General features: G+C 37.8%; 11 protein-coding genes and 1 long non-coding RNA gene across 20 annotated transcripts; 7 read left to right on the top strand and 5 right to left on the bottom strand.

The window, feature by feature from the left end:
* Positions 1 to 6,567: 6,567 nt before the first annotated feature.
* Positions 6,568 to 20,524, bottom strand: LOC124413938. The gene is made up of 3 exons (XR_006929908.1): positions 20,481 to 20,524; positions 19,854 to 20,388; positions 6,568 to 6,733 (listed from the first exon to the last, which is right to left on the bottom strand). It is a non-coding gene; the product is annotated as an uncharacterized LOC124413938 (long non-coding RNA).
* A 94,841-nt stretch (positions 20,525 to 115,365) lies between these two features.
* Positions 115,366 to 121,723, top strand: LOC124414012 (C-1-tetrahydrofolate synthase, cytoplasmic). 2 transcript variants are annotated; one of them, XM_046894864.1, is made up of 12 exons: positions 115,366 to 115,424; positions 116,419 to 116,490; positions 116,902 to 117,237; positions 118,056 to 118,148; positions 118,342 to 118,483; positions 118,572 to 118,683; positions 118,805 to 119,674; positions 119,774 to 119,991; positions 120,068 to 120,531; positions 120,625 to 120,877; positions 120,976 to 121,161; positions 121,272 to 121,723. In XM_046894864.1, exons 1-12 carry the CDS (start codon positions 115,381 to 115,383, stop codon positions 121,359 to 121,361), a joined length of 2,880 nt encoding a protein of 959 aa, XP_046750820.1. In that variant the 5' UTR covers positions 115,366 to 115,380; the 3' UTR covers positions 121,362 to 121,723. The 2 variants fall into 2 exon arrangements, with proteins under 2 accessions (XP_046750820.1, XP_046750821.1); XM_046894865.1 differs by lacking the exon at positions 115,366 to 115,424 and adding an exon at positions 115,992 to 116,064.
* A 51-nt stretch (positions 121,724 to 121,774) lies between these two features.
* LOC124414018 (probable methyltransferase-like protein 15 homolog) lies at positions 121,775 to 122,862 on the bottom strand. Its single transcript, XM_046894874.1, has one exon. It carries the CDS (start codon positions 122,860 to 122,862, stop codon positions 121,846 to 121,848), a length of 1,017 nt encoding a protein of 338 aa, XP_046750830.1. The 3' UTR covers positions 121,775 to 121,845.
* Positions 122,863 to 122,959: 97 nt separating this feature from the next.
* Positions 122,960 to 123,700, bottom strand: LOC124414021 (ubiquinol-cytochrome-c reductase complex assembly factor 2). Its single transcript, XM_046894879.1, has 2 exons — positions 123,592 to 123,700; positions 122,960 to 123,263 (listed from the first exon to the last, which is right to left on the bottom strand). The coding sequence occupies exons 1-2, from the start codon at positions 123,660 to 123,662 to the stop codon at positions 122,960 to 122,962; spliced, it is 375 nt and encodes a 124-aa protein (XP_046750835.1). The 5' UTR covers positions 123,663 to 123,700.
* A 224-nt stretch (positions 123,701 to 123,924) lies between these two features.
* Positions 123,925 to 127,954, top strand: LOC124414016 (dihydrolipoyllysine-residue succinyltransferase component of 2-oxoglutarate dehydrogenase complex, mitochondrial). Its single transcript, XM_046894870.1, has 9 exons — positions 123,925 to 124,235; positions 124,836 to 124,869; positions 124,999 to 125,059; positions 125,179 to 125,249; positions 125,776 to 125,903; positions 126,062 to 126,406; positions 126,508 to 126,683; positions 126,772 to 127,222; positions 127,302 to 127,954. The coding sequence occupies exons 1-9, from the start codon at positions 124,149 to 124,151 to the stop codon at positions 127,434 to 127,436; spliced, it is 1,488 nt and encodes a 495-aa protein (XP_046750826.1). The 5' UTR covers positions 123,925 to 124,148; the 3' UTR covers positions 127,437 to 127,954.
* A 2,376-nt stretch (positions 127,955 to 130,330) lies between these two features.
* LOC124414019 (electron transfer flavoprotein subunit beta) lies at positions 130,331 to 132,129 on the top strand. Its single transcript, XM_046894875.1, has 3 exons — positions 130,331 to 130,502; positions 130,779 to 131,177; positions 131,357 to 132,129. Exons 1-3 carry the CDS (start codon positions 130,452 to 130,454, stop codon positions 131,666 to 131,668), a joined length of 762 nt encoding a protein of 253 aa, XP_046750831.1. The 5' UTR covers positions 130,331 to 130,451; the 3' UTR covers positions 131,669 to 132,129.
* Positions 132,021 to 135,506, bottom strand: LOC124414014 (protein UBASH3A homolog). Its single transcript, XM_046894866.1, has 4 exons — positions 135,214 to 135,506; positions 134,713 to 134,950; positions 133,786 to 134,484; positions 132,021 to 133,698 (listed from the first exon to the last, which is right to left on the bottom strand). The coding sequence occupies exons 1-4, from the start codon at positions 135,318 to 135,320 to the stop codon at positions 132,907 to 132,909; spliced, it is 1,836 nt and encodes a 611-aa protein (XP_046750822.1). The 5' UTR covers positions 135,321 to 135,506; the 3' UTR covers positions 132,021 to 132,906.
* A 400-nt stretch (positions 135,507 to 135,906) lies between these two features.
* Positions 135,907 to 186,238, top strand: LOC124414020 (DNA-directed RNA polymerases I, II, and III subunit RPABC3). Of its 2 annotated transcripts, none has more exons than XM_046894876.1 (4): positions 135,907 to 136,055; positions 154,678 to 154,761; positions 158,307 to 158,487; positions 186,089 to 186,238. In XM_046894876.1, the coding sequence occupies exons 1-4, from the start codon at positions 135,983 to 135,985 to the stop codon at positions 186,204 to 186,206; spliced, it is 456 nt and encodes a 151-aa protein (XP_046750832.1). In that variant the 5' UTR covers positions 135,907 to 135,982; the 3' UTR covers positions 186,207 to 186,238. The 2 variants fall into 2 exon arrangements, with proteins under 2 accessions (XP_046750832.1, XP_046750833.1); XM_046894877.1 differs by lacking the exon at positions 135,907 to 136,055 and adding an exon at positions 150,693 to 150,714.
* Positions 186,239 to 186,359: 121 nt separating this feature from the next.
* Positions 186,360 to 204,018, top strand: LOC124414015 (DNA polymerase alpha subunit B). 2 transcript variants are annotated; one of them, XM_046894867.1, is made up of 7 exons: positions 193,200 to 193,369; positions 193,633 to 193,858; positions 193,986 to 194,040; positions 202,234 to 202,334; positions 202,424 to 203,221; positions 203,337 to 203,540; positions 203,615 to 204,018. In XM_046894867.1, exons 1-7 carry the CDS (start codon positions 193,291 to 193,293, stop codon positions 203,940 to 203,942), a joined length of 1,791 nt encoding a protein of 596 aa, XP_046750823.1. In that variant the 5' UTR covers positions 193,200 to 193,290; the 3' UTR covers positions 203,943 to 204,018. The 2 variants fall into 2 exon arrangements, with proteins under 2 accessions (XP_046750824.1, XP_046750823.1); XM_046894868.1 differs by lacking the exons at positions 193,200 to 193,369; positions 193,633 to 193,858; positions 193,986 to 194,040 and adding an exon at positions 186,360 to 187,058.
* On the bottom strand, positions 190,699 to 192,574 carry LOC124414017 (dynein axonemal assembly factor 10). Of its 3 annotated transcripts, none has more exons than XM_046894871.1 (4): positions 192,160 to 192,566; positions 191,594 to 192,094; positions 191,368 to 191,465; positions 190,699 to 191,267 (listed from the first exon to the last, which is right to left on the bottom strand). In XM_046894871.1, exons 1-4 carry the CDS (start codon positions 192,424 to 192,426, stop codon positions 191,060 to 191,062), a joined length of 1,074 nt encoding a protein of 357 aa, XP_046750827.1. In that variant the 5' UTR covers positions 192,427 to 192,566; the 3' UTR covers positions 190,699 to 191,059. The 3 variants fall into 3 exon arrangements, with proteins under 3 accessions (XP_046750827.1, XP_046750828.1, XP_046750829.1); XM_046894872.1 differs by having other exon boundaries at positions 191,070 to 191,283; positions 192,160 to 192,574; XM_046894873.1 differs by having other exon boundaries at positions 191,070 to 191,277; positions 192,160 to 192,574.
* Positions 204,019 to 205,500: 1,482 nt separating the features above from the next.
* LOC124413954 (steroid hormone receptor ERR2-like) lies at positions 205,501 to 245,486 on the top strand. Of its 3 annotated transcripts, none has more exons than XM_046894774.1 (8): positions 205,501 to 205,773; positions 241,391 to 241,552; positions 241,749 to 241,859; positions 241,989 to 242,130; positions 242,540 to 242,746; positions 243,281 to 243,421; positions 243,513 to 243,715; positions 244,278 to 245,486. In XM_046894774.1, the coding sequence occupies exons 2-8, from the start codon at positions 241,397 to 241,399 to the stop codon at positions 244,614 to 244,616; spliced, it is 1,299 nt and encodes a 432-aa protein (XP_046750730.1). In that variant the 5' UTR covers positions 205,501 to 205,773; positions 241,391 to 241,396; the 3' UTR covers positions 244,617 to 245,486. The 3 variants fall into 3 exon arrangements, with proteins under 3 accessions (XP_046750730.1, XP_046750728.1, XP_046750729.1); XM_046894772.1 differs by lacking the exon at positions 205,501 to 205,773 and adding an exon at positions 219,424 to 219,646; XM_046894773.1 differs by lacking the exon at positions 205,501 to 205,773 and adding an exon at positions 219,429 to 219,646 and having other exon boundaries at positions 241,989 to 242,118.
* Positions 245,487 to 250,486: 5,000 nt separating this feature from the next.
* Positions 250,487 to 259,377, top strand: LOC124413953. Of its 2 annotated transcripts, XM_046894771.1 has the most exons (7): positions 250,487 to 250,669; positions 250,973 to 251,320; positions 252,359 to 252,766; positions 252,831 to 253,861; positions 254,197 to 254,690; positions 254,787 to 254,841; positions 257,880 to 259,377. In XM_046894771.1, exons 1-7 carry the CDS (start codon positions 250,540 to 250,542, stop codon positions 257,901 to 257,903), a joined length of 2,490 nt encoding a protein of 829 aa, XP_046750727.1. In that variant the 5' UTR covers positions 250,487 to 250,539; the 3' UTR covers positions 257,904 to 259,377. The 2 variants fall into 2 exon arrangements, with proteins under 2 accessions (XP_046750727.1, XP_046750726.1); XM_046894770.1 differs by lacking the exon at positions 250,487 to 250,669 and having other exon boundaries at positions 251,089 to 251,316; positions 252,355 to 252,766.
* The last annotated feature ends 28,981 nt before the right edge of the window (positions 259,378 to 288,358 follow it).

The following is a 288,358-nucleotide window of genomic DNA, read 5'->3' as shown; positions in this document are numbered from 1 at the left end:
TATGACGCTTTTTAGACTAATTCGACGCCCAGGAACTCAGAAAACACATGAAAAATAGCCTAGGACCAGCAGCAGAGAAATGGCGATGAAAATCTGCAGTTTTTCGGCTGTAACTTTGCAGGTGTTGCTCGCAGCGTATCGGGACTGCGATTAATCGATTCCTCTCGCAAAATCACGTCGGAATAGTACCCTAAAGAAATAATTGCAGCACTTTTCAAAGTAGTCGAAATTTTCGCCAAAAATGCAAAGGGGTTAGCCTTGGATTTTTTTTGGCCGAAAAATCTTTTGTCTGGGAATCGATCCGTATGACGCTTTTTAGACTAATTCGACGCCCAGGAACTCAGAAAACACATGAAAAATAGCCTAGGACCAGCAGCAGAGAAATGGCGATGAAAATCTGCAGTTTTTCAGCTGTAACTTTGCAGGTGTTGCTCGCAGCGTATCGGGACTGCGATTAATCGATTCCTCTCGCAAAATCACGTCGGAATAGTACCCTAAAGAAATAATTGCAGCACTTTTCAAAGTCGTCGAAATTTTCGCCAAAAATGCAAAGGGGTTAGCCTTGGATTTTTTTTGGCCGAAGAATCTTTTGTCTGGGAATCGATCCGTATGACGCTTTTTAGACTAATTCGACGCCCAGGAACTCAGAAAACACATGAAAAATAGCCTAGGACCAGCAGCAGAGAAATGGCGATGAAAATCTGCAGTTTTTCGGCTGTAACTTTGCAGGTGTTGCTCGCAGCGTATCGGGACTGCGATTAATCGATTCCTCTCGCAAAATCACGTCGGAATAGTACCCCAAAAAAATAATTGCAGCACTTTTCAAAGTCGTCGAAATTTTCGCCAAAAATGCAAAGGGGTTAGCCTTGGATTTTTTTTGGCCGAAAAATCTTTCGTCTGGGAATCGATCCGTATGACGCTTTTTAGACTAATTCGACGCCCAGGAACTCAGAAAACACATGAAAAATAGCCTAGGACCAGCAGCAGAGAAATGGCGATGAAAATCTGCAGTTTTTCGGCTGTAACTTTGCAGGTGTTGCTCGCAGCGTATCGGGACTGCGATTAATCGATTCCTCTCGCAAAATCACGTCGGAACAGTACCCTAAAGAAATAATTGCAGCACTTTTCAAAGTCGTCGAAATTTTCGCCAAAAATGCAAAGGGGTTAGCCTTGGATTTTTTTTGGCTGAAAAATCTTTTGTCTGGGAATCGATCCGTATGACGCTTTTTAGACTAATTCGACGCCCAGGAACTCAGAAAACACATGAAAAATAGCCTAGGACCAGCAGCAGAGAAATGGCGATGAAAATCTGCAGTTTTTCGGCTGTAACTTTGCAGGTGTTGCTCGCAGCGTATCGGGACTGCGATTAATCGATTCCTCTCGCAAAATCACGTCGGAATAGTACCCCAAAGAAATAATTGCAGCACTTTTCAAAGTCGTCGAAATTTTCGCCAAAAATGCAAATGGGTTAGCCTTGGATTTTTTTTGGCCGAAAAATCTTTTGTCTGGGAATCGATCCGTATGACGCTTTTTAGACTAATTCGACGCCCAGGAACTCAGAAAACACATGAAAAATAGCCTAGGACCAGCAGCAGAGAAATGGCGATGAAAATCTGCAGTTTTTCGGCTGTAACTTTGCAGGTGTTGCTCGCAGCGTATCGAGACTGCGATCAATCGATTCCTCTCGCAAAATCACGTCGGAATAGTACCCTAAAGAAATGATTGCAGCACTTTTCAAAGGCGTCGAAATTTTCGCCAAAAATGCAAAGGGGTTAGCCTTGGATTTTTTTTGGCCGAAAAATCTTTTGTCTGGGAATCGATCCGTATGACGCTTTTTAGACTAATTCGACGCCCAGGAACTCAGAAAACACATGAAAAATAGCCTAGGACCAGCAGCAGAGAAATGGCGATGAAAATCTGCAGTTTTTCGGCTGTAACTTTGCAGGTGTTGCTCGCAGCGTATCGGGACTGCGATAAATCGATTCCTCTCGCAAAATCACGTCGGAATAGTATCCTAAAGAAATAATTGCAGCACTTTTCAAAGTCGTCGAAATTTTCGCCAAAAATGCAAAGGGGTTAGCCTTGGATTTTTTTTGGCCGAAAAATCTTTTGTCTGGGAATCGATCCGTATGACGCTTTTTAGACTAATTCGACGCCCAGGAACTCAGAAAACACATGAAAAATAGCCTAGGACCAGCAGCAGAGAAATGGCGATGAAAATCTGCAGTTTTTCGGCTGTAACTTTGCAGGTGTTGCTCGCAGCGTATCGGGACTGCGATTAATCGATTCCTCTCGCAAAATCACGTCGGAATAGTACCCTAAAGAAATTATTGCAGCACTTTTCAAAGTCGTCGAAATTTTCGCCAAAAATGCAAAGGGGTTAGCCTTGGATTTTTTTTGGCCGAAAAATCTTTTGTCTGGGAATCGATCCGTATGACGCTTTTTAGACTAATTCGACGCCCAGGAACTCAGAAAACACATGAAAAATAGCCTAGGACCAGCAGCAGAGAAATGGCGATGAAAATCTGCAGTTTTTCGGCTGTAACTTTGCAGGTGTTGCTCGCAGCGTATCGGGACTGCGATTAATCGATTCCTCTCGCAAAATCACGTCGGAATAGTACCCCAAAGAAATAATTGCAGCACTTTTCAAAGTCGTCGAAATTTTCGCCAAAAATGCAAAGGGGTTAGCCTTGGATTTTTTTTGGCCGAAAAATCTTTTGTCTGGGAATTGATCCGTATGACGCTTTTTAGACTAATTCGACGCCCAGGAACTCAGAAAACACATGAAAAATAGCCTAGGACCAGCAGCAGAGAAATGGCGATGAAAATCTGCAGTTTTTCGGCTGTAACTTTGCAGGTGTTGCTCGCAGCGTATCGGGACTGCGATTAATCGATTCCTCTCGCAAAATCACGTCGGAATAGTACCCCAAAGAAATAATTGCGGCACTTTTCAAAGTCGTCGAAATTTTCGCCAAAAATGCAAAGGGGTTAGCCTTGGATTTTTTTTGGCCGAAAAATCTTCTGTCTGGGAATCGATCCGTATGACGCTTTTTAGACTAATTCGACGCCCAGGAACTCAGAAAACACATGAAAAATAGCCTAGGACCAGCAGCAGAGAAATGGCGATGAAAATCTGCAGTTTTTCGGCTGTATTTTTGCAGGTGTTGCTCGCAGCGTATCGGGACTGCGATTAATCGATTCCTCTCGCAAAATCACGTCGGAATAGTACCCCAAAGAAATAATTGCAGCACTTTTCAAAGTCGTCGAAATTTTCGCCAAAAATGCAAAGGGGTTAGCCTTGGATTTTTTTTGGCCGAAAAATCTTTTGTCTGGGAATCGATCCGTATGACGCTTTTTAGACTAATTCGACGCCCAGGAACTCAGAAAACACATGAAAAATAGCCTAGGACCAGCAGCAGAGAAATGGCGATGAAAATCTGCAGTTTTTCGGCTGTAACTTTGCAGGTGTTGCTCGCAGCGTATCGGGACTGCGATTAATCGATTCCTCTCGCAAAATCACGTCGGAATAGTACCCCAAAGAAATAATTGCAGCACTTTTCAAAGTCGTCGAAATTTTCGCCAAAAATGCAAAGGGGTTAGCCTTGGATTTTTTTTGGCCGAAAAATCTTTTGTCTGGGAATCGATCCGTATGACGCTTTTTAGACTAATTCGACGCCCAGGAACTTAGAAAACACATGAAAAATAGCCTAGGACCAGCAGCAGAGAAATGGCGATGAAAATCTGCAGTTTTTCGGCTGTAACTTTGCAGGTGTTGCTCGCAGCGTATCGGGACTGCGATTAATCGATTCCTCTCGCAAAATCACGTCGGAATAGTACCCTAAAGAAATAATTGCAGCACTTTTCAAAGTCGTCGAAATTTTCGCCAAAAATGCAAAGGGGTTAGCCTTGGATTTTTTTTGGCCGAAAAATCTTTTGTCTGGGAATCGATCCGTATGACGCTTTTTAGACTAATTCGACGCCCAGGAACTCAGAAAACACATGAAAAATAGCCTAGGACCAGCAGCAGAGAAATGGCGATGAAAATCTGCAGTTTTTCGGCTGTAACTTTGCAGGTGTTGCTCGCAGCGTATCGGGACTGCGATTAATCGATTCCTCTCGCAAAATCACGTCGGAATAGTACCCTAAAGAAATAATTGCAGCACTTTTCAAAGTCGTCGAAATTTTCGCCAAAAATGCAAAGGGGTTAGCCTTGGATTTTTTTTGGCCGAAAAATCTTTTGTCTGGGAATCGATCCGTATGACGCTTTTTAGACTAATTCGACGCCCAGGAACTCAGAAAACACATGAAAAATAGCCTAGGACCAGCAGCAGAGAAATGGCGATGAAAATCTGCAGTTTTTCGGCTGTAACTTTGCAGGTGTTGCTCGCAGCGTATCGGGACTGCGATTAATCGATTCCTCTCGCAAGATCACGTCGGAATAGTACCCTAAAGAAATAATTGCAGCACTTTTCAAAGTCGTCGAAATTTTCGCCAAAAATGCAAAGGGGTTAGCCTTGGATTTTTTTTGGCCGAAAAATCTTTTGTCTGGGAATCGATCCGTATGACGCTTTTTAGACTAATTCGACGCCCAGGAACTCAGAAAACACATGAAAAATAGCCTAGGACCAGCAGCAGAGAAATGGCGATGAAAATCTGCAGTTTTTCGGCTGTAACTTTGCAGGTGTTGCTCGCAGCGTATCGGGACTGCGATTAATCGATTCCTCTCGCAAAATCACGTTGGAATAGTACCCTAAAGAATCAATTGCAGCACTTTTCAAAGTCGTCGAAATTCTCGCCAAAAATACAAAGGGGTAAGCCTCACTTTTCTGGTCATTTTCGGCGCCGAAAATTTTTCGTCTCGGAAACGATTTGTTCAACTATTTCTAGAGTAATTCGACTCCCAGGAACTCAGAAAACTCATCAAAAAAAGCCTAAGACCAGCAGCAGAGAAATGACGACGAAAATCATGAGTTTTTCGGCTGGTCATTTCTAGCTATTGCTCGCAGCGTATTGGGACTGCGCTCAATCGATTTCTCTCGCAAAATTACGTCGGAATAGTTCCTGAAAGAATTTATTGCAGCTCTTTTCGAAATCGTCGAAATTTTAGCCTAACATACAAACGGTTTGCCCTTACTTTGTTGCTGCCGAAAAATCTCTCGTTTCGGAATCCATTCATACGAACCCCCTGAGACTAATGAGACTCTGACGATTGCACAAACCTACGAATAATAACCTTGGTTACGGAGAATAGCAAGTTGTCATCAATCTCAACCGAGGTAACATCAGTTAAAGACAATGCAACATGAAACACATCAGAAATCATATACACCATATTGCTTCCTGCAAAGGTGGCCCGGAGTGTGCCTATTCTATGTCCACTGGCCGTAAATGCCGATCAGTTGTCCGCAGCGAGTCGACTCTGTGGGCAACGGATTTTCCACTCAAAATCAGCGATTCCTGCAGTCTTCAAAATTTTTCGAGGGTTGACCGCAAAAACAAGCTGGGGTTATTAGCCTCAATTTTCCCTGATATTCATCATTAGAGCAAAAACTTGTACAGCTTAAAATCGATTCGTACGACTCTGTCTAGACTAATCTAACCCTCGAGAGTGCAAAGAAGACGTTAGGAATAGAGTACGACTGACAGCTGAAGAAATACGGAAAAAGTTCAACGTCAAATCACTTCTGGTATCAGGGAAATATTCGAGCCAAGGACAATTTCTATTCTCGTCTGTCAACTGCGAATAATCGATAAAGTATCCGTGATTTTCGCACTCTGACGTTAAACCACTCGATTCTTCACAACGTCAACTTGGAATTCTCAAGTTTTTTCCAACATCAAGGGTCATAGGATAGATAATTACTCATGGTTGTTTCTTTTTCTATTCTCGTTTTTTGAATATTGTTTTCATATGGTGTGCATCATCAAAAATAAACATCCCTAGCCTGTATGACAATCTCATCAATCTCATCATTTGTTATTTAGTTGCATTTATTGAGATACAAACATTTATACGAAAATGTCGTGCTTCTTTAGAAGAATTTCTTGTTCAATTGGTGGGCGTCAACTCTTGAATCGTTAGGTGGAGTCTGCTGTCCCTTTCGATTCCGGACAATCCCACGAAAAATCACGTCGATCTAACAAAATTTACGGAGAAGAATTCGAAGGGGTTGCTCTGTGAGCTAATTGTAGGAGCTTTTCAAAACTAATTGGAACTGTAGGATATCAAAGAAACAAGTTTTTATCAACATATAAAATGAGTTCTCGTATAGGATTCTTTATTTGCGTTAGTAAGATCAAAGAGAAATGCTTAAACTAAAGTTCGTCGACATGTTGACTAAAAAAGCTACCCTCGGTCTTTAAAAACGTTAAAAATGTTACAATAATAATATGTAGAATTTCATCCCTTAAATTTTTAATCCTCAGTTTCACTCATTTTTCAATTTCAACAAGTCAGTTTGATGTGAAAATTAGATAACTGAGGTAATTATTTAAAAGACCTTGTCACGCTGTAAGACGTCTTATGAAATTTCTGACGTCATCACACATCCATCCTGGAATCGGGCTCCGTGGCATTAGCAGGACGACGACGAGGATGATGATGGTTGAGGTACCGTGGGAATTCGGAGAGAAATGCAAGCCGTTGCATTAGAGGGCCTTCAGGCTAGACTGCGGCGAGGCGAATCTATAGGTAGATGGTCGCCATGCCGGAATTACACATCGCTGAATCGATCTGTAAGAATGATCGATCCTTGTCATCCAACATTTTAGTTTCAGCAGTGCACTGCGATTAAATAATTGAAATAAAAAAGAAATCAAAATATATGTGTTTGTTTCAACTCCATCGCGATTGTCAAAATATATCTGAATAGGATATTTTAGGATAATTTTTAGAGGGGATGAAGAAAAAGAATTTAAGATAATTGAACTCAGAATTAAATTAAAAAAAAACCTCTTAAGCCAGATGTATTTGAAATGTAGATTGATCCTAGAATTAGATTTCTGGAACGCTGTTAAATAATCTCAGACAACTAAATTCTCAATGGAATGTACTAGAAAAATGTAAGTTGAAAAGTATTGGTACCTAAATAACTTTAGTAAGAAAAAAATTAAAATCCGCAACAATTTGGCCAAATTTAGAAAATTCAGTGACATTGGAGGTCGCGATGGGAATCGATTCGCCGAGATGGTGGCTGACTACGCGCGAATTTGATATTCATAATCCAAAAGAAAAAACAGTAAGTCGGTGATAGAATAATCGTAATATAAAAACGAAAATTGCAGAATGAGAATAATATTGAAAATGTAGAATTTTTTTAAGGCTTTTCCGTAACCCAAAACGCATTTATCCGATTCTGTATCTTGGCTTTCGACATTTTTTCCATCAATCACTCCTTTCCGATGTAAAGAAAATGTCAAAATTGAAAAAGATGAAAGAATAAAATCGTCAGAAATTCAGATCCCGTATTTCAGTTTTCTCTATTTTCACTGCGACTTTCTACGATTCGAAATTCGGCGCAAGATTATCGTACCTGTAAAAGATGAATATTGAGATCTTTCCATTCTATTTTTGCTCCCGAATCCTTCCACGAAAGCATAATCATAAATGTAGAAAAGTCAGCTACGAGAAAATAAAAATACAGATAACCGAAGCACGGAATAAAATACTTCATAGTGAGTGAAAATATGTAAAACCACAATTTTATCTTAAAATGTATTTGACTTTCTATATAATATAATCGTACGGATCGTAATACATCTTAGTTCGCATTTTTGATTGTATAATTCATCTATAGTGAAGTAGCCATTCTACGTTTTGATGCCCCGCAGTCTACAGGGAAATAGGATTAAAAAAAAAAAACAAGAAAAAAAAAACTACGTATCGAGAAAAAGTAGAAAACATTTTTGAAAAACAATAAAAAGACGATAAGAAAAAATTGAGACCGATAAGAAGATACGAATATACGTATTTTACCATTTTGTAGTGAATAGACGAGAGGAGAGGAGAGGAGAGGAGAGGAGAGGAGAGGAGAAGAAGGCGCATTATAGGAGCGTCGCCGCGCCTGCACGCACTCCGTGGAATTGATCCGGCGCGGTTTGGCCGGGTCGCCATGAACCCTCCGCACCCTCCGACCCCTCGGGTAAAAGTTGCGTGAGTGTGAGTTGGCGGGGGACGAAGCAGCGGAGGGTGGTTTTTGCGAGGGGTGCAAAGGTGTATGCGGGCCGACCTCAGAGGGGAAAAACAGCGCCGGGGGTGCGGCGGCGGCGGCGGCTAGGCGGGAGCAAAAAGTAGGAACCGCGCTGCGATTGGCGGGGCGAAGTCGTGGAGGGGGGTGGAAAAGGGGTGAAGCGTAGCGCGGTTTAATGACGCCGGTGTCATGCGAAACGCAGCCCTTATATTCGGTCCCGAAAGCAACCCTCACCCCCAGCCTGCAGCCTGCTCGGACGGACGGACGGGCGAAAAATTCCCTTCTACAGAGGCAGCCGCCTTTGCAAGAGCTGCTGAGGGCCGATTGCGCGGCACCCTGGACCACCACCCTCCGAATGTCCTCCGAATTTACTCATTTGTATGTGCGAGTAAGCGAGTGAGTTAGGGTATGTGCTCGGGGCGAAGCCCGACTGTGTACGGAGGGGGAGGCTCGGCGAGACGGGGTGAAAAATAGGAGGCCTGATGTGCGTGTGGGTACTTCAACCCTAAACCTGATTAACGTATACCCTCCCAGAGACGCGGAGAGAAGAAGAGAATGAGAAAAATCCGATTTTAGGGATGGGAAAAAGGGAGAGAGAGGGAGAAAGAGAGAAACTGATCACCGAACGCCGAATTTCGCCTCGCCTTTTACCCTTCAAGATTCGCTCCTCGCTGGGTTTACGAAATTGCGATACCTACCTACTATGGTTAGACAAAATTCATTCAATCCACATGTACTCTTGGAAATATTATACTTATGTGTTGCACTGGGCTTTAGATACTACAGAGATTGTAAGTTTGCAATAGGATTCGTAGATGCAGAGCCGAATACGATATTGAGGTTATGGTTGAAAGAGAAGAGCACGAAATTGAGGTTATGGTCACGTAAGGTTAGACTTGTTTGCGACTGCGTATGCGCGGAGTAAAGAAAAGACTACTTTCAACTCTTAGCGACTTAAAAGTGATCCTTTCTGCACTCCGCGCATGCGCACGAGCAGACTCATTTGACTGTCAAAGAAACACGGACTTTGAGTGGGGAAAACACGCGTGGAAAAACGCGTAAAACATGCTCGATTTATACAAAGTGCTATAAACCTACTCTTGAACCGCCTATGAACGTCATTCTTTTATATAACAAAATAAATATTCGTCATTTCAAAAAAAGCTTTGCAAGGATTCATTAAATTATTTTACACAACGAGGATGAAGAATTATTAATATTATACAGATACGATTTTACGGATTCATTTTTTAAGATCAACTAAATCCTGGTATAGATTATAAGAATTTATTCACAGCGTAGTAAAATTAATCGGACAATTATCACGTCAGATGGAACTAAATTACTTTCTTTGAAATCTAAAAATCACGATAAATGAATTTTCTTTTTTTCTCACTAAACACAGGATGTCAAATATTGATCGAGAAAAAAAAAAAACAGAATCCCTGCAGATTCTTTCGAAAGTGTGAAAATTTGCCAAATTAAAGCTATCCCCAGAAAAAAAACCAAAATTAGAAAAAATAAAAAAAAAATACGAATCGCTGTTAATCTAGTTATTTGCTCGAGGCTTAAACCAACTGAATGGCCGGTTATAATAGGAGCTTTCATAATCATAATAAGGCGTTACGAAAGCTTGGAGATCGCGGACATAATTGCGTCTGTGCGAGGCATGGATGAGCGGTGGTTGACTGCTAATTGAACTCGTTTGTTCGATTCCTTGGGCTGCTGTTGCTGCTGCTGCTGCCTGCGCATCTCTGCGAGCCAACGATTCGCACAAAAGCTCGAGTATCTTTCGTTTCTCCACTTTATTTGACGGGGATTTTGAAGGGTGGGTGGGGGCTGAAGATGAATAGATAAAATAGTAAGAGAGAGAGAAAGAAACGGAATAGACAGAACAGAAAGAGAAATGAAAGTGGCTGCGCGAAAAGCTGTAAGATTAGTAAAAGCTTTTGGTTTGCATTTTGACGTCATGAATTTATTTTAGCTATGCGATTTGTTTCGAGTTGAATTTGATTAATGATTGCTATTTTTTTTTTTTTTTTCTTTTTAAATAGTTAATCGATATTTTAGCGTAGAAGAAAATCCGCAGTCATTTGTTCAGAGCATAAATCATGGTATAATGTTTGAAGGAAGATTCTTTGAAAAGAAAAACAAACTCGCCTAGTATTTTCGTGGTTAAATTTACAAAAAAAAAAAACAAAAAAATGATCATCAATCTGAAGCAGAAACTAGCAATGAGTAACATTGCGATTATAAATTTGAGAAGACAAATTTGAAAATTTCGATGCAAACTTTATGTAAATAAATGTCTACCATCATACTTTGACGCATAATATGATCGAACTTTTTTAATTGTAGAACATCTAAGCCTTTGCGTCAAAAATTAACGCTTTTGGGTATAATAAAAACGCGAGTAGGTATGCCGGTGTAATAAGATAAAAATATTTTAAGAGCTAAAAACGAGAAGACATTGCAAAAAGAAGGATCATTGATGTGGAAAAAAGCGCTTTTTCAGGTAGTACGCGATAATCGTGAAATGGCAAAAAGGATGGCAGCCCGCCTTCCCCTCGGTCCCATAGACAGCGACCCGCGTCGGCTCCGACGATAATTAATCAAGCTAAGAAAGCCGGGTTTGTACGGCGGAGGAAACGGGGGTTAGGGGATTTGAAAAAGGCAGCAAAACAGAAAAAGAGTAAAAAGCAAAAAAAAGAAAAACAGAAAAAGAGAAAACTTTCAGCCGAGGGGTGTCGGCTCGTTGATTTGTTTTGGTAGTTGAGCCCACATAGGATCCGCGGAATTGTCGAGGTGGGGGTGGGCCAAGGGGTGGTTTTTCGAAGGACGGGATATCCGTGCGTAAAGAGGAACGAGGATCGGGTGGAGAAATCGCGATTAGGGATCCGAGCACACGGGAAAAGGGGGTGGGGGGTTGAATTTGGCGGGAAAAACGAAACCAAATACCGCGACGGGGGTTTAAGGGCGAAAAGAGAACGGGGCGAGGTGGCAATACATCACGGGGCTCGGGGCGAGTGAAGAAAAAACAAACAAAAAAAGAAAATGAAGGAAGAGTTGGGGGGAAAAAAAAATCAAACAAAAAAAGAAACAAGAAAAAACAACGACAGACCAAAAAAGTTGAAGGAGAGGAAGAATCGGCGAGTGGTGGGGAAGAAGACGGAGGGTGGGGGAGGGAGGGGAAAAAATCAAAACGTGCAAAAAAGAAGGCCGTTATAGGGGAAAAGCGGTTGTGGAAGGGATGACGATTTTTTTTCCATCTACCCCCACTATACCTAACAGACCTTCCCGCATGCGGAAAATTCTTCTTCTCTCTTTCTTTCAGATATATATATATATATATATATATATAATATATGTAATGTTCGTTACTCTTTTTTCTCTCTAGTTCGTTCGGTAGGTTTGTTGATGTTTTTTTTTTTTTTTATTATTATTATTATTATTTTTTGTTTTTTTTCCCCTAAATTTTGGTAGCTCGTTATTTGTTTTTTGTTTCGATTTTTTTTTTTCCACCCTCTCTTTTTCCATACGACGTCGCTTTCGTTCCGAAGGGGTGATTTGAGCTTTTCTTTCCTTTTGTCGGAGCTGTTCAACGGTCAAGGGAAGGAAATTAGAGGGCGGCAATCCCCCCTCCCCCAACACCCGGACACCTAGCATTAAACCTAACGCGCAACGCTCGTCGCGCATTTCGCGCAGGCATATCTTATAAATACATGCGCTCTGCACATAATATAGATATATCTGCATTTGTGTGTATCTGCATGTGTATAGACGCACGCGTACATTCTGCAGGGTATAAACGCGTAGAGCGGAAAGAGAGAGAGAGAGAGAGAGAGAGGAAGAAGAGAATGATAATTTAAAAACGCCGCTTGCGGGGAAAATAAACATTAGGTAATACTGTGTGTGTGTATATATATATATATATATGTGTAGATATATACATATACAGTAAATATATATATATATATATATGTATATATATATATATATACATAAAAAAAAACTATCCAGTATGTAGATATACAATAACCTGTAAATATATATGTATATATGTATAAATATATGCAAGTTAAACGAGCGAAACGCAGGGCTGGGGGGGGGGGGGTGGGGGTGGAGGGAGGGAAAGGGTGCGATCATTTTTCATATACAGTGCATGCATCGGGGGTTAAAAATTCGCGAGTTAAAGTTTAAAACTTGTATTATACGCGGTTGAACGCGAGAGAGGAAAAGAAAGAGCAGAAGAGGGTTGAAAATTTGTTTGAAAAGATAATTTGTATAGTCGAAGGGGTAGACCGAAGGATGGTATTCCTGTGATTTTTTTTTAGCTAAAGGGAATATGGTTTCTGTACGATATCTTGTTTTTTGATTTTATTATATATTCTCGTTCGTCGATTTCTTTTCGTAATGTATCTGAAAATATGCATAAACACAGAATGCAAACGCCACATTTGATATATTTGATTCCGTATGCATGCCGTATGAATTATTCATCCCCTTATCTCAAGATTCGTCATGCGTATATTACGATATTGTTACGCGGTAAAATCGTGTGAAATTAAATGAACGATGTACGAACGGTGGACAAGAAAAAATATGAAAATTTAAAACTTGAATACGTTTTTTAATAAAACTATAATATATTTCATATAAATTAGCCTTTTACCCCCAACAATTTTTACCCAGGTCAGTTTTTAGTAACATATCAATACAATACACTGTATACATACTCTGATTGTTACAGTTTATTCTTGAATTAAAAATTCTCCCCCCAGTTCCATCGAAAGAAGAGGAAAAAAAAAAACGAAAATCTCCGTAAAATGTCACCCCATTTACTATTATCCAAGAATGAAACTAAAAATAATTTTCCTCAATCCTAAATGCAGTAAAATGAGTTGAAAATTTCATCCCTTCGTTCGGTTCTCCTCTTCTTTACGTACGGAAATAATGTCTTAAGCTCGTAGAAAATCTTCATCCCCATCATAAGAATATTGTTGTAAAATAATACTTTGAATAGATATACGTGCACGAGATACGTGAGACTTTTTTTGTGCACATGTTTAAGATCATCATGTATCTATAATTTATTTATTTAATTTTATTTTCCGAAATGTCTACCTTGCCACACTAAGGGAGTAAAAATCGTGAACAACCGCAGCCACATGTATATATATATATACATATAAATATGTTTGTGTGCGGTTTATATTCGTAAATTTGGGAGTCGAGGCGCCCGCGCAGGAAGGGTAACAAAAGCGCTGGTTGCCGGAGAGGGTTGCGGATAGAAAATACGGGAGGGTTGGTGTTTCGTCGAGGGCGGGGAAGTTTTAACCCCTCTCGAGCCGAACGAACGAACGAACGAACGAACGAACGAACGAAGGCAGGCAGGCAGGGGTGGCTGGGGGGATAAAGAGAGCTATGGGGATGGGGATGGGAAAGGATTCGAGGTGCTCGAGGCGGCGGAGGTAGGGGAGGGCTTCAGGGGTGGCGGTGGACGGCGGCCATTTTGACGAGCGTGAAAAACGTATATGTATACAGCGCACCCCGACGTCGACCCGTCGAGATCCTCTCTGTAGGTAGGTCGGTAGGTAGCTAGGTTGCTCCCGATGAGATGTTCCCTGTGTTGTTCCTCCCACGGGCGCAGACTCACACCCTCGAGCGATCCCGTTATTATATCTGCGTCGAATATGCTAGGCGAGAAATCATTTTTTCTCACCTTAACCGCACACCATGAGAAATTCTTTAACCTCATTCTTATCAAACTCGAGGGTGTTTGGTTTTAACGACGCAATATAAGACTATACATCGACGATTTTTATTACCCTTTCTAATATTTGTATATATATGTATATTAGGGTGACGCAAAAAAACCGACTATTTTTTTTCTTTTTTGAGGCCTGTGTGACAAAATGTTAGTTTTTGGTGTTTTAAGAGCCCACTCCAAAGGACAGTTCAAAAAAAAAGTTTCAAGAGGTCGCTCCACATTTTTTAAAACGTTAGAAATCGTCAAAAATCGATTTTTTTTTTTTTTCAATTTATTTTCTCGTTACTGTATAATTTTATGGACAAAAGAAAAATAAGTTTCCGAAAGTTTCAGTTTAATATTTGAATTTTGAAAGATCGCTCATAATTTTTTTTCAATTTTTTTGGTGCATTTCTTTAGATGTTTTCAAGCGACCTTTTAATACTCATATTAAAATTTGATAAATTTTTTTTCTTTAATTTAGTAAGAAAGAATCGATAACAATACACCACGACATGAATTAAAAATCAATCAAAATACTGAAAACATAATTTTTTTAATTTAATTTTTTGACGATTTTTGACATTTTAAAAAATTTGGAACGACCCCTTAAAAATTTTTTCTGAGCTGTCCTTTGGAGTGGGCTCTTAAAACATCAAAAACTAACATTTTGTGACACTAGACTCAAAAAAAAAAATACTCGGTTTTTTTGTGCCACTTATATATATATATAAACGTTGTTAACATTAAATGTTTCTTTCCCCAATTTTTAACTTTCGAACCGTGAGTTTGGGGATGACTGAAAGAATTTATAACGATTTTAAACCGTGAATAGAAAAACTTTTTTATTTGGAAATTTATCTAAACCGATCAAATTCTGTTGAACAATAATTAAGATCAAACCAATAATACGAACGTTGGATTTAACACCAAATTTAGAGTTTTCCGATCACTGAAAAAATTAACGCGACCTTGAACTTGTACAGTGATAAAAATTTTTTAGCATTGTTGTTTCCAACTTTTAATTTAATATATACCTCCAGGGATCCGAATCTCGTATTAGACCAAATATAAAATCACCTGCTCTTGAGTGATTGAAAATATTATTAAAAACGATTCCATTAACAACGACAAAAAAAAATACACATACATATATACATATATTCAATTCAAAACAGTGATCGATTTTTATAACAGAATTTCACACCGTTTCAGGTTGAATTATAATATCTCATCGATGATTAATTGGTACGATACAAAAAAAAAAAATCGTTGAATGATTTAATCAGCATCGAAAAGAAGTTGTAACCAATTTTTTTTTCTTTTTCTTTTTTGTGTTCTATTTATTTATTTATTTATTTTTTTCTCGATTTTATTATCGTTTTGATAATCTTTACTTTTATTTTTTTATTTCTTTTCTCCCGGTTCGCCCCCCCTCCCCCCCCCCCCTCCCACTCTTTGTTCGCTCTTCTTCTAATTAATTTCGGTGCCGAGCTACAACCGACCAACGGAGTTTTTGATCCACGCCCACGTCCAGCACAGGAACCGGCAAACCGTGTCACCCTTTGTTTTTTGTCCCGGTAGCGGTACGTATAGTGAGTAGGAAGGAATCGCCTATGCGTAACCGACGACCCTCTTCCAGGGAAAAAACGACCACGATTACGACAAACTCGAGGGATCCATGGATAATTATTCCTTCCTTCCTAATTTTTCTCAAAAAAGAAAAAAAAAGCTTCCTCTTCCCTTTCTCACTTATTTTTTTCCCCTCAAAACTATGAACACCGTTTTAAAGAATTATACCAAAAGAAAACGAGAGGAGAGTGGGGAAGGAAAGTGTGGACGTGATTTGTTTCAAATAAATAAACAAAAAAAAAAAAAAAACAAAAAAAAGAATTTTCACTGTTTATAAATTCATTGAATGAAAAAATAAACTTTCGATTTCGTCGCGATTTTCCACAATTCTGTGATCAAGGATTTTTTTCTCTATTCGACGACTTTACTTCGTTGTCATTATTGTTATTATTATTATTATATCATTATTATTAATGACACAAGCCTCGCCCCGATTAGTATTCTTACCTCGTTACCGTCTCGTCACCGACTCTAGACGCGCCAATCCGTCAACGTCACTCTGCGTGCAGATAAAACGAATCCCGTAAAGGTTTTTGCAACGACGAGCCCGCAAGGGAGAATTTCGCAAAATTCGATTTCACTTATCGCCATAATGTGACGCTTACCTACGCTTTATTTTCTTACAATAATTTTTACCTGTCTGAAAAACGAGCAGAAGAAAAAATAAAATCAAGAATTTCAAACGATTTTTAATATTGTTATAAATTTTTAACAACACGAAGCGCTGCATAATAATTGCAGAACAGAATAAAGTCGAGGCTGTTCTTAATATAAGCGCAGCAATTCAGAGGATAATAAATTCCCACCCCTGCTCTCCATCTCTCTCTCTCTCTCTCTCTCTCTCTCTCTCCGTAATGTTTATTTATAATATTTATTAAAAATTATCCTTTGTTTTTTCTAATATTCTCTTCCTACGAACTCATGAATTCGTACCTTGAATAATTATAACTACAATATCGCATTATTATAATTTTATCATTTCTCTTCTTGCCTTTCTTCGTATTTCCGCTTCTAAAACGAGTAATGAATTCTTAATTCTATACACCTACCAACGCGCGTTTCGTTCACGCCATTTTCAATTCGTTATTAAAAATATCTAATCATTCGTGATTCGATAACGTCAATGAATTAACGAAAAGCTGCGAAATGTAGAAAAAGAATTAACAATAATTCAAAGATCAACGACGTGGATCGTAGAAAAAGAAATGAGATAAATTAACCAAATATTTTTCAAAGAAAATTTTTCCACCAAGGAGATAAATTTTCATTTATTCCTTGAAATTTTTTTGCCAACATTGAACAACCATAATAGTATAAAAATGATAAAAATCGTAAAGAAGATAAAGAAGAAAAAAAAAATCAAAATACCAATTTGATTATCTGAATATTAAACAGAACTTGAGAGCATTCTTTTCGAAAAAAAAAAAAAAAAAAAAAAAAAAAAGAAAGAAATTGCCGTAATTCTAGTGCAGTTTTTGAACGAATCCTAGAAAAAAAAAACAAGAGCGAAAAGAAAGGCGTAACTTTGGAGATGCCGCGAAGGGTTTTTGGTAGAAAGGCGGGGGTCGACATGTAGGCGCAAATTGTACATACATGCATATATTTATTTAAATGCACACTCGCGGAGTAGGTAGGTAGGTGAGTACCTAGCGGGCTCTGATGGGCGGACGGTTGCTGCGGGCCGGGATATTTGCAAGCCAAATTTTAATACCAGAATTAATTTCAACCGGGTCTACACGTGTACGTAGGTATACATGAATCGCTCATCTATACATACCTACGAGGCTAAGGGATGTGAGGCCTGAGCCTCAGCCCCATCCCTTCCGAGGGTGAGGAATCCGCCTTGGAGTAACGAACGACGAGCCTCTCTCTCTCTCTCTCTCTTCAATAACAACAAACAGTAAGAAAAGAGTTGTTAATGTGGAAAATCAGGTTGAAAGTTTACGAATTTGTTCTAAATTTAGAACGAAAGTTTTTCATTTTACTCAAAATTTGTAGGATAAAAGACGAAAAATTCATTTCAATTTACTTAATTGTTTAGAAAATTTATCGCGTTTGTTAATAGAGTAAGCAGTGAATGTATGGTGAAGAAAAAAAAAAAAAAAATGCGACGAATTTCAAAGCGATATTGGCGAAACCCATAGCCATGTGGGAGAAAAATTCTAAAAGATATTCTAAAATTGCATGATCGAAAGGTTATGGGATTCCCCCCCCTCATATTTAGGAAAGAACTTCGTGTATCGACGGCGGCGCTGCGAACGGTATTATAAAAATGCGATCTAATTTATCGGCGTCGTCGTCGTCGTCGTCGTCGTCGTCGTGTTTCACACAGTGTGCAGCGCAGAGCGCGGCGTCAATTTGTGTTAAAACTTTGCTCACATGATGCGCAAAGTAGGTAGTTTAGCTTTTATATTGTAAATTATAGTGCAAAACAGCGCGAGCGTACTCTCTCTCTCTCTTTCTCTCTCTCTCTCTCGTTTCTCTTTGCTTTCTCTCGCCACCGTATCCTAAAATTTTCGATACAAATGGGCAAAGTAAACTTTGCCATTAATGCAAGGACTGCGTGCGTAGCTCCAGACTGCAACAAACTTTTAGCCCGCACCTGCGGTCGGTGTTTTGCACAAGTCCGCGCGCGCCGCGATCAATTCTCGTCTCATTTCGTAAAAAAAACCAAAAAGAAACTTTAAAGAAAAAAAAAAAAAAAAACAACAACAACAACAACACCGCCAAAAAATACCAAAAACAATACAAAAAGTAGGGAAAGTGAACGAGCAGCGGTATCGTTTGTTTTTTCTAGAAACCAATTACCGTAACCACAGATTTTTTGCTTTGGATTACTCTACAACGAAAAGCAAAAAAAACTGCTTTGTTTGTTTTTCGTTTTTGTTGAAAAAAAAAAAAAAAATATATATATATATATATATATATATATATATATAAGAAACTACTTTTTATCCGGTTAGATAAATAAAACTATATCAAATCTCGAGAGACTTTCGGATCGAGTTATCAAGTTGTCAAGTATCGATAATGCACCTGAACTGCATCGGGTATAGATACCCGATACATACTGTGTGAGAATGATAGAATTTAATCGATCGGTATCAAATTTACACGACACACAGCACTGGTGTTTCAATATCGCACCGCGTCGTTGTCTCGAGTGTGAAACGCGTGCCGGATACCCGAGCGTACAAAATTCGACACCAAGTTTCCGGTGCGGGAACAAAAAAAAAAAAAAAAGAAAAAGAATCATTTAAGTGAAAAATAGAGAGGCTGGAAAAAAACTTTCGTCTCAAAAATCGAACATCTATACTGTAAAAGTTCGAGGGAGCGTGATTACGGCGATTGAGAAAAAGGAAAGAATTAATTGCTGTAGATTTTTTTTTTTAGAAAACAATAAATAAAAAAGTAAAAAACAATAAATCGTGAGCGATTTTTATTTTTTTAAATGAACTAAACAGTGTCCGGAATTCTTTCAATATAACACATCGGCGAGACTGTTTTTTTTTTTTTTTTCCTTTTATCTATTTTAGGTTAGGTGAGAATAATTGAATTTCCTCTACCCTCGGACACACGAGAGACATAGAATATCGCTAATCATAGATCCGCCAAAGTTTGCTAGAGTAAGTAAATGAATAGATCAACACCAAACAGAGGAGCGTATTTATATCCTCAAGTGACTAGAGCGGAGCTTGCAACGAAATTTCTCTGATCCATGTGTTATTCCGCGGTGCATCAACACCCAGGATATATATAGTAAATAATCCACGTATATATATATTTTAGTATAAATGAGAAACTTTGGTCTCTCGAGAAATTCGGAATACGAATATGTATATATTTGTACGTATACCTCGTTCGCTTCCATTCCTTGACGCCGCAACTCTCGTAATTATAAAGTTAATTGACTCTCTTTTTCTTTGATTTTCTACAGATTTTCGATACTTCGATTCTTTTCGTATGTCAGTTAATTTTCAGAAATATATTCCTAATAATCCTTCCATCGATTTACAGCGAATTAAGAAGAGCGATAGACTAAAAATGCTGCTGCTAGAAAAAAAAAAAAAAAAAAAAAAAAAACACGCGACCGAGAATGAAAACCTGAATTCAAATGAGTTCCGTCAATAACCAAGCGTGGAAGTGAATATTTTTCAACAAAAATATCCCACTTTTCAGTTTTAGTATTCCTTTTTTTTTTTGTATCTTTTTCTTTTTTCAGGTTAGGAGTGCGATTAGTCGATCAGAAGTAATACGAAAGGTGGTGGTTCGCCGGTACTCACCGCGGCATGTTGTCTGTGCGGTGGTGAGAGGGAGGCGCCATTTTGCTCCCTTCATCGATCCTGCGCCCACGCAGCGTCGACTTTTCCCGCCATTTTTTCGTTCGCGCCATGACGCGGTGGGGGGGCTTTCTTCCAGGTCCGCGCTTATTCTTCTTCTTCTTCATCTTCTTCTTCTTATTTTTTCTTATTTGTCGCCGTTTGTAGCCGAAAATGTGAAGTGAAGTAGGTAGAGAATCGCGTCACACCGATAGAGCTTCTCTCCGCAAACTGAGCTCCTCGTCATCCGGACCCAGATCCTGATCCTGCAGACTCTGTTCAATCGTGCCTCGCTTAACCCGTTTCGTCGCATTTGCATAGAGCTAGCTAGCTGTGCAACGGCGCCGTGCAAGAACCGTTTGCACGATGATTCTTTGTCATGCCCCCAGCAGAGATCCAGCTCTACCCCCTCCATTGGGCCCCGCTTTTGTCCCGAAGGCACAGGCCCAATACTGAACGCACGCGTTGCGTGCAACGTTTACACAGGATTTTTTTTTTCCTGGAAAATCAATTCAAGACTACAATTATTTCGAAATTTATTACGGGAAAAGAGCGAATCATCAACGATTATTTTCTTCTACTTTGACTCACTTTTTTTCAAGTCAAAAACGCTCGGGTTATTCAGGTGATCAGAAGAGACAGTCTAAAGGACAGAGTTTATTCCGTGGAAAATCCTATCATCGATCCTCTGGTACTGGCTTCATTTTCTTCACGTGAACTGAGTGATGACAGTATCCAAAATCGATTTCCATGAAACTTCGGCGCGCCCTGAGGCTAGTCAGAATTTTTTCTGAAGAAGAAACATCGAGACACCGTCAGTCTGGAACGAGTATGTAGGTTCTGGAACAGGAAAGGATAAACATTATGAAGGATTAGCCTTTTCAAGCTGAAAATAATGAGGTAAAAAAGCGACTACATTCGTCTCCAAATTCTAAGAGCGACTAACCGACGTTAACCGACGAAGAGACCAAAGCATCATTGTTGTTTCTGTCTTCTCACAATGATGAGCAGCAAGAGCATCTGGTGGTTCAGGTTGCATCTTATCCGCAGACCGTACAACAACACTTTCGACTCTTGCCGTGAGAAATACAAGTCGATTGCATAAAGCCGAAGCTGACAAGTGGTTGAAAAGCGTTATTCTTCGTTTGGGCGATTAAAATGAAAGAAGTAGAAAAAAAAAAAAAACGTTGGATAATCATTCTCGCAATGCGTTTGCACCCCTCGTATGATCTCCGCATCTTTCTATTCCTATCCATGGGAATTTCCGTCTAATGAATAAAGCTCTGCTCGGTATCTGCGTGAAGAACACTTCGCAAATCGGTCACATCGACATCGTCGAGGTGGAGGATCGACCCCCAGCGAAGAACCGGTCCTGCAGACTCTGCAGAATTTTGGGGGGTAGCTCGAACCCTGCACGCTTCGGCGCCGGGTGGGGGAAGAGCTCGATTTAGGGGTCAGGGGGGCGGGGTCAGCAGGTTGCCTCCGAGCCACTGGAGCGGGGTCCCAGGGTCGAGACCCTGGGTCGAGGTACCTTTGACCTCGCACAGGTACAGGTTACGACATTTGGCAAGAGGTGATGCTCATCCTCGAGGAATACACGTACCTACTTACCATCCTAACTGGATTTCCACCCTTAGATTTTTTTCGCAGGTTACACGAAGTCCGAACACCGAACTCATCGAAGTTCGCATCGGGATAAGAAAATTTATGCAAACTTGACGAGAGTTAGTGAAACAATTTTTCAAAACTATATATATATATAAATTGTAATTGAATGGAAAAAAATTTTTGTTTTGTACCCGAATTGGGGAATTTTATACCCAAAAGTACTCGAAGCCCGTCAACACTGCATGCGCTTTTCGAATTATACGTTTAGAATTTTCAGATTATTTCGCAAAGTGTCTGACTACGATTTTAGGATCTTGAAATAATTTTTCTTTTTTGTTTCAATAACTTTCAGACAATTTAAATCAAGTTTCTGTATCTTCTGAACCGCTGACGGATTACAGAATTTTTTTTTTATAACGTCATCAAGGATTCCCTTCGATTTCAGAAGGTGTAAGACGATTTCAAAACCTTCCAAATATTTTCTTTACATTATTCTTAACAATTGTCTTTCGCGATCACAACTCACTTTCTGAAATTTCAAAGTTAAAATAAAAAAATATCAATCATATTGCACAGATTTTAAAAGTTTCTTTAATGAAGTTTGAAGAATGTTTGATAACTGATACAAATAAATGATATCAAATTTTAGAAAAATTAGAAAAGAATCTGTAAGTCTCGAACGATTTTAAACGCCTCCTAAAATTTTCAGCAGTACTTTGCATGCTTTCGAAGACCCTATGAAACACACTAAAATTCCAATAGTGTTCAGGGTCGACACTCTCACTGAGTATCAAGTATATTCCCGTGGAATATAGAAAAAGAAAGAAAAAAAAAAAAAGAAAAATCACATAACGTCGAATAAAATCAGTACCCAGAAAACTGCACGTACACAATCGTACTTTGATCGACATTGCAGTGATAGACCTTAAATGTAACCGGCGTTAAAAATCGTTTGGAAAAAAAAAAAAAAATAGTGAATGCTCAACAGCGTGTGGGAATAGAAATTGTGACCGGTTGAACAGCAGCGTGGATTTCAACGAGAGAGAGAGTGGATAAAAAAAGGTGGAAAAAACCAAAAAAAAAAACGAGGAAACGTGTCAAACAAAAAGAAGATATTACACATTTATTGGTCGTGCGTCGTGATTGATACACGTGGAGGACAGATCCATCCGTAGGTGAGGGAGGAAATAAAACGGTATATAGGTGTGAAAGCGGGTTAATAGACAACGCGGTGTGTGAAAAAAGTAGAAAAAAAAAAAAAAAACGATGAGGAAAAAAAAAAGGAGAACAGAGTTCCGGGGGATTGGTGAAAACGGAAAAAATTCCGATATCAGAGGTCGCGACAGAGGACCGCGAACCACGTGGGCGCCCGCTGCTGCATCAACGGCATCCGCAAACGCACACCAATTCAAGTTTGACAGTGAAACCGAAAGTAGATGATATCAACGCGGCCTGGTTCGAACAGACAATAACCAATCATGTACAATTAACCTGTGACACGGTGACACCTAAACACCCGCCGCTTGTACCTCCGGCTGTAGCATACATACATACACACATATATATGTATATATATATGCACATGTGTGTATGCATATATACATGCCCACCTACATAGCGGTTATGTCCCCATTATGTGGCCGTATCGACACGTGTTACCCAGCAGTGCACCGGCGTTCAACGTTCAACGCTCTGCAGTTCGCCACCCGCTCATCGGGCAGAATGCACGTCCTCGCGTGCCGATGCCATACCTATATATATACATATATATGTAGACATGTAGAGGCACCTATTTCTCCACCCCTGCATATTTGAATTCTGACACACATATGCGGCCGAATTGCTTAATAGGCCTATCACACGATTGACTCCCATCGCGCGACACTCGCAGGACTAAACACTCAAACAGTCCAAATCGCGAGCGATGAAGTTGAACGGTTTGTTCTGATGTGTGGAGGAGAATCAGACCGTTTAAAGAGGTCAATAAAGTGGAGTGAACTGATGGTTGGTTTCGGTAGTGGAAAGGAATCGCCTATACGGATCTTGGTTGTCGTTCCTAAGCTCCTTTCCAAGGATTCGATCACCTTCTCTTTTGCTTCATTGGAATGGAATGATTTGTGGTTTTGTTTATGGTCCTGAGACATTGTCACTTGTAAGTCGAAAGGGAAGAAGAATAACTCAAGGTTCGATTTGGCGAAGTGTTTTTAAAGTGATTTCATATCATCGGGAGTGGAATGGATTGGAAACACTCGTGCGGATTACCAAGGTACCTGAATCTATACTTTGGACAAAGGTGTGAAATATTCCACAAGCCATCTTCTAAGACTAACTGAAAACGATAATCTTCTTTTCTTCCATTCGGAAGGTACAATTCTTTTTGGAAACTGTTTTCACGATAATGATCGTTCGAGGAACTGAACAATTCCCGATACTCACGTGGTGACTTCTAAATATTCTAATCAGAAATGTTTCTTGACCTCGATAATGATGGATTGAGGAAATTCTTGGAAACGAAGGGTAGTGAGATGAACACTTTGGGTTACCAACGTTTCAACCCAATTGAGCCCGAGTTTATTTACAAAATTTGAATTCCGATTTGCAGAATTGATTCGCTCAACAATTTCACGGTGCAATTAACTCCGCCATTCCAAATTTCATGACCATACTCTGCTGTGAACCACGAAAGAAGAAGAAACTATCCATACAGTACCTACCATATTCAAATCACTCCAAGAGAGTCCTGACTCATTTCAAGTAGAACAGACCCCGAAGAATGAACCTCAGAGTATCAGGTTACGAGTGGATAATTGTTTGGCGATATGGAAGCGAGAGAGAGAGAGAGAGTGAAACGATGAAGAGAGAGACTTGCGGGTCCAATAATCGATGATAATGCAATGTATGCGGGTGCAGAGGGAGCGCATTGCACCATGCGGAGCAGGATCGGTAGCCGAGTGTTGAGACCGGGACGTTTGACCTTGACACTGACACCAATTAGCGTACATTGACCCGAAATCCATGGTCGAATGGCATGCACGCCACCTGTCTGCACTGCTCTCTATATGTACATATATGTACCTAACTATTCCGTCTAACTACCGCAGGATACACATATCCCGATGCTGCACTGCTGTAACGGGCACATACTGGTGTGGACTGAACCGAATCCCGTTGACGATCAGCTGTAGCTCCCAATGGCCTACCAGTTGCATTCAACCATCGACGTTTATGGTCAGCCAAACCATAGTTATAGACAGAATGGAAGTCCTTCAGGCTCGATTCTTCAGTAGGGACTTTGACTTGCAGGGTCACCTGACTTGTATTCCAATCTTTCTTGACTTGAAAGTGAGGATTTTTAAAAGTAAAAGGATGCAATTGATGCCTCAGCTTCTGCGGACGAAACACCATGAGTTTGAAACCATGTGACGAGATGACGAAGTTTATTTCCAACGCCAAGTGATTCCAGTGCGGAGCATAAGGAATAACTGTGTACAGAATCCGGATTGAAGAGAAAGGACACGTGGAAAATTTACGGATGGATTGAAAGCGTTGGATTATTTTTCTCTTTCGAGTTGAAGTGGATTATTTTCGTGTCTGACGAGAGTTTTTAAAGCCTGCTGCTGCTGCTGGGTCGAGAGGTAACGAGTGGAGTTTCAGACAGATTCCATTCGATTTGACGTGAGATTGTGAAGACTCTTGAAGGCTAATAAGCTCCTTGCTTGATGCAGACCCGGGAGCAAATCGAGGACCTCTGCACGCCTTGCGCGCCGGTTAATAAAACTGAATTCCCATTCAGCCGAGGACACCTGATCTCCCCATCATTCCCTCCGCGAAGCTGAGGACCTTGGTGTATAAAGAATTTTTAAATTACCATGTACATGGGCGTAAATGGAGCCTGAGAGCCAGAGATGAATTTTTACCAACTTTGAAATTACGAATTTCGATTTTTCCTCTTTTTCAATGCTCCATCCTGCCCTTTCTCCGAATTAATAACCTCTGGCCCTCTTTCTACGAATGTGTGTCCGTACATTTTATTAAAAAAATATCCCCCAGGTAATGATAACGAAAACACAGTTTCGATCGGGTCAAAAATTGGGACGAAATTCGTCATAAAGTACATTTCACGTATCAATTTACAGCGAAAATCGAAAGCTGCTTTGAAAATATCTAAGTTCGAACTCAAGGTTAGGTTAAAAACATCCAAACAACAAGCTCCAAGTTGTGCTACCAATTTTCTGAGCACCACGTCTGACAGTGATGTCACGACAAAGTAGACGCTACACATCAATTAGGCCTAAATCTTACCAAGAAGAGTTCCAAACTCTTGGATTCCAAAGGGTCTTTAATCCACGAATACCAATGCCTGGTCCCAATACTGGAATAATCCGAAGCATCAGTCATTACACTTCATGTTCCATTTGGAATGAGTATCCATCCTTACCGAGTTCAAGTCAATCAGAATCAAGTTCAAGTCATCTGGCTAAACGATCAATGTAACCCTTAACCATTGGAATGAGACTTAGCTCAAGAAAATTGCCTCAATAAGAAAACGATGATCTCCACAAGGTCGAAGTCAGTTTAGTTAATCTTTCAACTGGACAAAAGAAAAATTCAAGAACCCGAAAGCAGACAGAGTTCGGTTTAAACATAAGCGACGAAGAACCAAGAACCACCATCGAGGTAGGCTGCTAACCGGCGGCGCACCTGGAAGCGGGAAGCGAGCGACGGTCGGTGTGCAGCTCAGTTGGGTTCCCATCGGTGGTATCGGTGTCAATCCAATCAATGGTTTATTAACCGACGTGTGAACGAGGGGCAGAGGAGTGAACGGTAGGAGAGAGACAATGGATAGAGAGAGAGAGAGAGAGAGAGAGGCGCCGGCTCCTCTGGCGTCGGCGTGTCGTTTGTTTGGATAGAGAGAGAGAGAGAGAGGCGGGTGGTCAACACGTGGACAGCTCACTGCCATGTGTTTGTGTCGATGGAAAAAAACTCACCGACTCAGCTGAGTGCATTCTGCCAGTGATCGTGAGCTGCAGCATAGAGGGGATGGCAAAAAGTGACGGGGAGAGTTCAGGGTGAACGGATCGTATTGTTCCTCCTCGGCCACCTGAGGGCGATATCGGTTATTGGAAATCTCTATTTTTCTGGGCCACAGTTCAGTCCACTCCCGTTCCTATTCCGTCTCTCTCCGTCTTTCCTTCCGGTCATCCCAGACCCCTTTGGAACACTTTTTGCCCCCGGAACCCTAGACTTCTCATCTACGACGTGGACCACCACCTGCCGTTACCACTCAAACTCATCTTCTTCTTGGCACCGTGAAGTCGGGACTTTGCCAGGGGTTAACCACCTCCCATTATGGTGTTGACTGGAACATGGAAGAAACCATGTAACTTGTTTAACAAATTTGGGCTGTTGAAACACTGATGATAATTCTATGGCTACTTCACCATGGACTTCAAGTCCTTCAAAGTACTCTTGGTAATCGAACTGGGTTTCATACTTTCATGCGATCCTTTTTAATCAGGTTTAACATGAAAGCCTTCAAAGTTTGGTAGAAATTTTCGTAGACACTGGTGGTCTTCGTTGGCTTGGTTTTCTGTTGATAAAAACCATTTTGAATAGTGAAAAGGACAACTTCAAGAAATGCAACAAATCTCCTTGGAACGGCAACAGAAAAAGACACACACAAAACGATTTTCTAAGCTTTCTGAAAACGAAATGATGGAACTATCATTTTTTGACAAAACAAGTCCGTTTTCGTTAGGTTTTAAATTTTATTGCGTTTAGAATTGGCGAAATTGAATAAGAGAAAAATTGCTCAATTCATCTCGTGTTGAAATGTAGAATATAATTTGTCCACCGTCTTGATTTTGTTTCTTCTGTTTCATCCTGTTATAAAAATTCCTGTTATAAAAATCACTTCACTGAAATTTCGAAATCAATATCTTCTTCTTCTCTCACATTCCTCTCTCTCTCTCTCCATTTTTCCTTCCCAAAATTGACTGAAAGAGCTCGACGATATTCTTATCTACCAAATTTGATTTCGATTTCAATTCCCTGTTTTAATGTTAAAGAATTTTTCTTCCTCTTCTTCTTCTTCTTTTTCTCCTTCTTCTTACACACGCCCAGCGATATCGCTTGTCAAACTTGTTTCGCGCCGTGTCCTCACGTCCCTATTGGTCAAGCTGGCTTCTGCATGCACAGCGTTGTGATCTTAGGTCCCACGATGCTGGACCTACCTGCCATCTCGATGGGCCCCATGGGGTCAGTCAGTGACGTGACCTGAGCCCTCCTCGTCGTCATCACGTCGCGTCGAACGGGAGACTAGATCGTGATGAAATTATCCGAAGTACGCTCAAATTGTGCGAATAAAATATAAACAACAATCGAGTGAATAATTTTCTTAAAAACGAGTTCAAAATTTCATTGTTTTGCATGCTCGTGACGTTGTGTCGTTATTTGGATTTTTGGATTTTTTCAACGGAAATACAAATGATCGAAATATAAAAAATACAAATCCAGTTATTACTCGATAATTTTTATCCAAAGCAGATGAAGATTATTTTAATTTTCGTTTTTAATCATTGATTATTTTTTTTTTTTCTTCAATTCTAATTCTAATAATCGACGCTGATAATTACTGCGATTATTATTCCTCTCGACGGAATTATTGCGTGCAATTTTCGTTCAATATCAGGCTCTTTGAAGACGAACGAAATTGTTCGTATTGAAATTGCAATAATAAATTCCTGAATTCCATAAGGATGAAAATAAGAGGAAGAACGCGTGTCCAAATAATCTACATTCATGCCCGTGACTTGGACTCGGTTTGTGAAAAGGAGTCGTTACAACGGCGTTATTGTGGTCGGAAATAATTGTGCAATTTATAGCAACAACGATATTCAAATCAATTGATCAATTATATTTCAACATAATAGAAAATCGGCGATATTAATGTGATAATAGCGACATGCCGCACATTTTTCTACATTCCAGGCGTATATTTATACCCAGAGAATATCGGTCTTCGTCTCAATATCGAGGAATAAAGAAGCGAAGAGATAAACGCGTCGTTTCAATTATCTAACCACAAGTATCAAATACACGAAAGTTAAAACAAGGCTAAGATAATAGAATAAAAAAGACAAAAAAACGTTACGGAATCAAGTCTCTGAAAGTATCTACATTCAATCGAATCCAAAGTTAATAGGAAACTATTCGTACAATTTGACTAGTAATTTCGGTTGCATTTATCTCTATTTTCGAACGATGAAAATCAAAATATATATAAAACGAAACGAAAATGTGTCTTCAGAAAAGAACGTGATTTCGAAATCGCGGAGGATAATTGAGTTTTTTTTTTCTTTATCGACGACGGTTGGTCACTTAACTAAAAAACCTAAAACTCTCGTTCAAACTATTGAAAATATTATTTTTTCTGACATTCTATTCGCAATATTAAATTGTAATTTTATTTTTAACGCGGAAATTAACACCGAGATGAAAAAGTAAAAAATAAATCGTCGATGCACGAATATCAAAAATGGCTTTACAGTTTTTCAGTTTCGTTGTGATACAAATATTTTGTTTTTTTCCTATTTTTTTGAGCCCGTCTTTTCGGATTTTTTTCGATAAATACCGAATCTCGAAAATGTTGATAAAAATCGATTCTCCTCGTCGTCGATCGTTGAGAAATTAAAGAAGGCTATAATTTTTTAGCAAAACAATATTTCTTTCTCTTTTCGTATATTCGCCAATTTTATTATTACTTGTAAGAAACATTTTTTCTCTGCGACGGGAACGCCGGCCGTCGGCCGTGCCGAAATGCGCGAATACAGCTAACTTCGAGTGCTAAAAACTTCGTTTTTCAAGGCTGGCAGCTGAACATTTACCCAAATATCAGCAACCTTTTTTCGTGGACCAATCGTCGAATCGATGATACCAAGCAAATTCACCAGAACGTCTATTGATTATTGCCAATTATCACCAGGCGCGAAAAATTCCTTGATACGCGTTCTTTTCCGAACGAAGAGTTCAATTTTCTACTTTTTCATTTCTTGCTTGAATTATACTGTCCAGAATGATTATTTTTTAATAACTAAAACGTTGTTTTATTTAGATATTTGGTCAATCTTTTTTTTCTCCTTTTCTTCCATCAAAAGTAAAGAATTAAAAAACGAATTTATTCCGGAAAAGAAATCATTTTCTTTTTTTTTTTTTAATTAACGATTCTAAGTCTGCGATGAACTTTTTTTAAATATTTCTGTTCATAGTATTTAACCGTGGAAAGTAGAAAATTGCATCGAGAGAAAAAATTTTCGCTACCCATTCAATTGCGAATTTTTATTTGCCACTTTGAGTCCCTTTAGAAAGTGAAGAACATAATTAATTATATAAAGTTAAGAAAAACATCGTTTATTCAATTTTGCGGTTAGTTTTTCTCCTCGCTTTCTCGCCGTGATCTCTCCTAATCGTTGAACGAACGGGTTTTGCAATTGCGGAGAGTTTCTTTCGACGTGAAAACCAAAAAAAAAGTTTTTATATCACGCCAAGCAACGTGAAATATAGTTGAGACGTGTCTTTAGCGAATAATAGAAGATAGAGAAGAGAACGGAAAGGAAATGGTTAAAAGCCGTAGAAATTACGAACGAATTGCAAAAATGAGAAATTTCATGGGATGAAAAAATTGGAGGTGACAAAAAAAAAAAAATCCGTAGCTAAAATTACAAGGAAATTGTAATATTCAGAAAAATCGTTAAAAAAACAGAGAGAAAGTTTTACAATTGAACTCGAAGAAAAAACTTCTCTATTCTAGCGTAAAAAATTTCCGATACGACAAATTCTTTTGAAATAGGTTGAAAAATAAAAGTGTCTGTACAATTTTTTATACAAAAGTTGTACAGTTCAATCGAAAATGTCGGTTTTTCTCTGATTTTGCAAGCTTTCTTCGTTAACTCGCGAATGCAAAAACCCTGGACAAAAAAAAAGAGAAAAAAAAAAAATTACAGAACAAAAACCTCCGTAAATACATAAAATTTTGCAATACTAATTAACACCAGGTCCCAAGGGCTTCATTTTTCAATTTAACCTGCATTAAAACGTGAGAATAATTAACAATATCTATTCGTTTGTTTTTCTGTTTTGTTTTTTATTTTTATTTTTTTTTATTTACGTTTCTTCTTTTTTCGTTCAGTTAATGTAATTTCGGTGCAGAAAATTGTTGTTACGGCGTAGAATGTTTGTAATAAAAAAGAAAGAAGAAGAAGACGGAGAGAGAAAAAAAAAATTACGTTCTCCAACGCCGACGGCGAGCTTCTGTCCTGCAGAAATTATCCGCCGGCTCTACGGCGTCGTTCGCGATCATTCGAGAGCGTCAGAATTCAACTTTCCCGGTAATATGTATTAAAAATCAAAAAACACACATCGGACATAAAAAAAAAAAAAAAACGAATGAATATATATATATATATATAACGCAGACACGTGTTTTCATATAATTGAATGATTTATTACACCTCTCAATGTACAACGTTCTGATATATACATATGATGTGGACATATATAGATATTTTTATTCAATACTCAAATCGCTTTTCAATTATCAGAAGTACCGATAATAATAACGAAAAAAGAAAGAAAAAAAAACTGATGTCAATTGTCAAAAATTCTTTTTATCGTCGTATGATGTTTTCTGTTTATCGAAGAATAAGAGAAACGCGTAGAATAAGAAATCAGTTCGGATAAATTCTTTACTTCCTCTGCGTGAATATTTTCGTTTTGCTTCTTTTTTTTTTTTTTAGTGAATTCATTTAAAGAATTGAAGCGTGAAGAAGATTTTTCAAAATAACAGAAAATTGCCTAAGAATATTTTTATATTCACTGGAAAGTGAAATTTCTTCTGTCGCAAGTTTGCCACACCGAGTGAAAAACTTGATTTGTTTTTTTTTTTAGTACTTTTCACGTAACTAATTCGATGTTGATATAGGAAATAGTAATAATTAGATAGAAATGAATGAAGTTTCTTGATCGGTGAAGAGAGTAAGTTTAAGAATATAATAATACGACGAACTGTAAACGTCAAACAGCTTTTGTGGTTGCTTAATAATAATCCAATAATAATGATAATAGCATCGTTTTTAAATTTCGAAACTGATTTTTCAATTTCAGAATAAAATAAAAAAACAAATTCACCCGTATTGAGAAAAAAAAAATTTACTGAATATACGTATCTACATAAGAATGTGCGAAATTTGTTTAGAAAAAAGGGTGGAATAAAATAATTGCAATACATAACAGCCAATAAACAAAATATAATTATAAAGGATTAATATTTGCAACTTCAGTTCGTCTTTTGTAAATAATCTTACACCGATTCCTGTTTCTTTTTTTTTTTTTTTTTATGTTTCATTTACGACAAACATCCGACAGAATTCACGTAGGATAAATTATTTTGCAATAAAAATATTTATTCAACAGCATCGTATCGTCGATATGGTTTCCTTTTACAATATTTCTCTTTATAAATTGTTTGTTTTTTTCTTGTTTCTCCGATCCTCAGCTTCTATTCCTCGTGTGTATATCGCGTTTGTAAAATTCTTTCGTTGCATTCGCCGATTTTATACACTCCTGTCGTTTATTATTCAATATTTTTTGAAACCTTCTTTCTTATTCGCAAATTTATTTACTCTATTCTATTATTTCTGTTGTATTCCTTTTGCCTTTTTACAAAAACGAAAAAGGGGAAAAGTGGAAGTAAAAATTGAGAAAAATAAATAAATAAGAAAATAAAAAAAAAAACTCAACCAAACAAATGTATCGTAAATAAGAAGTTATAGTTTCCGTCAGCGTAAATCGAGGAATAAAACCGAAATTGTATAGCAGAGAAATTCCTATATTATATATCACGTCGGTATTTTATTTAAGCTAGGTATACGGTTAATATGTAATCAAGTAATGCATATATTTTTTTCGAACCAGAAACAACAATTTTTTCACGCCTTATTTATGCCTCAAAATTACACAGCGTCGCTGACGTTTCGCGGATTTTTTATTACTTCTTTTACGTAAAATCAATCGAGTCGTAAAATTTTTCGAGTTCAAAAATAAAAATAAGAGAAGTGACAAAAACGTAAACAAATTCAACGGATTTTGGAATAATTTCTTACAATGTCCGGAAAAAAACGCTGCTGCAAAATTTTTCGCAATAATTAATCGTCGATCCAAGCCTCGAATCGATCGGATTTATTTATTTTTTTTTTTGCTTTCGCAAACGTGGCTTGTTTTTGCACAAAACCTGAACAATTTTTGAAATTGTATTTCGACGAATTTTGGGCAACTTTCAAAATTCGCTCGCCGCGTGCTTTTCCATCCGCCGTCGCAAGCTGCACACGAGAAATCAGAAAAAAAGCAGACGTGCCTTTTGCAAAAGTGATTTTAAACGTGGAAATCCTCGCTCATGTATTATCGATAATTTTCGTTTAATTGAATGATATTTTTTCAAAACATATCAAGCATCCGGAAAAATCGTTTTCGATATTGCGCGTCTGTTATTAACTGAAAAAGAACAAGAATTATACTCGTTCAATACCAAAAAGGTAAAAAATTCTGTTTTTCGAAAATTCCTATCGACACTCGATTCCAAAAGTCCAATAAGATAATAAAAAAAAAAAACTCTGGCTGTTGTTTCAAATTAAAAATCGGAAACACGATAATTAATTTCAAAAAAATCATTGCCTGGCTCAATACTAAATATACTTTCGTTTAATAATAATTATCAAAGAGAAGTGATAAAAATAGACAGGAAAAAAGGAAGGGAAAATGTAGATCAAGTATCAAAAGCTTTTGAAATCGGCTTCCGTAACAAAATTACTGTCATAATCAGGTACACGTCAATTAATAAATTACGCCTCGATAAATCAACGCAATTATCAACATTTTCTGCGTATGAAACTAAATCGGATATGAATTACCTGTTTTTTGCCCCCCCCCCCCCCCCCCCCCGCCCGATCCCCCACAAATTTTATCGTTAATTTTATTGTCACACTTCTGTCGATTCGATATTATTCTCTTCTTCGATAATAATTGTTGATCAATGAGAAATTTCTTCTTCTTCTTTCGATCAATCGGATTCTTTAAAAATTATTTTTCATTGAAAAACAAATGACAATGAGTCAAATGAGTTAAAAATTATGATAATAAAAGCTGCGATTTTCGTTGTAACATATTTTTCAGATTTCGTTCCACAATCGCAGAAAATTAATTAATTGAATCTAAATAAGAGTTCTTAAATTTTCCAAGTTCAGAAAATTCTGAAGGTAAAAATAAACGGATAAATAAATAAATAAATAAATAAATAAATAAATGAATGAATGAATAAAATTTCAAAATGCACAAAGCGGCCGAGCTTGGCGATGTAATATCTCATTGTTACCGGTCGGCGTTATGGTCTGACAATATTTCAAAAATACGGCTCCACCCGCTAATCAGACAATGGCGGCACAGTCGTCTTTCGGCTCCGCCAAATGCGCGTGCAAAATTTCGCTTCTGTTTAAGGATACGAATAAAAATTAGTATTTCGACGCAGAAATTTTCGTGAAACAAAGGTTGAACCGGTGCAGCTGAGGTTAATCGTCCTGAATTTGATCAAGCGACATCCTCTGAATGCATGAGAAAATTTTTCAAACTCAAAAAAACTTCACTCGTTACGAAGCTCAATTTTTTTTCACGTTTATAATTGTTATTGTTCGACATTTTCTGTCGATGATTTCAATGAATGAAAAAAACAAAACGAGATAAAGATTCCTAATCGCAACAATAATTTTTCAAATCAAGCGTAAGTTTTATCGGTTGTAATAATTGAAAAAAGAAAATAAGAAACGAAAAACAAGAATATAAAAAAAAAAAACTATCGAATAATAAATAAATAATTCCATTTGCGAATGAACGAGGAATATTTTTTTATTTTCTGGTTGTTCATTAAAATTTTACAATTTTCTCACACTATCCGGAGTAAAAAAGGATATTATAGGCCTGATAAAAATGAATTCACAACGATTTTCTACGAATTTTTCGAAAAGTCAAAACACTTGGTGCAATTTCGTAAAAAAACAAATAAAAATTTGTAAATTTTCATTAGAATTTGTATGATTTCGAGTGGAAGCAAGAAAAAAAAAAAAAAAAAAGAAAGAAAGAAAGAAAATCACCGATTCTTCGCGAAAAATTATGCATAGGATGAAATTTGTGCAAGAAAGAATGATAAAAAAGAATGTTGAAATTTCTGGAAAAAAAATTCGTACAGTCGTAGAAATTTTTCACCGATACGAACATTTGAAAATTTGCAAAACCTTCAACATTCACGAAGATAGTATAAAACTTGAGATTTTTTTTACGAAAATGGAGGAAAAGAGCGAGGAAACGTCAGATTTCGTTGTCGGTAAAATATATTTTGCAAAATGTATAATTTATTGTAGAAAGCTAGAATCAAACTAAAAAAAATGCATTTGGCATCAAATTTTTTTTTTTTTTTTTTTTTTTCCTTTTTTATACCAAAAACGTTCACGTTTCCCTATTTCGCGCGCTTTTGTTTCGAGTAAAATCTGCTCCGTTTCTTCTCTTCCGTGAAGTCTTTGCTGATGCAGGAGGAAAGTATAGGTACGAAATGATTTAGCATTTTGCAAACGTCGCGTCGTCGGAAAATTCTCGCAAAGCGATTCGGTAAACAAAAGGAATATTTTCGTATTCACGATGCTCGAAGCCTCCAGCCACCTTTGCTTCCAGCTCTCCGCCTAGCTCGTTCGGATCCTGAATCCTGAATCCTGATCGGGATTACCGCGGAACCAGGGAAACCAAAAACGCACCTGCACTCCCTTTTTCCAAACAAGGAGGAACCCCTAAACTCCTACCAAGGATTACCACGCACCGCGCTTTGTTTTTATAAAATATTGTTACGCTTGATTTAATTTTTTCACTCTTCTCTTTCATCGCTCTGCGTCTTCGTTTTATGCACGGTTTTTATTTTTCTTTCTTTTTTTTTTTAGCCTAGCTTCGTCACAGTTTACTCAGAACTTCGAATTTTCTTTGTCAATTCGTGTAAGTTCTCAAAAAAAAGTTGAGTTTTTATAGTTTTTTTTTTTTTTTCCATTTCACATCAGCCATATTAAATCCGGCAGCTTAGATTCAGAAATTATGAAATTCTGGCGGCAGATTCGTGATCGGTGACCCAAAAAAAAAAACCCCTGAGTCATAAAAATCAGGCCCAAAATTCACTTTGATTCAAACCGCATGTAAGATAAACAATAGCAAGAATCGTTTAAGCTGTACTATATTTATTTTAACAGTTTTTCGAATTTGTTTACCACGAAAAATTTACGAATGAGAAAAAAATAAAAAATCTCGACAGGGCTGAGAGAAAATTCTTTGCCGATTTTTGTGTTTCATTTGTGGTGAGATTACGAATAGAAGACAAAAAGTGAAAAAAGGAAAAGTGCTTTGAAAAAATTGTGAAACTATGTACAGTGTGCAGTGAATGTTATACGTTTCTGTGCAAAAACAACAAATTCAAAAAAAGGAAAGGAAATCTAAACGAAAAATTATTCTACATTCTAAATAATAATATCTCGTTAAATTTTCTAATATCTTCGCCATATTTCGCTAGGTAATCGCGAATTTTGTTGATGAGAGAAAACAAATACTGTTTAAAATTATACGCTTGACAAAAAACACAAAGAAAGAATTTCGATTTTTGTTACGATAGAATTTTTTATCTTAATTTTATCTCGACGAAATTTTACATTAATTTGGAAAAAGTAGAAAAATTATCCTAAATAAATGACAGCGTGAGGGAATAAATTTCGAAGAAATTTTCCAAAACTTCGTTTCGAAAAAAATTTATAAACTTACATCGTATTTGAATTAGCAGATAAAACTCATCGTGTAATCGAAAAGAAGTATAAATAAAAAATATGAATGTTAGAATAAAGATTAAAGTATAGAAGAAAATCGACGCGTTAGATTTTTTCATAAAATCTAGAATCTTGCAGGAAATTCGCTACGTCGATATTCTATATTGAAATACAAAACACGTTGACGTTTAAAAACGTCGTGAAAGACTTTCTTTCTTTCACCTGTAAAATTATTTTCTCGAAATAGTTTAATGAATTTTTTTTTTGCCCTGCATTTTGAAGTCAACTTTATCGCAATTTAATCACTTCTACGTTTCGCTTCTGGACTTTCTTCGAAAAGAAAAAAAAGAAAAGAAGAAAAGCTTGATAGACTGTCCGCGTATTTTTTTATGCTAGATGAACGTATGGCAGAAATTCTTTGTTATTTTTTCGATCCTCCCCCATCGACAGAAGAAAAAAAAAAAAGGAAATGTATGGTGAAAGAAAAGAAAAATACGAAAAGAAAAGAAGGAAAAAAAAGCTTTTCCACCCCGTTACGCGCAAATATTTCTTCAACGCGCGTGCAAAGAGCGATTCAACCCCGAAAAAGGACCCCTTCGTTCATCGTTCGTTGTTCTTCGATTGTTTGTTCAACGTTTTTAATTTACCGAAGACAAAAACGACGCGGGAAAGGAAATCAGGAATTAAAGAGAAAGCGAAAATGAGAAAAACTCAAAAATTGGCAATGCAAAAATTTTGAAAATCTTCAAAAACGTGACTCAAATTATCTAGAAGATAAAAGTAACCTCAGAGATGACAAAACGAGCTGTTACAAATTTTTTTTCCAAAATTTTAAGCAAAATTCGACCAAGTTATGAATATATTCGCAAATCAGTGACAATATTTTGAAAAATCGCCTTTTAAACATCAAAAAATATTGGTCCCCGTGTCTTCGTCAAGGTTTATTAAAAATTTAGACATTTCCGAACCGGTTTCGACAATTTCGACTCAAATACAACCGAGTTTTTCGCCTCTTCGTCAACGGCCTCCGTCCGACGGCCGTCGAGCGTTGAACTCCCGACGTACGCGAGACTCGGCGTCGATTTGCGAAAGCAAAAAACGTAGCAAATCGGTCAAAAATAGTGAAAATTTTTTTTGCCACCTAGTGAAGATCAATACGATAAATTAATTCCTTAATTCTTATCCCATTAATTTCGTTTACTTTTTATTTTTTCAACCCAATTTCATCCGTCGACGGGAAGCGACGGCGAGACTCCGCGTTCGAAAATTATTCCACGGTTCAAAAAAACCGAATTTTACTTAACTTAAGCTTTATAATTCTGGTCCAAATTCTTTGCTTTATATTCACGAATATTTCTCGTTGTGAAAAAATTTTCACGACACGAAATTCAGTTCGAGATGTGAAGAAAATCGTTCTTAGAAAATTTCCTTAAATTTCACAAGGTACAAACCGTAATACATGAAGTATATATATATTTTTTTTTTTAACAGATTATCAAACATCTGTTTTTCCAATATAAAAACAAAATCACGTTCGATCGGTATTTTAACAGTGAAATAAGAATCGTAGGAAAAAAAAAATCGAACGTAAAAAACTATAACGAGCTTCAGACAAAAAGAGAAAGAGGGAAATTTTTTATTTTGTTGTTGTTTTTTTACTTTATTTCAAATAACAGAGAATCCGTAGGTAAACGTACGTGAAATAGAAAATAAAAATATCTGTACACCTACAAACAGGATTCGAATTTATTTTTCAACCTGTATTTTGTTATAGTTATTGTTATGTTTTTGTTTTTTTTCTATGTGTATACACATGTATGCATTACACACGAATACAGTAGAGGATATATGAACACACACGAATTTATCGAATTTTTCGGATATTGATATTTCCATCACAGCATTTCTCTCTCTCTCTCTCTCTCTCTGTCTCCCGTTCATTCTCCGCGTTCTGTTTATCCATTTTTTCCACTCGATTTTGCAAACCAAGTGAGGTATTAAATGCAGATAGGTGTATACAATAAAGTGTATTTAGTTTTCTCTTCGTTTCTGATGATAATCGTCGATTAAACATTGCAGTAAAAAGAGACCAAGAATTTCCGAGTACACCAACTCGTGTCGTCACTGAAGTAAAGAAATCTCTAAAGCAGGAATAAAAAAAAAATAAAGAACCGTGTTCGTTTTTTAAAAACTCGTAATACCCGAGTTCGAATTCATGAGAAAAATCTTCGTGTACACGCGGGGTGAACGAAGTAAAAAAAAAAAAAAAAGGAAAAAAACAGACAAACCTGTTTCGTCTTTTGATAAAAAATGAAAAATTTTTCTAGTAAAAAATTACGTCAAAAACAACAAAAAATAAAATAAATAAAAAAACAATTCGCCCTTGGACCATAGTAGGTACAGGAAAGTACGCGAGAAACCCTCTTTCGGAGAACACACGCACAAAATGGCGTCGGGGAAACGCCCTCGCGGAAAAATTAGGCCTCCTTCCATTACGTGGTGCCTTCCACCATCCGCCATCCACCATCCATCCACCTTCAAACCTTCTGTATAAACCTACCCGTTACCCATAATGCCAACCTCTACGGTGTGGAAAATTTACATGAAAAGAGGAACTTTTTATGCTAAAAACTTTACAACATTTCATTTTACAATCCTCTACTTGTGTGCGTTTTAAATATATCTACATGTACGTTATACATATTTATGTATATGTATATATATATATATATTTACACACATGCACAAGGTTCGCCACGTTCCGTTGGTTGCTACGCCATCGGCACTATATGCTTAAACCTTCCGCAGCTCGCGTGTCCCCATGATGTATAAATTAGGTATTTTACGTTTGTTTTTGTATTTTTGGATAGTCTGTTTTATCGTGTTTTTTTATTTATTTATTATTTTATTATTTTTTACTCATTTCATTTCCATTTTTCATTCTCTTCTTCTTAAATTGAATCCCCGTGAAATTAAATATATTTAATGCAGAGATAAAAACACACACACAAATATTCAAGCTGGTAGTTTTTTTTTTTTTTTTTTTTTTTTTTGTTGTTATTTTTAATACCTTTCAGGGTTCTTTTCACTTCTAATTAATCAACGGGAGGAATAATCATCACACGTTTCAAGTCAGAATTTTAAACAATGATGATGTCGGTGCTCTGATTCATTATATGTATATACGAGTATATGTGCTTTTCATTTTTTACGTATTATTTCATCACGATATTGATTAAAGAAAAGGGAATAACAACACACAAACGATTTAAATCTTATAATAACAAAAGTTTGAAGCGCGTTCGAGAGTAGATTTATAGAAACTATGTGGATACGCTGAAAAAGTGAATCAGGTGATCAAAAAATAAATAAATAAAAAACGCATATCGAACGCAAAAAATTGGTACTTTGTTATCGATTAACTTGTTTTTCTGTCACACCTCAAAATCGAATACTCAGCATCGTAAATGGACATTTTTTCAGGTGCGTAACAATAAAGAGGAAAAAGATCATTAGATTTCTAGTAAATTATTTCTTTAATCAAAAAGAGGAATAAAATAATTTAGACAATTTGTAATATTAAGTCACATTATGACCAAGGAAAATTGTAAAAAAAATTTAATTTTCCTTCTTGGAGAAAAAGTGAGGTGAGTATAGACGAAAAAAAGTAGACATAGAAAAAATGAATTTGAAATCAAAAAAAAAAGACTGCAAGTGCCAATTTTGTTTTTGAATTACGAATTTTTTTTTGCTTTTAAAAATAAGTCACATACGGCAGTTTTCAATTCTCCTTTCCAAATGTTGGAAGTTGAAGAAAAAAACAAAAAAATACTAAATGTGTCATCAGTTGGAAAATCGGTCGATCCGATTTTTCCTCCGCTCGCTAAGAAGAAGTGAAATCGTGTGAAAATGAATAGAAAATAAATGCAAAACTGGAACCTCGGTAGGTACTCGAGCCGTATGGCAATAATTGGTTGTTAACCTTCAATGCAGCCGGAGCAGTAGCATTGACCGTAAAAGCATTGCACCCGGGTGTGGTAGGTATGGTAGCAGGGCAACGAAATCGATTTGAATTTCGTCAACGTCCTGAAATCGATGGTCACGTGTGTGGATGCGTCTGACTATGTGCACGACATACATGCCCGGGATTTTATCGCAGTATACACCTACATGTCTATTACACCAACCCCTGAACCGAATGTTGTTCTCTGAAAATCTGTGTCATATGTTGGCAGGTGTAAATTGAACACCGATGTACCAAAAGATCGTTAAAACCGAAATACCGTTTTGGAAATATTTAAAACGCGGAAAGGAATGATTGGATAAGAAAAAGAAAAGGAGGAGAAACAAAAAAAAAGGAAAAAAAGAAATCAAGGAGATTCGACAACTCTTCGCGTTAGGCTTCAAAAATCGTCGGTGGACTTAATAGAATTTGGGAAAAAAAACGATATTCTTCATCATTACCGTCCGGTTTTCTTTTGATAGTTGAAATCCGTTAAGAGGAGGAATTTCTTGAAATCGAAACGTCGAATTGAAAATAAAAATAAGCAATATTGCCTTGTGAGAAAAATCGTTCAAAGATCTTGACTTATCGATATTTATTTTTGACTAAAGAAAAAACGAAAAATAATCCACAGCCCAAGCATCATCGATAAAATCAAAAGACAAGAATTAGAATCTTAGAATTTTTATGAAAAGAAGAAAAACAATCCAATTCAAGAGCTGGCAATAATTTAACGAATTACGATTAGTAAAAACATGTCCGATAACGAGAAAATCAGAGGTATAAAAATCTGAATCGAAACTGAATTTCCGATCTCTAAAAATGTCTAATTGCTTAAAATTATGAAAACTTTTCGTGTCTCTATCCATCCTTCTCTGTTAATAATATTTTATATTTGTTTTTATCTAGATTTGGATAGTTATTGGAGGCAGCCAGCGGGAGGTGATACATAATCTTGGTCCTCATAAATATCCGGTTTTATAGGCAGCTACCTATCTGCAACCCCCAGCGGCGGCGGCTGCCTCCTCCTTCAAACCGGGGGGCGGAAGGAGAGGGGCTCGAACATTATGGCAAGCAGTTCGTTCTTGGCAAGGAGCCGCTGTTCCTGACAGGACATTCATATCCTCGAGCAGCCGACCGGTCGTCTGGAACCGTCGGGCGCGTCCTGACCTCTCACCCCCGTAAAAAGGAGAAAGAAAATGAAAAAAACGAAGAAAGAAAAAACGTCCGCATCCCTTTGCGGCTACCGCCGCAAAGCGAATGGAATCCCGGAAAAAATGTAAGTTCTTGATTGGTTTATTATTGCAGCGTATGCATGCGATCCTCATCCTCCACCACCGCTCTCGTGTTTTTCTCCCCCTGCTGCAGGTGGGGGTTGAAATGCAGAAAGATAAAAGAAAATGGAGAGAGCCTGAAGGGAAATCCGGATTCAAGGATTCCCGGAGTCGTGGGAATTTTCAAAGTGCGGACAAATCGGTGGATCGAGTTTGTCGCAATTTGGAAATGAGAGATTGAAAATTGTTTTTTTTTTTTTTTTTTTTAGTAATATGAAAAATTGTAAAAATCTACGCGCTTGAATATTCGGATAATCAATTCAGAGCTAATTACGGAGGACTTGGGTGAAATTTTTATAACAGATGAAAAAAAAAAAAAAATGTTATGTCTTCCGTTATTCGAATGACTGAAAAAATTTTAATCTTTGACGATGAAAGTATACTTGAGCGTAAAAAATTTTTGGCAGCAGTGAGCAATCCAGGTTCAGAATATTTTTTAATCTAATTCAAATCATAAAGGATAGGACCCTTAATATTGGTAAGAAAAAAAAAAAATTTTCTCTTCTCACCCCTTAAATTGACTTGAAATACTAAAAAATGATTCTTCAATTTGAAAACCGCTCTTAATTTTAATATCACTCCGTGCCCCAAAGGCTATTTTAAGAAGTTAAAATAAATCAGGAGTGATTATCAAGGTAAAAAATTTGTAGATGAATTGTAATAAATTTTTAAAGGATTCTTATTGACGTAACAAAAGATTTACATTTTTAAAAAACTGTTGGTTTTCTATTTAATTGAATATTAAAAGTCGAATAAATTAAAAATGAAAGAAGAATATCAAAAATCTTTCATTGCCGTTTCTTTTTTTTTTTTTTTTAGTAATTTTAACTCCTTGGAAGGGCCTTTGGGGTCTTTAATATTAAAATGAAGAACGGATTTCACGTTTAAGAATAATTTTTTTAGTATTTCGAGTCAATTTAAGGGGTGAGAAGAGAAAAAAAATTTTTCACCAATATTAAGGGCCACCCTGATATATATCTATATACATGTGCAGAAACTCTGAAATTCTAACTAAGAAGAAGCCTAAAATCATCTCCGGAATTCGGAGAATAAAGTTTTCAAATTCCGTTTACCGATGTACTATACAGTCATGCGAAAAGAAATGTGAAAATTAAAATAAGAGAAAATTTTTATAAAAAAAAATGAGTTCAATTTTTCTCCAATACTGACTAAATTGAAATGAAATCAAATATTGCGAGGCATAGAAAAAGCTAGAAACGATCATTAGCCAGACGGAAAATCGTAGATGTGGAGGTAAATCATGAAGAATGTGAGAATAACTCTCGGGTTAAAAGGAGGAGAGAACCAGCGGAGATAAATCATCCGGATATCCATTACTCGATATAGAATTTCTGGCATTATAATAATATCTGGAGTAGATATATACGTATATATGTCGTATATACATATACGTATATACCCCATTCCCATCTGCGTATATAATACGGGGGAGGGTGGAATTACGTAGGGAACGTAGGTGGAGGAAGGTGGGAAGGTAATATATCCCTGTAAGATCTCGGGGTGGGAGGAGGACATTAAGGATAACAAATGAGGCTCGAGGTCCTCCCGCAGGACTCTTCCGACTCAGGACCCGGGAATGAAAATAAGTGTTTTTTCGCGACTACTATAACTCCCAGCCTGAGCAAGCCAACCCCTGCAGAATTCTCTTTTACAGTAACGTTCTGCCTCCGTAATTTGTACAGGGTATTCCATTTTCGACAAGCCAATTAATTATTTTGAAAATTGACGATAAGAATCGGAAAACGGTTTCATTTTTGCGTATGGACAGATCTTGTAGCTTTTGAAGTCGAAGAAAGTTGAACCGATGAAAAACGGTTCTTACAAAAAAATTGAAATATTTTATAGATCGTCAAATTTTCCATTATTTAACACCGTAACACCAACGTAAGATTAATGAAAATCTATTTCAGATTTTCCTTATATTTTTGGAGCCGTGGGACGTCACAAAAGGTGATAAGAAATAAACGAAAATGGGATCTTCATATTCCTGAGAAAAAACCGAGGAGATTCTTTTCTTACGAAAATTTCTTAGGACTGATAGTTTCCGAGATAAGACGATTCGCGAATCTACCAATCGCCATGCAGCTCGGCGGATACGGACCGCCTTTTCTGGTCACGTGACGGGCACCGATTGGCGGCAAACTTCAAATCCCCGTATCTCGATAACCACAAATCCTTCAGAGAGCGTGCAAAGGAAGATTCGTCTCAAAATTTGACGAGAAATAAATTCTGAGAATTTAAAAAATATGCAAATGGTATGAAAATGTTGGCTTTTCATTTCTGAAAAGTAAAACTATTCATTCTCTCTCTCTTAAATTTCTCTCACTCCGCGCTGCGAGAACGGACGATACCCACGCGGATCCGAGTAATTTCTAATTCTTGAGGGTATAAATTTTTTCCTCCCTTCACTGCTGCAATATAGTTTTTACTGGGTGGTCACGTACCGGCTGGATAAATGAGCTCGCACACTATCTCTGGGTTCGTGTTTAAGGGATGTTTCTGCTCGTCGGAAGCCGCCATCGGCATACAAAGTGTTCCTCCTCGAACAAACTTCGAATGCATCCACAAAACACACACACACACACACACACATATGTGTATGTTTGGTTTACTGGACACCTATCAGGTCGGTATTGATCATCCTTCGCAGAGAACTGCGTGTACGTGCATCGTGTCAAAAGGATCACGCGCGTATATATTAATTGGACAAATATATTAATACACATTATGTAAACGGATGATTACATGCCGTCTGCTGCACCGCCAGATGTCCCCGTCGCAGTTGTGTAATTCGAGTCTTCGTTAGCAACGGGGTTAATTTGTGACGTCAGTTGTCAATGGCGAACGAGAGACACGAATTTTCACCTGAATATTATTTATTTTTTAGATTATTCGTTTCTTTTTTTTTCAACTCTCCTAGAAATACGAAAAATTATTCACTTTTGTGAGAGTTTTTAATGAAAGCAAAAATTAATGTCAAGATTGTCCGTGTAATAAGATTTTCTCAAATTATACGAAACTGACTCAACAAAATCAACTGTTTTCAAATCCTTCTGCAATTTTGAAATTTGTTTTCGTTTTTATTTATTTATTTTTTTTCTATCAAATTTCCATCAAGCAATTTCACGCATCTGATTATCCCACAAATGGAATCAAATTTTGGATATTTCAAATTTCAGGCAGTATACATATAAATTTCTCTTTTTTCTATCTCCTCGTTTAATTTCTTGTCTATTTCATTTAGATATGTCCTCTCGCTATATTCGTTCAACGAGCTTTCTAACAGCCAGCAGTTTCTGCATCGTCGTAGAAAAAACTGGAAGGAAGAAAAAGGCGAAAAAAGGTGTATAAATGCGTACATCATCCTACCCCCAAGGCCACGTTTTGCGATGTATTATTTACGTAATCTATGGAGCATCGAAGGCTGGGTGCTCAGAAGTATCAAATTCGCATATAATTACACGTCTGTCTTGCGCTGTATGTATAGATATGATATAAATTGAAGTTGAGGTATGAAATTACGGTTATTCGAAAGCGGGGGGGAGGGGGGGGGCGTTATATAAAAAACTCCCTTACAGGCATTAGACATACGATAGAAAAAACCCTCTCAGCTCTCCGTTTGTACAGCCTCCGTAGATGTTTTTTTGAAAACACCAAAGTGCCGCTGAGGAATATTCCGAAGCTTGTTTTACTCTGTTTTGAATTTCGCCATCATCGGTATTAGAGTCTAATACAGTTGATGTAAAATTTTCTAAAACTTTAAATGTTTTAGACAATGGAAGAAAAAGGTAGTAGATTACTGACACGTTGGTTGCCTATTTTTGGTGGTCGTTTTTACCCCTCTAAACAGTTTTTCTGCAGGTAAAAAAAAAATACTTGTCTCTTAGTTTTCAATATTCTACAACATACATGAGTTTCAACGAAATCAGAGGTGGACACCAAACTGATGTTCCTTGTGAGAAGTCTAGGGTTTAAGACTCGTTTGTGGTTATAAAATCAGAATTTCATACACTAGTAGTGAAAAAAGGGTTGATGAGAAAAAACTGAACTACCTGATATTCTGATTGGGAATAAATCGATCGAAAGTATGAAAGAGCTTTGAGGTCTTACTTGTTCTTTTCCGCAATACCAATGCCCGCGTTTTGTGTTTTTGAATTTAAACTGTTCAAACCCCTATCTCGTAAAACTACTGTAACAAAAAACGAAGAAGCATAAAAAAACGTCGCAGGGAATAATCCGGGTCATTTACGACTATTCCTGCACAGAGCGGAATACGTCCAGTCAACCATGCGGTGAGAATACCTGCGGTGAAGTCCGGGGGTGTGAAAGGGGGTGGTTTTCGAGATAGACACGCATGCACGCACACAAACCCGAGATTCGTGTACACTTCGCTCATCAATCAACGTCTTCTTTCGGCCGTAGGTATACCGGAGCCGGGTAAAATCGGAGGGTAGGCATTCGGGCGTTTCTGCACAGCACCGGCCGTTTTAAAAAGTTCGCCAAAATGGCGCCGCCGCTAGCATCGCACCCCCTTTCCCAGCACCCGGTGGAAACGCGTGGCAGGCGCCTCTGCGCCAACGAAACGAATTAACGCTTACACACGTACACGTGTGTGCATGTGTATGTGTATGTGTATATATATATTCAAGTTCTACCTACGTGCGTTTTATACACACACACACACACAGAGAGGCAGTTACACGTTTTTGTACGAGCGCAGACGCGCGCACAACAACCGACTTATTACCCTCACTCGGCCAAATTGTTTCGACAATTTTTTGTCGACCTTGTGTTCTTGCCAATTTTTTCGTTTTCAGTTTCACTCCAGGTTTCAGTTCTCGTAGGTATAATAAGTGTATGGGTACCTAGAGTTGTTTAATCTTTGGCTCTATCCAGAGGAAAAGCAGAAATCACGATTACGTGGTGCATGAAGGAATATCCGGACAGTTTTTTTTTTCCTTTTCATTTTTTTACTTCGATCATTTTTCAACGCTTCATTTGCGATAAACGCTCCAGCTGTTGCTTCTCCTATTGGACACTGCGTCGTTTATATGTATACACATATACGAATATATGTTGCACACGTACCCATATATCTGCATACGGTGAAATTTTTTCGCAATTCGCAAGGGTGGTTCAGGCGAGTTGAATTTCGAAAATGGAGATCAAAAATTTTGTTGAAAAAGAAAAAGAAAACGAAGAAGTGAAGCGAGATATTTTGAAAAGAAAATATGGCGGAGGAAAAAGGGACGGAATGAAGAAGATTAAAATTCTTACTACAGAAAAAATAAACATCCTGATATACTCAATTATGTCGTATTATAATTATAGCTAGCATATAGTTGTAAAGAATTAATTTATCAACAAATTAAAATTCTAAATAATCAAACAAATATAACATAATTTCACTATGCAAATACCAGTAGAAAAAGATGAAGAAGAATAAGAAAAAGGAAAAGCAAAAGTACAATTTAAATATATATGAGAAGTGTGGAAATTATCAGTATTTCTCACGGGTTATCCTGTATTTCATCTTACAGTGTATTCAGAATTTTTTGAACGAATTGAAGTAAGCAGTTCCTCATCTGGACAAAATTGCAAGGAGCTTAGAAAGAGTGGTCAAAATACTGAGAGTTCAATGAAACAAAGAGAAGAAAATAAAAATAGTACCTTGCATCAAATAGAACGATAAGAAAGAATAGAGAAATAACGATAAAAAAAAAAAAACACACACACTCGGAACGTGCGGTGTTGTTCCGGCAACATAATTTTCAAATCGGTCAAATCCGCAGGGTGCAGTTTGGCGGTGGCGTATAACTCCGTGGACATACATCCTATGCACACACAATACGTACGTAGGTACGTACACATGCATGCAGGCGGTAATCTAGCGCGAGGGCGATAAAGATAGATAGAGACAGAGGGAGAGAGAGAGAGAGAGAGAGAGAGAGAAGCAAAAGAGAAAGGTAGAGGAGAAAGATAGCAGGATGAAGTTCCAGGCTCAGTTGAGCAGAGGGCGGCGGCATCGTCGGTTGTGGAAAAAGAAAAAAGGCGACCGAACAGAGTACAGAAAAAAAAAGATAACCTCAAAACCAAAAACTCCCTCTACGCGCGCGTGCGAAGGGGAGAAAGAGGAGAAGGAAGAGGGGTGATGGTACAGTAAAAAAAAAAGAAAAAAAAAAGAAAAGAAAATGAGAAAAAAAAGACAACTTCCCGGCAGCGACGGGTGCACAGGGTGGATGATGGCGTCGGAGGTTGAACGAGACGAGGAGAGGAGAAGAGAGGAGAAGAGAGGAGAGGAGAAGCGGACCGCGGCCGGCGGGAAACGGCGGAACGGCGGACTGGGAACGTTCTTCCAGCCAGGCTGGCCGTCTCTCCGTCTCTCGGGCCGTGAGCTGCGCGCGTGTATGCAACACGGCACGCAGGGTGCCGGCGGGGCGTCGCGTCGAGCGTGATGCCGGGCTCCAAGGGGCCGCAGCGGCTTCCACTCGTCGTCCGGGGGAAGTCGGGGCGGAGTTTTGCGCCGGAGTTTTCAACGAATAAGACTACGCCGTGCCGGGCAAAACACCCCGTGACCGAGGGGCTTCGCCCCGCCTACACTTCATCCCTCGTGCATATGTACGCCGATCTGTAGGTGTACGCGTGTCGCGAATGCGCCCGTGTCGGCGGGTGCATTCTATACAGTTTCGCCCACCCACAACACCCCGTCGAAGCAACGAAATTTTCCCTCTTCCTCTCGTAATCAATGAGAGACTCGACGTCGCTGCCTGCCTGCCGCCCCGCAACCCCCGGAAACCCCTAAACGATTCACGAAAAACACGTCCGTGGACCTCTAACCCCGACTCTCGGCTCACGCCCGCCTCGTCCAGCTTCTCGCCCTTCGAGTGTTTTCTCCTCTCCTTTCTTGCCTCACTATACTGATCAGGAGAATCTTATCAATCGAGCCGTGGGATTTTTTTTTTATCGACTTTAAAAATTATAACCGATGATTAGGAAGTCTGAGCAGATATTCTGTTCTTGATTCCATTCTTAAATTATCATCACTCGTTACAATCATTATTTCTAGAGATGTTTCACTTCTACCTACTATTTTCATTTTTATCTATCATAAGAACTTTGCTCGTGAATTTTAAAGTCGAAATTCGGAATTTTACTAAATGAGCTTCACATTTTGCGATAATGTAATTATTGCTATGTCGAAGGAGAAACGAGATTTTTTTTTATCTCAAGTTCAAAGATTTTCAGAACTTAAGCTTCTTTTCGTCCGATTTCACTCCACAATACAAATTCTGAATACTGAAATCTTAATCTCAGCTATTTTGTAAGTTGCAAGTTCTACAACCGTGCAAGTTAACTGCAATATACCTCACGCGTTCTAGAATTTCACGTACACGCACATATGTATATAGCATACACTTATATGTATGTACGTACCTAGATAGGCACATACACGCACGAGTTTTTAACCTGCACGCACCGTTTCGTTTTAAGGGACGCGATTATCCACATACGGGAGTTTATGGCGCGTGCATATAACACGCGCCACGGGGGAAATGGCTGAGAACTCGATTCGACGCTAGGCAGCGCAGGAAAGAAAAAAGAAAAAAATACTTACACACCGAAACCCGAAAGCAGAAAAAAGCAATCCTGCAACCTGACGTCTTCCTCATTCTCGTCTTTTTTACGAACGCCGCATTTCTTATATGTATATATATATATATATAAATAGGGGAGGGGTGAATAAAACGGGGCAGGGGAGAGAGGGGAGAATGGGGTACCCCTAAAATTTTATAAAAAAAATTTTGTCCTCCAAAGATTTTTTTTTCCCTGACATCTGATTGATTGTTTGTAACGTTATTGAGCTTTGGAAAAACTTTTGGACAAGAATAACAATTTTTCCAATAAGTGAAGTAATTTGTAAAATAAACGAGATAACGTTAGTCGCAGTCGCACAACTCGACGCCTTAATATAATGACTAAAATAACCAAAAATAAAAAATAAAATAACGGAGTAAAAGAGAATGGTACTAAAGTTAGAGTGTGATACGTAATTTTTTATAGTAAAAAAAAATAAATTCACGAGATAGAGAGAGAAAAAGAGAGAGAAAGAGAGATGAAGAGATAGATAAGGTTTATTATGCCCATGGCAATGCTGGGGAAAAAATTAGAAACACAAGTAAAGCAGTAAGAAAAAAAATAGAAACAGGTGAACTAAATGTGTGAAGGTATGAAGGAATAAAGAAAGATAGAATAATTATACAGTGGAAGATATGCATAGAATAAAGTAGGACTAAAATAAAAAGAGAGAGACAGAGAGAAAGAGAGAGAGAGAGAGAGGGATAAAGAGAGAGAGTATAACTCCCCAAGTAGGTATCACAGGCATAAATTACAAGAAAAAAAGCGAACCAATACCTAGTAACCTAAGACTAAATTACTATTAATAATGCTAGAGGGAGAAAAGAATAAAGTCTAATTCAAAATCAAAATCAAAATAAGATATCAATAAGCGGAGAATATTGACAGGAAAAATAATACTTAATCTAAGTAATCTTTATAAATACAGAAGCAGCTCAGGCACACAGGAGAGTGAAAGAGAAAAAGAGAGAGAGAGAGAGAGAGAGAGATGGAGAAAGGGCGGAGTTGGGTTCACCTGCGGGTAATAAGTGCGCGATAAAAAGAAAGTCCCATTTCCCCTTGCCAATGCGCTTCCTTCCTCATTTCAATAGCTCTTTTATTTCTTGGCTATCCCCAGCGTATTTTCGTATACATATATACATACATATACATATATATACGCATACGTACTTCTATGTGTAAATGTATATGTAATGGTACAGCGTCTCTCTTCGCGCGCGAACGCGCAAACCAAGGTATAAAGGTATACTGAAGGGGTGCACATACCTGCACCCATATATTACCGTACACCGATCTACCGGCAGTGTGCCTATAAAGAGAGAGATGGAGGGGAGGGGAGAAGAGGAGAGAAATTCAGATTCCCGATAGAATTGGTCGACGGAATACATATCGCCCCCCGGCTCACGGTGCCAATTGACGCGTAAAGCTTTATATAAAAAGCCCCTATCTCTTTTTTTCTACCTTTTTTTTCTCATTCTCTCTCTCTCTCTCTCGATCAGATATCGTGAACGATTTTAAACAACGTGATACAGACGAAAAAAAAAATAAATAAAACGATGCTGTATTGTGTACAAATAATAAAGAGAAAAATTAAATTGTTATTTATATATGAAGGTGTGTGTGTATGTATGTATATATGCAATTATATGTGTAAATATAATCTAAAAAACTTGATTGATCAATGGTTCACAGAATTATCGATTCGATTCTTTAAATTTTATTCTTGACTATTTGAATGTCTGTTTTATTTTTATTTATTTATTTATTTATTTGTTTATTTATTTGCAGAAAGTTTCACCAACGAATTCAAGAAAACAAGAAAACAACGGTAAAAGAGTGATTAATAGACAGTAGTAAGAAATCTCTGACAATTAGTTTGCAAATTTGTACTGTTCCTCGTTTCACTTTCCCCCTTTTTCATTCCAAGGGGAATAAAATTGTAATTCTATATGCGAAGAATATAGAATGATAGAATTACAAATAAACAAGAACCGAAAATTCCGCTCACACAATCGTATATATTATAAATATTAGTAATAACGAAAATAGCATCAATAACTTAAACTATCAAATTTGATAGAAGAAGAAAAAAAAAAAAAACTAGAATCCCGGATAAATAAAAAACGAATCCGTATTTCAAATTCTGCGTAACTACCACCCGGTTATCTTTGCATTCCGTTTTGACGATTTACACAAACAAACACCTTCTACAGTACCGACAAATTCCCTTGTTTCCCTTCTCAGCATCCGTTGCACGCTACCCTTAGCCTTGGGGTGAAGGGACAGCGAGCAATTTTACCGACCATCTTCCGGGAAACAACACGAGTATCATCCACCGTTCACAAGGGTTGAACAGAAGGCCACCAAGGGTCGCTAGTGTAGGTAGGTGATAAAAGTGCGGCAGGAAAATTGTGAAAACAAAAATTGTTACTAATTTTCAGTCAATTGATTTGTTTGTATTTGAGAAAAAATAAAAAATTCATCTTACCCAAAATTTTTTTTTGCGGTTGCTCCCTCGATTACAAAAAAAAAAAAATTCTCTCCACGAAACATATTTATGTGTGATTTTTTTTTTTTCTTATTTCATCCCCACTGTATACCCTTCCTAATCGTCGACTAAACTGAATTTTTTCACATGAAATTTTTTATACCATGTACTTACAGTATGCCGCTTATATGAATACAATAATATAATTGATACGCAAGTATATGTGAATGAGTTTAATTTCTATTTCAACCCTTATTTTCTCCCATTTTCTGATACCTACTTCTTAACAGAACGAAACACTAAAAATCTTATATCAAATCTTTCATTTTCTCATCGGCATTCAAAATCGCACATTTGTATCTTATCCGTTAGTATACGAGAAGAGAAGCAAAAAAAAATTGAATACAAAAAAGAGAATTGAAAAAAAAGATTGACTAGAAACGGAAGAAACAACATAAAAAATGATCACGAGAAGAAATAAAATATATATGCACATTTTAGTGCATTATAATTACAAAGGGGGTCGAATATACATATAATAGGGTGTGAACAAATAAAAGTAAATTCGCGAAGGGTGACGGTGAGAAAGAAGAAAAAAAAAACAACAATAATAATAAATAAATAAAAACGAAATAAAATAAATCGCGAAAGAAAATCAGGAGCATAATTAAACGGTTATTAAAAAGCGACTGTCGGGTCGGACAGGCGGGGGAGGAAATCGAGGGTGATTCTCCCCTTCTCCATACCGTCCATAATATACATATATACACCCATCCACATCCGTATACACACGTTCATATATCTATATATAAAATACCATATCGGTTCATTGACGAGCCGCTACGAGGAGAGAAAGGTATTATTATGAAATAAAACAAAAAAAAAAAACAGAAAGAAAAAAAAAACGGGCGAGAGAAAAAGAATGATGAATAAAAAGCAGAAAACAACATAACAAAAAACACACCCCCACACACCGCACAACGGAGAGGGAGGAAAACCGGGAGTGAGAAAGTATTCGTTGGAGAAAAAAAAAAAAAAAAAATTTTGTCACCCTCTTCTTTTTCCTAGTAACACCTCCCTCTCTCTCTCCGTTCAATGTTGTTCGTTTTTTTCTTCTTTTTATTTTCCAACTTTTTTCCTTCTCTCTCTCTCTCTCTCTCTCTCTCTCTTCTCTCTCTGTTTCCTTTCAACGCTGCGACTCGCGCCTCGCGCGTGAAAATAAAGAGAGAGACGGAATTGTAAAATCGTTGTGTGCGGCGGGTTGCATGCCATACCATGCCCATGCCCATGCCCATGCCGTGCAGGGGGATTGTGAAACAAATGAATTCTGGATCACCACGTTTTATACTCTATATACGTATATAGCGCGGCGTGTGTACCGATTGTTGCCAATCATACGTTACGGACACGGATGAAGAAGGGGGGGGGGGGGGGGAGGAGGAGGCGGAGGTGGAAGCGGCGGTTCGACGCGGCACACCAACACGAATTCAATATATCCGCACACCCGTGCAACGAGAAAGCCCGCTGCATCCGAGCGGCTAGCTCGTCGTCAACGAGATATTCAGTGTTGCGTTTTTACTCGCGACGGTAGGTAGGCGAAAAGCCGTCGGCGCGGCGCCTCTTTCACTGAAAGTCGACCCTGGAAGGCGGGTTGCCAGTATCAAGGCGTCGTAATCCTCCCGGCGCGGCGGGAAAGTCCTGCGGCACCTTCGAATTGCCGCGATTAGAAATTTCGCGTTCCTCCAGCGCGACGACCTCGACGTTATATATATATATATATATATATATATATTATATATGTATGTATGTGTTCATGCGTATACATATATATATATATGTATACGTATTGACGTGCATGTGTATGTATGTACGTACACATAATGCGTTATACAATTAAAATTCAACGGTCTCTTTAAAATCCGTCGTTCCCGTAATCCGTAATACGATGAATTCACCGTGTGTGTGTAATATGCTTCGCCGTATATACAGACTATACGTAATACACCAAGGTTTGGCCACTGGCAGCGGAGGTGGCGGAGGTGGAAGAGGTGGAGGAGGCAGAGAGCAGCGCGGCCGCGTTCAATGATTGATGACAAAGTGCAGCGAGAGGGTTTTCGGCGGGTTGGAGGCGGGGGAAAACTACGTACCTACCTACCTACCTACCTACCAACTACCTACCCGCCTGTCTGTCTGTCTGTCTGTCGTTCTGTGAGTGTGCTCGTATTGTACATGCAAGTGAGACACACGCGTGCGTCGCGACGACTACGACGACGACGATGATGATGATGATGATGGTGATTTCAAAAACAACGAGTCGGTCTGCTGCAGTCGACGACGCGTACGAGGATGAGGACGCAAGGACCCGAGTGCACAGCCAATCCGGATATAGAGAGAAGGGTGGAAAGAGAGAGAGAGAGAGAAACGAGGGGGAGGGAGAGGGTGAAACGATGACGAAATTAAAAGAGAGAGAGAGAGAGAGAGAGAGAGAGAGGAGGGAGAGGCGGGGACAGGTGAATTTGCTTTTTATTCTTGAGGGTGATCATTCGGGGGATGGTGGATAATTAATAGGTAACGAAGTTTCGAATTTTCTCTCTAATGCACGGCTGCGTGTGATATGTTTAGGTACGGATATACGATCATCGATCATTGTGAGCATCGCATCGATTCATGTTGCACAAGAATTTAAAAGTCAATTAGATAAACGCCCGACGAGTAAAAAAGATCAAAGCAAAGAAAAAAGTAACCCTTCAATAAAATACAAAAATCATTCACGGTTGGGAAGAAAATCTGTAAATATTTGAAAAAAATATTACGAGAAACTATGAAAAAAATGTGTGACGCGAACGAACAAAAAAAGGAAAATAAAAAAAAAAACAGAAATTGATCTTGAGAAGGGGTTGAACTCGCTTGAATGTATAAAATAATAATAATAAACATAATACGATAGGATATGTAAATAGGGTGAAGAATGAGTAATTAATATTTAATCGAGGAATGAACAAACGCTCGGTAACAACTATCTACTGCAAAATTACTGTAGGCAGGTATAGTACATACATATTTACGATAGACTTGACTTAACTGACGGCCGTATTAATTGCGTGTCCCTTGATTTTAATTATATTCCTGTCCACCGCGTTATGGGGAAGAGGAGAATTATGCGCGTACATATTTGCGTGTATGCGCGTGTGTTTCTACCCGTTGTGTGCGAAGAGAGCGAGCGAAGAAGAAGCTTATACAATTTGAGGGCGTGAAAATTCCGTCTCAACTCGCGGTTATGTTTACAAATCCAAAGCAAATCCTGATACCTGAAAAAATGCCTCGTTTATACACGATTGAAATTGATAACAGAGACTAGCAGATGAAACGATTATTTTAAGTCGAACTAAGTTAAGGTTAGCAGTTATTGACCCTGTCCGAATTACCGAACTTTTTTGGTTGCATCGGTTTTGGTTGATTCTTAATTCTAAAATTACCAAAGAATGAATTTCTAGCGTCTAATCGTAAGCCACAAGCTATTTGTTTTAGTCTTCGAGAAATTCACAATTTTTGCCGTTAATTTATAATTTTGGTTAATAAAATGGTCAATAATTGGAACACTCGCCTCGTCGATAGGATTTCTATGAACTAACCGAACGCCTGTCGTCAGGCAGCTTGATTTTCGCCTCTCTCCGTATCTGAGAAAAAAGGGTTGCCAATACGTAAGGCGAACATATGAGTAAAAAATCGATTGATTCTTCTCTCCGTATACATATAATAAGTGTCTGGTAATTTCTTCATCTAATTATCTTTCTCCCGTGAATAAAAAAAATTGAGAATGTATTAAAGAATCAAAAGAAAAAAAAAAAAAAAACAATATATTCTCAGACTTTTCGGCAGCGCGCGAAAGTCGAAAGTTGAACTGCATATTCGGATCTTCGTAGAGGATCGCGGAGGCAATTTGGTATATGGGGGTGTTGGTGGTGGTCCCACACCTATTTATAACCCCGTCCGTCGGAATAATAGTGTTGCTTGTAGTGCGCGAGGGTGGCAAAGGTAGGTAGGAAGGTAGGTAGGAAGGTAGGTAGGTATAAACCGAGAGAGGCTAGGCGCGCAAGCGCTTTTGACAAAAATCAATAAAGAGAAAAGCTTAGCTAATGCCGCTGGGCTGCACGGCACGCCGTCGAAGAGAGGCGTACGTTTTGCGGGTTGCCGGGTGGGTGGGGGCGGAGGTCGAAGGAAGGGGTGCTCGATGGGGGTGGAGGGGCAAACTCCGCCTTCGACTCTCACCTACTACAACAAATACCTACCATAGGACTCGTGGCCGGCGTAGTCGAAGAGCGAACTTACACCCCCGCATATTCACCCACCCCCCACCCCCACCCCCGAAAGACCACGTGTGCGTCCGTGTGTGTGCTCCCGTAATTCGCAACCGTCAACCTACCCCGCCTCCGCCCCTCCCCCCCCGCCGCAATCGCGATAGATGCTCACCCATAACCTCCGCGACCCGCGCGCATCGCTAGAACTAGAAGATTATCTAGATGATTTTGCAGGGACTAGCCTACATTGCCGTTGCAGGGTGACTCTTCCCGATTAGAAAATTTCTTCCCTACCTTGAATACGATGGGGCATACATATATATATGTATATTGGGGTAAAGTGATTGTGGTACGCTAATTTACATGATTATGGCTATTCCAATAATTATATTCTTTCTTAAATGTCTCTTTGCCGATAATTAATTACAACTAAGAAAATAAAGTACGATGAAAAAGATAATAATAATTATTATTACGGAGCAAAGTAGACGAGACCGGAATAATTTTTACTAAATTTTTTTCATGAACTATTTCAATTGGTTTCACTCTGGCTCTGATACTGTAAAAAAAAATATCCGCTTATCGTCAACGTCCAGATTTCATCAATCCTACAAAACGTCGAATTATCCAATCAAAAGAACAAGAATAAAGCTCACAACGAAAGCTGCTAAGTATTCCAATCCTGTTTTCTTTTTTTAATTTTTCTTCAATGGAATTCAAATTTCACGGTGAAATTCGTGACTACTTCTAGGCTAGTTCGGATACCCTCATCACATTTCTATCGCCTCGTAATTATCGTAAATAATACAAGTAGTATTTAAAAAAAATAAAAACCAAAAAAAATATATACATAATCCATGCATCACATAATTACAGAGCTACTGCAGCTGTGATTAAACCGATGACATATTAGTACACCAGATAACCCAAACAGGGGGTATAGTAAAAACAAGAGAATATCTAAAAAAAAATCTCCCGAAAGGGGGGGGGGGGGGGAGGGGGAACAAGCAGCTTGCAGAAAAAAAAACAAAAAAAAATTTATTAACGTGTCCTTTCACAGAGGAATTTGGCACGCAGCCTCCCGGGACGTGAAGAATGAAAGTATAATAAACCAGCAGGCAAGGGTTGTTGAATCGCGTACTCGGGGGTGCGGAGGGACAGAGTCAGGGCCAGGGCCAGGGCCATGGACACCGCACCGCAGCGAGCACGTGGCGGAGGGAATCCCCGAACGAAAACAATCAATTTTTCTATAACTGGGACAGTCTCGCTGCCTCTCATTGGCGCTTTCATCCCCTATATACATATATTCGTTCCATCCCCGCGTCTCGCTCGAACACCTGGAATATTCGCGACTGTAGAAATTCCGAACGTTCAACTTATATATATGGTATAACATATCTACGTACGACGGCGTTTCGTTTCAACTGCATAAATTGCAACAATGCGGGACGACGACGCTTAGCGACGTCGACGGCGGTGGTGGTGGTTAATTCGAGCGTAATATCCGCGAGGGTGGAAATGCAGGCGTTTCGCGATTCGATTGTGGCCCGTGTTCCGGCGGCTATGGCTGAGGGTAGGTTGGTAGGTAGGTAGGTAGGTTTTAGCGCGAACGTCTAACTCCTGCGGAATCCGGTTCGTTCTCGAGGCACCATTCGTGCACAGGTTCAAACTGCAGACATTAACGCTCGGCGTAATTCTAACTCGTTTACCCCCCCACTCCACCCCTCTTGTTGGTTGCTGCATTGCCTTCACATAGCTGTCTAGTAGTACAAATTTTAACGCTTCTATGCCGTTCCGCTGCGGTTAAGCTCGCGGCTTGCCGTGGGTACCAACGGTAACCCTACCGCGACGCAGTTGTGCAGACGTCCCGACGCTTTCTCCTCAAGTCCTGAAAACACAAAACATCCCTGACGCCTGCACGTTGAATGCGGTGAAAAGTGAGCATACCTACATGGTGTGCCTGGGAGTGCAGGTTATTTTCCGAAAAAAGTTTTTCACTTAAGTAAGATGTGTACTAACTACACCAAAATACCCTAGATCGGTGGTGATTAATTGTTACGACGTTGAATATGCGTGGGAGAAAAAATTAGCGGGACTTTAAATAACTCACACGATGGCATTACCGAAGAGGGTAGCGTTTGCCGGAAAAATAATTCCCTAACAATATAGGGATTTTTTTTAGACAGTTGGTACACATCTCATTTACAGGATTTCACAGCGAAGAAAGGGCCGTGTCGTAAGATTTTCTGGGCACACCATCTACAAGTACAATCACGAGACCCTTGATTGAGATGTGTACCAACTGTCTATAGAAATTTATATATTGTTAGGGAATTATTTTTCTCGCGAACGCTACCCTGCGAGGTAACACCGTCGCGTAGAATCGTGGCATTTAAAAGTCCCGCTCATCTTTTCTCCGCACAGATCCAACGTCAGAAAGATTAATCACCACCGATCTAGGGAGTTTTGGGGCCGTTGGTAAACGGCTTATTTAAGCCCAGTCCAGCGCGAGAAAGAAACTTTTTTAGAGAAAGAAACTGCACTCCTAGGCACACCATGTATACTTATCCACACCACGGTTGGACAAAATTTTTTCCTATAAGCGTTTTGCTGAAAGTCCGCATGATTCGTTAACCTCAATCTTCCGAACGCAAAATCAATCGTTTTTTATGTTTGGCAGTATCGAGGGTTGGTTTAATCGAGTTACCAATAAAACTGATTCTGTATCGGTAATCCAGAAATCGAGCCTATCGTACAAGGCAAAGATAATTGAATTATACTCATTTTCAATCATTAGCATCATGGGTGTCGCGTGATATTGCAAACGTGATTGAAAGATGGAAAATAAATAGATTACGCAATTATTCGTGTCCATGGACTAAATTGGTTTCATAATGGCCTCTTTGGACGATCGTAACAATAACTTGATATCAAAGATGGGCTAGTTTGAGTATAAAAATCATTCAGTAATACCACAGTGTGCGTAGACTATCATGGTGTCCATAATCCATAAAAAAGATCCATAAAAAATTCAATGACATTAAATATAGAATATATATTTCCAGGCTAGAAAAAAAATTCAGGAACAGTTTCCAGGACTTTTTAGGTACAAGGAAAATTCAAGGATATTTTCAGTACCCTTGGTCATCATGCTAGAAGAAGAACGGGGGTGAAGGCGTGTGTGTCAAAAGCATCCAGTGTTGTGAAAAAAAAAAGAATTCGAAAGGGTAAATTCAGAGGCATTATTAATCGGTGAAGACACTTAACAGAAGTAAACAGAACCGCTGCTGGACCTCATATAAAAAAAGTAAAATATGAGTGAGGATATAAAGTGAAGAGGGGGTGGGAGAAGTAGTGTTGCATCAGAAGTAGCGTCACCGGTGGTAAGGTTTCCGAGTGAGTGAGATTGGGGGTATGTAAAATCAGTTCCAAAAGTTATAAAACCACCCCGTCGTCGGTGGGAAAGTATTCGCAGGCCGTTTTTTATCCTCCAGTATCCGAGCCGAGAAACCACATTCCCGGGCGGGTTGAGTTTTACGAAATTTTGCAAGGACTGTACGAGCGTTCCCCACCCCTGAGTGACCACCCCCACGTGTAACCATGACGACGCCGGCTGAATTCGCTCCCACTCTGGTAACTCTAAAAACAAGTGTGTAGTTGGTGGTGGTCTCTCCTGCTCGGTTCTGTCGTTGGATCACGTCCGCCTAGAGAGAGAGATGAGGAGTTGGTGGTGGTGGTGGTGGTGGTGGTGCGATGGCTGATGGAGGAGGAAGAGGCTGCGGGGGGCTGCGGGTGCCGACCGGCATTTCGGTTGCGGAGGGTTTGCAGGCCTCGGTCTCGGTCTCGAATAAGGGAAGTCAGGATAGCATAGAAACCAGAATAGGACAGAAGGGGCGGCCGGTTCCTAATTGCGTCGGGTCCTGCAGGGCAGGTCGGACGTGTACCGTTGGGGTGAAAAGGGCCTCTCCGGAATTGATGCTTGAATTTTGAACCCCCTCAGCCACCCCGCCCACGCTACCGGAGTTCCAGCTCCTCGTTCTCCTCTAGACTCAAAAAATTCTGTGGTCAATGCGAAACCGGACGAAGAGCGCAAATTTTTTCAGCTACGCCAAATTTCGCCCAAAATTGAAAATAAAAATTTTACCATGCCTGTTACTTTGTTCCCTCGTCCATTATCCTCATTGTTTTCTTTTCCATCTATCCTATCATGCCACATGGCTGGCACTATGGTGAATTTTCTCACGATTTACGGGGGGGGGGAGGGGGGGAGGGAGTTAAACAGGAAAAATGAGTAAAATACTCTGCGTTTGCATTTTTTTCGCAGCTTCGTTTGTTCTGTTTTTCCTTTCTTTTTCCTTCCTCTAACTTTTCACTCTTTTTTCTGATAACTTTTTCTTTTCTTTTTCTGTTTTTCTTTTTCCTTCTTCTATACACTCGCGCGATGCAGTCGCGCAACAGGTTGAGCCCGTGACGTAAAGATTCGTTTAAAAACGTTCAATTCCATTTTCGCGCGGACGATCGCGCGCTTTATTCACACGTACATATATATATACGTGCACATAATGGTACCAGTATAAATCCAATGTGACAGGGGTAGGGAGTTGAAATATATATATATATACATATATATATATATATATATCTGCGAATCGAGGATCGTGGGCATAAATCCTGATTCGTTTCATCGTTTTCAGGAAAACGAAAGAAAGAAAAATAAAAATGATAAATTTAATGTATAACCTGTTGCTCGAACGATCGTGACTGCAAAAAGAATCTATAATACGATGCAAATAAGAATGTAAAAGTGACTGTTTTTTTTTCTTTCTTCCTTTTTTTTTTGTTTTACATCTTTCCATGTATTCTGTAGAAATTAATTATAACCTACGGTACACAATTGATCGCACGATTTTGTTGTTTCTTTTTTTCCCTAAGAAAAAGTAAAAGAAAAAAAAAAAAAAGAAAAAGAAGTGCAATTTTTTGAGTTTTTATTTTTTCATTTTTTTTTTCTATTCTGTTGGTTCCCTTCATCTTTTTCGCAGGATTACAAGCCGATTCTTGGGCCCCGCCCTGCAGGAGTCCAGGTCGAACGGCGGGGAGACGAAGCTAGAATCGCCCGGCGAACATCACCGTCACCGCAACCCCTTCTCTTCCACCTCTTCGAGGTCGTCCGAGGTGGGAATATATAACCGGCGAAGAGAAAGGATGGCTGCTGCTGCTGCTACCGCTGCTCTACACGTAGGTACCTACCTACCCTGAAGCCCGATCAATGAAGACGCTGCGCGCGCATACCCGATTTTTTGAACGTCTACCCGCCAACGACAACTCGAGCCTTGTCCCAAGTGGTCCCGGTCACCACCCGACTAACCTAACCTAACCTAACCTAACCTAACCCAACTCGAATCTAAACTCTCGAGAGTTGTTTCGAATTGTGGAAACAATCCGCAAAACCAGTCTGCAGGCATTGCCGCAGCAAAGTTAGGACCGTAGTTAAAGAAGTTGGTTCGAATGACCGTCGCTTGTTTAGAAATTTTTTTATATCATTTGAATAGGTATTTAGAAATTCATTCGTTGAATTGTTTTTTTTCGTATATTTGTCCTTAATTCCTTCCGCTCGTTATAATCTGCAACGCAATCTTTTCGATGCATTGATAAGAATTTTCCATATAAGTCAATAAAGAGATATTTTTTTCACTGTATTTGTTATTTCACTTGTTTATATACATGCAGTCCTTTCTTTGTAGCCTCTTATAATGAATTTCTTCGAACAAGACCCACCGTAGACTCGAATTCTCTTTGACGGAATGAAAAGACTACGCTCCGTTGATATCTAACTACTAAAGATAGCCTGCAGTATTCCTATATTACCGACGGAGGGCCGAGAATCGTGCAGAGTTTGACGCACCCTTAGACAGATGGCGCCAGCCGTTATTTCGACCGAACTTCCGGCGCACGACGCGGATGATTGACCTTTGCCTAATTGGTCGTAATGGCCGTTTGAATTAAACATAGGTACAAAATGTTTGAACGTTTTAATTCAACATAACGAACCGAGGGTATGTCGGATTATATACGCTAATCAACATTTCATACTCATCTTGGTGTGTCACGTTTTAGGAAAATTTGAGAGGTATAATTGAATCTCAGAGCGATGTGAAGCCGTTGCTAACACTAGTGAAATCTGAGTAGTAGAAAAATAATTTAAGTTTCCAAATCAAACGCAAGAGTATTTAAATGGACAAGTGTTTAATTTTTCTTACAACCATTTAGTCTGGTCAAGATTTATTTTTAAACCTTCGTATTTTTATTTGACATGAAAAGATTTTAACATTTTTCTTAAGTCCCATTGATCCAATCAAGTCCAATCTCCAGTAGGACCAAAAAAAATAAGAATAGGCACTAATTTCTCATGAAACAATTCTGGGTGCAGTGAACTAGATGCAAGTACAACTTACTTGAGATGGAAAGAATAGGGTTGAATGAAAAAGAAGTGGGAATCTGGGCAAAGCGGTGGCGGTAATTAAGGGGTGAGCATTAAATAAAACGATTTGAAATTCAGCCGAATTAAAGAAGGTGGTCCCAGAACATGGCGGGGGAGCGAGTAACGCGATTAAACGTTGCTAACAAGCTCGCGTCAGTTATTGGCACTTGTCGGTAACAAATTCCATTATCTCCAGGGCGGCAACCCTCCTCCTTCTCCTCGATGGCGTGAAACAAAGCGAGCGCCCCAATTGCTCCCTAGAATTGCGATAGAATTGCAACTCGATTTCTCCCCCTACCCACCGGTTCGGCTCCTGATGCGGAATCTCACATATTACTTCCTCCCCCATTCCCCCGATTTCCGCACGCAATGCTCTCAATTAAATGCCGGAGTAAAGGGAGGGTTTGAAAAACGTCGAGATCCTTGCGAGCGAAAGTATTGAAAGTCGATGATGGTTTTCCACAGTCATGGACTCAACTGTTTTTTAGGAACAGTAATAATAATGGGGGGGTAAAGGGAATCATCCAAGGGACCAACCACGCTATAAAAACTGTGCAGCAAGTGGAGGATTCTTAGCGTTTGGTGTTATGACGAAGCCAGCAGTAAAGGGGTGGCAAATTAACTCTGAGCGTTACAGATGTTGAGGTTCTTGGCACCGGAACCCAACACCTTGTTAGCCTGACAAATATCCGCCATATCTCTTTCGGGCGGAGAGAAGGTGGGTTTCGAGCACCCTTAGCTCGCGGGATCTCCCAGATGCCTGCGGCAATAACGCAGGTCCAAGTCTCGATATGCCGTTTTCCGTTTGGGGTTTCCAAATTCTTCGTACCCCGTTTGCAGTGCGTGGCATGGCGTGACATAACCTAGAAAAGAGGAGCTGAGGGGGTGAGAGAGGGAGAGGGTGAGAGGAAAGGGGGAGAATGAGATAACTCGGGAAACCCGGCTGCTTGATTGATCAAGATAGAATTGAGTTGCGGTCCGCGGGTTCGGTTTAGGAGGACCCCACCCTTAATACCCTTGCCGCCTCTCCACCACCCACCCCCGCCAATCCTCTCTCACTACTCTGTCCGGCTATCGCTCCGCGGCTTGGGCCCTCCGCCGATTATTATGGATATTATTTCGGAGAGGCAGACGCCATTTTCCGGGTAAACCGCACCGTCATTCCGCTACGTTACGCCAACGCGATCCCGACTCATGTGTAGATACAGGAACGTTAAGATACCTATTCCGCCTCTTCAACATCTCGATATCTCCTGCGGACAACCTGCCACCCAAAGTCCTCGACAAGATTTTCAGATGGTTCTTGAACTTCAAAATCAGGTGATGTTCCTCGAATTATATCCGTCATTCGTGCGCCATTTTAGGAAAAGATTTTCGCAATGTTGAAGACTTGGTTGAATGATGCACATTTAATTTCTACGAGATGACAATAATCCTAGCGATCCTAAGCAACTTCAAAGAACTCTTGACACGTTGTCTATAGATGCATAAAAAAAAATGTCTATTCTTTGGAATGATGGCTGACCCCTAGCGCTGTACGAACTAAGAGGTGAATTGGTTTGGGATATCGGTTCTCCGATAGCCAAGCAGACCAGGAGGTTTAGTTTTATCAGATTTGTGTTGAGTGTCAAAGTTGAGAGCGTTATAGGTAACCAGCGGACTTTACGAGAAGCATGCATGAAGAGAAGGAGGAGGAGGAGGCGGAGGGGCGGCAACACCAGCGGCGGCATTCTATCTTCTTGCTAATCTAACTGAAATAGGGTCGAGTTATACTAGGCGATGGCGATGGCGTCGCCGCGTAAGGTTGGGTATGGGGCAGACAATATTATGGACTTATCAAGCCATCCTAATGGTCTCATCAGGATGCAAGCCAGCAGATCTCATCATCCGCAGCGACGTCGTCGTGGTGTCGATGAAACCCATTTGTCGCTGTACACCGATAAAGTCTTCTCCGAACCCCCCTTCCATCCTTAAAGTTCCTCGCTCGATCTTTTCCCAATCCTGACTCGTCGCTACACTGTCTTCGATAAAGATAAGAATTTACGTTTTTGGGTATCAGAAACTGCCCGACGAACAAAAAATATCATCATTTCTTCACATCTTTATAACGAACTTCTGAACCGGACTAGCAATCTCACTGGTGCAACCAAACCAGAGTGAACTTTTGGTATTTCGATGGTTCTTGACGCCATCGACTTTTGTGCTCTATTTTAAGAAATTTCGACTCGTAGAGGATGATCCAAACCTAGCGTAACCAGGTGACTACACACTTATTCGGTTCGTGTGCATCGGGTAGTGGTGTTTACGACGACACCCGGCGAATTGCATAGTTTTGAGGTATGGCTGGAGGATGGGTACTTCCTCTCGTGTACGTGTACACGTATACACTATAGTTATATAGTATGTGGTTTAGAATTTCCATAGATAACGCAGAATTATGATAGCCACACTCGCCGCCCACACCACAACAGACAATACTAGATCTTTCCTCCAGCCATGCACGAACATTCGAGGTTATAGGTATCCTATCTCCTCAATGACGATGCTTAGTCATTTAATAGATAATCCACTTGTACTGTAAATGGGTTTCAGTTCATGCTCTGCATCTTCATGATGTCTTATCGCATACGTTAGAATAACTGAACATGATGCTCAACAGTATACTGTGTCAGAAAATGGAACCACTGATAATGACGAGACACGATTCCCGTAAGTTTCTTCTACTACTTTCCAAGATGGTGTTCCATCATTACTTGGCATCTCTTTTTCCGTCAGAAAATGAAACGACAGAAAATAAAACGACTATAATAATGACAAGACACGATTCTCATAGGGTTATTTAACGTCCAAGATGCTGTTCCATCATTGTTTGGCTTCTCTTTTTCCTCTTCGTCATGAAATGGAACCACCATAATAAAGACGAGACAGGATTCCCGCAAGTTTCTTCAAGTACCGTCCAAGACGTAGTTCCATCGTTGTTTGTCGTCTCTTTTTCCGGTCTGTGGTGACATTTCCCTTGAGTGTAAAATGGTCAGAGGCGGGATTCGCAGTAGCGGAAGCGACGGACAAGACTTAACCGTTGGCAGTGGGGGTGGTCGTCTATGTTAGGTTTAAGCAACTCCGCGTGGAAGTTGGAAGGGGAGGCGTTCTGACCCGGGGGTTTCGGGGTTGGGCGGCACACGCCAACTATTATAAACTGTGGCGCCTCAGCATCCTGGAGCAAGGTCCAGCTCCAGGTCCCGCTTCCCTCCCTCACCAACTCTGGGCCATCCACCACCAAATGACCCAGGGGCCTGGCGCCACAGCCTGAACTAACCCCGGCGCACACCCTCCGGGGCAAGAGTTGAACCGAACCTCTTCTCTCTACCCTCTAATCAATCAAAACCCCAGAGGCGTCCGAGCCGGGCAGCAACTCGCTTCGTCGGCTGCTCGGCACCTACGTTCACCAACTTGCCCAACTACCGAGGCTTTTTCTTCGACTGGAATTTCTAACGTTGCCAGGCAACCGTAGAGCTTCATTTTCTAATACTGCACCTCTTGATTGATCCTTTTGGAAGAAGTATTCGAGGATAAAATTGCACCTGAGAACAGGGTGCATCATTTTACCATATTTTCGAGCTCGTCGAGAACGTCTGAAAGAAATCATTTATTTTTACGGCATGGGCGTTATTGAAAAGTCCACTTTTTGTGGCAGTTTTCTTTCCGTAAAGTGACGCTTCATACGGCAGCGAACAAAGTTGCGGAATAAAGTCTTTATTCCACAGTTTTGATGCGCAGTTCGAAGTGCGCATCCCAAACTGCCGAATAAAGTAGCTTCGTCGAACGTATCGCGACATAACCTCACTCTTCGTTTTGCTTTTCAATGCCCATACCGTAAAAAATATTGAATGTCGCATGCCGGTAAACCGTTTTTTGGTTCGGATTTATCCTTGCCAAAAAAACAGGCGGTTTACTACCCTACTTTCACTTTCGTTGCACCGCCATTTTAAACAAAAATGTATAATTTGCCGACTCAACACTGATAACACAAACACGTTAAAAAAAAAAATTTACAGCATTAATAAAGAATTTTAGCTGTCAGCGCAGAAATTCTCACGGCAACAGCAAAAGGTTTACAAGCATAGTCAAGTGTTGTTTCAACGTAGCAAATCCGTTATTTCAACTTGCAAAATTCTTCTTTCGCATTTGCGTTTCCGCAAATTAAGTTACGGGGTAATTTATTCCGCACGATAATCTGTTGATTCGATGTGATTGCACTCATTTCCAACGAAATGATCATTAAGAGTCTAACGAACCTAACATTTGCAAAATCTTTAACAAATAGGCTAATGAAAAAAAAAATAAAAAAACAGTAATTCGATATCAGCAAAAAATATGAATTCTTTCAAAAATGAGTGGGACGACGAAATTGAAACTGGAAGAATAGATCGGCAATAAGACGGTATCCAATAAAATTTAAGTGGTTGTGCTAGCTCAACAAAACTATCAACTCAGTGCGAATAAAAAAAAAAAAAAATATCTACAGTAAAAAAATTTTCAACAGCGTAACTATTAATCAAGAAAATAGAGCTGAATCACTATATTTGTTTTTATGATCTTGTTCATTTGGTTGTGTAAGTTTAATAGACGTGAAGAAGACGCAAGGGGCAAAGCAAGAGCGTTAAATGAGTCGAACATGAACGCGGGTATATATTCGCATAAACATAGGTTGGTAGTGTTTAATGAACCGGTTACACCGAGTAGGTACACCGTTTGCTGAACACTCGACTAACTTCACGATTCGCAATATGCGTATATTTACATATATACTATACAATATATACATATACATATATATATATATATACACAACGTGGCAGATATATAATACATAAACAGTCTTGATTTTCAAGTAGGAGGTATAATATTTTATGCTTGTGAGTAAGTGAGTGAAAGAGAGAGAGAGAGAGAGAGAGAGAGAGAGAGAGAGAGAGAGACCGAAGGGTGACGAATTTTCCCGCCGAATAAAGTTTTTAACCCCTGAAAACGAACGAGGGTTGAAAATCTCTCTCTTTCCTTCACTCGCCAAAAAACTCAAGAAAAGAGTACATTTCACTGCTCAGTGGTTCAACGAAATTCTGTCGATCCGGAAATTCTCAACCCCTGCCTACACGTGACCAGTAAATTCCTTTGAACATTATAATTTAACGAAGGTAAAAATTTTCCATCTTCAGAATACTTTCTTATTGCTTTTTCATTTTTTTTTTTTTTTTTGTTCTATCCTCATCGGCAGAATTTGACTTGGGAAAAAAATAAAATAAAATAGAATAAAATTATAGATATTGAAATATTTTACATCAATTTTCAATACATTCAATAGCATTCTGGAGTGAAATTTTTTTTTCCGAATCAATTGCAGAGAAGATGAAAAGAAAAAAAAAGGTAAAAATTGAAATAAGAAGCAAAACACAATCTGTATAAAAAATTTGTAACTAAACACCTGCTATATCAAAGTTTCTCTCCGTCTCTTAGATTGCTCGATGGAAGTGGATTATACCTGGAGTATAGAGGAAGGGAAATTTCGAGGAACAGGTTATACCTACGACGACGTAGATTGTGTATTAGAGAGGCAGCGGAAATAGCGTAATTATTAGGAAATGACAGGCGTTCCCTCGCGGTGTTTCATGGGAGATATTCGAGCGAAAGAGGGAGGAATTACTTCTCTTGTGACCAAGAATCCTCTGGCATTAATTGACCCATGATTGAGAGACGATTAGCCTTTGACCGTTATAAATTCGAAACAAAGTGACGAAATTTAACAACAATTTAATATTTTTTTTATCTTCTTTTTTTCTTTTTTCTTTTACTTGAGTGTTTAAAAATTACCAAAACGATTAATACCAGTGGAAATTCTACGCTGGTCAAATCCTGGGAAACAAGTTATACCAAATGAACGATAGAGAGAGAGAAGACAGAGAGAGAGAGAAGGAGAGAGATGGAAATGCGTGTTTACCAATTCCTATAATTACTTAGCTAGTTCAAAGACAAGCAAGACTTCACTTCCGTGTACCTACGTCTGTTCGTACGTAATGCGGCAAACGTTTATATGTACATGATCACTGTAGGTACGTCATATATGCATAAGTATGATGTATATAGTTCTGTGGATATAATCATTCGCTCACTTCCGGTATAGAAAGTCAGCAGAGATCCGATCTCCACCGTAATTATTATACATGTATTTACTTGTTATAAATTATACGTGATTACAAGACGAGGGCCCTCTGATGGAAACTAGAATGTGAAGAATAGAAAGTCAAAATTAATAAGAAGGAGAAGAAAATGATAGATTAGGGGAAAATTTTTTTTTTATCAACGATTAACCCTTTAATTGACCATTTTTTTGCAGTCTTTTATTTTTTTAAAGTACTTTCTTGGTTCCACATTGTCACTGAAATACTTTTAAGTCTGATAAAGATATTAAAGGTATTTATTTGTTTATTGCAACAATAGGACTTGTAAACAAATGGTCGAAATTCGTAATTTTCTACGGAAAAAACGCATTTTCTTCTAATCTAAGATGAAAATCTAGCCAAAAAATCTTACAGAATTTTTTCAAAATCTTTATTCTTGATGTTTTTGTCTGTCCACCATATTGGATCCGCCGTTTTGAATATTCTAATTATTTCGAGTTCAGATTTGTAATCAGCGACCCCGAAAACCACGTAACACAAAGTTTTACCAAAATCAAATAACTATTCGAATTTACATCCGCCATATTAGATCCACAATTTTGAATCTTCGAATTTCGAGTTGAGATTCGTAATCGTCGACGCCAAAAAATCTGCCCATGCAAAATTTCAATTGAATGGGATGTGAGTAAAAATATACGCATGAAAGGTTAAAAAAAAAAAAATTCTTTCAAACGGTCAAAGAATTAAATGAGACAATCGAATTTCATCGTCTACCATCAACAAAGATGTCGGAATTAAAAAAAAACCGTTTTACGACTTCTCGACGAGTGGTATAATCTCAGGATTCGAACCCGCAATTACATTTGGAAGGAATACGTGTTTGGCTAGAAGGTGTCGTTGATGTCGGTAGGCGGTTGGTGGTAGACGTTGAAAGGGTTGTCCGTCTGGCCACTAATTTACCCCTTTTCTATCTTTCTCATTCTCTCTCTTTCTCTCTCTCTCTCTCTCTTCTCTTCGTTTTTCACCAATCGTCCGTTTTTAGCTCCGTCGAGGCAAAGTCGCAGATTGAAACTGTTTTATTTTCCTTCTCCACTTTCCGTCGCGATTCTTTTTTCCCATGCAGACGGCAGACGTACTGTACAAGCATGTTATAAATTTTGAAAATCTACCAAAGTGTCTATATTTAGGCGTACAGCTTCGCTCCCTCTGCCGGTTTCTGTGCTGCAGCTATTTAAATATGTAACCGGTGGCTGGCGAATTGCACCTCATATCATGTAAACACAAACACACACACACACACACACACTGACATGCAAAATACAGCTACAATCACACACAAAACCCGTAGTTCTCTTAAATTATTTATCTGGCGTTGAAAGATGATGTTGCCGCTTTGCTCCTTTCACAGATTCACTTACACACGTATAATACCCGCATACAAGGTGTTCACTTTTATAACGAAGGATTAAAAAGATCGGATACATTGGGAGAAAAAGAAAAAATTCTAAATTTATTGTTTCAAAAGTTTTTTCACGTTTTTTCTGTTGCGGTTTTTTGTTGTTTTTTTTTTTTTTTTTTTTTGGTTTTTTTTTTTTACCTTCTTTTTAAGGCAGAAAAAATCAATCATCAATCTCGACTTTCTTGGTAGAGGTATGCAAAGAAAAAGAAATTTGTTAGATTTTTATTTTTTCTTGTTTTTGGTAAACATTAATCGAACGATTATATACAAATGATAAATGAAGTTTCTAATTGTTTTTTTTTTTTTTTTTTTTTTTTTTTTGACAAATTCGACATTCTTCAAAGCACACGGATTACGTAAGTGCCTACTATTTGATAACAGACTATTCGCATTTAGTAGCACGGTGGTGAAAAGCGTTCGTTCGTTAGTGTATGCAATTTTGAGTGGATTACTACTGTAATATTCATTTAATTTCACTCCGTTTCGTTAACCTAGTGCCAAGAGCTAGAAAGTTCACCGCGGCAAGGAAGCGGTTTAAAATAAACCCAAGGATACTGTTCCGCCATGAGAATCTAGAAAACCGTTTTTTTCCCCGTGTAAGAGGAAAGCAAAAAAGTAAAACAGATTTAAAAAATTCGCACGGAATCAAAATGATTCTATTAAAACCATGTTTTTTATATGCTCTAATATAAAATTCCCTAGATTCTTAGGGTAAGAAATGTTTGCGAAAAAACGACGCTATAGGCATTAATTATTTTCTGTTCAATTGTTTTTTTCTTTTTTTTTTTTTTACATAATAATAACGCCAGCTTTATAGATAGACAAATTTTTATATGTACATGTTATACTTGATGTATTCCTAGACTCGTCACGATCTAGTTTTCGTAGAAACCTTGTATGCATCTGAATTATTCTCATCAGAAATCGGGACAAGCTGAACTAATTTTCTATACCTACTTCTATCGTGGAACTATGTATGTGCCAAGAATAGTTTATATATATATATATATGTATACCTTTTCGCGCCTGAAAATACCTACGTGCTGTGTAGATAATGGAGAAAACTTTAGACACGTAACACACTGTGTTCTCGTTACTTGTGAAGTGACGATGGGTGATTAGAAATTCTTAATATCAAGGTAAAAAATCATAGACCAGAATCATCGAGTTTACACGATTGTTGAGAAAAAAAAAAATTTTTCAATCGATTGCATAAAAAAATCTATGACTTTATCCCGAATGTCAGTATTTCGATTTCATAAAAAGTACCGAAAAAATTGCCTGAAGAAAAATTACAGCATGGCAGAAAAACATGGCGTCGTAACAAGCGATCAGCTGATAGTTTGGGATTAAAAAATTTATGAAATATCAGAATACCAAAATCTCCGTGCAAGCTGTCAGAGTTATTTTTCATAACGATGAAACGATCGACATTAAAAACAGCGAAAAAACCGTGTTTTAAAATTAAATACGACGCGATTGAAGCGTTGAATTATTTCTACCACCAGATGTCGCTGTTTTCGATACGGTTGAAACGAAGCCCGATAGAGAAAGGGAAAAAAGTTGTAAACTATTTATGTGGCATGTCCGTAAACCGTCTGTTTTTTTGGCAAGGATAAAGATTTCAGGACGAGCTGAAGGCGAGCCGGAAACGAGTACTGAAATTATCCGAGCCAAAAAACGGTTTACGGGCATGCCACATGCAATATTTATTACGGTATGGGCATTGAAAAGCAAAACGAAGAGTGAGGTTATGTCGCGATCTGTTCGACGAAGCTACTTTATTCGGCAGTTTGGAATGCGCACTTCGAACTGCGCATCAAAACTGTGGAATAAAGACTTTATTCCGCAACTTTGTTCGCTGGGGTATAAAGCGTCACTTTACGGAACGAAAACTGCCACAAAAAGTGGACTTTTCAATAATGCCCATGCCGTAAAAAATTATTTTTGCCACAGTTTTTTCACAACGGACATAAGATAGACGTAGAAACAAATTTTGGGGAGGTACGGCAACAACGCAAGTTCGGATTTTGCATGTCCTCGAAAACGGACGGACGCCTCGCTATCGCCACCGCCCTCGGCAACGGGTTCGGACCACCGTTGCTGCACGTGTATGTACATTTCTAATCAAGCGATATTGTAACTGCGGTCTAACATCCAAACACCGCCGACGTACCGGACCCGGGACTCGACCGATGCCGCGATGGTACCGCCTAGTCTTCGGGTAGAGCAAAGCGAGAGAGAAAGAGAGAGGAGAGAGCGAGCGAGAGAGGGAGAGAGAGGAGAGAGCGAGCGAGAGAGGAAGAGAGAGAGAATTAGGAGACAGGAGTTGCGGGTACGGTAAAATCCTGCGATTCTCGCTAAATTACGTTAGAATCGTGTATAGGTTATGTGGAAATTGTGTGCGTTTCAACTTTTGCGTTTATAAAGGTGGTAGTTCAGGTGCAAATGCAAGTGTTCCACCTGCAAGCTCCGACTTTCTTAAATTACATTTTTTTTTCTTATTCTTTCCGTTTCAGAAAAGTTCTCGTAGTGACAATTATCACGAGATAGTCGAGCATTACGAATTAAATTAACAAATTATAATATCTCCGTAATCTGATACCAATTTTTTTTTTTTTTCATTCTTAAAAGATAGAAAAGTGCATTCAAATTATTAATCTACTGAAGTGTCAAATCCATTTTTCATTTTAAATGCCTTCAAAATATAATTGTCTCCGTTTTTTTTTTTTAATAGTTGTTCGATTTCACTCTAAGGTTTCTCCATTATTTTACTCGAAAGACAGATTTTTGTATTTTTTTTTTTTTTTTTTTTCTTCTTCTTCTTTCATCGCTTCAACGTCTGACAATTATTTGCATAATTTCCGATGACACACGCACTGTGATAAAGTGTTCGAATTTTGAGAATCCCTTCGCATAGATTGAATTTCGATAAATTATATGTAACCAAAAATCATGGAAGTTAAGAAAAAAAAAAAGCAATGTGGGCCCCGGAAGTTTTTCAAATAACAATGGATAAAAATGAACCACCCGAACTTTTTCTTAAATACGAATTATCCGAAAATCATTTACTCGAGTAATTGCACAACTCGTAACGCTAAACGTTTCAATTTGTGTTTTGACTCTGAACTCGTCAAAAGTGAAAAATAATTTTTCTGAACTTAAATTGACGTATAATTTTTCCTAAAAAAAGCTAGATAATAATAATTAAACATATATAATTATTCATATGAAAAGTAAACATTTTATTCTGATTTTAGACAATGTTTCGTCAAGGGACCCACTTTGCCCCATGCACCCTCCCCTATACAACTACCCTACGTTCGAACGGTAAAAACGAGAGTAAAAGTGGGTAAAAAAAAAAATAAAAAAAAACGTGGATATCCATCCGGGGGGGGAACGTCATCCCGCGGGATAAGGGAACGAACGAGTAAGTAACGTGCACTACCCTGTACATATATATATATACACATATATATATGTATAGATATGAGCCGGGGTTAAAAGCTGTAAGGAGAATCCACGCCGCGAGTATATATAAGGGTGGCGGAAATAAGGCGATGGCAGCCATGTTTGCGAAAGGGTTACTCGAGAAAGGGGTGGAGGGGGTGAAGAGAAGGGAAGAAGGGAAGAAGGGAAGACGAGGGGTTCGTAGCTGAGGGTGACGGAGGCTGCCAGAAGGGATCGCGGGTCCTCCGGCCACCCTTATACAACCCCATGTGTGTATTGTATATATACGTAATGTATATAGTATATAATAGCTACGCGCTGCATAGCTGGATGTGACTTGAAGACGTCGATACTCTCTCTCGACTCGAGCTTGCGACGCGACGCCGACGCCGACGTCGACGCCCTCCGTCTTCCCTGTTCGGTGATCTCCTTGGGAAACGTCGGATTTTATTTACCCAAGTTGACTTTTCCGAGATAGTTTTGAGCCGGTGATTTAATAAGGAGTAAAAATTTCATTTTTTTTTTAGTTTTCGTTTTTTGGTTTCCAGAAGAAGAGGGAAGTTATTGGAAGATTCTTAAAAATCGAAAGTTGAATTTTCGGTAGATTTTGACGCGTCTCAGGGTCTAGAGAATCACTTTCACACATTTTTTCAATGTGTGATCAATTTTTTGAACGAAACTACGGATTTTTATGATTTTGATCTCAATCGATGCAGCTTTTCCAAACTAAAACTGATCAGATTTTTATTTTGATCGGTTCGGTACATTTTCAATTATTTAAATAACAAAATCCCGAAGAATCAAATAAACGTGATGATATCTTGAGAGTGGATGAATGGATTCGAATAAAAATTGATAACAAAATGTTTTTGGGATCGCTGATTACGAATCTAAAGTCAGATTAGCAAGATTTAAATTTGGCGCATTCGATACGCTGAAGAAAAATAAACTAAAAACATTTGGAGATTGTTGAAAATTGGTACTCGAAGGTTTCTTGGTTCGCTGATTAAAAATCTGACTTCAAATTTGCGAAAACCAAAATGGCGAATCCGACGAGGTGAAAAAAAAATAGAACATTTTTTCCGATTTTGGCTAAAATTAGAAGGCGGCGATTTTTTTGGTTCTTTTTTTTTTTTGAACAAAAAGAAAAACAAGTTGGACAGATTTTTCAAAATGACTCAAAAAATCGCCTTCGATTACCTTAAACAAATTGCGATTTCGCTCCTTCCCGAAGCTTAAATAATTTTATAAAATCGATGCTTCGCTGAAGAAATGTAAGAAAAAAAAAAAGTATAAAAAACTTTTATCACCGGATCGTCAATTTTTAAATCGTCAACAAAATCTCACTAATATAATTATTACGAAAAATACTAACAATAATAATAATATTCAATTTTCTCAGTACATTTCGTATTAATTATTATCCATCTACCAATGCATCCCCTTTTCCTCTTCTTCAGAAATCATCTCGCGTAATATAAGGGATGAAAAAAGGTTAAAGGTCGGGGGAGTGCGAAGCTGTTGAAACAGGTCCGTCGAGAGAAACGTGATTTCGTGATGCGGAGGGGCGACGATCCCCCGATTTCGTGAGTCCGAAGACGAGACGAAGGCTTCAGAAGGGCGAGAAAACATCCGCGAGATGCAGATCGTAAAACCTGTCGGACTGGACCAGCATGCAGGACGCTGCGAAAAGCTTTCCCACGGCATGCAGCGTGTGACCTTTTTCTCTTTCTATTTCTCTCGGAACTTTTGAGCTGAGCTCTTTAACTGACCACTGGTCATCTCCTCCGTCTTGGAGGGAGGATCTTCGAGGGGATGAATAGGATTATTATTGTGATTATTTTTTGTTTTTTCTTTACGATGCAAGAGATGATCGGGAGAAGCAAGTTTACTTTTATTTTACATACTCGCAGCCGCCGGTCGAGTCAGGTTTTTTGACAACGGTGATTTTGAAAATGGGGAAGTGAGTTTCACCGCCAGTTGGAAGGATGCTGCGGTCCACGCAGCATCAAAATGTACATAGAAAAATCGCGCGCGCGCGTTGTAGAAATAAAGTCGAAATTGAATTCAACGGTTCGTCGTGAAGTTTTTTTTTTTTTTTTTTTTTTTTTTTGGAAAACAATTCGAACAAAGAAGAGAGAGAAGAAAATCAGGATGGAAAAATCTGTAATAATTGGAAAACCGAAAACTTACGAATTATCACGTGAGTTTAATTACAGTTTAATTAGACATCGTCGGTCAAAAAATGGATCAAACTCATTTTCATTTAATTGTCGACACAATTTAATTGTTTCTTAAAATATGAATTTGTTAATAATTTTTAATGAGACTATTTTTTTTTTTTCTATTAAAATTCATTCTTTTAGCTTTGAAATGAAAAAAAAAGAACTTTCTAGCTCAAACAGAACCGGAGTTATGAATTTTTGAAAATGAGTCTGATCAATTTTTTGTCCGACGATGTCTCGGAAACGAGTCAATGGATTTCAGTGATTTTGATCTGAATCGACGTAGCTATTCCAAACTTAAAACTGACTAAATTTCGGATTGCTTTGTAGTCTCAAATCCGAAAATCACCAGATTCTCAAATTTTCGATCCCCTCTGTTTTCCAAAATATATGAAAAAAAAAAAGATCCTCGACTAGGTATCTCTTTTTTTCTATATAAAACCCGTTCAATTTACCAAAATCAAAAACGTTTAGATTAATTTTTATCCAAATCTGTCCAATTTTTAAAAAAAAGTCTCATAAAAGCTCGACGCTATATATTCAAGCGGCAATGTTGTGTAAATTCGTCAGTCTCATCTCGTCAGCAGCTACGCGATTTTCCGTAAGGGTTGACCGCACGGTGTTATACAAGCAAGTTTTTTCCCCTTCACACATCCACACACAGACAAACCGACGTCGCATGGTCCAAGGTATACACTCACACTTACACGTCCACCTCCACCTCCACCTCCACCTCCACCTACAGCCAACCACGCGGGCATAGAGAGGCAGTGTTTTAACCCGGTGTGGGCAAATCGTTTGAGAAATGACCGTGAAAATTCAACCCTCAGCGCGCAACACCGAAGGGCGAGTACATAAGCTATATTATCATATACGCGCAAAACTGTACTCTTCATCATCTCGACGATTCACCCACCGTTCTCCGGGATTTTGTCGATTAGTTAATTAATTTCCATTATGTTTTGTATAATAGTTGTTGCGGATTGTCCACATTTTTCCATACTCGCCGAGGAAACTGTCGAAGGGTAACTCGAAAAGATGAAAAAAAAAAAAAAAAAAAGAAAGCAGAGAAAAAATTTGTTCTCACGCGTTAACTGACAATTTTTTTCTTTTCTTTCTTTATTTTTTCCTTCCAGTTTTCTCACTTTCCAACATTTATATATACGGTACTTGAAATGCAAGTAAATTAGAACAAAATTTTTTTTTTTTTAAACTAATAGATGGTACGAAGAAAAAAACAAAAAAAATTCAAGGGTCGATTCCGAACGAATGAAAAAAGATTCTAATTACGAATTTGAATCGATGGAGAGTGAAAACTTTTAGCGCGATTCGTGTTTTCAAAAAAAACAAAAGCAAAAACAAAACAAAAATCAAAAAATCAAGGGTCGGTTGTAAACGAAAGAAAAAAAAATTTTCATTACGAATCTCAGTCGACGGAGAATGAAAACTTTCGGTGCGATTCGTGTTTTCAGAAAAAAAAAGTAACAAAATTCAAGTGTTGCTTCTGAACGAAAGAAAAAAGATTCTAACTACGAATTTCAATCAATGGAGAATAAAAACTTCTAAAGCAATTCATGTTTTCTCTGAAAAAGTTCGTAGCTGGTAAAGTTTATGAATATCCATACCTTATAATTCACGAAATTCTTTCATTGCGTTGCATAATTTAATTCGAGAGAATAATTTAAAGTTGGGAGTTTAAGGGAATGAAAAAAAAAAAAAATGGTCGGACTTTGCGTGCGTTAATCCTTAACGAAAATCTAGATCATCTTTTTATGCTTATTTCTCGGTGTTCCCAGCGTTCAAAAACTAATTATTCTTTCCTCCTCTTCTTCTTCTTCTTCTTCTTCTTCTTCTTCTTCATGGTAAATTTTTGACCAAATCGAATTTCATCGTGTTTTTTCTTTCTTTCAAATCGACTCTTCTCGATACGTATAATAGTCTCTAAATTGATGAAAAAAATTGTCTCATCCATCTGGCGAAAAACTCTTCGATTTATCGTAACTTTCTTCACGATAATCTCGATCTGTACTACTAAATGAAGCGAAAATCCCTTACGGAAGCGAAACCACGCGTTATACCCGATTCCGAGGAATGCACGTTGAGTCAACGTCAATAATACATAAGTGGATGATGCATCGAATGGGTTCGGTTGAGAAACGTACATACATACCAGCATCGACTACTCAACCACCGAGACACAAGTACAACGATCTAAACACAAGTAGTCATCATACCTATGCGATACAAAGTTGTGCAGAAATAGGCATGGAGGCGAACGAAGCGAAGCCTCGAGAGCCGTTTCGCAAAGGAGAGAATGGCGAAGGGTGAAAAGGGTGGAGGAGAACCGGAGAATATTACCTACCAAGGGGGGTGGAGGGGGGAGCAAGGCGAGGCGAAGCGAAGCGAGGGAACGATGGGAAGGGAAGGGAAGGGAGGCTGGAGGGGTTGGGTCGGGTTTCGCATAGGAAAGGGGCTCTAAGCCTTCCCCTCCTTAGTTGAGAACTAAGATGGCAGCCGCAACCCTATCCTGTTCGCCTCCAGGGCTGTTCTATGTATACATATACTTGCGGATCCCCCCTTATAACCAGCATCCCTGTATCGCTCCAATAACGATTCTACGGGGCGAGGCGTTTCTCGAGTGTGAAGTGCAGATCACGTTCAGCTCTTTCAGCGTTCGAGATTAAAACAAATATATATATATATAAGGAAAAACCGAGTGTAAGATGGGAATAAACTTTTAGCTACGCAGTAGCTACGTAACGAAGGGTTGTTTAAGGGGATACTTCAGTGAAACTTTAGACTCTTTTGATTTTCTAAAAATTTTAACGCCTTAATGAAGCTGAGAAAAATAAATCGATTTTGATCGGTTATAATCAGTTGCCACACCTTCCATGGTTGGCCAGGTATTATTTGAAATGACGGTTTTTTTAGAAAAAGCTGAGAATAGTTTGAAATTATTGTCCCAATAATTATGGTAATTGAAAATTTTCCAAATTTCATCGTACAGGGAAAAATTAAGTTCTTTTAATTTTGAAAGGCAAGGGAAATTCGTCGTTTATATTCGTAAGGAGAAAGTAATCGTTTGAATACTTTGACCCGAATGCAGATTTAGTCCAATAAAAATTTTTTAATTTATTTACCAATGTTTTAAAAATTTTAGAATTTCCATAAATTTTCCACGAATCGATAGAGTCCCAAATTTCCCTGAGCTTCTAACAGATTATAGATTAGCAAGCGTTTTCACCGTTTAGATCGTTACGCGTGTGTAAGTTTTACGTTAATTAATTTCTAATTCACCGACTTTTCGTTAAACTCGCCAATTTTCTCCGAAATCCTCGTCGAATCCGGTTAACTTCACTATTTCAAAAACCTCTTTAGTAAAGATAAGAACTATAGAACATGTAGCGTGACTTTTCTCTGCAGAGTAACTTGAGAATTCCTTCTATCCCATGCGTGTATGCTCAATGCATGTACATTAGGGTGGCGCAAAAAAACCGATTATTTTTTTTTTTGGAGTCTCGTGTGACAAAATGTTAGTTTCTGATGTTTTAAGAGCCCACTCCAGAGAGCAGTTCAAAAAATATTTTTGAAGAGGTCGATCCACATCTTTTAAAACGTCAAAATCGATTTTTTTTTTAATTTTTTTTCTCGTTACGGTATAATATTATAGACAAAGAAAAAAGTAAGTTTCCGAAAGTTTCAGTTCAAAATTTGAATTTTTAAAGGTCGCTGATAATTTTTTTTCAATTTTTTGGTGCATTTCTTTAGATCTTTTCGAGCGACATTTTAATATTCATATTAAAATTTCATAAATTTTTTTTCTTCAATTTAGTAAGAAAAAATCGATAACAATACACCACGACATGAATTAAAAATCAAACAAAATACTGGAAATATAATTTTTTTAATTTAATTTTTTGACGATTTTTGACTTTATAAAAAATTTGGTGCGACCTCTTAAAATTTTTTTTGGAGCTGTCCTTCGGAGTGGACTCTTAAAACATCAAAAACTAACATTTTGCCACACGATACTCAAAAAAAAAAAAAAAATGGTTGGTTTTTTTACGCCACCCTAATGTACATGGAGACCTTGTGTATGGTTAGACATAGCAGAGTACATGCAGTGCAAGTAAATCGTATCTACGGTAAAGTCTATCCGGCGACATGTGTGAGTAGGACATATAATCCGTGAAGGCGACGTGTGTTGGGCGAGTGGCGCGGTGTTGGATAATTTTCTCAATTTCGAGAGAGAGTCTCCCGCGGGTTCGGTCGTTAAGGGCTCCAAGAGAGATTCCAGGGGTTGACGGGGGTCTAGAGGAGAGGGTGGCGGTCGTCGTGGTCGTTCGCGTAAGGGTTGCGCTCGGACCGTAAGATAGTTTGATAGGCTTGGTTACCAGGAGACCTTTAAAGCCTTGGCGAAACCTTCCTGCACGTAATTCCCCCCAAGGTAGGATACCCAGGAATGGGGGAATGGGATGGAAAACCGTGGATGGTGAAGAGCGAGAGGCAAAAAAGCTCGCCAAGAAACTGGACCATAAGAGTAAGAATCAGCGGACGACATGTCGACTTCATTTCTTGGAAGTCGAAATCAAAGTAAGACCTGAAATAAGTCCATGAAGCTCTGAGATTGGGAGCTTTTTTCTGTTCGTTTTTCTAACATAGTCGAAGTCGGAGAGTGGATGAAGATTTCTTGGAAACCGAAATTAAGGTATAAAGAACATGGTGGAAAGAATGTCTCAAGGTTCGAAGCTTCGATTTTCTTCGTTTCTTTGTTCTAGCACAATTGGAGTCAGAAAATGATAAAAAAAAATTTTGTTGGAAACTAAAATTAAAGTACAAAGAATAATTGAAAGACTTTATTTCAAGCTCCAAGCTTTCAGCTTTTTTCTTTCCATCTTCTAGTGGATTCAAAGTCAGACAATGAATCATGATTTCTTGGAAGCTGAAATCAGGGTATAAAGAACGATGAAAAGAATTCCTTAAAGCTCCGCGCTTTGAGCTTCTTCTTTTCTTTCTTACTCATTCGATTTCCAAAGTTCTTGGAGGAGGAGGAGGAGTAGGTGTTTCGGTACTGAGGAAAGGGACGGGATAGGAAACACCGTTCGTGCGATCATGAGATACCTACATCGGAGTTCTGGAGGATATGGAGGTAGACTGGAAATAGTGCTGGTGGATGTCGGTGCTTTAGCCCGAAGCTGTTAACCGCGATGGGATCTTATCGGCGAAACAGTTCTCTCGTGCCAACACTTATATAACCACAAATCCACGTCCGCAAAACACATGTGTATCCTTGTATGTATCGATGCCCGGGAAACGCGAGTCTCCCACCCAACATGGTTTCTTCCTGCCCTTCCTCCTTATCTTCTTCTTTGCATCTCCGTGGCGACACAACAAAAGCATATCTCGTATCTCCAGCATTAAATTCAAACTTTGGTTACTTATGAATACCACGATTGGTCACTCAGGCGATAAGTAAAAAAAGCTATTCGATCTCACAACTTAGGTGGATGAAAATTGTTAGGTAGATGAGATTTACTTCGTACCGGAGTTAAAAATTTCGGTAAGAAAATTAACAAGTATGATTGAATTTCAAAAAGAAGAAAAAATAATAATAATAATAACAAATCCGTTTAAAAGCTTTATCGTATTTTTCATTTCTAAAAGAAACAGCGAACGTAAAATAAATTTGATCTAGTAGGAAGAATAAAGAAAAAAAAAACTGTCTTGTACGTACGAAAGCTGATTGGTGATAAAAATGAAGCTCAGAGAAACAAAAAAAAAACAGAATCTCACTAAATCTCCATCTAAAGAGAACAAAAACTTTTGAAGAATCGTTAACCTTTATCGTGTTTCAAAAAATAAGCTCACAAGTGTTGAATAAAATTTCGTTTAAAGTTCCCAAGCAGTAATCCGCAAATATCTGTAAAATATTTTTGACACTCTTCGAGAAAAACAAAGTGTCTTAAAATCAAATGATCTCGTGTCTAAAATTTCTTACCTTATCCGACGTTGTAATTATTTACTCTCGCGTATCTGAAAGCTCTGTAAAAATATCTAAACGTGAATTTTCTTCTTCGAGACACCCCCCCTCCAAGACAGAAATCAAAGATGGATGATCAGGCACAAACGTGAGTAAAAGCTTAGACGATGAGTCAGATATAATACGTGAGAAATCTCGAAGCCCAGATCTGCAGAAGGACACGAGATCCCTCGGCCCGGGTGAAGGCGAAACGCTGAGGGTTGGGTATGGGTGGATGGGTGGGTGGTTAGATAGCTAGGTAGGAAAGCCGGGTGCTCGAGGCATCGAGGCTCGAAGCAAGAACAACCCCTTAGTCGTGGATCAATAGAAGAAGGGGCCGCTCGCGTTCCTGGCGTCGTCGGGGTGAAGCGGAGGGATCGGAGGGTCGGTCCAGGCAGGGAGGAGGGGGGGGGGGGTTAAGAGGCATTCAAGGGGAGGAAAAATCTTACCGTGCATCTGGAGGGGCGAGAAGGGAGCAAGTAACCTTAGATCCTAGGCGTGGCCTGCCGCAGAGCTTCGACGCCGCAAGCACAGAGAGCAGTCTGGCCACCCTGGAAGGGAGAAGGGCTGAGGGTTGTCGCCTTGGAGAACGCCGGCTTAAAATCCAGGCAAGAAGAACCGAACCTCGTGCTCTTTTTCCATCTTTCTTTCGTTTATTTCATTCGCTCCGCCGTCTGGAAAAAAAGCGATAAACTGTATTGAAGAATCTTCTATGTGTTGAACCTCGTTTTTTTTTTTTTTTTTTTTCTCAATCGCATCTTATAAAGCCTTTGAGACGGGCGAAATTCATGATTTGATTTTAGTCAATTCGTTGATTCGATACTTGGGAGGAGGGAGGAAAATCTCTTTTTTTTTTTTTTTTCTTTTTTCTTCGGAAAACGTTACATTTTATTGTCAAACTTAATCGTCAGACTCGGTGCGATATCTCGTTTCACAAATGTGATAAAATTTGGTAGAAAAATTTCTGAGACATCTCAAGATCTTCTTAATAATATCTGGTGGTCTGGAATTTCGTCGAGTATCAAACGATTTTCCATACTTTTATGGGATTTTATAAAATATCTGTATAGGATAATATTGAACGTGTTATTCAATCTTAACAGATCTGTTTTTTAACTTTAGCATTAATTTTTTACAATCTCATAGAATATACTCAAATATCTAGTGAGATAATAATTGAAAATTAGTTAAGCTCTCACAGAATTGCATGAGCTTTTATCCACTGGTCTTGAAAAATTTCCAAATTCTAGCAAGATTTCATTATTGTTCGTAAAATCCGAGTAAATTTTCGCCTAATTCATGATTAGAAAAACAAAAAGCAAAAAAAAAAAACAAAAAAAAATAGGAAAAGTAATTGCACAAGATCATGTAGAATTTTTCAATCCTTGAATAAGATTTCATTAAATCTAATTAAATTAAAAAAAAAAATTCATTTCACAAAAGACATAATCGAATGCGATGAATTTGTCAATGGAAAAAAAAAATAATTCTTCAGCCGTGTAAAGATTGCGAATATAAACTGTGTAAAAGAAAAAAAAAGAACCAAATACGAGGAAAATTCTGCAAAATGTAAATTTAGGTGATCTTGAAAATGACTGTGAATAGTTAATTTTGAAATACATATTCTACGCCTAGACGAATGGCATTATTAAACGATAGGCGAGTAATTCACACGCGGTTGCATAAACCTAGGAAATATACAATGTCGGCTTCACAAGGTAGGCATACGAGCATGCACAACCAGTGTGTTCATACATTTGAGTTACATATTACGCGTACCTCTACCTATCACATGTACGTAACGCGGAGACGACAACATCATCGGATACAACTCTGACGGGAAATACGAGCATAACTCAGCAGGTCGAGCGGCCCAAGCCAAGTTCAGGTTACCCGACCTCCTGGCCGAACGAGCGGAACCCTGGAGCAGCACACGAGCTAAAATCTCTCTCGCCTATCTTGTTCTACTGACTGATGACGTCATTTCCTACCTTCTCCCATTGTACAGGACTCTAAATGTGCTTCCTGATTCCTGTGTCCCAGAACCCGTTGCCAACTTCCAAAACCCAAGACTCGACCCTGCAGCCTCAAATCCCTTTTCAACCCCCGTGAAAATGTGGAAGCGAGAATAAAAGGTAAAAAATTGACATTGGGAAGAGAAATAAAAAAAACAATTTTAGAAGACAGAGAGAATTTTTTGCATTGCGAAGCGGTTATTCGATTTAAAATCCGTTCGCCTGATCGACTAGAAGATAGATTGCGACAAAATAAATTTCACCCACTCGATCGATTCTTGTTTATAAAATGGTAGTCACTTTAAGTACTGAAAAATACGATAACTCCTACGATTCTCAATGAATGTTTAAAAAATTTTAACCACGAAACAGTGCCATCGGGTTGTACATTTCGAAATTTTTTCAAATTTTTTTATCGATAGATTTGAAAATGAAAGTAGAATTCAGAAGCGAGGTGGAGGTTTTACGGGTTACAAAAAAATTGAAACGTTACAAGGAAACGAATGAATCGATACAAGTGAAAATTTCTTCACGTTATTCGAAATTCGAACAATAACAAAAAAGGTGAAACAACTAGTTATTCACAAATACGGCGATTAACTTATAGCCGGGTAATTAACGATACGTGAACAACCCACGTGCGCAGATATAGGTATAAATACAGCCACTTCTATACACCCTGCTGCCGGCGCGTTGGAGTAGAGTCTGCGGTGTTCCGCAAAAAGCCTTGCACCCTTATACAATTCCCTCGCCTTACCCCCAACTCCCTTAAATTCACCGTAAATTTCGTTTCTATCCTACCCAAAGCGGCAGCGCTATCCTAGCCAGGGTTTTCGGGTCTCTATACGGCAAGAAATAGGCAGGCTTGTTTTGCCTTGGGCATGGGTATTACAACCAAAGCGAACGAACAACGAACGACGAGCGTGGCGAGCGAGGTCTTGCGAAAATTTTCGCCACTCGGGGTAGCAACGCGTGAGGTGAAGGCAGAAAACGATCAATTATACTATTTCACTGATTAAATCAGCGAGCCACAAACAGCGAAAAATTCATAAACCAAACGACACGTTCAAAAAACGAACGTATTAGCGGCAAAAATTTCTTGCTATTGTCTGTATTAATTTCCAATTCATTCCAATCCTGAGAGAGATTTTGAAATGCCAGAAAACACAACGAAATAAAAATCGATGAACAAAAGAGGAGAAAAAAAAACAATTTAGGTTTTTTGGTGAACTTTATCACCCCTGGAAGAAGGGTAAGAAAGGATGATTCACATCCAACGTAAAATCCCACGAAACCAGTTGATTCTCATCCTTAAGGTTCGCGCCTGGACCAAACGAGACGAGACGAGACGACAAACCTCGGAGATTCAACGAGTAATCGCGCGCTCCGATATCTTGAAAAACAGGTTTGATGGTCATCGCGCACAGGTTTTGAGAAAGCGCTGAGGGATGAAAACTGCTCAGGATGCAGGGTTAAAAGTCGTGAGAGAAGCGAAGCGGGAAGCCTGCTCCTGACTCCAAAAACTGGTCCAGACGCTGCGTTCAGCCTTGAACAAAGCCTCGGAATGCTTGGGAGAATAAAAAAATCTCGTCGTCGTTGTGCAAAGATGGGAATTCGAGAAACGAAGTTCATCCCGTCTCGTACGTTTTGAACTTTTCTCAGTACCAAATGAATCTTTGTTAAAATAATATCAGTTTTAACAAATAATCGACTTTTTTTTTCAAGGTGTTCTTAACAGCTAACAGCAGAAATAAAAAATAAATAAATAAGAAACACTTTCAGAGAGAAAATTCGAAAAAGTTTTTTCTCTCATATTCTATCTTTTTTTTTTTTTTTTTAATTTCTATTGAAATTTCTTCATCGATAATAATTTGCGTACATGAATATGAATTTATTATTACGGAAACTCAATTGTTAGTGTAAAAAATAGAAATATGAAAATCTCAACTTCAATTCTAAGAAAATTTATGTTACTTCAGAGATTAAATTTACTTTCCGCGAGAATAAATATTCAATCGTACATATCGGTGAAGAATTCATTGGCTCAAATAATGAATGCAGGGTATAAATAATAGAATAAATTTCCCCCACTTTACCGACGGAGAAGGTCAAATTTGTTTCTCAACTGATAGAATCGCGTCGAAAAAATTGTGTCAACATCTAAAAAGGAAAGATTCTTTGTTATATAGAATACTAAATTTTCCTTTGAAAATCAATCAAAATCGATTTTACCCTTTCCACCCCTTAAATCGGTTCGAAATACGTAAAAAGTAATGCTGTAATTTAAACCCGTTTAAAAAAACTAGAAAGCAAAATTAAAAAAATCATATATAAAAAAAAAAAATACATGACAATTATTATGGTGATATTATACAACATTTTGAGGGTAGGGGTTTAAGAAATTTTTCCTATATAGCAACATGCTTGTAAACTAATTTTTGAAAATTTCAAGATCTAACAAACATATTTAAGCCCACAGTAAAATAGTGACTGAAAACGCAGCAAAAACGCATGTATTTTAAATAGAGAACTTCAACCCCCGTGGTCAAGGGTTAAAATTTTTTTTTGAAATCTGAAAAAAATTACAGCGTTACTTTTTACGTATTTCGAACCGATTCAGGGGGCAGGAAAAGGGTAAAATTAATTTTCACCCCAAATAACGACCACCCTAAATATATATACAATATTCAATCAGGGTGCAGAAAAAAAAAAAAAAAAGATTGTGTATCAACTAAAATTCTAAGAAGTGACATCGAATCGGTCGAAAAAAGAATAGAAAATATAAACAAAAGTTTGAAAATCCTGGGGAAAGAAACAACAAAAAAAAAAAAAAAGACGAAAAAAAAACGTCGACTCGATTTTCGACGGGATTATACTTTCAGCAATGTTCCCGGTTAAAAACGACGCGGACTAGCTGAGAGCCCGCATGTAATATGTATGCATGTATAAATAATCTAGAAATGCGGACAGTAACAGGGTGGAAAATCCACACTTCGTTGTACGAGACAGAGAGAGGGAGAGAAAGTGAGAGGGAGGGAGGGAGGGAGGGAGAGAATTTTAGCACCGCGATTCAATTTAGTCTGACAATTCTCTTTCTCTCTCTATCCCGCCCTCTGTTATAGGGAAACTCGGCACACAGACGTCTTTCGACATTTGGAGTTTTAACCAGCGTAATTCCCCACCAGATATGTTCTGCATATGTGCGACGGACACCGTCGACAGGAGGTGCCAACTGCCCCTGCATTATGCACCTTCAGTCTCGCCACCACCCTTTTCCACCCCCGCGATTCATAACGATTTCCAAAATATACAGACATACGGATAATCCCTGTGTCCGTGTGAACGTATCTATCTGCTGATTGACAATACCAAAATTCGCGTGCTTCACTTTCTCGTGTCAGTAAAAGCGAGCCGCGTTTTTGCAGGTCTGATTTTTCCGATTCACATTTTTCACTATCCGAAGTCTTTTCATTCGAATCGGTTGCGTCTGAAAGGAGTTTCGGATCTTGATGTTTTGATAAAAAATTCAGCAAATATTTGTACTCGACGGTACAGTAGATATATTCTTATAACGAGAGAAACATTTTTCAAGCGATTTTCACTAGCTTTGAGGTTATGACACCGTTACTGCAACTGAGCTGAATCCTATATTTTCACGTGGGAAATTGATTTTCGTAAATTTTACTCTTCACCGTGTAAACGCTGTCATAATTAATCTCATAATTTTATCTCAAATGAGTCTCGCATAACCTTAAAATTGATTAAATAATAACAATGAAGGTATCCTAAGTCAATCTCTCTGGTTTGATTTCTTTTACTATATGTTGTAGTAAACTAAACACTAAGCGACACGTATTTCTTCTGATTTCCGATTAAGCATTTTAAGGGGGTGAAATCACCCTCTAAAGCAAAACATTTCAAGAGGCGATTTGGCCATTTTTTTTCTATTGAAAAGATTACATTTTTCATTTCTCGCTATGAGAAAACTTTTCGAGTTGAATTGGTTAACGAATATTATATTCTTGTGGGTAAAACTGTCAAATCGCAGCCAAGACATGCCCTTCCTTGAAGGGTGGTTTCACCCCCTTAAAGTATTTAATGGAAGATAAAAAAAAAAAAAATACATGTCTTTTAGTCTTAAGTCTACAACTTCTTGTAACAATTTATCAATCCATCCAAGATTCTTCGATCCTCAAGTAAAAATCGAGCATACGATTATCGTCTAAAATCCACCAAAGACAAAAACCAAAAACAAAAAGAAAAAAAAACATCGAAATCCGTCGTGAAAGCATAAAGTAACGATTTATCGGTTTGAATTCCGATTACAGAGTTTTGCTGGTATTGCACGCCCGGGGAAACTGGGTACACAAAACATGAATTGGAACACGTTTGTAACAATGGAAAATGGCACCATAGAGTAGAAGAGAAGCGTTATAGAAGGTAGAGAGAGCGGATGGTGGCGTTGGCGGCAGCAGCAGCAGCGGGCAACATATACATATATCAAATGCGCGGGTTCTTACTTAATCTCGAAAACAATAGGCTAACCAAATGGCGGGGCGCGATTCGGTGCGGGGGGTGGAGGGTGGAGGGTGGAGGGTGGAGGGTGGCAGGGGTTGGAAATGGTGGCGTATACACCCTCGCCCGTCTCAACGCAGGCCAGGCAGTAGGTAGTCCCAGGCTCACAGCTATATCGCACATTCACAGCAACAGCCAGAGCAACTCGGAGAGAAACCCCTTTGGAAATTCTGGGGTGGTTGGCAGGGAGTCGGAGGGCGGTCACTTGGCGATTAAGAACACGTACCGCCGCCCAAACCCCGCCGCCTTCCTTCTGCGCCCCCTTTTTGCACCCCCCACCCCCGCCGGTCACGGTTTTCCAACCCTCCTCGGACCCCGTTGCCCCCTGTCTGGACTGGGATCAATATGACTTAACTTCGCCCCTTACACCCCTACCAGCCCCTTACACACCCCCGCCTTTCCTTTATCAACGCCCAAATGTTCTTACGTTCGGACCCGCCGAGCTCTATAAGGGGTGAGACTTGTCTCAACCCGATCTCGCATCTTTCTGCTCGCGCTTGCTTATCATCGGTTATTTTAATCCAAGGGGTTCATTTTATACGTTTAGAGAACTGTTCAAAGTTTTTTTAAACGATTGACATCGATCCCAAGGAGAGTGGCCCACCCCCGCAACCATTTTTTTCTGCTCTTCCATTCTTTGTCCATTTTTCTTAGGCTTTCTTAATTCGTCCGGGTTCAAGTACGAAGATTACTTTCCACGGCTGCTTCTTAGAAGATGAGTTTTTAAACGATTGACGTTTTTTTCTGATTTATAATTGTATCACCACGTTGGGTGACGAGGTTTTTTTAATATATCTTCAAATTCTTTGTCAACCGATATTTTTTTTTTTTTATTTTTACCAACGTACAACATATTTCTTTCGTCCATCTATTGACGGCCAGCAATCTTAGAAATCAAAACATCAAGTTCATGGAATCAATGGCTGGAGATTACCAGCATCAAAAAAGATGCAATCTTGGTTTGTCTTTTCCGTCAAGGCAAATAATGAAATATCGCAATCACGTTACACGCCTAGGTTGACCGAGAAATATTAAAAAAAAAAAACAACTAAAAACAAACAACATAAAATTGGTCATTGATCGAATAAACACAACTTGAGAGACACTCGGTACGTTCCGGGCAGTTCACGGTGCCCCGAGTAAAGGGGGATGGTAGAGAGTATCGTAGGTGTGTAAGCCTTCTTACGATCAATAGAGGTTAGTCTCGCCCAGTTCTAGGGGTGATGGTTATAGCCTAGGCTCTAGGCAGCAGAAGGAGAAGCAGAAGCAGAAGCATCAGGAGCTTTGTAGTCCTGCGTATAAGTTGCCTTGGCAAGCAATCCCTAGACCATATACTACACACACCTCAAACACACGTGCATCAAGTAATCCCGTTTCGTATTGAGGGTTGGAGTAGCGGAGATCCCGAGAGAGAGAGTCCATCTTCTTAAAACCAAAGCTGCAGGCTCTCCCCCCCTCATGGAGTCTGAGCATCAACGTGCTAGCCGCGAAAGAACAGAAGTGGCAGAACGAGGAACCGAGTCGACCGAAATTTTCTTCCCCCACTAAACGGAGAGGGGATGAATTTCACTTCTCAAGCCTATTTTTGTACACGGTTTTAATCACCACCTCACATCACCTTGTTTGGTGAGAAACTGTCTCCATATCCATATATAACTCTATCGTTATCAAAAGCTTTTCCCCCCCAAATTGAAATCTGAACTCTGTTTTCACCACGCTAAGAAACGTGGTTCGAATTGTAGATTAATCATGTCCATTTTCATGGTACTGTTGACTTTCTGTTTCTACTTCCATCTGACACATCACGATTCCAAGTCATGATTCATTATCTCTGGTCCAGATAACCTAAGACAAGTGACCATCTCCAATTCCAACCAAGGTTCCATTTGAAATACCATACTTTTCCATAGATTTGTCCGTTGGGATAAGTTTTTGACCATCAAGGCAAAACGCGGACAACAACATCGCAGAACTGCTGCAACAGGACGGCATGCAGTAGGTGGTAGCCGTACAACGAACCCCGGCAAAAGCGATTAATTACTTTGAGCAATTTGCTCGGCGGGAACTCTACTGCTGGTGCTGGTTCCTCTCCTCGTAGACCGAGACCATTCTCATTTCTCCGTCGAGTAGCAGTCCGGTCATCCGCTCTCTCCATTCGTCGAGTCCACACGCACGCATCACATAACGTTCCTCTGCCGGAGGCGGTAGTTCATCTCATGGTATACAACTCGACACCAAGCCCAAGGTGTGAGGCAGGGTGGAGGGTTTCCCACCTTATACAGCTACAAGGAAAGGTAGCTGGATGCCAACTTCCTCCGGAATCGCGCTACCCACCCACACAACACTAGCGGTATAAATTCGACGCTCGTTTGTCCTGCCACTTGTCATACCAACCCTATATGTATATAATATTTTCATTGAAGAGATTCTTTTCAAACTTTTTATTCCGATACTACTGTTCAAGCGAGCTTTTCTTTCGACGTCTTGATTCAATCTCGTTACCGCAGTTTTTTTCTTGATCCATCACACGGCAATCGCTTCTGGAACACTACATCAGCGAAACTCTTTGGTTTGTTTTTTATCTCTACTCATAGTTCAATGACATGGATTCTGGTTCCAAAAAAACATCGCTAAGGAAAGAATCTCTTTTCATTGATACATCGTTGCTTGAATCGACCAGTTAATGACTGAGTTGCAAGTCAGCCATAAGTTGAGCCATCCTAACGTGCCACGACGTGCACATGTATCACATGTGCGTGTAGATAGGTGTAGATATATTAAAGTAATGAGATTAATTAATAGAACAGACCCCAGAGTTAATTTAGAGGCGTGTGTCCGGTCGACCGCAGAGCAGAAACTACTCACCCAGCAGTGGGTAGGTATAAGGTAGGTAGCCTGGTAGGTTTATACGATGTATGGGAGTCTCTCTGTCGTTTCGTAGGTTATACCAACAGCGTAGGCAGACATATATGTACATGCAGACATGGAAGTGGGCAAGCCGGTAGGCAGACCAGACCAACAGGGTGTATATCGTTAGACAGAAATAGCCTTGGATCAAAAAGTAATCATCTCGTCGTTATCTTCATCACGTTCATTGTAACAACCGTGATAACCGATTGAGTCTGAATATGTTTTCAATCTCCAGTCCTCGAAATCGTCGTGAAATTAGATATATAACGTAGAAGATGAAAATCAAGTAATTCCGTGAAAAAATAATTCCGTATCTACTTGTATTCTTCATCGGAATTCGAAGTACATACGTCAATGAGCTACACGAGAAGCGACCACCACCTCCTCCTCGGCTAATATAAATGTCTTACTTCCCCTACTTCAGGAACCGGTTCTGGGTCGATGGCAGCCATCTTGTCACCCCTGCGCACCCCTGGCTCAGTCTCTCTCTCTCTCTCTCTTTCTCTCTCTCTCTCTTTCTGCCTTTGTCCATCTATCTATCTCTGCCTGGACCACAGACTACCAGCAGCAGCAGCAGCAGCAGCAGGAACGTTAGACCACCACCCCTTGACTCGTCTTACCCTCCCTTCGAAATCTACCTCCAACCCCTTCGCAGCAACCACACTTATCCCCACCAGAGACGGTTCTGTCTCTGCACGGCTCGACAAACCCCGTGTTCAGAATGAAGCGGCGGGGGGAGGGGGGGGAGGGGGGGGAGGGGGGGGGATGAAATCCTCGGAAGGCAACGAGGCGAGCGAATAATAAGATACATTTTCAGAGACATTCACACGCGTTTTCTTTGATATTGTTAATTCTTTTAAACCGAGGTCAACACTTGATTATTATAATCTCCGTGTTGCCAAATATTGAAATAGAAAACTTCATTTTCCAGAAATGCAAACTATTATATACCTAATTTATTTATGCGAAGAAGAGAAGGGCGAAGATAATTAATCGTATCAATATACGAGGAGAGAAAAGAAAAGATCAGTATTGAAAAAGAAATAAATAAATTTAAAAAAAACATGCGATACAATTATCGTTTCGAGGAAGGGGAAATTAGGGTCTACAATGGAAGAGAAACGATTGAAAGGAAACCAACAGCGTTTGACGGTTAGCCGTGATGATCCTTTTATAATCCCGGTGGCGTAACTCGTACGTTTCCATAAACCCGGTAGAACTAAATGGAATACGATATATAATAAATAGCAAGGTAAAATAGTATAAAAATAACATCGAGTCAGGCTTCACGTGGCAAAAAAATAAAAAAAATAAATAAATAAAAAAAAATCAGGTCCCACTTAACTGACATTATGAGTGATTATAGTAAATGGATAATGTGACACGCACTTTAATTATTGAAAATAGTACTTATTACTGAAACTCACATATTCCGTTACCCGATCATCTGTCGTTAAAAAACTAATCACCATGTTGAAAGCCAATCAAGCCGTTGATGACTGTTAGAAAACAGGAAGAGGAAGATCAGAATGAAGCAGGTTACGTTAGTGACGTAAGGATACAGAGCGCCTTAGTAGCAACCGACGAACGCAGATGAAGTAGAAGTAGCATAAGCGAAGGTGGTCGAGGGGGGCGATCAATACCGAAGAACTCCTTCTTGGGCGTTATGTGAACGTGTAGAAACACATTCACATTCGGGGTATCCTCTCCGAGTATTGGAGTGTGTGGGTGTGACGACGAGGTTAGTGAAACTTGGAGGAGAACTCCTGGAGATGGACGTCGTACATCTCGCCGCTTCTCCGGATTCACGTACTGCACGAAAGGATCATCGCCTTGACATGGAACCCTCGTTAGACACCACCTGGACCGGAATAGACTCACTTGACTGGACTAGACTCGATCGACTAAACCAAACCTGACCAGTGATGAACTCACGTGGTTCAAACGACGGTCTTCCATGTCAGGAACCTCCAACTATCGACTTCCCAGACTGACAATGAGACTCACCAAGTCTTTTTCTAGGGTTAGACTGACCAATGGATCATCAGATGTCACGCGATCCTTTCCATTTCCGTTAGAACTGTAAGGAAACTTAAGTGACTGGTTCCTTGGGTGGAGACTTTGGTTCGACTTTGGACTTTTGATTGTTATTATGAACAATCAAACCATTTATAAAGAAAAGGATCGCTGAATGTCGATGTAATTGTGGTTTGTTTTAATCTAATCCTGAAGATAGGCGTTCACGTTTATTAGAGAGATAAAACGTGACTTAACAAATGACGGGAGGAAAGGAACTCTCTGGTGGTGGTTCACCCTCTTTCTCCGTCAGACTCGTTGGCGGCTTGCAAGATGATAAAAAGAGGTGCAAAAGCGAGAGGAATAGAGAGTGAGAGGAAGGGCTCATTCATGAATGTGTTTTATTGTTCCAGAGACAACGGCCGACGGACGGATGGACCAACGGCGTAGGAGAGAACGAGAGGAGGACTGACTCGCCCCGGATAGAAGGAGAGGAGGAAACTGAAGAGCGGAGAAATAACCCTGGAATAATAAACCTTCAGGAAGAGACGACGGAGACAGAGATAGAAAGAGAAGAGGAGAAGAGAGGAACCGGAAGACATAAAATCCGCGGTAGAGTGAACAACACTTTAAACCTTTTCTCCAAACACTAGGTACAAGGACACGCTCATCCTGTTCTGTCCTATCCTGCCACCCATCTCTCAATTGATTCTCCTAGCCAACCATGACAAATAAAGAAATTTGTGAGTTTGTAACTAGTTAACAATTGCTAAAAATTGCTTTAGGGATAAACTGTAATTTAGTTAAAAAAAAAAAAAAATCTTTTTTGGAAATGATATTCGACGACTTTGACACCATCATCATATCTATTTTACAGATCCAAACATCACCAGCAAAATCGAAGGTCGTCTGAAGTTGTTTTTTTGTTTTAAAACTTTTTAATATCGTTAAATCAAGAAGATGAGAAAGAAAACAAAAGTTTTCCACCAACCAAAAGTAACGAAAATAAAACCGCATAACAAAAGGATCAACTATTGCAACAAGTATATTTTCAGTTATATACATAAAAAATCACGTAGCTGTAATAACCGTAGTTTTAAATTCGGGGGTTGATTTTTTCCCTAATCGACGCCCCCTTCGAGCTGCAACCCCCTAAATCCTATTGGTTAATAGGGCAGGGTTTCCTCATGTAAGAAGAAGGCGCCACGCCCCAACAGGATGTCGTTTAGTTTGGACACCACCTACGGGGTTCGGTCCCTTATCCCCCCTCCCCCCTCCTGAAACTATTCCTTCCCGCTTCCACCCCAATTTCCCATTTCCCCTCCCCATGTTTCTCGACCTTCCACTGTCAGCTTGGACCCTTAATCAGGGGTGACCATTATTCCCGTTCCCGTTCCCGTTCCACAGTTTCCTTCACCGTACTTGGATATTAGTTTTCCAACTTTCGAGATACATGCGCGTGTTGCTCGACTTGTATAGCAAAGCTCGGTAACCTCGGCTCGAAAATTGTGTATTATATATAAATTTCTAGGTTGATAGACGGATGAAAGTTTTTTGATTACAAATTAGTATTTGTCTAAACATCCTGCGAATCATTTTCTAAAATCAAATTTTTTAATGGCGAGAAATTTTGATTTGTAAAATTATTTTTCGTGTCTAATTCGTTCAGGATTACTTGAATCTACACCAATTATTGTTTTAAGTATAGTAACTAACGAGCGTGAAGAATGTTTATTGAAGATCCTTGCTCGATGTTCCCAATTTCAGTGTAATTATTCTCATTTTCTGTATCAGTTAATCGATCAATGATTTGTACAGAACCACAGCAAAGAAAAAAACAATACATATATATATATATATATATATATATATATATATATATATATATATATCGAAGCGTTAATTAAACGGCAATTAACATATATCGTATCACTTTCCCCGCGTCTCCTCATTCCGGATTTGAGCTTCTCTCGGGTTATGCCTCTTACACACACGCACACACCCACACACACCCACACACATACACAGAAAAATGTATATATAGGTATACAGAGACACGTAAATATAAATAGCAGGGTGTTTTTAACCCCTTAAGAGTATAAACACGAACGTGTTCGTCGCGGGGCTTGAGTTGGTATAGCTGGAAGAGGGCAGGCGAGTGTGTGTGTGTGTGTGTGTGTAGGTGAAAGTCGGGGAAAGTCGGAAAAGCTCCTGTAAAAGTCAAGGTAGATTTCAGCCTGGCAATTTTCGTGGGCAACATAGGACATAACTTTTACCACGTTTGTCGCATTCAAACGTGCGCGGGTTTTTCACACCGCGAGAGATACTCGCTTTTCTCACTCTCTCTCTCTCTCTCTCTCTCTCTCTCTCTGTTTTTCCTCCTTTTCGACAGAGATAGAGAGATAGAGAGAGAAAGCGAGGCCCTCGCGAATGGCCGGACTAATTATTTAATTATTTATTTAACGCGTGTTTAAGTTTATTTCGCACGTACGTATAAAGAGAGAGAGAGAGAGAGAGAGAGAAGGGACGGGATTATCCCACCAACTTTACCGCACACCGCGGAGCAAGTTTTAGTTTTATTTTTTTATTACTTCCCTATTAGCACCAACGCGCTCATTCCTGTTAAACATTATATGCCTATTTCTATTTATACATAGGTATAATGTATGCTTGTGAAAAATATAACAACCGGGCGTTTGTCTGTAAATTTCAAAGTTTAAACTTTAACTTTTCGTCTAGCCTCGTCGCTGTGTGTTGTAAGTAGGTACAGTTGCTCATCGATGCACGTTTATAATATATAATATATAATATATATATATATATATATATATACGTACAAATAAATATACTAAATTATAACTTTGAAATAAACTGTTTTATCCTTCTATTATTAAATGAAAAATTAATTTTCACTAATTTTAAACGGTGAAAATAAATATTTTACAATTTATCTATCTCTATGTTTTCTTTAAACCATTCGATAAGCATTGGTTCATTGTATACGTGAATTAATTAATTATGTATCACAATATTAAATGTTTTTAACAATATACAATTATTCTTTGATTAATTTTATTTTTAGGCACGTGATCTTACTTTTCTTTTTCATTTTCTTTTTTTTCCTAATATTCAATTCGTTGAAACGCATTTTCTAATCTATATTATATAGAATATAAATTAAACACGTTTTGAAATAATACTAAAAACGAATAAACGAATTATCAGAACAAATATCGGACAAAATAATTATCAAAGAATTGTTACTAACAAAAAGCGTTTCACGAACTGCTCCAATTGCGTTATCAAAAATTCATTTTATCATGCCGAAAGCCCTGATTACCAAAACGATACGAGGTAAAAATTTTATTTTTTCCAACACTTTCAAAGTATATTTTATCTGAATAAAAACACTTTACAATTTTCCCAAACGTCGTACGATAAAAAAAAAATCTAAGATAAATTTCAATATTTGAAAATATTTTGAAATTTTAACGCTCGCATAATTATTTTGTATATATAACTGACTTCCCAAAATTCCAAAGTTTGTTATAAAAAGAAAAAAAAAATCTTCAATAAACCACGTGAATTGAATAAATGAAAATCATCTTCATCTCAAAGTTTATACGTAGAAAAAGATGTTAGAAACGTGTGTCTTGATAAAAAAAAAAAAAACAATTCAACATGAATTTTTGTCAACCTGCAATAATTGATTTATAAAATCTTTTCGATAAATTCTAAGCATCTTCTAATGTATAATTATAAGTTCATTTCACGTCTAATTTGAATCTTGTTATTCCAACTTTGGATATTCTTTAAATTCATTTGTACACATTTCCTTGCCTGAATCTACAGTTTAAAATATTGAAGCATGCTTAAATTCATTCATTCGTTTCTTTAGTGCAAAAACTCGAGTTTTCACCAGTTCGTGATCTGAATTTGTTCAAAATTCAGATCCATATTTTTCTTTGTTTACTATTATTTGTAATATATAAAAATCTCTCTCTCTCTCTGCCAATAAATAAATCATCATCATCATCATCATCATCTCTTATCCCCCATCAGTTTCTTCAAAATCAGTTTCTAATTCATCAGATCGTTGTCAGACGATCCGCGACGCAGCAGCTGGACCAAAAGCATCCGCAGGATGGAACGCAGCGTCCGTATAATAAACATCTGCCGGACCGGTTGGTCATCTCGACGAGTTACTAGATTTATGCATATGTATAACACCGGACGGTCATGCAGCGAGAGAGAGAGAGAGAGAGAGAGGAGGGAGGGGGGAGAGCATGACTGACCAGTGTCCACTTCGCGTTACTTTTTTCTCTCCTTTCTCTCACCCCTGTTAAATCGTTGTGTTCCCTGGTCCACGTAGGTTCTCAGGATGCTGTACGAAGGTAGCAAACAACCGGACACTGGTCAGTCACCCCCTTGACCCCAGAAATACTGGTTTCCGGTTATCCTCATCCCCGTCCGGTTGCTGCAGACACGCGCGTCTCCAGTCTGGATGAAAACAGCGTCGGTCGTGGATTGTTGTTGTTGTTGAAAAATTCGTTGCTCGAAATAACTGCACGTTTTGATATTTTATTTTAAAAACATCTCGAAGAAAATTAGGGGTGGGGTGAGACTTTGGGGCGAGACGGCGTTGGAGTTTTGAAAGTATAGTTTTATACCATCGATGGTGCGAGAAAAATTTTGTGTAAGTATTAAATCTTCGGGGGAAGAACGGAGTGAGGATAAAAAAAAATAATCGAAAACAACCCCTAGAGGTTTGACGAACCAGATTTGCGACTGGGACGCCATTGGTGGGTGAAAAATTGGTGAAAAGTGTGAAACAAGTTGGAAAGCTTGGAAGAAAAGGAAAGTTATTAACGAAGGTAAAAAACATCTGGAGATCGCTGTTTTGTCGGCTGGGGGTGGAAGATTTTCGGTTGAAGATCAATGACCGGCGGTCAAGCTGAGGGTGGGTGGAATTTCACTGACCACTTCGTGTCGGTTTAGTTGGAAGAAAATTGCGTAGGTGGCTCCAGTGAGGCTGACCGATGGAAAGATCAATAACTAAGGGTGGTCGTATTCGCTGGGGGAGTTACTTGGGGAGGGGGTGGAGGATTTGAATTGAGGAAAATGGTGCCCCGCGCCATCTTTCGATATGCGAACAACGACGTCTTGGATTTATCTTAGATAATTAATATTTACCCGTTTTATTGACATTTTTGTAATAATATGGGTGTAAAAAAAGGGGTTCAAAATCAAGAAAAAAAAAACGGAGAGAAAATTATGCGCGTATCAAAAAGTATACGCCAAGTTCTGAGTTCACTTCGAAAATGAGATTTGAACTTGAGAAAAGAGTTTGAAATGAAATTTTGACGGGTTTCCAAAAAATTGTCTCATCGTGTGGATTCATGTCGATGCATAAAATTTTCGTGAAATCAATATCATTTCGTAAAATTAGAATAATGAAATTCAAATGAAGAAAAATTTTTTAAGACTAAGACCAGATCAAAAGATTTTTCTTCTTAATATCCGACGGATCTAAAAAAGTGTTCGTATTAGAATCCGATGTTCATTTCATTTGATTCAAAATTAAATTCTTCTAAAGATGTTTTGCGATAAGATTTGAATCTTAGAGAATTCAATAAGTTCAAATTTGTCTAGATTAACAAGATTAATGTTACAAATTATCAGATCGCAAATTCTCTCTCACAAGTGTTATTCGTAACACAAATATTCGACGTTGTTTAATCAAATTTTCAAAAACCTTAACAAGACTGAATTTAGTAACGTTAATAGCGTAACGAAACATTGGTGAAAAAAAAAAATCACTATTTTACAATTTTGTACTAACTTTAAAGTGGCTAAAATTCTCTAAGAATAAATTAGTTTCACCTTATTATAACAATTTACCGCGTTTCAAAAATTCCCCAAAAAAATGGAAACAAAACCTAAATATCTGAAATTCATAACCTGACTTCGAAAATAATTTTTCCCTAACATTTCGTTGCGATAATCAACGTTACTAACGTCAGCCTCATGGATCCTATCAAACGTGACCAATATTCAAACAAATCAAAAAAAATCAAAAAAAATCGAAAACAACCTCAATTGTCAGTAAAAACGTGTTATGCGATAAATTTAACAACTAATGAGTATAACTTATGGGTCCCTGAAAGCGTCGTGACGAAAAGGTCGTCGATTTACTCGAGGGTACGATCGCTCGTCCCGTATCATGATACCTTCAACCTCCACCTCCACCTCCACCTCCACCTTGGCCACGATCCCGTCTCATCATCGGTTTCGCAAAGCATGGTTGGTGTGTTCATAGGAAGGATACTTTGCACAGGACAAGCGCAAACTGTGTATCCATATCGCGTTGCTCTTGGGCCCGGAGTTCCCGGGTCCTACATCCAATTGGCGTCTGGGTCCGAAGACTGTGAGACTCCGAGAGCCAGAAGGCCGATAGTTTTGCCCGTAGAAGCAAGCCAACACTTACCTATGGCCGCCGGATTGAGCCAAGCGTTAGTTACCCGCTAGGCAAAGTATGAAACTAGCATCCCTCTCCCTCTCTCTCTCTCTCACTCACTCTTACTCTCTCGCTCCCCGCTGTGAGAGGCCTGGGTAATCACCGAACTTCGACTCTCCCTCGGGGAACCTTCGATATAACTTTAGTCCAGCATCGCTCCGGCTGTAGGAGAAGCCAGCTCTCGACCCTCTCTCCGGCAGTCTACAAACTCCGGATCTCAAGTCTCTCTCTCTCTCTGGTTTCTCGTGCCCGAACGTCGTCAGCAGGGATCTGACATGGGGACTTGAAAAATACACTTTTTACGAACGGTTGATCGTTTTCCTAATCAACAATCCAGTTTACACCTCGCGACTTCCGGACCGTTCATTCGACTAGATACGACGTAATCTATTCATAGTTAAAATCCATCGCGGGTTTACTTTGTCAGATGGATTTATGGGTTTTTTGAGTTTCATTGGTACGGAGGATCATCGAAAATTTCTTGACGGAATCACCTTTTACAGTGTTTTTAAATGATTTAAGAGATTGAACATCTGGATTTGGGACGTGATCAAACCAAGTTCCACTGTTTTCAGCGCATTTTTAATGGAGTATCGATACATTGAACGATAATTACTACCGTCACTTGTAGGAAAATTTAAAAAACATCTTAAAGGGGTGTAGAGAAAAAATCATCAGCCATGAAGCTTCAGCTTTCCTCAATCCTCGGTCCAAGAACGTCGAAGACGAGGTTATGGAGCGGAATGAGGGTTGATAGAGGGTTAGACGAACGTTAACGCACCGCGAAACCGTTTACCCCCATAACAATGCCGGCTTATTATGGAACGACAAAAGCTGAGAGAGGGATCTCTGGAAATCTCTCATCTCGCGATGATTAAGGGTGGCGAAGATGGAACGAGGAGAGACGGTTGTCCTCCTCCTCCTCCTCCCCCTCGTCCTCGTCCTCCAATCCAATCCAATCCAACCCAACAACCACTGGGAAACAATTCCATGTAGTACTATGCATCTTTCATTCATCCAGTTAAAGATTCGGGCTCTGCACAAAGTTCGCTTCGACGTTCCTGCTAATTCGGCTGAACATAGACGGAGAAGAGCTTGCGGACCCTTAAGCTCGCTAATGAATTCCTTCAGCAACAGCTGTCGCCTTAAGATGGACCGCGTCAGCCAAGGTTCACGCAACACCGGACCTACACCCTCTGTCTCTCATCCTGGATCTACTCACCGAGAATTGCTGGACCTCCTCCTTCCGGCTCCTGTAGAGTGGCGACAGCGTCCAGCAGGTCCTTCGGTTGGTCAAACTTTCGGTCCGAGGAATAACATCGTGTGTACGTAACGGGTGAAGTAGGTAGTAGGTAGTAGGTACTGAGGATGACAGCTCATTGCGTAAAGACCCAGACTCTCATTGGATTGTCCAGAACCTTGGTAGCCGATGTCATCTGTAGTCGTGAAAAAGAGGAATTGTCATTGGAATGGGTTGTTAGCGAAGGATGAGAAGAGGGCTGAGGCTGATGACGTTGATGAGGAAAGCCAACGCAAAAATTATTTATTGCCTAAGTTCGGGGTTGATTTACTGTCTAACTAACCACTCTGAGATAATAAAAAGGAGTCAGTGTGTTCACCAAATTTTTCAAATGTTTGTTCGACTTACACTCGTCTCCGAACGACGTTGTCAGTGATAAATTGAAAAGCTTGATAGTCGACTGTCATAAATACGAGATTGGTGATTCGACAGAAGCAATAGGTACCTTAAGGTGTGCTTGCTTGTTGCAAATGTCCATCAAAATGTCGGTAGACTATCAAATAAAAAGATTTTTCAATTTTTTGAAAGTGTTACTTGAATGGAAAATAGAAAAAACAAAATCGATGTCTTTAAATATCTGCTGATCTTGATCTTGAGGCTGAGATAATCTATTCAAGATGCTCAACCAAAACTTTGACAAGCATTTGGAAACATCTAAAATCTCATGTTTCTTGGAACCTACTAAAGTACCTTCTGCTTCTTCACTTCGTGTTTCGAGACCAGTATTTCCGGAACTGATTCTCTATGAAATATTCACATTAGCCAGAATGACTTGACGAAACCAGCAAAGAAAAGGATGTGGGTACTGGTTGTACCGTAACCAAGAGAGTTTGGCTCGTCATGTGAGAAGAAATCTCCGTCAAAACCAACGAGCATAACTCGATACCAGGTCCTTTAAGATGGTAGGCACTTTGTGGCGGTTTGGTGGGACAGCGACCACGTCGTCGTCGTCGTCTCTAAGGGATGGATCGCGAGTGGAAGGGGGGCTGGAGAGAGAAAGACGAAACAGGGGTGACGAGGAGCAGAAGGGGGTCAGGGGTCGGGGGTCGGGGGTCGGGGAAAATCAGGGGAGGCAACGGGGCTCCGAAATTCCCCTGAGGTTATGCCGATGCTATCTAAGACGCGGGCGGCCGATCTCCACCCCCAAACCCGCCCTTCTCTTCTCCAGCTCCTTCTAGAAGCCAACCATTGTTCTCTCCGAGGGATAATTCAAATTCTGTGCACAACGGTCACGGTGATTCTATACTCCTGGTCATTGCCAATGGCATTTCATTCTATGTAGGTATACGCCTACCTGACTTAAGTTCTTGTTTCCATCATATATGTATATATATATGTCCAATTTCAATGAAACCTCGCGTTTTTAAATCTCTGGAATATCCGAAAAACAGCTTTTTAGACAAATTTCGGTGCATCTCGATCTGTTAATGGTTGAATGAAAAAAATTTAAACTTATAAGATTTTACAATCAAGTGATGGACGTGACAAATTTCTATATTAAATTCGATTTTAACTTCCGGTTCTACCGGAAATAAATCGATTTTCAATCTTTTACCGACAAACGTATACTTTTTTTCCTCCTTATTGGTAGATTGTATTCTCATTAATTTAAACCGTTCTTAATTGTGAATAACTTCTAATAATTGTTTCAACTATTCTACTCCAGTCAATTCACATACCTATTTGAAAAGCAGAAATTTATTTCCCACGATACGTCGCCGTGTAGATACTAAAGAAAATCAAAGACGAGATAAAAATTACGCTATAATTTATACGCTGTCCAAATTGCCAAGTAAAATACAATATCACTGCCATTATTATTACGTTTTATATTGCCCAAATATATTAATTGATAAGTGGCCGAATCATCTCGTTGAAACAACTCTTGACTTGATTGACTTCTCATTGGGGGATTGAATAGATTTCATTGGTCAATAAAAGGCAAGAAAGAGGATCGTCGATTATCTTCGATATGTTATTATTATTAATATTATTGTTATTGTTATTATTATTAGGGTATTCTGCATTCTGTATTATACGGAGAAAATTGAAGAAGAAATTGAGAGACTGATTCTGGTGTAACGATGCCTGGTGAAAAGGATCCTAATGAAAATTAATACCATTCAAATCAGTACATCAAGTATTATTTTATATATATATATATATATGTATAAATGTCGTCTTTCATACTGAATAATATTTGTCCATGAAAAAAAATTATTTCAGGTTTAAGCTCGTTATGTTAATTAAACTCAGCATTTTTCGAAAAAATCGTTTCTATAACGCAATTTGAATTAAACTTAGATCCAATTAAAAGTCATTATAAGATTATAAATTCTGTAATAGTTTTTTTTTTTTATTTTTCATCGATTCATTGATTGATTCAATATGCTAAATTTTATGAATTCAATTTTGACATCATTCTGTTTGAATCAGCGAGTGTAATGTGGGGATGAAAAAAAAAGTAGACATCTCAAAAAAAAGAGGATAGGGAGGAGGGAGGAGGGGGGGGGGGGCGAAACGACACTGAATAAAAAAAGTTAAGGGTACTTCAAGAAAGTAACTGCATATATAATATGTATTAAGAGTGTTTCAGAAAAAAATAATTTGCGATATTCCATCATGAGATTCCCTAAATAGTTTGTTTATGTGAAAGAAAGATTTTTTAAAAAGAAAATTGAGTTCCACGTTACGTCGAAGATCGAACGCATTTGATTTTCCACTTTCATTTCACATTCTTTTGATTTTTCGAAGAAATAAGTCGTAGCACTTGAATTATTCGTTCTTTCCTGACATTTATATTCAACCCAAAGATCACGATCTATAAAACAACGATATAAATCATCTGGGAATCTCGATCTCCTGAATAATTAAAAGTTCACATTAAATTACATAAAAAAAAACTATTCTACGAGGTTGAATAAATAATGAAAAGGTCGTCAGATTCACTTTTGAAACATCGACCGAAGACTTGATATATTACTCACGTGAGTCTTGGTATTAACGTAAATTGATCTAAAGATCGATATAAGCAATAAGAATAAAAAAAAAAATTTCATTCACGATACTTCGAAGATTCCAAAAAAACTTATAAAAGTAAAAAATCAGCTGACTCCGACCTTCCGCACAACGTAGAAGGCTCAACTTTTTACATAAAAAAAAAAAAACAATTTAACGAATGCCATGGTGAAAAATTGCAAATAACATTTCTTTCAAAAACGCAAATTTGACGTCCTCCATGCATCTCGAGCTTCGCAAAGTGCCGTTTATTACATACACCGTCGAATTTCCAATGCTCTGCAGAGCCTTTGAATGAAGCGTTTAGAAAGGGGACAGAAAGAGAGAGAGAGAGAGAGGGAGAGAGAGAAAGAGAAAGGGCTCAGGGACCCTTCGGAATTGCATTTGGACGGCCATATTTTTTTGGGAAATCGGTCTGGGGAGGCCGATAATTTTCCTTTCATCATTGGCGGGTCCGAAACGGGAAGTCGGGATGCTGCGGGTCGCGTCGACGACGAGGACGAGGACGCGTCTTAGTCTGGAGCGTTTTCGCCACTCGGTCGTCCAATCAGCCCCCGGCGTCCGCGTCTTACCCTCCCTCCACCCCTCTATCCCTCCCTCCCTTCCTCGCCGCGAAGTTATCTTTCTTTCGCCTCTCTCCGTTCCCTCAGAAACTACTTCAAGGGTCTGGCTTGCTGCCCTGACGTTCCTTCGGCACGCCGCCGCCCTCTTCAGCTTCGACCAATTAAACAACCCGAAACTTGTTCAACTTCGTTATCCGTCGTTTTGCGATAATTGAATTGAATTTCCGAAAAATGCAAGCGTTTTTCTTTTTTTTTTTTTTTTTTTTATTCTTCTTATTCCTTTATAATTACGTATATATATATATATATATATATATATATATATGAGAAAAGAATGTTTTTCTTCGTAATTAGACATTCTCTTCTTTTCTTTTTTATTTTCTCACCACAGCAAGTGTAAAAAATTGAAATTTAAGTGTCGCTGAGTAACTGCAGCGATGAAAATATTCATCGAGATGGGGGAGGGGGGGGGGGGGGGGGGGGGGGGCAAAGAAAATCAAATCAAAAAAGAAAGAAAGAAAGAGGAAAAAAAATCACGAAATACTCTGTGACTCGAATGACGCGTAGTTTGTGAGATAATCGATATGGGGATGCAGATATTAATTTCATATCCCTTCAGTGGCCCTTTCAATCATCCACTCGCGTCGTCTTCGTCCTATTCGTCCTGCCGACGTCCCGAAATCTCGATTACCTCACCTGGCAGACAGATATCGTTTAGATACGGGGGCGGAACCGGATGCTTATTAATTTCCATCAGCCTCCCGGCGAAGCAGCGAAGCAGCGAAGCTTGTTTAACACACTGGCCAATATCCGATAATTAATACTCTCAACGTCTTATTATTACAAATACAAATGATGTTGAAAATTTGATCAGTTTGTCTGGTGATAATCGATTTTTGTTATTCAAATTATTATTATTTTATTTCTTTTATTCTGAGACTGATTTAGACGATTTTATTTTCAATTACGGAAACTAGAGCTTTGCGATTAGTCGATTAATCGATCGATCAATAAATCAATCGAAACTTTAATCAATTGAAATTTCTGATAAAAAAAAATTTTCCACGTGATTGTGTTATTCCAATCTTTTATCTACATTTTACAAATTCACTTTTCTAATCTGGCTATTATTCATTCATTCATGACATGAATATTATCTTCAAACAATGAAATAAGAAACAAATTTCTTCTCAATTATTTATACATTCAATTTTGGGTTTAAAAATTTTTTAATTCCGAATTAGGTGATAAAAAAAAGTATAAAAATAATTCGGCCCACGTTTTCCTCAACGAAAATGTTTTCTGTCATTCACTGGATTTTTGAGAATTTTTTTCAGATTTCAAAAAATTGGCATTCGCAATCGACTTGAAATATTTATAAAAAACAAACGGTTTAGTAAAAACAAAAATGTAAAGAAAAATTCAGAACGCGATTTATACCGAGTAGAATATTAGAAAATATCGTGAAATAATTTTGAGACTGTCGGGGTTTAACCCTGGTCAAATTGGCGTGGAATACCCCATATATATGTAGGCATGTATACCTATCAAATGCGTATCTGTGATATCTACGGGGTTATAAGGGACAGTCTAAGGCACAGCAGGCGTCTCTCTCAATCCCAAGCCTCTCCTGACATAAGTAAAGGCATTCCAAGCATCTTCGGATTCCCCTCGAAAACCCCGGAATCTATATTCTCTCCTGCAAGCCACCCGTTCGTATTATTATAGGGGTATATGCGGAGAGGAGATGGGGGTTAGAGAGTGATAAAGTTCGAAATTTGAATGTCGAAAAAATTGGCAAAATTTATAATTAAGTGATAGATTTTCATTTGATCATAAAAATTCTGACACGTCAATAAAACTGTTAACTTTTTTGATATGCTTGAAACTTGATCTCACAATAAAGCAATCGTGTTCCAATAATTGATAATTGACAATTTTTACAAAAAAATTCACAAAAACTGTTAATTTCTATGCTAAATTTTGTTCTCTACGCTCTTCTAATGGCTTTGAATTTTTTTTTGCAGATTTTTTACGATGAGAAGTACGACGCAAAAAGCTTTTCGAAAAAACACTACTTTTTTTTTAGATTATTTTAAATAATAACTCGACACAAGTGGAACGTAATTGCTTGAAACCGAATAAAAATCATTTATTTCATCAAGCTTTATTACGAATTCAAGTTTCAAGCAAATAAAAAAAGTTTAAAGTTTCATTAACGTGTCCCCTTAATATTAGTTACCAACAAATCGTCAATTAACTACGGTTACAACAAGAATAATAGCAGCAAGCATGACAGAATTCGTTTCTAACTTTAAAACGTTGTAATTTGAGACGATAAGCAAAAGCAATTTCGTCAAAAATCTCGTTTAATTATTCCAAGCACTAAAAATGATTTTTAGTCACAATTCTTGAATTAAAAAATTTGCGCCAATGTTTTTCCAATCATTCAAAAACTTCGTCTTGTCTAGAATCTCTGACATCTCAACGTGAAGTTTCGACCGAAAAATAATTCAACGTCAAGCGCTTGCGGGACTTTTCAAATTCGCAATTTCAACCCCGCCTGCGTCGCAGAGCTATTTGGCAAGGAATAGCCAGCCGATCATTTCCAAAGTTCTATACTTCGCTCGAACATCCGTGTCCAGAGATAGAGTTAGGCAAAGCTTAGACAACTATATCCCAACACACGAAGTTGAAATCGTAACGATTATACACCCAAACATGCGAACAGACGACGATATTTCGCGACGAAGTAACAAACTTGGTACAGTTTATATACATAGTTATTTCTATGTGTGGAGTATATATATATATATGTATACAGAATTTCGTTGTACATCCTTAAGCCGAAAGCCCGGCGAGGATTGCGACCGAGAGTTTCATAGAATTAACGATTGCCACCCCCACCTACGACCCCCGGGCTCCTTGACTACCCTTCGAGCAACGTCTAATCAAGTTTTCGAAAGCGTCTTACAAGGACGATATCGTGGATTTAATTTCTTTTTAAATATCTTGTAGTAGACGTAGAACCAAGCGACACGTTCGTTAGTTTTATTTTTTTTTTTTTTGGTTTTGTTTTTGTCGTCTAGCATTTAACACTTCAAGGGGATGAAACTACCCTCCGGAAGTAAGGAATGTCAATATAATCGTTATTAACATGTTATTTTTACCGATCTTATCGGACGTAACATGTAATGTAGATTATTCTCGGTATATTGGGTGAAACTGCCCAAAAAAACGGTAAATTACTTCACGTTGCGACCTTTTGGTGAAAAAAAAAAGATGAAACGTCAAGTAATTTATAATTTTTTCTCGATTTCACCAAAGACACCGAGAACCTGCATTACATATACTAGCCTGTATAAGATTTAATTTAGGAGGATTTATACAGGGGAGAAGGGGTGGTAAAAAGGGGTGGTTAAGGAATTACTTGAGACTCAAAACACGCCAAACACAAATATATTTTTGTTTTGTTTTTTCAATTGTAAGCAAAGAAAATAAAAATGTTTTTCAAATGTCAAAAAGAAAGAAGAAAGTTTTTTGTTTTTTTTTTTCTTCAAAATTTTCAAAAATTCAAAACAATGCTCAACAACGCTTACAGAAGTAATTTTGTGACTATTTGAGAGAAAAAATGTTGAAAAAAAAAAAAAAAAAAACGTGAAAATTGTTTTCGAAAATTTTAAGGGTACCTACCCCATTTTTCCTCCCCTAACCAGTTTTGCCCGTCCCTCCCCTATATTGTATACATATATATATATATATATAATAATAATATATACATATGCAAGGCACAAAAATCATGCATAAGATGTACAAGGACTCGAAGCTTGAGGATGATAGTAGGTATAATATTGATTCGAGGTAAGATTGGCGGGTAGATTGAGAAGGCGGTGGGGTAGGAAATGGAGGGTGGTCATAAGGGGCGGCAGGGAGGGAACGTCGGCAAGACTTGCGAATCGAGATTGAGTTGCTGCAGAGAGAGGACTAATGAAAGTGGAAGCTGATATATACATATATATAGACGAAGAACCTCCCTCCCTAACCCCCTTCACCCCCTTGGCCATCGGTCCACGTTTCACTCACACACTTATACACATATACATGTGTATATATATATATATAAAATTACAACGTGCAGGGTACTGATTGTACCTGAAACTACAACGTAACCAACCCGCTTCAGGGGTGAAACAGAGGGAGAGAGAGAGATGTGTTGAGACTTCCTGCCATTTTTTACAAATATAGTTACAACCGGATTTAAGCTGGCGATGAACCAACCCTCGAAGTTCTCGTTCTTGGACTGCAGATTTCAAGTTTATAGAGAGAGAGAAAAAAAAAGAAGGATAATATCCAAATCGAATTTCGGAACAACAAATTCAAATTCGTGATTACCGACGAAGGGGCAATTTATTTATTTTTATTTTGAACCAACGTAATGGAAGCATAGTTACAAATTTTTGAATTTTCACGTTGGATTCGTTATCGGTGACCCAAAAAACCTCGGCCAACTATAATTTCTACCAAAATCCGAATATTTTTAGATTTTTTTAATCCCACCATGTTGGATTCGCCATTTTGCATATCGCAAGTCTGATCTCAGATTCGTGATCAATAAACTCAACAAACCTTTGAGTACTAATTTTCATAAAAATCTAAATGTTTTTAGGTTGTTTTTTCTTTTTTTTTTTTTTTGCGGTATATCGAAGACGCTGAACTTAAATGTTGCAAATCTGACTTTAGACTCGTGAATTGTTTTTGAAATCCATTCATCCATTCTCGAGTTGTCATTTGTATTTCGTTTTTTGGAATTTCCTTACAACGCGTCGGTAGAGACCAAAATCATTGAAATCCGGTTTAAGCCGATCTCGACATATCGTCAGATAAAAAAATCGTTCACACACACACACACACATCGTCCATCCAAAAATAGTTGGTAGTGATTATCTAGATCTCGAAAGATCGATAAATAAAAAAAACTCAACTTTTAATTTTCGGGATGATTACGATAAGAGGCCATTCATTAATTACGTAAGGGTCGCAGGATGGAGGGCGAGGGGGGGGGGGGGGGGGTAAAAATAATTCTTTCCAATTTCCGCCGAGACAAAATGTCCGTAGAGCAATGTCTCGTGAAACAAAAGTCGCGCAGAAAATTAAAGTTCAGTTTCAAAAACTAAAAAACAAATTCCATTTAAACGTTCCACAAACTATGAGATATATTTTTTTAATTTTTAATGTACAATTTTTTATCTACATATTGTTATTGTAAAACATTTTATTTCGTAATAAGTTTTTAAAATCGTAAATATGTTCGAACATTGAACAATTTGAAGCTTATAAATGCAAAAAAAGTATATAAAATCTTACGTAAGAAGTGGAAGAAGTGGAATTTCAAGAAATCTCATGTATTTTTACATGGGGGGGGGGGGGGTTTAAAAATGGCTTAAATCGTCGTTAAACGTATTTAATAAATGACCTCTAACCTCCTTTCGTCTCTGAAAGCACGGAGAAACGTGAGTTTGAAAAACCGTGCAGATAACTAAGTTTCTAAGCAAAGATCTGTAAAAACCGTTCAAACGATTTCCAAAATTCTTTCACGATCTAAACCCATATTTCCCCCCACATAAACACAGGCTCTATACCGAGATATATTCTATCGCACGGTCTCTTCGAAGAAATTTTATAACTCCAATGCAAAAAATACAATCTAACCCTAATTTCTGAAAATCTATTCAGGATAAAACCGATAAGACTTTATAATTAAAGTCTCCATGTGCGCAGCAGAGGGAGGTCTCTACCCTTAACCGAGAAACAGGCAGCAGCAGCAGCAGCATCAGCAGCAAAAGCAGCGGGAGATTTCAAGGGTGGACGTGGTGGGGAGAAAAGGGGGAGCAACGCGAAGCGTATACGCAGCAGGGGATGCGCTCCGCGAGACTACAGGGGGTTGGTTTTCGGAGAGTCCTACCGCAGTATGTACCTACGTATCTATGTATACACATACAATTTCTATGTATATACTATATATATATATATGTATATATATATATATATATATATATATATATGTATGTATGTATAAGCGATGCGTAAGGCACTGGGAGGAACTTAACCGTGCGATTGGGGGACGGGGGTGGAAAGTGAAGTTGAAGGTGGAGGCAATGCGACGAGCGATGGGGTTCAATGGGGTTGGTATACGCGCGTAAACTTGCCCCATGAGACGCAGACGTTTTATGCATATGTATTGTGTGTATATATGTATATACACACACAGGGGTAGACGCGTTTCTCCTTCGTCCTTCGAACCTGAGGATTAGGCAAGAGACGCGGATTACCTGTGTCGTTATTAGAAGGGAAATTTCAAAGGGGCGTATGTCCTGTTTGGCGATTCTCGTCGCGAAATTTTTATGACAGTAATAATGATGTGATGTCACGCGATGACCATTTTTTTTTTTTTTTATTTTTTCTTCTTTCTTATTTGTTTATTTTTTTTCTCATTCTTACTCTTGTTCTTCTTTTTTTTATTGATAAATCAACTGATTCGTCGTTTAATTATTATTATTCACATTACAACCGGTTTGAGAAAGTAAAAATAATGGTCGAGATCTGAACGTGGAAATAAAATAAAAAATTTTTCTCAATACCCGAAATTGTAAATTTCATTTGTTAGGTTTAAAAGAAATGAAATGATAAATTATGAAAAAATTTCAACGAAACGATACATATATATATATATATATATATATATAGAGAGAGAGAAAATAAAAACTAAGAGAGAAGCAAGGGAATTAAATTTTTCGTTTTCTAAAAAATCCTTTTAATTACTCTTCCCCCATTTGTTAAATTCCCTCATTCTCTCTCTTGATGCATTTTTCTTCTATCCTTAATCGTGAAAATCAAATTTGTCACCTGATTTCATATATATGTTACATATTATTAATCTTTTGGAAAAATTTTCATTTTTATCCAAACTAACTATTTCAGGTGTGGCCCGATGGAAAATCAAAATTTTTTTTTTTATAAACACTCTAATATATATATATATATATATATATATGTATATATATATATATATATATATATACATGTAATCAGGTGATGAATTTGGTTTTCACGACTAAGGATAGAAAAAAAAAATGCATCAAGATAGAGAAAATTCAAAAAAATGGTCGGAAAAAAAAACGAAAATATTGTTCCAAAGTGGAGAAAAAAAAAAAAAAAAAAACGAAACGCTCTCAAAGTTTGAGCTCTTTAGTATATTAATATTAGTCGTTTTCTTTCTTTTTTTTTTTTTTCTTTTTTTTTTTAATATACAATTTAATATATTCATATGTACTATAATGTATAAGCAGAAGAGACATACGCCAATTTGATTCCGATATTCGCGATACGAAAGGATCTTTAGTTAATCTTACAATAATCTTCAATGATTACCCGGTTTTCGATTGAACTCAACGGGCGAGCAACCGCATCGTAATTGTATTTAAGGGATCGGGTTGTTTACATATATATATATATATATCTGTCGTACAAATCGCCTAGGTATATATATATGTATAGAATCGTTTGTCCATTCGGATTTAATGTTAGTTACATAATATCATTACAGATACATTGAATCGAAATAATAAATTAAACGATATTATATTTTGGCGAATTTCTTTCACTGTTATTCAACTGTTCGTCGTTATAATTTATTAACAATAATGAGATTATATCATAATCCAAAGACGTGAATAATTCGAAAGTTCAGAATACATGTGAAACTATACACGATGAAAATTTTCAAAACTATGAATTTAAAAACGTGACGTTTCAACATTTTTTACTTGCCCCTTTTAGAAAATTTCCAGACACCGTAAGTTGAAAAATTTATAAAACTTGACGATTTTTTTTATTTTTTATTTGAACACATTTGTATGCGTAATATTATTTTTACAAAGAATTTTACCGGAATTTTTTATTCTCTCAGGTAAAAATTGCGGCGCATAGATAAACGAATAACCAAAAATCGGAGAATTCATTTTTTTATTTTTTTCATTTTTTTTGTTAAAGCCAAATAGAAATAGAAAAGTAAATAATCTTACGATCGATTTCTCAGATCGTCGTAATTCGTACAATTGAAATTCAAAATGCAACTTAAATACTCGAAGTATCATCGATTTTGAGTAAATATATATAATTATAATTTCTGACACGGGATCAAAGAGGTTGAACAGTTTTTGCGAGATACGCGGTAGAATCGAGGGGGGCGAACGACAAACTTGGACTGGAGTAAATTAGGCGAATAGCAATCGGATTGTATAAGCTGCAGGCCTGCAAGAAGAAGAAAGGCCAAGTTCCTACTGTACATGGGATATTCCACGCCAAATGGACCAGGATTTGACCCTCGACATCTTGGATTTGGTCCAGCCCTTTTTTTTTATTTTTTTTTTTACAACTGTAAAAAGTGCTCGGAAAATTTTTTCAGATTCTTTGTTGTCGTTGTTTTTTTTTTTTTTTTTTTTTTTTTTCTTTTGAGTGAATTTGGTTTAAGTCATGATTTCAGAAAACCGACGTGTCTAAGGACGTATTTAAAAAAAAAAAAAAAAAAATAACCTGTGGAAAATTCTTAAGAATCGTAGTCAATGAATAAAAATATTCAAGTAGTAAACCAACAAAAGACTAACTACTGCTTCTAATTATTATAATTCTATTATTTATTTTCTTAAAAAAGCTTAAGAAGAAAAAAAAATGTAAAAACAAATGTCTGAAAGATTTTTTTTTTTTTTTTCTAATTCTTGCCTCATTTCTAAATGAGACGTCCAAAGACATGGTTGGTTTTAAAAAATCATAAGTTGAACAAGTATCTTTGAAAATATCAAGAAAAAAAAATCTTCAGAGTTGGAACATAAACATAAGAAAATTCCTAACCAAATCCAAGATGTCGAGGGTCAGAGTTGTCGATTTGGCGTGGAATGCCCCACAGACATTACACACAGGTTTGGCAGGACGTACACCTTAACGATGGAGAACTAAAACTGTTTTTGTCGAGTTTACCTCGGCGAAGTTTCGCAGGTCGAGTTTGCAGTGTAGCCTAGGATTATTATAGGTATATAAACTCGTGATATATATGCATATAGTTATTATATATATATATACACACAACATATATATATATATATGTATATACATTTGAAAAAAAATTTTAGCAAATTTTTTTTTCAATCCACGCACCGTGCCAAGTATCTTTTAGATTTTAAATGGAAATACACAAATGTTGAATTCGATCCGCTGAAAGCAAGATGAGAAACTAATCCAGATACAAAAAGTCGATATAAAAAAAAAATTTAACTTTTTTTTTTTTTTTTTTTGCTTTTCTTTTTTCTCTCTTCTTTCTATAAAATCGAATGAAAAACTTGGTGAAATTAATAAATTTGAAATTTGATTCGATGTTACGGATAAAAAGACGCGATTTTTTCAATTGCGGATTTGAACTCTTCTGCATATACAATAAAATGCGATACACAAGTTTGATAAAAACCAATCAGAACGAACAGATTAGAAATTGTTTATCGGTAAGAATGTTTATTATACGATCATTCTCGTTAGTGAATAATTGCTGATTGGACACGCGATAAAAATATTTTCAACTCGTAGTACGTCACGCGTAATAAAGCAAACAAAAACAAATCAATTGGGAAATTGACTGAATTGTATTGAACACGTATGCAACTAATATGATTATCATTACGATAATATATATATATATATATGTAGTACGTTTAAGAAAATTGCAAGATTTGCAAGAAAAATTAAATGAAATTTTCAAATATCGCTCTCGACTACAGTGTGAGGAAAACAAAAATTACTTCCGCCATTACGATTTCAAATTATCCGTGAAATCAATGACATAAATCAAAGGCAAAGAGAAAATAAAAAAAAAACAGACAAAAACAGAAAAAACTAGTCGAAACGAGAAACGATCTATTCGCGTTTAATTTTCAATATTTCTTTACATAGTCGAAGCTGTAAAAGACGTGTTTCGAGGCGAACGCATCTCTCGCTTCGCAGCCTTGATCTCTGCGAGAAGAGAGCAAGATAACTAATAATAATAATAATAATAACTAACCAACTATCGTCTTGTTGTAGACAAGAATTGCACAATATTTGGCATTAGATACGCGACTTGGAATTAAAATAAAATGATAAATAAGAACCCTGCAAATAATGGGATAAAAAAATGCGACAAACAAATCACGCGTACCATGTGGGTGTTATAAAAATGACATGAAATGCCGATACGAATTGATCACACAATCACAAGAAATATATGATATGATAACGAATGAAACGTAAGTGAGTGAATAAAATCGATTCTGTTTTTCAGTTTCTTAAATCAAACGCGAACAGCTGGGGGTAAGACGAGAATCGCATTTAATTATCGTCTCGTTAGTTCATTAATGTTGTAAACTCAATCGACGTCGAATTCAACGTATACATAATTACATTCACCCGAATGGGAAGATTACTACAAGTATCGAAACGATTATTATCATTCAAGTAAGCTTGTCTTCACACTTTTCTAAACATAATTTCGTTTTTTGCAATTAACGATTCGTAAGTTTCTTCTGTTTTTAATTGTTCACAGTTCTAAAGAAAACGTGAACAAAATACTTAATAAAAATCCGTAAAAAAAAAAAATTTTTTACCCCATTGCTGACGATTATTTCTTCCATCAAAAAATACTGAAGCAAATTTTAAACGAATTTAAATTATAGTAGATTCCAAAACGAATATACGAACGACTGGATAAACCGATAGATGATATAAATCAGTGATAAAAAAATAAATCAACGATTCAAAAAAATTTTTATTAACAGTCGTTCAAATATTCCCGCCAATCTATGGCTGCCCGTCAGGTCATCGAATGTGTGTGTATGTTAAACGCATGTTACAACGTATGAGGCAATCAAATCCCCTCTAAAGTAGTTCGAAGTGCGCCTACAGATTAGCCACCACCAATACACAAGTCCATAGAGTGTGAAATGTGCGCATGTGTGAAAACAATGTGTGTGATAAAGAGATTAGAAGGCGGAGAGTGAGAGAGAGAAAGATAAAGAGAAAAACAGGTCTTCTCAGCTCAGCATAGTCTCGAGCCGAGTAGTAGTCGAGTTTATCTTGTGATACTCGCGAGAGTTGAGTAAGTATTTGAAGGTAGTTAAGAAATTGATAATAAATTGCTAATAAGATCGAGAATACAAAAAGTTGAGCCGTTTAACGGTAAATTTTGGATTAATTTTTTGAGATTTTTTTATTTCACAGGGATAAAAGAAAAGGAAGAGTATTAAAAATAAAACAATAAAAATCGGTGAAGATGTAACAATTAGATATTTTAAAGCGATCTTCCTAATTAATAGTAGTATGTAGAAAACAAATTTTTCGAAATTCTGATAATTTTTAAGTCATATATTGTTTTTTACAAATATTCTTCGAAGACAAGTGATTATGGACGGTTAAATGAATACTTAAAATCATTTGTTTATTATTTTTACAGAATTATAAATCGAAGGAAAATGGATCTGCCCGAAACACGTGGCGTCGTGCTATCCGGCACAGAATTAGCCAAGTGAGTATCGGAGAGATATAAAAACGAGAAACGATTGAAAAACATGAAGATTTAAAAACCAGTCATGATAAAAGGATGATAAAAAATCAAAACTAGAAAATCCTCACTGGAATATAGATATTATATAGATATATATATATATAACAAATTTTTTTTAGGTTATGTAAGTAACGCGCGGGATTTTACACGGCGGTGAGATAAAATAAACAATTGCGAATCGCTGTGCGTGTAAATAACCGCCATTACTGTGTTGTTATTGTTATTATTATTGTTATTATTATCGTTAATAGAATTCAAAATATCGAAGAAAATACCAACCCAAGAAAAAAAAAAAAAAAAAAAATTTGAACGAAACGTTCTAAAATAACGATCATTTCAAATTTTCATTTTTCTTTTTTTACGCAATTACAGAGAAATCCGCGCCGCCATAACTCAAGATGTAAAAGCGATGCAATCAAAGCTACCGAAATTCGCACCTGGTTTAGCAATTGTCCAAGTTGGCGGGAGGGAAGATTCGAACGTTTACATACGTATGAAAATAAAAGCTGCGAGTGAAATCGGGATCGATGCGAATCACGTTAAATTACCAAACACAACTACAGAAACTGAATTAATTAATCGTATAAACAAACTTAACGACGATCCAAACGTTCATGGAATAATTGTTCAAATGCCACTCGATTCCGTAAACAAAATCGACTCTCATCTGATCACCGACACAGTTTCACCCGCGAAAGACGTCGACGGGTGAGTAAATTGTTGTTGTTATTATTATTATTATTATTACTGTTACTGTTACTTTAACGTATTCTTAAATCACCTGTAATTTTTTTTATAAAGAGAGAAAAATGGAAAATCGCAAAATTTTTGTATTACTGGAAAATAAGACTTGTGTTCTTCTATTTCTTCGATTTATCGTATATTATGTTTGAATCTTATTTTTTGAACACCGTGTAGATTGATTGGCGGTAATCTAATCGGAGCACCAATTGCCCTTTAACATTCATGTATACGTTGTACGTATATACGTATGTAAATAATTTATCGACGTCAATGACCGTTGCGTAATTAGCATTATAAAACTTCAAACTTAAAGAGATATAAATTCACGCTTGTTACATACATACAAACGATGTTGATAATATAAGATTTTAATTTCGAAATCTTAATCACCCGATAGGATTGCATTACATTATAGATATCAGATAACGTAATAACGTTGAATAATCGATGTAGGATAAAATATTTTTGCTAATACGATGTATGAAAAGGAAGAGAAAAAAAAAATGCGTATATAATAGACTGTATCAAAAAAATTGACTATTTTTTTTTTTTTTTCATAGGGTTGTACTGGAAATATTGTTCAAGATGACGAAAAAAAAAAAAAAAAAAAACATTCAACAAGAGAATTAGAATATCTTATTCAAAGAAACAAGAATTCTGATTTTGTTAACTTTTACGTTTAGAAATTTTTCAAGATCGATAGCAAATGTGGTAAAAATTTTATGAGACGCAGATGCACAGCGTTATTATAACAACTAAGTTTTCTGTGATTGTGATTACAGATTGAATACAATCAATGAGGGTCGTGTGGCGATCGGAGATATGAGTGGATTTTTACCGTGTACTCCGAACGGTTGTATCGAGCTAATAAAAAAGTGAGTTTAACAGTAGATATTAATTTGATTACCTTAGCGATAAATTTTTCCTTGAAATTAGATCAAGAACTCGACTGCAATTTGATTTATAAATGGAAAGAATTTTGCACGCTATAATCCAGAAAGAAAACTTTCAACTATTGAGCGTAGTTATAGATAACAATTTTCTAAATCCTGCAACGATTCCTTACAGGAGCGGAGTGCCAATATCAGGAGCACAGGCAGTCGTTTTGGGGCGAAGTAAAATAGTCGGAACGCCGGTAGCAGAACTGCTAAAATGGCAGAATGCAACGGTGACTGTTTGTCATTCGAGGACCAAGGATCTACCGAAAGTTGTGAGTAAGAATTTAATACAAATACAAATACAAATACGTCGAGATTCCCAGATTTTGCTGATGTTTTGTTAAAAAAAAAATATTTCAGGTCTCTCAGGCAGACATTCTTGTCGTCGGCATAGGTCAGCCAGAAATGGTCAAAGGATCGTGGATAAAACCTGGCGCAGTTGTAATCGACTGCGGCATAAATAGCATACCAGGTAATTAGTAGTTGACGATCGTAAGGTATTTTATTGCGAACAATGAGTTTCAAAGAATGCAAGATCGGCGTCGACCCTCCTAGCGTTCGAATTTCAACATCGAGTTCCATTGAAATTCCAGATCCCACAAAGAAGAGCGGTCAACGATTGGTAGGAGACGTAGCTTACGCAGAGGCGTCCAAAGTTGCGTCATACATAACGCCGGTGCCAGGTGGTGTGGGTCCGATGACGGTTGCAATGCTGATGAAAAACACTGTGATTTCGGCGCTTCGCTCCGCAGAAAAACTGCTCAGTTCAACATGGAGCTTTAAGGCGCTGCCGCTGAAGAGAGTCGAACCGATACCAAACGACATAACGATATCGAGGAGCCAAGAGCCAAAGAACGTTGGCGTATTGGCGGAGGAGATCGGTCTTAGTCCCAGCGAGTACAGCCTCTACGGCAACAAAAAGGCCAAGATAAGCCTGCGAGTTCTGGAACGCTTGAAGGACCAGGAGAATGGAAAGTACGTAGTGGTCGCCGGTATAACTCCGACTCCGCTGGGCGAGGGCAAGAGTACGACGACTCTCGGTCTCGTCCAGGCTCTGTCGGCGCACAAGGGAAGAAACTCGTTCGCTACGCTTCGTCAGCCCAGCCAGGGTCCGACATTTGGAGTAAAAGGAGGAGCCGCGGGTGGAGGATACTCGCAGGTGATACCGATGGAGGAATTCAATCTCCACTTAACAGGGGATATCCATGCGGTCGGAGCGGCGAATAATCTTTTGGCGGCACAGATAGATGCCAGATATTTCCACGAGAGTACGCAATCGGATAAAGCGCTCTTCGACAGGCTCGTACCGACCGTTAAAGGAGAGAGAAAGTTCTCAAAGATTCAACTCCGCAGGCTTGAAAAAATTGGGATCAAGAAGACTGATCCTAACTCGTTGACCGAGGAGGAACAACGGCGATTCGCAAGGCTGGATATCGATCCTGAAAATATCACTTGGACCAGAGGTGAGAACGAAGTATAGATTGATTTTATCGTATTCGTATTCTCTTTTGAGAATAAGAAGTGATCGATTTAATATGTTGCTTTTTTTCTGGTCCGATCAGTCGTCGATCTGAACGATCGATTCCTCCGCAAGATAACGATAGGTCAGAGTCCCACCGAGAAGGGAAAAAGCAGAGAGACGTCCTTCTGCATATCGGTTGGCTCGGAAATAATGGCTATTCTAGCGCTTTCGACCAACGTCGAGGACATGAAGAATCGTCTGGCGAACATCGTGGTTGGTTTCAGCAAGAGCGGAGAGCCTCTCACCGCCGATGACTTTGTAAGAATTTTTTTGTGGATTTAAAACTGCTCCGTTAGCTCTTCGATATATTTTATCTCCCTTTAATCCACGACAGGGAGCCACTGGTGCAATGGCTGTCCTGCTGAAGGATGCCATCGAGCCGACGTTGATGCAGTCGATAGAAGGAACGCCGGTGCTGGTGCACGCTGGACCGTTTGCAAATATAGCGCATGGTTGTTCGTCGATAATAGCAGACGCAATTGGACTGAAATTAGTCGGGTCGAACGGATTTGTAGTGACGGAGGCTGGTTTCGGCTCAGACATTGGGATGGAGAAATTCTTTGACATAAAGTGTCGCACTTCGGGACACGTTCCTAACGCTGTTGTACTAGTGACGACTGTCAGGGCTCTAAAAATGCACGGAGGAGGTCCTGCGGTCACTCCAGGAGCGCCGTTGAAGCCCCAATACGTTACGGAGAACTTGGAGCTAATCAAAAAGGGTTTGCCGAATCTCATAAAGCACATCAGCAATGGAACTAAGTTTGGAGTTCCTGTTGTAGTGGCGATCAATAGTCACGCGTAAGTTTTACTTAAGGAGACGTTAGTTAGCACGATGATTTGAGAAGTTATATAATCCGAGTAAAACTTAATTGCCGTTACTTTTCTCCTCAGGACCGACACGGAAGCAGAATTGAATTTGATCAAGGAAGCCGCTTTGGCTACAGGTGCATCGGATGCAGTGATTTGCACTCACTGGGCGAAAGGAGGAGAAGGCGCGGTAGAATTAGCCGACGCAGTTATTGCTGCCACTAAAAAGCCGAGTGACTTCAAGCTACTGTACGATCTTAACACTGGAATCGAAGCGAAGATAAATATCATTGCGAAAGAAATGTACGGCGCTGGTCAAGTCGTTCTAGTCGATAAGGTAAGTTTAGGTTTACAAATTCATTTTGCACTAAACGTCGAGGTAAAAAAATTATTCTTTACACTTGAGTCACTGAAAAATTTACCCTCGTGTTTCAGGTGAAGCAGAAAATTGAAGAGTACACTAAACTTGGCTACGACAAGCTGCCTTTATGCATGGCTAAGACTTCGAATTCTCTTACCGGCGACGCTGCGATAAAGGGAGCTCCGACTGGATTCACCCTGGAGATAACGGACATATTTGTATCGGTCGGTGCAGGATTTGTCGTCCCTATGGTGGGCGAGGTGAGTCATTTCTGTTTGAAATTATATTGGGAAAAAAAGTTTCCTCACGATTTTTGGGAGAAATTAATCGTTCAGATTTTCATCGAACTTTTTATCTACTTTTTATCCAGATTATGAGGATGCCCGGTTTACCGACTAGACCCAGCATCTATGACATGGATTGGAACGGCGAAACGGACGAGATAGAAGGATTGTTTTAGTCGCTAAGCATTACTCAAACACAACGTGATATGTTAAGCCATTCCTTGTTTTTCTTCTCGCTTTTCTTCTTTACACATTCACGTAGTTAGAACTTGAATGCAATTTAGCATGGATATTCAATATATATCGCAGAGACGATGCATTATTCGATTTCTACATCATAATTATCTCATGCTCATTATTTTTTCTATATATATATATGTTATGTTTATATTACTCTAGATGTGAGTTAAGTGCTCATTTGTTGATGTTTATTAAACACTTTTCGCATTATATTTCTTGTTCATTTCAATCGACCCGGGAAATTATTGTCATCAATGAAATGACTGTATTTCCTCGTAATATCGATGGAAAATATTTGGATAAAAAAAAAAATACAGGAGAAACGATAAAAAGTTAATTCATAAAATTCGAATCGAGTGTGTTTTTTTATTTACAAAGAAACGTTTACAATACAGCTACACGATACGCGACGACGATACTTTACTTGATGCAAATTGCAGCTCTGAACTTTGCGGATCTAGAACGAGGATTAGATTCGACCTCGTCGATGGTTGGAGTGATAACATGCTTATGAAGCATTTCCCAAGGGCTTTGCATCAGGGATTCAACTTCGTATTTCCCATGACACAAGCCGAAACTGACGTACCTAAGCGGCAGAGTATTGGCCACGTCACCAGAAATATTACCAGAAATATGTCTCTTTACGATCGTATCTTCGAGGGAGTGAAAAGCAATGGTAAGAAGCTTGCCTCTGGGTTTCAGATACTTTTCAGCAACAAAGATGCCGTAATTGATTTCATTCAATTCGTTATTAACAAATATCCTTAACGCCTGAAATGTTTTAGTCGCACTGCTGGTGTACCTGCCCAGCATGTCTTGCCTCGGTACGCTGCCAAGTGCCGAATCGACTAGCTGAGCAAGTTCGCTTGTAGTTTCAAGCTTCTTGAAAGAATACCGAACTTCTATTATAGCCCTGGCTATTTTCTTAGCCTGCTTTTCCTCCCCGTAAACTTTTATTATCCTAGCTAAATCCTCCTCGTTCGCTTTGGCGAGGACGTCGGCAACTGTTGGCTGTTCCGGGCACCTAAAACCGTCCATTCTCATGTCCAGTGGCCCATTCTTGGATACCGAAAACCCTCTATTCGCAACGTCGAATTGCATCGACGAGCATCCAAAATCGAATAAAATACCATCGATACTTCGCTGTCTGACTTTAAGCTCTCTGAGGAGGTCGGGTAGCTCAGAAAACCTGCCCAGTAGAGGAATAATTCTACCTGGATACTTAGCGGCTAATTCATGAGCCAATTCATGGGCTACCGGGTCACGATCTAGCGCGAAAATCTTTGAGTCTGGGGCAGATTCTAAAATCCTAGTCGCGTGACCTCCGGCGCCGAACGTCATATCAATGAAAATCTGCTTTGGTTTCGGTTCTAGATATTTCAAAACAGTGTCAGTCATGACCGGCACGTGAAGCGCGCTCGCATTTTCTTTCTGCATCTCGGCGTGGAGCCAGCGACAAGGCGCGACATGTTTAAGGACTAAATGACGATTAATTAAGCTAAGATTAACTAGATTTATATTTGAATTGAGACAACTAATCGTCCTTAGAGTCATAACGCTGTTTTATTCCGAAGAGCCTTGCCGTTTTGGACAGCAATCCACTTTCCTCTTCTTTCCAATACTTAAGGAATTCTGGTGATAGTACAGAGTTGCACTGGTCCCCAGTCAAGCCACTGGCCGTACTGTTGAGCGTGCGCTTGTGCAATTTTCCGTGATGATTGGTAGCGATCCTTTGCAAACTATTGTAGTAAGAATCGCAGCGCTTCTCGTCTACCTTGTTTAAATCGCCCTTGGAAAATGCCAGTTTCACCTGATCCCTGATGTGCTGGCCCAAATCCCTGTTGTGGTGAAATTAAATCATAAAAATGGTTTGTTCCTCGGGTGTCTTGTTTCTGAGATTAAATTGCATCGAGGAATAATCAAAATGTAATTTGAACGATTGTAAATTTTGAATCTCCCGCCTTTTTTGGAATACAAACTATCCAACCAGAGACTTATCAACCGAAAAGTTGACGACTTTGATTACCTTGAAGGTTATGAAATTCTCGAGAAAAGACGAGAAGCAACAGCTACGTAACATTAGTATAACCGATTGATATTCGAACGACAAAGAAAGAAAAAAAAAAAACAGTTCTTCTCAAAAAAACGGAAGTGGATAACACTCACTTGCCTACTTTAGCTTTATCCAAAGGCCAAGATTGGAGCAGCGTGAGATACTTCTTGTAATAACCGGCCATGATCGGTGTTGACAAATATGATCAAATCCATGCAAAAGGAAAAGGAGAAAAAAAAAAACCGTTACTGAAACAAAAACGTAACGAAACAATCTAGTCACGTGACTCGATGAAAAAGCAAAGGTTTGATCGAACACGGCGCCATCTTGTAGAGAAAAGACTAAGCGCAAATGGTCGAATATCGAAGTGAAGTTAGGCTCTAGTGGTACGAAGAAGGCCAAGGTTTACGAAATTCTCTCTTTTTCTCTCTCTCTCCCTTCCTCTTTAGCAAGCAGCTGAGCTGAGCGAGCAGAGCATCTGGCTCGCCCACATCCCGATCCCCGTATAACCGAGGACTAGGCGAGAACGACGACGAACGAGTACGAGAATAGCGGAGAGTAACGAGGAGAGAGTAAAGGAGTAAAGGCGGCAAGGTTTAGGCAGGGAGTAGCAGCTCGGCGAGTATCGTCCCGATAATAAAATAGGCATAAACAGGCTTATATTGTAAGGATGGCCGGGGCGATGCTGTCCAATTATTCCCGGTGCGTGCCTCGCGCTCTATTCCGTATCGTATCTTCGCCCACGACGAACGCCAGGGTAAGTAGAACGTGAGGAAATAAGCTGAATCACCTTGCATTCGAACGAATCACACATCATCAACAGCTTCGAAACTCTACACCTATCGCCTGAAAATTCAAAACCGCTCGTGGCCTGTGGTGCTTCAATTCTCGTCCTCGTCCTCCTCCTCGCCTCCCCCTCCTCCCCAGTCAGCGAATTACCAGGTCTATGCGGTATTCGTGCCGTACGTACCACCTTCGACTACTAATAGGCATTTGCACACATCTTGAGTCTTGCCAACTTGCAGGTGATACTACATTTTCACACCACCCCTCCCTCTCACACTCTCCTTGACTGCCCCTCGATATTACATAATGGCTAAATAGAACGAAGCCGATTCTTTTACATTTCATCCAAAAATTTTACCTGAATTATTCGACGATTCTATCACACGCAGTAATTTGTTGCTGTGGATTTTATCATCGACTAGCTTACGCTTTACGATATTAAAATGTATGAAAAAAATAGCGCAGGATGATAAGATTCTGGCGTCGTTTATCGAACTTGCGAAACAGATGTTAATCGCGTTTTTTTATTTATGTTATATATCGACTAATTTTGTTTGGTATTTTTTTACAGGCGACGAGATCGATTCATCAACGACGCGGCAAAGGTGAGGATAATTAAGATTATTGGAGACGATAGAGATTCTTCGATTTTAACTCTTAATGGAATGTCGATACGGTTTTTAACGTATGTAATTTCTTTATTTACTTCTGACGTTTCCTGTCGATCGTTTTAGGCCGCGTGTTAGCCGCGATCTCTGGAGAGCAACAGTTGACTGAAGAAACTAAGGCATCAGTGTGAGTTCTTGATTATTACTACAAATTAATATCGCATAATGCAAGAATCATATTATTTTCACTTTCATAATCGTTGACATGAATGAGATAGTTGAATAAAGATTTCATTATCATTTCAGATGTACGAAAAACAACTTTAATCAGCACTGGAAAACGCACGTCAGGCATATCAGGTCTACATCGTCGTTATGTAAGAATTTGTTTACTTCTTCATTTTATTCATTTGGTTAACGGGAAATCCCGTTGAACAAGACAACTTGATACTAGAAGCAGGCAAGTAAGTAAAGAATCTAGAATAAAACTGCACAAAAGACTGAATATTATCAGGGTTGACACTATTAACAATAAAAGAAAAATAATAAACAATAAATAATATCGCAAAAATAGTCGAAATAGAGTAGTAATTTTATCCACACTCGTCTAAACTGAAGGATATTAGACCAACAAGTAGCCTTGAAAGTAGAAATAGATACGAAGAGAAAGTCAATTTGTGGGTCAATAAGAATTAAAAAAAAAAAACAATCTTTCTACTGTGATTCGTTTGATTATTATTATTACTTTTATTATTATCATAGTTGTTGTTTTTGTGCCTCAGGTCAAGTTCCTAATCTACGATATAAAAAATGAAAACGTGATATAAAACACACGAATATTTGCTAATCCATATCCTAGTGTGGTAGAAAAGAAAATAAACATCAGTGACTCAAATATTTCAGGGGAGCTGAAAGATGTGACCGTACCTCCATTCGCTGAGAGTGTAAGCGAAGGTGACGTCAGATGGGATAAAAAAGCTGGGGATCAAGTGAAGGAGGATGACGTACTTTGCGAAATTGAAACTGACAAGGTAATTGCAGCAGTTTGCTTAATTCGTCAAAGTCTTATCCCGTCTCCTCTTTTAGTTGTTTAGTTTCCTCTTTTTATTCTTAGCTCAAACGCCGAGCGAGGATGAGAAACATCTTTGAATCAATACTTAATTATCATAACTAATGCAAAAATTTTCAGACATCCGTCCCAGTTCCTGCGCCCGTTTCTGGCGTCATCAAGGAGATATTCGCCAACGACGGAGACACCGTTAAAGCTGGTCAAAAATTGTGTTCAATCGACGTCGGAGCCAGCGGTGGAGCCGCACCTGCTGCTGCGAAAGCGGATGCACCAAAAGCAACCCCTCCTCCTCCTCCTCCCAGCCCTGCAGCAGCTACACCCAAACCCGCAGCTCCAACACCCCAACCAACTCAGGTAACTCCCCCTTCGCCTCCTCCTAAACCGACTACTCCACCCGCCTCGCGTCCTCCTCCACCTCAGGCACCAACAGCATCGATGCCTGTCGCTGCGATAAAACACGCTCAGGTAAAAATACCTGAACAACAACGGCAAGCCTCAGGAGAATAGTTTTTGGAAAATTATGTGAAAAGTACAAGCTTGCAATGAACCTAAATTTTTTTGTTCAGTCCTTAGAGGGAGCCAGAGTTCAACTACCACCCGAGGACTACAGCCGTGAAATTATCGGCACAAGAACTGAACAACGAGTGAAAATGAACAGGATGCGGCTGCGCATAGCTGAGAGGCTAAAGGACGCTCAAAACACGAACGCGATGTTAACAACGTTCAACGAAATCGATATGAGGTTTGATCGAACATACTATTCCATCATAATCGCACATTTTAACATTTAACTATGTGAGTATGTAAAAAAATTTCATCCGCCCTTTCAGCCAGATGATGGAATTCCGCAAAGCGAATCAAGAACTGTTCCTAAAGAAGTACGGACTGAAGTTGGGATTCATGAGCGCATTCATAGCGGCAAGTTCGTACGCATTGAAAGATCAGCCGGTTGTGAACGCGGTGATAGACGGTAACGAAATCGTCTACAGGGATTTCGTCGACATTAGCGTTGCCGTTGCGACACCTAAGGGTCTGGTTGTTCCTGTACTCCGCAGTGTTGAGAACAAGAACTTTGCGGAGATAGAAATAGCGCTGGCCGCTCTCGGTGACAAGGCAAAGAAGGGTAAAATATCCGTCGAAGACATGGACGGTGGCACATTTACTATAAGCAACGGCGGCGTCTTCGGCTCTCTAATGGGAACGCCCATAATAAATCCACCCCAGAGCGCGATCCTCGGTATGCACGGCGTTTTCGACAGACCGATAGCAGTTAAAGGACAGGTGAGCAGCAATCGAGAATACTTGAAATTGCGTTTTACGTCTACTTGATACGATTCGTTTTTTTCTTTGCCATTTTCAGGTCGTCATTCGACCGATGATGTACGTCGCGCTGACGTACGATCACCGACTGATCGACGGACGTGAAGCGGTAATGTTCTTGCGCAAGATCAAGAATGCAGTTGAAGATCCTCGAGTAATATTAGCAGGTTTGTAATTTCTGAGGGATATAAAACGAAGGAAGAAAAGACAGGAAATTCTTCACCCCGAAACGACGTGAACGAGAAACCAAACAAGGAGTTAGTAAGAAAGTAACAAAGAATGAAAACAGTAGAGAAGAATTTGTTGATCTTTTTTAACGTGCCTCTCACCCCGTCTCTCGTCATACATAAAATACGTGCACACATGATATGTGAATATTTTGTATATAATACCGTGTATTATATATGTATGTATGCACATAATCGTTTTCTTCTCCGTCAAACAAAAAATATCGTAATACCATCATTTTATAAATACACCACCATGGATGTGAAAATCGCCACCGTCGGGCCAACTGCCTAACTGATAGTAAAGTAAAGTAAAGTAAAGTAAAGTAATATGTATTCTGAATCGCTTTCAGTCGAGAGATGAGAAACTCTGGATTAATATATAACGTATACGTACGTTGTTATTGTTATTGATATTATTATTAACGTAGGCTCTAAATGAAAGAAAAAAAAAGAGAAGAATAGTCAAACAAGCAAAATCCACGATACCTGGTAACAAAAAAATACTAACGAAGTAACGAAAATTCGTTTCTGACTTCACGTGGTCCTGAGTTCTTTTAAATACCTTTGATCAACTTTTTTTTTTTTTCACCGATCTGTACAACATCGGACAAACTGAACGAATTATAAAATGCAATAATTTAATTTTGAGAACGATGTCGTTGCCAGTTTTTCTCTTTTTCTTTCCAGTTATTTTCGGTTTTTTTTTTTTTTTTTGTTTTTTTTTTGTTTTTCTATTTTTTATCTCAATTTTTATCGCTTATCGAAAGCTGTTGTACATAATGTAACAAAAGAGAAATAAGCAAAGAAGAAGAAGAAGAAGAAAAAGAAAAAGATGTGTTGTTTAAATGAAAAAATACTCTGTGATTGTAACTTGCGGGCGAAGAGTGAAAATAAACTAAAGGTAACGAGAGAAGAATCTGAGAGCAAGCCAAGGTGGCGGCGGTGGTGGAATGGGCGTTTGTCATCTCGTTAATAATTAAACATATATTATAAACAAACAAACGAATAAGTAATTTTTGTTAATTTGGCTGGAGCTACGGATGTGAACACTGTCGTTTTTATTATAGAAAGAAGAAGAAGAAAAAAAAAAGAGAGAAATTGTATTCTCAACCAAGTATTGGTCAAAGTTAATTTTTTTGTCAGCGAAGTCAAATACGAGTATTCATAGTTGAAATAATCGATTGTAAAAATCACATCGGTGATGATGATTGTAGTTCTCATTTTATTTATTTCCTATAAATAATAATAATAATAATAATAACTACACGCATAAGTATAGAAAAGATACCGTTGCTAAATAGTAAATCCGTAATGAACATGAAAACGATGAAACAAAAACATGTCAATAAACGAATAGTTAAGCGATAACTTAATACATACGGATCATACGTTCGGGATCATAGGTATTAATCCTATTCACAAATTTAATATATTCATCGCTGATATATATGAGTTGTGTACCTTTGAAAAAGTGAATTCAATAATAAATACACCAACTGACCTACATCAGGTGTCTGGTTTCCTTTCTTCCGTTTCATCATTTGTCTATTTTTTTCGATAAATAACCATCGGAAAATAGTAATAGATAATTGGAGTACTGCGAAACTTTATTAAATTTAATTATTTTTCAATCGGAAACCATTTTCATTAGTTGCAAACTTCACACTTTTCACCGCTGCAACAAGTACACATTTTCAAAATCTCACCCACAACCACTGTCGAACTATAATCACTACGACCAACAACCTGTGGCTTCGGCGTCCCGAAAGCAACTGCGCGTTGAGCGAGTCTCGACACGTTTCGTAGAGCAGGTCAAAGATTTGTAGCGTTATTCTAATGACGTGTTTTTTAAAATAATATCGCTATTTTTCTACGTTAGGGTTTAATTACCTGAAATTCATGCAGTAAAACGTTGCACAGCTTTAACATACTCACATTTTGTAAATTAAAACTTCTTCCAGTTGTTCCGAAGCTGCAGAATAGTATTAAGTCTTGTTATTAAGTTCAGCATCATTTTCTTGAAGTTTAAATCACACCGGGAAGTTTTTCGTTTGCAACTTTTGGGTGGTAAGCAACGATAGAAAAATAGTTAATAATGATCAAACAATGTCTAAACGCCTCATAGATACAGATTTTTATCCACTGCGATATATTTTTTCCGTATTACGATAACACATTTAACTATCCGCGACTGAAATTAGTGTTCCCGAATGTTCTACGAGCGCTGTGAATGCATCTGCAAAAAGAAATGAAGCGCGCGTGAAAAAACAAAAGAAAATCGTTATGAGAAAGAAACGTTTTTCAAACAACAATTTATCGAACGATAGATATTTTATGACTGGCAAAACAACTCTCTAATAATCGTTTTATTCACTATGTGTTTTGAACGCGCGTGGTGTTGTGTGATTCGACGGTGAAATTCTTCGGCAATATCTCACAACTTGAGAGAAGAATCAATAAACAAAGACGAATCGGAATCCGATTCCGTCTATCACGTGACGTAGATATTTGAAAAGGAACCGTTTCGAAGAAGAAAAAACTTGTCTCTAAAACTGATCATCCGTACGATATCACGCATCAACGATGTTTCAAATCGTAAACCGATTACACGGCTGGCGTCAAGCGTGAAATCAACGATTCGTGGGTTCTTCTAAGCGATTGGAATTCGCCAAGGTAAATATTTACATCTGACGATATCGTAATTAATCGAGTTTATTGTTACATCGCTGTGGAGTCCGATCGCATCGAATCGGATCCCTTTACTCCTTTTACTCCACATGTGACGACCACTTTACTCTCGTTGTCGTGATGTAACCAATTCGCCCCCCTCCTTTCCTCGATCCACAGCTGCCACAGGCGCTGTTTAGTTTGGATCGCAGAGTATCAGACCCTTCGAACTAACCGAGCAGTGTGAATATCTTCGATTAAATCAGCGAAAACCGCGAACGTGTTTATCAAAAATGGCTCGAGTTCTGGTCGGCGTTAAGAGGGTGATCGATTACGCGGTCAAGGTAAGTAGAATAAACTCTTCTCAAGCGTTAGTCAGCTGTTTATAAAAACTTGGAAAAACTGCAACACGTAGTTGTCAAATGAATATAATGTACCCTAATTCCATATAACTATGGGATCAAAGTCCATCTGGCTAATCGAACTCTGCCTTCTTGTATTTGCAATACTTATCGCAGATGTTAACATTTTTTTTCTAATTTATTGAATTGCAAAACCAAACAACAAACCTTTCGCCCTCTGTTTGATCTGATTTCTGACCTTCGGACTCATCCCCACAGATTCGCGTCAAGCCGGACAAATCTGGCGTCGTAACTGATGGCGTTAAGCACGCGATGAACCCTTTCGATGAGATTGCGATAGAGGAGGCGGTGAGAATGAAGGAGAAGAAGCTCGCCTCGGAGATCATAGCCGTTTCCTGTGGTCCGGCACAAGCTCAAGAAACTATAAGAACCGCCTTGGCGATGGGCGCGGATCGCGGAATCCATGTCGAGGTTGCTGGTCCGGAGTACGATACTCTGCAGCCCATTCACGTTTCTAAAATCCTTGCCAAACTCGCTCAGGATGAGAAAATAGACATCGTGATCGTTGGCAAGCAGGCTATCGACGACGACGCCAATCAGACTGCTCAGATGACTGCAGCTGTTCTGGATTGGCCAGCTGGAACTTTTTGCAGCAAAGTATTTACTAGTTTGATATTGTTAACTTGATTCACACATAGCTAGGCAATTATTCTCAAAGTTGCGAGATATTATGTAACCATTGAATTGCACAATGCGGACAGAAAAGATAACGTTTTACTTGTGTCGTAAATCATTTTGAATCCTTTTGTCAGATTGAATTTTCTTCTTTTTCTCAGGTTGAACACGGATCTGGCGAGTTAACGATAACACGCGAAGTAGACGGTGGTCTGGAGGTGATCAAAGTCAAAACACCGGCTGTGTTGAGCGCCGATTTGCGTCTTAACGAGCCGCGTTATGCTACTTTACCAAATATAATGAAGGCAAAGAAGAAACCGATAAAAAAAGTCAGCCCCAAAGATCTTGGCGTTGATACGGCGCCAAGAATTGAAATAGTTTCCGTCGAAGATCCACCTGTCAGACAAGCAGGATCGATTCTACCTGATGTAGATGCTTTGGTTGCCAAGCTGAAGGAGGGAGGACACATTTAACCCAATGTTAGCATAACGAAAACTGAGAAAGAGAAATATGAAACTGCTAGAGATTGTTGATTACGAGAATTATATGAATACAAACTGCTGATTCTTAGTGAAGAAAATCGCAACCGCTGAATAGAAAAGTTTTTACGATTTTTTTATCAAGGATAATATTTTTACTTCAAAGGGGGGATTTAATGTGAAAATAGAATAAAATAAACAAATAAAAAATATTTCGATATTGCCGATTGTACAGACTGAAGATTAATAAATTTATACAATGTTGAATCGTTGCTTATCATCAGTGTGGTGAAGTTCGACGTGTGGGTTTCCCTCAACATTTTAATTTTTCATATTTTCATTTTCATTTGCATGTTTATATATTTTAGATAAAATATTTTCATACAGAAATTATAATGTACTATGTATCATTCTCTTTGGTCAACTTAACAGTAAATATATAGAATTGAATTATCGCACCTAGTACATTAAAATTTAGTAATGATTATGGAGTGTCTATGTTAAGGTAAAAGTTAGTAGTTCCTAATCTTACGATCAAAAGACACATAGATTGTGATTCGAAATTGTTCTTTTTTTCATTTATCATAATTGACGATAAAATCTTTTCACGGATAATTTATTACGTTCAAAAACAAGAAAGTAACTGTTGTCAACAAACGAGAAATGAATTTTGGATCTCGTGTATGAATTGATTTGAGACACTGAGAAATTCAGAAATATCACAAAGATTAAAATTCAGATCGCTTACACCAGATTCATAATAATTTTCAATAACAACCAACAACAATTAACCCAGTAAATATAAGCCCGCGATACCCGTAATAACAATAAATATGTATACATACATTCATACGTGTATAATAGTAAAATTCACGAAGAAACATATCTCCAACCGTAGCTAGTACAATAACGATTAATAAATACGTAAGATCTAAATAACTACTATTTTGTAATAAGATTTAACGAGTCGTTCAAAAAAAACTACTCCGGAATTGGGAGGGACGGAAGGACAACAATACAATTCAACAATACAACGTTACGTACAAGTAACGCAGACAGCAACGTTGTATAATTAATTGCAAGTGGCTATCAGATCTAATCGATTCATTGTATCAATAGTAGTCTGCGATATTCTCTAGTATTATATCAATACGTGAGATGTGCAAACGTTATCAATTTAAAAAAAGTTCTCCCTTCATCCGCAAAGGAATAAAAAAAATGTTTATACCTATTTACGTTAATATTTTCCAGTCGAATCTACTATTGCTGGTGTGAGTTATCGGAGGGAACGGAGGTGGAAGCAACTGCCATCCGTCTGGGCCTTGTTGAGCCGTCAGACAGGCGAGATAAGGAACACGTTGAACGAGTCTGGTCACTTCGGCAGCAGGCGGTACTCGACCACCGGTGAGCTGCCTGGTGCAAGCGGCGAGAGAAGCGGCGTGAGCAACGATCAGGACATTGCCCTTGGTTTGTTCGATTATTTTTTCAATCAATTTGAAGCTCCTTTCGTAATACTGTGCGGCGTTTTCCCGCTGCGGAAGACTCTCGGTCTTTACAATGGCCTTGTAATTCAAGTCTACGTCAAAACCTGCCTTCGTAAGCGCCTCTGGCGTCATCCAGACCGGAAGACCGTTCGGGTACCAAGCCAGCCACTCGATCAGACCCGGCTCGACTTTGATTCTCACGTCGGATCCATGCCCTTGAAGAATCTGCGACAGCGTTTGAACACAGCGCAGCGAAGGCGAGGCGTAGGCAACGTCGATCGTCACGTTCGACGACCTCATCGCCTGCCCTACCAAATTCGCCTGAATTTCTCCCAGCGTCGTGAGCGGGCAGTCGTTTTGAAACTCCTGGATATTTCGCGCTGGTATATCCTTCGGCATGTTCAAATCACGTCGAACGTAACAACCATTCGCCTCAAAGCAGTAAGGTATCCACGCTCCGAATGTAAAATCAACTCGCTCGCCATGCCGGCAGATGAATATCTGCCTCGAAGACATTTGCGGCGCCTCGGAACCTGCCATCTGCAATTATAATTCCCAAAATTATTGCATGAAAAAGATTAATAAAAGACGTTTATGAATGAAATAGGTTGAATCTGTTCGACTCACTGGCTCATGATCGGTCGGTATTCCATCAGGCATATCCAACGATTCATTAGATGATAATATCGGCGGATTTCTCGTTCTGGGTATTTCTTCCTCTATACTTTCCACCCTGTTTTCAATTATCTGAACCGTCGAGTGCAGCGTCCAGGCGTCAGATTCGGCGGTACGTTTGGTGTGGTTGAGAGGGAGGTAACCGGTTATACCGGTGAGCCAGGAAGTTCCTTCGACCCATCCGTCGATAGATTCGCTGCAGGCTCGTTCCGAGAGGTAAATATAGTCTCCGGGCCTGAGCTCGAGCTCGTCGTGTTCTCTAGGTACGTGAGCATGAGTGACTTTGTGAACGTGAGCGTCGCCCACCCTCGAATCCCTCGAATAGAGTCTCAGTTCCCAGTTGGCTCGGGTCGTGTAGCCCAACCGTTCTGCCATGTTTCTCAGCGGCTGAAAAAGGCTCTCGGAAAATTGGTAGGCTAGTGTTATATGCAGAGACTTTGTCGGTGGTTCGGCGGATATCGAGAGGCTCGATAATTTGTTTACAAACTTGACTGCGATTGTTTTCAACCAGTTAGCGTGCTTCTCTTCTATAAAGAGACCCATGAAATTTGGAGAGATGTAAGTTTCTAGACCGATTTTATCCGGACTGTCTTTCAGGCTAACTACGTCCTCCAAAAGTCCTGCTAGCTTCTCCGCTGCCTCGTCAGGCGCCTGGAATTTAAAATTCTGATTAGCGAGGTGTGTCGGTAACTTTAAATTTACGATAAAATACTCTTCACTCCAGATGCAAACTCGTAATACAATAAAATTGATTACAGGTACTCTCCATGGCGCCCTTCTGAATGTTTTGATAACTGATGATATGGAAACGAGTCGAGGCAGCGTTTTTGGCTATTGAATACCTTGGAAACAAAGTGCACTTTAAGTGAAATATCGTACTTTGAAAAACGATACAAGAGTGACGTGCGGCATGCAATTATGCGCGCCATTCCAGCCAAGCTCTCTGCTCTCGGTCCAGAAAGCGAGAAGCTTTTCGGCAAGTGGTCCAGTGGGACAGGCGTACAACACGTACTCCCTGGGCTCATTGCAGTCTAACGTTGGGTCGCGAACGTGAGCCAGAAGCCAATCGGAGGCGAGTTGCAGGCCCCGATATCCAGTCGCAGCTAGTGCCTTCTCTCTAAAAAATAATTAGGCATGAAAAGAAGAAGAATAAGAATGAATGTGAAAATCAGTATCAAAGTATTTGTTAATTTATTTATTTAAGGAGGCGAAAATCAGGGATAGAAAAGCACGTGGGTATAAAATTCGGGGTGCAAAACGGTGCGTTTTCAAGGTCAAAATTTGACAGCTGTTTGTTTACGACTCGGGATCGAGACGCTTCGGGATTTCGGCGTCGGTTTGAAACTCGAATCGAGTTTCATCCCGGGGTTCGTTACTCACGCTCTGTGCCTTGGAAAACCGAGTTGCAGTAAAATCTCGAGCGGCGTCAAGTCCTCCTTTGATATTTTCGTCGGCGTTGGATTTTTACGCGGCGGCAGCGTCGCCATGATGATCCAGGATCTAGAACCGCGTTCGGCTCGACGACTCGATCCCCGATTATTCAATTAACGGCGCCGTTGTCACGTAACACCCGTAATTCTCTCATCATGCTTATCGTGTCTATTTACATTAAACATTTTTACATCCTCCTCGCATGTCTTTATAGACTACGGCATACGAGTGATACGAGTTTGTATTTGTACGACGATTTTGCACATCCTCTGTGAGTTTCCCGGCTGAGTAGCACCCTCTGAGGCTTTTAGAACCAAGTTTCGAGACGACTAAACGCTAAAATGTAAACACATGTTGATTTACGATCTATATTTACTCTACTTACCGACAGTAGGTAACACCCATGATGCACGGTACGACGTGCACACCTTACCGACATCATTGACTCGTAAAAATGCTTTCCTGTAACCGCATAATCCTTTATTGCAGTAATACCTTCATCATCAGCGTGATTATCGGAAGGAAGAAATAATTTTCTGGATCCGTACCTCGCTTCGTTACCACCTAGCAACGTCGAAAATCAGTTCCAAGTGTCCATTCCACGTGAGAGGGTGCTGTTAGTGCTGTTCAATCGGTAATTCAGAAAACCGCCGCTAGGCAGCGCGACAGTCTTTTCTTTCGATAAAGTGACAAGTTCAGTTCATACGTGAGTGTCAATATGGCGGGTGTACTCTTCGAGGATATATTCAACGTGAAGGACATTGATCCAGAGGGGAAAAAGTTCGACCGAGGTGAGTTTTTAGGTTAAATAAATCGCTGCTGAAGCTCAGCGCCCATTTTTTTCGCCCAAATCGCTTATGTTGTTACGATAATCTGCTTTGAAACGCGCGCAGGGTTGCCGGCTCTGCACACATGGCTGACAGAACGGCACCGTAAGCGGGAAACGCGGCTGCTGCGTCATTATAAAAATCTGCAAAACTCGATTATGAAAATACGACAGTTTACGATCCTCTTTTGTTCACCTCGAATTCCATCCCGAGCACCCTCCTCGGAACTGTCAATTCCGATTCGGTCTTCCCGTTACGACACAGCCGAATCAATCATTCGATCTCGAAACGGTGCGGCGGGAAATACGAACACGTGGTCTGGCGCAGCGGCTACGCCCGCGAAAATCGATGATTCGCTCGTGTCCGGAATCCGGTTTTAATCCTTTTTTTCCTGTTGGTTCTTCTTTTTTTTTTTCTTCGTTTTTAATTATCGAGATTCATGGGACGCTGGTTTGACAATGAATTGAAGAATCATTGCATTCTCGCTATCGATTGCAGCATAATTTATCCTGCAGTTGTGTATAGATTAATATGTATAATAATTTTGAGAAAAAAAAAAAAAAAACGGATCATAGCAACAACTCTGTGTAAATAGATGTAGAAGTAAGATAGAAAGAGGGATGAGTACGGCGATATTACAGGGGAAAAAATGACGAGTAAAGAATGAAAAAAGGAGGGGGAGGAAGGAGTACGACGGAACGGTGAAGGTTACCCGGCACGTATATATATCCACGTCGCAACGCTTACTGCATTTGGCTTCTCATACCGGGTGAGGGTGAAAATGCAGACTCCAATTTGAAAGAAGTGCGAAAAAATTTTGTCGAAAAGATCGAGTTTCGAATAATCCTGATTGAAGACGGAATTTTGGAAATTTTTGTGGTAGAAAAATCGATTCAAAGACTGATCCTCGAATTCAATTTCATACCTTAACGATTGCAAAATGATCGATGATCTGGTTGGTTTATTTTTTTTTTTTCACGCAAGAATTTGAGTATTTCGAGTGTTACTTGATCGAGTAGAACATCCGTTTGAATATTTCCAATCAATCTTGTTAAAAGGACAGGATTTTTCAACAGTTCACGTAATTCGCACAGATTTTAAAAGACTGTAACGATTGCGATTTCACGAGGTTTCTTCATAAGATATTTCATTTCATTCAAAAAGCCTCGAATGCGTGATTTTCCTTCGTTTCAATTACTTCTCAATGAAATTCAAATTGATTCGTTAAATCTGGCCGATAACTGATGATTCGTTCATTGTTTCAATATATAATATACCTATATATTTGTTTATTATTACAAAACGCCCCCTCCCCTCTCGATTAAAATAAAACAAAAACCGACCGTTCGGGAAAATCCTCCCCCCCCCCCCCCGCCCCCTTCCTTGAGGAAAAAAAAAAAACAACAACAAAAAACAGAAACCGATCGCTTGAGAAAAATCCCCCCCTTGGCCGAGTAAGAAAAAAAAAAGAAAAAAAAACCGATCGTTCGAAAAAAGGAACCGAGTCGGTCGGATTAATCGTGTAAAAATAAAAAAAAATAAAAAAAAAAAATAAAGAATAATCGATTCAATCGAAAATCGGTTATTTTTTTTTTTTTAGTCATTCTTATCCATGGTGAGCAAATCCACGTCGCGAGGATATGGATATGTACCTCTATACATATACCTACAATACCTAGGTACCTACCTACATTGCGGAGGAACAATGCATACATTATAATGCGAAGAATAAGAGGAGCGCACGCCTCTACATATCTATCTATATGTGCATACCTATGTACCTATGTACATATGTGGAACTACATTGGTAAAAGACGTCGGCCAAGGGGCCGGAGGCGGGAAGTGAAGGGCGTTGGGGGAGGGTGAAAGGGGGGAGAGGGGCTAGAGATTACCCCTCGACGTTGCGACCAGCCGGTCGATGCAGCAGCGGCAGCAGCAGCAGCAGCATCAGCATCAGCAGCAGCATTCAGCCGCAGTCGCAGTCGCAGCATCGGTTGCGACTGCGTCACGGTCAAGGTCAGGGCTCCGCCTCAAGGTCGCGGGAGATGTCATCTCCAGGGGGCGGCCGCTGGGGCTGCTCGATGCTGGATGCTGGATGCTGCGATGCCGCGAGTTTTTGCAAGCCGGGATAAAAGCCGCGGAAGTTTTGACTCGCAGCGGGGATGAAATCGTCTGGAGAAATTTTTTTTTTTTTTTTACCTACTCTCAGGGTGGACAGTATTCATGGAAATTATTTATGGAATCAGGGAATTTTCAGGAAATTTCATATCATCTGGAAGAAGAAGAAGATGAAAAAAAAAATAATGGAAATTCCAGGGAATTTCATGTCGTATTTCCGGAATCATATATTTATTTTCATTCTATAAGTTCGTGAAAATTTTTTAAACCATTTAGTGAGAGAAGGAAAAAATTTTTTTCTTTCAATCTTCGGGCAACGATTATGAACCAAGTTCTGATTTCTTATAAAATTTTACGTGCTAAAGAATTCTTACATATTCGACTCACAATTAGCTGCGCTCTAGAAATATATATATATATATATATTTAACACGTAAAATTTTATTATAAATTTTACTATACACGTAAATTTTATATATATATATATAGAATATCCTTGATCGTTCGAATGTTATATTTTTCATTTATTTTTTACACGAGAAGAAATTGAATAAATAATGATTCTTGAGCTTGGAAAAACTTGAAATTCTCTGGAAATTACGTTTTCACAAATAACTGAATACTCAAGAGTCTATTCATGTGGTTTACGAAATTTATACAGTTTTTCTTTTTTCATATTCCTTTCTTTTCTCTTTGCTTTTTCAACAAAAACCAAAGATGGTAAATAAATATACGAATATTCGAAATCGCGTTGCGATACAAAAACAACCCCCCCCCCCCCCCCCCCCCCCCCGTTCCACCCAAGAAACTTATTGATATCGGTCATTGTTATTCAATCCTCGCATGATTTTTCTGCTCTAAATAATTCTTGAATAACGTTTTATCGAAGAGAGAGAGGAAAATTGTAATTGCAATGTTGAAAGCTTGTTTTATTCTTTTAGAAACGCCGGATTTCTTCCGTAGAACAGTTTAGAATTATTCGTTTTTTGATTTTTCTTTTGAAATAAAGTTGATTTTTTTTTTCTTCTTTTTTTTTTGATATATTGATTTTATGAGGCCGAAATTTGCAGCGTTATAGCAACTAGCTTAACGAAAGATTGGAGGGAAAAAAACGTTATTTTGTAATTTTGTAGTGACTGAAGTGATGGCCAAATTTTAAAAATAATGTGAATTTTTTCTATTTTTTTTAAATTTTATTATAATTATACAATATATATATGTATATATAATATTTTGTTTTTTCTTGTTATAATACATCGTATTTCCGACGTTCCTGAAATATCGAGAAAAACAATTTTTTTGAAATCCGAATTATTCCAATAACGTTCATTAATTCCGGTCTAATTTCATTTTTGGTTCGCGTTTGAAAAGTTTTTTTCCAAAGACTTCAGACGATTTAACCTGATATTAATAAATTAATTGAATAATTAATTAATTAATTAATTATTTTTTTTTCCTCCTCAATAGACTTGTAAAAAAGGGAAACGGTGAAAAAAAATGACAGACGTGGGGAGAAATAAAAAACGCATAAAATTAATATCCGAACTTCAAGCTCGTTGACTCGGTTGAATCAGTACTATATATTCTCCTTCTCCTTTTCTATAAGAGTTACTTTCACAGGATTGATATTTATCAAATTTTCACATTCGTTAGTCACGTTTGTAATGTTTTCATTTTTTTTTTTTTCTTTTTTTCTTTGTAACAAAATATGCAGCAAAAAAAATAATTCCTATTAGAAATTGCTTTGAAATGATAAAATAAGTTTAGTAGCTACATTCGTTGAGTCTTTCTCTCTCTCTGTCTCTCTCTCTCTCTGCGATGTGACTCATTTTATCTCGCATTTTATTCAGAAGACCGTATTCTCCCCATTACATACGACTACACCATTCTGTTTTTACCGAATCCTAGTAGGTACGTATCGTTGAATATTCAATTTTTCACGATTTCGATAAACGAGAATTTCATTTCAAATCACTCTGCAATAGCAAAAATTTAAACAAAAAGAAAAACAAAAAAAAAAAAAAAAATCCATTGAAATGTATCTGCTCGTTAGATTTTTTTTTTTTTTTTTTTCTTCTCTTTCTTTTCTTCTACAAACAATAATTATAACAATAATAATAATAGTAACCTCAATTTCAGCGAACGTGTGAATAATAATTTTTTTTCTATCTTTTCTTCAATATCTATTGTTTCAAGAGTGATTGCGAAATGAAAAATTTATATTCATCGAAGCAACTATTGGAAATAATTTTTTTTCCCTATATTCCGTGTCTCGAAATTTTTCACGGTAAAATCAATTTCTCGTAGTTTTTTTTTTCGAATATCTTAATTCCCACGAGAAAAAAAAAAAAATAAATAAATAAAATAAAATAAAATAAAAATAATAAACAAACAAATCGAAATGCTCGATGATCAGTTAGCGTATATAATACGTATGTACGTATAAATAAAATAAACGAAAAAGTATCGATTTTCAACTAACAAAACCAACCAACCAACCAACCTCCTCTATTGCATTGTAATCTAGCCCGCGTATCTAACTTGCTTCTACATAGCGGATATTTAAAAGGCTACTAGAAAGAACAAGGTTGGCCACTACACGAAATCTCACAAACACAAACACAAAAACAAATATAGGTAGACACGTACTCACAAGGTACGCTGGGGTCGATAGCGAGAGACTCAAATCAGACTTTCCTGTATACAGCCTACCTACCTGCCTGCCTGCCTGCCTGCCTATACCGTCCATGCATGCATGCATGTGTGCACGTGTGTGTACGTGACTTTACACGCGATTTCTTTGCTGGTATAGAAAGGCCTTGAGACAGCGTATAGATATTCGCACGACAACGCAACGTCTACCTATATATATATATATATTTATATATATTAGACTGTATAAAAAAAATTGACTATTTTTTTTTTTGAAAAATATACTGAAAATATTGTTCAAGATGACGAAAAAAAAATACCATCAAAATTTCAGATTTTAATATTGATATTTAGAAGTGCCTCGTCGCGATTTTCTACTTTCCATAAGAATAACATGGCAAAAATGGTTCTTGATCCTTGCGATTTTTATAACTAGATAACGACGCGTCGTACAGAAAATTCATAAACATTTTTTCTGTAGGAAATTGAACGTTCTACAAAAAAGGTCTATTGTCATTTTACGATAAATCAATTACTTCAAAAGTTATTTCAGGTCAAACATCGGCAAAGGACCTCAGATAACTTTTGAAGGAGTAGAATTATCGTAAAATGACAATAGACCTTTTTTGTAGAACGTTCGAATTTCGAATAATAAAACGAATAATAAGACGTGGAAACAAGATTATCATTCATATCCGTAAACTTTAATTAACGAGTCAACGGTTTTATACAACAACGCATAATTTCCTGTTTTACTCTGTGCGTGTAAAATATTTCTTCGGATTTTTTTTTTTTTTTTTTTTCTTTTCTCCATACTTGAACACAACAACCGGGGTTAAAAAAAAATTTTTGGAAAGAAAGTTGCCCCGACGTTTTATAAACTCTGCATCAACGTAAGACGCTTAACACAGTCAGACAACAACCAACGACAGGAGTATATGGAGTGTGGAGAGAGAGATAAAGAGAGAAAAAAACAGAAAGAAAGAGAGAGAGAGTGAGAGGACGAAGGGGAGGGGGAAAGATATCGAGAGTGAGTCGCGGCCTCCGCCTCGGTAGTCCCACGTTGAAAGCGTCGTCGTCGTCGCGACGGCGGCTTCGATTCGCGTAAAACTCTTTCACGTGTGCCTCTCTAGTTTCGCGTTGATTTCAGCCCGGTTATAACGTATAAAAGTGTGCCCTCTTAGTAACGCGACGATATCGACGAAACTACTTACACACGTCGCGGTTATTGGAACATTTTTCAAAAAAAAAAAAAAAAGGTTTTTTTGGGGGGGGGGGGGTTTGGTTTTTTTTTTCTAAGTGCGAAACAAACGACAATCTGCTGCAACGACGGGCGCGAGAATAACAGACGGAAAGATAACGAGAGAGGGAGGAAAAGAGGGAGAGACACTCCCTTTCAGGGGCTCGATTCTCTCTCTCTCTCTCTCTGTTACTTTCACTCTCTCTCTCTCTTTCACATACCTCAAGTGCGATTCAATCTTTACACTTTTGCAACTTGGAAAAAAAAAAAAAAAAATTTCATCGTCTCGTATTTTTTTTCTAATTTAAATACACAAGTGCGTCCGTGTCTGGTTTTTCGTTTATCTATCTAATTATTTTTTGGTTTTATTCTTGCGCGATGTTTAATACGAATTGGTTTTAGCCGATATGAATAATACGGAATGCTTTTAATGTTCGTTCGATTTCTCGTTATTTCGTTCTTGTAATCCACTACCTTGATTTTTATACTTTTCTAAATACTTGTTGTTGTTTTTTTTTTGTTTTTTTTTTTTTAATCACGAACAGACGATCTAATTTCAAGTTTTTAATTTTTGAGCACAATTTTTGACGTGGCAAGCCCGGATAAAAATTAATGATAGTTTATCTTTTTTTTTTTCTTTTTTTTTTCTTATAAACAATACAACGACGTCTTCTAGTCCACCACGTACGTGTGCAACGAAATGGCTACAAAACTATTCGCCTAACTATGTAAGGGGTACTCACATGTATACATAGATCGTAATGTGTACAGTTATATAGGTATAGATAAATAGAAAAACATTCAACTATCCGGCGGCAACCTGCATGTACCTACCTACATACATAGTTTTAAGTTTAGCGCGGAGCACTTGGTGTTGCTAGGCGCTCGTCGTTCCTCGTCGTCAGAACCGCGAGTTTCCCACTGTCAGTGCCAAGGCAACGAAGGCTATAGGAAAGACTTCTTCTACTCGATCACTTTAATACACAAGGCAAAGAAAGGGCTTGTAGACTCGGAGCCAGATGCGTCTTTCGATTATGCATATTGTTGCATATCGCACGGATTGTTTTGTTTGTTTTCTTTCTTCACTTTTTTTTTTTTTTTTTTCTTCCTCAACTCTTGATTTTTCGTCTGGAAAAACTTTTAAAGATCGATTCTTAGACGTCTTTGCGATGAATTGACACAGAGACGGCGTTCTGTAGTTTCGTTTCATCTTTAGCAACTCAGTTTCGATGGATACGTTATAGGCGGTTTTTTTTTTCGAAGACGCCTTCTAGACGTCTTTTTTTTTACTCAAAGACGCCTTATAGACATCTGTTTTTTTTTACTCGAAGACACCTTCTAGGCGTCTTTTTTGCCCGAAGACGTCTTCTAGGCGTCTTTTTCGAAGACGTCTTCTAGATGTCTTTTTTTTTTTTTTTACACTCGTAAATTCCACAAGATTATTCTGAAGACGTTCTCGGAAACCGATTTTACATATTTTTTGCGGACAGTTTTGGGCAACAGAAAATTGTAAAATGTAATGCGTATTGCACAAAAGACGTATAATTGAAATGAAGAAAATTCTCTATAAACGACTCGCGGGCATTTAATTTTTCTCTTGTTTTTCGCTCAAGACGACGTTCGTTGTTAGACGTCTCTTTATTCCATAAATTCCACGATATCATGTTCTGACTTCGTCTCTCTCGTTCTCTAAAATTCGATTTTACAAACTTCGCGGGCAGTTCCGCGCAACTGGAAATTGTAATATAAAATGCTTGTTGCAATAGAAGTTTCCTCAAATACAAGGAAATCGTAAAAAACGATTAGGCAACAGACTTTTCAATTCTTGAAAATCTAAGTAGTTCTGATGAAATTTGAAACATGTCCGGAAAAAAATTGGCCTTCCATCACGTCTCGTCGGTGATAAATTTATTATTTCTGCGAAGCTTCTTTTTTACACCTCATTTTTGTATTTTTATTTATTTATTTTTTTTATTTTTTCGGTCGTTTTTTTTTCCGTACACGTGCCTTAACCGTCATATTAACAACGAAATGAAATTCGAAAAAAAAATAACTAGAAGGTTCAGCTCGCCCCATATACATTGTCGAAATTTTAGAAAAATGTCATTTGAGGTCCTTTGCTGATGTTTGACCTCAAATAACTTTTGAAGGAGTAGACTTATCGTAAAATGACTAGAGACCTTTTTTGTAGAACGTTCAATTTCCTACAAAAACATGTTTATGAATTTTCTGTACGACGCGTCGTTATCTAGTTATAAAAATCGCAAGGATCAAGAACCATTTTTGCCATGTTATTCTTATGGAAAGTAAAAAATCGCGATGAGGCATCTCTAAATATCAATATTAAAATCTGAAATTTTTATGGTATTTCTTTTTCGTCATCTTGAACAATATTTTCAGTATACCACTAAAAAAAAAAAAAAAAATAGTCAATTTTTCTGATACAGTCTAATATATACACTGCATATATCTTGTACAATTCAACTGCTTTTGATACAATCGTGACATTGAATTATTAGTTTATATATATTGTTCGCCAATACTATACAATATATCACACATACACATATATATATACATATAAAAATCCGCACACGAAGCTTGCACCGAACAGTTTATAATAATATGTGTATAATCTTCGACGATCCTTCCTGACTCTCCAGCTCTTTTAGCTTTACGCTATACACACACGTGGGTTACGAACACCGAGCAGCACACGCGTTTCGTTAGAAGATGAAAAAAATAAAGAAATTAAAAAGAGCAGATGATGATGATGGAAGAAAAAAAAAAAAAAAGAAAAAAAAAGTAGAAGATGAAGAAGAAGAAGGAAGAAATTAAAAAAAAAAAAAAAAAACGCACACGGATAAACCGCTTCTTCGTCGTCGTCGTCGTCGTTAAAAAGTCGCTAAAAAAAGAGGAACGAAGATCGCGAGAAGCGACGACTGGACGGTATGGCAGGAGAAGGAAGAGGAGGAGGAGGAGGAGGAGGAGATTTGGCGACGGTTTTAAGGGGGTGGAGAGGAGGGGGGGGGGGGGGGGGGGGAGGAACGGCGAATCGCGATTCGCGGTTCGTAAATTGCGGATCGACCCTGCGGCGTTCCTGGTACACAGGCGTGTGTGCATGTGCCCGTGTATATATGTATATATATATATATATATATATATATATATATATGTATATGTATATTGTGTGAGAGAGAGAGAGAGGGAGGAGAGAGAGCGCGGCGTCGAGTGGAGGGGGAAGGGGAAAGAGATTCGTCGATGACGCGTTCTGTGACGAAAACCCGTCCGTGGAGCTCAAAGAGGGGGGCGCGAGGGTTTTTTCTAAACTGCGCAATATCTTACCACCGTCGTCGTTTATTACATGTATAATACATATACATATACACACACGCACACAAGTTATGCGATGCGTTGTGTGGCATAACCGAGCCTCGCCTCGCCCCCCCCCACTATAAACACATCAAACACACACGCATATATATATATATATATATATATATGTATGTATATATGTATATACCTGACAATATTATCTTCCGTGAACCGCATCGTGGAACCAACACTTCGCCGTTGATCATCGACAATGAGGATCACGACGACGATGATCAAGATCGTATAGTGATCGTGATTGTGGTGGTAGGAAGGCGACGACGAATCGCAACATCGGCGGGGAAGACCCGCTCCCACAGTTTAGAGACTATTATAACTAAAAGAGAGAGAGAGAGAGAGAGAGAGAGAGAGAGAGAGAGAGAGAGAAAGAGAGAGATTGAAAAGTAAAGAGAGAGGGAGAGAGGGAGAGAGAGAGAGAGAGAGAGGAGTGTCCAGAGGTACGACGACGACGACGACAGGCATCATCACGAAACACACCTACTCGGGATAGTGTGAATTATATTATGCGGGAATCGATGGGCCGAAACGGTTGTTGATTGTGTTTCATTTACCGGATTGTTATATGTACGACGATGTGACGGGGTTTTTTTTTTTTTTTTTTTTTTTTTTTTCCCTCACCTCATCGAGGGAAAATCTTGGATAAACGATTTTTTTTTTCTTTTTTTTTTTTTTTTTTTTGCAAATGCATAATTCTTTCACTCGTTTGTGCGCGCCAGTTTGCGAGGTTTATTGTTACACCACGATTATCTTGTATTCGTTGCATATGCGATGTGTCGTATAACGTTAATAAAGAGTACGTGATACGTTGTGCCGATTTTGAGAATTACGAGGACGACGACGACGGTGTAGTTATTTATCCTATTGTTGTTGGAAGACTTCTTGAGACACACAGTAGTAGGATGAACTCCAAACCGAGGTATGTTTGACGGGCTATTTTCTTTCTTTTTTTCTTACTTTCTTTCTTTCTATATTTCTCATTAAACGGATAAAGACAAATTTTATGAATGATTTTTAAACGGAGACGCAGTTTTGTGAAAAAAGTAAAAAAGTAAAAAAGAAAAACGTACGATTCTTACAACGCGATTTTTTTTTTTGATTTTTTTTTTTACTTATTTTGTATCAACAATCTTGGAATCAGGTCACTTCTCAGGATAACTTTTTTTTTTTTTTTTTAACTCAATTTTAAACATCTCGAACGTATCTCGGTCCAGGTAATACAGATTAAATTTAATATGGAATTAGAGAAGAAGAAGAAAAAGATGAATAAGAAGAAGAACAGGGCAAGATGATGAGAAGAAGGAAAATTGAATTTAAACCGAATCTCTCACTTTATATCTTATTTAACCTACCATAGCAATCGGTGTAGTACAATATACATACATAAATATACTGCTTACATAGTAAGGAAAATATACTTTCGATCAAGTGTATTATAAATACGGGGATGAAAAGGTGATTTTATACGTGTATATTAGGGTGGCGCCAAAAAACTGAATATTTTTTTTTTTTTCGAGTCTCGTGTGACAAAATGTTAGTTTTTGATGTCTTAAGAGCCCCCTCCAAAAGACAGTTGAAAAAAAAATTTTTAAGAGGTCGCTCCACATTTTTTAAAACGTTAGAAATCGTCAAATATCGTTTTTTTTTTTTTTCTCATTTCGTTACGGTATAATTTTATAGACAAAAAAAAAAAATAAGTTTCCGAAAGTTTCAGTTCGAAATTTGAATTTTGAAAGGTCGCTCATAATTTTTTTTCAATTTTTTGGTGCATTTCTTTAGATCTTTTCGAGCGACCTTTTAATATTCATATTAAAATTTCATAATTTTTTTTCTTTAATTTAGTAAGAAAGAATCGATAACAATACACCACGACGTGAATTAAAAATCGAACAAAATATTGAAAATATAATTTTTTTAATTTAATTTTTTGAAAATTTTTGACATTTACACAAAATTTTGAGCGACCTCTTGAAATTTTTTTTCGAGCTGTCCTTTGGAGTGGGCTCTTAAAACATCAAAAACTAACATTTTGTCACACGAGACTCAAAAAAAATGGATAGTCGGTTTTTTTTTTCTTGATGACGAGAAAAAAATTATACATGGGAATTCTTATAAATAATATACTCAATATAATTCGTTTCGACGATTCGTCTTCGGATTCTTTTATTCAAACTGCATTACATAACCCAGTAATATGTGAGTGTATGTAGGATAACATAACAAAGCCCAAACGTAATACACGTAAAACCTAAGAAGTTAAACACGTCTCACGATTAAGATCATAAGTAACATGTCGGATTGAATTACACACCGACGGGCGTCATCACAATCATCGCCGTGATCTTCATTCTATCATTCAGATGTCTCGCATCTGAAATCCGTCCCAGCAATTTAACTTCTTTCTTAGTTATTTTTTTTTTATTCATTGTTTGTTTCACTTCTCAAAAGCTATATTTTTTTATTTTCAAAAATATTCTTCTCTTCTTGACCAATAAGTTGACTGATATTAGTAGCGTTCATTCGTACATCGATTTCTGCGGTTTTCTTTCATTCATTTATAGACTATAAATCCTTATTTTTTTTTTCTTCTTCTTCTTCCACTTCTACGCGTTAGATTTTAGAATGAATTTAGAAAATAATTGGGGTTCGTCTTAAACTCGTGCAGCAGCGATTCATAAAAATTTTCTAACACTCAAGACGCGTTTCGACAAAGATTTTTTTTTTGTTGTTGTTGACGTCGGGGTACCTTCTCACGAGACACTGGATAATGTAATAAGATAAGATTACGTCTCGTGCAGATATATTTACATATGTGTGTATATATATATATATATATATATATATATATTGTTGATATTATGACACATTTCACGATACAAAATTATACGTGAGAATTATATAACAGTATATTGATATTTGTGTTTTATGAGATTTCTTTTGCTTTCCTTTTTTTTTTTTTTAACAATCATATCGATCAGGCTGATAGTAATATTATTATGTACAATAATCGTAAAAGTTGGTCGGTATAATTGAAAAACAATTTGTACATTTTTTTTTCTCGCAGCTTTTGCACACACCCCCCCCCCGCCATTAAAGACTAAAATTTATATACAACCAAATCAGCACGTGCGTATGTCAGCGTGATAGAATCGCATATATATTATTACGCGTTATCCAACATCCAGCAAAAGTGGTAATCCCCCCCCTCCCGTAATGAAATTTTCTAGATTATATACCACAGAAGAGAGGATACATAGAAATCATAGCCAGAGATTAAGGTTTAGATTTAAAATTGGAATTTATAGGATTTATAAAATCGGTTTGGTTTTTTTTTTTTTTTTTTTTTTTTTTTTCCTTTCTTATGTTGGTGAATTTGGAACGCGATTAAAATCCCTTGATCCTATTAAATCTTCCTATTTACATAGACGAAGGAGAAGAGAAATAGCGGTTAGTTGCTGCTATAGGATATTACATCATGAAACTTGTCGACGGTAACGAAATGCGGGAATTTTGTTAATATATAGGTTAGGTTTGGTCGGGCTAGCTAGGCTATCACGTCTTTCGTTTGCTGGGGCTGCACACACACACATACACACATATATACTTGCATCAGACATGTAGAACCACCACATACCTAATACTTCTCTATATTGGAAACTACGCAGAACTCGGTCCGCACGAGCGACGTGGACTATACGATGGCGACTGCGTATTATTACTATCTAATATACCGCATCAGCGTTGTTGCCAGTTGCCTGCCGCGCAAACTACATTCTGAAAACCAACCCCTTATTTACGTGGCGTGAAACGAATTGCGAAGAAACGACCTTGAAACGGTTTTCCTTTATGGCGCCATTTCGTACCCCGAAGAACTGCACCCTGACTTGATTGTAATCGTAAATAATTATTCGCAGAAAAAAAAAGAGTTTTTGCACTTCGTGATATATTGTAATTATAGACGAAGTAAAGATCATCGTATTGTGCATTAATTTTTCATCACGAATTACCGATGTTTTCGAATTACTCGAGGCTTTCAAGGAGGAAAAAATAAAACTAAATGGTTTAAATCATGTCACAGTAACAGCGCTCTGTTTGTCTGGTATATACGTGATATGATCAAGCTTTGAGATTTTCAGTTTTCACCTGCATTATTAATCAGTGTGATAAATTAAACATTTCACATTGCGGTACAGATCGCAGCGCCACGCTGCGGCCGATGTTTGGGACGATGGACTCGCTCAGCGCCATCTGGCGAGTTTGTGAAAGAATTTCAAACCATTTGTAAAGTGCTTTTTCAAACTTTCTTCGATATAATTTCAAGTGATTTTGAACTGTTTCAAATTCATCGTTATATTCTGTTAGTGTAGAGGTACTAGTGATTTCCAAAGATTTTAGGTTAGGAACGACGTAACGCGGCGTAATTGTGATTACAGAAAACACGGTGTCCCGTAAAAAACGCGTAACATATTCAAGGAAATTGAAAATAGAATATTTCTAGGATACAATACAAGTTCAAGGACTTTTTACCGACAAGCAATATTCAACTATAGGTTTCCAGGATCACTGGATACCACGAAATATGTCGCCAAGATAGCGATACCATCTGTTTACACGAATCCTCCCTTATCCAGTATTTGTTTCAACGTTCCATTGGACTGAAGAATAAAACCGAGAGAGAGAGAGAGAGAGAGATAGTCGTGGGCGAGACGTAGTCGCGACGTGAACTTCGAGACGGAAGGATAACACGGAATTATGCAGCACGCGTATAACCCAGTCTGGTGGGGTTGGCGTGAAGGAAGGGTGGTAGCTGCACAGGCGGCAGCGCCGGACGGCGCCAACTCTTCTTTTGAAGGTCAAGGTTCCCGCCCCTCGTTTCGCGCACGTCCCGGGGGCGGCGGAGCTTCGACGTGTCAGTGTCACGAGCGCACACAACCCCCGAGGCCCATCCGTACACGCATCGCTGAGGGGCGGTCGGGCCGAGAACGGCCTCGAGGGGTGGCGGCGGGGGCGGAGGCGGAGGCGGAGGACCAGCTCGGTGCCCATAGTATTTATAGAGCTGGGGTCTACGGTGCGGTCGATAGCGGCGGCGGCGGACGCTGCGCAGTTCGGAAGACTTGGTGCTCCACCACTACCACCACCACCACCACCATCACCATCGTCATCGTCATAGACTGCATCAACACCAAGGTGGTGGGCTTCTGCGCCTGCGTTTCCGTATGCACGGTAAGCCGGTACCCAGAACATCCCGTTCCTGGATGGATCCTGGGGCAAACCCGTGCCGTCAAATCTTCGAGGAAACCCAGAAGAGTAAAGAATCATCGTTTTTGTTTTTATTTCATTCAAGAGCAATGGGTCTAGGTCCTTTAATACACGGATTAATACGATATTGCGTCTCTGCGGCATCAGGTTTGGTTCATACATGACGTCATTTCGATTTTAGACCCAATCTAGTATTGGGCCGTTTCAGTAGTCTTAATGAAAATAAAATGTAAAATGTGATTCTCTACTGACAACGTCTTCAATGTATTCAATTTTCTCTTTGGTCTTTGATGTCTGCAGGAAGTTTAAATTCTACTCTATCCTTAAGCTGTTTACAGTCGAGTATGGAGTATAATTTGTTTTTGCAGTTTCTTTCAACGGCAGTCGGGGATTTCTTGGGTTCTCTTCCAATATTCTATAACGAAATAACGTTCTCAATCCGATATCATCAACGTTAAACATTACTGATTGTGGTATGCTACCAACCATCACGAGATCCTTATAATCATTTAGAGACTTTAGTGCATCCTCATCTGCTGGATTGCATATCAAAACTCACGAGTCTTCACATTTTGAAGGCAAAAGATTGCGAAAAACACTTATGTCGAATCGCATCACATAGAGGTTCACACATGTTTATTGTCTATTCCACATTCCTTGATGTTGGATGTAGCATGCTCGCAGGATAATTTACTGGTAGATTTCCTTCTGCAGATGTGGTTGCAGGACTTGATGCTGTCAGAATATTCATACATGGGGGTAGTGAGTATCCATGATGTCCAGTCGCCTGGAAATGTCCTTGAATTTTCTTTGTCCTTCAAAAGTCCTGAAGACTGTCTTTGGATTCTTATTGCTTCCTGGAAGTATTCTATTTTAAATGTCCTCGATTTTGTTACCGATTTTTTTTTACTGGATACCATGGTATGGCACAAAAGAATGACGAGGAAAATAATCGATGATCTTGAATAATCCTCGCATCGACAGGGGTAAAGACTGAAAGTGGATGAAAATTTGAACGCGATGTTTCATGAATGTCGAGGTTTTTCGATGGCCTAATTGCAAGATGCGTTTTCGTTTATCGACTATCGTAGAGTAAATAAACTGTCTAGTTTTTATGGTAACATGCAGTGATGCAGCGTAGTTACAACTCAACGTAATGATTAATGCTTTCTAATCTTCACTAATTAAGAAAAACATTTAATAGACTTTTGACACGAGTTTTATTACCGGTGTAAATCAACTTCGCGTCAATCGAGATTATTACGATATTGAAAAAGGATCGTCACCATATCTCAGTGACTTCTCATCGATGCATCATGAATATATTCCCCAGCTATTTTTGTGGTCAGTGGAATAAACAACGCGACTCAACCGCTTCTATATACAAGCATTATACATGCAGACACGTATGTGCATGAAAAGGCACCCACGTGCATCACATGAACGATTCTATGAAATGCCGCAAGGCTTGCCACACGAGGAAAAACCATTATTTTATGCAACGAAATATATCGCCAAGCATACATACAATACATGCGGATGCAGTGCTGATTCACGTTGCGGAAAAAGAGGTGAAATATCAACCATACCATAAAAAACGAAAAACAAATGCCTGCCTCATTGCCCCAGACCTGATATGTCAGAGCTAAGATCAGGAAGTTACGAAAAGTAATGATGCGGATCCAATGATTCCGATGCACCAAAAAAGGCGGATCATGGATCAGTTATGGGGGATGAAGAGGGAATGGGAATGTGTGAGGGGGAGTACGTTACTTACGCTATCCTCCCACCCCACCTCCCTCTGTTCGTCGGTCGATTCCTCCTCCTTCCCTCGCTGCACACCGCGGGTCAGGTGGAAACGGGGTGCGAGGGCACAGGGGTTGACGATGGGGGAGGTGGCGTGGCGCAGGAAAGCAGGGCTCGTCAGGGACAGGGATGAACCCTGCGAACAGTTTCGAAACAGTCTCTCATCGGAGTGGTGGTGCAACGTGCAGAGGAGAGTTGGTTATGTCAGTCATGTTACGTTACGTTACGTTACGTTATGTGTGTACATATGTACCAGACTGTAAATAAGGAGAGGTAACGCGATTCAGATTCTCAATCGGTAACGTCTCTCAGGGGCAAACTTCAATACATGCGGGGCAGGGTTGCCAATTTTTCAGGGGCAGGAAAGAAGGGATAGATAGATCATAGATCGATGGGGAGAGCAAATTTCTTCTCTGTATACGTATATCGTTGCAATACACCCTACCAAACTCCACATTATTATCGATCTTAAACGAAACGAAACGAAAGATAGAAATTATGATCGTATTAAACCAATGTCACACTGTACAAAGACCAGTGATTACACTATACACTGTGTTTCATGTTGCACTATCGATATTTTTTTTCTCGGTTCTTCTTTTAGTTGGTATACTTGCATGACAATATCATGGCAAGTCTCGTTTATCTACTAGTGGGTAGTGAATTTCAGCTAAAAAATTAACTCGAGGATCGATTGTTTTTTAGTCCGAACTGCGCCGGTTCTTAGCTCGATAATTCACGAAGAATGATCTTGATTCATGGCTGTAACGAAATTCAATTTCACCCTGAGATAGTCATGGAATGAGATTTATCATAATCGCAACTAGTCGCTTGTACCTCTGTTACTTCTGTGCCCCTGTTGTGTCGTGGTACCAGCTGGCGCAGCTTGATCCCGGATCCGATCCGATACGACATCTGTATCTAGGTGCCCAACTACCTGGACGATGTCGCAATCGATTGAAACATTCTTTCGACTCTATTCTTTTTCTTTTTTTTTTTTTTTGGTCCTTTGTTGGAATTAGTTGCGTAGAATTCTTTCGTTTGATCTCATGAAGTTAGGTTAGGTTAGGTTAGTTTAGTCTTACTCGTTTCACAAGCCAGATGACAGCTGTAATCCTCCTCTTCCTTGACTTAAGTCGTTTCAGACTATGACTTGTCCACTTTGATCATATCAAGATAAGAAAGATAAACATGTGAAGAAAATAATGAAGATCGCTTTCAATTGTTTTTGGGAACTCTTTGGTGAACATGAATCAAGGAGTCCGTTCATTCATTGATCCATTTTTCCGATAACGACGACATTCAGTCTTCATTTAAAAAAAGATCAGTCTGCTGATTTTCTTTTCTTCCTTTCCGTTAATTCGGCTGATAATAATTATGAAATTTTTATCCGGATATTCAGCACCTTTCAAAACCCTCTTGCAACTCGTTATGCTTCTTTCGAACGTTTTTCGTTGCTATTGCGTCTTGCCGGGTAGCTGCTAGAGGAAGAGATCGATGGATGGCAAAACAAATGGAGAAAAAAGTTGCGGAAGGTTGCCATAGTTGGGCGGGGTGGTGGTGGTGGTGGTGGTAGTGGTGAGGAAACGTCGAGGGATGTTTAATTTTTCTCCCACAATACCATCCCCACTTTAACCCTTTCCGTCTCCCTACTCAAGAGTTTCTTTTCTCTTCTTTATCTTCTGACGAGACGACGGCGCTCATAGTTTCAGGTTGGGGTATCACACAACCCCGTTTGTTGTCTTCTGGAGTCGGTGGTGGTGGTGGTGGTGGTGGGGGTCGTACCGTTGCGTCACAGCTGTCAAGGGCAGCGCCACCTACAGTATACCTAGAGACTGCTGTTTGCAACTACTTAGTCTTCCTCCTTTTATCTTCTTCGTCGTTTTCCAAGCAGTAGAAGATCAATTGCAGCGCAAGTCGAGTCGCTTTTTCTCCTCGCCCTTCGTTCCCGCGTCCTGATTTCCGATTCCTTCGCTCTTCTGCAGTCCGATTTGTGCAGAAAATTCTTATCTCATCCGGGATAAAAGACTTCGAAAAATTCTACCCTTCAATTCACCCTCGCTATTTAACTTACAGTTTCATTTTTCTTTTATTCATTCAACCATGTTTTTCTCGTTTCAGTTACCAGACTGCACTGCGAATCCGAGTCTTTCAAGATGGACCTTATACTGGACATCAACAGTTGGCTGTACCCGATGGAATTGGGTGAGTAGGGTGTGTGTATGAGTCTAGCCGAATGTGTGCTGCGCGTAGCTTAATTCAATTTTCATTCATTCGAATCCAATAAAGAACTGCTCATTCCTGATCGGATATAACGACGTTGATATTACGCAACGTATACTGTAATCCTGCAGCTTCGACTCATCAACCCTCTTTTCTTTCTCCGTCCATTCTTGTTTTTTTTTGCTAATACAGTCTCTGTGTAAAGTCGAAAAATTTTGTCATCTTTTTGATGATACGTTGGAACGTATCATCTCTTCGTTTGAAGATCCTGTCCAAAAAGAATGAATTACGGACTTTGAATATCGATTAACATCATCATCATTATTCCGGAAAAAAGCCTTCCTTGAATCTGTTTACTGTTATTAGAGGAAAAAACAAAAATCACTATCATACAATTTCTGAATGACATTCAAAAAGTTGATTTCTCGAAATACACGAGTTGGTACGAGAATTTGAGGAAATCCTAAGTCTGTGAAGAAGTGATTTTTCGTAAACACTCATCGATACTCACCATAACCTTACTAAATCATCCAGTTTCCAAAAGCTTGGAAAAATCGTACGATTACCAACGATCTCAAAAAAATTCCGATCCAAATTTTAATCGTTAGTTATCTACACTAGACACCCTTTCCTCCTCCTCCTCATCATCGTCATCGTCATCATCGTCGCCATATTTACTCTCCCCACGTACATACATACCGATTATGATATACCTGAGGCAGTATAAACTGTAATGGTGGTGGTGGTGGTGGTGGTGGTGGTGGTGTATCAGTAGTAGCAACCGTGGTGGGCTAGGCCGACGACGATGGTGAAGCCGAGGCAGGCTGGCAGGCTGGCCGGCAGGCCTGCGTGCTGTATTGACGTGCGGGCTGCGAGGCTTGCGCGGCATGACGCAATCCCTCCTCACCCTCCCCTCCCGCCCCCAACCTCTTCTCCTGCCGCCATTTTTCCTCCTCCTACCTCCCACCTCCCACCTCCTGCCTCCGACCTCCCCCCTCACCGCCTCTTGCTCTCGCTCTCCCCGCCACGCGCCGCTGCCACCCCCGAGCCGGCAACTCCGTCGCCCCGCTTCCTCGTCGCCCCATCAAGTTCAATGCCAAGGTCATACCGCTGCGCTCAGACCAACGTCGAGTGCTGGCTCGGACGCCATCGGCGCAGCTTCGCTCGTCGCTGCTGTTGCTGTTGCTGCTACTGCTGCTGCTGCTGCTGCTGATATTCATCGTTGCTGGTTGGTTTTTCTACCCCACCCTTGCGCTGCTGTTGCTGTTGCTGTTGCTGTTGCTGTTGCTGTTGCTGTTGCTGGTGACGATTTTTTGTGCTCCGAATTTCGCGTCCATTGGGTTCTCACGTATTGTGTGCTCTTATAATACCTACTGCGATTCTGCTGTTACTCTGCTGTTGTTGCTGTTGCTGTACCTGAGAAATCACCTGCAAGAAGAAAATACACCGTTGCAACGTACTTTCTTATATATACATATATATATATATATACATATATTTATATTTCTGTTTGTTTAATTTAATCGTTTTTATGCCTCTTGAGTTATTATTTTTTCTGTCTTTGTTTCATTATTTTTCGTCTATGTCTCTTGATATACTTGTATATCTAATGACTATATGTGCGTAGTAGTAGCAGTATATAGTCTGTAATTATTGATGTATCGTATATTCTAAGCATTCCTGTTTGAGGTTCGTTTGGACGTCTGGTAGGACGATGATGGTTGGATATATAATTGGAAATTGATTCATTGATTGATAGAATGTCTCGAGGCTTTTCGAGGTTTATGGTTGAAATTTTTTTAATTCAGGGTGTAAAAATCAATACAATTGATTTCAGAATGTTGAGATGAAAATTTTAAATCGATAATTCGAAGTTGAAAATTCAATTTTTTTTACTCATCAAAATCGAAAACCACAAATTTTTTGAAATTTCCCGAATACTTCAAACGTTTATAACATTCGCTGTTGAAAGTTAATGTATACGTGTAATTAAAAGTCGATTGAAAATTGTATTATATTCCGCGTGTACGTTTAAAATTTCTTTTTCTTTTTTTTTATTTTATTCTAGAAAATTATTCAGATTTTTTCTTTGCTTTTCTTTCTTTCTTTTTCTTTTTTTTTTTTTTGTACTTTGTTCCATTTTTTTTACCACAATAAATTATACGCTTCTTCTCACGATCTTCATTTGTTTCATCAAGATCACGACTCATGTCTCGGTTATTATTATTATTATTGTAATTATTTTAATTATTATTGCCCGTAATCTCTTCCCGTTCGCATCTCGTTCCCGTTTTATCGAACATCGTGCGAAACGCGAACCACACCTACGTCCGTACTCGCGGTGAAAGAATAGATAATAAATATGTGGAAGAGAAGAAAAGTAAAAAAAAAAAAAAGACAGGAATGTCGAAAGGAACTTTAAAAAAAAAAAACAAAAAAAAACAATAACGGCGATGATGATGATGAAAAAAAACTGCACTGTGCCGGTTCTCTCGTCGAGTTTTTTTTTTTTTTTTTTTTTTACTTCGTTTTTTCTTCACTTCTTTCAATATCTTTTTCGTTATTTTTCCCTTCTTCTTCTTCTTCTTCTTCTTTTCGTTTTTCATTTTTTTTTTTTTTTTCTACATTTCACTTGATCCTCTTGTACAGGCACATCGTCGAGAAAGTGAAGAGGAGACGAAGAGAAAAAAGAAAGCAATAAACAAAAAAAAAAAGAAAAACACACACACACACACACACAAGCACAACGCTTATCTGTTTCATTTTAAATGGCCTCCAAAAATTTTGTCAAAAAGAAAAAAGAAAAACGAAAGAAAAAAAAAAAAATCAAATTTCTTCCGCACCACCGACACTCAATCCGATTAATCCAGACCTATATAAATATATGTATATAATATCACATGCAATCCGTGATGCGGAAATAAAAATTTCCCATAATCATATTCACAGTGTCAGTGTGCGACTGTTTGTTTACATAGTACATGTATATTTATATATATATATATATATATATATATATATATATATATGTATTTACACATTGTACATACGTTGATCAATTATTGGCAAATTCTCATCGACGCCCGACGACCCGCCCTTATTTCTGTTGTAGATAATATTATCTCTATATCGCACGCGATCACCATATGGATTGAATACAGTAAAACGCGTGTTTCACATTCTCAAAATTTTCTTCGTTTCTCATTATTTATTTTTTTCTTTCATTTTCTATTTCCATTTTTTTTTTTTTTTTTTTTTTGGTTACACGAAATTTGAATTCTTGCAGAAAATCGTTCGTGCTTCAGGGTTTCGAGTCAAAGTTTGGAAACGTTTTGTGTTTTGTTTTTTCTTTTTTTTTTTTTACTTTTTTTTTGTTTTTTTTTCAATATTCTTACCCCCTCGATTTTTTTAATTTTTGCTCCACGGTATCTCGCGGAGTTAGGAATAACGATGTATAGGAGAAAAAAATGTAAGCATTTTGATTTTTCGTTCTGTTTTATATGCGACCCATGTTTTTTTAACTTCAGGTGCGAAGTTTCGTCTGGTGCTCGCGACTACCTTGCGGGAAGACGGTTATCCGGACGGTGGCGAATGGAACGCGATCGAACAGGAAGGCGGCTCGAGGGCTGACAGTTTTGAATACGTTATGTCGGGTAAAGTTTATCGCATCGAGGGAGACGAGGCCAGCAATGAACCCAGCAGCAGACTGTGAGTAAAACGTACACGCTATTATTGTTATTATTTCATTACTAAAGTTTTTCTCTATTATATACTTTTAACTTTCATTCGTAAACAGAGGGTGAAAAGGTTGATCTTAAATCTAATATGTATATAGAATTTTTATTATGTTGGTACGCGTGTGCGTTGAAATTGTGTGAAATTCATACTCGAAGTTAACTTGACGAAAGTCTGAAGTATCGAAACGAAAAATCTACGACGATGAAAGAAATTGGAGAAGTAATCCAAAAACATTTTTAAAAAAAATCCTTTTTTTTTTTTTTTTTTTTTTTTTGGCAGAAGGGGGAAAGACAGAAATAAAAATGAAGCAATGAAACGGATTTTTTTGATAATCATTTCCGTGAATTTATTTATATATAGCTTTAATATTGAAAGAAATTAAAGGAAAAGAAAAAAAAGAAGAAAAAAAAACGTACGAATATGAGAAAAATCCGTTTTAAGGATTTTTTGTAATCAGGTTTTCAAAATTCATAAATGAATCGTACGAATAAACAAATGAAATTCATTTAAATCCATTTTATATAACTTTCTATAACTTTACAGTTGCATGGTAACGTGAATATTGTATATTATCGTAGTTATCATCCCGAATTTTGATTTCTTTTTTTTTTTTTTTTTGTTTTTTCTTCTACTTTTTTTTTCATCGCAAACAGGACTTGAACCGGAAATAGGATTATATTAAGAAAGACTTCATTGAAAAAAGAAGTCATAATCAAAGGCACGTTAACGAATATCTTTGGAAAAGTTAATTATGGAAAAAAAAAATTTTTTATAATCATTTTGTATACATATTGTATATATATATATATATATATATATACAAACAGAAATCGATATAATGCAATGTATGAATGCATGTACCGTATAATTTATAAGATAAAATTGATAAAAACCTGACTGATAAAAGTCGAAGAAGATAAGAATTACGTAGGTGTTACATACGATATGTACATTAGGGTGGCGCAAAACAACCGACAATTTTTTTTTTTTTTTTCTTCGAGTCTCGTGTGACAGAATGTTAGTTTTTCATGTTTTAGAGCCCACTCCAAAGGACAGTTCAAATAAAAAAAAATTTAAGAGGTCGCTCCAAATTTTTAAAAATGTCTAAAATCGTCAAAAAATTAAATAAAAAAAATTATATTTTCAGTATTTTGTTTGATTTTTAATTCATGTCGTGGTGTATTGTTATCGATTCTTACTTACTGAATTAAAGAAAAAAAATTTATGAAATTTTAATATGAATATTAAAAGGTCGCTCGAAAAGATCTAAAGAAATGCACCAAAAAATTGAAAAAAAATTATCAGCGACCTTTCAAAATTCAAATTTTGAACCGAAACTTTCGGAAACTTATTTTTTTTTTTTTGTCTATAAAATTACACCGTAAAGAGAAAAAAAATTAAACAAAAAAAAAAAAATAAAAATCGATTTTTGACGATTTCTGACGTTTTAAAAAATGTGGAGCGACCTCTTAAAAATTTTTTTTTTAACTTTCCTTTGGAGTCTTTAGGAGCCTTTGGGCTCTTAAACATCAAAAACTAACATTTTGTCACACGAGACTAAAAAAAAAAAGAATAGACGGTTTTTTTGCGCCACCCTAATATACATATACATATAAATAACGTTATGAAATACATACTGCAACAGATTTTCACCATCCCAAGCACTCTTTAAAAGAATTCGACGAGCGAAATTTCCATGCACCGGTCTCATTTAACGACGATTCCACGAATAATAAATAATGAAATTGCAATATATGAAGAAGAAGAAGAAGAAAAAAAAAAAAAAAACATACATATGTACATATCGATTGCATACTTTTGAAAACGAGTCGTGATAATTCGAAAAATCCTGCTCAAAATTAGAAGGAAATTACACGTTGTGCATATTTTTTCTCGTTCACATCGTGGTACAAAAAAAAATTTTTTCATTTACATTTTACCGTTGTTGTAGTAGTTTTTTTTTTTTTTTTTTTTTCTTTCTTCTCCTTCTTTCCTGTTTCGTGTATTGCTAGAGAGAGAGAGAGAGAGAACAAAAAAAAAATATGAAAAAAAAAGAAAAAAAACAGGAACAAGAACATAAAATCACGTCAGCGGCTGCAGTTGATGCAGCAGTTGCAACGACGCAATAAATACGACATTGCTTACGTGTGTCGCATACGCACTTAAATTTTGTATCACTGGAACGCGGTCCTTCGCTCTTTTTTTTTTTTGTTGGTTACTGGTTTTTTTTCTTTTTTTTCTTTCTTTCTTTCTTTTTTTTTTTTATCGTTTTGTTAATCAACAATCTCTTCTACAGGTTAGAATTGTTTTCGACTTTTCGTTATTTCTTTTTATTTTATTTTTTTCCTCATCATCTTTTCTCGGCTTTCATTGTTGAATATATACGCACAATAAATAATTTTTTATACGAATTGCGGCAACCTTTGGATGATCGATCGGTTGGCACAGAAAAGTAACGAGATGACGACACGCGTGTTTAATTGAAAATTCTTGAATATTGTTATAATTTTTGTTCCATGATTTATTAATATTTAAATTTAATTTTCTAACCGCGATTTAAACAGGAAATAACAATGTTTAAAAATATCAATACCGAGGAAGAAACGCGACAACGAACAAACGAAAGAAGAGCTTTTTTTTTCATACGCGTCAGTGTCAAAAAAGTAAAGAAAAGAAAAACATTAACAAAAAGAAAAGTGAACGAAACGACGTCAAAAATCAATGAAGAATTTTGCGAATGAAATAAAATAATCGAAAAAGTGACGAAGAATTTTTGTTTTCTATTCTTTTACTTTCTTTGTTTTTTTTTTTGTACGTGATTGTACTTTTATACGAATTTAAATAAAAGTGCAGATGATAAAATTGAGACGAGTGGAAAAAAAAGGAATTTGGGACTTGAAAGAGAAGCAAGAAAGAACACGAGGAAGAATAATATTTTGAAATTGTTTGATAGAAAATGATAAGAGATGAAAAATGAAGAGTTTTGGTCACCTTTTTGGAGAACAGGGAGCCACTCTGCGTTCACTTGTGAATTTGAATGGCGAGTGAACACAGCTGGTGGTATCTCAGTTTTCTGAAGGGGATTTTATCGACAATCTTCCGTGAGAAACATGGTGTTTACACATTAACGTGATAGTTTACGAGAACAAGAGGAAAAAGAAGAAAAAGAAAAAGAAGAAGGAGAAGAAAAATAATATTGAGAAGAATGAAAGTGAAAAACTTGTTTCGAAATATTTTAACAAATAAAAGAAAAATAAATAAATAAAACTAATAAATAGAAAAATGAACAAACAACAGGTATTGTAATTAAAATCAGAATAAATCGGAAGATAAAGGATTTAAAGGGAAGATAAAGTAAAGTTTATATTTACGGAAATGATTTTTTTTTATTACAATTTTTTATTTACCGTAAAGAAATTATATACGCCGATTAAGTTAGTAACCGCCGAATGTTTGTAAAATTATTTTCACCTTATCGTCGTAAAGTGAACTAAATGACAAGAAGAAAACAGAAAAACTGATAAAATTAGCAATTATTATATCTCTCTCGTTATTCGCGAGTGAACTAAACAAAAAAAAAAAAATAGAAAATGAAAAAGAAAAGAACGAATTGCCTTCTTTTAAATCTTACGAATAAACGTCGAAAATATACTTCTGTGATTATAAAAAAAAAACAAAATAAACAAATGAATAAAATAAAGAAAAATAAAGAAAAAATCACTTCCCCAGAGGAAGCCAAAAAAAAAAAAAAAAAATGAAATCGTATCTCGTCATCTTCGGTAGTAAAATCGAAAGTAAAGAAGAAAGGAAAGGAAAACACAAATGAAATTTTTTTTTTAAAATGACGCGAAAACTTTATCCCGATCGTTTTCGATTCGTTGAAGAAAATAAAAAAAAATGGAACTTTTCTATTCCATAATTTTCACGTTTTTTTTTCGTTTGTTTACCGTCGACAATCACCGTGTCTGTCATTCGAACGAAAATTTGATCATTCTCGAATCTGCGATTTTCCTCCCTTTTCCTTTCCTCTCCTTCTACGAACGTGTATGTAAATGTAAATAAATAACATATATATACATACATATATGCCAGTAAAATTGACATATGTTCACCGCCACTGTCACATCATCATTGCCGTGGAATGGACAGATATACGGAGACTATATGCGAAAAACACGCGCGTGTGAGGTGTAAAATGAATTATTGATCGCGAGCAGAGGGCTGAAGCTTCACTCTCCCTCTTCCTCCCCCTCCCGCTCCTCTGCGGCCCTCTTTTTCTCCACCCCTTTGGTGAAATCTCGCGCATGCGCAAACGGCTCGCGTTTTACCTTTGCGCAAAGACACAGCGCGCGTAGAGCCAGGTTTCTACCGTTTATAGAGTGTACAGCTCTCTAGCCTGCACAGCGTGGACTCGTAGACGTTATTGCATATGAGGCATTCCGCGTCAAATCAGTCACCGCCGTTGCAAAATTAATTTTAAACGAAGTAGTATTTAAAAAGAAAAATTTTTTACCCCATAATTTTTTTTTTTTTTTTTCAATTTTTCTCTCATCGAATCGCTTTATTTTTCAGGAATTTATAGATAAACGTAAAAGAAAGGAAAATTGAAAAAAATTGTAACCGCTGCATTTCTGAGAGTTCCTTTATATCGTGAGGTCAAAATTAGAAAAAAAAAAAAAACTAAAAAAAATTATCAAATTTACAAAATGCAAATCTCCAGCAGTGGTCGATTTGTCGTTGAATGCCCCATATGCAGCATATACGTATACCTGCGTGCGAAAGTGACTCACGCATGGAAACGGGAATTTCTGGATTGTCGCTACGCTGCGCGAGCGTAGCGACGCCGCGACGGGATTGGATTTAACTTCGCTGGCCAACCAGCAAAGCGCGGAGCGCTTCCCTCGGCCACCGTCTGCCCTCCTCGTCACCAGTGGCGCCACTCGTCATCGACCAACTCCGGAATCCCTACCGGCGACCTTAAACCCTTAACCTTTACCTCGCTACGTGTGGCCACCCCCCACCCCATACCCCATCAGCCCCCTTCACTCCGCTAAGCCATCGCGTGTACACGACGTACCTGTGTGTGTGCCGAGTTGCAGCGAACAAGGCGCAACGGAGAACCGAAATAAGGTCCCCCTCCGCATTTCATGATGATGATGATGATGATGATGATGATGATGGTATTGAGGGTTATTAGCGAATAGTATGAGAATCATATACAGGGTGGCGGATTTTGAAAAACCGTGAAAATATTCTACCAGACACTAATGAATATCGTATCAGGGGGGGGGGGGGGGGGGGTGAGGCATGATTAATTCAAAGAAGTCTAACGTGTTTTTTACAGTATATATATAGCAGTGGTGGGAAAATTTATGTGTCAGTGGTCAGATCGAGTGAAGTCAGGTTTATTTAATTTCGCCATGTTTTGTGAAATGGAATTTTTTTTTTTTGGTTTTTATCTTTTGTGCCATTTACGTGACAGGTTGAAGTTGAAAATATGGGGGAAATTAACAACGTAGGAAAGCAACGATGTAGAAAAGTCAGTAAGGGAGGTTTTCAGTGGTGTAGAAAGGAAAAAAAAAATTATCGAAATTCTGATAATTTTATGTTTCGGTTTTTGTATGTTTTTACTTAAAATTCTATACTGAAAATACTGTAACTAATCGAATCGTCGTTATACATATATGTATATATTTGTAACGAGAGTAAAATTTTATTTCTAAATTTTTTTCATATGAAAAAGAAAAAAAAAAAAAAAAAAAATTGAATCCGCAAACTTTCGATGATATTAAAAATTCATCGAGGAGATATGATCAATATAATTATAAAACTTTTTGCAGAAAGTAGAATTCAAACTTTTCGTCATTCGTTGAAATTAAACCTTATATTATACGGGGTGGATTCTTCCAAAAGTAGATTTAATAATATATTGCAAAGGTACGGCGCGGCGGTAGGATCACCATAAATTTTCAAACCTTTATCATCCCTAACAGTCACAGCTTCGAAGGGTATAAAGAATTTAATATTCAACGAGAAGTGCTTGTTGCTCAGAATAGCAACAGCACCGGCACCAGCAGCTGTCAAAATCAGCTGATAGCATACAGCCTCTCTCTCTCTCTCTCTCTCTCTCTCTCTCTCTCTCATCGATGGCATTTTCTCTCTCTCTCTCTCAGCTGATTCTAGTTGCCAGGCGAACCGCGCCTCCGCCTCCGCCTCCTTCTTCTCCTTCTCCTCTTCCTCCTTCCCCTCCACCATCTCGGTCGATCAGCTGTTTCATCTTTATTTCTCTCCCCTCTCCAGCATCCCCCGCAATGTTCTCGCAGTATCATCTCCTGATCATTTTTCCCCGCTTTTTCGTCATTGGCAGTATTATACGTTTATTTTTCTTTATAATTATCATAGTTGAAAATTGAAATACAATCTTTCTTTTTTTTTTTTTTTTTTTTTTCTTACTGAATTTTTGTTCGCAATGTTGTTACTGTAGCAAATTGTTTTTTGTTTTTGTTTTTTTTTTTCTCTTTCTCTCTCCGTTCTGAATAGAATCTATCCGTTTCAACGTTGTTTTATTATATGAATTCTATTTAATTATTTTTTTTTTTCTTTCAAACTTCTTCGTAAGCTTTCTCTTGTATAATAATAATTATTATTATTAATATTATTATACATTTGTTTTTTTTTTTCCTGTCTATCAATTTAAACTTAGTTGGTCAACTTTTCTTTCTGCGGGATTGCACGTTCGTTACTCCAATTGCAGAAGTGCAGCAGCAGCAGTAGCAGCAGCAGCAGCAGCGTTAAAATTGTATCAATATTGCGCAACGAGAGCAAATGTTATAATGATTGCAAAACGAATTTTTGGCAAGAAGAAAACGAGAGCCTAGAGAGAGAACACTAGCGCTAGCGAACTATTACGACCTAGAATAAAATACCTTAGAGCAACGAGTAGCGCGCGAATGAGAGAGATGAACAGAGAAAGAGAGAGAGAGAGAGAGAGAGACGAACCGCATTCCTTCACGGTGCACAATATCAGCGCAAAGTATTTCGATTGCCTGTGTAATTTTTTTAAAAATTTTTTTCTTCTCATTCATTTCCTCAATCGTTTTTCCTCAAGCAGAGGATGAATGGTCTGAACAAAATTGAAATAAAAACAGCAAAAAAAAATGCAAAAATTTGAAAATTCAATTGAAAAATGAACGAAAAAATGGTTAGTGCAGAAAATGATTAATGAGAGTAAAAAAAAAAAAAAAAAAAAAAAGCAAAAATTGAACTTTCGAGAGCGAAAAAAATGTGCGAAAGCGATTCGAAGGATGCTGGAAAAATTTGTCAAATACTGTGCAAATGCTGCTTTGCTCTGCTCTGCTCTGCTCTGCTCTGCTCTGGTGGCTGCGATCATCATGTCAGGCAGTAGGTCGCGACGAGGCTCCGATCGTACGTGGGGTGTTTAAATTTAGACACAGGGCAACGCAATAAACTGAGAACGGAACGAATACTCGCCGAGCGAAGAGGCTGAACCGAACAGCTGAGATAGAATGAGCCAAGAATTAGCGAGGAGGAGGGAGACTCACTCGCTGCATATATAACACACGAGTATACGCGTAATAATATTATAATCTCATAAATTTCTCATCTCATTATTATTATTCTTGTTGTTGTTGTTGTTGTTGTTGTTGTTGTTGTTGTTACTGTTGTTGTTGATATAATGATTTCTTTTTTTTTTTTTTATTATTTTTTAACCCGGAGTTGTCGCGAAAACAAATTTGAATTCTCGCAATTTTATAAAAAAAGAAAAAGCAAAAAAATCAAAAAGTGAAAGAGAATTTTGAAAATTCTCGATGAAATAACGTTTCTCCTACGTGTCTGGATTGTAACTTTTTATCGGGAATTATTATTATTCTTTTATGATCGTTTCAACGAAAATTACGATCGAAGATGTATCAAAAAGTACGAAAGAAGGAAAGAAAAAATATATATATATATATATAGAGAGAGAGAAATGAAAATAGAAAAAGAGCGAAAAGAAATTTCAGATTTATACTTTGATTTACTCGATGATTTCATTTTTTTTTTTTTTTTCTCCAACAACGCATGCCGAAGTGAAAGATTTCGTTTTTGAGTTGTAAAAAACGAAGGAAATGGGGAGGAAACAAAAAATAACAAACAAACAACATATAAGTATATATAAATATATATATGAATAAAATAATAATCAACAATAAAAATGATTCGTTTATCCGAGGCTTAGATTTTTAAAATCCGCTGTTCAGGTTTGATTTTTTTTCAAAATTTACTTTTCGCAATGTTACAGAATCATAGCTATATTCCATGTAATCTCACCCCATGTATAAAACTCCTATGTAAATTGTTATATAATTGGCTTGTATGTATTTATTGTATATATATATATACACACACACACACACACACACTTACGCATACACGATGTACATGCTTTAAAACCGGCCTGACAAGTGGGAGCCAAAGCTCGTTTCCCAGGGTTGACCCAGTTCCGTAGCTTCACCCTCTCCTCTCCTCTCCTCTCCTCTCCTCTCCTCTCCTCTCCTCCCCTCTCCTTAGCGACCAGTCGACCCGCACATCATCCTTGCTGCACCTGCCCTGGCAGACCTATAACCCTATATAACCTAATCCTAACCCTAACCCTAACCCAGTCACGTTTTCTCCCTCCCTCCCTTTTCTTCCCACGCACCCTTTTCCCCTTTCATCCCCCCTCTCCTCCCCTCCCCTCCCCTCCCCTCCCTCCACCCACCACCTCTTTCTTCCTTGTATCCACGCCGGGCGCAATTCCTCCCGGAGGGAAAGGTCAGGGAGTCAGGGAAACCTGGAGCCCGTCGCTTGCCTGGTCATATGCCTAAACCTGAAATTGGGTCGATCCATACTCCCCCCCCCCCCCACCCCGTCGTCGTCGTCCTCACCCCCAATCTCGTCTCTCTTCCCTTCGCAATATTCCTACATGTTGCTGCTGCTGCCTGGCTGGTTGCCTGGTTTCCTGGTTGCCTGGTTGCATGGTTACTGGATACAAACAGGGATAGAGGGTTTTGCGTATGAAAGCTGCGTTCCCGCGATCGATTTTTGAAATTAATTTTTTTTTTTTTTTGTCTCCGTTATTGCGTACCTACGGTTTTATATCTGTATATATATATATATATATATACATATATATGTATGTATGTATAGTGTAAATCAAACTTTTGCATTGATTTTTTGTTCAGCACACAGTCCTTATTGCGACGATGCCTTTTTCTTCTATTCGTCGACTGTCTGCTGTCTGTATGCGTGCGTGTGTGTTTTTTTTTCGTTTTTCTTCTGGTTTATCGAAACGAAAAAACAAGTGGACGACATTTTCCATCTAATTCAAGATTTCACGGCAACTTCAGGTTTTCTTTGCATTTCTTTATTTCCTTTTTTTTTCCTTTTTTTTTTTCTTCATTCTCAACACCCGGCTCGGTACGATAAAATTTTTATCAGTCTGTATGAACGTGAATAAAAAAAAAAAAAAAAAAAAACGCGTCGGTAATACAAATTTTACAGGAAATTCCAGGAAATGTCGCGAAATTCTGAAATTTTTGGATTAGTGAGGTAAAACGTCGGGGATTTTTTTTTTAAAGCAAGTCGGGAAATCGTCGTAATTTAATACTCCAAACTTGGAATATTTATAAATATCGCTTTGCAAACGATTTGTGCGGCATCGGTTATAGACGAGACGCAGTCTGTGACCCAAGTGACAGTTGATACTTTCATTGAAAGAAAACAAAATAAAAAAAAGAATCATATGAAAAATACGTAACTATATATTATCTCTCTCTCGATTCGCTGATGAAAAAAAAATTTATCCAAATTGGTTAGTGAAATTTTCTGACAAGATTATTATCTGGAAAACCTGAAAGAGTTCAGAGAATTTCGTGCCAATGAAGATTTGACGGTCTTTGAAACCTGTTTTTTTTTTTTTTTATAATTTACCGCCACGAACGATGATAAACTTGTGATTTAATTATTGAATTGCGTATCGATGAAATTTATAAAGAAGAAAAAAAAAAAAAAAAAACAAATTCGAAAGATTCAATATGAATTTAATTTAACATCAACGCTTATAATAATTCCATCAGGATAAACTAACCAGTGCAACTGCGAGTAGGGCAAAAAAAAAAAAAAAAAAGAAATGAATAAATAAATAAAGAAATGAAAAGAAAAAACCACAGATAAATAAATTAAAAAATGATGAAAAAGATAACAAAATAAAGTCATTTGCAACTTCGCGTGTGCGGAAAATAAAATGTTCCATTAGCGATATTTGATTCGATGGATAATCCAATTACGTACAGTTTCCACGTATCGGTTTATATGCATATGTATATGTATATATATTAGGGTGGCGCAGAAAAACCGACTTTTTTTTTTTTCTGAGTCTCGTGTGACAAAATGTTAGTTTTTGATGTTTTAAGAGCCCGCTCCAAAGGAGAGCTCAAAAAAAAAAGAATTTTAAGAGGTCGCTCTAAATTTTTTAAAATGTCGAAAATTGTCAAAAAATTATATTAAAAAAATTATATTTTCAGTATTTTGTTCGATTTTCAATTCATGTCTCGGTGTATTGTTATCGATTCTTTCTTACTAAATTGAAGAAAAAAAATGTATCAAATTTTAATATGAATATTAAAAGGTCGCTCGAAAAGATCTAAAGAAACGCACCGAAAAATCGAAAAAAAAATTATGAGCGACCTTTATTCAAAATTCAAATTTTGAACTGAAACTTTCGGAACCTTATTTTTTTTTTTTTTTTTTGTCTATAAAATTATACCGTAACGAGAAAAAAAAATCAAAAAAAAAAAAAAAAAAAAAATGAATTTTTGACGATTTCCGACGTTTTAAAAAATGTGGAGTGACCTCTTAAAATTTTTTTTTCTGAACCGTCCTTTGGAGTGGGCTCTTAAAATATCAAAAACTAACATTTTGTCACACGAGATTCAAAAAAAAAAAAAAAATCGGTTTTTTTGCGCCACCCTAATGTATATATATATATATATGTATATATTTCGCATGCACGTAACGTTGGGTTTCCTGCCTCACACCCTGATTTCCGGGTGACGCGCGGCGCCGTTTGACGTCATCGTCAACCCTCCTCCCCCAATCCCGTAACCAATAACACCCCCACACTCCCCCCTCTCTTTCTCTCTCTCATTCCTTTCCTCCTCCTCCTCCTCCTCCTCCTCCTCCTCGTTCGTTGTCGGGGTTGCAGCAGCCTCGAGCTGGCGGGGCTGAAACAGGGCAAGTGACGCAGGAGATCCTGCAGGGAGACACAGTCTCTCGAACGACGATGCTGGACGAGGTCGCAGGCTCTCATCGCTTTCGTCCTCATACTTCGTCGATCCTTATCGTCCTTTTTAAAATTTAAAAAAGACCCGGGACGTGTGTGCGTGTCGAGATTTTATCCGAGCTTAAAAAGAAGTTGAGAAATAACGAGATAATATTAATATTTATAATAACTAATGACGATTATGACGTTGTTAAAATTATTACACGACACAATAACAATTTAACAAATTATTATTTATTATAAATCATATTTTGAGACAATTTCTCACCAGCAAGGAGAAGATTTTTTATTATTCAAAGATATTCGCAGAGATAAATTAAAATACATATATATATATATATATATATATACTCAATAATAACAGGAACAACAAAGATAATGATGATAATAATAATAATCGTAATCGTAATAAAAATATGGGGAAATTTTATTCGTGAGCTAAATGTTATTTTTAGTCTGAAATCGAGAGATATTTTTTTTTTCTCGATATTTATAAATTATTAACTGTTTAACTTGCTACGGTATAAACAATGATAGTTTAATATACAATAAGATATTCCAAATATTAATAACGATTTGATTAAAACGAAAAGGTAAAAAAATAAATAAATGAAAAAAAAAATAGTAATTCGACGCGCTTCTTAATTCGAAATTTCGAATTCACGAATTTGTAATTCGGGCTTTTTTTTTAACGACTGACAGATATTCGTTTATTTCTAGAACAAAAGAAGACATAACTGAAAGAATCTGGGGAAATAGTTAAAATAATGTCGATCATGAAACCAACAACGTCGTTCACGTCGATAAATGAATTCAAAAAATCTCGCTGCATTACGTCACTCATGTTTTTCGTTGCCAATTTTTTTTTTTTTTTTTTTTTTACGCATTCATCTCATCTACCTAATTATTATATCAGATATTATATATTCAGGATTGTCACAGACTTGGAAAAAGTTTGTAAATTTTCGAGACGGTGTATAAAATAATGATAATTTTATGAGATGAATCTGAAAGTTTCGACGGTTAAGCAACTATATATATATATATATATAAATGTGTGTAATATGCAATTTCCCTTAATTAATTATGTATTTCATTCAAGGTTCTTGTTGATTGAATTTCTATTATTATTATTATTATTATTATTATTATTTTCTTTAATTCGAATCAAGCATCGTTTCCTTAGTTTTACTCTTGCGGAAACAAAAAGAAAATCGAGTTTTACTAGAACGAAGTTTCTTTATATTTTATTTTTTACTACGAAACACCATCGTTGAAAGTAAATTTCAAGAAAACAATATCATTATTATTATTATTATCATCATTACTATTAAAAGAAAAAGAAAAAAACATTTCAAAACATACATATTTAGCATTTTCATCCTATTTTCGAACCCCATGAAATGAAAATGCGTTATTTTCAAATCTCTAACTTTACAATAGAAGTTTCATCGATTTTAAAAACGTCCATCTTCATGTAGTCGGTTACACGTTATAAAAAAATGTTTTAAAAATTTGGCAAACAAAAATTATCAGTATTATTATTTTTAACCGAAGCAAAACCGAAAAGAAGAGGAAAATCTAATTTTTCAATCAAACTTGCATCACAAATCCTACGAAAAAGTTAAGATTTTTTATATAATCTGGAAGTCGGTTTTCATCGATACGTAAACCGTTTAGGATACACGTAAGAAATCGACTGTAAACGAGATGAATTTCGAACGATGACGAAGAAGGACAAAAAAAAAAAAAAAAATAGAAAACAAAAATCAAAGTCGATGAAAAAGTTTGAGGAAAGCACTGCGGCGAGGGGGGGGGGGGGGATGGGGGGGGGGAGGAATTGCGAAAACAATAAAGTTTGCCAAGGACGAGGTTTAAAAAAATAACAAACGAAACAAAAAGCTGCCGTGCGCAATTTACCTCCGCAGCCGAAATTGCAAATTGCGTGTTTGTCGCAAGTTTATGCAATACCTTCCTGCTGCTGCTGCTGCTGCTGCGCTATCGTTCGATGCGTAATATATGATCTATAGAGGTAAAATACGAAGGTCAGTGCAGTTGCTGCCTGGCTGGCTGCTGCGTTGCTGCTGCGTTGCTGCTGCACTTTGCTAACAAGTCTCTCTCTCTCTCTTTCTCTCTCTCTCCCTCCCTCCCTCTCTGCTACGTTTATACCTAACTATACATGCTGTTCTTTGCATATGTAGTTACAGTATAGATGTACAGGCACGTAGGTATATATCGATTTAAATAAATCATAGCTCTGCGTGGACGAATATCCGAGTGAGTAATCAACTCTGCTTTTCCAAGCTTTGTGCATGTGCGTGTTTATAATAAATGTTTGCTTATACGTGAATTCTTTTTTCATCCGCATCTCTCCGACGTGACGTGTAGACATTAGGGTGGCGCAAAAAAACCGACTTTTTTTTTTTTTTTTTTTTTTTTTTTTCTTGTGAATCTCGTGTGGCAAAATGTTAGTTTTTGATGTTTTAAGAGCCCACTCCAAAGGACAGTTCAAGAAAAAAATTTTCAAGAGGTCGCTCCACATTTTTTAAAACGTCAGAAATCGTCCAAGATCGATTTTCTTTCTTTTTATTGTTTTTCTCGGTACGGTATAATTTTGTAGACAAAAAAAAAAAAAAAAAAAACAAGTTTCCGAAAGTTTCAGTTCAAAATTTGAATTCTGAAAGGTCGCTCATAATTTTTTTTCAATTTTTTGGTGCATTTCTTTAGATCTTTTCGAGCGACCTTTTAATATTCATATTAAAATTTTATAAATTTTTTTTCTTAATTTAGTAAGAAAGAATCGATAACAATACACTACGACATGAATTAAAAATCAAACAAAATACTGAAAATACAATTTTTTTAATTTAATTTCTTGACGACTTTTGACATTTAAAAAATTTGGAGCGATCTCTTGAAATTTTTTTTTTTTTTGAGATGTCCTTTGGAGTGGCCTCTTAAAACATCAAAAACTAACATTTTGTCACACGAGGATAAAAAAAAAAATAGTCGGTTTTTTTGCGCCACCCTAGTAGACACGTATGTATATTAGGGTGTTGATGAATTTTTGACGCCCCCCCCCCCCCCAAATCAACTTGAAATAAATAGAAAACGGTTAACTGATTTTTTCAGATTTTTATATCAATTTTATGATGGAAATAACATTGGAAAAAACTTTTTTTTCTCGGTATATGTTTTATTTTAAAAGTAATAATGTTTAAAAAAAAATTTTAACCGCGACGTTTTTTGTCGGCTTCAGTGATACTGTCTGGGAAAAAATTCACGTAATCATATCACGCAATATCGACGAATTTCATACCCTCGAAATCTGACCTTTTTTTGCATCCAGAGGATGTGCAATTCGTCTAGATTTTGCTGGTATCGTGATGTAAATTTTTTTACAGATAGTAGTACTAAAGCCCACTAAAACCTCGAGGTTACAGATTTTTCTCAATATCATTACTCTTGCAACAAAATATAAGCCGAAGAAACAAGTTTTTCCCACGACATTTCCGTAAAAAACTTCGATCGCAAAGCTGACTATCCCAGAGTTGTGATAGAAATCTAAAAAAATTATGCAATTGTTTTCGAATTATTTGAAGTTGATTTGGGGATTGGGGCGGCAAAAATTCTACAACATCCTAAATAAATAAATAAATGTATTTATTTGTGCAATTGATGTGTAGTTTTTACGTATAACCACAATTTTGATGATAATAGTATATTTATTTATATATACAACGATAATAAAACTGATAACGCGAGTGTGAAAATAAAAGGAAAGATCTGGAACTTTTTTTTTTCCATAAAAACGTTGGAAATCGATACGCAAAAGACAAAAGAAAAAAAATATTGTACGATTTTTTTATTCACGTACTGTTTTTCCTTGAATTTTATCGGGATCATTTTTCAGTGCAACAAAGTAGGGAAAAGAAAGATCTCTTGTTTACTTGTTGATTACAAATTGCGTGGTTTAATCGATTCGATAGACGTATCGGTGTGTGTTTTTTTTTTCACAGTTAGGAAAGTACCGTTTTTTTCTAATTACTTCGATAACGAGATGTTATCTCGTATCGAGAAGCATGCTGTCAGCAATGTGTACGGATTGCACATTTCAAAACGCGCGATAGAAGTGCCGAGGAGGCAGATAATATCTTGCTTCTATCTCGATTAGACGGAAATTATTTGGAATGAAGCGTGAAATTTACCTACATTTTTTACTTCACGATATTTCGACACGGTTTACTTTTTTAACAGCTGTGAAAATTCATAACGTGTAACGGTACTCGATTGAAAAGTTGAAAAATATAGAAAAGAAAAGCATAAACTATAGGAATGTTTTTAAATGATAAATTATCGAATCGTGCCCCCCTTTTTTACGTCCCTATCAATTTTTTTTTTTTTTTCACCCTTTTTTCACCAACGTGTACGAAAATTCTGGTCTTTTCTCTGTTCCTGAGATTTCGAGAATTCGACGATTCAATGAAAGAAATAATTTGACTTTGACATTTTTTGAACATTTGAAATTGAAAATGAAAAAGGCTTTGCTAACCGTTTTTGAGAAACAAGTGTAGACATTTGTTGAAAAAATGTCTTGAACCAGAATTTTCTTATATTTAAGTGTAAGTCGAGTAAATATTTTGTCTCCAAAGTCGAAACGAATACCCGAGAGCAATTGAAATAAAATGAATTTCACGAACTTAAAAATTTCTGACGAAATATAGGAACGAGTATAAATTTGACGTAAAAAGTTTACGCCATCTTTAAACCATCGCCGGATACTGACGATGATCGATAAACCAGAAACGTTTAACAAAGCACTTTTGTTCAGCACAGATTACAAAACACGAAATGTTTTTGCAATAAAAGTCAGCGGTAATAATTCACTCTGGTTAGCCAGAATTCAATCGGTTTGATCGACTCGGGAAGCAAATTCCAAGACAACCTCTTCGCGGTGTAACCTTGATTAGAGAGCGAAGTATTAAAAGATTCACAAATCATCATAGAATCCAGAAAGAGTATAAAAAAGGTAAAATACGCACCCAACAGGTAAAAAACAGTCTCGTCTATATACGTGCTGCTTCGAACCGAGATCGTACAAGGTGCAGCTGTATTAGTGCGTCGACGGTAATGTCACAGGTTACGTAACCGGCGGAGAGGCGGGCAGAGAGGCGAACAGGCAACCCGCGTTGAAACGGCCCCTTCCTTTGACAGTGGCGGCCATAATGCCATTCCTCGAAGCAGCGCGCAGCGTTGTTTCTTAGCCTATCGCCGTCTCTGCTGCCGCCCTCTGCTACAATTCCACTTTTACTTTTACCACTTCTTTATCATTGTTGTTATTGTTGGTATTATTATTATTATTAATTTTAGGCAGTCTGTCGGGTATTTGATGTAAAGGTATGCGCAGTCTCGAGATGGCGAGTGTCCAACGTTGCGCGGTTCGCTTGTCCGTGTGGATTTTTCTAGACATTTATTATATTGACGAACTTGAAATCTTTTACATCATACCATTCAAGGTGTTAAGTCACGTGGAATTTTCATGAGATCGAAGACACTCATGGGCAGAAGAACGTTAGGATTGTGTACTCTGACCCTCGTAACGCACATTTAAGTGAAGAGACAATCAGTGATTACCTCTAATTCATGATGACTCAGTCTCCCACGTGATCGAAATGCTAATTTTTTTTTCAAGAGTGTATCTTTAACTTGTAACATCGCAATTATGTAATAAGAGAATGAATGGAAATTGACGAGGATTCAGAATGGGTGTGTGATACAAGGAATTGAATGTAACGGTGTTAAACGCAAGATCGTTCGACTTGGAGCCAGTTTGGTGCATGTTAATTGCCAGAGGTGTACTCAAGTGTTTACTCTTTTCCAATTTCGACTGGTGTTTAACAGATGTTGGTAAAGAGTTACACGATACACTCTGTCAATTAACATCGAACGATGTGTCGAATGGAAGACTAAACAGTATGGATTGAGGTAAAATTGAAGTGCTTTGTATTAAAACGAATAATTTCTTTTTAATCATCCATCATACAGTGTACGCCATGAAGAAAACATTTGCAGGAACACGACGACGATGGTGGTAAGAAATGGAGGAACTACAAGGTGGCAAAGGTGGTGGAAGATGCAAAGGTGGTAAAAATGCGCAGAGTAGTACTACTACTACTACTACTGGTAAAAAATACGATATGGGAATCTGCTTTATGTATGTATGTACACTAAATTCTCACAGAATTCTCTGTGACGTAACGTCGGTGATGTTGAAGCGGTAGAAGGAGTTGAACGAAGTAGGAGAGGAGAAGGGCTGAGGAGTGAAGCACTGTGCACAATTGGCACACACTTGCGTGTTACGTTCTAACGCGAAAACATACCATCCATTCTATCTGCCCACTATACTACATGCTCGACAACATTGCCGCCGGTTCACCTCGCTAGTACGTTCGGGTTACCGCGATTCTCCACTGTGTTCAGGTGTTGTTCCAGACGCGGTTCAGCTCGGTGCTTGGTGCTTGGTGCTTGGTGCTCGTTGAACGTCACGCCAGACCGCAATCCGCACCTCTTTATCGCTCGGCAGCTCGTTGTTTGCGGTGTCCCCAGTGTCTCAATGTCCATTCAATTACTCACTGCTCCCAACCATAACCTGACCTAACCCGGAAGACCTCGTTCCTTACTCGTCTTCATCGTTCTCCAAAGAAATCTTTAAGTGTCTAACATTTATCTTCATCTTCCGGATCAATTTCGGGCTCCATACGAAGCCTGATCACCATTCACCTATCATCCCTTCCACTATGGTTCCCGGAACACCTCGTTCCTAGGTAGTCTCGTTGTCCTCGAAGAAATATCCAAGTCTGCATTTATTTTTTACCATTCACACATATCATCCTTCCACTATGTTCCACGGTGACTGTCCCAGTTATGGTACATCAAGCTCTAAGCAATTTGGCAAGCACCAGCGATGTGCCCTAGTGTTTTTATTCCATGTGTGCAGTCTCTGTGTCTCTGTCTGGGGTCCAATGTTCAGAACGACCTGTATCACTGTGAGTATTGCAACACGGCATTCATCAGTCCATTATGCAATTTGGGAACATAGTCATAATACTAATTAGAACGTAGCATCTAAATCAAATCTGATTCGGTGTTCTTCGTTTCTTTCTTTCGTCGATCTCTTTCTTTCTGTAGTTGTATACTACAGCCCCCCTCCTCTCGCTCTTCGTGTTTTTATCTCGTTTTCTTTCAAATCTTTCTTTCCCGCTTCGGCAACGATTCGATGTCCTTGAACGTGTCCACGGCTACAATCGCGATAGCGGGACCATTTCATGAAACTTGCCGCTTCACTCACGTTTCGTGGTGTGCGATGGTATGTAGTACTTCAATGTGTTACGAGTCTACACTCACATTCATGGTTATACGTGTCTCTGTATGTAGGTATCACACGCGGAAGTGACGATCGTGAAACACCGCGCGTTACGTGTTTCTACGATATGGTAGGCATGTAGGTAGATAAGTAGGGGCGTCGAGGTGTGCGTTCGATAGCACACGTATGTACCTATATACCTATCGTTGAGTTCCGCTTCTTCGATGACGAAACCATAGTCCAGTGAATAGACACAAATTAAGGCAATAACAACGTCGTCGGGTGTATTTTGAAATTGGGAAACACGGATTGAATTGAATTGAATTGAATTTTATAAGTGGTTGGCTAAGAATTTCAAGTTGGATTCCATCAGCTCGATTCGGATCTAGAGATATTACATTGGGACTTGTTAACTTGGAGAGAAAATCAGATCAGGAGTAACAGGCAAAGACTGTTCTTTTACCCACTTCTTCAGCATCGATATTAACATAATTCATCAATTTTGTTAACCTAAAAATCCAAAATCCAAGTTCTTTAAAACTCTGATCCCATCACGAGACAGTCTCCATCCACAATGCTTCTTCGTGAGTGTTATATTCCTCTTTAGTTTGATCAGCGATCAGTCAGAGTCGAAAAAACAAGCGATTATACAATACCCGCGTTACCGTTGGCAAACAAGGTTCGAAACGCGCACAAACACGGGTTAGATTTACTCGTGCCCACGTAGCACACATACGGACTCCATTCCACCACGGCATTCGAGTCAGGCAGTAGGTAGGTAGGTAGGTAGGTAGGTAGGTAGGTAGGTAGGTAGGTGCGACCTTTGACCGGCATAGAGCACACGGTATAGTTTCAAGTTTATTTTCGTTCTAGCACATCACGCCTGCGTTTGCCTAGCCTAGGCTGATTGTCAGTCCATCCACCTAACCCATCTCCTCTGGGACAGACAGACCAAGATCTGACTCTTATTCTTGGTCTCATTCTCATTATTCCTCGGCTTTGCGTTGCGTTGCGTTCCCTTTGCGTTACGTTACGTTACGTTACGTTACGTTACGTTACGTTACGTTGACTCGCGTCGTCGCTTGATGCAGCAGCTCGAGAAGGTGAACCCAGCGAATAAGCGACCGTCCTGGTTGCCAGCTCGTTCCCTGGCTGGCTGGCCAGCTGGCTTGCTATGCTGCCTCCTACTCTCGGACAGCCAGTTGTGATCAGTTGGTCAGTCAGTACGTACCGTATCGTATCGTATCGTATCGTATCGTATCGTACCGTATAGTATAGTATAGTATCGTACAATCGTCACGTTCACCATTGTTACTTGACTTGGTACACCACAGTGCTCTTCCCTCACTCACTCACACGTAGAGTCACCGTTCAGTCAATCGGTCAAGTCGAGTCTTCGGCACCTCAGATTATCCTCGACTCGAGTCACATTTTTCTAATTACATATTTTAGTCTCGACTCTTCGGTATCGCTTCGATGTTCATCCCGGTATTGCATTCTTACTTATTCAAACTGGTGTGGTTTCACCGTTCCATTGTAAAAAGAGGAGACACCTTTTTTACTTGACTAAGAGAAAAGGGAAGAAAACTGTGAAATAGATCGATGGAAAGGTAGTTTGGAATTTAAAGAATAGCTGAGATACGTTGAACTACGACATGAGAAAAACAACCTTTATGGCCTCGACTTCGCAGGACTTGGAAAGTTTTGCAACCGTGACGCACGGATTGATTATGATAACTTGACGGATTGACTGATTGGTTGATTTTTTTTTTCCTCCTCTTTTTCTTCTTCTTCTTTTCTGTCTTATTTTAATAAATCTTTTCGTAGAATAATTTTACGGCTGAACGTTAACTCAGACGTCACGGTCTTACCGTCCTCGTTTTTTTTCCCCCCCTTATTTCTTCGTCAACACGCGTTTTACAAGTGTATTTAGGCATTTTTTTTTATTGTCGCGTTGAAATGCTACGAAAAACGGAAAGAAAGAAAAAAATTATGCGGTATTTTATCATACACAATTCCTCGATTCGAGTTTTCGAAAAGCATCTCTCATGCAGTCACGTAATCGAGGTTATGTTTGATTCTAAGCTCGGGCAATCCCTCGTCGATTAACGCGGACGAATCTTGCTAGTAAATATTCCAAAAATTGATTACACAAACTTTGTACAGAGAAAGAAAAAAAACGTGCCAAATTGTAAAGTGTTAAAACCGTTTTCATGCTTTCCAAATTTTTTACTCAATATCTGATTATTCTCTTCGAGTATCGTTCAGGCTCCAAAATTCAATCAGTAAAAATTCTTCTCTTCTAATTTTCTAATATCTATTTCTATTTTTGGATTCTTTTGGAAAAGTATTGAATTTGGAACAAAAATTAGAAAGAAACAGAAAAATGGATGTGATATTAATTATCGTTAAACTGCGCGTCACTTTACTCATCGCGAACCTCGGTACGGTTGTTGTTAATTGTTGATAATTTTTAACAATGCACGATTGTACTCGTCGGTTGCATACGATCTGCAAACGTCATTTTAAACCGTTACGTTATCAGGAGTTTCCGCAACGATACGAACTCAAAGACTTTGAACGATCATGAGAAAATAAAGAAATGTTTTTTGCAACCGAGAGAGATAGAGAAAGGAAAAAAAAAGGTCGACGGTTTTTTTTTTTTTCACAGGCAAAAAATTCAACCCCAATCATTACGCAGAAAGAGAAAGAGAAAAAAAAAAAACGTTCGTTTCGTTATGGTGATAATTTTTTCGACTCCTTTTGCGTCTTCATATTTCCTGCAAAAAATCTCGTGTTTATCATTCTGTGTATAAATTTTTTCCTTTTTTCTCGCTCTTAATCTTCTCTCCCTCTCAAATCAGCTTCACTAACACTTTACAAACCTTCAATATTTGCATTCACTCCCGTCGGTTTTGAAAAAAGGTGAAACGTTTCGACGCCGATTTGTATATACATATATAGATACTATACACGCCTACATGCGAGGCAACGTATTTAAAGCGCGGAAAAATACCGCGGGAAAAAACAAAGAAAAACGACAGAAAAGAAGGAAGAAAAAACACAAGAAAAATTTTTAAATAATAACCTCAATTCTTCTTTTTTTTTTTCTCTATCTTTCATTTCCCTGTTATACAACAGACACGGTATATACATATATATATATATTAGACGTCACGCTTTTCTCTTCTTTATTATTATTTCCTCTACCACGAAGTCGAAAAACTCGAGTCAATTTTTATCGCTATATGTAATATATTTCTTATCTTTTTCCGTGTTGCTTTTTTTTTTTTTTTTTTTTCCTATTTCACTCTCGTCGCAGTCGTTTAGCGATTGTTTTACCAAAGTTGGAAAAAAAATTTTAAAAAATCTCACACGTTATTTGAAAAAATTCGTACAGAAAGAAAGAAAAATCATTCCATCAATAATAATTATTTGTTATTATCGTCATTAAAAAAGTAATTGAAACTTATTTAAACGACATTCAAAGTGTATATAAGACATTATGAACAAGGAACATTTGCGTTTTAAAGATGAGACAGTATTTCTATCTCTCTCTTTCTCTCTCTCTCTCCCTCTCTCTCTCTCTCTCTCTCTCTCTCTGCTTAGTTCCTGCTACTCTCATAGTCAGTCTACCTAGCGATACTATTATTGGCATTGCCTGGCACAGTCTCCATCGCATAACTGTGCTGCTTGTGTTGCTGATGCTGATGCAGGTACTACGTGAATGTAGCACGAATAAGCAGGCATGAAAAACGTACTCCGGCAACTCTCTTGTTCTCTCCATCGCCCAACTCGTAACGCATTTACTAGCTTCGTTCGCTTGCCAATTGGTGGAAATATAATCGCGAGTGCAAATTTCGAGCGTGTGCGTATAAAATCAGTGCTTCGATAGTATTATTATTATTATTATTGTTATTATTATTACTATACCCTGACGATGCGTTCTCTTTCTCTCTCTCTCTCTCTCTCTGTCTCGTTGATTCGTTTTCTCTCGAAAAAAGTAAATTTAGATCGTCGAGATCGGTGTGAAATTATTTGCTAAATCAAAGGATCCAACATTTTTTTGTAAATAATACAAAAATTAATAAGAATCTTGTTTGACGAAAAAGGTGTGAAGAATTGTGAATTTATATACAGTTGTGTAATACGGTACGGGAGATTACAATATACTACTTGATTGAAGAAGAAAAAAAAAAACATTTTTGCGTAATTTGAGAGAAAAATAAATTCGTTGGATAAGCAGGTTGGCTTTTAAACGTTCGAAAAGAAAAAGTTTGAAAAAGTAACGGAATTGAGTTTATTTTTCAAAAAAAAAAAAAATTTCACGCGTGAAAGGTAAAACAACGGAACGATATTTGTGATTGAAAAATTTTCAAACATTATTGATTGCGAAAATTGTGTGAAATAAAAAATTCTGTAAGAGAGAATGGCGCAGGAATAATTAAACGGAACCGATCTCGTCGATAGAAAAATGTACAAGAAAAAAGAAAAACAAAAAAACTCCGACAATGATAAAATTTGACAATCGGCGAGACGAGAGAAAAAAAAAACTTAATAAAAATATGTTTGAAAATTTTTACCTTCATGTAAAAAGGGAAAAGCAAATAATTCATTACCAGATCCTTTAAGGTTCTCCATATACTTCGAGGTATTAAAGTACATAGTAGCTGACGAATAAATGTAACGTATATATAAATATATATAAAAAATGTAATATGGCGGTCGGGGCTCGTGCCAGATGCGCGTTTACACGGGCCCTGATTACTGTAAATGCACTATCTGGTACGACACCTCGCCTGTCGCCACCACCGCAACCACCACCACCACCACCACCACTACCACCAGTTCTACCACCATCAGCGTCGCGTAATCCGTGCTTTCTACGGTTTTTTTTTTTAAATTTGTTTTATTTTTTTTTTTTCATTATTTTATCTTCTTTCCTTTTTCTTTTTCAAAAACCAAGTGTTTGTAATATATTTATGGTATGTAAAGAAGGATGAACTTGTGTTTCTTGAATACCTGCAGTTTTCTGCAGAATTCAGAATCAGAGTCTTCGAATTTGGTGTAGATGTATTCGTAGCGTTGAATGTATGAATGGGTAATGGATGTGTTATTTTTGATGTTTTTTAGTGTTATTATTATTATTATTTTCATTGTTGTTATTATTATTATTATTTTTGTGGTGCAAAGATGAGGGCGCGATTGAAACTCGATTTAATATAAACCTTTTACGTATGAATGTAGGTATACGTGAATACTTGTAGATTATCCAATGCTTGTGACTTTTTGAAAAGAGGCAAGAAAAAACAAAATTTCGACATTTATAATTATAATGATAATAATAACAATGATAAAACAAGCTGGAAGATTATTATTATTATTGTCTTTTTTCATAGATTTGGAAAATGACTATTCAATTCTATCGACGCTTATTGATCGCATCGAAATGATCATTTGATTATGCTGCGATAGCCATCTATCATCGTATGAACGACGAAATTTTTTTTTTGTTTTTTTTTTTTTTGTTTGATAAAAACTTTCAGCTGCCAAGAGAGCGGCGGGCTTCTTTAAGGGTGTTTATATATTTAATTACCATTCCTTCATCATCATCATCATCATCATCATCATCATCGGCATCTTCATCGTTGGGATCATCCGGAGTACCTAATTCGATTTTTACCACATCTACGACGGGAAAGAAAATAATAAATTTCATTTATAAATGATTAGAAAATGAAACGAATAAATAATTTAAAAAAAAAAAAAAATTGAGAAACGCCATGTAATAGATTAATTATTGTATAAATATATTTAATTTTTTACTCTGTCGTAATAAAAATTGATATATACATATATAATTATACAGTATTGGTGAACTATATATATATATATATATATACATTCGTGTTTGATTAGTTTTCACGGAATAATGGCAAGAATCTTGAAAATTCTCGTTGAATTCTGTAAAAGAGAACAATGACAGAAAAATAATAGTAATAATAAAAAAAAAAAAATCACGGGAATAAATAAATAATCACACACTTTTAACAGTTACAATGATTATTTTCTGAATCTTGAAAAATCGCCCCCCCCCCCAAGTTTAGATTTCAATTTTACGATCACTGAAAACCTAACAATGAGTTACGTTTTTCTTGTTAAAGAAAAAAAAATCACTCATCACCTTACAGCAGCAACAGTAGCAGCAGCAATAACAGAAACAACATTGGGTATATAGTAAGACTCTTGTTCACGCGTATTACGCAATGATACGCGCTTTCTATATATGTATATAAAAACATATTATACCTGAACCACACCGTTTTCATGTCCATATCTGTTACGTATGAAAAATAGATTGTACGTGGCAAAGTAATAACAACAACAACAACAACAACAGCAACAACAATTGTTGTTATTGTGGTGATAATAATTAAAAATTATATATTATGATGATGAATAAATGCTGTAATGTATGCTGATGTTCGTACAGATCTATGCACACTTGCATGGTACGATATAACACAGTTCAAATAGTATATATATATATCTGCATTAAATCGTCGTCATAACCGCGCGCGCCTTTCTGCTGCAGTGTGGGCAACACCTTACCCTCCCTCTTTTCTCTCCTCTCCTTGTTACCCCCCTTTTCGTTGCATCTGCAGACGGTGCAGAATATTGCCAACGCAAATTCATGCTGCTGCAGCAGTTCGCGTTCGATCCTGATTTCATTGACGTCGTTTCCAAACATTTTATCGAGAAAAATTATAGAGAGGATATTTCATTTATTTTTTCGGGAATTTTTGCTGCTGATATATATACGGGTTATGCAGATTGTGTGTTTTATCGTTAAGGATGTGGATAGCATTACTTCGTGGGGAATTCTGCGGTTTATTCAAGTCGGTTTTATTTTCGGAATATCTACGTTGCATTCTTCATCCTCGTCACCGTCATCGTCGTTGTCATCGATATCAACATCGACGTCATCATCGTTTTTCATCCTGCGGATTCGCTATGCTTGCTTTGATACGGTTATCGTATCTTTAAAGCTTGAAAAACTAAAGAAGGAAGCTTTCGTATTGGTTAAAAGAAAATTTAATTTCAAATAAATCAAAATCTACTCGTGGAGTGCAAAAACTTGACGTGAACCTCTAAAGCCTAAACTTAATGTTTTATTTATTATTGCTTTATTTACTACAAAAATTTCCATCGATACTCATATACGCGGTATAATTCATTGGCATCATATCCTGCTTTGCATTTTTTTCCGTTCGTTCACTAAATCTTTTTTTTCTGGCCGGCATTGTGCAGACAGTAACGAGCCAAGTGCAACGATACCAAACATATTATAATTCGGATGCCTTGATACGGAGATATTAGAGTTTGAAGCTTAGCGCTCTTTCAGCGCTGCGTAATTGGTAAGCGCGGTACGTCGTGCACTGCGCTGCACCGTGAGCGCATCGCCCTTGAGGCACAGCGGCTGCGCGCACGACTCGATCGATCGATCGATCTATTACGTATCTTGCCACTTCGTCGTCGAATTGTATCATGCAGAAACCATATCTTGTGGGGTGTCATTGGATTCGTCTTCGCCTCTTCAACAATGTCCGCGTATGTTCAGGCTCATAAAACACATTCCGATTTTCAAAAATAGAAACCAAGTAAAGCATAGATGGAAATAAAAATAATCTCGAGTTAATTAAATGTGAATTGAACAATACGAAGCCGTGAAGGAAGAATTATCGAAGAGTCAGAAATGGCAGAAAAAAAAAATCTCTCAAAGGAAATAACACAATCGATTCAACAATCTGTATTTATAATTTTCTGATTCGTTACGGTACACAGTAATTTCAAACCAGAAATTGCTGGCTCGCTATGACGAGCGCTTGGGCGTGCTTGGTAAACGATATTTCGTAATTTATTTTTAATTATAGCAATTGCTGCGATGCGATGCCACGCGGGAAATGCGATGGACTAATTACTAATCCAATGAATCATCGAGGTAAATAACAGCGACGATTCGTCACATCTCTGCTCAGAATTAGTCTCGTTCGTTAAATTCGATAATAGACATGCAAGCGGTACGATCATCAACGTGTCCGTACCCACCTACCAACTGACAGATAATACGACGATTGAAGTTACGTAACATAATACAAAGCTGTGCGTAATAGAATTCGAGTCGAACTGATGAATTTCATCTAACATTTATATTTATATTATAATAAATATAATATAATACCAATTATGGTTGCACAACTGAATGAAATAATTTTTTAATTAATAAAAATTTAAAAAACTCAGTTTAAACTGTCGCTTATCAACGTTTTTATAAATATGCTTAAGAATAAACGAAAATAAGAAATTCTGAATCAACGAATAACTTAATAAATAAACTTATCAACACCTAGACACTGTGCTAAGCGGGTATATCGTCATTGCAATATCGTCAAGAATCCACGAATAGCGACCGGCGCCTTGGCAGTGTGGTTAGCTGGTTGTGTGGTCTATTTTATAAACACGACCGCTATCGGCACTGCAGCTGTGACGGTCGCATTACTGCAGATGCATTAAATAATATATTATTCCAATTCACGTCACGTTTCGAAATGTGCAACTATAGTGCAGGCAGCAGCAGAAGCAGAAACAGATAATCAACCGTATCGAGAAAATATCTGATCAATGATCCAACGTCGATTGAGATTATCGATGAAAAAAAAAGCTGCACGCAATCGTTACAAATTCCTTATTATTATTTTTTTCTTTTCAGGCCTGCAGTGGTGCAGTTAATTGATTAATAAATAATGAACTCGATCACTTTTACACGCTAATTATTTTCAATTAATAAACTAATTGAACACGTTATCTTTTTTTATTGTTTACAGATCGGCATACGTTTCCTTTGGTGGATTGCTCATGCGGCTTCAGGGTGATGCGAATAATTTGCACGGTTTCGAGATCGACCAGCACATGTACCTGTTGATGAAGAAGCTCGCCTTTTAGAGAGAGAGAGAGAGACTCTCGCATGTGGAGAAGAAAAGGGAACAGCAAGTTACAGGCGAAGATGAGGAAAGATCGGGAATTCAAAAATCTGCAACCGTTTGTCTATCATCGTGAACGTAAAATCCTCTAAAATGAGGCTTCACGTTTTTCATGTATTGATCAGAAAAGGATGAAAATTATTTTCATCTTCAAACTAGCATGACAATAATAACAATAATTACGGTTAAAAAAATTTCCGATAATCGAAAGTACAAATTCGAGAAAAACCATTTACTTGAAACATATTACAAAAATGTTTACAAAATTGGTCTTTAACGTCACAGCAGCACTGCACATGTAATTGTGCGATCATCATTATTATTATTATTATTATTATTGATATTGCTGTTGTTGTTAGTGGTGTGGAACACGTTTTGTACACGAACTCAAACGATTTTTGATCTTTTCACGTTAATTTTTATTTTGTGTTTTTCTCTCCCAGTTTCTCATATATTCCATTCCATTTCCATCTCTCTCTCGCTCTCTTACTCTCAAAGTAAAAAATCATCATCTTCCTTTCATACTTTAGTATCCATCCTTGTTTTTCTTGCTAAAAAAAAAATCAGGGTAAAGACTGCATATATAACATTGCATTTGTAATATACGTCTACTTGCTAATGCAGACATTTAGATTTTTTATACTCTAGCAAAATCAAAAAATACACGAAGCAAATCGATTACCGTGACTGCAATTTGTGTATCGTCGATTCAAGGAGTACAGAATATTACAATATCTTGAATCTACTGTGGATATACCCATGTACAAATATATGAATGGATATTTTTTATCACTGGGTTTCATTCTTTCGATCTGTGTGTAACACGTATTTGTATCATTTACGTAGGCTTATTGTATCTTTTACATGTCCAGGCAATATTTAAGGATATACTGGCTGTACATTCTCGACCAAAAGTGAGTCTCGTCGACAATATTGAATAATTTATGATAAGATGAAAATCAACGACCATAAAGACGATAAGAAAATTATATTTGGATAATAACGATACTCAAAAGTGGTCAGTAAATTGTTGAAACAAAACATTGCTTAACAAATTTGAAGGGAATGTTTTTTGTTTTAGTCACGTGAATTGAATACGTTGATTTTTCTAAATAGGTACACATGAGTTTTTAGAGAATTATCTCATTATTTTGAAATTTTTAAACTTTGTAAAATTGAGGTAAAATCATGAATTTTTTATACGTTATTGTAAACAAAAAAACGGTGTACATTAGAATTAAGAAGTTTCTGGCGCATTGAACAAATAGTTTCGTAGATACAACTTTTCCAAGATTTAATACAACGCAAATTGGAAGAAGATTTTCTATTCATCTACGATTTATTGTTAGCTACATGCAACGGGGGACGAAGGAGGAAGAAGGCTAAGTGAAAAGAGCAACATGAATAGAAATGGAAAAAAGAATTATTCCCAGGACGAAAGTCATACGTTATTTGAGTCACCGTTTTACCTGATTCTCTATTTCTTCCTTCCCACGTATCCTTCCGCTGATTACTTGGATGCTCCCCAAATTGATGCAGCAGATAGAAGCGGAAGAAGAAGAAGAAAAAGAAAAAGAAAAGGAGCCAGCAACATATATGAGCGACTGCGGAAACTAAAATAGCGCGAGGTAAACTCGGCACAAAATTATACAGGTAGAGGTAGGTGTTGGTATCACTATAGTTCACGTGTCTATAACATATTCGTATTTTCGTACCCTTAAACTTTACCTATATCACATACTTATCCGAAGAAGAGAAGATGCAACCAACGATTTCACTCAGGGTCTTGCATGAATTTAACATACCTATGCATACACCTCTGATGTGAATAATTATATATCAGAATTCTAAATCTAATTCCGTTTCGAGGACAGCCGAAGAAGATGCTGAGAGTGAAACCGTTTCGATGGCCTTACGGTTGCAAAGAAACGAATTAACGAACCTTAAGGAATATCGATTTACCTACGAAATGAAAAGATGATATTTTTTAAGATAACTCGAACCTTGTCGAGTACCTTTGATTTCTTCTTCTTCTTTTTTTCCTTTTTCATTCTTTGCAAGATATTACAGGCATCTAAGGCGTGAACGGAAATACGTCTATGCAAACGAGTCCACGGTTGGTCGGGTCGTTCGTTGTTACCGAGGTGCATTTAAACCGAGTAAGTCACGTAACAACGCGTGGTGTATAAATAATATTCTCATCATGTACGAAGATATAGACACGTAGATACATGCATACCAGCCTAACACTGCACCGCGTTAATTATATCATTCACGGTTATATCGTAGGCACTTTGATGTATCTGCCTTACACCCACCTACCGATGCGCACGGGGCGTGCTTCGTGGGATTCTGTATTCAAAAGTGTGAGGTTATGTGTACATACATACAATGGCTGACGAGCAGTATCGGTATGAATAAAAAATTAACATTCTCAGAGAAGTGCTGCATGTATGGATGAAGGTTCTTGTCTCAATTTATTCTTATCACGCACCAATTCCTGATCAGTTAAGATATAGGCATAAACTCGTTGTTATAATTAATCTCGTATATTATGGCTCGAGATGACGTGCATTGAAAATTGTATAATGATAAATACTTTTCGCTCTTTGCACTGTTCGTTGTATATTATCGAATAAAAACTCCCTGTTTGAGTGTGTGTGATCAGGAATTCAGATATTTTTATTGGTAAGGAGGTTCTTTGAAGCGGATACATCGCTGGGTGATTTCTATACGTGTCTGAAGACGCCTACAAGAACTGAGAGAATTAGAAGAAAAACGGATGTAGGACAGGATAGATGAAAAATCGAAAAACGGATAGGAACTTAGGGATCGAAGAATCAATTACAATTTTATTCTTTGGTAAAGGTGAGTTTATTTCAATAATGTGGATAACCACCACATGATATAATCATTGTTGGTTGCAGGATTCTGCTGCGTAATTGGATTTTAGGATACCTGTTGCAGAATCATTACAAAGTTCCAAACTTCACATATAATTGTAGAAATACCGGGAATTTTTTTTCACGCAGATCGCATGCCCAGTTCAAATGAATTCTCATACCATTGCTGACTGATGAAATCAGATTCAGATTTTGGATACAAAAGGATCCTTCAATGCATCAGCTCCAGAACTGGACATCAGAAGTAGTGAGAAATTACTCGAAAGATGTCGAAATGGTATACTGTCCTAAAATAAGTCTTCTAACAACTTAGTAATCGTCGATCCAGACGTCTTTCGGCCAAAATATTGTACGAGGCGATTCTCTGTCGCCTTTCTTCGTACAATTTTTAGCTTCATATCCTAACGTGGGGCAAGGTTTCAGCGTGCAGATTAACAGTCCGTTTTACTCCGATAATTGACCGCAGAAAAGCCAGCTGCACCCTGCGTGGGTTAAACGGGTGGGTGCACAGAGCATGGATAACTGGTGTAATTAAAGTCGCGGAACCCGTGACCTTGACTAGAGCCAGCCGGAGCCAGTCAACCGGCTATTTAAATGCAATCGTCGGGTACCAACGAGTCGACGGATTCTGCCCCCTCATAAGCACCGACTATGGCCGGCGCTGGTGAACGCTGTAAATGCTGTAACACGTACGATCGCATCCGTAATGCCGGCTTCGACGCACACGCCTTCTGCCCGCTTCCACACAACGGTAAAATACCCTCGATTTCACGCTGACCGTGTGCGGTGCGCGCGGGCAAAGAGCAAAGCTTGGCGAACGATCGAGATGGTACGGTACTCGGATGCCTTCACACCGCGACGCGCGACGCGGAACAAAATGGCCGTTGCGTAACGCCACCGAATGGCCGCCAGACTCCGGTAGCGGCGTTAATAAGCGGTGGCTTACAAATAGACTGCCCCAATGACATATTATTCCCCTTATTTCGCCGCAACCCCGTCCTCTTCATCCTCCTTCTCCTTCTCCTCCTCCACCTCTACACTCTGTATACTCTGTTCTTCTCTCCTTCACCTAGACTCGGTACATACGTGCTTTAGTATATATAGTCGATCATGTCCCCCACCTTGATCCTTCTTCATCTCTCTCACGCGCGCTTTGTGCCGGGTGTCTCTGTCTCTGGTCTCTAATGTTCTTGCATAATTGCGCAGGCTTTGAAAATCGATAGAACAGCGCAGAAACTCCCGCAGCTTATTCCTGTACCTACCTACCTAGCTCATCTACAGTATACCTATACTTTTATAACTCACTTTCTGTATTCCTATTACCGGTAATTCGCTACGCGTTCTAGAATCAAATTCGCCCTAACATTTGATGATTATTTTATTTACATTGAAATCATAAAAATTAATAACAAAAAAATACGTCATCATGTTCAATTATACGAAGAGAAAAATTGACTCCTTTTTTTCTTCTCTACTGATCTTTTGTTGAATTGTATATGCAAAACAAAAAAACTACAACTCGTTTCGCGATCGACGGAAGTCTTAAGTAACGAAATATTGCTTCTTTTATTTCATCTTTCCACGTATATTACCGAGGCTTCTGTTCAGCGATATTCGGTATATATTGAGAAGAAATAAAACTATTTACAACGTACTGCGCCGAGAGTTCTCAAATTCGTTATTTGGTTCCATAATCCTTTTCTCCGTTTAGATTCAATCGTAGATCCGAGTCTCCAATTTCTTGCATCCACTATGATACAATTTTACGTCTTCCATATTATTCTCGTTAATGGTTTTCCACCCACCATTAGTGATACCGTGAATAAGCGTGAATGTATAAAAAGCCGACAAGGAGTAGCGAGCCGGACAGATTTGTAAAAACCTTCTGTTGAAACTATTACTTTTTTTCTTTTCAGTACGTGTTCAGTTTCGTGGTGATAATGACACGAAGGCACTGATCAAACGCAGTGCATACGGCAAGTCCTTGCTTGTCTGGACTCCAATCCAAGGAACTGACTGGTTGAGAAGACAGCGTGCTGTTCTGGAGTAGAGCTACAGAGCCAACTACTCCCTGTTCTATTCCATCGGCGTCTGCTGTCACTCGTTTTTCAGGATATTGGCTGCAACACGCAAGAACAGAAATTTTGTATTGTGAGTATAACGCTCGACTAAAAATTCATAAAAAAAACTTATGAATTTAAGTGAATAGAATTTATTTACTATTTCCAAAGGCAAAGCGATCCTCCACCTCCCGACGTCATGAATATCTCTCGGTTCTGGGGCAGATGACGTACCAGCCATATAGTCGACTTGTGCGCCTGGAATCAAGTCGGATTATGGCTTGTTGCAATGCTCTATTAACAGGAAATAATCACTTTCTGGACTCCTTGTTGATGGACGATCAGGTAGTACAAGTTACAACTAAACCAAATGAGCTACAAATTACTTTTTCTGAAAGATAAGAGAATCCTTTTTTGGGATGTTGAGTTTTAAGGTCAAACAGGTAGAACTTGGACTCGAGAGTGGTGGCGACGAGTTTGTTCATCGCGATGTCTTTTCTGTCAAACTCCAACCCGCAAACTCCGTTCTTCAAGTTGCTCTCCCACCTGAGAGCCATGGCCTTTAGGTCGAACATCTTGACGTCTCCGTTGTCATACCCAGCGGCGACGACCCTTTCTTCAGAGTTGTACGAGTTACCGAAAGTAACGACCCAACAGTCTCTACGGTCCTCGCCCTCCTTCGGTTCCATTACTGCAACTGGCCGCCCCTTTTGCCGTGGATCCCAGACTTTGACGCTGCCGTCTCTAGAGCCGGTGACGATTTCGGGAGCCCCACAGCCTATCGTCTGCCCGCCGATACCGTCGATGGAGTTTATGATCTCCTTGTGAGCATTTGCCGAGTAAATAGGAATCGCCGGATCCTCCAGATTGTAGATATTCAGTTTACCCTGAAAACAATCAAGCGTTAATCGACATCGAGTAAAGAACAGGTAGCAGCGACTCGGATTCTTACCTTAAAGTCTCCTGCGGCCAAGTATCTCTCCCTCAAACTTGACGCTCCGAAGGTGCCACATTTCATCGGATTAGAGCGCTCGATCTCTTTGATCAGTTTCAACTCACCGCTGGATATTTCGTATATTTGAAAAACACCGGATCCCCGCGGCCTCGAACCCATCACCACGAACTTTGCGCTGCTTGGTATCCACTTGGCGTCGAACAACGAATAGTTGACTGACTTTTCGATGTGACATATTATCTGCGGCTTGGATAGTTTATCCATCTTTTATTATTCTATACGGACTTGGTTGTACTTCCAGCCCCGAAATTCAATCAGTCTTCTACTCGACACGAGGAGACAGCCTTTTAAATGACTGCGAACACGCAATAAACAAACACCACCGCCTCCTATTAGCTGTATGCCTTGTTCACTATTTCTATGATTTTGCTCAAGTGGTAAAAGCATTTCGCAGTGATCTACTGATGGTCAAAGTCATATTTCCGTTGTTACACCAATGTTCATTAATGCATTGGGTCTTTGGCTAACTTGTTTTCGGTTTGAAACAAGATACGAGTTCGATTCTATGCGAATTATGAAACAATAATACAAAATCACCAGTCAGTGTCATATAATTCGTGGTAGAATCAAGCTCTCATTTTGTTTCGGACTGAAAATAAGTTAGCCTAACAAATAAGTTGCGTAATACTTTTGTGCTTCGAGGTTAGGAAAATTTGTCCAGCGATACGCGTCTTTATATTTTTTAACCAATGACTTAGTGGAGAAGCACCGGATGTAGCTGGTAGCCAATCAGAGCATAAAGAGAAGAAGAATAAAGAGTTTGAATCAGGAAGGTTCGAATCAACGGTCGTCTCGCATCGCCGATTGTAATTTGTTTCTCCCATCGTCGGTACAATTCGCGTTAATTTTTCGGCAGAGTTTTTACTGCTGAAATACCATTGCGATTCGTGTTTTTCACGATCTAACAATTAGCTGCGTGCATTTGAATAGTTCGCTTGTCTCTCTCAAGGAGGGAAAGACAGAGAAATCGATAGAGTCAGGTTATGTTCGATATTCCAGAGCTATCAAGATACGTAAATATATTTGGCGGGAAAAGAGAGAGGAGTCGGTCAGAGTTCAGACAACAAGATGGTGTTGAAAGATGCTTTGAAGGAGCATTTCGCCGTCTTCGGTGTCGCCGTCAACGATGAAGCGATTCTCAATAAATGTGAGTATCGAAATCTCAGCATTCGCGCCCGTTATTCGTAGGTAGAAATTAAAACCCGGCAAGAAGTAATTTCGTCACCGGTCAAAATTCGACTCGTCACTTTTGGGGGTTGGAAAAAAAATCGCTCCGATTTAGTGGCCTGTTTTCTCTGACCCTACTACCGAAATCCGATCAACTTATTCAGGAAAACTGACCGTATTCACGATTTTCTATATTTCTATAGCCAACAAGCAATGTGCTAATACATTTTTCATCCTCCGCAGGTCTGGATCTCTGCGATTTATACAATTTAGACGAAGAAGCGCTGGTGGAAACATGGATGGCATTCAGCGTGTCACAGTGCAAGGGCGACGGTCCGACGGTGGAGTATTTATTGCGGATGGAAAGAAGCGAGTTAAAGAAAGACTCAGGCTCCGCTGCACATTCAATGGCTGATACCAAGCTGTCGAAACTCGCCGTGTATAATTCTCACTCCATGAAACAGTACGAGTATCCTTTGCGAAGAAATTGAGTTGAAATTCTTGCATGTAAACCTTGGAATTTCAATTCACTAAACTGCAAGACACGGCATAAATACTCATGAAAATAACAAGTAGATTCCTTAATTTGGTCCCAGTGATGACGAAGATATTCTGGAGCTCTACGGTGCCAAAACCCCAACGACTCCAAGAGTAAGTAAAGTCGATACATTTTTCCACAATAGTTATAGGACATGAATTTTTTATTGCGTTTTTATAAATACATGCATCGAATCTTTTATCGCAACAACTTCTTCATCTCCTTTTTAGAGCTCTCGCTATCCCGATAAATCATAACTTAATTTTATGCGAAAAATCTGAACAACAGGGAATGGTCAAAAAGTATTTTCAGCACAGCGGTGAGATAATAATGTCAGGATACATTCTTACAGTAGGGGAATAAAGGGGCAAGAGGGGGGAGGGGGGGGGGATATATCCCCAGAACCTATCATTATAAAAGCATCATCGAAACCACGCGCCGTTGTATGATTCATTCCCATATCTCCTCCTCATTGCAGTCTCTATCCTTTCCTCCATGTATTATGCCACACAGGTATCACTTAGCATCAAGATACTTGTTCCGATCCTGAATCGAGCAGGTAGATCACATACACATTTTATACGCTACACTAAGTCTGCTGGGTAGTTAATAGCGCCAGAGTTCACGTTCCCAGCAAAAAGCAGTGCAGCATTAAGAGTATTGCTTTCTTGGCTGCTACTTTTTTCGTTTGTTAGTCTCACGGGTTTTCAGCTCTCGCTGTTAATAGGTGCCTCAACTTTTTTAAATCTTTCTATTTGTTCTTCGTAACATCTTCATTGGTTCCCAGACAAAGAAGATTGATTTGTATATGCATCGGCGCGTAAATGCGTGTCTCTACGTGTGTTGGAAATTGTGGTTTGATTTTTTCCCGTGAGAATGGAAAGTAATATTATCTTTCCGTTAAATTTTTTTTCTGCATTTCAATTTTTCCCTCGTGATTTTTGGGAAATATTTCGAATCTCCTGAACTTCCTATCCGGCTTTGTGATGTCTCTTTCTCCTTCCCTCCCCCCTCGCTGTATCTCTCTCTTTTTCTCTCTTTCATTCCCCACTTTTCTCTCGTCTCTTTTCTACCTCTCCCCTTGTTCCGTGAAACTGCCTCTCCTCCCGATCCTGCCGGCTAGCCGACCGATGCAGTCGATGGTGGCAGAAGAGCAGGAGTCGAGCAGAGCGTTAGGCAGTTTGATGAAAGCGCCGTTGCCAAGCTTACGTCAAGCAAACGCGCGCCGCTTTATAATTTGACGAAATCTTCGAGCTGCAATAATTTTTACGAATGAATATTTTTTTATTAAACGCAACATTTGCGCGCATTTTCAATTATCGTTCAAAGACATATCAACCTTATCGTTTGTTCGTTCCGTCCACGTTCGTTGAAACTCGATGATCAAATTCACGCAGCGCGATGTGTTCAAATATTTTTATGAAACGTAAATCTGCAATTTCAGTGTAACAACAACAATAATAATAATAATAATAATAATAATAATATGTGAATCGTCAACGAGTCGGAGAATCAAGAGAATCCGAAAACTGCAACGTTCGTTCAAACTTGTCTCGAAAACAACGAAGAACTCGTTCGAACAACATCGTGCTTCGAAAAGACAGGAGCAGTAAAAAAAAAAAAAAAAAAAATTGAAAAAAAAAGATCCATTTACCTGCCAGCGAAAGGAAATTCCTTACTCAGGTATAATAAATGCCTTGCCGCGGAAACGTTGAAGGTAACGGAATATCGAACCGCCTGTTTGTCGGCCGCTCAGAGCACGCATCGTGAATTCTCGAATCAAAGTCCGGTTCGTTTCAACGGTTTTTTGGATTCGATTTTTTTCAAACCCGTCGATCAGAGAACGACACACGTATATATATGAATCCCCAAGGAAGTACGGATTGGCATGTGTTCGTTTCTCGGTAAAATACGCCGTGCTTCCGATCGGCGAAAAATAATTGTACATTATTAAAGGCACGCGATAAGATTCACATCTTATTTTTGGTTTTCACATTATTCCGCACCGAAGTAATTTTAAACAACATTGTTTTCTCCGAACTCGGATAACTTTTGTAAAGTTTGCTAATCAATTCAGCCGATGTTTTTGTTGAATGAACTTTACTCCATTCGTTGATTATGCAAATTGAAAGATACATTAACGCGTTAATTCGTCGATTTAATTTCGCCCTTTTGGCAATCTTTATTAATAAATATACAAATTTTCCCAAGATTTTTAGTATCCCAGTTTTTACGCTGACTCGCCGAGTTATTAATCAAATAAAATCGGGCCCCGGGTTCCGGGGCCCAGCAATCCGTCCCTGTGAAAGCGTACGGCGCTGTACGGTCAGCCACGTTTGAAATATTGTGTTGTTGGCAACACTGTCGCGCGTTCTTTGTGCAGGACTGAGACTCTGTAACCAGAGTCAGTGTGTGTCGGTGTCAGTGTTGGTTTCGAGAAGAGAGCAGCAAACGGCAGCAGCATCGAGTCAAGTTTATGGCCGTCGGTTGGCCCGTACGCGTCTCGTTCTCTTCCCGCGTCGCTCGGTCGAATTCGTAGTCGTTCCTCGCAATCAGACGTCTCTAATCTCGATTCTTTAGTTTGAAAAACTTGAACTCAACTCAACTCAACATGCGAATGTTTTCAAAATCATCTATGTAACGCGTAGTCACAGGTTTAAGTCTCGTTGAACCTTGAACGATATTGAATATAAAGTTGTTGTGTTTGATATTCGAAGTTCGGTACAATCGATTCGAAATTCGTTCGTTGAAAAAAACAAAACAAAAACAATCAAAAAAAAAAAAACCGTTGAAAAAGCGTAATCTTCAAATTTATACAAAATAGAAAAAGGGATAAAAACTGCGACTACGTGGTGTAACATAGATGGTCTTCTGGATTCAAGTTTTTATACTTGAATTGAGTTGAGATTTTTGTGCGGGGAACGAACGGCTCTGAATTCGCTCGTCGTCTCTTCGTCCCGAGGATGAGGGCTACTGTTGTTTTTATATCACCGCACGAAATGCGACACCTCGAAAAAGAGGAGAGAGAGAAGTCAAGTGGACAGTTCACGTTCACGTTCACGTTCACCTTCTTCACGTGTCGTTGTCGTATCGCGTTCCCCGCGACGCATCGGGTTGTAGTAACTCAGGCGAGTTGAAGACGAAGAGGAAGAAGGACGAACAATAGAACAAGAATAAGAGAACGAAAAATCCATCGCGCGTGCGTGTGTGCGTGTCCTGTGCAGAGCAAAGAGAAGAGACTCTCGACGTCCAGTTTAGTCAGCTATTCGTCATCGCTTTCGGACTCCTCGTGAAATTCTTCGGTTATTCAAAATCGACCACGAATCAAAGAAATCGAATGGTAAAAAAAATTCCAAAAACTCGTTGATCGGTAAAAATTTTCTTTCACATTTTACCCGTGTCGAAAAAGATGAGGGGGGCTGAAGAGTCTCGACAATGGTTTCCCGATTTTCCGACAACTCGATCCTGGCGCAAACCTGCGGACCCCGAAGAGGAGAGAAGTGAAAAGAAAAGGCCCCGTTCGGCGAGGTTTCACCACCGACAGGTGGTTTTTTGTCGTAATCGAAATCGTCGGTTGGGCCCCTCGAGCCTGTTTCGTTACGTATCGTTACGTTTCGGGCCTGTTATTTCCCGCCACAAAAATCCTGCGGCCAGGTAGATTGCCGCCATTATCCCCTCCCTCTCTCCCCTACACTTCGACCGGTGGAGACTGCAGAGTTAGTTCGGGTCTTCCGTCCTGTCTCTGACAAAGGCGGGTGGGGATCGGCTTCCATCCCCACCACCCGCGTCTCCTCTTCTCTTCCTCTTCCTTCGCCACTCGGACTCGTCCGCCAGATTTCTTTCGAAGGAATAATTTCAGTTTTCAAGGACGCGTCCGCCATAATCGCCGGTAAGCATAACGCTTCTCTCGATCGGCGTCGGAAAGCCTCGATCGTGTGTCTCTGTGTAGTAAAGAACGTTTCCGAACGTTTTCTCGCGTCGTTTGTGCAGTCAGTGCATCGTGTTTTGTGTCTTTTCATATTTTCATCGATCGTCGTTTGTTCATTCGTTTGAATTTCGAACGTTCGAACCACCGCTTCGACCACCGATCGTAACGATTTTCACCCGACGCCAACTTCACGCACTTCGCGTCTCGCGTAATCTTCTCATACCCTTGTTCTCGTTTTCGTTTTCGTCTTCACGGCTTTCCCGCTTCTCTCGTCCGTTGTTTCGTTTCGCGACTTCCCGCAGCAACCTGTTGATTCCTCATCCGCGTGCATCCATCCCTTCTCTCTCACAATCAGTCTGGCCAATCCCAAACTCGTTTCCTTATTCCCCAATTAAATCTATTTAATCAGTGATCCAATGAAAGACGTATAAAAATCGAAAAGTCTTTCATAGCATCCGTTTCCTCTCGTTGAGTCTAACGACGATACTCATAAATTGTACCGAAGATCGATCTTTCGAACATTCATCCCAGCGGAAACTCCTTATTCATGTTGCCATTTTCAAAAACGTGCTTTCTCTTCTCTTTTGGCTTATTTCCGGAGATTTTAACACGTCTTCCTTTGTCGAAAATCCAGGTTCGCGAAAGAAATCTTACTCCGCAAATTTCCTCATTCGGTTATATATCTATATATATATATATATATGATGCATTCGAATTCCAGGCTGTTGTTGCAATAGCTCTGCAGTGCAGCCATTGCTCGGGTATCTATTGTTCGGTTTTTTCCCTGCGCCACGAAATCCGCTAGACAAAAGAAGGCCCCACGACTATGGCCCCCAACCGTTCGTGCGTATACGTACCTGCATCGCGTAGGTATTTTATTCTCTGCGTGTATCCGTGTGTACCTGTGCAGCATACCTATATATTTCTCAGAATTGAAGACTAAGAGAAAGAATAAGAATAAGGCGAACAAGAAGAAGCTGAGAACCGTTAATCTGTTCCCCCCTCTCTTTCTTTTCCTCTCTTTCTATAACCACCTTCTCGCGGATACAAAATAAAATATAAATCATATATTATACGGAGAATAGAAAATATTCACACGAGAAATCATCACGCGCTACGTGACTCGCGTTTTAAACATTCTATCACGCCTTCTTTCTTTTTCAATTCCTCGACCTGCTCAAGTTAAGTTGCAGCAATTCTGTTATGATCACTTAGCCAGTCGATGATTAATCGATAATCGATGGAATGTACAAACCATTGATGCGAATTTGTCTGGTTCATTTTTTTTTTTTTTTTTTTAATCAATAATCCAATTCCACCACCACTTACTCTTACTGTTTTAATTCATTGTAAAGTCTAAATTTTGCATATTTCAATTCTCCCAAACAATTTCCATACTGATCGCTTCCTTGATTGTGTCGATATTTTTTTCTTTTTTGAATCATCGCTGCCTCGTAATAGGCGATATCTTTCGTTGCTTCAATTTGGGGCGGCAACCCCTCGGAGTATAATTATTCGTCGTTAGTTTCGTTGAACCACGCGGTCGCGTCGTGGTGGAGTTCATTAATTAAGCACAATTGACCGAAACTCCCTGCGTCAACGTTTGTGACGATCTTACAAGATGCATCGGTCGCGTAGTCCGAACAGAAAATTTCTACAGAATACAATTGAAATATTTATTTTTACTACAATTTTAAAGCAACGTTATAATATTATACAATTAATCATAAAACATTTTTCCATCAACTTTTCTCATTACAAAAATCAATTATTTATGAATCGTTTCAACAACAAATAATTTCCGAAAATAATCTATTGCAATTAAGTTTGAGAGAATTCTCAATATGAAGTTGATTCTTGCGTGGCGTTCCCGGTAAAAATGAAAAGAAAAAAAAGAAAAATGAAACAATGATACCGACTTTTTTTTTTTTTACGCTGGTGGTGCATCATCGCTTTCGTAACTGAGGGAGAAATCAGAGGAATCAAGCGGAATTGAACCTGCTTGTTGGTAGACGATACGCTTTTATGTATTCATTGTAGGAGGCTCGCGTGTAATCATATTGAATAAAATCAATATAGGCTCGTTGCTGTGTATAAATCCGAGATCAAAGGGGGAGGAGAAATCAAGAATACAAATACAAAACGACTTGATCTAATCTGGCACGTGTATGTATGTACAATACATGTTTATTCACATAACAATCAAAGAAGAAAATTGTACGTTACGTACCAAAAGCATGTGCAAAAAATTTCAATACGGTGATCACAAATTTTATCCCCTTTATCCCATTGCGTGTGTTGCGTTTTCAAATTTACTATAAAAATGTGTTCAACGAGTTATCAGCATAATCTTCATATAACCTTGTAAATAAAGTTAAAGAATAAAAAGAAAATATAAAAAATTACGAACCGTTGGATCATAATCAAACGAAAATTTGTTTAATTTTATATTTTGTTTCTCTTTTTTCTACTTTCGGACGAATCTGCAATTTTTTAAACTTCGGTGTGTATATTTACGATACTACGTGGAGTAAATGAACAAATAAATGCATACGTGGGTTCGGTGAACCGATTCGTGTTTCCGTAAGTCTGAAAGAGAAATGCGCAAGTTTTACGCTCTACGTTTATCGCGAATCCCGACTTCGATTCCATAGCAAATTCTTCGCGTGTTGGTGCGAGATGTTCGTGTATGACTGGCCAAAGTAGTAAAAGTTCAACGGCATTTCCCACGGTCTTATGGTGTGTGAGATTCGTCGGTTGCCTCTGGCTCCACCGACCAACTGGCTGTGCCAGGCAGGCAACCGCCTGCAGTAATATTATAAAACCCAGAGAGCGAGAAAGAGAGAGAGAGATACAAAAAGAAAAGGGGCGAGGGGCTACCGCAGGCAAACCCGCTGTTGCTTTTGCTTTTGCTTTTGCTGCTTTTCGTCCTTGTCTTTGCCTCTGCGACGAGACGAGACGCTTACGCAGCTCCAAAAAGAGATGGTGATACGGAGAGTGGGAGGGAGGGCCAGGGAATTCCCAGTATGTAATCGAAAACTGACTGGTTTTAGTAGATTTTAAAAAGACTGCGCGTTTATTTTCAATCTCAAATTTCACAAACATTCGTCAACATCTCGTGTAACATTTACTTCGAAATGTATCAGGATTTATTGAATTTTCGAAATGGATGAAGAGAAGATTCTTTCTTTATTTCGAAATTTCTTTTTTTCTCTTTAAAATAGAGACTATTTCGTAACGATTTGTCAGTTCAAAATGCGAATGGAATTACAGATTAACTTGACAAATTTTTTTACTCATTTTGTCAAGGATCTCTGATTTAATAAAGTCAACGATCCAAGCCTTGAACTAAGGATAGTTTCAAGATCTCTCAGAGCCATACCATGCTGAAGTTAGTAACGTTAACGTAACGAAACATCAGGAGAAAAAGAGAATTCAAGGGGTTGGCTTTTCAAAATATGAATGTATTTCGTTTATTAGGATTTATTTGATAAACCATTTTTCCTAAACATGTATTATTACAGTAACGTTACATATATATTCTATATTATCTTTGATTCATTTTTCTCCTCATGCTCCAATTTGATCTAATTGCACAACTTTACCCCCCCCCTCCCTAGTATATTGTGTTTGTCTTTCTCTCGCTGGTGAAGAACGAGCAATGAAATGGTTGAAATTGATTGAAACAATGCGTAATAAAAGGAGTATATATACATATATATATATATATATATATTAAATGGTGACGGGTTAAAAGCTGTTAACCTCCTCTAGACGACGTCGGCTCTGCTGACGCTACTCTACTCCTAATGTCGATGCTGATGACACTCCCTGTTCTTCGCTCCCATTCCACACTCCTAATAAACAATATTGATGATACGTCGATGTAGAGATTTCTATTAATATTCCCACTTCGTTGAACCGCCTGAGTTTGGTATTTTGTAACAGTTGATCAACCAGAATGAAGATATCGAAAGAAATTCCCATTGTACTGAGTGAGTGATGGTCTAGTGCACATTTTTTTTTCCAACTTGTGACTAGATCCACACTCATTAAGCACGATCGGGAGACGCATCGGATGGCGATAATATGTGTCGGTGAAGGTTTATCAACGACGAATGAAAATTCTTTTTAAACAACTTTTGAGAATAACACGAGAGGCATTTCCATAGACGAGTATGAATTTGGTACACGTTGTTATTAATATTCGTGACTAGATACACACTCGTCTACGGCGGCCTCTTCGATGTGGGCGTCGGACGCTCGCCCATGCCGCGTTACTTAAGAATACATATAAACTGAGAGCAAAAAAAGAAAAAGAAAATCGGTCATTTAAAATTCCATCTTCTTCTTTCAATCCTCTTTCCCTCAAAAACAGGTAAAACGACTGCGCAGCCCCGAGGGGGAGCAGGATAACTCCGAGGTCAAGGTACGGGCGGTGGACAGTCCTTTTACGCCGTCAAGTTTCTCCCCAAAAGTGTAAGGAACAAGAACACATTTAAATTGATGATCTTTCCAGTTCAATAGGTTTTCATAAATAATTATTTTCTCAAAAATATATGATGCAGAACGACGCCAAGCAGACATGCCATAACGCCATCAGCCAATCGAGGGAAGATATTGTTGAAATTTGGCTCGGATCCTGAGAGCTGGAAGAACGACGAGAACGGCAGACGCAAAGTAAAAGTTAAGAAGAGCGAGGACCAGCCACACGTGCCCTCGAAAGCCTTGTACATGTACGAAAAGCTCCTCAGTAAAGCTGAGGCTTTGGACATTGTCGGTGAGGAACTCGGCTCTGCGATGTGCAAGACCGTCAACGACATTGACAAAACGGAAATCGAACCGGTTGGCGTTTACTCGAGGAGTCAATACCAGATACAGAGCTACGGTAGAATTTGTTGCGACTCTGAGGGGAAGTTGAACACCGCTTCCATCATGCTTGAGGGAACCAAGCACTTGTCATCCGGGGTCAGGGTCAAGTTGGACCTTGGAAAGCTGGATCAGTACTCCGTATTTCCAGGGCAAATCGTCTCTGTTAAGGGTGTGAATCCAACTGGACATTCGCTCGTTGTCAAGAACCTCTTTTTCGAATCGCCTGCGCCTCCTTCGGCCTCGCCAAAACTAGCTGGTGGCAGTGATCTCCGGATAGTTGTTGCCGCAGGCCCCTTCACTCAGTCGGATAATCTCGCCTATGAACCTCTTCTAGAACTGATTGATTATGTCGCTGAAAATCAACCCCATGTTCTCATCCTAGTCGGACCTTTCGTCGAGTTCAGTCATACGGAGATTCAAAAATGTGAGATGGCGCTAACTTTCGATGACTTTTTCGAACAGTGCATTGGAAATATCATGCGCAGACTCAAAGAGTAAGGCATTTCCTTTTAATCGGAGATTGAGATTTAAAATTTAAATTCGTAGCTCAATTTTATCTCGGACTTTATTCGAACGTTATTATTGGAGAATTTCTTCTTTTTTCTGCAGCACGTGTACTCAGGTGATCTTGGTATCGTCTAACCGCGACGTTCACCACGAGCCGATCTTTCCGACACCGGAATTCAGGCTCAAACAGACATATCCGAATCTGCATTTGATGCCGGACCCTTGCATGATCGATATTGAAGGTGTAATAATCGGAACCACTTCGGTCGACTCTCTGATGCATTTAGGACGCGAGGAAATCAGCTTGTGAGTATTTCTGGAAGTCATGCGGAACCTCTTGCATTGACAATCGGCTGCATATTTTTCTCTGTTCGAATTAGCAACTCCACGAGGTTCGACAGACTGACGCGTTTGGCGACTCATCTTCTGGCCCAGAAGTGCTTTTATCCTTTGGTGCCGCCATCTGAGGAGGTCAACGTTGACACGGACCTGTGGGAGAAATACGCGTTCATGCATCAGCAGCCCCACATTTTGATTTTACCGTCCAGCTTGCGATACTTTTGCAACAAAATATACGACTGCGTCGCCGTAAACCCCGAAAGATTGGTCAAAGGCTCTTTTGCAAGGCTCAGGGTGACCGTTCCTACAAAAGATACCGATTCCTGGAAACCCAGCGAAAACGTGGCTGTACATATTCTCAAAATTTAAGATAGTGTTGTTAGATACTTGTTTATTTCTTATTTTTATTACTATTATTAAACAGCGTCAACTTCCAGCCGTTTCTAATCGCTCGTCGTGGGATCTTCATTGAATCAGCGTTCCGTTTCCTAACCATAATTACAGCGTAGCTTCTCTATTCTAACGTTAATAAAAATCGTTAATATTTTCTTAGGTCTTCGGAAGATCGTACGTGTGTGAGGATAAATCGTGGTAACTTCGGTATTATGCATTCAACACTCTGCGAAATTGGAAAATAGTGCGTATTCAAGCATGCGAAATTTGTTTTAACCGTGATTCGATTACTTGATATAGCTTTCTTTGAATTTGAAGTGAGTGAAAGTTCTACACCGAACTTTCGCTGATGGTTAACCAAAGAAAAAAGAATTAACATCATCGGGACACAGTTGGTTATCTGTTTATTCATCTAATTATTTTTTATTTCATACAACATTTTGGTTCAATCTAATCGTAACATCGTTCAATACAATTAAACTGTTTATTTTATTAATATATTTTCAATCTTACAATTAGCATCACGTGGCATCAGCGTGAAGTGAGTGTGAGAATTGAAAATCTCGAGAAATCTATGAGAGATCACGTGACTTAAATATCAACATGGCGTCAGTTTTTTTTCGTTTTTCACGTCGCAGCGTTATTATCCGCCGTGCCTCGAATGTTTAAAAAGTGTTTCCTCACTCTGTTATTTCATCTGGCAAACTGGCGATAAATTAACCGACGGTAATACAACTGAAAACGGGTTTTTATCGATCGACCATCGCGTCAAGGATGGCGCGAGAGGGAAATGCGGAGGCTATCCATTAGAATAACGCCGTGAACGTAGTCGCGATCACGAAACAGCGTAGAGAAAAAAAAAAGAAACTAGGTAATAAACGAAGAAGAGAAACTCTTTCGAGATTATAGTTAAATTTTGATAAGAACTTGGACGCGTTATCTTTGTCCAAACGAATCACAGTAATAACGCTAGAATGTTTAGTCTGTCTTGTATTCTGTTTTCAGTTTTAAAACTCTATAGCTGACCCGTACTTGTCGGCCATATTTGAAACCAGGTGAAAGTGTGGTGGCTGCAGTAGACCAAGTACACGTCGAATGCGCAGAGATGGCGCTGTGGTCGTTTGTGTAGTTGAAAAAGTTTGCATATGTGCGTGCCTAGCGTTACGTCAAGTGTTGAATTCCTGTCTAGAGATGTGCCGTTGAAGTTGAAACCCCATTTCATCTAATACTTCGCAAGCTCGCGTCTCTCCCCAATCCACTAATCACTCAATCCAACACGTTTTTCAAAGGTGTTCCTAAACCTTCTTGTACAGTGTGCGCGAGCTGAACTCTACAATTCAGTTCCTGCTGAAGTTTCCCAGTTTCGTCGTTAGATGCCGACACCAGCGCCTAGTAAGCGACGATGTCGATGTCTCTTCCACTGTTTCCAGAGAGTCACACGCGTACGTCGTGGAATAAACTCTGCATCTAGCTGTGAGAGTTTCTCGTCTCTCCGCTAGTCGTTGAGATAGCTTTTCGGCGCAAGAGGAAAAGCTGGTCCCCTTCGCTTATAGTTTTCCCCGATATTCCGCGAGGGATTTTCTGGCGCGTCGTTCTGCCACCTCGACCGAGTCCGTGTCACATCACATCACATCACAGATCGCGTGCTCCGTCCTCCGCGAGACGCCAACGCCAGTTCGGCATATTAATAAACAAACGCGAAAACGTTCCATCCTCCTCATCTTCGACGTTGTCAACGCTCCACCGCCTCCGAACAACTATCGGCGATTGATCACCCGCCGAATAGGACGACTGCACACATGACGAGGTAAGCCATTTCAATGTTATGCACTTTTCAGGATGCACCTTGTCCGTGCCCTTTGGGGGGGGGATGACGAAACAGTCGAATCGTCAAACCAACGAAACGATTTCGCCAATATACATATAGGTAACATAATGTGTCACGTTCATGTGTGGAGTTTCGCTCGTCCACCATCTTTGTTGAAAAACAAAACACGAGTGAGATAAAGAGGAAAGAGAAAAAAAAAAGAATTACTGTCGCCATTCACGTGTCGAGCATGTCGGCAACGACGATGGTTGGTTTATTGGTTCATTGAGTTGTTTTCGACGATGAGAGTGCCTGACTTGTAGATTGATTTTCGTGCAACTCAAGGAAGCCTAACCTATATAATGAACCACATGTCAAATGTAACATAATCTAAGCTGAGCCTGTGTACCTTAAGCTTAGAAAAAGGTAGATCTAAGATAACTGTAACTTAACCTAACCTAACTTAAGTTCTGACTCTTCTACATCGCGAGCTGCTTATCGATCGCTAGCACGTGGTGGCACGACGACGACAACGATGTAAGGATATTACTGGAGACGACGAGGACTACTGCGACGCAGGAAGAACGTTTAGATATTTTGCTGACCCTGATTTTGCTGTTCATTTCTTTCATGTACTTATTTATTTATCTTGGTTTTCTTAATTTTTTTTATCACTTTCTTCTGGCATCATTTGTTTTGTTATTATCCTCTTACAAAATTCCGAATATCAAGTATATGGAAAAGATACAGAAGTGATATGAAGAAAAAAAGAATACATGGAAACTTTAGTCGAAATTGCGAGTAAGTATGTGATATATATATATTATATATAGTCAAATTATTACAATATGTGATAAAATTAAACTCTTCGGTAATAATACAATTACACAATCTTCTCCGAGAAATTTTTAAAGAGGAAAATATCTGCGCGCACACTTTTCGAATATGTTATCGAAACAGGTTGGGGGGGGGTGAAAAAAGAGAAACGAAAATAATTTGTCCTAGATCTTGCCTGAAAAAAAAAAACAAACTAAAGCAAAATAAAAAAGAAAACACGAACAGCGAAAGAGAAAGAGGAGAGATCCTCGATACGTTAGAACCGATTATTATGAAAGCTTTTTAAAAATATCTCTCCTTAGCTCGTAAACTTGACGAAGAAAGAGAAAATAAAACACATCGAGGTTACATTACGTATTCGGATCCGGTTTTGACATCGTTCACAAATATATGTATACGTACAAACGTGACTTTTTGTTTTGTCTTTAATATTTATTATAAACCACGTAACATTCGAATTGAAAACGCGTATTATCAATATTATCATACATCGTTATCATTATTGTTACACATGACGAATAAAACAGATGAAAGTTTAATTTGGTAAATTTTATTACCTGCCGTTGAAAATGATGAAATTCGTTGACAAAAACGTGAATAATTAAACCTAGAATAGTAACGTTAGGTGAAAAGTCATCCCAGGCAAAAATTTTACCGAAGATATGAATTTTAAGTTACCATAATAGGTAAAAAAAAAATAAGGTTACCATTCTAAGGGAAATCCACGCCAATTTGACCAGTATTAAAAAAATTCGCGTTTTTCACCCAGTAGAATGTTAGAAAAAAATATGGCCTGATTTTCAGATGTTCGGGGCTTAACTCTGGTCGAATTGGCATGGAATAACCCATATGTATGCATCGCGGTGGTGGGGGACCAGAGCCGTCGTTTCTTTCGACCGCGGCGTAGGTCGCGTTAAACCCACGTTAATGGCCGTGTATATTCCGCACATTTTTCTGTTTCTCTGTTTGCGCAAGAATCTATCGTACACTCACTCTCGTACGACGATCTGTACGAAAGTACATAAGTACACGCGCATGTGTTTCTGCGCAATCTAGCACGCGTGTAAACCTACGCCTGTCGCGAACGGGGTGCTGCCGAAATTTGTTAAGACGGGTCAGGTAGGCAACTCTGGCGCCGGCATCGCAGACAGACTTTAACTTAACACGACGCGTCATCCATCCAAACTTATCATCCGATCTCGAACGTCGTCCATTTTTTTCTTCTTCTTCTTCTTGTATAATTGTATCTTTTTTTTTTCCCCCAAAAACAAGCGAGTCAATTTTTAACTTTCATTTTTCTTCCTTGTATTAATTATATTCTTCGATTCAATCTTTTCTCCCTCTCTTCTTATTTATTTTTTTTTTCCTTCTTTTCTCTCAGAACTCTTGTGTATTACTTATTTATTTATTTATTTATTTTATTGTTTTTTTAAGATAATATCCGCACATTCGGACTATATCTAATTTTTAAAAACATATAAACGTATACGTTTTTAGTAAGCGTATGTGTGTATGATTTTTCTCGTCACCAGTTGAGAGAGAGAGAGAGAATTCAACGCAGCCGTACTTCGACTTTCTAAAAATTATCGCCTCCACCTTCTCCCCTTCCCTCCCTCCCCCCTTCGCTAAACGGACGATTTATAGCACCGCGCTATCTATTAGACCGTGTGCAACTGTGAACACAAAGTATATACATATTGTACATACATATATTTATCTGCGTGTACATTATGTATGTATATATATAGATGCGGTTGGTTACGTGATCGGAATATAATATTCAGGCAAGAAAGATAGCCAGAGAGGAGAGAGAAGAAAAAAAAACAACTTTTGTCTTTTTAGTGGATTTTCAGTTGTACTTTGTATTTTTATTTTATTATATTTATTTATTTATTGTTTTTGTTGTAAGGTGGTGCGCGGGGGGGGGGGGGGGGTGTGGGTTTTGTTTGTTATGTTTTGTTTTTCGCGACTTCCTTCTATATAGATTTTTAATTTGACGATAATTTTTAGACCGCAAAAATTTATAATTTTGTATCGCGTAGTGATATTATTTATATTTAAAGAATATATTTGTAAATAATTTTTGCAAACCTCGTGTTAGATATACAGTACATATACGTAGATGTTAACATTGAAAGAATAATAACCGTATAATAATAATAATGATGGTATAATTTTAATAACTCGACGCCGGCGACAAGCCCTCGCCAATATAAGAAAGATGTTATGTAGTAATAATAAGTATGTATAACGATGAAAAGAACGTAATAATGAAATTAGTAGACGGTATGAAAGAAAAAAAAAAAAAAAACAAAAAAGATAAGAATTTACCTTGATAACAATTTATCGCCGCCGTCGTCGTCGTTCGTCGTCGTCCGCTCTCAACAGATTGCGAATATAACTGACCTATTACACTGCGTGAGGTTGTGTTTCTTTTTTTTTTTTATTCTCTCTCTCTCTCTCTCTCTCTCTCTCACTCACTCTCTTTTAAATTATTCTTATCAACGTCGTTATTATTGTTCTTAATATTATCGCACGCCTTTATCTTCGTTGCCATTTTGACTCTCTGCGATGCGTTGATCACGCTCAGCGCTAAATTTTTTTTCTCTAATGTTTTATACATATACTTACCTACGTATAAATTAATTTACGCTAACAATTTTCGATCCACAGGTCATATATATATTTTTTTCTTATTTTTCGTCGTTACCCCCTCCCCTCCCGACGTCCTTTTTTTTTTTTTTTTTTACATTCAATTTTGCTTTTCTTTTTTCCCCATCAACTATGTACGTATAACAAAGATAAAGTTGCGCGTATTATGCTCTAGACAATATCGACTGCTGTTGGTATAAATCGAAAGCGAAAGATACACTGTATAATACCGGTTTGAATTCTATTTCTGCGCGTTGGTTACGTTCTTAAAATTACACACACACACACACACACACACACACACACACACATGCCGCAAGAAGTATGCCGATCACGCGGACGGAAAGAAAAAGAAGTTTGAAGAAAAAAACTGCCAAAAGTCTGTGAGAGAGAGAGAGAGAGAGAGAGAGAGAGAGAGAGAGAGAGAGAGAGAGAGAGAGAGAGAGAGAGAGAGAGAGAGAGAGAGAGAGAGAGAGAGAGAGAGAGAGAGAGAGAGAGAGAGAGAGAGAGAGAGAGAGAGAGAGAGAGAAAGTCGGAGAATCGAGAAGAAAAATAATACACACGTTGAACTGTGCTGCACGTAAGAATTTTATAAGCATCTGTTATCTATATATACTGTATTACTATACACACATTGTATATACATAGATATATGTAATAATTTGCAGGGAGACGCGATTATAACTTTCGACGTTCGTTTTACGATTTTTTTTTTTTTTTTCTTTGTTTTTTTGCTGTTTTCTTTCACCTTTTAATTTTGAATTTAGTTCAATTCAATTTTTTTTTTTTTTCAATGTATATGTATATATATATATACACACACACACACACACTTATGAAAGAAGGATGAAAAAATTAAAACAAGAAGAAAAAAAAAACGGAAAAGAAAAGAAAAAAAACTTGACAAAACATCATCATTAATTGGAATGCGTTTAAAATTTTAATGTTGCCAATCACCGTTTGTGTACAGATATATAATATTATACATGTATTTAATCTACATCTTATCTACGATAAACCATAGACCAATTCTGCGTCTTCTAGGTATGTGAAAAAATATGTATAAGCATTTTATGTCTCCAATCTTTTCTGTTTGCATGCAAATTTACATTTCGCAAATACGCCTATGTACTGTACATACATATAATATGTAAATTTATACGTTTGTGTATTAGCGAGGTCAGTAATTTAAACACAGATAGATACATGTATCTAACAATATATACATATACGTATACATAGACAACAATATATATGATGTATTTCACGCCAACTTGACCAGTGTTAAACCCCGACCATCTCAAAATTATTTCATAATTTTTTCTAACATTCTATTCGGAAAAAAATGCGACCTCGGTTTGTGTTTTTACATTTTTTTTTTTTTTTTCTTATTAAACCGTTTATTTTTTATAAATGTTTTAATATATTTTTTTTTTATAAATATTCGCGAAAATCTAGTGAATGACACAAAACACACCTCGTTAAGGAAAACTTGGTTCGAATTTGTTTTTTTCATTTTCTTATCACCTAATTTGAAATTTTTAAAATTTTTAAACTCAAAATTAACACACGATTTAATCGAAAAGCGTCAAATAAGGGTCAATTTACTTGTAAATGTTCGGTTTCACTGATTCGATAACGCGCCACTCTAGTTGGTATCGATAATTTTGGGTTTAAAAAATTTTCAAATTCCGAATTAGGTGATAAAAAAAAAAAAAAAAAAAAAAATAGAAAAAAAATTTGGCCGACGTTTTCCTTAACGGTAAGATGTTTTGAGTAATTCACTGGATTCTTGGTAATATTTTCAGGGTGTAAAAAATCGGTATTCGCATTCGATTTAAAATATTTATAAAAAATAAACCATTTCATAAGAAAGAAAAAAATGTAAAAAAATTCAGGTCGCGTTTTTTTACCGAGTAGACTGTTGAAAAAAAAAAACATTCAATAATTTTCAGATAGTCGGGGCTCAACCCTGGTCAAGTTGACGTGGAATGCCTCATACATATATACATACGACAATGATGGATCTAAGATTTTCGCGCAATATAAGGTTTAATCATTACAACGAATAATGAGAAAAAAGCGCAAATAAGCGGTGGTGGTGGTGGTGGTGGTGAAGAATAAAAAAAGGTAAAATCTAAATTTTCGGAACACTGTGAAGAAAAATTTTAGACTTTTGTTAGATTAGAAATAGAAAATATATAAGAAGACGAAGAATTATAATTTGGGAATAATATTCCTCCCTTCCATTCGTCGATGTCAGTCTTCTTCTTCTTCTTCTTCTTCCTAAATTCTTGCACCAAACTTCGCTTTCGATGATTTTTTACATGCCATGCTGCATATGTTACTTATACTCCACACTATATACATATATACATATATATTTACATTTCGTTCGCGATGTTACGCCGCGTTACGCGTGTTGTTACCTCGCAGCCGCGGCTTTGTTGTCGATCCCCTCTGTATCATCCTATATGCATACAGTGGAATACACGAATCTATAATACACACGATACCTATAGGTATGCAAACTGACAAGCGTGTTTCGAAACTAAGGAAAAAGTATGAAATTTATATTTTTGTTATGATCCAGTCAAATTTTTTACATAATTTTTTCTTTTTTAATTTTCTGTTTTACGTTTGTTTTTAATTTTCTTTCTTTCTTTCTTTCGTTTTTTTTTTTTTTTTTTTCCCACTCCAACGTTACCGATTGTTTATAGCGATTCATTTGTTGTTTTTTTTTTTCGCACCATATTTTCTCACATATACATATATATATATATATATGTATGTATACATGTGTTTGTTTGTTTTCTCTTTTTTTTTGCATCACACGGTCTCGTTGCCAGGAACGTGTGTGTATGTATGTGTGTGTGTGTGTGTGAGAACATCGACACACGTGTATATAAGTATATAATATATGTAATACACACACATGTGTGTCGTGTGTGTGTGTGTAAGTAACCCAATTTATTATAATTTTGTGTAATTAAGAAAGAAAGAAAGAAAGAAAGAAAAAAATTTGTAACTCAAACACGATCGCGTCATCATCGCCTGAAGTATGAGAGAATAAGAGGGTGAAGAAAAAAAAAGAAAAGAACGAAATAATAATTGAAAAAACTCAAAATTCGATCGGGCGAAAAAAAAAAAATATTAATAATAAGAAAGAAAGAAAAAAAACAACAAACAACGGCCACAGAAAAAATAATATATATAACAGTGAATAAATATTTTAACAATGATGACACGAATAATCGTAATAATAACATACAAATTTCATGATGTAATTTCGTTCTCAAATTACGCGCTGCCTCGTCGTTTTCGTCGATCCGATGTACTTACACCTGTTTTTGTGACTTTTTTTTTTCAATTTTTGCATAAAAAAAAAAAAAAAAATTTCTTCTCTCTCTTGCTTCAATTCTTTTATTTTGTCCATATTTTTCTGGTTTTATTTATTTCCTTTTTCATCTTGTTATTGCCTCATGGACAAAAGAAAAAAAAAAAAAAAAATATGACGCATCAATGAAATACAATAAATAAGAGGAATAAAAGGAAAGAGGAGAAATAAAAAAGAAAAAAAATAAACAAAAAAAATAAATAAATAAATAAATAAAAAAAAAATCGCACGTCGACTCAAAGTTGCGAAATTCAATTTTTCACTTCTACTCACGATTACGGAATCTCGTTGGTTCTCTTTCCGCGATCGGATCGACGAATTCCGATCGCGTGAATGGATGATTGAAAAAAAAAAATTGAAAAACTTGGCGACAAAGAAAACAAAACAAAACAAAAACACAAATTCCGCAGACGAGGAAGTAAGAAAAGAATTTCCGCGTGTCGCGATTAACGTAATATAACCGTATTAATTAAATATGCTCGGAATTTTCATATATCGCGAGTATAAAATTTATGAAATTTTAATATGAATATTAAAAGGTCGCTCGAAAAGATTTAAAGAAATGCACCAAAAAATTGGAAAAAAAAGTTATGAGCGACCTTTCAAAATTCAAATTTTGAACTGAAACTTTCGGAAACTTATGTTTTTTTTTTGTCTATAAAATTATACCGTGACGAGAAAAAAAATTGAAAGAAAAAAATCGATTTTTGATGATTTCTGACGTTTTAAAAAATGTGGAGAGACCTCTTAAAATTTTTTTTTTGAACTGTCCTTCGGAGTGGGCTATTAAAACATCAAAAACTAACATTTTGTCACACGAGACTCAAAAAAAAAAAAAATAAAAATAAAAATAAAATATTCGGTTTTTTTGCACCACCCTAATATACATATATGCATGCATATGTACGTACGTACGTACGTGTTATAAACACTCGAATCCTCATTTCACGTATCTACACACCTATAACTCAACGATTTTGTGTATTCCACTGTGTGCTATCTACTCTAAGTACATATATATGTATGTATATACATATATATATTTGTATGTATATATGTATATGCGAAAGTGAGAGCGTGATATCGACCAGACTGTTATACAGTCTGCCTACCTCAACTCTCGCTGGTGTGGTGCCGGATGGAGCGGCCGCATCCATTGGCGTAGGCCTTGCCAAATATCGTATCAACGCTGAGAATGACGAAAAGTTATCGATTATTTTTCAAACTCGATTGGTTTTTGCTTTTTTTTTCTTACTCCCATCAATTTTTCAGATTAGAGTATCAGTTATTATCATTTTCTCATCTATTTCATATTACAAGTTGAAGGTAAATGAATATTTTTATATATGAAATTTAAACATATTTTTTATTAAGATCGAAATTATCAACGAACTTGAGTATGCACTAAAAGTTGAAAAATTTTGGCCTTCAATACACCAATTTGAGAAATATGTACAGAATAATCGATTAATTCATTCGGTTTTACCGATTCAATCGAGGCCTTTTCCGATTATTTTTTTCCAATCGATTCTTTTCGGCTTAATATTCATCGCTAAATTCGATACCAGCTGATCGCGATTTTTTCTTGATTACGTTTTCTGTTTTCGGTTTCTCGTCTTCTTCTTCTTCTTCTCCTTCTTCTGTAAATATGATGCCGGCCGTGGAGCAACTTTTTTGTCTTAATATTTCGGATCACGTGATTTTTTTTATACACTAATTTTTGCAAAAATAAAGTGAAATAAATTTTTTTTCACCAAGTTTAAATACCAATAAACAATTTCCACCATTTATTTTTATTATTTTTCTATCGTTATCTCTACTAAAAAAAATTCTTCTTATAAATACCGCATTTTTGTCGCTGCTAGACTGTATCAGGATATAAATATTTTTTCTAATTTATATGAATAGATGATTATCCGCACCCTAGTCATAATTCAGAAATTACGCCAATGGGCGTCTGTTGTTTTCGGCGGACGACGACGACGGGGACGAGGACGAGGACGACGACTACGTCGACGAGGAGGGCCATGGCTGTGCGCTGCAAAAACGGCGCAGCAGTCAAGTTCAAGGCCATAGTCGGTGCTGCCACCCCCGCCTCACGCCTTTTCCCTCGTCTCCCCCATTTTCTCTCTCTCTCCCTCCTCCTCCTCCCTTTCTCTTATTTATTCTCTCCCTCTTTCTCGGTCACTCTCTCCTCCTGCAGTATTATAAATATTCCCAAAGCTGCTGCTGCTGCTGCTGTTGTATAGCTGTTGCTGCAGCACGAGTTTTGGCGAATTCAAAGACCCGTGCAAAGCATGTGGCGAAGACCAAGCAACTCTGCCTTCGTGTAAAACCGCATCTGTGTGCAGGTTCAGGAGGAAAAGAAAGGAATAAAGTCGCTGGATAAAAACTTGCGAGAAAAAGACGTACACAACAGATGACGAAAAACCGCCATCTCGAATTTTAATGCTTTTTTATTACACTAGTTATCGTACAGCATATATGTATATATTTAGAGAAAGCGAAAACAGCTCTTTTATTCTGATCCTGTTTCTATTATGAGTTGTGGGTATTTTTTTTTTTCAAGTGTTTTTTTTTCTTCTTCCTTTCTTTCTTTTCTGTTTTCTCGAAATCCTGCAATCTGATTACGATTTGTACTCGTAATTTATTATACACATATGTATATATTTATATATATATATATATAATACAAGTATTGATTGCACGCTCGGGGAAACGAAGGAAATTTTTAACGTCAACGTGCGAACGAAATTTCAGTTTTTTTAAATAATTGTTCACTTGCGAAAATTACTCTTTTCATCATTTTACAGAGAATTCATAATTAATATATGTACCTGTAAGGAATACTTTTTTTTTCTTTGTCTCTCTCTCTCTATAGATACTTTTTTTAAATTTTTTTAAATTTTTTTTTTTTTTTTTTTTTTTTTTTGTGGCACACACGCAGACCAAATTTTTGACAATTTTTGCCGAAATTCAAAGTACACAGGTGTAACGTTATAACATATATATATATATATATATATATATATATACCAGTCGGACCGAAATTTCATCCGCAAACCCAATTAGCGTTGAAACCTAGCAATTCGGTGTTTAAAAGAGTGAATAAAACTCGACAAGGGTTGAAATAAAAATGCAAAAAAAAACCAAATCGAAAAAATATTTTTAAATCGTCACGCGGTAACCAAAAACCGGTTTCCCTTGTAATATTTATAATTATTATAGACTGTTGTGCACACACGTTGTGTTCGTTGTACTTCGTACGTACGTACGCGCGAGAGCTCTGAAATTTCCCGTCTGCAAAATACGTGTATAGGTATAGGTATATCAAACGTGACCTGCGCCTGTGCCACTGTGTCTGTGAGTGCCAAAAACCCCGGGACGGAGAGACGACCGCGACGCCGGCCCATCTCGCACGTCGCGTTCGTCCGTGACCCGTAAACTTCACCGCCCCTCACCCCCCGAAACCCCTCATCCGCCTCTCCGCACCCTCAATTTTTCGCACATTGGCGGGGGGGGGGTGGGGTGGGGTGGGGTGGGGAGGCGGTGAGGTTCGTGTCCCAACTGTAAAATATTAGCAACACACGATCATCGACTGTGCTCGGTGGGTACTGAAAAGAAAAGTGAAAAAGAAAAAAAAAAAATTTTTTTTTTTTCAAAACACGATGTACAAAATTTTTTGGTATTTTATTTTCATTAGATACCGTCATTTCTTTATGATTCGTATATATACGAATGAAATAATAACGAATAATCGGATGGGGAAAAAAGATTTATTGCTTGCACGATTTTTTTTTTTTTTTTTTTTTCTTTTTTTGTGATTTTGTATTTTTTTTATCAACCATTTTCTTCGTTATGTATGTATATAATAAGAAAATGTTTGAGAATGGAATAGAAATTTTTCCGAGATATTTCGAAAATGAAAAGATGAGAGGGTGAAAATAAAAAAAAAATTAATTTTATAGCGAGACTCGGGTGCATTTCGTTGTCTATTCTGTGGCTATTTTTTTTCATTACTTTTGGTTTTATTATAACGTGGGACAAAAAACGTCGATAACGAAATTGAGAGAGTGTGTGAATTGTAAGATAAGCCCATTGTCAAAGGGTTTCGTTGTTTCCTCTATAATCTATACTCTGATATCTTGGTGCAAACTATAATATGGTCGATTACCTACTTTGTTCGTGCTTCGTGCAGCCTGTATTTATATTACATTATACCATGTAGGTAAACGAGTCTCTCATAGGCTTTTATTTGCTTTTCAAATCGTTGGCATTAGCCGTTGTTTAACGGATACACATCATTTATTAAATTATACGTGCACGTAGGGGATACATTTATTACACACGTAGGTGCATTAATCATAGTGTGTATATGTAAATACTTTGTTAGATTTAAACGGATAAACGAAAACTTAATTAAGGGTCATTCGTTTATCGATTCTTCATCCCCTCTCCATTCTTCTTCTCTATTTCTCATTATTTTTACTCTCTAGGCTAGAGCATTTCTTATATATATATATGTCCATATATGTATACTATATTGTACGAAAATTATTCGAGAATTATAATATTCGTGTATATTCAAGTGCTTCGAATTATAGTTTTGTCTCATCGTTTTAAATTTAAAAATTTTATAAAGAAAAACATGCATTTAAAATATGTTTTTTTACAGTCTATTGCAAGATGAATAAAATTCTCTTCGTGAAATTCATTACGCGTTCAGGTTCTACATTGTTATTACGTGTATATATATACGTCACAATGAGCGTATGTGATAATTGCACTTTGCCGAATCCGAGCTCATAGTCTCTAATTTCCTTTTGTCGCATATTTCTACTGGGTAGGTGAGGCTGAAATGTATTATCCTAGGTGCTGTTGTCTAAGTACAGATTCGTCGTATCTGTATATTGTTATTATCTCGAAAAACTTATCTTCGACTAAATTTTGCTCCACTTATAAAACATGCATGCAATATTATCGTACAACGAGTGCACGCGGCAAAATCGCTTTTGCAGACGTATTGAGCTGATTTTTTTTTCTCGCAGTTTCATCGGATTTTAGAATTTCGTAGGAAAACTAAAGACTGAGAATCGAAATAGAGCAGAATTCTCTGTAACTGAAACGAAACGTGGGAAAAAAAGGAAAGAAATCGTGGCTCGCAAGATTCCGATACCGTCAGAGCTCGATTTGGCGGGGAATTTCCTGTCGATCGTATTAGTTCGTGTAAAAGACGGCGACGATAAAAACTCAGGCTGGCAACAGAACTGGGAAATCAGGGAATGTTTGAGTCTTGAAAACTCGAGGAAATTTCAGGGAAAATCGTGAAATCTTCGTAGAACTCAGAAAAATATTCTAAAGATATTTCTGTTTTGCTTGCCAATTTTTTTTTTCACAGTTATTGATAATAATAAACGACAAATTGAATAATTTTTTAATTTCAACTTCGACGTAACAGCTCCTTAATTTCATTTAACCATTCTCTGCGAGTTATCTTGAATACCAATTAGACGGTAGCAGGGTTTGTATGCATAGGAAAAACCTTAAAAACAGGAAAAACTCTGGGAAATTTTTGACAGTAGGAAAAAGTCGGGGAATCACGAATATAATACTGGAATTTCAAGTCTGTCAAAGAGATAAATTCGTTCTTGTACAAAGTACTATCAATACCAAAGAGATGTTACTATTAATGGATAAAAAAAATTGTCATTATTCAGCTGTAATATATTTATTGAAAGGTTACTATAAAAATTCTGGGTAATTTCAGATTCCAAAAACCGCACGAAACCTGCGTAATAACGATTAACGTCGAATAAAAAAAAAAAAAAAAAAAAAAAAAAAAAACAACAAAACGGTATGGATAATTTTGTGAAAATATGTTCTAAAAATCATGATAATTTCGGCGAGTTTAGTAGATACGCCGATTTCTGCACAGCCCTGATTAAATCGACACGGATACACGTACGACGACGAGGATGATGAGGATGATTAGGAGCCGCTGCGAGGCCGGGAATTGGGGGAAAAGGAAGGAGCGAGAGGCGCGGCGGCGTTGGCGGCAGGCGGCGTCTCCAATTGGAGAGGGAACAGCCGGCCGGCCGAGGCTCAGTAGTAAAGTCTAGTCGAGATCGGACGCGCAGCGCACGCACGCTCGCAACGTAACGAAACGCAACGCAACGCAACGCGACCGAACGGAGCGCAGCGAGACGCAGCGAGGGCGCAGCGAAACGGCGTCAGACCGAGCTGAGCGCCGAATTCTCGGGCGGCGCGCCGGCGACGTTCAGTTTTTCAGTAGATACGGTACCGTCGAGTTCAGACGCGCTGCGCGAGGCCGAGTCTTCGCTGTCGGCCGTTTCTACTGCCGTTTCAACGTCCAAGTACCTGCACTCGATTCGCGCTTTTGAACCTTTTCGTTTACCCTCGTCGCGCGCTATTTCTTCGATCGTCATGCGCGCTTCTACCAAATTTTTAATACCAATCACGGACCGTATTGACGAGTATAATAACACAGTGTGTGCCAAACCGGTCAGTGTTTCTTCGTTGCTGTTTTTGTTGTTGTTCTCCGGCGGTTTGCCGGCTTTGAACGGTGCTGAGAAACTAATCGGTTCACAATCGAGTGTTCGAGTTTAATCGATTAATAGAACTGTATATGTGTAGCTAGATAATTGACTGATAATAAAAGAACAAGAATAATAATACCACCAAATTAGCTTAACTTGCAAACAGGAAAAGTGAACAAGTTTCTATAGAAGAAAGAAAACAAGTGTTGAGTTCTCACTTTTTCTCAAGTTTCTTCTTTTTTTCTTATTCTACTTCTTCCTTTCGGAGCAACAACTTATCGACAGTTTCTGTTGTGATTTGGGTGTTGACTCTTCTGGCGGATCGCTTCACCAGCCTTCTCGTCTTCTACTACGGATTACCTCAATACGTGTTTTAATGTACCCCGGAGTCACCTGCGACACCACCATGGATGCGTGGATGTACGATGTGGTATGTCACGAAGCTGCCTAAGTGCACGCATATTATTCATTTATACCCTAATTTTTTTCTTTATATTTTGTTTTACTTGCTTCAATTTTCCTTGCCGCATTTTCCCTCATCTTGATTGCTCGAAGATTCCTCTTCGTAATCAAATTTTTTGCCATTTACGCGTACATCATCGATTTTCCTCCTCTTCTTCTTCTTCTTCTTCTTCGACTGTACTGCTTGTCGCCTAGCAATAAATTTTTGTTTAAACAATGATTATACATCAAGGTAAAAACTAAATCATTTCTGTCAAATTTTTTTTTAACACGCACTGCACGATATCGCGTTAAATTAAACGGTTTCGCGACTGACGATTTTGCTGGAACAAGAAGAATAAGAAGAAGAAGAAGAAGAAGAAAGAGGAGCAGGAGGAGGAGGCTGAAGAGACGAAAAAAGGAACAGATTATTAAAAAAAATTTGAACTCGAGTCGCTACATCTTGTACCCATACAAACACAAACACAAACACACACAGACACAGCAAACACGTCTAGTATAATACATCTCTTTGTTTACGTTTAGTGTCTTTCGGAATATATTGCACGTATACACGTACACATGTATACATATATATACAAATGCATATGGGACTTACGTATCTACGTATAACGTTTGGATATCCCGAATTTCACGACCAAGAATAACAATAAGACTATAAAATGCGAATAATATGTAATTATGCAGTCACAAGTTGTACACTCATCGTCTGTTTATACATACATCTATATATATATGTAACAATCCACGTACATACAACGCTGCATTCAGTATTAAAATACGGCGTGAGTTGTTACGACACGTTTTTCATGTTTCTTTCTTTTTTTTTTTTTTTTTCTTTCTTTCAAAATTTTTATCGCTGATGGCAGGCGTGACGTTCTCTCCCCCCCCCCCCCCCCCTCTCGCCCCACCCGCCCTCCGTTTCCGTCTCTCATCTCGTTATCACACAGAATTGTTTCTCAGTTTTATTTTTACCGCCTTCGATTATCAATCGAACTTGTCGTTGTTTCTATTTTTTTTTTTTTTTTTTTTTTGTCCTAACAATTTTTTATACTCTATCGGCCATTTATTTCTTTGGTCGTCGCTCCTTTTCCTTCCGTCGCTCGGCGCTGTTTTCGTATCCTTTGGATATATTTTACTCTTTTATTCCTATGCACAACGTGCTGCAAAGTGTGAGAGGCCGGAATGTCGACAACGATGATCACGGATCCTTTCGATATAACATTGCAGTCGTGGCTCGGTTACGTCAGGCTTAATTATTTCATTAACATTGACACTGCAGCATATTCGCGATGGTCGTTACGGTGTGAATAATAGTACTGCCAGTGGGTAGATTTACATACAACATTCAGCAGATACGTGTTATGCACTTTGTTATACCATCAGCCGATAAATCTAGATCCAAATGAATTTTCCACGTATATTTATAATTAACGTTGTATGGATATTAGGGTGGGCCAAAAAAAAAAAAAAAAAAAAAAACTTGCCATTTCCCATTTCACGTTTAAATAATACAGGAAATTTTGTTTTTTTCTTTTTTTGAATTTTATTATTCAACAACGGATCGGCGTATCTTAAAGAGCAACGCATATTTTTGTGGGAAATTGAATGATCTACAAAATAGGTCTCTTGCGATTTTTTCGTAAATTCAGTGGTTTAAAAGTTATTTAAGGTTAATAAAATTAGTTATGTCAAATTTCACGATTGTTTTTTATTTTTTTTGTTTTTTTTTTTTTTTATTTCCGCTATGAAATAATTGTTGAAAAATTAAGAAAACATAACATTTCTTTAATGTATATGTTATCTTATTTACTGAAGGTACTGAAACAACGAAATTTTGACCAAAATTACCGATTACTTAATAAGAAATAAGTTTTTAACGTAAAGTATTGTATGTATACAAAATTTATACTTTTGTCAACTTTTGTAAAACAGTAGATTTACGAAAAAATTGCAACAGACTTCTTTTGTAGATCGTTAAATTTCCTGCAAAAAATATGCATTTCTGTTTACGATATGCCAGTCCGTTGTTGAGTAATAAAATTCCAATATAAATATAAAAAAAAAAAAAAAAACATTTTTCCGTCTTACTTGAGCGGGAAATGGAAAATCGTAAACAGGCACCTATTAATATTATATATATATGTGTATATATATATTAGCACATTTTGCACAAACTCTATAATAATTACAGAACGGATAACGGGCTGCCTTGATTTTCCTCAATTTGGCACGATATTTGGATTTCAGTTTTCTCTAATTGATTATTCACTTAATTTTTCCCGCGATTAATTTCTTTTTTAATCCTGTCTTGCCCTCCCCCCCATTCACACACACACACACACACACACACTTTTTTTTATTTTCACTCAATCTAATCTAATCTAATCCAATGCAACCGTTGTATTATAATACCATAGGTACATACGTATAATAGATTAGTTGCAGAGAAGAAAGTCGAAGAAAATCGATTTTTCTTTTACATTTGTTAAATTTTGCGAATTTTCGGAAAAAAATTTAAGACCAAGTAATTTTATAGAGAAATTTATCATGTGAATAATATATATAAATATCTAGATTCTACATATAATATTTTTTCTTTTCTATGATTTTCCCTCAAACCTTTTTTTTTATTCTATTTTTTTTCTTATCAATCTGCATGTATCTGTAATTTTTTTTTTTCTCTCGTTCCATCACGAAGATTTCAACAATACGGCCTTTAATGTACTTTTATAAATCATCTTATTTTCTATTGTTCGCAATTTTATTCTATCTCCGTCATCTCCGTCATCCTCACCACACACACACACACACACACACACACACACGCTTATTTTCGTACCTGAAAAGCTTTAATAATAAGCTTTTTCATTTCATACGTTTATGCGTAGTAATACATATACACGGACAGGCATGTATCACAATATATGACCCATGTGCTGCACGTATGTGTATGTATATATGTACATATATATTATATATATTTATATTTATTGCACCTTCGACCGAGTTTTTTTTGTTTTTTACCATAGTTTCTAGAGTTTTTTTCTTTTGTCTCCTTTTTATTTTTATATACCTCATTTTTCCTTGCGCGCGTATTCTCATATATGTATACAGATAAATGGTTAGGTAAAATATATTTATATATATTATGTATGCATGTATATTAGGGTGGTGCAAAAAACCGTCCAATTTTTTTTTTTTTCAGTCTCGTGTGACAAAATGTTAGTTTTTGATGTTTTAACAGCCCACTCCAAAGAGCAGTTCAAAAAAATTTTTTTAAGAGGTCGCTCCACATTCTTTAAAACGACAGAAATCGTCAGAAATCGTTTTTTTTTTTTTTTTTTCCTCGTCACGGTATAATTTTATAGACAAAAAAAAATTAGCTTCCGTAAGTTTCAGTTCAAAATTTGAATTTTGATAGGTCGCTGATAATTTTTTTTTTTTTCAATTTTTTGGTGCATTTCTTTAGATCTTTTCGAGGGACTTTTTAATATTCATATTAAAATTTGATAAATTTTTTTTAGCACAATTTAGTAAGAAAGAATCTATAACAATACACGATGACATGAATTGAATATCAAACAAAATACCGCAAATACAATTTTTTTTTACGATTTTCGACATTTTTTAAAATTTGGAGCGTCCTCTAAAAATTTTTTTTCGACTGTCCTTCGGAGCGGGCTCTTAAAACATCAAAAACTAACATTTTGTCACGCGAGACTCGAAAAAAGAAAAAAAAAAAAACAGTCGGTTTTTTTACGCCACCCTAATGTATATGCATATATGGATGTGGTGTGATGTAAATACCTCCGCCAGCTGTGTACAGAGAATGAGAAAAATCGCCGAAAGACAGATATTATAATATGTATGCACACACACACATATATGTATATATGTGCATATGTATGCATACGTTTAGTTACAGAGATAAAAAAAAAAAAAAAAAAAAATATGCGTTATAAAATTTTTGCACATCACAAATTGCCATACACCGTACAATCCCCGTCGTTACGTGTAATAGCCGTGCAACAATATTGTACATGTTGCAATATATATCTATAGGGTGTGAGAATAAGCCGTGTATGTATATGTATACCTGAGTTACATACCCGAGCTATTATGTTCGCCAATTATTTATTGTTTATCGCGTACCGCGTGCGAATATGTATATAATGGATTACTTGTACCTAGTGGAATACGGGTGTAATATGAGCAATGGGAGCTTGCTTGCGCGTGTATGTACGATTCGTATGCAATGCTGAAAGTGACGATGAAAGAAAAGGCGATAGAGAGAGAGAGAGAGAGATAAGGTGGCTAGGAAATTCTACTACCTCGTGTCGTTTCTTTTTTTTTTTTTTTTACCTAACATCGTTTTGTCGCGATCTAACCCTGAACTTACATTCTTGTATCCTTGGACGTTGCGTTGCGTTGTGTTAAGGGAACAGCTGAAACACAAGGCGATGTGGGTACGACGATTAACGATAAGTCGAGTCATCTCTTGTTATTGTGTGGATATGCATATAAGTACGAAGTAATTCAGCTTATTTCGACCTACGTGCAACTCCTTGGCCTCTCGGATTTGGTCCGCAATTTTTTTTATATGATTGGTTTCACTTTGAAAAGCACTAATTTTTTTTTTTTTTTTTTTTTTTTTTTTGCATTTTTTTAAAATCGGAATTTTCAAAAAATTTTCAAGAACCGTTTTATTTAAGGATACGACTTAAAAGTGTGGTAAATATTGTGAAAAATTATGTGTCAGATGTCAAAATTTTTAAGGTCAAAGCCTGAGTGGAGAGATTTTTTTAATGAAATGGTTGATTATTCATAAATATTGCGTGTGATTTTGAAAAGGAACTTTTTGCAAATTCTCAAAAACTCTTATCTTGTTTTTCAAACATTTCAAGATAGGACCCATGATGGGTTGATTTAAAAAAAATTTTTTTTTTTTTTTAGTACTTTTAATTATTTTTGATGAACTAAAACATTATTTAAACGATCTGAAAAATGCCCCAAAAAATTTCAAAACTTCTATTTCTCATCTAAAACATTTCTAGACCAGATTCATTGTGAAGTGAAGATGAGGAACGTTGAATGCGGCAAAGTGATAGAAAAAAATCGCTTCACAACGAAACCGGTTTTAAAAATTTTTTAAAAAGTAAATACCGTTTCTGGGAATTTTTTTTTTCCTTTTTTTTTTCGAGAGTTTAAAAAAAAAGTCCTTTTCAAAATCACCTCAAAAATATTTACAAATAATCGAACAGTTGAATAAGAAATTTGACGAGAAAACATCAAGATACTGTTTCAGAGTTGGATCAATTGCAGAAAATTTTTTAAACGCTCGTCAAGTTTCTATGGAATTCCCCATATATAATATCGCGTGAAAATTGATCTAACCAGAGAACGTAGTAAGAAAATCATGTAAACTGCGATGCAAATTCGACATTCACTTGATTGCATAAGACTTTAATTATATATTCGAGGTTTAGAATATTGATTTTCCCTCGTTTGAATATGCCTGTGCCAATTATAACTCACTGCAGGAATTTCCTAGCGCAACCACAGTGGTGGGCGTGTCTGCGGTATTGGTCCCAAAAAAAAAAAAAAAAAAAAAAAAAAAAAAAAAAAAAAAAAAACAGAACTAGGAAAAAATACATCGAAAAATATTGTACAAAAATGATTATTATTATCGTGTTAGTTGAGAGGGCGACAAAAAAAGAAGGGAGGGTTTGAGCTTGCGCGGTTCTCTGTTTCGTTTTTTTTTTTTTTTATATACTTTCCCTTTTTGCCGCCGAACAGTCGCGGTACCGAAACCCGAAACCCCTTATTTCGTGGCGTTCTCTCTCTCTCTCTCTTTCTTTCCTTTTTCTTCTTTTTTTTTTTCTTCTATTTATCGTTTTCCACGAAACGAGACGTGATAATATCGGTATAAGGAAAAGGAAAGAAAAGAAGAGAGTAGAAAGAAATATAGAAAAAAAAGCCTGAATAGATTGGGAGGGGGGGGGGGGGGGGGGGGGCACACTACCGAATGAATGAAACGAAAAAAAAAAAAAAGGAAAAACTTTGAAAGGAAAATAATAAATAGCGTCAATGATGCGATGGTGATACACTCTTAAGTAAAAGTCGTACACTCGGAATGAAGTGAAGTGAAGTGAAGTGAAGTCGAGACGCGGCTGAAGAGCGCAGGTCCTAGTCGCGAAAAATATATATAAGGTAGAAAAAATATGGTGTAAAAACATTCTGCGTCACGTTCGAGACATGAGAGGAAGGACGTTGTATCGTAGAGAGCGAGAGTGAAGGAAAGAGTGAAAGTGAGAACGAGAGTGAGAGGAAGAATGCGACTGTAATGGAGGTGGAGTGGCTCATTGTGTATCTACGAGTAGGTATGAGGTATATAATGAACGGTGCATTCCGTGCCAGATCGCGAGGTTAAAGTTTCCACGGTTGGGGAGGGTAACGATATAATTTTTTTTTTTTTTTTGATGGGGAGGGGAGGGGGCAGGATAGTCGCAAATTTTTCACAAAACTTGACGATTGCGAAACGTTCCGGTAAACTTCAATCTTATGCAAAATTAACCAAAGTATTCACCTTGAGAGTTGCCATCGTTTTGCATATATATATATACGTAAATTGTTGTATTATTATGAATATGTAAAAATTTTCCAAAAAACTGGTCGAACGAGGAAATGTTTTGCTCGTATCCTCAGAATATGTTTCATTTTTGAATGTAGAATGACATGTATATGCAATTGTATGTATACGTAATACCGGATTTTTAGAAAAGTTAAAATTTAATTTGACAAATTTTTGAAGATTTTAGAAAATTGTCATGAAAACGAGTCGAGGTATAATCGATTTTGTATAAAAAATCGATCTCGGGATCGACTAGGAATCGGACGTGTGAAAATCGATTCTACCAAAAATCTACGGGCAAAAGATCGATTTCAACAAGTTATTGCCTCAGAACTTGAAACGTGCAATCCAGAAACAGGTAAAAAAAAAAACGATTCCAGCCTATAAAAATCGCTTCTCTCGAAAATCGATAAAAAAGATTGATTCAGGCCCACATCGTCAATATAACCAATATCTTGCAAATTAATTTTTCCTCTTGAAAACCGTGATCAGGAAAAAAGAAGAAATTTGAAAAAAAAAAGAAAATCCTACGCAAAACTGCACCCGCCGTTGGCTTCGATTTCCGCGGAATCTCTCATAGGCGCGATTCTGCGTGGCGTGGCCCCCGAGACGACAGCAGCGCGCGACGCACGCCGTCGGGACGCTATGGAACACTCGAGGAAAGGGGTGGGGGGCGGGTGTGGCGGCCGTGGCGTCGAGAGGTGGCAAGTTTAAGGCCACGAGACGTCGGTGACGTCACACACCTCAACCTGGGCCGACGATCCTGACCTTGTACAATGTGTAACCAAATTCTCTCTCTCTCCTCTCCCCCTTTTTCATACGAATAATAATCACACTTTGGTGCACATTCGCAGGGTCGCAGACATTTTTCGGCGCTGGCCATGACAGCCGGGTTATTTTTGTGTGCAAAATTCATGCGGCAGTTTCATTGCCATTATTCGTATTTTTTTTTTATATTAACCATCGATATTATCGACCTCGACGTTATCGGCTGTGCCGTTACTCTTCTTATTATTCATATCATTATTGTCATCGTCGTCATTTTAATTCTTATCGTTTCTAAGATTATATTATTATATACTTGTCGTCTCGAGGACAGAGGGAAAATCCCCACCCTTATCCCAAAAATAAATTTAAAGGGTAAAAAAAGGAAACCAAAAAAAAAAAAAAAGAGTTTTTTTTTTTTTTTTTTATTCTTCACCAAAATACGAGCCACATTTTGTACAACGATTATTATACGTTATTAATGTCATAACTACAGTATGAATTTTTATTTCAAGCTAAAAATTTTTTTCCACATACCTCGTTTTTCTCTTAGCACTTTGTTCGTTTGTTTATCCTAGGTATTTATTTTTGATTTTAAAGTCGTCTCTTCAATGTTTAAGCCTCGGTATGTATTTATACATGCATTGTTACATACCTATACATACACAGTCAAGATAAGTTTGGTTAGGCTAGGCTAGTGTCTGGCCATTCTTGTTTCCTTTTCTTCTTTCTCTCTTTTTTTTTTTTTTCTTCACTCCTCTCAAGGTTCATCGATTCGTTCCTGCTCTCTGTGCCCACAACCGGGGGAAACTATTTTTATTTTATCCCCAGCTCCCTTCTTATACCTCCTCGTCTTGTTTTTATTCTTATTTTCTTTTTATTAATGAAAATCAACTGAACGAAGCGATATAATATAATAATGCAAGCGACATGAAATAAAATGAATAAAGAAAACGAAAATCGGTGGCATGACGGATCGTCTTATATCCAAAATTCTACATAGAGTTACTGTCTGGCTTGTTTTTTTTTTTTTTCCTCTCCTTTGTCTTACTTTTTTCTATTTATGGATTAAACATTATTCTTGCTTTTTTACAAGGTTAAAATTTGTCACGTCTTCATTCAACGAATAGTATAAATACGTATGTATGGGAAATAAATTCAGCGACTGCAATAAATGAATAGATGGGGTCTCGGGGATTTTTTTTTTTTTTGTTTTCTTCTTCTTTATTTTCAACCCAAAAAAACTTTGGAAATATTTTCGATATCCTTATAGTAATTATTCCTTAACCCTGCCTATCAGTTTTTTCATATATTAATGATCTACTTCCCGCATCTGTTCATCCTTCGCTTCTCAATGCTATTGATTGTGAAAAAAAAGATGTTTTTTTCATTTTCATGGTCTTTATTTGCTTAAATGTTGTTCCTTTGCTTTGCTCTTTTTTTGTTTTTTCTTTTTTCTTTTTCTTTTTCATTCTTCTTCCGTCATCTTCGGTTGTTTTTTAACACCCGTTCGTTTTACTCTCCGGTAAATAATCTCTCATCCTGTCGCGATTTCTTCATCGTCATCCTTAATGGCGGCGTTTTGGTTCACCTCGCCTCCGGTCTCGTCTCGTCTCGTCTCGTCTCGTCTTGTCTCCTGACCTAGGATACGCGCGAATGTCGCGTTACGCGGCGTTTCCCAGACCGAGATTGCACACTTTGCACTCACTCTTGTATCGTGCGGTTTTTGGTCGAGGTTAGGCTCGTAGATTGGTCGGCCTGCAGCAGGTTTACAATGCTTGTTACACCTACAGCGCTCTTTACGCGCATGCGCGTGCGCGATGCGCGCTGCGATAATACCGACTGAGCACGTATGCGTGCGTGCGTGCACCTATCGCTTCAATTGTACTGTATATACGTAACTCGGGAACATGAGCCCTGGTACAACGGCGATACGTGCGAAAAATAAAAGAAGAGGTGACGCGCGGTGATTTTTTTATTTTTTTTATTTTAGCTTACTTTTTTTGCGCATCTCTCTCTCTCTCTCTCTCTCTCTCTCTCTTGTTATCGGTATTTTTGGCGGCGGCGTAGCCTTGAGAATCGTCCAAAACGCGACTACGTAGGCACCGTGTTACGTATACCGTAGATTAGAGAGAAAGACGTATAGAGAGAGAGAGAGAGAGAGATAGATAGATAGAGATAGAGGAGAGCAGCACATCTGTCGAAACAGTAAATCGTTTATTGTAACACCAGAGACGGATGAATTTTTTTTTTTTTACGTACATAATACGTGTATAATATTTTGTTTATTTATTTATTTTTTTTTTGCAAGTTATTTTGCATTATGATGCTATAAATTTTTTTTCTCCTACACGCACGGAGTACAAAAATAGAAAAGAATGGAATAGAGTTTTTATCTTATTTCGTATGATTTGGTTGTGAAAATTTGTTTCTCATCCGTGATATAGTATACATTATTATTATTATTATTATTATAAAATGGGGGAAAAATTCTGTTGCAATTATTGTGTAAAAGATGATTGAATCTTTGCACCGAAACCAACGCTGCCTGGTGGCGCAATTCCGCAGGCTTGACCCTGACCTAACATAACCTCAACGAACGTTGCATAACGTGGATCCTTGAACTGTGGAGTAGCTAGTTAATTTAACGATTGATTTTCATCTTTAATAATAGATGAAATGTTTGTAACAAAAGAGACGTTGGAGTTATTGAGGAAACGAGAATTATAACGAAGCAAGGAAGTTTGTTATAAGAAAGTATAAGGAAGGCCGCCTACTACATTAATTTGCATATTTAATTACATTCACAATAATACAACCACAGCATGACGCGACGGGATGCAATTAATTACATATGTTATGCACTGTGTTATTATTTATTCTGTACGTTATAGCCTGCATGGAATCGATATATATATATATATGTATATGTATACATAAAGATAAATAAAAATTGTTCAGTATAAAGCTCTAACTGTTCATAACTGTGGTAATTCCGTAATAGAGCGAGAGAAGTTCACACTTATATTTATACACACAAAGATAAGATGTGTAAGTATAACGTATATCTAAAGAGAGGATGTTTTATAACGTATAAAACGATCTGCACGACGACGACGATGAAAACAGCAAACAATATTGTAAAAAACAAATCCGCGCAGTTGAATGAATCGTTCATAATACTCTTAACGTGTGAGGTATAATGTGCGCACATATAGATATATATAGATATATATATATATATATATGTTCGATGCAGTTCGTGCATATATATATTATATATATATAAATAAATAATGCAGCCCTCGTAACTCGTTCGATGTCTCACTTTTTTTTTAATTTACTATTTTTTTTTTATCATTATTTCATCCCTCCTCCTCCCCCTCGCCGTCCATTCATTCTTTTCTGAAATTTCTTTCTTTCGCCGTTTTTTTTTTGTTTTTTTTTTTTTTGTTTCTACCTTTGGACACGGGGGTGGAGAAAAATATTGTTCGTTTTTTTCTTTCTTTTTTATTGTTCATTTTGTTTTTTTTTTTTTTCTCCGAAACTCCTCGCACGTACCGCGACGTACGTCACGTTTTCACCGCGCGTGCAACGACGAGCAAATGAAGAAAAAAAACGAATTACTTCACTTCGCAAAACTATATCGATATTGCGAGTATCGTGTGAAATTTGCTAGCACCGGGGAAAGAATATATATATATATATATAAAAAATAAAATAAAAAAAAATGCAACAACGAAACTGAAAAAATAAAAATAAAAAAAAATAAAACCACCGTCCGAGGTCGGAAGCGGCTTGTTGGGGTGATGGGGGTGGGGGGTGGTGGGTGCGATAGAAGACAAACAGGAGAGGAGATTAACTCTGTAATTTCGATACGTTGCGTGGGTCGGTGTGCAACGATCGTAATACATTTCGACGAAAATTCGCGAGTAATGGCCGCTAGGCGCTATCTCTAAACAGACACACCCCCCCTCGCCCTCCTACCCTCCCTCTCTCTCTCTCTCCCTCCCTCTCACGAAACCCTGGATCTCTGTACCTCACGATGTGTATCAGATCCCGGCGGCGACGGAGGCGGAGGTGAAGGTGAAGGCGGAGGTGGAGGTGGAGGTGGGGGTGGGAGTTGATGGTGGCGGGACGCCACGACCTACCACAACGCTCAACGACACTTCAAGGCCACCCGCGTCGCGTCGCGAGAGGGAAACCCGACGGCTGGCTTTCGGTATCTGGTTCTCTCTCCTCTCTTTCCTCTCCTCTCCTCTCCTCTCCTTTCCTCTCCTCACCACTCTTCACTCTCCGTCCCTTCCACCCCTCGACTCTCGCCATGTTCTCAACGTTTGCCGGAAAATATTGGCGAACTAATGATAATAATAATAATAATAATAACAATGATAATAATACGATCGCAACGCCACCCGTCAGCTCTTAGCGATACGACGGAGTTTCATTTTTTTTTTTTTTCTATTTTGTACTTCGTGTTAATTTTTTTTTTTTTCTTCACCTTTTCGTTTCTACTTCTTTTGTGTTGGGGCGAGTCGAATCCGTACGATGGCTGTAGAAATATCACGGAGGAAGGGAATAAGGAGAGAAGAGAGAGAGAGAGAAAAAACAACACCCACATCGGTATTTATTACGAAAAATTCGAGTAATTGCGGCCGACCGGTTAAAAATAAAATTTTCGAGAATTATCCTAGTTTTTATATATATATATATATATATAATGTCTGTCTTCTTTTTTTTTTTTTCTACTCGGTTGATAGCTACGACCTCTCTAAAATAAAATCTAGGAATATCTGGAACAAAATGATAATAATAATAATAATTTCTTAACGTTGGTGAAAATTGCGGATTTTATTATCGGTGAAAAAGTTAATAATGTGATGGAAATATTTCAACAATGCAGATGAAAAAATATAAGTTTGAAATGCATGAGTATATAGATGTATATGATTGCATTAGTAGCTAATTGAAACTTGAAACGGTTAAAATTTTCAATTCAACAATAAAGTTAGAATCATGAAGCGGCCATTTTTTTTTTACTGTTTCTCTCTCCATCACTTATACTAACTACTTCGAGATAATTTTATAAGTAATTTTTCGCTGCGGCGGTCAATAGATGTGCGAAGAATGAAGTTGGGCGTTGTGGAGAGAAGAGAAGAGAAGAGAAGAGGAATCTGTTATTGCTTGACGAATGAGAAAAGAAATAGCGAGTGAGGGAGGGAAAGAGAAAGAAACGCTGCGCTCCGACCGCGTTCGGCGTTACATCCTGTGTTATATTATTCCGCTAGCACGATGTATATATGTATACGATATAATCTGCAAATACGTGTGCGGCACTCCTTGCCAAAACCGCCAACTTCATGTCATACATGCATATTATATATATATATATATATATATATATATATATATATATACGTTTGATGGTATTTTAATTGTATATGTAAGTAATAAATTGCAATCGCCAATGTATTCGTCATTACATTACATTGTTGTTGTTGTTTTTGTTGTTATTACAATTGGTAGGAAGGAGAAGGAATTTATGTTTCGCAGCCAGTATATTATTAATATGTACATATACATATACATACATGTAGACATATATTTGTAAACATGTGTGTATTCACCTTGGTGTAAATCGATGCGCGATTCGAAAACGAAACTTGAAATGAAAGGTGTAGGAATAAAAAGAGATAGATAAGTAAATAAATGAAAACAGAAAAGAGAAAAAAAAAAAAAAAAAAAAAAAAAAAAAAAAAAAAAAAAAAAAAAAAAAAAAAAAAAACGTAAGTGAACAAACCACCTACGTAAAAGACAAATAGAAAAATTCAAACTGTTTTGCGAGTAAAGAGGAATGGAAATAAATGGAAGGCAAGCGAAGGAAGAAAAAAAAAGAAAAAAGAAAAACTGGAAACAAACAGCAACGCGTTGTGTACATCGTTGATTTTGTCGGATTTTCGTTTATCATACTTTTTGGAGAATTTTCGCGACCAGGTGACGGTTTTTTTTTTTTTTTAGAATGAAAAATTCGTCGAACGAAGGTAAAAAAAATTTCATTTCTTTTTGCATCGCGTAAAAAACGACGTTTCGGTCGGGCCCTGCCGACCATCTTCAAGTCGACATTTTAGTATTATGAAAATATATTTTTTTTATGTACATATGTACATTAGAATTTACTAGACAATGTCATAATCAATACGTCATATTTGTCATTGTTAAAGAAACAAATGTTTAAAAAAACATTTCGTAATCTTTCTAGCCTGAAGATGGTCGGCAGGGCCCGGCCGAAACGTCGTTTTTCACATGACGTAAAAACAAATTAAATTTCTGACCTTCATTCGACGAGAATTTTTCACTTCTATCATAATTTTTTCTCTCCTTCTTATTTCCAGCTTGTTTTGTCTCGGATAGATTTCACGATAATGAAAATAAAAAAAATGTGAAAATAATTATCCAACGTTCAGAGATGAAAATGTGCTAACAAATAAATGAATAAAAGAAAGAAAAAAAAACAAAAAAAAAAAACATCCAATTGTAAAAGAAACTCAAAGAAAAAAAAAAAAACGGAATATTTTCGACCCTTACCAGATTCGGAATTAAATTGCTTTGCGCTGCGTCGAATGAACATTCGATCTGCATTTAAATCGTGGATCTTCAAACAGCGCACGTTTTAGCGCAAGAGCGGTAGAATTAAATGGACGACGCATTAATTTGCAAAAGGCAGCAGATAGATAGCGGGAGAGGCGTGTAACGCAACGCAACGCAACGCAACGCGAGAGAGGGAGGGGGAGGGGGAGGTAGGTAATCGATTCCCCGGGCCTCGGAGTTTCGCGAGGAGGTAGGGCTGGTCAGGGTCGACAGGCAGACCTCCGCCGAAAATATATTCGTTTATTTCTCTTATCTGGGTGCGCGCGAAACACAGCCGCTGCGCTGCGCTGCGCTGCGCTGCGACGTGACGCAACGCAACGCGCACGACGGAACACTTTACCCGAAGCGCTGCGCGATGCGCTCTATCTCTGATCGGCCGATTTTTTCGCAACAGTGATTTTATTCGCATCGGTTTCAGGGAAGAATTTGTTTCTTTGTTTTTTTTTTGTCGTCTCACATTCGTTCCATGATCGATCGTTGATTCATTCATTCATTCATTCATTCATTCATACATTCGTTTATTGGGTCATTTTTACGTATTTTATTTTCTTTTTTTCTTTTAGCATTCGCCTCTTGACTTTATATTCTAAGATTCTAATTTTTTTTTTTTTTCGTTTTCTTTTTTCTTTATATTTTCTTTTCTCAAATAGTCGACGTGATTTTTTATTTTTATTTTCTTCTTCTTCCTCTTCTTCTTTGTTCTACACGGTTAGGGCGTTTTTTATTTTCTTTTTTTTTTATTCACCTCTCTGCTCTGGTTTGAAAATTTTATTTTACATACACATTATACAGTGTATATAGATCCGTCGATATGTTAAAACATAGCGTCGTGTTTGATTGGAGATCATAGATCGACGAAAAGGGCAGATAATATACGTGAGAAAGGGGAGAAGGAAAAACTTACTAAAAAGAATAATTAAACATAATTGCATATTTATAATTATTGAACGAAGGATTTTTCAGCAATTTTTTTTTTTTTTTTTTTTTTCGTATTAATTTAATTACATTTGAAAATTGGAAAAACGATTTGTATTATTATCACGATTATATTATTAGGTACTAACGATACATAGAATGTACACATTACGTTTTGTGTAACTTATAAATACAAGTATATTGTGTATTATTATCGTGTGCCTGGCAACCGATAAAAATATTTAATGAAACGGTTCGCAGACGATAGACTTTTTTTTTTTCTTTTTTTTTTTTTTTTTAACATGGTACGTACCTAATAAAAATGTATTATCACACGAATACGTACGTGTACGTTAAACGTAAAGAACGAATGACTCTAGAAATTATTATATCTACGATATACCGATGTTACAGATAATTAAGCGATAGTAGTATTAATAATAATAATAATCATATTAATAATAACAACAACAGCGCCAATATAATCGCGTTATGTAGACGATTTTTTCGTTTCATTACTGACACGATCTACGTTACATCTATCGGATTGGGTAAGGTCAGCTCAAGTTAGGTTTGAAACGAGATTTTATTTCGCACGTTATTTTTTCACCAAACGTCAATGCGTTACGTATTATAGGTATACTTATGTACAGGGTGTTCCACGCCAACCTGAGCGGTGTTAAACCCCGACTATTTCAAAATTATTTGATGTTTTTTTTTTTTTTCTTAACATTCTACTCGGTAAAAAATGTGACCTAAATTTTTTTCAGAATTTTTTTTTTCTTGTATCGAACCGTTTATATTTTATAAGTATTCGAAGTCGATTGCGAATGGCAAAATTTTTGGAGATGTGAAAAAAAATTATCAAAAATCCGGTGAATGACACAAAAAAATCCCCCCCCCCCCCCCCCCCCCCCCCCACCCTGTTAAGGAAAACGTGGGCCAAATTTTTTTTCTACTTTTGTTTAATTTTTTTTTTTCAATCTTCAATCACCTAATTCGTAATTTTTTAATTTCGAAAATCCAAAATTAACACAGGATCGAATCGTAAGCGTTAAATAGAGGTCAATTTATCTTGTTAATGTTCTGTTTCACCAATTCGATGAACTTGAAATATTTATAAAAAATAAAGGGTTTGATGAAAAATAAAAATTGAAAAAAATTCACGTCGCGTTTTTTACCGAATAAAATTTTAGAAAAAAACATGGTTGAGTTGGCGTGGAATACCCCATACGTATAATATACATACCGTCGTCTCGCAGCGTATCTCGCATTGAGAATCATAATTTTATCGCTCCGTTCTGACTAAATCTGCGGTGCGGTGGACAATAAGGGAAAAAAAAAAAAAAAAAAAAAAAAAAAACCATTTTTCGTATAAAAATTATCGGGTTTTATTAAAATTCGATGGATTCAATCGAATTACAACGAATTTGCTGTTCAATTTTATACTATACTGTATACTATATACATATATATATATATATATACAAGCAGCTGCTTAAATTTAATTTTAATTTATCAAATCGAGTGAGTTTTTTAGTTTTTTTTCCTCTCTTTTTTTCTTTCCCACAATCAGTCGAACGTTTTATCGTACGACCATAAAATTGAATAATATTTGTTACGTTGGAAAAAGACTACCGGCGAGTTATTAGAGAAGAAGTAGAAGAAAAGAAAAAAAAAAAAAACGAAACTCGCGAATTATTTGAACGGTCGGTTACAAAAAAAAATTTTTTTTTCTCCACACTACAAGTTTTTTTGAATATTATCAATTGAATTAAATTACAAATCCATTCCATTACGAAGAAAGAAAAAGTTTGTTCAATATTCGAGAGTATATTTCAATCTGTATAGAATCAAGTGGAGAAAATGAGACCGCTTCTTCAACCTCACATTATTTATTTATCCGTTTCTCGTTTATTTCTGTACTTTTCTTGTTCGTTTTAGATTCTTATTCAAGTCTATACTTATTCCGAAATTCTTTAGCTTCGCTTTCTCGCCGCTTGTGTCGCGCAAAAAAGTGTATATATATATATATAACATAAGTATACGTATACATATATGTAGATAAAAGAAAAGAAAAGTAAAGAAAAGAAGAAAAAAACACACACACACACACACACACACACACAAACCGTGTGAAATAAAAGAAAGAAACCAACCGAGGCATATCTTAAAAATAGAAAATGGGAATTCTAAACAATTTTTTTTTTTTTTTTTTTTTTTTTCGTCATGACACACCGCAATAGTGCAGAAGAGAAAGAAAAAACTACGTGAAATCAGAGAGTAAGAAAAAAAATAACCGTTACATAAAATTAACAACAACAACAACAACAACAATAATAATAATAATAATAATAATAATAAAAACAAAGAGAAACGAAAAAAAAAAAAAATGAAATCCAAATGTCAAAGTTTGATAATTTATAGCATAACTGTTGTATGTATACCTTGCACGACATGACGTGTGCTTTACATTTATCGCGATAAATTATTTCGCATCGTTTCGCGGGGATCTCTTCGTTTTTTTTTTTTAAATTTCTTCTTTTTCGCATTGCTCGGAAATAGGAGTAAATGAAAAAAATAAAAAATAAACAACAACAACAACAACAAGCCAAACAATTTTTAATTTTCCGTTGTTACTGTTACTATACACCTGTTAATAATTAATCTTTGAAGACCTAGGAGAAGAATGTTCGTATCTAATACTTGTCTATTCGTTTGTCTATCTATCTCTCTACACTTATACGTAACTAAATAATTGAGTAACTGTGTTCATTCATACATTTATCTCCAATGTCTTTTATACGTATGAATTGATGGTCGATCTCATTCGTCTACATTGCACCGACACCGCTCCAGGTAATATTAACATCCAGTTTGTCAGGAATATATTATACGTAGGTATGTATATATATATATATATATGTATGTATATGTATATATGTATGAATGATTATGTACAGGAGGTATTACACCGCTTATGTATTTATGCATGTATATAACTAATACATTCCGCGTGTATTGATGCGGTAGCAACAAGCTCACAAGCCGATTCGGACATTCAGTCTCCTCATGCTGGGCAACCTTGGGCCACCTTAAATAACTCCGAATATCCCGCAGCTTTCGTTCCTTCGTTCCTTCGTTCCTTCGTTCCTTGGGGGGAACGTCTCGCTAATATATATATCTTTCTTTAGGCGAAAGATAAAAAAAAGGAGAAAGAAGACCAAGTAGAAGTAAATTAAATTAGAGGCAAACAAACCGATTTTCTATACGTGTGGAGCGTTCCCCGCCAAATCGGACGGTTTGAGAAATTTTTATTTTTGGATTTTCTTGATTTTTTCATATTTTTTTTAGTACCTCTCAAGAGTACTCCTCAGTTCTGGTAAACCTCTAGATTTTTTTTTCATTAATTGTTGAAAAAAAATATCAAATTAAAAAAAAAAAAAAAAAATCACTCTTTTGGTTTTTTTTTTCCACATAACTTTCTTAATAATGGTCCAAATTTAAGGTTTTTTTTTTTTTTTTTTTTTTAATTCGTTGTTTTTAGATGGATTCTAATAGGAAAAAAAAAAAAAAATACAACACAAATATTCAAAGTGTTTTTGATTGAGATTTTTTAGTTTCAAGTTTTAAATCGTATTTTTTAAAGTGAGTGTATCTTTTGATATTTTTGACAGTTTGATACTTTTTTTTTTTTTTTAAACAAGGAATCAAAAAAATGGCTCTTTTGAGGGGCACCAAGAAATATAAAAAAAAAAATTGAGGAAATCAAAAATCAAAATTTTTCAAAACGTCTGATATCACGTGGAACGTGGACGATTGTAATAAAATCAAAGTGTCGAATTATATTACAATCGATCCTTTTTAATAAATTTAATATAGATTCTAGCATCTATCAGGAAGATTTTGCACAGAAAAGGAATTTAATCGCAGAATACATTTTTTTTTTCTCTTTTTTTTTTTGTCGGATCGTTAATGTGAAACTATTTTCTTATATAATATTCTTTTGTTCTTCAAGTATAATACAAAGTTTCGATTGCCACGTTTTTTTTTTTTTATGCGGATTTGTGTGCTGGTATTACGTGTGGTAACTACGTGAGGTAATTCGATACGTATTTTGTATTTATCCAGATCGCGATACTCGATATATCGGTGTAGTGTAGAATTTCACTTGAAAATAAAAACAAGCATTTTTTTCATCTTTCAAATCGATTTTATTTTCATATTACTCATCTATACAGGCGATTCGTATACACGTGTATAATAATTCATTCAAGAACAAGATCCGATTTCGATTTTCCTGAATTATACGAATATATGCGCTTTCGTCGTTTGATGAAGAATCCAAAAAAAAAAAAAAAAAAAAAAAAGGGTGAGAAAAAAAAGAGAAAGAAAAAAATTTACCGCAGGATAATGAGATTTCCGTCAAGTTTTTCTTACTCGCGTAAAAAATGTTTTCATTGAAATTTGTAGTTTTCTTCCACGTAGGACGATATTTGTACAAATCTCCGATCGAGATTTTGAAAACTATTGGAACGTCGATGACCGGAACGAAAAAGTTGAAGAAAATATTTTCGTTTTTTGACAAAAAAAAAAAAAAAAAAAAAAAAAAAAAAAAAATTACTAAAAACTGTAATAAAATAAGAAATCTCGAGCGTTATCTTTTTTTTTTTTTTTTTTTTTATTGTTTGCTAAAAAATGGGGTTGAATTAGATATAGAAAAAAAATTCTATGGGGGGGGGGGGGGGTTGCTCATCCGCGTTTCGGACGAAGGATCAGATCAAAGAAGAAGAAGAAGAAGAAGAAGAAGAAGAAGAAGAAGGTCAGGGTTTGAGGCTGGCCAGAGTCGAGTCGCGGAACGAGCCGTATTTATTTTCGCGAAAGTTTTTAGGCACCGCGAAGCGTCGCTGTTGGCCTTCGGCCGTTTGCGTTCCGTCTCGTTCCGTTCCGCCTCCGGACGGATGGTGGATGGCGGATGTTCGCCTGCCGCGACGACGACGGCGACGTGAAAAGTCAAGTTCAAGGCCGTCCAGATACCGCCGTCCGATTCAACGCTGAGCTTTTCTACCCCCCCCCCCCCCCCCCCAACCCTCCGCGCGCCCTTCGTTCCCTTACTTCCATCCTCTCTTCTTCTCTTCTCACTTATCTTCGTCTTTCTCCTCCTTCGTTTTCGTCGCGCGTCGCCGCGTCGCTGACGCATAGTTGAGATGCACATGTGTATAGGTATGTAGGTATGTGTGCATATTCTGTGTCTGGTTAACCTCTCAAGAGTTAGCGGAACCTGCGAAAATTTGCGCGAAATTTTTTCTCCACGATCTTTGTGTGTGTTTGTGTGGACAGGATTGAGAATGGAATTTTTTTTTGTTCGGTTTAGACTGTTTTTTTTTTTTATAGAATGGAATTTTCGAAGACGTGGGTTGTAGAATTTTTTCAGATTCTAAAACTTTGGATTTACACATTTTCGAGTTTTTTTTAAAACGATGGGTTTTCCAGTATTTGAGAAAACATCGTATGTTCTAATCCTATATTTTCACTCTCACTCTTATTTTCATTGTTTCTTTTTTTTTTTTTTTTTTTGTTCCAAATTATCGTTCTGATACCCTTATCATTTTTCGAAAGAAAGACTCTGTGTACTGTCTTTGCGATAGGTATTGTCGATTGAAAACTATTCTGAGAAATATTTATTTTCGAGAATTTAGAGACTTTAGTATCTGTTTATGTATTACCAGAATCTAGCACCGATAGCAATAACATTTGGTACAATTAGATTGTTTTCAGGGATTCATCTCGGCTGTGAATTCTCGATGATGAATTGGCGATTTTCAGAACTTTGTTGAGAGTAAAATTGTGATTCATTTATTCTTGCCGTCTTTTTATACGACATCAAAGAGCTCCCGGTAACTCGCGAGTTCTGAAACTCATACTGCAGTCGAAATAAAATTCCAAGTGTGCACGCAGTGGTGGCCATCTTTGCTGCACTTACGAGCTTCCATTTTAATGGAATCTTAAGATTGGTAAAATGAAAGTGTGAATAACTGGTGGAGAATTTGCGAGAGCAAATGATACAACGAAGCAAAACTTTACATCGTTGGAGCAAAAATTACTTAATCCGACCACGGAAAAATCGCAAAACTTTTCTCTCCAATTTCTAACCTCTAACATCTAGCTTCAGCGAGTTTCAAGCTTTTTTGCTCCTGCTTCTCACTATATGCATGGTACAATATATATTTAAATCGAAACACGTGTGTTCGTTGCATTTCGTGCAGCATGTAGATGCAACTTTTGCGTTCAGCAACGGGGAAAGGTATTTCGTAGAATTCGAAGTCTAAAATTGTTTGCAATAAAAAAAAAAAGAAGGATGAAACGTGCACAGTTCAGAAAGAAAAGATCAGCGTTGTATGCGTATGTATATATATATATATATATACGAACGAAAGACGGTGCCTTTGCCGTTTCCTAAAAATACATTATGTATGTGCCTACAGGCAACTTCTCTCAGCGTGAAAAATTCTGCGCGATTCTCTGCAACCGCGCGCGATTCGCGAATGCAATTATTCCTCGTTCCCTGAGATTTTCAGGTTCCGTCGTTGAACATACAAAAATTTACACTCTGCTTGGATTTGGTAAAAAAAATAAAAAAATAAAAAAAAATAAATTACTTATCCAAAATTGTGTTGACGAATTTTTGAATCCTTAATTGTGCTACTTCTTTCGATCTTCTTTAATAAAGTTTCTCTCATTTTGTTTCAGGTTTCTATGATGTCGGGTGGCGACGGTGGCACTGCAGGAATAGTCGCTAACAACAGGACGACCACGATACCCAGTATAAAACAGGAAGTTGAAAATCCTACAACGCCGTCGCAGAATTACCACCAAGTTTGTTCGCCCACCACGACCCTCCACCACCAAGATGTGGGTACACCAATTTATTTCACCTCTAATTCTCCGTTCGCTTAATTTTTTCTTCACATCATCCTCATCAGTCTGTACTTTTGGACAATCGACATACAAGAAACGCACAACAAAAATTAATGAATCTACATAAAACTTTATTTCTAAGAGTAGAAAAGCTCGTTAAAAATGGCAACATTTTTTTCATCTCAAAAAGGTGGTATGCGGTCAGGTGGACATTCCTGATTACGGGGGCGGAGGAGGGAGTCCTGGAAGTCCCGAAAGGCATCACTGCTCGTCGACAACGCAACCAATGGGAATGGCGGAGGTAATATCGACAACTAAAGGATCGAATTAAAGAGTCGAGAAAATCATTTCGGCAACTTTAAGTCCGAGTTTCTTCAAATGTTTAATTGTTTTTTTTTTTTTTTTTCTTTTTTTTTTTTTTATCTCTCAGGGCGGTATCAAAGAGGAGGACATGCTCCCCAGGAGACTGTGTCTGGTTTGCGGAGACGTCGCCAGCGGCTTTCACTACGGCGTCGCATCCTGCGAGGCTTGCAAAGCGTTCTTTAAACGAACGATACAAGGTAGGCTACAAGGTACCACTCAAAATCCCTGCAACTCAACTCTGAGCTCATTTAAGGGGGTTGCCTGGTCGATTTTAACGTTGTCGTACGTATCTTTAGATATCATCAAGTTCATGTTTTTCAAACGCAAAAACGGCTTAACAATCCCATTTTATACACAATTCTGAACAAACAGAGTCCAATACATTTTTATTTGATACAGAAATAAAGAAATGAAAATTTTTTACACTCTATTTGTACAGAATTTTGTACAGAATGGGGATGTTCGTTTAAAACACGTGGACTTCGATATTTGGAGGTATTTACGCGAACGTCGAAATCGATCAAGGCGCCCCCTTAACAACCATTCCAATATGAGATCATAAAAATTCTTCCTAATCTCACTATTTTTTCATTATCTAATATTTTATCTACCTTTCAGGCAATATCGAGTACACTTGTCCCGCGAACGGTGAATGCGAGATAAATAAGAGAAGACGAAAAGCCTGTCAGGCTTGCAGATTCCAAAAATGTCTGAGGCAAGGAATGCTCAAGGAAGGTGTCAGGCTCGACAGAGTTCGGGGTGGTCGACAAAAGTACCGGAGATCTACGGAGCCTTACGCCATGATGGCCAGCATCAAACTCGAAGGTATGATTTTCAAAATTGACCAAATTTTTCAAATCATTCTTTTCGGTAACCCTTACAGCAGAGATTCCGAAGCCTTGAGAAGAGAAGACACAATTTCCCTCTGCATCCTGTAGTTTGTTAATTTTTTTTCACGCGTCATCTTAAACTTGATTTATTGCTTGTTTTTTTCTTTCCTTCTTTTCAAAAGTAAAAAAAAAAAAAAAAAAAAAATGTATATTTGTATGCAATAATTATTATCAATAAATGTATTCATCGCAACGATTGTCAAAATCATTTCAAGCTAACGTTGGACCGACGACGGTTCCGTCCGGCGAAACGAGTGAGTAATTTGACCTATATTTTTTATATAGAGGGTTGAAAAAAAAAAAAAAAAAAATTTACGAGGTAATACCGATGGAAGAAAAAAAAGGTTGAGAAGAAACTGAGGAAAAACGCCTTGCACAGATAATATTAAATAAGCTAACAATAAGCTAACAAAATCTGAGTGACGTTTGATCCATTTGTAAAAATCAAATTTCCACACTCTTGTTGCAGATAACAAAATGGTCGAGGCTTTGATATCCTGCGAACCGGACATGCTTCAGGCCTCGAGTCCTTCGCTTACTTTGGATACGGATCAGCGAGTGCTCGGACAACTTTCTGATCTTTACGACAGAGAGTTAGTCGGTATTATAGGTAAAAAATAGAAGAAAATAATGAAGCTAAACGAGCAATGAATACAGGGAAACGACCAGACACGTGATTCGACCTATTTGTTAATTTTCAGGATGGGCCAAGCAGATACCCGGCTTCAGCGGACTCGCCTTGAACGATCAAATGCGCCTGCTCCAGAGTACTTGGGCAGAAATTCTCACCTTTAGTTTGGCATGGAGAAGCGTGCCTAACAGTGGCAAGCTTAGATTTGCCCAGGATTTTACCCTGGATGAAAAAATTGCCCGTGAATGTCACTGCGTTGAACTTTACTCCCATGTGAGTACAATAAACCACGCGTTGAAGTTTTGTCTGTAGCTAGAAACCGCTGAAGTTTTTTTTCACACGCTGTTTAAGGGCGCGCGCTACAGTGAAATTTTCATAATATCGAGTTTTTGATTTTTTCAAACGACTAAAAAAATATCTGATGAAAAATTTCTCCCAACAAAATTTAGATTATGGTAAAAAAAAATTTTTTTTCGTCAGAAAATTTTCAGCGTACCGTTCTCAAAAGTTCCTTGCACGTACTACACTTTAATCGCAGAAGATTAAAGTCTTTTTTCAGAACACGTACTACCATAATCTGAATTTTTTATTACATGTTCTTTACTCATTTCAAAAACAAAATACTCGATATCACCGAAATTTCACCAAAGTCTCGCTTTAAAATTTTTTTTCAACAGAGTAACGTCTCACTGTTTTCACACGTCTTTGGCATAAGATTCCAATCGAAAGAATACATCTCTTTTCAAAATTTTAATTTAATACTAACAAAAAAAAAAAAAAAAAAAAATTTTCAACGTCTAATTTGTTTCTTTTCTCCCTTTCAAAACTATCGCAGTGTATACAGATAGTGGAACGATTACAACGACTAAGCTTGTCGAGGGAAGAATTTTACGTACTAAAAGCATTGGTGCTTGTGAACAGCGACGCAAGATTGGACGAGCCTCAGTCTTTGGTTCGTTTTCGAGATGTGATACTGAATTCCCTGTCCGACTGCGTTGCCGCAGTGCGACCAGGTCAGGGTATACGATCAACGCAGAGTATGTTCCTAGTCCTGCCGAGTCTCAGGCAAGCCGACGGTATTGTTAGAAAATTTTGGACCAGTGTTTATAGGACTGGTAAAGTACCGATGAACAAATTGTTCGTAGAAATGTTGGAGGCTGCTTGTTATCGATGAAGTAGAGGAGAAAGGAAAGAAAATTGTTCGTTTCTTATCTTTGCCAAACTCTTTCTTTTTTTTTTTTTTTTTCCTTTTTTTCATATCAATGGTTTTCTCCTCCTCGACAACATTTTTCTCCACTTTTTGTTCATACTACGCAAATACCTGTTTTTATCATTATTATTATTAATATTACTATTATTACTACTACTACTACTACTACTACTACTAATATATTGTTTTATGTATATTATTGTTATTATAATTGTTATTATAGTAAGGATTTACCACTTTGTAATTTCACATCACACACACGGCTGCGGCTCCCTATTATTTATTTATTTGTTATATCGTTACCCTTTGAATTCAAAGTATCTAGATTTTACTTTTGCAATTCGTTTTTTTCACACACACACACACACACTCTTTCTCTCTCTCTCTCTCTCTTTTCTCTCTCTTTTCTCTCTCTTTCTCTCTCTGTATATAACTATTTGTCTACGATTACCGTATGTAAGAAGCTTTTAAAGAGAAACATTGGAGAGACAGAGAAAGAAGGAGAAAAAAAAGCAAGAAACGTAACGAAACTCGTCATTTTTCGTTCAAACGTTTTGTTATTGTTTTCTTTTTTTTTTTTCTTCTCCGATGAAAGAAACGTGACGTTCTTACCTAATTGCATAAATTTTCACAGCGAACTTTCGCCTGCGAATTACCTATTCTTTTGTGTCCCAGTGCTATTTGCAAAGTAAATATAGTCTTACCTCAAAGAATGATAAAAGAGAACCAAAACCATGAAAAGATATATATTAAAAACACATAAATAAATAAATAAATAAAGTAAAAAAAAAAAAGTAATCCGGTGTTAACGTAGTGGAGAAAAGGCGATCGATGTAATAAACTAAAGAAGCGCTGTACAGAGTTATCTAGTGTATTGAAGTTTACAAGAAACGGAAGAAAATTGAGACTCGGAGGAGTGCGTAAAACCGTGAAACTGCGAGTATGGAGATAAATTTTGAACGATTAAAAATTGAAAAGGGGAAAGGAGAGATGATGTGAAGAAGAGGAAGAAGAAAAGAAAAAAAAAAAAAAAAAGAACTGAAAAATAATTAATTTTTTTTATTAAATATCTAAAAATTTTTGTGTGATAATTTTTGATTTTTGAAAATGGACATACGTAGAAGGACGTACGTAATATGATAAGAAGATAGATTGATAAAGAAGAAGAAAAATTCAGCAGTTATAACGAATTCGTGGAAAACGAGAAAATTTTTCTCTTCGTCGGGATTTATGGAAAATTATTGAAACAAGGATGTGAGACGAAGTGAATAATGATTGAATTGATGATAAAAAAATGAATGAGCAAAAAAAGTGATAATAATTAGACGATATGAAACACCCACGTGTTGAACAGAGTTGTTTTATGGTAGAAAGTAGAAGTAACAAGTAAACCAACCACAACAACATCAAGAATAATAACAGTACCAGTAATAATAATGATAATGATGATAAGAACGCGTTGTACAAAAAAGAAAGGAACAAACGAATTGTATTACGTTATCAGTGTGGTATGCCTGTTTAATTTTTGCTATTTTATAATAATCGTGTTATCGTTGAATAATTAAAGAAATCGAGTCATCAAAGATTTCAGAATGGCTGTGGATAATGATGAGGATGATGATGATGATGATGATGATGATGATAATAATAATGACGAGGAGGACTAGGAAGGTATAAAAATGGAAATTTCATTAGATAATAACGTTATAGATGCAGCAATATGTTTCCATATATTATATATTAAATAAATAGAATTAATTTAATGTGGCAAAGTTAGGTTTTGTTTTTTTTTTTTGTTTTTTTTTTTTTTTTCTCCAATCTAAGACGTACGAAGTACGTAATAACAATTTTTAATTTACCTATTAATAACGAGTAAATAAATAATCGAATGAATACACAAATAATAATCAATAATTGGCTAATAATAATAATAATGCACGCGAGGTGAGAATACTAATAATGACGATAATGTGAATGAAAATTTTTGTTCACGATTTTTAACGTCGTCATTATTATTGTTGTCATTCTATTTTTTTTTTTTTTTTTATGATAATTTCAACTGTCAATGATCGAATTAAAATCTCCTTTAGATTGCATCTTCTTCGTATTTACATGGATAACGAAAAAGAGATGAGTTAATAAACCAGTGATAATACGCGTATAGCGTGTAGCCATATTGTATAGTGTCAATATTTATTTCTCATGTTCAAGACATGGAAGATACGATTTAAATTTTAAACAATTGAAAGGATAAAATACCAAAATCTAATAATCTATGCAAGAAGATGAAGAAAATAACGACACAATAACTTGAAATCAAATTATCTCGTTTGCATATAACGTGTCTGTGTTTATATATACATATATACATGTATATATATGTATAAACATATATTATAATTATACATGTATATTGTACAGAGAAAATGGTAGTAGCCGCAAAATGCGCAGGGAATATATTCAGGGATCTTTATTATTGTTATTGTTGTTGTTATTATTATTATTATTATTATTATTATTACTATTACTATTACTACTATATAATTGATAATATTATGAATTATATTGAATTGGCCGGTAGTCGTTATTACCGTTGCTCGAAGAATCGTTATTTTGTTTTCGTTTTATTCTTTATCGTAAAAAATTTTCACACTGCTAACGAAACAGCAACAGTAGCAGCAGCAGAAGCAGCAGCGGCAGTATGGTAATTTCTCAAAATACGTAACGAAATACGTATAAGATGTCGAGTATATAAGGCGTGAAAAAAAAAGGGGAGCGGAAAAGCGTGAGAAACGTGAAGAGTGAAAAGTTAGTTTCACTATATTTTCTTTGTCTTTCTTTCGTTTTTTTTTTTTTAAACTGTTTTTTTTTTTTTTTTTTCTTCTTCTTTTTCTTCTTTTTAAGGGAATGATCGATTTATGGCTGTTATATTTTACATACCTATATTTGGAAGTGATACTTCCGGTGATGAGAAAAAGGAGATTTTTAATTTTTAATCGTACCCAGTAACGAAGAAAGTGGGAATCAAACGACGAACGATGAAAAAATAAGTTTTCCTTTAAATTCAACTGCGACGATATTCGTTTTTTTTTTTTTATTTTTTTTTTTTCTTGTCTTTCAATTTTCCGTCTCTTTCTTTTTCTGTCTTCGTTTTCATAGATCACTCTGCAAACTAGCGATTATATCTTTTTAATTTTTAGACAGCAAATTAGAATTTTTTTTCCATTCGATTTTCTGTTCCTCTTGTCGTCTGATTGGTTTGTTGTTGTTGTTGTTGTTGTTGTTGTTGTTGTTTTTTTTTTTTTTTTTTCTCACTCTTTTCTTCTACGAAATTTTTTTTTTTTTTCCCCCTTCTTCCGAACCTGCTTCACCGACCAACGACGACGACGACGACGACTCGATACTCTTTTCTTTAATTTTTTTTTCCCCAATGTTTCTCGAAACTTGCGCGCGCATGCGTTTGCGTGCTTGGCGCGTCACACAAGATATATGCATACACACGAATACGGTGTAATAAATTAATATATATGATAAAAAAAAATGAAAAATGAAGGAAAAGAGTAAATATTAACAAGCAAAGAAAAAAAAAAAAAAATGTTGCGACAGAGAAAAGTGACTTGTTTGTTTAAAGAAAAAAAAAAAAAAAAAAAAAAAAAAAAACCACGGCGGACACGAAAGAAGTAGGCAGGAAAGGCGAGAAAGAGAGGAAAGAAAAAGAAACAATCAAACTATTAATTAGATTTTCAAATTATCGTTTTCTCTTCTCTTCTTCATATTCACGTTTTAATGGTTTGTTCAATTTTTTTTTTTTTTTTTTTTTTTTTGTTTTTATTACCTTACGTTTTTCTTTCAAAGTCCTTTCAAATTCTTAAAATATTCCGATCGTTCGTTTCCAACGTGTGCGCATCGTCCCGATGATAATTGTGATAATAATACTAATACTGATAATGATAATAATAGTAATAATAATAGTAATAATAATCGTAGTAGTAATTATATTGAAAATTTTCGATTTTATTGTTTATTTTTTTTTTTTTCTATTATTATACATGTAAAAAAAACTTATCGTGAACGAATTTCCATCAATTTTCTTCCCCTCTTAGGGGAAGAAGAGAAAACTCAAAGTTACGCGCGTGTATTAAAGAAAAAAAAAAATATATATTTTTTTTTAACATTTATTCTTTTCTTTCCTACACATTTTTTTATTTGCAAAAATTTAAACTCGCACAAAAGCGTATAATTAAACTGCGTTCGCCGTGGTCGTAGAATTTATCGTAGACTCAGGGTTTCAACAAACAAACAAACAAACAAACAAACAAACAAACGAATGAATTAAATAGGTAATAAAAGTATATAAAAATATATATACAATATACCTATAAATATATATATATATATATATATATATATATACACATATACATAATTATTCAAAAATTGATTTTTCTTTTTCGTCCTCTAGTTGTAACGATGTTTATATGAAAATCTTATGTACATTGTATATATATATATACACGTATTGTACCCTATATATACCTATAAAAATATGTATAAATACAAGAGAAGAAAAGAAATCATGCGTATACAATAGATATGATAAATAAATAAATAAATGAATGAATAAATAAATAAATAAATAAATAAATAAATAAATAAATAAATACATATACACTATACATATATAGGTGTGTATAAAATATACATTGTATACATGTGTATAGTTGTAATAAATGATGAGAATTAATTAGTTAAAAACACGTTGTGCGCTGTAATTTTTGTTTGATATTTTACATTATACATATATGTATCGTATGAAATATGTAATATAAAAATGTCACTCGACCAGTGTTAAAAACCGACCATATCAAAATCATTTCATGTCTTTTTTCTAACATTCTACTTGGTAAAAAACGTGATCTGAAATTGATTTCAAATTTTTTTTATTCAACCGTCTATTTTTCATGAATATTTGAAGTCGATTCCGAATGCCTGTTCTTAAAAGTCTGAAAAAATTTACAAAAATCCAGCGAACGACACGACCCCCCCCCCCCTCCTCCCCCCTTCCCCCCACGTTAAGGAAAACGTAGACCGAATAGAAAAAAAAATCGGTTATTTTGTGTCGTTCACTGGATTTTTGAGAATTTTTTAGATTTTTGTTTAACCCTGATCGAGTTGGCGTGGAATAACCCATATATGTATATCATGTAATATTATATTCGGTGCGTGGAAATATTTTTTTTTTCTAGCGTATTCAATTCTCTAAACGCTGTATGAAAAAAAAAATTTCTCGATATAACTTGGATAAAGAATAAAATAACTTTCTGTGAGGTGTGTGAATGGTGGAGAATGCAGCAGAATAAAAAACAAGAGATGCATAAAATTGCACCGTATTTCGTATTATATACATAGGTATACCTTATATGTGTATAATAGCAAGAGATTAATGTGCGAATGTATGCATGCGTGTAGAATTTTGCTTCGTGATGCAAATTTCTATCACTCGACTCTGATGCAGGTGGTATTATATTGTTCAGAAGCTTTACTCGCGTTCATCTCTTCAGGATAGCCGGCTTCTCCCTGCAGAAGTGGAATTTCGTACAAGTTTCATAATTTTTCAACAACTCTAAGCTTCTACAGAGCAGAAACACGATCTATTGAAATTTCTTGTTCTTTCATTTTGCCGGATACTTAAAATTTTTAATCCAACAGTCGAACACTCAAAATCGGTGAAGAGAAAAAACGTTAATATAAAGAATTATTATCGTTTTTTAATATTAGTTTTTTTTTTTTTACTTCTTTCATAAGTATTAACGCTGCTTGTTAAATTTCAAGCGAAGTTTTTTTTAGTGCGAGGCCATTTTTATTTTTAACAAATACATCGCACGATATGCTGTGGTGGAAAATTTTTATCCGACACTTTGCTTTATTGCAAAGCTTAATTACTGTGCCAATATTTTTCGCGTCGACGAATATCGAGGCTGCTCCAATTGCTGATCTTGACACTGCGAATTCAACCGGTAAGTCAATTGGAAAACGAGCTTATTTTGTATCGGTTGTTTTTTGATTTTCTTTATCCTATTTTTTTTTTCTGTGATAGCTCGATTCTCCTGTTTTTTTTTACAAAATTTGTTCATAATTTACCAGCTCGAATTGAATTTTTTTGAGGATTCTTCTATCCTTGAATATTTTCTAGTTTTTGCAAATGTACCGACCATTTTTATTTTTCAATTATTACGTTCAGTGTTATTCGCAATTTGGATATCAGATAACAAAGCAAACGTTGCGAGGTGGATCAAATTTCGATCGTTAAATACTTTCAGCAGAGTTGAAAATCGTGGGCGAGTGTCTACCGTTGGGTGAAATAGCGAAATTAGAGAAATACCTTGCGGAAAAAAATGATGATCCGCAATCGAATACCGGATTTCCGGTTATAAACGCTGCTGGTTTTACCAGCGAAGATTTCGCGAGGGTGGAATATAACAGTTCGGAATTATCGCCATTCGGCAACGATCAAGCGGACTGGAAGAGACTCAAAATGCTTCACGATCTCCTTCGGCGCCCTCAGGACGAAATTTTGAAATCCAACTTCCAAACGGTTTACAAGTTCTTGGTTATTGCTTACGAACATCTGCAAAGTGGTAAAAAAATTACGGAAAACAGTCACGTGAGTTTATCATTAACAAATTTTACGTTTAACAAAAAAAAAAATTCAACCCATTTTTAGGGGTTAGCTTTTATAAAAAACTACCTACTTATATCGTCTTTGTTTTTCCGTTGCATCAATTCAATTTTCGCACGTTTGAAATACCGCAGATACTGCGAGAAAAATAAAATAATCGCGACCGATGATTGCGACAAGAGTAGCAAGGTAATAGTAAGAGTGACATAAAATGTGGGGAAAAAAATGACGGATACGAAAATTACGTTTCGGTAATGTTGAAAAAAAAAAGTGACTTAAATTATCTCAGGGGGTTGGAATTCCGATAAATTTCGGGAGCGAAGAAAAAGAATCGGAAAAAGGGACAGAGGGAGGAAATATCTTGATAATAAGATATGGTCGTGGTGCTGGTGATCGGTAACGCCCTGCGCGAAAAATAAAGACAGTCGCGAAGAATAGGAGAGGGAGACGAGAATTGTAGGCGGACGCGGTAAATCCCGTTTCTTGTTACGATAACTGCGGCATCGCCGCTCGGCGACGATTTTTTATTTTATTTTTTTCCCTCTCCTCCATCTCTTTTATTTCTCTATTTCCCGCCTCTGCCTCGATCACTTCATTATTTACCGTTTCTCCCGGCTATTTGGAGGTTATGTATTCGGTTATAGCCGTAAAAATAACTAGGTATGCGGGAAAGAAGGGTGAAAATTAAAAGTAAGTTTTGTACTCGGATCCGAACTGTTGACGCCATCTTGTGCCAGATAATGTACCCCGAAAACTGAGCCGTATTTAATTATAAAACTTTTTTTTTATCCTGGATTTTATCATCTGTTCATTCAATGTAATAAAATGGAAGTTTGGCTGCTTGCACGAAATTCTTTATGCCTTCGTGTTCGCGCAATTCACCCGAAAAGATCAGCTGATAGCCAATCGCGGCGCCATATTGCTCCGCCATACTTACTGCCATTTCCATATATCGGATTTCAATACTGTAAAATTCAAATCAAAGAAACACAGAATTGTTACGGAAGTTTTTCTCTGCCACAGAAAGAAGATCGAAGTGGCAGAGAAAATTCAAGTCTCGAGGATGGAGGCGACAAAGATGGAGATAAAAGGGTTTTTCACACCTCGTCAACCTCGTCGACGTCTGACGGACTCTCGCTTCGACTTTATCGCTCTACTATCATACAGAGTAAAATAAACTACGATGAAAACTACGACGCAGAATCGCTTGACGATCTTTTTGAAACGACCAGCGTTGCGGCGTCGAAATTGGAAGAAGGAAAAACGACTTTGTCTACTACGGAATGGAAAAAGATGGAATCTAATTCTGTGACCACTGAAATGACGCGGGATTTTGGTGCCACTGGTGACTTCCGGTCGATATTGCCCATCCATGAGGAACAAGTTCAACAAGTTTCTACCACGACACTGAAAAATTTGGATACAATTTTTGATGGTAATAATTATCATTTTTTAATACAGTTCTTCAGAATTTCATCTGTCTTTTTTTTTTTAACTAGGATCAACCCGGACGAAAGTTACCACGCAGAATGATTTTGGAGCCGGAATTTCTATCACGGATAATAATTTCGTGGCGGAAATAACGACTGTTGAGAATAATATAGAAATTGGAAGTACAGCGATGAGTGATATTGAAAATGAAGCTTACAGTACGGAGGATAATACTGGAGCTGTGATTACGAATCGAGTTAATTCCCAATCTGAAACCACTCGGAAGAGTATTTTTGAAACAAGTATCACAATCGAAAATGATCCTGAAACAGAAATTCAATCAACGAAGAATAATTCTGGGTTTCAAAATACGACTCATGTTAATTCCGAATTTGGAGACATAACGGAGAATTTTTCCGAGCCTGAAATCACGACTGAGATTAATTACGATTCGAGTATTTATGGGGCGATTGGTAGCTCGGAATCTGGAATTGATTACAATAATACCGAAACGAAAATCACTACTACAGAAAATAATTTTTCAACGCAAACGACGATCATGATGAATAATTTTGAAACGAAAATCACTACTGAAAAAAATAATATTCGAATATCGACAGCTGCGATGAATAATTCTGATGCAAAATTGACGACCAGTGAAAGCGGTGTAAATGCTGAAACGAAAATCACAACTCTAAGGAACGATGTCGAAAGAGAAATTTCGAGCAAAGATAACAATTTTGAAACTGGAATCGAGGATTTTGAAACGGAAAAAATCTTGCCGTCGACAGAGTTTTCAACTGTATCACAGCCCTCGGAGGAAATCAACGGTAATCCAGACGATTATCGAATAATCTCGGATAGGATCCAGGAATCGTTAGAGTCGACGACAGTTTCGAGTCTCCACGTTGCAGGAACCAGCGATATTCCTTACAGCATCACAAGTGTGGAAAATCCCTCAGACACCGAGTCGGTCACGAAACCGGAAGAAGGCGATAAAATTGCAGGAAATTTTGGCGACCAAGAAGCTGAACCTTCATTTGACTCCCAAACTACGACGACGATCTTTCATCCCTCTTCGACTGATCCTGAAATTCTGGTAGGCACCTTGGATTAAGTGTAAATATTAAAACTGAGGGAATTTGCGCTGGGAAAAAACGATGCATTTAACTTCTTCGTTGTCAGGCGAAAATGAGATTTTCGTGCCATTTTTAGGTTGGAAAAAAATTTTCGTAGATTTATTCTACAATTTCGGTATTACGATTTTTATTTGGAAATCGGTTTTCAGATTCAGATTCAGTGATCTTAAAAATTTCGAGGTATTCACTTTCGTCGGAATAAAATTATTTTTCAAGCTTGCGTCCGCCATTTTGACAATCAAGGGTTCATGGGCTGTAAAAATGATTGATAATTTTTTATTCTTTTCTCGTCAAGGTTGGGGAAGCGAAGAAGACGCAGGTGATACTGGAAATCGGCGACACGTTATCGCCCTACAACGGTATAACCAAGTCTACTGAAGTGGGTCTGGTGAAAATACCGGGTTCAAAAAGTGTCCGCAAACAATTTTTGGTAGGCACGAATTATGTGTCGAGAATTTACAACGTCAATGACAATGACGTGGCGATCGAAGAGGAGGGTGAAAACGAAGACTCGATTGATCCGAAGTCGTCTTATAACGACCCGTACAATTATGCAACCAATTTTGACAGCGATCATCACCATCATCATCTTCCTCGGTATCACCGTTTCGACGAGTCGTTAAATTCAGACGAGTGGAAGGCGTCCAGGGAAAATTATCTCTCCAAGAATTTTCCCCGTCAGCAAATTCGAGTTCCGGTGAAAAGAGGCGGCCATAATACCAATCTCGAAAAATTGTACAGGTGGTTCTACAGAATCGGACAGGAAGCCGAAAATCCGGATTTTGCAAGGTACGAATTTTCTGTATGCAAAACTTATGGAACTCGATTTGCCATTCTGTGTCAAATTCATTTATACACGATCTTGTCTCTGTTTCTCAAAACTAGACGGGGCTTAGTGGTCAGATACAAAGCCAAGCCGGAGATCAGGTGTAAAGAATCGGTGAGTTTATTTATTTATTCGTATCAAAATTTAATTCACAATCATTCGAATCGAGCTACATCGATTGTCGAATGATCATCGTTATCCCTAGTTTTTTATTTTATCACCAGCGGTCACACAGAAAAACAAAACGTTTCGATTTTCTGAATATTTCTTCCCTCGAGAGTGGCGCCACCTACAACTCAAGTGATACCTTTCTCCATCTTGTTTTTTCATACACGCCTTAATTGCTTTTTAACGTGATTCGGTCAGCCTTTCAAATTTCAAAATTCTCGATGTTCTGCGATGGTTTCGGAACAGCTGATATCTCGTTGAGAATTTGATTAGCGTCAGGATTAGATTGGATATGCAGCGAGGCAGCTCTGCCTCGACAATACCCACAATTTTGTCGCCTAAACAATTGTGCGATTGAAAATTTGCATACCTCGGCGTCGAGAAATCGATATCCCAAACACAGAGTATATTACATAGGACATTCTGTGCAAAATCTACTAACATGCGCAAAAATTTCGATGAATAATCTCTATACTGTTAAAATCTGACTAGTTCCATAACGGAAAATCGTTGACGATGTGTTCATTTTGGTGATTAAAAAAAACTCGTGATATTCTTTTTTTACACTGTTTTTTTTTACAGTTTACTTCCGAATAGATAAATTTATTTCCGTAAAATAACGAGATGAAGATACCTCGCGTGTTTTTTTAGGTGTAAGAAAATCTTTAAATTGCTTTCTGATCCGATATGGTCGAGTCGGCATGGAATCCCTCATATACTCGTATATACATACACAAGTAATTTAATCAATTTCCACGCAGATGGGCAGAGAAGAGTGGGTAAACCGATTCGATCCCCCGACTCCTCGATCCTTCGATATCCATCTCGAATGTAATATTAATTTCAATCTCCATAAATGTATAAAGTAATAAATTCGGCACTGTCTCTCGCTTTCCCTCTTGCTTGTCATCGGCCTTCTGTTACCGTGGACCAAAGTGTAATCGTATTTTGAAAAACTTTTAATTCTCCCTACCAATACACATTAAATTACGTACATTCAAGTCATAAATTACTCTTTATAATATCTAATTCAATTTTTTTCTAACACCATCCTTTGCTATTTACGTGCTTTTAAAAACTCGCGATCGAGGTTCGAGGTCGAATTAGGATTTTTTTACAACTTTTTCCGTGTCAGCACCTTTTTGGTCTAATTTGAACTATAATTACTGACATCTCTCTAAAGTTCCCTTCACCTTTGACGGTCCAATCGGAGTAGCAGCAGAGATTTCGGATGCGTTCTTGAGCCTTTTTTTCTTCGTCCTTTATATCAAGAGCTGGGCGGAAACAGAGGGAAATGATGAAAGAAAAGGGGGAAAGGAAAAGGGTAAAGAGAGTCGAGTGTTTTAACTCAGAAGCGGGAGTCTCCTTGTCTTTCTTGAATTAATTGCAACTTCTTTCCCACCAATTACATTTGCGATCCTTTTTTTCTTTTCACCTTTTTTTCCCCACCTCTCTCGCGCCATTCTAAACGCCGTCAAAAATGCTTCAATGCTCAGTCTTACTGAGATAATAAGTGGCACTCATCACGCGAAGAGATTATCCTACTTGGAGATTTTTTTTTCATTCTTTTTCTTTTTTTTTTTCCTTTTGTGTTTACATTTTTCCTCGCTTGATTCCTTTTCATCTCATTCACCCTCATTCGACGAACTCCCCAAAGACTTGTTTTCATGTTCTGCATTCTGATTTTTCTTTTCTTTTTTCAATCGTTATTTCAAATTGAAACGAATTTATACAAAGCTTAGGAGAATATCTATTATTTTAATTCAACGTCAGAAATATTGATTGACATTTTAGTAAAACCGATAAATGAATTAACGTTATTAATTAACTTTTTCCTTAACTTTCTTCAAAGGTAATTCGATATTTATCGCTCTTGTGATTCGGACGGTGAAAAGTAGAATTTCTAATTCACATTGTAAACAAAAAATATATTATAAATTTGAAATAAAATACACTCCGCAAATCTTTGCCGAAAAAAAACATCTTTTTTTCAATACGTTTCACAATAAATCTGAGACTTTAACCACGTTCTGAAGTTTTTCCAGCATCGCGGAATCTCGTGAGCATCCCTCGTGTATTATTATTATTATTATTATTATTATTATATTTTCAGTATTATTTTTTCTTTATTTATTTTCTAATGCCACGTATATATAAACGGAATTTTTTTTTTTTTTTAATTTTTCATCTCGTTACGGTATAATTTTATAGACAAAAAAAAAAAAAATATGTTTCCGAAAGTTTCAGTTCAAACTTTGAATTTTGAAAGGCCGCTCGTAATTTTTTTACAATTTTTTTGATGCATTTCTTTAGATCTTTTCGAGCGACCTTTTAATATTCGTATTAAAATTTCATAAATTTTTTTTCTTCAATTTAGTAAGAAATAATCGATAACAACACACCACGACATGAATTAAAAATCAAACAAAATACTGAAAATACAATTTTTTTGATTTAATTTTTTGACGATTCTTGACATTTTAAAAAATTTGGAGCGACCTCTGAAAATTTTTTTTTAACTGTCCTTTGGAGTGGGCTCCTCAAACATCAAAAACTAACATTTTGTCACACGAGACTCAAAAAAAAAAAAAAAAACAGTCGGATTTCTTACGCCACCCTAATATTTATGTATATGTTATGCACAGGTAGGAAATTATTTATCACACATCATACTAGCCTTGCAGTCGCACTGAACGTGACGTGAATTAATTTCTTTTCTTTGATTTTTTTACTACGCCGTTTTTACATTACTTCAGTGTTGGCATATGTTGTTTATTAATTGTTTTATTTGAAACCTTTAATATTCTTTTTTTTTGCATTTGCATCCATACATCAATATCTTTCGTTCACTTGTTTAAAAAACAGCCTGTGACTATTGTAAAAAAGTTGTGAAGACTTGAGCGTATTTTTCCTTCTTTTTGTTTTTTCTTCCTTATTACTTATTGTTGTTATTATGATTGTTACATCGTGCGCAATTTTTTCAGGCTAAAGTCCAAAGGGATCGATGAACGACGGTGAACTTCCGCATCGAAGAACAGCCAAAGCAAGAAGAAGAGATAATCAAAAGAATAGGAAGAGACAAGAGGACGAGGGATGAAAAAACCACCCTGATTTTCATCTCTCTCTGTGTGTGCGTGTGTGTGTGATTTTTTTTTCCTCCGTGGTGCGGCATTATCATATTTAGCGGGGTATATTTTTAGAGCATGGGGAAGACGGTGATGATAATGATGATGATGATGATGATGATGATGACAATATTGAGAAATGAGAATATGCAAAGATGATTATGTACCTCGGCCTCTTTGACGACCCGAGGTACTTATAATCCATTTATTCTATGATAAGACAGAGGAGTCCTTTCCGTCTTCAATGCTTCCTGCCTCTCCCTTCGTCCTCTTCATCTCCGTCTCCGTCATCACGTCTTATATCCTCCTCATTGATTTTATTCAACGCGCGGTTCCTCGACTAACGAGGATCCATATTTTACTCCCCACCGAGTTGCCAGATGTTATATGATCTGCGCAAAGTCTCATAATATATACTTCTTTCCACTTTTTTCACTTTTAACACAAAATTTTTATTTTCGAAATTTAAATCATCGGGTTTAAAATCCCTTTTTTTCATATACATTTTTCACAATTGCTACACTGAATTTTTTATGTAAATATTTGTACAAATCAGAGGGGGATGAGGATAGAGAAAAGAAGTTTCTAATTTCGTGTTTTATGGGTATTATCATTATTACACCATCATTGCAACCGCATAATCAAAAAGGTATATATAAGCGAGGATGTCTCGAGGGTGCAAAAAGATTGAAACCCTTTTTGCGGTATGTATAATTTCCTTTTGTTTCGCCTAACAAAACTGGGATTTTATCATCCCCCGTAACGTTCTTCTGTTTTTTTTCCCTCTTTCCTCCCCCTCCTCTTCCCTCCAGTTCTCGGTTATAAATTACCTTGGCTCTTTTCGTTATTTCGTTTTTTCCTTCTTTTACGCAAACATTCGCAAACACACGTACATATATTACAACATGCATATTTATACAGCAACGTAGGTGTTTGTCTATCTGTAACTAATCTTTCTTTCTTTCTTTCCTTCTTTCTTTCTTTCTTTCTTCCTTTTTTTGCAGTACAATGAAAGACACTTTTTATCCTCATTAATATTGGAAATGTTATCACAAAGCCACCCCTACAGACAAACTTAAACGTTTATGGAGGATGTGAATTCACCCTGCGGGCTTTCCAATATAAGGCTCCGATCCCCTAAACTATTATCATGTAGCTATAGAACTATGCGGGTAGTATAACTGTACGACTATATTCGATATCGATTCACCTTCTTCTTCTCCTCCCTCTCCTTCTTCATCTCCCATCCCCATCGACGGTTTATACCTAGGTATCTCTATCTATTCACTCACTTACTTGCTTCCTTACTTATCTCAGACTTGGAAAGCGTTATCAACCGTCTCGCGATTTATTAACAATTTTTGCCTTATCTTTTCTTTTTTTGTTTCAACTTTTTTTTTTTACATCTTTTATCACGTTTTATCGGGGTAAAGAAATGGGGAAAATGTAGATTTCTTAAAGGGGTTAAGTAATATTGCTAGTTTGTGAATCGAATATCGTTATTATAAAACCGTAAAATTTCCAAATTCGCAAATGTATTGTTAAGGGTGGAGGAGAAGGAAAAAAAAAATTTTTTTTTTTTTTTTGCTGATCGTAGATCCGTGAATATCAGCAATGAAGAATGAGAAAATTGTCGGGGTGAGAAATTTCCCCTGTTGAAAATATTTATGGCGACAGAAGAGCGAAAGATACAGCGATTCGGAAAGTTGGAAATTAAGGGATGTTATACTTGCGTAACTCACCTCGGCCCCGTTTCGAATGAAATTCATGTACCCCTATCACAAAATAATTTATAACCGTTAGGTATACACGTATAAAGAGGTATAATAAACGAAGAAAAATAATGCTGTGGGTAAAATGCGAGGACACGAGTTCGCGAGGCGGAAAAAAGTGGCGGGGGGGGGGGGGGGAGGAAAGAGATAAAGGGGGAAAAATGATATTGGAAATACCGCGAGTTGAAGAAAGAGTTTTTACCCTATTTTTACCCCATCAATTATCACTGTCATTATTATTGTTGTTATCGTTTCGTTAAATTAAATTCAAAACGATTTAGATAGAAATAAAAATAAAAATAAGTCAAAACAAAAACTTCTGCTCGATGATTCGATACCCCCGCGTGGAACATGCAGTCGAGGATCAGGAACACGATCTGCGCCATCTTAATCACCAATTGATCACCGGCCGTTGCTGGATTCGAGGGTGAAATCAAGCGCGAAGTTAATCGGATGGTCGATTCATCAGACGCTTAGGGGTGGCGGCACTGCATTCGGGGATGAAGCGGCACGGGTTACATAACAGGTGTAAACCGTAAGCGTGCAGCTGCCTGCAACCCTGATCGAAATTCCCGCCCTGAGCGGCGGCAACGCGAATTGATACCCTGGAACACGGGGTTATCGGCACCCCATCCCCTAGTTTCGCAGATGCTGACGCCGAGGTTTCGCCCGTCGTGGCGAGGTGAGGTGAGGCGAGTTATCCTCTTTTTCTTTTTCTCGCTTTCATCAGCAGAGCCCGGAAAATCGACTTGTACGTGTGTTGATTTTTCCGGATGTTCGGTACATCGGCTGATTGTCAGATGGTGGTATTTTTACGGGGAATCCGAGTTGACGCCGATGAATCTGGCTACCCCTAAATCATTCGTCGAGTAGTTCTACCGAGTCAAGTTTTTTACTGAGAATTAGAATTTTTAAGAAAACATTAAAACACTCCTAGTAGGGGAGGGTGGGGCAAAGTGGGACACTGGGGGAAAAGTGGGCACCCTAAAATTATTGATATCTCAAAAAATTGGGGGAAAAGTGGGATACTTAAAATTTGTGATATCTCAAAAAATTTGGGGGCAAAGTGGGCACCTCAAAATCTTTGATATCTCAAAAAATTGGGGGCAAAGTGGGGATCTTAAAATTTGTGAGATCGCAAAAAATTTGGGGGCAAAGTGGGCACCTTAAAATCTTTGATATCTCAAAAAATTGGGGGCAAAGTGAGGATCTTAAAATTTGTGAGATCGCAAAAAATTTGGGGGCAAAGTGGGCACCTTAAAATCTTTGATATCTCAAAAAATTGGGGGCTAAGTGAGCCCCCTAAATTTTTGTTAAATAACAAGAGGTAAAATGAAGCACTTGAACTTTTTATTAAATGTTAATTATTCGGAAATCATAATCACTCTAAACATTTTATTCTGATTTTAGGTATTATTTTCTTAAGGGGCCCATTTAGCCCCATCGTATAGGGGAGATACGTAATGAAAAAAATCGTAGATTTATTAAAGACTCCAACACCAAGATCCGAATTCATATTCGCAAAATTATAAAATGCGAATTCGCAAATTTTTAGGTAAAAAAAGATCATTCTTCGGATTTTTTTTTTTTTTTTTTGTTCGTTGTCTTTGATAACATTTCAAATACATTTACGTCGAGACCAAACAAGCGGAGGGAAAGTTTGCAAAGGATTTCCAGTTTACTTCTGGGCTTAGGTACTTAGAACGAGTTTTGGGACGCATCTACGGTGGGTATAAGGAATTCCGAAACAACTCTATGGTGTAAAGTGAAAAGAATAATATCGCCGGTCGAAACGGTTTCTTAAAGGCCGAATTTCCGGACGTATAAGTATAAACGTATACTGCCATTTTCGCCCCTTAAACCCTCGTACCTGCCCCTTATAAACATCTCTACATTATACTCGATTCGCGATTCACGTATATTGGGGTATATAATAGTTCCCATAACGCACCCACATCCCCCTTCTCCTATTATTTTTATTACATTATAACTCGGGTGATTTTTTTTAGTGCAACGGTAGACTGGTTGTGGACTTAAAATTTCCAATTTCCGCAACCAGAGGGCGTGGCAAAAAGTTTCCAGAAAATGAAAAAAAGTCTTCCGGAAATGAAAAATAGAAAAATAGAAAAATAGAAGTCGATTCATCAGATGTTTAGTTAGACGCGATAGTTTTCGGAAAACTTTTTTTCATTTTCGGAAAATCTTTTCTGGAAAAGCTCTTTTCATTTTTTGAAGTTTTTGTAATGACCTCGAAAATGAAAAGTTGTCATTTGTCAATCATTTTCGTATGTATGGATTTCAATGATTTTGGTCTCAATCGACGCGACTCTTCCAAACTTAGAATGGATTAGATTTTGGCTTTGATCGGTTCGGTACTTTTTCAATTATTTAAATAACAAAATTTTCAAAAAACTACATAAAAATGATGATATCTCGATAACGGATGAATGGATTTGAATGAAAATTGGTACCGTAATGTTTTTCGGATCGCTAATCACGAATCTGAGCTCAGACTTCCAAAATTCGTAATGGTGGCTCCATCATAGTATTTGAAAATGAAAAAAAAAATCATCATATTTTCACGTAATCATAAACCTAAATTTGTACTTCGAAATTCTATTTATAAAGCCAGTGTAAAGCCGTTTATTACCATTTTTTTTTTTTTTTGATCGTGGTGCGGTTTTTCGCTTTTACTTTTTCCCCCTCCTTGCGCGTCTTGCAAAAATATTTGCGTGATGTACACACGGGTGTTATACACGCGTGCGAAGCAGCGGAGATCGCGGACGCCGTTCAGGGTGAGGCCAAGAGGCGAAGGGCGAGGCTTCGGCCATAACTCAGTGTTATCGCCGAGTTCACGGCCCAACGCATTTCGCCATCCCAATTCGCGAACCCCGTGGCTGTGTATACATGTATGTATAAGGTAACCCGCGAGCTTGGCACACACGCGTCAATTCCCCGGATTCTCGTTTCAAGGTTGGAGCACGTCACGTTTTGATTTTGCAAAAAAATTGCAAAATCATAAAATTTTTAAATAATTACTCCAAGAAAAATAATCTATACACGTAACAATAAATTTATATCTTCAAATTTGAAAACTTTACTTAATTTAATTCGAGTTAATATTTTCCTCATTTTTTTTCTCAAGGGTTGTGATTATTTTTATTCGGGTTATTCACAAAATTTTCCCTTTCATCTGCGAAGCCACATTCTCCGCTCCATATTTTCTCAAAATGGGTTAATTTTTATATTAGAATATTAAAATTCCTTTTTTCACAAATTTTTTATAATCCTTATTCGATCCTTTATTTTCCCGCCATCTTAAGTCCTCCACCCTCGAATCCTTGAGCCCATAATTCGGCACATATAATTCGATAAAACGAAATTAAATTACTGCAGCAGAAAGAACCGCACGTGTATATGAAGGACGGACGGTAATAATAATAATAATAATAATAATAATAAGAGTAATAAAAATAGTAATAAAAGGGACGGGTTATAATGCGAGGATCAATGGCGCGTTGACTGGAAGGGGAGAAGCTAAAATCTTATTCTTATCTATCTAATAACTTTAAGTATAAGAAGAAGGGATGAGTGAGTGACTCTCTGTCTCTCTCTCTCTCTCTCTTCCTTTCTCTCTCCCTCCTGCTGTTTGGCACGAAACTAGCAGCAAGCCCGAACCGAATGGCCGCCAGTGGCCAGTCTGAAAATAGCCGGTTAACCCAGGTCCCTTATCATAAGGGGTCCCCTTTCCATACGCCCCGATTTCATCCCTTAGCCAGGGGCGTAAAGGCAGGTGAGTTTTATACACCGATAATTTGATACATTCTTAGAAATTTTCTAGGCAAAAAATACAAGTTTTGAGAATTTTTTCAATATTTTCATACCATCTAAATTAAGTTTTATTTAATCAAAAATCAAAATTAAAAATGCAAAAAAATTAGACCAGAAAATCGACTCGTCACAGGTCCGGTTTTGAAATATGTTCAAACTAAGATATAGTTTTTGAAAATTGATCCTTTTCAAAATCACTCGCCTTCAACTTGAGGTTCGTTGATAATCCGTAAAAAATAAATAAATAGATTGAAAAAAAAAAATCAAAAATTATTATTCCAACTGTACGTCACGTTAATAAATCCCCCCGCAAGATCCATTCGCTCCCTTAATTCCCTAACGCAGTTTTCTTCCTTTCGTTTTCCTTTTTCCCAATTTTCCTCACCCTCTTCAGCGGTCCTGGGAAAGATCAGGTCCGTAGATTAGAAATCATAGCGAATAAACGGTCATTCTCACAGGTCTTTATCGCAACTCACAATTTCACCTCGACACCCTCCGCAGAGCTATATGTATAGGTGTGTATATACGACGTGTGCAATGGACCCGATTATTATTATTATTATTGTTATTTTCACTATTATCACGATTTTTATGTCCATATATTACGACGCGTGAGAAATATTCTGACACGTGAACTTATAATTTTTTCTCAAGGCAAAGTACGTTTTGGGCAAAGTATATTTCTTTTTACTTTGTTTTTATTTCTTATTTTTATTAACAATTTCAACGTGCTTTTAGCCAGAATATTTACGACGTACGAAAGAGGAGTTATTAAATAAAAAAAGTAGACTCGAAGGAATTCTGTGAACAAACAAAATTTTTTATTCATTTTTTCACGTTGAGTCTATAAAAATTAACATTATATTAAAGACAGAGATTACATCCAGCCCATCATTATTGGATAATTAATTATTAGAGCAACAAAATGTTTACATTTTATCTACAAGCAAAGCTGTACACTTGAGGGGGCACATCGGAATAAAATGTTTTAAAAATCGATCTTCTTTTTATTCTCGTTTCTAAAAGTTTTAAGCGTGAAGAATATTGTGTGTAAATTGCATGATGAAATCTGAAGAATTTCAAAAGTTCCCGCCGATTCGCCGAACCTTAAACTCGATTATCTCGAAACTACAAGATCCCGTTGAAATTTTTTATTTTAGATCAACCGACTGTCCAAAATCCTAGGCACCAACGATTTCATAAATTTCGATGAAAAAATCACCGAATATACCTTAATGTATAAACTTTGAAAGAAAAAAAAAAAAAAAAAAAAAAGATGGAATCGAATGAACAATTTTCGAGATAAAAATTCTCGAAATTCACCTACTTTTCTATCCATATTTTGATCAATTGAACTGTTTGTGTTCAACTATAGCTGCCATTTGCAATTTCGGGTTGCAAAACGCTTCTTGCATATACGATACAGGGTTGTTAGTTGTGGATGTACGGAACGGCGTTTCACTCCCTTTGATCATCGGCTAAACGCGTCTCTCTTTCCTCTGCGCTCGCATCGTTGCTTCGCAAAACGCGTGCATTCCGTGTGTGTCCATGTAACACAGCATGCATTATGCAGATTGTGTGTGTCTGCGGATATGGCGCACGCAGATCGCGGATCTCTGCATCTTTTTCCATATTTTATAACTAAACTTATTATTCTTGTCTTGTTCTCAACTGGGATTTCGAGGAGTATTTCGAATCCCGGAAAAGGTTCGTTCTCACCACTCGTCTTGGACGTAAAAACGGACGCGTTGAATTCGAAAAGTAGAAGATGTTTTCGTAATTCAAATCGCGAATATTCGCACGTCCTAATTCTTGAGGAAATTTCGAAATCCGTCTTTGACTCAACTACGATTCGCATAAATTTGCAAAATTACACCATTCGTTCGTCGCCACTTCCGCTAATGAACTGTCCTACCCTCTTCATTTAAGTTCTCGATTCTCCCTACATTCAGTTCCAATTGATATTAACGACGTAATTGTCATTAATCAATCGTCAAATCTGCTTCTCTATCTCTCTCTTTCTCTCTCTCTCTCTCTCTCTCTCTCTCGGGTCCTTTAATTCCGCGAAGCGGTAGCTTCTGCTTCCGGCAATGGGAACGTCCGCAAAACGGATGCCTTGAGGATTTCCTAAGGAAACTGGTTTACGGAAGGCGAGGCTCTTGGACGTTTCAGGTAGCAGAAGACGAGGATGAGGATGAGGATGAGGAGGAGGAGGAGGAGGACGATCTCAATTGAAGTTCGGAACAGAGTGAGTGGCTGCACTCTCTTCAATCTCCGTGAGTACATATATCTATACACACTTATATCCCTCAACTTATATGTACTCCCAACATTCAATGACAAATCAGATAATTGAATTTTCTGCAAAACGTTTAACCGCCTATCAAACTACCCATTTGATGTATATTATTAAAACTCACAACTTGTGCCAAAATTCTAGCAATTCTTAAGGGGTCCCCACCCAACTGACGAGCAACAAAAGGGTTTTTTTATTCAAGAATTTTTTTAGTAGGTTTCAACTGTAAATATTGAAATTTTTATTCATTTTTGATTAAACAACTTCACCTTTTTTTCCAGACTGATTTTCAACTACGATTTTCGTGTATAAAAAGTGATTGAAATCAATGAATTTTTTTTTTTTTAAACGTTATTCGAGAGTATATTTATTAAGCCTAACAATATTTACAGTTGAAACTTGTTGAAAAATATTTTGAAAAAAATCTTTTTTTGCTGGTCAGTTGGTTAGACCCCTTAAACAACGAAATTTGGAGTAAAATTTTTCAGAAGCGTAAAAAACAAAAAAAGTGGCGTATCGAGTGACATTCAAACCCGTCGAATTCCGTTGAAAAACAAAAATTAGATAAAAAACTGAAAATTGTTACAGGATTACTTTATTACGGGTTACGGTAAAATATGCTTCGTTATTTTTTTTAACATACAGATAAATGGCAACCGATAAATGGTTCGGATTATTTTCTCTCTCGCTTTTCCTCCCCTTTTGTTGAATTTCTCTTTATTTCACCTGCACCCGCAGAGAGCCTTCCAATTTATTGCACGTACATATATATGTATACTGCAAGCTCGAATTGGGGAATCGTATTTTATATAGATATAATATCGAACTCCATCGATAACGAAATTATTAATCGCAGTTTCGATAATAATGATAATGGTAATGGCAATGGCAATAACGGTGATAACGATCACAATAATAATATACAATAATTCGAGCCCGTGTCACCTGTTCATGAAGTGTAATAAAATATCTGTGCATGAAACGGTACACAAACACACGTGACTATTATGACCATGCGATGATAATTTGTCCTTATAATTGATATATACCTATAATACGGGAATTGCCAGGAAAAAGAGAGAGAGAAAAAGCGAATTCTATGAGTCGTCGTCACGCGTGTTTAATAAACGTTTAACACCTTTCAACCCTTAGGTCGCTGATTGCGAATCTGAACTCGAAATTTCGAAATTCAAGATGGCGGACCAAAATCCAAAAAGTCACTCGATTTGGATGAAACTCGGTACTCGAGGCTTTTCAAGATCACTGATTACGGATCTGAACTCGAAAGTTCAAAATTTATCATGGTGGATTGAATATGGTTGCGTAGAGTTACTTTTTGGATTTTTGTCCGCCATGTTAGATCTGCCATCTTGAAGTTTGGAAATCTGATTCCAGATTTGTTATCAGTGACCCGAAAAACCCCTCATTCAGGTCTTATGCAAAACTACAACTTTTGAATTTTTCCCTACCGTTATATAACCTCTAGATGTGATCGGAACTTTGTATAAGTTATGTTCAAGATATAGATAAACTATTTAGGGAATTTCTAAGGTGATTAAAGATTAATTCCTACGAATAAAATGGAAATCCGTCCGATTCGTTGGGTTTTGTAATCCCAAGTAAAAGTGTATTTTTCTACTTTTCGTGTCCTATTCTCCAGAATTTTCCCTCATATATTGGAAAAACAGTAAGAATGAAAAATCTCCTCACGTCGGCACTAAGCTTGAAAAATTTTGATACCTGACACATGATTTTTCAAAAAAATTTTTTTTTTCAGATTTCAAAATTCCGTCGATTTTTCAAAACAGTAGAAAATTCGAGCCGCGTTAAAAAAATGCAAAAGTAAAAAAAAAAAAAAAAAAAAAAAAAAAAACACTGCCTTTCAAAGCGATCACAATGGCATAAAAAATTGCGAGCCAAATCCGATAGGTCAAGAAGTGTACGTAGGTCGAAGTAAGCTGGACTACCCGGTATATAATTTTCAATTATCATGACGTACACTTTCGCCTAATTTATCATTACACTATTGTACGTACTATACGTATAACGAACGTTTTTGGCCGCGATTCGCGAAAAGGGGAAGGGATCTCTGCTCTCTGCACCAGAGAATTACGCATACATGTATTCGTATATATATATGTATATATGTATATATAATATCGGGAGAGACACGTGTGTACACATACATACATACATACATACTTACATACACATTCATACATCACACCGTCCTGCATAGCCAGAGACAATAGGGTCTAGGTATATGGAGGACAAAAGCGTGATATACGGCGACCCCGGAGCACCGGTATTAAAATCATATTTTTAAACCCCGTCGCACGCCTCCCGGATTTCGCACCGAATCCTCCCTCCACCCCCGACCCGCGAAATTCCCGTGCTAACGTCCCGTGAGGATATCAGTCGGCACGCGATTCCCTCCTTCCGTTTTCTGTTTTTTCTACCCCACCCCCTCGTGTTCGTCGGTTAATCTTCCATTTTTGATTTTTATTTATTCCCTCTTATTTCATCGAACGCAATATTTCGTATCGCAACGTATAGGTGTATACGCGAATTCCGAAAAGATAACCAAAGTGAGTTATATCACCTCACCTCGTTAATACTATACCATATCGTTGTTATTATATTCGCCTTTTCACGATCCAAGAATTATTTATTATGCAGGACAAAAATCTCGTTCATTCGATAACGCGAATGAGAATTTTTTCGTTTGAATTCTCACTGGTTGAAAAAAAAGAAGGTGAAAAGAAAAAAAAAAAAAAACGTAAATCCAGATCGTTATTGCTATTGTTATCTTCATGGATCTTAATGTATTTCTCAATTGGCTGATTAATGAGGGTAATTTATTTTTTTAAATCAACCTGCGACTTAATCGTATATTCGCAGAGCGTATTAATCTGCAGAGAGAAAGGCGGAAGCTCGTAAGCTCGAAAACTGTCGCCTTTATTTATACTACACATTATGGGTATATGTTCTATACACTGGAGGTGAATGTATATTGTACCGTGCACTCGTTTATATTCGTTTATCGCAACAGCTTGCAGGAAAATAACAGTTATAACAATAACAAGGACATGAACGAGAATAATGATAAGAATAATAATAGGAATAATAAAAATAATTATAACAGCGACGAGAAAAAGTAGAGTGAAACGAATTAACAGCGTTAATGAGTAACGTGCTATAATCAGCGAAAACGACCCCCACCTTCCCAACTGTTTTACACTTTAATAAAAAATTAACGAGGCAAATGTACATACTCGGTAATTTTAACAATAAAAAATTGCAAATACGCGGAGGAAAAATGTTACAGCATCTTGAATTCTTGAGCGACGTTTTAAACACTCTTTTGCTTTTTTTACTGGCTTTAGGGGAAGTTATAGAAACAAAGGGTGGCTCATTATGTCTAGTTTGGAAGTTCAGATTTCTAATCGGTAGACGAGAGGGGTGAGAGGGTGTTTCTCCAGGGTTGAAACGACGGCCTTGGTACTCGCGGGACCGAGGGGCTGCAATTTCTCAGTAGTCAACCGCAGACTCGGACTTCGACCCTAACTTAGATTACCAGTAGTGAACTAGGCTAGCTAGGCTAGGCTGGTACGTTTATTCCTAGGTATGTGGGTACGAAATTTCGTCGTCTAATCCTGATTTACGGGTCAGCGACAAATCATATCGCTTCCCAAACCCTGTACTGCCATACGTTTAAGCTATTAGTTGGGTTAAAATGGGTCTGAATTAAAAATATTTGGGCTGTGGCTGAACTTTTGTTCGCAGGAGGTTTACACCCTCGGGAACTCAAATATAAAGTCATTTTTAAGCTGCCCAGCTAATTTTGTTGACATGTGTCTGTGTGGAATAAAGGGGACATTGCGACGCTGGATTTCCGTCTATTCTATTCCATTCCATTCCATTCCATTCCATTCCATTCCTACCCAAACCCGGCAACGAAGCAGCGAACCGAGCAACCTGGAGGAAAAGGGTTTGGATGGTAGCCAGGAGTCGAACTATTCTGAAACGGACCGGAAATACAGACGAGTGAAGGGGAATCGAGGTCTGGTTTTGGGGGTTGAAAAAGAGACGTGCTACCACCCCGAAATATTTGTCAATTGTCTCTCCTTATCTGCAGGGCTGCAGTTTTCCGGTTTTCCTGCTGGCAGAGCGATTCCGCAGCGAAAGTTTATTCGAACAAACAAAACGTAAGTAGGATTTAAATTTAGTCGTTATTATAAAAAATTTGCTCCTTGTATTATGATGAAATTTTTAAGCTTTTCGTCGGCTTCTTCATAATTATTATCTCTTATTCTTCTCATTATATTGAAATTTGCGATTTTTCCATACATTATTAGAATATATTTGTATTATGGAATGAATATTGTCTGATATCAATTGTGAATGACTGTTTTCTAGCAATCTTCGTGACATTTTGACTTTGCTTGATAAGCCTGACTACGTGATTGCATGGAAAGTCAAACTTCTGCAGAAAATAATGACGCACAGTAGAAACGACTCAGTGAAGTGAAGACTGAAGTTAATTTAACATTACGAGAACCGAATGCTAACCGAATTCTAAAGCGTCGGATGGTAAGAACTAGTCTAATTAGTCTGGGAATGATCATTCAAATCAAACTTGGGCTCAACAATTGTTTGCTTAAGGAATCACGAAAAAATTCGCTACCACTTTGAGATCGTCGGAGTCGGAAATTGAGTGTTTTTTCAAGAACGCTAGAATGAATTGAATGAGACTCAAAAGAAGACACGACATTTAGACCAGGTTCTCCAAAAGATGGGGAAGAAGAAAGATTTCAAGCGACAGAGTTTTAGTTCCAGTTACCTTAATTATGGTTCGAGTGTTCTAGTGCTAGTGTATTGAAACATAACAGGTTGCGAAATAGTATTGGGATAAGAGATAAACATAAGTGCATAAAAATTATTCAACTTTCCATGAGAAATTTGACTACCGATAAGAAACAAGTAACGAGTAGTGTTATATATATTATCTTGAGTGCAATAGGCAAAATGTTATTTAAGATAGTTATGATTGTAGTTTGTAAGGATGGTTGAGGTTCAAGCTTGCGTACAATCACAATGAACCTCAGGAAGGTGAAGCATAAATATGTTGTTTATTATAAATTTTGAAGGAAAGCTGGATTGAAATGGTTAATGTATGTATTTCTACGTATTTGCGTCATATTTCTTCAGCAGTTGATTTAAAGATGATCAGGATGTCGTTTTTGAAGACCTCAGGGTAAGATTGGTTTCATGGAAATCCATCAATGTGCTTTATTGTCAATGAATGTTATGCTTTAAGAATCGCATAAAAGAATGGGCTCACCCTTGATAAAATATATTTTGAATTATTTATAGTGTTGATTTGTATTCTATAAGATGTAGTTAAGCGTTTATTTTATTTTGGAGTTTGAGTTATTTTGCTTCACCGAATTGACTTTCGTCGATCTATGCTCTTACCTTACTTTCTGTGTAATGCTGTGCTTGAGCTTAGTATTCTTTAACGTTCTGTATGGCTCTACTGATGATTATTGATACTGTGGCTCGTACTTGAATATGTCAGTGAGTTTATATAAGCTTGAGATCTTGATTTCTATTCTATTGTAAGTTGTGAAACTGAGGTGTACGTCTACCAAAGATGTTAAACATTCCTGTAGGCATTACTATACACTAAAACTCAGTCGGATTGATTGTAACAATTCTTTACCACGCGGATTCGATGTATTTATGCAAGAGATTTCAATTAAGCGCTTTCCCGATAACCTGCAAGCGATGCCTAGACAGTAACAGCCAAAAAGCTGAGGATTTTGATCGTCATTTCGCTGCTGTTGACTTGACGCTATTTTTCACGTGTTTTCTGAGTTCCTGGGCGTCCAATTATTCTGAAAAGAGTCATACGAATCGATTCCGAGACAAAAGATTTTTCGGCCAAAAAAAATCCAAGGCTAACCCCTTTGCATTTTTGGCGAAAATTTCGACGACTTTGAAAAGTGCTGCAATTAATTCTTTCGGGTACTATTCCGACGTGATTTTGCGAGAGGAATCGATTAATCGCAGTCCCGATACGCTGCGAGCAACACCTGCAAAGTTACAGCCGAAAAACTGCAGATTTTCATCGTCATTTCTCTGCAGCTGGTCCTGGGCTATTTTTCATGTGTTTTCTGAGTTCCTGGGCGTCGAATTAGTCTAAAAAGCGTCATACGGATCGATTCCCAGACAAAACATTTTTCGGCTAAAAAAAATCCAAGGCTAACCCCTTTGCATTTTTGGCGAAAATTTCGACGACTTTGAAAAGTGCTGCAATTAATTCTTTCGGGTACTATTCCGACATGATTTTGCGAGAGGAATCGATTAATCGCAGTCCCGATACGCTGCGAGCAACACCTGCAAAGTTACAGCCGAAAAACTGCAGATTTTCATCGTCATTTCTCTGCAGCTGGTCCTGGGCTATTTTTCATGTGTTTTCTGAGTTCCTGGGCGTCGAATTAGTCTAAAAAGCGTCATACGGATCGATTCCCAGACAAAAGATTTTTCGGCCAAAAAAAATCCAAGGCTAACCCCTTTGCATTTTTGGCGAAAATTTCGACGACTTTGAAAAGTGCTGCAATTAATTCTTTAGGGTACTATTCCGACGTGATTTTGCGAGAGGAATCGATTAATCGCAGTCCCGATACGCTGCGAGCAACACCTGCAAAGTTACAGCCGAAAAACTGCAGATTTTCATCGTCATTTCTCTGCTGCTGGTCCTGGGCTATTTTTCATGTGTTTTCTGAGTTCCTGGGCGTCGAATTAGTCTAAAAAGCGTCATACGGATCGATTCCCAGACAAAAGATTTTTCGGCCAAAAAAAATCCAAGGCTAACCCCTTTGCATTTTTGGCGAAAATTTCGACGACTTTGAAAAGTGCTGCAATTAATTCTTTAGGGTACTATTCCGACGTGATTTTGCGAGAGGAATCGATTAATCGCAGTCCCGATACGCTGCGAGCAACACCTGCAAAGTTACAGCCGAAAAACTGCAGATTTTCATCGTCATTTCTCTGCGGCTGGTCCTAGGCTATTTTTCATGTGTTTTCTGAGTTCCTGGGCGTCGAATTAGTCTAAAAAGCGTCATACGGATCGATTCCCAGACAAAAGATTTTTCGGCCAAAAAAAATCCAAGGCTAACCCCTTTGCATTTTTGGCGAAAATTTCGACGACTTTGAAAAGTGCTGCAATTAATTCTTTAGGGTACTATTCCGACGTGATTTTGCGAGAGGAATCGATTAATCGCAGTCCCGATACGCTGCGAGCAACACCTGCAAAGTTACAGCCGAAAAACTGCAGATTTTCATCGTCATTTCTCTGCGGCTGGTCCTAGGCTATTTTTCATGTGTTTTCTGAGTTCCTGGGCGTCGAATTAGTCTAAAAAGCGTCATACGGATCGATTCCCAGACAAAAGATTTTTCGGCCAAAAAAAATCCAAGGCTAACCCCTTTGCATTTTTGGCGAAAATTTCGACGACTTTGAAAAGTGCTGCAATTAATTCTTTAGGGTACTATTCCGACGTGATTTTGCGAGAGGAATCGATTAATCGCAGTCCCGATACGCTGCGAGCAACACCTGCAAAGTTACAGCCGAAAAACTGCAGATTTTCATCGTCATTTCTCTGCGGCTGGTCCTAGGCTATTTTTCATGTGTTTTCTGAGTTCCTGGGCGTCGAATTAGTCTAAAAAGCGTCATACGGATCGATTCCCAGACAAAAGATTTTTCGGCCAAAAAAAATCCAAGGCTAACCCCTTTGCATTTTTGGCGAAAATTTCGACGACTTTGAAAAGTGCTGCAATTAATTCTTTAGGGTACTATTCCGACGTGATTTTGCGAGAGGAATCGATTAATCGCAGTCCCGATACGCTGCGAGCAACACCTGCAAAGTTACAGCCGAAAAACTGCAGATTTTCATCGTCATTTCTCTGCGGCTGGTCCTAGGCTATTTTTCATGTGTTTTCTGAGTTCCTGGGCGTCGAATTAGTCTAAAAAGCGTCATACGGATCGATTCCCAGACAAAAGATTTTTCGGCCAAAAAAAATCCAAGGCTAACCCCTTTGCATTTTTGGCGAAAATTTCGACGACTTTGAAAAGTGCTGCAATTAATTCTTTAGGGTACTATTCCGACGTGATTTTGCGAGAGGAATCGATTAATCGCAGTCCCGATACGCTGCGAGCAACACCTGCAAAGTTACAGCCGAAAAACTGCAGATTTTCATCGTCATTTCTCTGCTGCTGGTCCTGGGCTATTTTTCATGTGTTTTCTGAGTTCCTGGGCGTCGAATTAGTCTAAAAAGCGTCATACGGATCGATTCCCAGACAAAAGATTTTTCGGCCAAAAAAAATCCAAGGCTAACCCCTTTGCATTTTTGGCGAAAATTTCGACGACTTTGAAAAGTGCTGCAATTAATTCTTTAGGGTACTATTCCGACGTGATTTTGCGAGAGGAATCGATTAATCGCAGTCCCGATACGCTGCGAGCAACACCTGCAAAGTTACAGCCGAAAAACTGCAGATTTTCATCGTCATTTCTCTGCGGCTGGTCCTAGGCTATTTTTCATGTGTTTTCTGAGTTCCTGGGCGTCGAATTAGTCTAAAAAGCGTCATACGGATCGATTCCCAGACAAAAGATTTTTCGGCCAAAAAAAATCCAAGGCTAACCCCTTTGCATTTTTGGCGAAAATTTCGACGACTTTGAAAAGTGCTGCAATTAATTCTTTAGGGTACTATTCCGACGTGATTTTGCGAGAGGAATCGATTAATCGCAGTCCCGATACGCTGCGAGCAACACCTGCAAAGTTACAGCCGAAAAACTGCAGATTTTCATCGTCATTTCTCTGCGGCTGGTCCTAGGCTATTTTTCATGTGTTTTCTGAGTTCCTGGGCGTCGAATTAGTCTAAAAAGCGTCATACGGATCGATTCCCAGACAAAAGATTTTTCGGCCAAAAAAAATCCAAGGCTAACCCCTTTGCATTTTTGGCGAAAATTTCGACGACTTTGAAAAGTGCTGCAATTAATTCTTTAGGGTACTATTCCGACGTGATTTTGCGAGAGGAATCGATTAATCGCAGTCCCGATACGCTGCGAGCAACACCTGCAAAGTTACAGCCGAAAAACTGCAGATTTTCATCGTCATTTCTCTGCGGCTGGTCCTAGGCTATTTTTCATGTGTTTTCTGAGTTCCTGGGCGTCGAATTAGTCTAAAAAGCGTCATACGGATCGATTCCCAGACAAAAGATTTTTCGGCCAAAAAAAATCCAAGGCTAACCCCTTTGCATTTTTGGCGAAAATTTCGACGACTTTGAAAAGTGCTGCAATTAATTCTTTAGGGTACTATTCCGACGTGATTTTGCGAGAGGAATCGATTAATCGCAGTCCCGATACGCTGCGAGCAACACCTGCAAAGTTACAGCCGAAAAACTGCAGATTTTCATCGTCATTTCTCTGCGGCTGGTCCTAGGCTATTTTTCATGTGTTTTCTGAGTTCCTGGGCGTCGAATTAGTCTAAAAAGCGTCATACGGATCGATTCCCAGACAAAAGATTTTTCGGCCAAAAAAAATCCAAGGCTAACCCCTTTGCATTTTTGGCGAAAATTTCGACGACTTTGAAAAGTGCTGCAATTAATTCTTTAGGGTACTATTCCGACGTGATTTTGCGAGAGGAATCGATTAATCGCAGTCCCGATACGCTGCGAGCAACACCTGCAAAGTTACAGCCGAAAAACTGCAGATTTTCATCGTCATTTCTCTGCGGCTGGTCCTAGGCTATTTTTCATGTGTTTTCTGAGTTCCTGGGCGTCGAATTAGTCTAAAAAGCGTCATACGGATCGATTCCCAGACAAAAGATTTTTCGGCCAAAAAAAATCCAAAGCTAACCCCTTTGCATTTTTGGCGAAAATTTCGACGACTTTGAAAAGTGCTGCAATTAATTCTTTAGGGTACTATTCCGACGTGATTTTGCGAGAGGAATCGATTAATCGCAGTCCCGATACGCTGCGAGCAACACCTGCAAAGTTACAGCCGAAAAACTGCAGATTTTCATCGTCATTTCTCTGCGGCTGGTCCTAGGCTATTTTTCATGTGTTTTCTGAGTTCCTGGGCGTCGAATTAGTCTAAAAAGCGTCATACGGATCGATTCCCAGACAAAAGATTTTTCGGCCAAAAAAAATCCAAGGCTAACCCCTTTGCATTTTTGGCGAAAATTTCGACGACTTTGAAAAGTGCTGCAATTAATTCTTTAGGGTACTATTCCGACGTGATTTTGCGAGAGGAATCGATTAATCGCAGTCCCGATACGCTGCGAGCAACACCTGCAAAGTTACAGCCGAAAAACTGCAGATTTTCATCGTCATTTCTCTGCGGCTGGTCCTAGGCTATTTTTCATGTGTTTTCTGAGTTCCTGGGCGTCGAATTAGTCTAAAAAGCGTCATACGGATCGATTCCCAGACAAAAGATTTTTCGGCCAAAAAAAATCCAAGGCTAACCCCTTTGCATTTTTGGCGAAAATTTCGACGACTTTGAAAAGTGCTGCAATTAATTCTTTAGGGTACTATTCCGACGTGATTTTGCGAGAGAAATCGATTAATCGCAGTCCCGATACGCTGCGAGCAACACCTGCAAAGTTACAGCCGAAAAACTGCAGATTTTCAACGTCATTTCTCTGCAGCTGGTCCTAGGCTATTTTTCATGTGTTTTCTGAGTTCCTGGGCGTCGAATTAGTCTAAAAAGCGTCATACGGATCGATTCCCAGACAAAAGATTTTTCGGCCAAAAAAAATCCAAGGCTAACCCCTTTGCATTTTTGGCGAAAATTTCGACGACTTTGAAAAGTGCTGCAATTAGTTCTTTAGGGTACTATTCCGACGTGATTTTGCGAGAGAAATCGATTAATCGCAGTCCCGATACGCTGCGAGCAACACCTGCAAAGTTACAGCCGAAAAACTGCAGATTTCCATCGTCATTTCTCTGCGGCTGGTCCTAGGCTATTTTTCATGTGTTTTCTGAGTTCCTGGGCGTCGAATTAGTCTAGAAAGCGTCATACGGATCGATTCCCAGACAAAAGATTTTTCGGCCAAAAAAAATCCAAGGCTAACCCCTTTGCATTTTTGGCGAAAATTTCGACGACTTTGAAAAGTGCTGCAATTAATTCTTTAGGGTACTATTCCGACGTGATTTTGCGAGAGGAATCGATTAATCGCAGTCCCGATACGCTGCGAGCAACACCTGCAAAGTTACAGCCGAAAAACTGCAGATTTTCATCGTCATTTCTCTGCGGCTGGTCCTAGGCTATTTTTCATGTGTTTTCTGAGTTCCTGGGCGTCGAATTAGTCTAAAAAGCGTCATACGGATCGATTCCCAGACAAAAGATTTTTCGGCCAAAAAAAATCCAAGGCTAACCCCTTTGCATTTTTGGCGAAAATTTCGACGACTTTGAAAAGTGCTGCAATTAATTCTTTAGGGTACTATTCCGACGTGATTTTGCGAGAGGAATCGATTAATCGCAGTCCCGATACGCTGCGAGCAACACCTGCAAAGTTACAGCCGAAAAACTGCAGATTTTCATCGTTATTTCTCTGCGGCTGGTCCTAGGCTATTTTTCATGTGTTTTCTGAGTTCCTGGGCGTCGAATTAGTCTAAAAAGCGTCATACGGATCGATTCCCAGACAAAAGATTTTTCGGCCAAAAAAAATCCAAGGCTAACCCCTTTGCATTTTTGGCGAAAATTTCGACGACTTTGAAAAGTGCTGCAATTAATTCTTTAGGGTACTATTCCGACGTGATTTTGCGAGAGAAATCGATTAATCGCAGTCCCGATACGCTGCGAGCAACACCTGCAAAGTTACAGCCGAAAAACTGCAGATTTTCATCGTCATTTCTCTGCGGCTGGTCCTAGGCTATTTTTCATGTGTTTTCTGAGTTCCTGGGCGTCGAATTAGTCTAGAAAGCGTCATACGGATCGATTCCCAGACAAAAGATTTTTCGGCCAAAAAAAATCCAAGGCTAACCCCTTTGCATTTTTGGCGAAAATTTCGACGACTTTGAAAAGTGCTGCAATTAATTCTTTAGGGTACTATTCCGACGTGATTTTGCGAGAGAAATCGATTAATCGCAGTCCCGATACGCTGCGAGCAACACCTGCAAAGTTACAGCCGAAAAACTGCAGATTTTCATCGTCATTTCTCTGCGGCTGGTCCTAGGCTATTTTTCATGTGTTTTCTGAGTTCCTGGGCGTCGAATTAGTCTAAAAAGCGTCATACGGATCGATTCCCAGACAAAAGATTTTTCGGCCAAAAAAAATCCAAGGCTAACCCCTTTGCATTTTTGGCGAAAATTTCGACGACTTTGAAAAGTGCTGCAATTAATTTTTTAGGGTACTATTCCGACGTGATTTTGCGAGAGAAATCGATTAATCGCAGTCCCGATACGCTGCGAGCAACACCTGCAAAGTTACAGCCGAAAAACTGCAGATTTTCATCGTCATTTCTCTGCGGCTGGTCCTAGGCTATTTTTCATGTGTTTTCTGAGTTCCTGGGCGTCGAATTAGTCTAGAAAGCGTCATACGGATCGATTCCCAGACAAAAGATTTTTCGGCCAAAAAAAATCCAAGGCTAACCCCTTTGCATTTTTGGCGAAAATTTCGACGACTTTGAAAAGTGCTGCAATTAATTCTTTAGGGTACTATTCCGACGTGATTTTGCGAGAGGAATCGATTAATCGCAGTCCCGATACGCTGCGAGCAACACCTGCAAAGTTACAGCCGAAAAACTGCAGATTTTCATCGTCATTTCTCTGCAGCTGGTCCTAGGCTATTTTTCATGTGTTTTCTGAGTTCCTGGGCGTCGAATTAGTCTAAAAAGCGTCATACGGATCGATTCCCAGACAAAAGATTTTTCGGCCAAAAAAAATCCAAGGCTAACCCCTTTGCATTTTTGGCGAAAATTTCGACGACTTTGAAAAGTGCTGCAATTAATTCTTTAGGGAACTATTCCGACGTGATTTTGCGAGAGAAATCGATTAATCGCATTCCCGATACGCTGCGAGCAACACCTGCAAAGTTACAGCCGAAAAACTGCAGATTTTCATCGTCATTTCTCTGCGGCTGGTCCTAGGCTATTTTTCATGTGTTTTCTGAGTTCCTGGGCGTCGAATTAGTCTAGAAAGCGTCATACGGATCGATTCCCAGACAAAAGATTTTTCGGCCAAAAAAAATCCAAGGCTAACCCCTTTGCATTTTTAGCGAAAATTTCGACGACTTTGAAAAGTGCTGCAATTAATTCTTTAGGGTACTATTCCGACGTGATTTTGCGAGAGGAATCGATTAATCGCAGTCCCGATACGCTGCGAGCAACACCTGCAAAGTTACAGCCGAAAAACTGCAGATTTTCATCGTCATTTCTCTGCGGCTGGTCCTAGGCTATTTTTCATGTGTTTTCTGAGTTCCTGGGCGTCGAATTAGTCTAAAAAGCGTCATACGGATCGATTCCCAGACAAAAGATTTTTCGGCCAAAAAAAATCCAAGGCTAACCCCTTTGCATTTTTGGCGAAAATTTCGACGACTTTGAAAAGTGCTGCAATTAATTCTTTAGGGTACTATTCCGACGTGATTTTGCGAGAGGAATCGATTAATCGCAGTCCCGATACGCTGCGAGCAACACCTGCAAAGTTACAGCCGAAAAACTGCAGATTTTCATCGTCATTTCTCTGCGGCTGGTCCTAGGCTATTTTTCATGTGTTTTCTGAGTTCCTGGGCGTCGAATTAGTCTAAAAAGCGTCATACGGATCGATTCCCAGACAAAAGATTTTTCGGCCAAAAAAAATCCAAGGCTAACCCCTTTGCATTTTTGGCGAAAATTTCGACGACTTTGAAAAGTGCTGCAATTAATTCTTTAGGGTACTATTCCGACGTGATTTTGCGAGAGGAATCGATTAATCGCAGTCCCGATACGCTGCGAGCAACACCTGCAAAGTTACAGCCGAAAAACTGCAGATTTTCATCGTCATTTCTCTGCGGCTGGTCCTAGGCTATTTTTCATGTGTTTTCTGAGTTCCTGGGCGTCGAATTAGTCTAAAAAGCGTCATACGGATCGATTCCCAGACAAAAGATTTTTCGGCCAAAAAAAATCCAAGGCTAACCCCTTTGCATTTTTGGCGAAAATTTCGACGACTTTGAAAAGTGCTGCAATTAATTCTTTAGGGTACTATTCCGACGTGATTTTGCGAGAGAAATCGATTAATCGCAGTCCCGATACGCTGCGAGCAACACCTGCAAAGTTACAGCCGAAAAACTGCAGATTTTCATCGTCATTTCTCTGCGGCTGGCCCTAGGCTATTTTTTATGTGTTTTCTGAGTTCCTGGGCGTCGAATTAGTCTAAAAAGCGTCATACGGATCGATTCCCAGACAAAAGATTTTTCGGCCAAAAAAAATCCAAGGCTAACCCCTTTGCATTTTTGGCGAAAATTTCGACGACTTTGAAAAGTGCTGCAATTAATTCTTTAGGGTACTATTCCGACGTGATTTTGCGAGAGGAATCGATTAATCGCAGTCCCGATACGCTGCGAGCAACACCTGCAAAGTTACAGCCGAAAAACTGCAGATTTTCATCGTCATTTCTCTGCGGCTGGTCCTAGGCTATTTTTCATGTGTTTTCTGAGTTCCTGGGCGTCGAATTAGTCTAAAAAGCGTCATACGGATCGATTCCCAGACAAAAGATTTTTCGGCCAAAAAAAATCCAAGGCTAACCCCTTTGCATTTTTGGCGAAAATTTCGACGACTTTGAAAAGTGCTGCAATTAATTCTTTAGGGTACTATTCCGACGTGATTTTGCGAGAGGAATCGATTAATCGCAGTCCCGATACGCTGCGAGCAACACCTGCAAAGTTACAGCCGAAAAACTGCAGATTTTCATCGTCATTTCTCTGCGGCTGGTCCTAGGCTATTTTTCATGTGTTTTCTGAGTTCCTGGGCGTCGAATTAGTCTAAAAAGCGTCATACGGATCGATTCCCAGACAAAAGATTTTTCGGCCAAAAAAAATCCAAGGCTAACCCCTTTGCATTTTTGGCGAAAATTTCGACGACTTTGAAAAGTGCTGCAATTAATTCTTTAGGGTACTATTCCGACGTGATTTTGCGAGAGGAATCGATTAATCGCAGTCCCGATACGCTGCGAGCAACACCTGCAAAGTTACAGCCGAAAAACTGCAGATTTTCATCGTCATTTCTCTGCGGCTGGTCCTAGGCTATTTTTCATGTGTTTTCTGAGTTCCTGGGCGTCGAATTAGTCTAAAAAGCGTCATACGGATCGATTCCCAGACAAAAGATTTTTCGGCCAAAAAAAATCCAAGGCTAACCCCTTTGCATTTTTGGCGAAAATTTCGACGACTTTGAAAAGTGCTGCAATTAATTCTTTAGGGTACTATTCCGACGTGATTTTGCGAGAGAAATCGATTAATCGCAGTCCCGATACGCTGCGAGCAACACCTGCAAAGTTACAGCCGAAAAACTGCAGATTTTCATCGTCATTTCTCTGCGGCTGGCCCTAGGCTATTTTTCATGTGTTTTCTGAGTTCCTGGGCGTCGAATTAGTCTAAAAAGCGTCATACGGATCGATTCCCAGACAAAAGATTTTTCGGCCAAAAAAAATCCAAGGCTAACCCCTTTGCATTTTTGGCGAAAATTTCGACGACTTTGAAAAGTGCTGCAATTAATTCTTTAGGGTACTATTCCGACGTGATTTTGCGAGAGGAATCGATTAATCGCAGTCCCGATACGCTGCGAGCAACACCTGCAAAGTTACAGCCGAAAAACTGCAGATTTTCATCGTCATTTCTCTGCGGCTGGTCCTAGGCTATTTTTCATGTGTTTTCTGAGTTCCTGGGCGTCGAATTAGTCTAAAAAGCGTCATACGGATCGATTCCCAGACAAAAGATTTTTCGGCCAAAAAAAATCCAAGGCTAACCCCTTTGCATTTTTGGCGAAAATTTCGACGACTTTGAAAAGTGCTGCAATTAATTCTTTAGGGTACTATTCCGACGTGATTTTGCGAGAGGAATCGATTAATCGCAGTCCCGATACGCTGCGAGCAACACCTGCAAAGTTACAGCCGAAAAACTGCAGATTTTCATCGTCATTTCTCTGCGGCTGGTCCTAGGCTATTTTTCATGTGTTTTCTGAGTTCCTGGGCGTCGAATTAGTCTAAAAAGCGTCATACGGATCGATTCCCAGACAAAAGATTTTTCGGCCAAAAAAAATCCAAGGCTAACCCCTTTGCATTTTTGGCGAAAATTTCGACGACTTTGAAAAGTGCTGCAATTAATTCTTTAGGGTACTATTCCGACGTGATTTTGCGAGAGGAATCGATTAATCGCAGTCCCGATACGCTGCGAGCAACACCTGCAAAGTTACAGCCGAAAAACTGCAGATTTTCATCGTCATTTCTCTGCGGCTGGTCCTAGGCTATTTTTCATGTGTTTTCTGAGTTCCTGGGCGTCGAATTAGTCTAAAAAGCGTCATACGGATCGATTCCCAGACAAAAGATTTTTCGGCCAAAAAAAATCCAAGGCTAACCCCTTTGCATTTTTGGCGAAAATTTCGACGACTTTGAAAAGTGCTGCAATTAATTCTTTAGGGTACTATTCCGACGTGATTTTGCGAGAGAAATCGATTAATCGCAGTCCCGATACGCTGCGAGCAACACCTGCAAAGTTACAGCCGAAAAACTGCAGATTTTCATCGTCATTTCTCTGCGGCTGGTCCTAGGCTATTTTTCATGTGTTTTCTGAGTTCCTGGGCGTCGAATTAGTCTAGAAAGCGTCATACGGATCGATTCCCAGACAAAAGATTTTTCGGCCAAAAAAAATCCAAGGCTAACCCCTTTGCATTTTTGGCGAAAATTTCGACGACTTTGAAAAGTGCTGCAATTAATTCTTTAGGGTACTATTCCGACGTGATTTTGCGAGAGGAATCGATTAATCGCAGTCCCGATACGCTGCGAGCAACTCCTGCAAAGTTACAGCCGAAAAACTGCAGATTTTCATCGTCATTTCTCTGCGGCTGGTCCTAGGCTATTTTTCATGTGTTTTCTGAGTTCCTGGGCGTCGAATTAGTCTAAAAAGCGTCATACGGATCGATTCCCAGACAAAAGATTTTTCGGCCAAAAAAAATCCAAGGCTAACCCCTTTGCATTTTTGGCGAAAATTTCGACGACTTTGAAAAGTGCTGCAATTAATTCTTTAGGGTACTATTCCGACGTGATTTTGCGAGAGAAATCGATTAATCGCAGTCCCGATACGCTGCGAGCAACACCTGCAAAGTTACAGCCGAAAAACTGCAGATTTTCATCGTCATTTCTCTGCGGCTGGTCCTAGGCTATTTTTCATGTGTTTTCTGAGTTCCTGGGCGTCGAATTAGTCTAGAAAGCGTCATACGGATCGATTCCCAGACAAAAGATTTTTCGGCCAAAAAAAATCCAAGGCTAACCCCTTTGCATTTTTGGCGAAAATTTCGACGACTTTGAAAAGTGCTGCAATTAATTCTTTAGGGTACTATTCCGACGTGATTTTGCGAGAGGAATCGATTAATCGCAGTCCCGATACGCTGCGAGCAACACCTGCAAAGTTACAGCCGAAAAACTGCAGATTTTCATCGTCATTTCTCTGCGGCTGGTCGTAGGCTAATTTTCATGTGTTTTCTGAGTTCCTGGGCGTCGAATTAGTCTAAAAAGCGTCATACGGATCGATTCCCAGACAAAAGATTTTTCGGCCAAAAAAAATCCAAGGCTAACCCCTTTGCATTTTTGGCGAAAATTTCGACGACTTTGAAAAGTGCTGCAATTAATTCTTTAGGGAACTATTCCGACGTGATTTTGCGAGAGAAATCGATTAATCGCATTCCCGATACGCTGCGAGCAACACCTGCAAAGTTACAGCCGAAAAACTGCAGATTTTCATCGTCATTTCTCTGCGGCTGGTCCTAGGCTATTTTTTATGTGTTTTCTGAGTTCCTGGGCGTCGAATTAGTCTAAAAAGCGTCATACGGATCGATTCCCAGACAAAAGATTTTTCGGCCAAAAAAAATCCAAGGCTAACCCCTTTGCATTTTTGGCGAAAATTTCGACGACTTCGAAAAGTGCTGCAATTAATTCTTTAGGGTACTATTCCGACGTGATTTTGCGAGAGGAATCGATTAATCGCAGTCCCGATACGCTGCGAGCAACACCTGCAAAGTTACAGCCGAAAAACTGCAGATTTTCATCGTCATTTCTCTGCGGCTGGTCCTAGGCTATTTTTCATGTGTTTTCTGAGTTCCTGGGCGTCGAATTAGTCTAAAAAGCGTCATACGGATCGATTCCCAGACAAAAGATTTTTCGGCCAAAAAAAATCCAAGGCTAACCCCTTTGCATTTTTGGCGAAAATTTCGACGACTTTGAAAAGTGCTGCAATTAATTCTTTAGGGTACTATTCCGACGTGATTTTGCGAGAGGAATCGATTAATCGCAGTCCCGATACGCTGCGAGCAACACCTGCAAAGTTACAGCCGAAAAACTGCAGATTTTCATCGTCATTTCTCTGCGGCTGGTCCTAGGCTATTTTTCATGTGTTTTCTGAGTTCCTGGGCGTCGAATTAGTCTTAAAAGCGTCATACGGATCGATTCCCAGACAAAAGATTTTTCGGCCAAAAAAAATCCAAGGCTAACCTTGGAACTAAAAAACTAAAAAAAACAAGGCCAAGCTTTTCAACGAGTTAGAAAAGATGGCTGTCACCTGTGGTCTATGTCAATCTGACGTTACAAAAATTTCGTACTCTACAACGTGTAAAGGTCCGTGCAAAAAATATTTCCACCATGCATGCATCAAGAAAGAGAGGGGAATCCCGCAGGATGACGTACTTCCGAGGGGCTACCAGTATGTGTGCATAAAATGCACAAAAACACAGGAGGAACCAAAAGCTACCGCTGTACCAGGAAAATCAACAAACAATGATGCTGGTGAATCAGGCAATATGGAGGGAATTCTTGTTGGATCACATCATATTAGACAGGATAGTACTGCAAATAACATTCAACAAATAAAAATAACGCTCGAAAACCTAACCAAAAAATTTGACACCCTAGACAGAAATATGAATCACAACACCGCCGAAGTCGTCAATATGAGGGCTGTAGTGACATCTTGCGAACAGGCTGCCAATTTCTGTTCTGACAAAGTAGACGAGCTGACCCGGATGGTAACGGAGCTAACGAGAAGCAATCGAGAAATGGAAGCCACATGTAATGAAATGAAAAAACAAAATTCCGAACTGAGCACAAGATGTGACAACCTTGAAAAAAAACTCAACGAAATTGAGCAAAAAGGAAAAAACAATGAGATTGAAATCTACGGTTTGCCGGAAGTGCAGCAAGGTAACCTCACAAACGTAGTCCACAATATAGCAAAAACCATTAACGCCAATTTCAAACACGGAGACATTGTAGATATCTTCAGGGCAAAGGCAAAACCAAACAAAAAGCAGCCTATCATAGTCAGGATGAACAACAATGAAAACCGCAACATCTGGCTAGAAAAGCGAAGGACACTAATTCAGACAAATCATAATATAGAAGGCATACCAAAAACGACCAAAATATACATAAATGAAGCTCTAACAATCGCAAATAAATCTCTCTTGTATCACACAAAATCTTTCGCGCACGAAAATAATTATAAATTTGTGTGGGTGAAAGACGGTAAAATCTTTCTTAGGGAAAAAGAAGAAAGTAGAATTATTAGGATTGACTCGTTGACTCAACTCCAAAAACAACGATCGATAAATGCAGTATCATCGGAAACATAATATATCGAAGTAAAAGACAAAAAGAACAACAACATGGATAACTGGATCACACATATAGAGAATCACGAAGAAATTGGTACGAAAACATACAACACTGACTACCTAAACATATACGACGAAACCGATAATCTGAAACAACAGCTCACAGAGAGAAACGAACTCACCATATTCCAGATGAACATTAGAAGCATTAGACGACACGCCGACGAACTCGTTATACTCATGCAGCAACTACAAGTAAAACTGGACATTATCATACTTACAGAAAGCTGGATGGACAAATATGAAGAACATATCAAAGACGGAGATTACACAACCTTCTGGACAGGAAACAAAATCTCCGACAGAGATGGAATTGTAATTCTGGTAAAAAAAGGGCTACAAGCTAAGAAGGGTGTATGCCAGATTGAAGCGGCTAATGTGATCAAACTCCAAATACGCACACAGAAGGAAGAGTTCGTGATTTATGCGATTTACAGGTCGCCTTCAGGCAAGGTAGATGAGTTTCTAAAAAGCCTCAATGAAGAAATGGAAAAAGAAACATCAAACAACATTATACTTGCTGGAGACGTTAACATTGACACCCTAGATCGGATCAGATCCAAGGAAAAAGAGAACTACTTGAACATAATGTACAACCACGAATTTATATCCTGCATAAATGTTCCAACTCGGGTAACAGACAACAACAGCACATGTATCGACCACATCTTCGTTAAACAAAAACATGCCAAAAACGTCAAAGCAAGTGTCATCCAAACTAACATAACAGATCACTTCTCGACGATGATACAAATGAAGACCGTCAAAACAGTGCAACCGGACATAATTGAAATAAAAAAAATCGACTACAACAAAACCAGGGAATCTCTGGGGAGAGAAGAATGGCAAGAAGTGACAACACAAACTGATGTCAATAAAGCTACGGAAGCCCTGATTAAAATAATAAAATGGACAATCAATGAAGCAACAAATACCAAGACCATAATAACGAACACAAAATGGAAAAAAATAAAACCATGGATCACACAAGGCATAATCACATCTATTAGAAAGAGGGACGAGATGGCGAGAAAGCTTCGGAGAAACAAAAACGACACCGTACAAAAAGAAGAATACAGGATATACAGGAACAGTCTCACAAGACTTATAAAAGCAACAAAAAACTCTTATTACAGTAAGCAAATAGAAAAAGCAGGCAATGACCAGAAGAGGATCTGGCAAGTAATCAACGAGAATCGATATGAAAAAGTGGACAGAAACAAGGAACGTGTATATACAATAAAAATAGGAGAAACGAAAATAACCGACCCTAAACAAATTGCCAACAGCTTTAACGAGTTTTACATCAGTATGGGTAAGAATCTCGCCAAAAAAATCCCAAAAACCAAGATGAAAAACACAAAAAACGAAATAAACATAAAGGACTCAATATTCCTGACACCAATATACGAAGCAGAAATAAAAAAACACATAATGGAGCAGAAAAACAGTGCATCCACGGGACATGACAACATTAAAGCCGAATTTCTCAAACAGAATGTAGAATACCTTACAAAACCCCTAGAATACATATTCAATCTTAGTATAGAAAAAGGAATATTTCCGATACACTTTAAGACAAACACCATAACGACTATATATAAGACAGGGGATAAAATGGACATGGCCAACTATAGGCCCATAGCTATCACCAGTGCGATAGGAAAGCTCCTTGAGAAATGTATGAAAACTAGGCTGATAAAACACATGGACAAGCACAACATCATTTCAGAAAATCAATATGGATTCAGACAAAATTGCAGCACACAGGATGCGATCTACTCACTAACAAAGTACATATACGGGAAGATAGACAAAAAGAAGAAAATAGTAGGAGTGTATCTAGACCTAGCGAAAGCTTTCGACACGGTGCCACATCAAAGACTGTTGGAGAAAATGGAAGCAATAGGGATCAGGGGCATCTCTCTGCGATGGTTCGGAAGCTACCTGACAGAAAGAACGCAACAAGTAAAACTAGGAACATCATACAGTGAACGAAAAATTACGGAATGCGGAATACCCCAAGGGACTGTCCTATCGGCAATCTTGTTTAACGTATATGTAAATGATATATGCAACATGAAAATGTCATCGAAAATATTAGCATACGCCGACGACACTGTCATATTGACTGCAAAGGATACGTGGAAAGAAGCCTTTGAAACAGCAAACCAAGACCTGAATGCAGTATATGAATATCTTAACGAACACCTACTATCCTTGAATGAGAAAAAAACCAAATATATGACATACGCATCCAGCAAAATAGGAGAAGAAACAAGAGGACCGGAATTTTCAATTAAACTACATAGATACGATACAACAAACAAGAAATGTACGTATGAAGAAATTGAAAAGACAGAAGAAATAAAGTACCTAGGAATAATCATTGACCAAAAACTAACATGGAAGACACATATACTTCAAACATCAGCAAGAATCCGAAAACTGATACACACCTTCATCAATTTACAAAATATGGTAGACAAAACAACAATGAAAAAAGTATACTATAGTCTCGTGAA

Source organism: Diprion similis, chromosome 13, assembly GCF_021155765.1.
Source record: "Diprion similis isolate iyDipSimi1 chromosome 13, iyDipSimi1.1, whole genome shotgun sequence".
Lineage (NCBI taxonomy): Eukaryota > Metazoa > Arthropoda > Insecta > Hymenoptera > Diprionidae > Diprion > Diprion similis.
Note: the sequence above shows the minus strand (reverse complement) of the source record. Positions and strands in the feature narration are given on the sequence as shown.

What these genes read in the sequence shown, in the direction of transcription:
- LOC124414021 (XM_046894879.1), bottom strand. Translation starts at nt 123,662, where the DNA reads ATGGCCGGTTATTACAAGAAGTATCTCACGCTGCTCCAATCTTGGCCT. An exon ending in GATAAAGCTAAAGTAGGCAA is followed by an intron (nt 123,264 to 123,591) that starts GTGAGTGTTATC and finishes TCACCACAACAG; the next exon opens with GGATTTGGGCCAGCACATCA.
- LOC124414014 (XM_046894866.1), bottom strand. Translation starts at nt 135,320, where the DNA reads ATGGCGACGCTGCCGCCGCGTAAAAATCCAACGCCGACGAAAATATCA. An exon ending in CTCTTGTATCGTTTTTCAAA is followed by an intron (nt 134,485 to 134,712) that starts GTACGATATTTC and finishes TTTAAATTCCAG; the next exon opens with GCGCCTGACGAGGCAGCGGA. An exon ending in TACCGACCGATCATGAGCCA is followed by an intron (nt 133,699 to 133,785) that starts GTGAGTCGAACA and finishes TTATAATTGCAG; the next exon opens with ATGGCAGGTTCCGAGGCGCC.
- LOC124414017 (XM_046894871.1), bottom strand. Translation starts at nt 192,426, where the DNA reads ATGGATAAACTATCCAAGCCGCAGATAATATGTCACATCGAAAAGTCA. An exon ending in TGGCCGCAGGAGACTTTAAG is followed by an intron (nt 192,095 to 192,159) that starts GTAAGAATCCGA and finishes GATTGTTTTCAG; the next exon opens with GGTAAACTGAATATCTACAA. An exon ending in TCGCTTTGCCTTTGGAAATA is followed by an intron (nt 191,268 to 191,367) that starts GTAAATAAATTC and finishes TGCGTGTTGCAG; the next exon opens with CCAATATCCTGAAAAACGAG.
- LOC124413953 (XM_046894771.1), top strand. Translation starts at nt 250,540, where the DNA reads ATGCTGTGGTGGAAAATTTTTATCCGACACTTTGCTTTATTGCAAAGC. An exon ending in TTTGGATACAATTTTTGATG is followed by an intron (nt 252,767 to 252,830) that starts GTAATAATTATC and finishes TTTTTTAACTAG; the next exon opens with GATCAACCCGGACGAAAGTT. An exon ending in CGACTGATCCTGAAATTCTG is followed by an intron (nt 253,862 to 254,196) that starts GTAGGCACCTTG and finishes TTTCTCGTCAAG; the next exon opens with GTTGGGGAAGCGAAGAAGAC.
- LOC124414016 (XM_046894870.1), top strand. Translation starts at nt 124,149, where the DNA reads ATGGCCGGGGCGATGCTGTCCAATTATTCCCGGTGCGTGCCTCGCGCT. An exon ending in GAAGAAACTAAGGCATCAGT is followed by an intron (nt 125,060 to 125,178) that starts GTGAGTTCTTGA and finishes TTATCATTTCAG; the next exon opens with ATGTACGAAAAACAACTTTA. An exon ending in CTGCGATAAAACACGCTCAG is followed by an intron (nt 126,407 to 126,507) that starts GTAAAAATACCT and finishes TTTTTTGTTCAG; the next exon opens with TCCTTAGAGGGAGCCAGAGT.
- LOC124414012 (XM_046894864.1), top strand. Translation starts at nt 115,381, where the DNA reads ATGGGAAGATTACTACAAGTATCGAAACGATTATTATCATTCAA. An exon ending in AAATATCACTTGGACCAGAG is followed by an intron (nt 119,675 to 119,773) that starts GTGAGAACGAAG and finishes TGGTCCGATCAG; the next exon opens with TCGTCGATCTGAACGATCGA. An exon ending in AAGTCGTTCTAGTCGATAAG is followed by an intron (nt 120,878 to 120,975) that starts GTAAGTTTAGGT and finishes CTCGTGTTTCAG; the next exon opens with GTGAAGCAGAAAATTGAAGA.
- LOC124414020 (XM_046894876.1), top strand. Translation starts at nt 135,983, where the DNA reads ATGGCGGGTGTACTCTTCGAGGATATATTCAACGTGAAGGACATTGAT. An exon ending in GGGGAAAAAGTTCGACCGAG is followed by an intron (nt 136,056 to 154,677) that starts GTGAGTTTTTAG and finishes TTCTCGTTTCAG; the next exon opens with TTACCAGACTGCACTGCGAA. An exon ending in GCTGTACCCGATGGAATTGG is followed by an intron (nt 154,762 to 158,306) that starts GTGAGTAGGGTG and finishes TTTTAACTTCAG; the next exon opens with GTGCGAAGTTTCGTCTGGTG.
- LOC124414019 (XM_046894875.1), top strand. Translation starts at nt 130,452, where the DNA reads ATGGCTCGAGTTCTGGTCGGCGTTAAGAGGGTGATCGATTACGCGGTC. An exon ending in TGATCGATTACGCGGTCAAG is followed by an intron (nt 130,503 to 130,778) that starts GTAAGTAGAATA and finishes TCATCCCCACAG; the next exon opens with ATTCGCGTCAAGCCGGACAA. An exon ending in CTGGAACTTTTTGCAGCAAA is followed by an intron (nt 131,178 to 131,356) that starts GTATTTACTAGT and finishes TCTTTTTCTCAG; the next exon opens with GTTGAACACGGATCTGGCGA.
- LOC124413954 (XM_046894772.1), top strand. Translation starts at nt 219,593, where the DNA reads ATGTACCCCGGAGTCACCTGCGACACCACCATGGATGCGTGGATGTAC. An exon ending in GGCCAGCATCAAACTCGAAG is followed by an intron (nt 242,747 to 243,280) that starts GTATGATTTTCA and finishes CTCTTGTTGCAG; the next exon opens with ATAACAAAATGGTCGAGGCT. An exon ending in GCGTTGAACTTTACTCCCAT is followed by an intron (nt 243,716 to 244,277) that starts GTGAGTACAATA and finishes AAACTATCGCAG; the next exon opens with TGTATACAGATAGTGGAACG.
- LOC124414018 (XM_046894874.1), bottom strand. Translation starts at nt 122,862, where the DNA reads ATGCAGAAAGAAAATGCGAGCGCGCTTCACGTGCCGGTCATGACTGAC.
- LOC124414015 (XM_046894867.1), top strand. Translation starts at nt 193,291, where the DNA reads ATGGTGTTGAAAGATGCTTTGAAGGAGCATTTCGCCGTCTTCGGTGTC. An exon ending in TGAAGCGATTCTCAATAAAT is followed by an intron (nt 193,370 to 193,632) that starts GTGAGTATCGAA and finishes CATCCTCCGCAG; the next exon opens with GTCTGGATCTCTGCGATTTA. An exon ending in AAACCCCAACGACTCCAAGA is followed by an intron (nt 194,041 to 202,233) that starts GTAAGTAAAGTC and finishes CCTCAAAAACAG; the next exon opens with GTAAAACGACTGCGCAGCCC.